The sequence below is a fragment of the Balaenoptera ricei genome, chromosome 18 (genome assembly GCF_028023285.1).
Source record: "Balaenoptera ricei isolate mBalRic1 chromosome 18, mBalRic1.hap2, whole genome shotgun sequence".
NCBI classification, from domain to species: domain Eukaryota; kingdom Metazoa; phylum Chordata; class Mammalia; order Artiodactyla; family Balaenopteridae; genus Balaenoptera; species Balaenoptera ricei.
In genome coordinates this window covers 75432104-75710309 of record NC_082656.1, presented here as the reverse complement: position 1 = coordinate 75710309, position 278206 = coordinate 75432104, and the positions used below count along the sequence as shown (strand labels likewise).

The following is a 278206-nucleotide window of genomic DNA, read 5'->3' as shown; positions in this document are numbered from 1 at the left end:
ACAGAAAGATCAGAGGCCAGAAACCTGTAGGACGCATGGATTGCCGCAGGAATGAGGGAACATTTTGTGGAGGTGGAGATGTTCTGTATCATGATGGTGGTGGTTACACAACCTTAAAACATTTGTCAAAATGCACGGAACTGTACACGTAAAACTGGTGAATTTTATTCTATGTAAATTACACCATTAATAAAACTGATTAGAAATGTTATTGGCCAAGATGAAGCAGGTAAATTTATTCCATTCCCAATCCTCTCTGAGAATATTGAGTTACATTTGAAGCCTGTAAGTGAACGAGTAATAGGCTCTAAGAGCTATTCGATAAGGCTAGTCAAGCCTTCTGCAGTCTATTTCCTAGAAATTGAAACAGTGAATAGCGCAAGTTTCAGAGACATTTTGAAAACCAGGTATTTCCAATTCTTTGCTTTCAACAAAACTGAGAGGGTCTGGTCAAGTTGTCAATCTTGCATAGTTTCCTTGATAGATCGCTGTGATTTCTTTGGCAGGTAACTTGGAAGGAGTTCAAATTCGAGGGACAATAATACATACCAAAGTCCTTTCACTGTTGTCTCTCTCTTTATGTGAAACAAGGTTGATCAGCACTTAAATCCATTTTTTTAAATTTTTTTTTTTAAAAAGGAGCAAAGTGGATGCTGAACCCTATCTCAGTCTAACAATAACAACAAAAGTTTACCTGGTGCCATTATGTTCCAGGTTTCCTTTAACTTCCATACTACGTGAACTGATTTCGTCTTCACAGCAATCCTATGGCACAAGTAATATTTTCTCCCTTTTACAGAAGAGGAAATTTAGGCACAGAGAGTTCAGTAGCTTTCTCAATATCACACAGCTGTCAAGTGGCAAAACTTGAACTCAAGAAACCCAGCTCCACATTCTGTGCTGTTGACCACATTGCTAACCTACATCATATTCATCCACAGATACATGGAATCTCACAGTTTTCACAAATTCATTAGATTAGGATAATACTCTTCAGTGGAAATGAAATTAAAATATAAATTCAAGTAGAAAGAAAAACAATGTGAAATTCCCAAATATGAACGCAGAACTTGTCCATATTTTTTTCCTTTTTAAACAGCTTTATTGAGATATAATTTATTTACCATACAATTCAACCATTTAAAATATAGTTTTATGATTTTTAGTATATTTACAGACAAGTGAAGTTATCTCCATATTTTGAAACAATTTCGCCACTTCGAAAATAAACATTATGCATTTTATCTGTCACCCACCTATTCCTTCATCCCTCCCAGCCATAAGCAAACGCTTAATCTACTTTTTTGTCTCCGTAGATTTCCTTATTCTAGATTTTCATATGAATTAAATCAGGTAATATTTAGATTTTTTTGTGATGGTTTCCTTTCACTTAGCATAATGTTTTCAAGGTTATCCAACCTTCCACATACACCAATACTTTGTTCCTTTTTAATGGCCAGATAATATTCTATTGCATGGATACCCCAAATTTTATTTATCCAGTCATTTGGTTGAATGTCAATTGAAGGCAGAACTTGTCCATATTTTTTTAAATTGACAATGGGTATCATGCCTATGATGTATGCAAATTCCAATGGATACATTTAAAAGTGATGTAACAATTTAGTTTAAAAAGTTCAGTATTTACAAAATTGTGTTTGCAACTATAGTCAGAAATTGAATTTGTAATTATTTAATCTTATGATGACAAATGGCAAATAGCACCTAAAAATGTATAAGGTATTCATAGGTTTTAAAAGTTATTTGGGGGGTATGAAATCTAGTTGTTGTTTTTTTAATTCTAGTGTTCTAGCCTTCTATTAACTTGCTAAGTATTGCATTTAAAAGCCTGGTCAGTGTTATAGAGATGGTAGGGGAAGCTGAAGAAAGATCGTTTTTTCTGCGAATAAAATAATACAGACACAAACACACACACACAGGCACACACACATATAGTGCAAAAAGTAATTAAAAAGATAGTATCATTATTCAAAATTAAAATAGTGGCTTGGGATGTTTAAACACAAAGATTACTTGCATGTTGGACCAGCAGGGTTTTCAGCTAACTTATTGATGTTCATTCATTATATTGAATTATATTGATGTTCACTTCATTATAAAAGTTCTTAAGTCACCATGGTTACATCATTCTCAAACCAGGAGAATTTAACAGAATAGCTTTTCAAAAATAACAAATATGATTCAGTCCTTCTGCTACTGTGGATTTAATGACTTTTTTGCAAGTAGTCTCTTGGAACTAAGGAACGTTATAATGGCTACTAAATGTCTATCCTTTAAAGGAATCAGTAAGGACAATACAGATATTCATTAGGGACAAAATGAAACAGCAAGGGGCTTCCCTGGTGGCACAGTGGTTGAGAGTCTGCCTGCTGGTGCAGGGGACACGGGTTCGAGCTCTGGTCTGGGAAGATCCCACATGCCGCGGAGCAACTAAGCCCGTGAGCCACAACTACTGAGCCTGCGCGTCTGGAGCCTGTGCTCCGCAACAAGAGAGGCCGTGACAGTGAGAGGCCCGCGCACCGCGATGAAGAGTGGCCCCCGCTCGCTGCAACTGGAGAAAGTCCTCGCACAGAAACGAAGACCAAACACAGCCATAAATAAATAAATAACTAAATAAAATTTTTTAAAAAAATGAAACAGCAAGGTGGACAAGGTTATGAAATAACGTTAAGTGAAAAAATAAATTAGTATTTAATTATCTTTACACTGAAGTACATGCAAATGATACGGGTCAAAAGGAAAATGGAAACATGAAAACTGTTTAAGGAAATGGAAGTGAGAGATGATTTTTCAGTATATTTCTTTATTAGCATATAATATGTGAGAACCAAATAAACTCAAGAGAGAAAGAAAGAAACATTAAGAATCGCCTCGAGGGATAACCTGGGTTCGCACATGTCAATATACGGATCTGGGTGAATGTGGCTGGAGGGGGAGAAATACACGCCTCTACTGGTTTTAACATCTCCTGCCGCCTGTGCCTTTTCTTTTCCCAGCAGGTCCCCATAAGTCTCTGTTCCTAACCAGTGGAGCACAGGCTCTCCAGGTGTGGCCAACACTGTCGTCTGGTTAACCCAACACCCATTTCCGATTCCCTTCTCCCGTCCACCCCCTCAACTAAAAACTCATGCTCCCACTTTTATTTGCAGCTAGGTGGCCATATGCCACAGTTCTAGACAATTACATGTAAGCAGAAATGTCCAGGGAGATTGTAGTAAAGCCTTTGGTAATTTTTTATTGATGTTGCTGTGAGGTAGCAGATGCATCTGGCATTGCTCCTTCTTCCACATCCTTCTGCCTTCAAGACAAATGGGTGCCTGATGCCGCTCTAGGGACTAGGAGGGAACAAACAGGGAGCCGCACAGACACCAGCCCTAGGACCGCTGAGCCACTGAACCAATGCCAGCATCCACCTGCCTCCGAACTTACTGATATCTGAGAAGAATAAAACCTACTTTTTAAAGCTGCTGTTACCCTGACATGTTATTACTTGCAACTAGAAGCATTCCTAACGTATAGACCTGGTAGTTACTGTAAGTGGAGCTGTCTTGGGTATGACTTCCACACAAACATCTGAGGATATAGTGATGGTAGACAAGAAGAGGCTGAAAGTCGTAGGGGGACAGTCAAGACAAAGTTTCTCCAAATACAGTTTTGCTCGGGGCACAGCAAGGTGACAAGTTCTGTAAAGGCAATGAATTTTTTTTTTTTTTTTGGCCTCACCGCGAGGCTTGCAGGATCTTAGTTCCCCAACCAGGTATCGAGCCCAGGACCCTGGCAGTGACAGCACTGAGTCCTAACCCCTGGACCACCAGAGAATTCCCAGTAAAGGCAATGACTATAACATTTAGTTTGCCTATCTCTTATCACAAAAGAAGCTCAGTACATATCTGTGAAATTGAATACATTGGCCCTGAATCAGATTATGGAAAATGTTGCACATTTTCAAGCCAAAAGAATCTCCCCATAGGCTTAAAATTACAAGTAATAAACACGGAAGTTACAGATATAAGGACTAGGAATTTTTTGTATTATTTCCAAGTAGCTACTGCCAAGCTATGTGTTGGAATATTTCACTTTGTACTACATAGCACAATTATAATTTTTATTAATTCTTCCCAGACCATGCAAATTTCTTTAAAGTATATTTACACTGTTCATTGGCTCTAATGTAAACAAAAGTCCTACCCTACAGTGATCGGATGGGATTAGAAAGACAACACAAAAATTCAAATTATATAATTCTAATGTGTAGTATAGCATTTAAAGCTTTCAGATACATACTTATTACATTGGGTTTCCAACTGCACATAGAGTCATGACTCAGACGGTTCTTTTTTTGAGTAAATATGCATTAGGTGCAATTTTAAGCACTCATTATTAACTCAGCCAACCAGAACAAACCCATTAACAGTGAGCTTATCTGGTTTATCAAGTGAATCTAGACTAGGTTCTTAGGAATATGCTTAAATGTTATATTTATTCATTAGACCTCGCTAGAATCACAAAGTAACATATTCATTATGCCAGGGATTTTTAATGGACTGTTGCAAATGATGCTCTCCAAAATGCTGAAGTGATATAATACGATTAACTTTTTAAGCCTGGTGTTAATTCTCATGATGTAAAGGGCCATGAATGAATCACCAACATTATAAAGAATTTTGTTACCTTTGGTCTCTAAGCTCCCTATATGATGTCTTCCCAAACTTCCAACCCCCAGTCTTCATTCACCTTCGAAACTTTGATCTCTTTCTTCTTTACCTGGAGATTCTACAGTTGAACCTGAGAAATTTCCTGAAAGCTGATGCTTCCCCCAGACCACCAGCCAAGGTCCACTGCTTGAGGCTTCTCCTAAATCCAGGCTCCATTGATTTAGAGCCTGAGGAGGTGAGAATAGAATCACTTCTCCAGCATGAACTGGTATCTCTAAAAAAAAAAAACCATTTTATCTTACATAGCACATACCACATCGACCAAAATGCTGAAAATGATTTAATTTTCAGATTTGATGATCTCCTTATTATTCTCTACCCATAGATTTTATATCTGCAGTTATCACTTGGCACTTCCCAAAGGCTTACTTGGTTAGTGTTCTTTCTCCTTCCCCAAGCCTCATAAATAGGTAGGGTTTGATGAAGATTCATTGAATAACGGCTATTTTAAAGTACTATAGATCTTTAAAACACTCAAAGTGTCTTTATTCCTTTTTCATGCCACCTGGCCAAAAGTTTTCTTATTCTTGTGTTTCAAAAAGTCATTAGTCCTACAACATATTATTTCATAACTCACGAAATACACATTGGTTCCACACGTAAGTATCAGCAGCTCACTTGTAGTTACACCTTCCTGTTCCTACCTAGTGTTTCCAGGCTCACAGACATTTACCTAAGGCTCACACGTCACACTTCGCTGAATTACAAAATCCTTGGAAAGACCTTCAATGATGAGGGCAATTACCAAAGGGCACACTGCGATTATGCCTGTGTGTGTGCATTCTTGCATTCACACACGTTTCGTGTGTCTAATTAGTGCCAACAGGATCCTGATATTTACAGGGAAGATGTTTTCCATGAGAAACAACCCTATGCTTGCAAAGGTAGGATGCATCTCTGCAAAGGAGAGACCTTTGACTATAACGTTAGCGTGTGTCGTCCGTCTTCTGAACCTTGCTTGCCTTTGTTTATTGCACTCATTTCTGACAATTCAGAAAAGGCCATGTCTAGCAGTTAACATCTACTCAGCAGCTTCATTTCCTGAGCAAACGTGCCTTAAGGACCCTGCCCCACCTCTTCTACAACTCCCTTCTTCAAGGACTTGAGCATTTTATAGACTTGTAAAAAACTGTGTGATATCAGATGATGACGATATACATCTGTCATATACCTAAAGTTCTGTTCCTTCCACACTCCACCTTATCTCTTTTTTTATAACTCTATTTTATTGTTATTGGGATTACTGAATCATAAACCTAAGAAGAAAAAATGTTCCATTTAAAAATATCTTTTATACAATTTGGGGATTACACACATACTTTGAAGCTTCATCACATATTGCACAGCAGTTCTTTAAAATGTCTGTGTTGTATCACACAGCATGAGAGTATTTCAACCTCTCTTGCATTCCCCCCCCCCCCAATATATAACTTCCATGTGGTCAGGGACATTTATACTCAATGCTACATAACCTTGGCACCTAATATAGTGCCTAGCTTATAATAGGGGCTCAATGATATTTGTTAAACAGAAGTATGAAAATCTATTGTTGAAAATATTGACACGTGAAACATTTTTCTTCTCCCATTTTCTTCCAATTATAAATCTCCTTATAAATCTTCCCATCTTTCAATAATCCCTTATACCATCTGTGACCATCTCCATTATTTACTTCTTGGCTCTATGCTCTTCAACTACAGTATAAGTACAGTCATCCCTCGATATCCATGGGATATCTGGATATCCAAAACCCCCAGAGATACCAAACTCAGGATGCTCAAGTCTCATATAAAATGTGGTAGTATTTGCATATAATCTATGCACATCTTCCCCTGTACTTTAAGTCATCTCTAGATTATTTATAATACCTAGTACAATGTAAATGCCATGTTAATAGTTGTAAATACAATGTAAATGCTATGTTAATAGTTGCTGATGTACAGCCAATTCAAGTTTCGCTTTTTGGAAATTTCTGGAATTTTTTTTTCCGAATATTTTTGATCTAAGGTTGCTTGAGTCCTTGGATGTGGAACCTGCAGATATGGAGATCCAACTATAATGCGTCACATTAAAATAGATTCAATGGTTTAACTTTACACTGTTAATGACATATATCCAGCCTTGATCTCTCATTTCAGCTCTAGTCCTGTAACTCTAATTGCATGTAGGGCATTGCTACTTTAAAGTAACATCTATCCTCTTTGTACCAACGTTGTATCCACTCACCTAATTTCATTTTTCCTATCAATAGCATTCTCCAAGTCAGCCCAGCTTGAAAATCTGGAGGCATCTTCTCCTCTTCCCTTTCCTTTATCTCCTATAGCCAACCAGTTAAAATGACGGGTCCAGTATGAGTTCAAAAAGCCTCCTAAATCCAGCCCCTCCTCCTTGCTTTCATCTCCATACTCCAATACTGGCCCTCATTTTCTCATATCTGGACAACTTCATTAGCCTCTTGGTTTCCCTTCCTCCAGTTTCTCTTCCCACCGAATACCCGTCCACCCAGCCTTTGACAGCATCTCCAACAAATATTAGGAGTCGACTACGATTTGTTCAATGAATGAATGGAAGAATGGATTCATGAATAAATGCTCTATTATATAAAGTGCCTTAGATCTTTAGTTCATTGTAGTCTACAATCTGACTCTAACTTTTGTCTACTATTTCCAAACTACCCCACCATCCCAGGTAGCTTTCCCTAAGCAGGCCAGAATCAAGTTTCTCTGGCTTTAAAAAGCACCCATCCCTCTTTACACATGCAAACTTTGCCCCAAACCTCCATGAATAGATGTCTAGAATGACTTGTGCCCCTCACTAGCCGTCCATATTCTCTGAATTCCTATAACATCCCCTATACAATAGTGATAAATTTTGGCATTCTATCTGCAAGGACACTTCACTATTTCTTTCCCATATGTCTTTTTTCTTCAGCTAGATTTACATAATCTTGGAAGACGGATGCTACGTCTTAAGGTCTTTGCTCAACTGACTATGATGATTTAAAGGACTATGCATTTCTTTAACTCTCAACAGGCTTCATTTTACCTTTGTAAGTATACAAAGGTATACTTCCTGCAAAGAATAAAAAGGAAACAAACTTTAAAGCAAAAAAAAAAAAAAAAATCTATACATAACAGGCTCCTGAAAGGAGAGAAAACCACATGTTCTACACCAATTAATTAACATGGAGCGTATAACTCAAGAGACCTTTATAAGTAGAACTTCCTAAACACTTCCATCTACAGCCATGAAACTGAGAAAAAGAAAAGAAAATCAGAATTAGAAGCAGAATATTTTATTGTTTTTATTATTGCTTTCTGAAATGCCCAAATTAACTTACTATTTATTAGCAGTAGGATGAAATGGGAAATATATATATATAAACTTATTCCTGTTGTTGTGGAATAACTATCTAGAGAAATTTATTTAATGTGATGGTTTTCTATTGCTTAAGAATAACAAACTGTACAACCTGTTTTTTAAAAGCATCCAGTAATAGTAAAGTCAAAAGACAGAGAATAAACAGAGACAGAAATCAGATATCAAAGAAAGTACAATATAATTTTATTAAGGATGTTGTTCTTACAACTCAAAAGTTGAAAATGCTCTTATCGGATAAGTTTCAAAGATAAGAAGAATAACTGAAGATAAGAGTTTATTTTTGACCCTCCAAGGACTAGCAGGCATTTAGTAAAGTATTAAAAATAATAAAGGAAATAACTCACATTTTTTGGCCTCAGGAAATACCCTGCTGTTTATAGAAATAATTCCCCAATCTTTATCCCTTGTTTTTTCAGATAATTATTTCAGTATTCATTTAGCTTTGTTGCTTAATAATAAGAGTTTCAGGGGAAAGATTCTAGACAAAAGGACTAATATGTAAACAGAGCAACCCCAGGCCATTCTGTGAGGTGAATTGTGCATCTTCTCCTCCCCTTGCATTCTGCTTCCTCTTCCTACCAGGTGCTCACCGTGGGTCATTAGAAGTTTCTAGTCTTATCTGGCATTCCTTCCCCAGAAAACTTATTCTCCAATAAGGCCGACCCTCTTCAATATTTTACCATCACTCCTCATATACACTTGACTCCACACCTTAATGTGAACCATTTCTGTAGCCTCTGACACCTTCTCCTCGCCTCTCCAGATATCCAAGTTTCGTCATCCTTGGAGGTTCCACTCGAGTCTCACCTCCTCTGTGGAGTCCTCCCTGATCACATCAGGGTCTTCAGAAATGCAGCAGAGCTGCAACATTCATACAAATGCTGTATCTTCTCTCCTCAAGTAGGTTTGCCTGTCCTGGTGGAATGATACTGTCGACGAAAATAATCAGTCAACAATCTATAATAGGAATAGACAGACAGGAGTTTTATTTCAGCCAAGCTGAGGACTATAGCCTGGAAGCCAGCCTCTCATATAACTCTGAGGAACTGCTCCAGGGAAGCACGGTTTCAGCACAGTTTTACATCTTGTCAGAACAAATAACACCAAACAAGTCAGAGATACATTCCTTCAAGGTTTCAGCAAAAGAGATCAGCACCTACACAGTGAGTCAGGATGGCCTTGGCCCCGGGGAAGGGAGTCATCATGGAAGGAGTCCCGGCCTTGGCATCCCAGGAAGGAAGGCATTTGATCTTCATTTTTAACGTGGACATTTTTTTACCTCTGGTCAATGCGCCCTTTCTTTTAATAATTCCAGCAGATGTACAATGTGCGTTTGATAGGCCACAAACAGGCTGTTTTAGTTAGCATAAAGTTCAAGTTAACTCATGTATAAGCCAGAAAGACTTCCCCATACTTCAATATGTGAACATTTCTTTTATCAATATCATGTTTTATGCTTCAAAAGACAAGTGATTGGGGCCCAAAACGTGAGCCTACCTTGTTTAAAATGCCTACCTCTTAAGTCTTCACATCTTGTTTACTGCCTTCTATTTTGGTGAGTTTTTGTGGAAACATGTCTTATCTTCCCTGACAATAGGAGAAGCATCTTAAGAGCAGAGCTATGTCTGATATTGTACGATTCAACCACCAATATGAGCAGTATCATATACGGACTAAGAAATAACTGGGAACTCGGGAAATATCTGTTGAATAAATGTAACATAGTGGTTTAGAGTTCGAGCATCTGGAATCTAAGTATGGTTCTGTCACTTGCTACCAGTGCAGTGTGACCCGGGGGTTGTTATTTATCCTCTACCAGCCTCAGCGGCTGCATCTGTGAAACATGACAGCATCAGTGATTTTCGGTACTGCTTTGGGTATTCGCAGGGTTGTAGTGCTTTTAGCAGTCTCCTTCCATCCATAACTGGGAGAACGGCCATGTCTGCGGTGAGAGACAATGCTTTATTTAAGAAATTTTAACTATCCCATTAAACTCTCTGCAGAAAATTTACTGACTCTAATCACAGTATTTTTCTGAAGTTTTCCTTCCAAACTGATAAAAGTATGGGAAAGCAATAAAAAAAAAAAAGGAAACATTTATAATATATATGTTCACTCTTAATAACCCAAACAAATGATACTGCAAAAGTCTTTGCTGTCAAATATCACTTTGTAATCCTCTAGGGGTATCCAACCTCAGTTAGGAGCGATAGGCTGAATTCTAGAGACGGTTTTGTGGTGGTTCATTGCAGTCTTGGTGGAAGTCTTTAACCCATGACACTCACTTCAGTGAAAAGTTCAAAACCACCTTCAGTCATTTCACACATAACAACACGTACTTGCTTTGTGCTATTGCGGCTTGGCTGCAGCATGAAGCTACACCAAACATGGATCTGAGCCTCCAAGTGGCAGGCTTCTGGAAAGTTAACATTTGCTTACCTGCGTGACTCTCTGATTCCCATATGCCAAAACAATTAAAGAAGCAGGAGTGGGTTAAAAAGTGTCCTTTTTTTTTTTTTCTTTCTAAGTCATTGCACACAATTCCTCTGCATAATTTGTTTTCCATTTTGCAGACTTCAACATCTTGTTTACCACCGTTCAGATGGACTGTTTCTATTTGGAAAAGGTTCTGAGTTTCTGTGAATTGATTAAGAGTGAGATTTTGCAATATAAAAGGTAGTCATTATTCAGTAAAAGAGGCATTGCCAATCCATCGTGAGTGTGTGCGATGAGGCACGTGCCCAGGAAGTGAGCTGACTCTGGACCTCTCATTCAGCGGAGCATTACTTATCTCTTGTGCAAACCTTGTCTTCCACGCATTGTGCTCGGCATTGGGAGTAGATCAATTTCCTTGCTTTAGGATCCCATATATTGTCTTTTGTATTTGCAATTTGTAATTAAGATGATCTGATTAGCAAATCAAAGAGAGAAACGTTACCATTCCAGAAGATCCATCTGAACACAAGAAAGAGTTTAAAATCAACCTCTCAACAATGTGATACGGTCAAATTAACTTCCTGGCCGTGGTCTTTAAAGGTCTTCCATAAGAGCGCCTCTCCAACTTCATTATGTAACCCCCCCCCCCCCCGCACTCTTTCAAGCCATGAAATATATTATCTGAGCTAAAGTAAGTTAGTCATAGGCTCTATGCTATAAATGCATACTCGATTTAGCCCTTTTAAACTTTTATTCCAGTATTTTTTGCCATCCTCTCCCTCCTTGGAAAATACTTTTTTCTACTCTGTGTCTACCAAATCGAGACCGCTTTTCTCAAATTCAATCAAATAGAATCATTTCTTCCAAAAAATCCTTTTACGCCAAGTTTCAGTCACGATGTTCACTCGAATAAAGGACATTCCACTCAATCTCATACAGTATCTAGATTATTCTAAAATATAAGTGTAAATATGCATTTACTATGCACCTTGCACAGAGCAGCTGTATAATTAATATCTAATGAATGCATAAAATTTCCTTCAATTTCTCATCTCTCTGCATGAAGAGTCTTTCCAATATACCATCTATCTCTATTAGTGTGCATTTTGGCACATCAACAGTTTTGTTACAAAGAGAAACCAATTACAAAGTTATAAAGACCATTAGAGATACTTAAAAAAAATGTGTGGGGTTTGTGTAAAGAGAAAAGTAAAGGTTTAGTCATGTAGTAGTATGAGCCATTTCAAAGGGGCCTTTGATTTTTAGAAGTGAGTCCTGGGAAACGTAGACTAAGACGAATAGAAGAGATGATTAACAGGTTAGCCCCAGTTTTCTAAGAAAACACACAAACACACAACTGGTCAAATCATAAATGGTGTCTTTTATCCAGAAATTTCAGTAATGAATAGACAGATCCAGAAAATTTGCACAGAGAAAAATAGATTTCCACGTTAGTCACCCAATGGATGTAGATTAGCAAAACAGTTACAGTTCTAAGCTGGACTCCCAAAGGTCTCCTTGGCCAGAAATGGTGGAGGCCCATAGAAACTTCTCAAATTAGGCCAGAATCCTGGGACTGACCTGACACCGAACCATAGGGAAGCTGGAACAGAAGCCAACATTGACCTCAGCATGAGAGTGCTGAATACAAAACACCATCAAAATTTTAAGAGAATTACCCTTAACTACACAACAGTCAGAGGAGTGAGCAAGGATAAGAACGCATCTTTTTAACATACCTCTTCTGAGCTCAGAACATTGGCTCTTGCCTAATATCTGACAATAGAAAATATTATTTCACCCGTTTTGTGTCAGAATCAACCCCACGATAAGACCTTAAGTCAAAGCATGATAAGTGGTTGAGGCTATTTCTCACGTAGACACGGCAATGCTGAGGAACGTGAATGTTAAAAGGGAAAATAGCAGTTTGTAGGACCTAAACTGAGAAAACAGAATATTATTTATATAATATATATTATATAAATATATAATATATATATGTGTGTGTATATATATATAGCTTAACTTATTAAACTTGATGTTCCTTTCCATTGAATGCCTTATTAAAGGAATGGGAAAGAATCATTGCTTGGTTATTGGCCCCAAAATATAGTTTTCTGTCTAAGTGTATCTCAATACGCGGTCACTTGAGACAGTGACTCAGAATTGGGTGCTGAGGGGATTTCAGCAGAGATGCCTTCTTTATGACCTTGCAATACAAACGTACAAGTTAATCAAATGCCATGAAATTTTTCCTTGCTAATCTATGCAGCCAACACTGTATTGGCGAGTAGCTGTTTAAATTTACAGCTTCCAAGCAGAGGAAGTTTGCTGACAGGTAGGACACAGACCGTCTTAGGAGGAAAACACCCGTGAAAGCAATTTTTTTCAAGTTCTTAACATCCTATGCCCCACCTCTGCAACCAGTCCCAGGAAATGCAGCTTTTGAGTCGTGATGCACAATCTATTGGCTTCAAACCCTGCGAGAAGTTGGATGGGAACCGTCTTCGGACTTAACTATATCCTCTGTCTACCGTGTGACTCTCAACACATGCCTTTTTGTGTGCCTGTCCTCAGCTATCCCCTCTCAAGCATCCTGCTTCTGAGTCGGTGAGCTAGGTTCAGGAACCCCACGTCCACCTTGCCCCAACCAAGTGGCTTCACTGTTGATCTTAACCAGTACTAATCAACTCAGCCCTTACATGTAAAGTAGACCAGACAGAAAGCAGCGTGTCCTCGGTCATCTAATTACATTACCTTCAGCACATTCTGTTCTTTTTTTATATTTTTTGATCTTTCACTCTTACTAAACTTAATAATTTAACACCATATCTGATTTTTTAAATTCTACATATACACACAAAAAAAGGGAGACTTGAGGGACGAGGTCAGACACATAAAAGTGTGATCTCCCCAGTCAGAGCCAAATTCCTAAAGGGTGAGCCCATTAAATGGCCAAAGAAAATAAGACACATTGCTAACTTCATTTTCAAAAAGTTCCCACGTGTAGGTTTATAGGGCTTAGAGGGATGAGTTGCCCTCAATTGTGTCTTGTTTAATTTGGCCATTTAAAGGGCTGACTCTTTTCTAACTTGGCTCTGGTTGGAAATATCACACCTCTACGTGTCGGAACTTGATCCTTAACTTGGCTTTTTCAGGGCCCATTAAATGTTTCTGATTTGGTATCACTCTAAAAGAATGTGTAAGTGGTTTCTTTGCACTAACGTCTGGACAGATTGGGGTCAAGTGTGATTTGTAGGTTTCCACTATTAAATTATTTCACACTCCCTCACCCCTGCCTAACAGCTGTAAGCTCCGAGTTCATCTTCTGTGTGGGAGGCCAAAATATTCTGAGATCAGACACTAAAGAAGTTGAATGTACACATTGCAGTTGCAACAAAACAAAAATGATAGATGGCTTTGTAGAATAAATGTGTTATCTTTACCAAGGGCTTCTCATTAACACTTTTTACTTGGAAAAAAATAAAGAGGAATTGCTTAATCCAGCAGATAGAAGGCAGAAATTATGTCCTTGTTTCTGTCCGTTTCTTCACTTATTAAATGGAGAGACTACTATTTCTCACAGGATTATCTAGTGTATGATTTAGTGGGAAGAAACTCAAATGGGATAAACTCTGAATTCCTTCATGGAAATGCACTGTATTTGTTTCTTTCCCCAAGAAAGAATTAACTTCAGCCTACAGAGACACATAAAACACTAGAAAACCTAAACTAAAATAATTTAGAAAGAAGATTCATGAAATGGAGTGAGGAATGAGTAGATGGGTCATGAATGTCAGAGGCAGAAAACAGCGTTGGAATCCGGACTTATTAGCTTTCTAAGCCATTTCACCTCGCGGAGCCTCAATTTTCTTATGTGTAAAATAGAAACCATACTAATTTCTACCTCGCTGGGTTTTTGAGAGACTCACATGAGACTGTAGACGTAAAAGTACCCTACAGAGTATAAATCCCAATAAGGTATTTCACTAACATTATAAAAGAAGTAGAGAATAACCGTTAAAATATGGTGAGAATATAACTGTAAGTGTTCATAGAAAGGGGATAGAATTGAATTGAAGAAGATTAGAAATGGGTTCTTTGGAGCAGGTGTAATTTGAGGCGGGCCTTGAGGATCAGTCTAATTTGAGAAAGTACAAGGGAGGAAGAAAGTCTTCTGGGTGACAGGAGTAGGAAGGAGGTTGGGGGAGAAGTGAGGCTGGAGGGCAGCAGATGCAAAAGCAGGTGACAGTCACAGCATGGGGAAAGGGTGCTCGTGGTGAGAACACTGGAGCTGAGGATGGGCACCCAGGAGGACAGAAATGAGTAAGAGTACTGTTGTGGACAGAATATTTGTGTCCTCCCCAAATTTGTTGAATCCCTGACTCCCAGTGTAATAGTATTTGGAGATGGAGTCTTTAGGAGATAATTAGGGTTAGAAGAGGTCAAGAGGGCAGGGCCCTGGTCTGATAGGATTAGAGCTTTGTAAGGACAGTCACTAATATTATAAAAGAATTAGGATACATACATACAATGGAATATTACTCAGCCATAAAAAAGGAATGAAATTGGGTCATTTGTAGAGACATGGATGGACCTAGAGAATGTCATACAGAGTGAAGTAAGTCAGAAAGAGAAAAACAAATAACGTATATTGACGTCTATATGTGGAATCTAGAAAAATGGTACAAGTGAACCAGTTTGCAAGGCAGAAATAGAGACGCAGATGTAGAGAACAAACGTATGGACACCAAAGGGGAAAAGCGAGGTGGGGGAGGATGAATTGGGAGATTGGGATTGACATATATACACTAATATGTATAAAATATATAACTAATAAGAACCTGCTGTATAAAAAAATAATAAAATAAAATTCAAAAGAAAAAGAATTAGGGAATAATTAAGAGGTCTTGAGTACACTCAGAGAGATAGGGTCTCCTACAAGCCAAGAGAAGAAACCTCAGAATAAAAACCTACCCTTCTGGCACCCTTGATCTTGGACTTCCCAGCCTCCAGAACCATTAGCAATAAATTTCACTTGATTAAGCAGCACCATCTATGGTATTTTGTCATAGCAGCCCAAGCTGGCTAAGACAGGCTCCAAATACGGAAAGCCTCAAAAAAGCAGCTAGAGAGATGAGACTGAATACAGTGGGCTGTAGGTACCTGAGAGGCATGACAAAATGAAAGGGGTGTCTTTGGAAGATGGTCTTGGTAATGGTGAGCAGGGTGAAACAGAAAGGAATGAGGCTGAAAGCAGAGAGATGAGAGTGTGATGAAAATCATTGGAAACAGCAGTGAGGGTGGAGAGACTGAATCTAACGGGCATTTGTAGGACTTAAACAACAGTATCCAGAGACTGGGAATAAAGGAGTGGGAAGAGTTAGCCTAAATCCTAACTTTGGCTCTCATCTTTGTACTTTTGTAAAAAAATGGTTGAGGGGCTTGGAATGAGCAGGCTGAACTGCTCAAAATAAGAAACTCAATTATTATTACAATCCATCTTCTTCACTATTAATATAGAGCCCTAAGCCTTTGCTCATGGGTTGGCCAATCAAAGATCAGCTGCTAGAAGGACTATGCTCACTTTGGCTTAGTTCCAAGTTTCCAAGAAAGTTGCTGCTACATCCCCCTGCGTCCACATCGAGAAAAGCAGGACCAGCCAAGCACTCCCTCCTTTATCTGATAAGTTTATCTGCAAATGAGTGAGCTAGCATTTGTGAATAATATGGAGCCCTGCAAAAACATTGCCACTCAAACACAAAAATTAGTATGCGGAGACACACAGCCATGATAACAAGTATTCATGGTCCACGGAACAGCTAACCTTTAAAAATTCAATGTTTTCCAATAGGAACTTCCAGAATCATAACTTGGAATTTCATTATTGGGCTGTCCATTAGTTATTCAAAGAATAAACTTATAATTTAGATATCTAAATCCTAAAAGTTTCGTGCTCAATAAAATTATCTTAATAGATATTATCTCAAATTTATAAAGTTGCTTCTTTCCTTCTGAGAGTCTATCTTTTTGTTATAGTCATTCAAAATGTTCCAGAGATGTAAGCGGAAGAAAATATGACATCAGACCAAAGAAATTATTTTAGACATTTCTTCATTACTAAAAACTTGTGAATTGTTCATAGATAGATAGATAGATAGGAAGAGATTATAGATATAGATATATAGAATCGAATTCAGAACATTAGAACTAGCAATAATTTTACAGGTCATCTAATGTAATGCTTTTATTTAACAGGTGAAACAACTGAGACCCAAGCTCGTACAGACATACCTCATTTTATTGCACTTTGCTTTATTGCAGTTCACAGACACTGTGTTTTCTACAAATTGAAAGTCTGTGGCAAACCCCCCTGTGTCGAGCAAGTCTGTGGGCGCCATTTTTTCAATAGCATTTTCTCACTTAGTGTCTCTGTGTCACATTTTGGTAATTCTTACAATATTTCAAACTTTTCCATTTGTATTATATTTATTATGGAGATCTGTGACCAGTGATCTTTGATGTTACTATTGCAAAAAGATTACAATTCGCTGAAGGCTCAAATGATGGTTAACATTTTTTAACAATAAAGTAACTTTTAATTAAGAGATACATACATTTTTTAGGGGGTAAGGGGAGGAGGGATAAACTGGGAGATTGGGACTGACCTGTACACGTGACTATATATAAAATAGATAACTAATAAGTACCTATTGTGTAGCACAGGGAACTCTACTCAGTACTCGGTTATGACCTATATGGCAAAAGAAGCTAAAAAAGAGTGGATATATGTATATGTATAACTGATTCATTTTGCTGTACAGCAGAAACTAATACATTATAAATCAAGTGTACTACAATAAAAATTAATTTTTAAAAGATACGTACATTTGAAATAAGGCCATTGCACACTTAATAGACTACAGTATAGTGTAAACATAACTTTTATGTGCATTGGGGAACCAAAACTTTTGTGTGACTCGCTTTATTGCAATATTCCTTTACTGCGATAGTCGCTTTATTGTTGTGGTCTGGAATCAAACGGGCAATATCTTCAAAGTCTGCCTGTATACAGTCCACGGTTTCCACATCCACAGATTCAACCAACCAAAGATCGAAAAAAATTTTTTTTTAATTCCAGAAATTTCCAAGAAGTAAAACTTGAGTTTGCCCTATACTGGCAACCATTTACATACCATTTACACTGTATTAGGTATTATTAAGTAATCTAGGGATAATTTAAAGTACTCAGGAGGATTGCATAGGTTACATGCAAATACCACACCATTTTATGTAAGGGACTTAAGCATCCTTAGATTTTGGTATCCTCTGGGGGTCCTGGAACCAATACCCATGGATACTGAGGGACCACTGTGTTCACATTTCACAAAGAAAAAAACACTGAGGCAAGAGAGTTAAAATAATTGAGCAAGATCATCTCTTGGGTGAGTGGCCACACTCGGACTAAAGCACATGTCTGGGATTCAGAACCTGTCCTTTCCAAAGCCCAAACTCATGATCTTTTCATTTTATCATCCTGCCGGCCTATCTTCTTCCCAGCCTGTAATCCAGGAGGCAACATTCAGAACCCAAAGCCATCCTAAGAGAACCAGAGGAAGTCACCCTGGGCCTAAAAACACCCAAGAGAGCCAGTCAATTTGGAGAAGATCCAAACTCATCCTTAACCAGGTCTTCTGAGATCTGATTTCTCATGCAGTTACTGAGTTGAGCTCAAAACCAGATCTGAACTGGAGTTCACAACAAATACATAACCCCTGTTTCCTTTGACCTCTCCTTCCCCTGGCTTCCCTTAGGAGGCTTGCCTTTTTGCCCTCTGAACTCTACCTACCCCCCTCCCATGTACCTTTTGCTTTAGAAGCACTCAGGTCCCCACTCTGAGCTCCATGAGTGCAGCCCCTCCCTCGTTTGAAATCAGAAGCTTGCTTTCCCACCTCTTCTCTCTCAGGTTCCTGATGTGGCAACCTAATTGTTACAAAACAGAATTTTCCAAACTGTTTCTCTAAACATACAGATAAACAGCTTTTCAAGTTCAAATCAGTTTTTCAAACTTGGTTGACTATATTCCCTTCTTGGGAATTCACTCTACACATATTAAAGCTTTGGGGAAATTCATAGCTAAAAATAGAAGAAAGAGAAGAAAAAGAGATGGAGGAGGAGGAAGAGGAGGAAAAGGGGGGAGAAGAATTTGTTTCTATTTAACCCAGTGTTTGCCACGCTCATCTGACCATAGACCTCTTTGTTTGCATAATTTCTCAAAAATAATATTCTGTGAAATGTGTTTTAGGAAAATTTGCATTAAAATCTTTATGCCTGTAATTGGATTAGCATGTGACTTGTACCTGCTAATGTATTTGTGATTTAACTTAAACTTCCTAGAAATATACCTTAACCCAAAGGAACAATTCCCGGAGGGAGAATCTTATACAATTGACAGGCCCTTGAGGGAGCAGAGAGTGACAGTCTTTCCAGCCCCAGGAAATGTCATCAGGAAATGCAGCCAGCCTAGCCCGGGTCCCCAGAGGCACCTCCATGCCTACTCCCACCATGAACACCTACCAGGGGTTCAGGAGTCATGGCGGTAGAGCTTTTTTGTTTTAATCACATTTTTCTACATAAAAGCATACAGATCTAAAAATCCCTGAGGAGAAAATTGAAACGACACGGTTTATCACAGTTTCCTTTCTGCAGCGTTTATTGAAAAAGGCATCATCACATGGAATCCTTTTGAATTGAGTTTTGATTTTGTAATTTTATTTATTCATGGTTCGCTGATGTCAAGGTGTTGTGAGAGCTTCAAATTCTATTTCAGATCCACCTAATTGTGCTTGAAAAGATCTAGGAAAACAGTTCCCACCGTGTGAATTATCTGCGTTGTCTGTGCTCTAGGTAACGGCTCCCACAGCTTCCTGCAGGACTCAGACCAAAGGGCGGTCTTCCCTCTCACCATCCTCTGAACAACTTGCTCCAACTGAGCCAAGTAAAGCCTGATTGACCCACCTCAGGAAGACCCATCTCCCCTCACTGATGCTCCACTACCTCTCTGGAAATGATGTTGCTTCAAACGTTTTCTTTAGAGTCAGTGATGGATTAACCAAAGCCCACACTAGCCTGTACTTCTGTTTCTCCTGCCCCTACGTTTATTGTCCACTGTCTCAGCCTGTTGGTTACTCCATCTACTACTCATGTTCTACTGCAGCTGCAGCAGCGGGTGAGCTGGAGGATAAATGGAGAAAATTCCTTATAAGGTAGCCTCATCTGCAGCCGTGGGACTGGAGACTGACAATGGCTTGTTGAAGCTTCAGACCAGCTCATGATTTTGTCTGTTTGCATCCTTCTCAGTCACCTAACATTCATTCATTCTTCAAAAGAAAAATGGGAGCTTCCCCGGTGGTGCAGTGGTTAAGAATCTGCCTGCCAATGCAGGGGACACAGGTTCGAGCCCTGATCCTGGAAGATCCCACATGCCTCGGAGCAACTAAGCCCTCACCACAACTACTGAGCCTGCGCTCTAGAGCCCACGAGCCACAACTACTGAGCCCTCGTGCCACAACTACTGAAGCCTGTGCGCCTAGAGCCCATGCTCCGCAACAAGAGAAGCCACCGCAATGAGAAGCCCATGCACAACAACGAAGAGTAGCCCCTGCTCGCCGCAACTAGAGAAAGCCCGCACACAGCAACGAAGACCCAATGCAGCCAAAAATAAATAAATAAAATAAATAAATTTATTTTTTTTAAAAAAAAGAAAAAGCTTTAAAAAAAAAAAGAGAGAGAAATGGAGGGCCTACTTTTCTCATGACGAGGGCATATGAAGAATCACAACCCGGGATTATTTCTCACCGAATTTGCAATGTAGCTGGGTGCACCACTTTATAACAAACAAAATGTTAAGGACACAGTTGCAAACAACAAGGCAAGCAATGTCTCAGGATGATCTTTTATTCAATACATTCACTTTATTTTTCCAGAAAAGCATTATTTAGCTCCTACTTTGTGCCAGGCAATATGCGCAGGGTTAGGTATGAATTAAACGAGAGTTTCTGCTGTCAAAGTGCTCACTGAAGGTCCAGGGAGAGAGGGAGAAAAATGAACCAGCACCTACACGACAGCATAGACTTCTACAAATGCTTTGAAGGAAGTATTTCAAGAGCACTGTAGGAAAACAGAAAGTCCAGCCAAGGAGAGTCTAGAAAATAAGAAAGAGACCCTGAGGTGAGCTTTGAAGACAAGAAAATGTTTATCATGGGGATGAAAGAGAGCAAAGCATTTACGCCAGAGAGAGCAGGGAAATAAAGGCTCAGAAGTGAGAGAGAAACTGCTGAGCCCAGGGCCCTGGGTTGCTGGTCAGGGAGCGAGCATTTGTGGCCCACTGGCATGCCAGGGAACAATGACAAGACAGGAGGCAGCAGCCCAACCATGGAGGGTCTGATGCATCCTACAAAGAAACCTGGACTCTCTCACCTTAGGGCAGTGGAGAGTCATAGCAGCATTTCAGACAAAGAAATCATATCATTTAATTTGAATATGACGAAGATGATTGCCGCAGCACTAGAGGGGTAATTGGAGTAGAGTTGGTGTGGAAACAGAGGGAGCCTGTGCTCCCAGGACAGAGCGGCGAGGAATGTAGGGCGATCTCCCAAATTCCGGCTTCGAAGAATGAGGAGCTGAGGGTTCCATTCACTAAAATAGAACATGTCTGTAGAGGATTGAGTTTGGGCTGAGTAATTTCAGGTTGCCTATGGGGTATTCAAGTAGAGGCGTCCAGTAGGACGTTAAGGCTGGAGATTGAGGCTGGAGACCAATTTGAGTATTTTCTGGATGTAGGTGGCAGTGGACGCCATGTGGAAACAGGAGTTTGTCAAATGGTGTCAGATCATCCAAAGGAGATCACGAAAAAGGAGAGGAGCAGAAAGAGGCAAGAGGAACTCTAGGCAATGCTGACACCCACTAGGCAAGAAGGAAAAAGGAAATACAAAGCAGATGGGTAGTCCAGAAAGAGCTAGGGAACGAAGATGACAATGGTGTTACTGAGGTGGTTCACCCACACTGCTAGACTGAGTGAGAGGAGGGATTCCTCACATGGTGTAGGCAGCTGGGACCTCTAATTTTTGCAGGTTTCCCTGGGGACCAAGGGCACAATATCGGAGACCTAGCTCCTCTCATTTGTGTTCTGAATATCGGCATCTATCCTTTGCTCTGCTCTTTTGCTGGTTTGGTAATCAACCAATGTGAAAGCAATCTGATTCATCACCCTTATGCATCTGCAAACTGGGAACATTTCTGTGGTTTTTCCAACCCCATTTCGTTATCACTTTCATTTTACAGATAAGGAAAAGGAGGCTCAGAGCGGTTGAGACTTCATTACTTGCACAGGTAATAAGAATTAGCACCAGTACTAAACTCTCACGTGGCTTTAGATCCTACCATTTTTCATTGGATCCACTGGTTCTGATAACATTCCCCATTTGTACTCCTTTTGTCCTTTCCAATTCTTTCTTCCAAATGAATCCACATTGAAACTGGAGACTGTTCACGCAAGTTCACCTTGCCACCCTCTCGTAAATGGGAATCTCATTGCACATTCTAAAAACACAGCTTATAAAAAACACAAATCAGTGAAGATATTTCGTTTCTGTGCTGTATCTGTCTCTGCTATTTGGGGAAAACAAAAATAAAAATAAAAATGAATGGATGAATGAAAACTTCAACAAATTTCAGTTAGGACATAATGGCCTTAAGAATAATACCATTGATCACATTTTAAGTGGAAAGTACCCTGAAGGGGGTGGGCGATCAATCTAGGAGAATGTATACAAATGCTCTGCAAATAATACGCTAACAGAATTTTCATGACTATGTATCATATCCAGGAATAAGCCCCAGGAAACCCTAAAAGACAATTGGTCTAAAGGTTAATATTTTGAGAGTCAAGACCACTAAAATCCTGAGTAAAATACACTGTGAGAATGGGATGTTGTGTAAGATTAGGTCAGATTAAGGGGGGCTATCCTTGTTTAGTCAAGGAGCATAACTTTGTTTTAAAAGGTGGCAGAATGTGTCCCTGGTGATTTAAATTATTATGCTGCTATGAGGAAAGAAATTGGGTCAAAACTCATTATCAAGTGGCATTTCCACAAGTAGCGAGGGAATACTCTATTTCCTATCAGACATTACATCCAGAGTCTGGGTAGATTTCCTTTCTGAATCTGAGCCTAAAAACCTACTTCATTTCCTCACCTTTTCCCAGTATTTATAAGGATCCAAGTTTCAACAGTGACCATGAGTAGCAGACAAACTACTCCAATTCCCTGCTCTGTAAAACTTATTTTTAAAAGTGACTTGTAAATTCAGCAGCTTGCATCAGTTTCTTCCTGTCAACGAATAATGGCCAACCATCCCCATCCCTTGGGACAAACAGAGAGAAACCTTCATAGCCAAAAACTATTTTCTTTTTCTTACTTAGAATAAATCATTTTTGGCACAAATTTGCTTCCATTCCTTCCTCCCTGGAGGATCATTATGGAAAATTTAGTAGCCTGAACTTGCATTATCAGCTTTGGTTTTTGCTTTAGGGCCATAATTGTAAGTTACTGAGAGCATTAATTGTGGTGTTCTTTTGTTCCCCTGGCATCTTTCTTCAGACAACTCTGGGCAATACTGTTCAGTGTTTTATCTCTTGAATTCTCACAGAAGCCCTAGGAAATAAAAATACCACTACGATTAATCTACTTTTTAAAATATGTGCTTCATTCTACCCACTGAAGTAAGATGCCTACCTATTTATAACTTCATAATCAAACAAGAGTCATGGTCTATTCCTGACATTTAGGCTTTATGAGGGCAGATATTTTATGATGTTTACTGGTTGGATGGATAGATGGATAAGTAAATATATACCATATTCTTGGTATATTTTATTCTTTTCCCCATTTGTTTTATTTCTGACAAAAATGAATGGAAAAATGAATGAATGGATGGGCAGATGAAGAGGTGAATGAATGGATGTAGGCTATATATATGGAAGGATGGATGAATGGATGGTGGATGATTGGAAAATGCATGGTGGAGAGGTGAGTGGGTGGATAAATGGATGGATGGCACTGCTGATCATGACCCAAGATGTCATTTTATGCCACAAATGAGTCCACAAATAGGAAGAATCTCAAATGACACCTAGTAGGAGCTCCAGCTGAGAAAATAGAAAATCCATAGAGACAAAAGGAAGAACTACACTGGATTGGAAATGAGTAGTGTTAGCTGGAAGAAATCTTCAGGTAAACAAAGCTTATTTGTTTCACCAAGTTTGGGATTAAATCAAAATTCAGGATTAAGTGCTGCTTTAGTTCTACAAATGTGCCCCAGGGTTTGCTGCAGGCTGATGAAGAGGAAACAGAGAGCAAGGCCAACCCATCCCTTCAATCCTCCAATTGAACCAGAATAGATCCACCGGTATCACTTTTATGTACTGTGGCTCCATATAAGAGTTTACCAAAAAGGGAGCTTCCACCACTTAAAATAATTTTAAAACCAATCTCTAAACTAAGAGGAATAATGTCTTGCTTACTTCACAGAATCGGTACAAGAATCAAATGATCTACTGTAAGTGAAAAAATGTTTTGAAAATCACCAAGGGCTTTATACGTATAAAGCATCACCAAAATCGTAAGAAATTTTTAGAAGATCTGAGATTTAAGAAAGAGCTAATTCATTTTAATTATGCCTTCCTTTTTCTTCCTTTCTCACCCATCCACCCAGCCCTAGGTCTTTGCAGGTTCGATCTTCTTATAAAATCATAATCTTCATATATCTTATCCTTTCCTCTATGCTTTTTACGTCTGACAAAGACTGAGGCTACGAATATTAGAACAGGTTAAGAATTTGGTTGCAAGTATGAGGGCTGGAGAAGACAAAATAGTGTTGGAAAATATTTTGATTTCTGAAGCTAAACTTCTGGGTGGGTGGGTGGATGGTGGGGGGCGTGAGGAGAGTCTCTGAAAGCATCCTTCATGTCTGAATTATATGGGTCATCTTGGAATTCTAAGGATCCTCAAAAATAAATCATTGGATCTTTTCAATATAAGCTTCACCTTAAATCAGAGTTGAACCAGTCTTCCAGCAACATCAGCCTGTCCAACAGCAGTTGGAGCCCTCTTGGAAACCAAGAATCAATCATTTTCCAACATGTATGTTCTATCGGAGATTTTGGGATATGATTTTGATATTTTGATACCATTTTAGTTATCTACCGCTGCAGAACAAATCACTCTGATGGTCTGTCTCCCTTGGAGTCCTTCATGAGATTGTAACCAGATGTTGGCAGGGGCTGGAGTCATCTGGAGGCTCAACTGGGACGTTGGGAGACTGAGCCCTTCTCCCTCCCCTTAGGGGCTCAGGGCCTCTCTGCATGGTTTCTTCAGTAAGGTAGCCAGACTTCTTGCACTCCCAAAAAGGGACTGTTCCAAGAGACAGGAGACAGAAGCTGCTGGTCTCTTAAAAGCTAGACCTGGAACCGACACAGTGTCCCTCCCTTTGCATTCCATGGTCAACATGAGCCACAGACCAGCCCACACCTACTGTGGGAGAAGACAACACAAAGAAGTGGTTACCCCGAAGCGTAGTTCATGGGGCTGTCTTTGGAGACTTGATGCCATACAGCATTACTATTATCAGTAGAAAAGTGCTTCTGCTGATCAAAGCCATTAAAAGGGAGAACTTGTAACATCACCTACATTATCATTCCTCATAATAAGAAGAATCTGAATCATTTGGCAGGAGGACATTATTCCACTGACATACTTTAGAAGCACACTGTGCACACAGTGGCTATGGTCACGAGGAATTTGATTGAGGATCTATCTCTGCTTATGAACTAAGATTATGAGTGTCCTCTGTAACCTCAAACTCCTTTCTTGATCTTGAAATATTATTAGCTGTTAAGAAAGAAGAAATGAAAGTGTAAACACAATGTGTGTTTTCCAATACACTGTGGTCTGAACATTTGAGTCCTCCACCCCTCAAATTCATATGTTGCAATGCTAATACAAGAAATCTGCACCTCCAAAGACGGTCTCAGCTGACCATGCTGGCACCCTGATCTCGGACTACCAGCCTCTAGAATGGTGAAAAATCAGTTCACCTGTTTTTCATGGTGAAAAATCAGTTGCTCCTGTTTATAAGCCACCCAGGGGGCCGTATTTTGTGATAGCAGTCTGAACGCACTAAGACACAATGCTATTCCTGAACACATAAATTACCTTCTTTAATTTGATTCCAGGTATCTCACTTACTTAGGTCACTTGCTTTCCTCAATAATCTTCTGAAGTAGACAGGGTTCATGTGTCCTTTTGACTCCTAGACAACCCTATAGATGTGCCCCATCCTGGTTTATCTTACTATTTTCATTTATGTTTGCCCGGTCCAATATGGGGAAGGGGGAGAGTGCTCTAAATGGTATTCACCTTGATCCATAAGCAAAGAAAGAGAAGAGAGAGAAAGAAAAAGAGTAAAACTGGAGAGGCTTATCTGATCAGCATAACTGATAAATCCTAACTTTGGAGCTTCATGTAACAAGAGCTGCAACACCCTCTAACATTAATAACTGAAATAGAGAGTCACAGACTCAGGCTCTGGCCCTTCATCCACAACCCTGACCTTCTAATTATCCTGCTTTCTTGGTTGCAATAATGTAGTCACACGTTAAAACCTGTGACAAGTCACTGAGTTCATAACATATCTCAGAAGAACTGAGAACAGCAGTTACTACAAAGGCTCCATCCTTACCAACAACAACAAAGCGAAGTAGTAAGTCCCCTACATACAAGCTTTCAAATTGCGAACTTTCAAAGATGCGAACGTGAGTTTGCATGTCCAATCACATAAGTTAGTTCATGTGTCTGGCGTACTTTGTCACGTGTGTGCACCCTCTACAAGTGGTTGTGCTTTTGTGTACTTTACTGTGCAGTACTGTGTAGAGTACAGTATCTTTATTTCTTGCCTTTTCACTCAATACCAGCCCCTGGATGCCAGCTGTTGTCCTGTGCTACTGTACTTTTCAAGGTACTGTACTGTAAGATTAAAAATGTTTTCTTTATTTTTTGTGGGTTTTTTAATGTATTATTTGTGTGAAGAGCATTATAAACCTATCACAGTACAGTACTGTATAGCCGATTATTAGTTGGGTACCTAGGCTAATTTTGTTGGACTTAACGAATGCGCTCTTGAAATGGAGCTCGTTCGTATGTAGGGGACTTACTGTAATAATCTGGGCAAAATAACCCATTATTATTTATATGATACTATAGTCACTACAACTTTCTCCCACTGTAACTTAACCTATAAGTCTTATTGTCAATGAAGCCGCTTAATTGATAACTTAGTGAGTATATATGATTTGTTATAACAGTGTTTTATAGGGACATTTACTATCCTCCATCCTTATACAACATTCTTTACGGCATTTCATCAAAATAATGCTTCTAGTAAGCCCCAAAAGTACAATCAAATCACTTTTTAAGATTATAATTTTCAAAGTGGATAATATATTCTGTAACTTAAAGAGAAAAACAACAAGGTATATTTCCCTCTATACTGCTATTTGGGGATGACATCTGAAAAAAGCCACTTTAAAATGACTGCTGCAGAATCACATGGTCCTTTGTTCATTCTTTCACCGATCACTTGAGTATACACTCTGTGCCAGACACCGTGACAGAGGGCTCCTGCTTTCAAGTATATTATAATCTATTTGGGAGACAGACAAACAAGTAATAAATATGTGATGCTTGGGACCATGGCGAGATTTGCACGTGTAGAGGAGACATAAAAGACATAAAATCACACCCTCAGTCTGCTTTAGGGCATGAGAAAGATGAAGAGAAAGAAGTAATCCTTGTAGAAACACTTGAAGGAAAAGGACTTAGTCATTCTCATCAACAGGACAAGAGAGTGTTTGAGAGAACAGTGTGTGCAAATGTGTAAAAGTGCAAAACACAAGAAATTCTCCTGTATTCAGAGACTACAAGAACCCAAGTACTGGGGAAGAGAAAAGTGCAAGAAGCAGAAGATGAAACAGTCGCGTGAGATGGGGTCAGATGGAAAAGGCCCTTGTTTTCCTTGCAGATAAATTTGGACTTGATTCCATAGGCCAAGAACTGAGAGAAGAGGTACATCCTTAGCTTATTTGCTTGTGAGGAGCTGCTTCGAGGCTTAGCTCAGGCCCCGGCTCAAGAAAACTGCATCTCCATCATCAGAGCCTGCATCTCCCTCATCAGAGCCTGCATCTCCATCATCAGAGCCTGCATCTCCCTCATCAGAGCCTGCATCTCCATATCAGAGCCTGCATCTCCCTCATCAGAGCCTGCATCTCCATATCAGAGCCTGCATCTCCCTCATCAGAGCCTGCATCTCCCTCATCAGAGCCTGCATCTCCATCATCAGAGCCTGCATCTCCCTCATCAGAGCCTGCATCTCCATCATCAGAGCCTGCATCTCCCTCATCAGAGCCTGCATCTCCATCATCAGAGCCTGCATCTCCCTCATCAGAGCCTGCATCTCCATCATCAGAGCCTGCATCTCCCTCATCAGAGCCTGCATCTCCCTCATCAGAGCCTGCATCTCCCTCATCAGAGCCTGCATCTCCCTCATCAGAGCCTGCATCTCCCTCATCAGAGCCTGCATCTCCCTCATCAGAGCCTGCATCTCCCTCATCAGAGCCTGCATCTCCCTCATCAGAGCCTGCATCTCCCTCATCAGAGCCTGCATCTCCCTCATCAGAGCCTGCATCTCCCTCATCAGAGCCTGCATCTCCATCATCAGAGCCTGCATCTCCCTCATCAGAGCCTGCATCTCCATCATCAGAGCCTGCATCTCCCTCATCAGAGCCTGCATCTCCAACATCAGAGCCTGCATCTCCCTCATCAGAGCCTGCATCTCCCTCATCAGAGCCTGCATCTCCCTCATCAGAGCCTGCATCTCCATCATCAGAGCCTGCATCTCCCTCATCAGAGCCTGCATCTCCAACATCAGAGCCTGCATCTCCCTCATCAGAGCCTGCATCTCCCTCATCAGAGCCTGCATCTCCCTCATCAGAGCCTGCATCTCCATCATCAGAGCCTGCATCTCCATCATCAGAGCCTGCATCTCCCTCATCAGAGCCTGCATCTCCCTCATCAGAGCCTGCATCTCCCTCATCAGAGCCTGCATCTCCCTCATCAGAGCCTGCATCTCCATCATCAGAGCCTACATCTCCCTCATCAGAGCCTGCATCTCCATCATCAGAGCCTGCATCTCCCTCATCAGAGCCTGCATCTCCCTCATCAGAGCCTGCATCTCCATCATCAGAGCCTGCATCTCCCTCATCAGAGCCTGCATCTCCCTCATCAGAGCCTGCATCTCCCTCATCAGAGCCTGCATCTCCCTCATCAGAGCCTGCATCTCCCTCATCAGAGCCTGCATCTCCATCATCAGAGCCTACATCTCCCTCATCAGAGCCTGCATCTCCATCATCAGAGCCTGCATCTCCCTCATCAGAGCCTGCATCTCCCTCATCAGAGCCTGCATCTCCATCATCAGAGCCTGCATCTCCCTCATCAGAGCCTGCATCTCCCTCATCAGAGCCTGCATCTCCATCATCAGAGCCTGCATCTCCCTCATCAGAGCCTGCATCTCCATCATCAGAGCCTGCATCTCCCTCATCAGAGCCTGCATCTCCCTCATCAGAGCCTGCATCTCCATCATCAGAGCCTGCATCTCCCTCATCAGAGCCTGCATCTCCATCATCAGAGCCTGCATCTCCATCATCAGAGCCTGCATCTCCCTCATCAGAGCCTGCATCTCCCTCATCAGAGCCTGCATCTCCCTCATCAGAGCCTGCATCTCCCTCATCAGAGCCTGCATCTCCATCATCAGAGCCTGCATCTCCCTCATCAGAGCCTGCATCTCCATCATCAGAGCCTGCATCTCCCTCATCAGAGCCTGCATCTCCCTCATCAGAGCCTGCATCTCCATCATCAGAGCCTGCATCTCCCTCATCAGAGCCTGCATCTCCATCATCAGAGCCTGCATCTCCCTCATCAGAGCCTGCATCTCCATCATCAGAGCCTGCATCTCCCTCATCAGAGCCTGCGTCTCCATCATCAGAGCCTGCATCTCCCTCATCAGAGCCTGCGTCTCCCTCATCAGAGCCTGCATCTCCCTCATCAGAGCCTGCGTCTCCCTCATCAGAGCCTGCATCTCCATCATCAGAGCCTGCATCTCCCTCATCAGAGCCTGCATCTCCCTCATCAGAGCCTGCATCTCCCTCATCAGAGCCTGCATCTCCCTCATCAGAGCCTGCATCTCCCTCATCAGAGCCTGCATCTCCCTCATCAGAGCCTGCATCTCCCTCATCAGAGCCTGCATCTCCCTCATCAGAGCCTGCATCTCCATATCAGAGCCTACAGAGCATTTCTCCATGGGGAAAGGCCAGCTAGGCATTGCTTCCATAGCCACGGTATCAGCATGGTCATCTTAACTACAACACCTGAATGAAGACCCAAACAACCTCAGGAAAAATCTATCCCAATACTATTCCAATATTTTTAGCTGGACACTTGTAGACTACGAAAAAGAACTAAGGAAATCCTTGTTTGAACAGATAGTATGTGCTAAACAACCTAAATTTCTCAAACCGGGATACACAGTTAGATATGAGTATGGTGCATCTTCCTGGTGTGTCAATTTTGCTCAACATTGTGTGGCAAAAATAAACATGTAGATATTTTTCTAAATCAACATGATATTTTAAGATTAAGAAATGTGACTTCAAAACGTTGTAACCTGCAGTTCAAACTCTTCTCCCGAATGCCCATCCCCCCTCCCACTCCCAGGGGACAAAACCATTCTTGGATGCAGTTATGGGCATCAACGTAAACGTCTGAGAATCCAGTGCTCCATAAATTATGTATGGAAATTATGTTGCCTTAGGAAGAAACACATTCTAGGGAGCTGATACATGTTTTATACTTGGCCATAATTCAGTGTTAGTCCATATACGTTAACACCCAATTTTTAAAGACAGGAATAGTGGCACACTGGAGTTCTCCTCAGTTGTTTAGCCTCTTTCAACAGCCCTGCCTATTTCACAAGGTTATTTTAAGGATTAAATGAGGAAGTGAAAGCACTTTGTAAACTGTAAAGTACTACCCTGATGTAATGTTTCATTAACAAATTAATTTACAAATGGCTAGGACAAGGTGCCTTTTGAATGATGGTTTCATTCCTACAGGAATTAGGGAAAAAATGCTCTAGTGTAGTCCACTACACTAGTAGTCCCTGATGTCAGGGCACAGATGTGCAGAATTCCAGTTGTCGACATCAGACAGTAGCAATCAGGCAGCATGTGGAAACCCATCTGGTTCTCATATTGCCTGAGCGAAGTGGTGAAGTGGAGGATTTTTCCTTCACTGAATTTGAACAAATCCTCCTGAGGTTACACCAAAAGATTAAAGACAGTGCTGCTAACTGTCCCCAACTTGGTCCCCATTCTTTGATGGGCTCTGTCCGCAAACCCTTGACTATCACATAAGACAAAGGTTGAGGTGGTAGATGTCAGAAGAGAAATTTCAGAGTTCATGAGTGATTCCGTGAAATTGTCGCCAGTTCATTCAACTCAGAAGGTATGCATGAGATGTTGGAGGTGAACCAAACATAAACCAGACCTATGCAGTTTTCAATGCTCTCAGCTGTGTATTTGTGGGAAATATATTTCTTGGAGGCTTGCCACTTCTTTGTTGAGTACCATGGCTGGGGTTTCTGCTTAATAGTGGTGGTGGAGGTGCTGGTAACAAAAATCCTACAGCCAAACACAGAAGCCTGGCTAAAGAAAATGAACTTTGTCTCAAGAAGATGCACAATTAGCTCCATGTGTTAACAGAAGAACGTTATTAAATTATTTAGTCGATCATCTACGTCAGATGTAAAATATTTTACTTTAACCCCTTCTAAGGCCATGGTATGTTCTTATTAATAGACCATTCTGTGGAAATAAAAACATGGAAAGCTGATGGTAAATGACAGAAGAGATACATTGACATTTTAGAGGATCAATCTTGGTTCTCGGGTGTCCAGCGTTAACCAAACAGAATCCATAGATGTAAAAATAAATTCTTCAGCTGACCCTGAAATGTACTTGATTACTAGTATATGTGCCAAGACCTAGTATACAAAAATGGGGTTTTCCTTATTTATCTTATCTACTAAAAGATGGACCCCAGCCAATAGCTGAGGGAGCTAATATGGTCCTTATAAACATGAAATACAGTTGGGGACATCTAAAGACATTTAAAATGCTTCTTGTTTAAGTAAACCCAGTGTACTGCTTGAAGACTGATGTTGTGGAACCCAGTATTAAAATGTCATTTCCTCCAACTTACCTAAACTTCAGACTGATGCCAAAGACCTGAGGGTTCCTCCCAACCAGAATCCTCTTGCCTTAGAATGATATATACCTGCGAGCAGTTCTGCAACTTGGTTCCACACAGTAGTTTATCTTGACATGTTATTGGACATAGCTCCTAAATTGGGGATCTTTCTTAATTCACATTTCTGATTTGTACTCTCTTTCACGTGCATATTTTTGTCTAATCTTGATCAAGATGAACACTTGTAGTTATACTATGGCTGCCCTAAACCCTGCTCTTGTGCTGACTGCACACAACTAGGATGACATCAGTATTAAACTGAGCTTTGCACAAAGCTAACAAGTGGAGGAGATTAAACTTCTCAAGAAATGGATGTTGGTGTTTGTTTGGTCTGAACAAAATAGCAGCCTAAAAGAACAGACACGGACACTTCCCTGGTGATTCAGTGGTTAAGACTCCGTGCTTCCAATGCAGGGGGCGCGAGTTCTACCCCTCGTTGGGAACTAGGATCCCACATGCCCCAATGCACGGCCCAAAAAAAAAAAAAGAAGAACAGACACTTCCATTGCTCACCAGGACTAGGTGTGTCTCAAAGACTCTCTTGATCAGGTCTTATCATTATGCTTATTAAGAATAGGAATAGCTAAGGACATTCTATGTTACAAAGCACTGCACACATATATTCAATGTTTTAAAAAAAACATCGTAGATCAATGGAACAGAATAGAAAGCCCAGAGATAAACCCACGCACATATGGTCACCTTATCTTTGATAAAGGAGGCAAGCATATACAGTGGAGAAGACAGCCTCTTCAATAAGTGGTGCTGGGAAAATTGGACAGATACATGTAAAAGTATGAAATTAGAACACTCCCTGACACCATACACAAAAATAAACTCAAAATGGATTAAAGACCTAGGTGTAAGGCCAGACACTATCAAACTCTTAGAGGAAAACATAGGCAGAACACTCTACGACATAAATCACAGCAAGATCCTTTTTGACCCAGCTCCTAGAGAAATGGAAATAAAAACACAAATAAACAAATGGGACCTAATGAAACTTAAAAGCTTTTGCACAGCAAAGGAAACCATAAACAAGACCAAAAGACAACCCTCAGAATGGGAGAAAATATTTGCAAATGAAGCAACTGACAAAGGATTAATCTCCAAGATTTACAAGCAGCTCATGCAGCTCAATAACAAAAAAACAAACAACCCAATCCAAAAATGGGCAGAAGACCTAAATAGACATTTCTCCAAAGAAGATCTACAGATTGCCAACACACACATGAAAGAATGCTCAACATCATTAATCATTAGAGAAATGGAAATCAAAACTACAATGAGATATCATCTCACACCGGTCAGAATGGCCATCATCAAAATATCTACAAACAATAAATGCTGGAGAGGGTGTGGAGAAAAGGGAACCCTCTTGCACTGTTGGTGGGAACGTAAATTGACACAGCCACTATGGAGAACAGTATGAAGGTTCCTTACAAAACTAAAAATAGAACTACCATATGACCCAGCAATCCCACTACTGGGCATATACCCTGAGAAAACCATAATTCAAAAAGAGTCATGTACCAAAATGTTCATTGCAGCTCTATTTACAATAGCCAGGACATGGAAGCAACCAAAGTGTCCATCATCAGATGAATGGATAAAGAAGATGTGGCACATATATACAATGGAATATTACTCAGCCATAAAAAGAAATGAAATGGAGGTATTTGTAGTGAGGTGGATGGAGTTAAGAGTCTGTCATACAGAGTGAAGTAAGTCAGAAAGAGAAAAACAAATACAGTATGCTAACACATATATATGGAATCTAAGGGAAAATAAAGGTCATGAGGGGCCTGGTGGCAAGACAGGAATAGGGACGCAGACCTACTAGAGAATGGACTTGAGGATATGGGGAGCAGGAGGGGTAGGAAGTGACGGGGTGAGAGGGTGGCATAGACATATATACGCTGCCAAAGGTAAGATAGATAGCTAGTGGGAAGCAACCACATAGCACAGGGAGATCAGCTTGGTGCTTTGTGTCCACCTGGAGGGGTGGGATGGGGAGGGTGGGAGGGAGGGAGATGCAAGGGGGAGGAGATATGGGAACATATGTATATGTATGGCTGATTCACTTTGTTGTAGAGCGGAAACTAACACACCATTGTGAAGCAATTATACTCCAATAAATATGAAAAAAAAAACATCGTGAAATTGATGTTATTAATAACTTCATTTCACAGAGAAGAAAACTGGGGCTCATAGTGGTGATGTGACTTGCCCAAGAACATACAATCAACAAGTGACTAAGATTAAAAGTCAGATTTTTTTTATTCCTAATCTTGAGAGTTTTTTTCCGCTACATGCATCTTTCTCCTTTTACATAACCATGTGTCATTCTTCTGCAGGTTACAGGGTAATAGAATACGGGATGGGCTTTTAAGCTCTGCAAGTTCAATGAAGACCTTCAATTGCATGGAGTATTTTTTGTTGTAAAGCAGTGGCTCACCTTGGTCTTTCTCATCAGTCAGCTCACTTGCAGTTGGGCTAGTTTCCACTGACAAGATCATCCTACCCCTTTCTGTTCACTCTCAAGGGGCCCTGGGCAGGAGAGCAGCAGGAAGAGGGGAGGTAAGTATTGTGGTTTCTGGTCCACAGATTTTGATCCCATCACTTTAGCTGCTTCCCACACTTTCCATCCCATGGGCATTTATTATTATACATTCCTTCTTAGGAAAGAACACTGGTTAATTCAATCTGCTCACATGATCATAAATATGAAACAGGAAGTCCACACTGAACAAGCTGTCTGCTTATCAAGTCATCATCTTTTCGACTAAGGAACATTGGCCAACATGACTCACATAGTAAGAATCCCTTTAGCCTATCATTTCAAAAGGAAAGGTAAAGAAACCAGGTGCTTCCTGTGATTCTATGGGTTTATCTATAAGAACAGATGTAAGTAAGGAGGTTTAAGGAGAGTGAGAATCTTCTCCCAAATCCTTTACCTAGCTCTGCCGCTTTCAGCTCTGCATTTGGGGACTTCCTAGAACACCTTTCTGTTAGCATTAGCGGAAGGATAAAGAATGAACCTTCCTGGATAGGATGCCTTCAGACCCAAGATCTTCTGAGACCCATCCACCGTGGGCAGGAAAGGCTAAGTAAACGTCCTTCATATAATCTGGGGTGCTCTCATGGCCCATAAATACTGCCAATGACGTTCATCCTCTTCATAGCCAGGATCTGTGAGTCTATCTCCTCCTTATAAGGAGACTTTCAGACAATTAAAGAATAAACACAAACAAATCAACAAATGACTTCTTCAGCAATATTGAAACTGCATCTTGACATCGATCTTAAAGTGGACTGCCTCCAAGTGGCCACCTACAAATTGTATGTTCACGATGCACTCATTATAGAGAAAAATACTCATGACCTTATGAACATTTCACACACCTCAAAACAGATGTATTATAAAATGTGTACCACGGTACTAGAGGGCTATTGACCACTGGCTCCTTTGGAAAGTGTTGGGTCTATTATTCCACAATCATTTGTTTTGTCTCTGATTCAGCATTATTTCTTTGGTCTATGTGAGCACTTGAATCTATTCAGGTACTCCACCTGAAGATTTGAGCAGGTTGTTGAACAAAGTATCCGTTTGATACTTAACAACCCTCTTATCTCAGATTCAATAATTCAGTTTTAAACAACTGCACTATTTCAACACGCACTTTATATATGCTCATAAACCATAATGAGAAAAAAGCCTTGCCTTGAAAATTACCAGCTGCTCTAAGCCTGGAACACAGTAGTTGCTCAATAAATAATTGTTGAGTAAAAGTAAAATGGACTTATCAGACAGACTTAGATCCTAGACATGATGGAGAAGAGGCACAAACAAGCCTATCACCTATCCCCAGTGGTATTTGGAGCCTCTCTTTCACCCAGTAAAAAAGAGCAGCCGGGACACAGACTCAGATGAGACTGGTGTTTCTGTGAGAAAACTCGGCAGACAAGCAATGCTTTCCTTTCCCACAAAATTGCACATTTTCACTCTCTCTCCCCAGTATGGCAGGACTTTCTGGAAGTATTTACAAAATCTTTTCTCAAATCAGAGGCCTACTTTAGTTATTTGCTTTTCTAGCAGAAATTTTACCCAAGGGAACATCTATGTTTCTTTTTTCTGTTGAAAGACTGGGAATGTACATACCCTTTATTAAAAAGAAAATTAAAAAATCTCATCTGGGTGAAGGTGGAGAAGGCAGGCTGGGTGCTCTCACCATCTCACCAAGAAGCCTCCTTGTTATTCTTTGCCTTTTTCTTTTTTGGGTTTAAAATTCTGTGATATTATGAGAAACAACAAAAGGCTTTTATATAAATCATCTAAGTGCTAAGGTGACAGACACACTGAGGAGAAAAGAATTAATGTTTTTGGCTCTCAAGCTTCAACAGAAGGAAGGCTTTGTTAACTTTCAGCAAGGATCCTTCTGCAAGTCCTTGCCCTACTCCTAGGCGTTCTTCTCCAGAAAAATAAATTAAATAGCACTATTCAGACTCTAGCTTCGTCCCCAAACCAGGGCAAAAATGATGTCTTATCAGTGCCTTCAAGTACTATTTATTTGAGTCTGCTTTAGGTTCTGTCAAACATTTCCTCTGAAACTTAGGGAAGACCTGGGGCTCTACCCGAGGATGGGGTCCCAGGAGCTAACCTTGCCTTCTTCACAGAGGGGAAAGGAAAAGGCAAATCTGAATAAGGTGGCCTCAGAAAGTAAGAAATTGTTCAAATATGCCAAATCCATAAGGAAGAGATAAGGCAACATGTATATGTTTTATTAGTGCTTCCTCATTGCCTAGAAAAGTGCCTGGTACATAATAGGCAATCCAATAACTGATCAATGAATGAATGAGACCCAAAATGTAGCGATTCAGGAAATATGAGCAATTGCATGTGTTCAGGATACAAAATAGAATGAAATCCCCTCTGTGTAGCATGCCCTCTGTGACGACTGAAGAAAGAGCAGTTGTTGGTTACGGAGTGTTTGTTCAAATATCACCGCCACCAGCCCACTCCACCATCACATAGCAAAACACGATCTGGGTTTCTGTAAGCGACTTAGGGGAAAGCCCTGCAGGATTCCTAATCCCTTCAGGGAAGTATTCTTCCTGTTGGACTGTCCATGCTGCATTTCTGGGAGTCTAGTACTGCCTGGACTTTTCTCTCTTTCATCAAGCCAATCACCTGAGTCAAAGAGAATGGCAGCATCTTGGTACATCAGGGAAAGCAGGAAGGAGTCAACAACAAGAGGGGCAATGGAAATCTACAGGCCACAGAGACGATCTCTTTTCATCTTGAAGGGTCCCAGAGAACATTCTAAAACTTCTGGCATAGGCAGGTGAAGTTGATGTATTGAGAGAATCAGACATGATTCCATGACCTCTGTACATTGGGTCTTCCCTTTATGGACTTCTGGATCCTTCTAAGACACCTGTATTTCACTGAGACACCGGCTGCCCTGCAGGATGATGGTAGTACTAGGAAGTAGAAAGAAGGAATGGGGTGTCACGCCCAAACAATATTCTACGTAGATGGGGTGCAGCTAAAATGTTACCTACGAGTCGGTAGGGGGTTCAAAGGTATAAGCATTATAGGGATTGGTAAGCAGTATAGGGATTTAATGGGATGTGTCAAGTGCTTTTTTTTGGCCATTGGTTTGTGGGTGGTGGGTGGTGAAATAAGTACAAATGTGGGAGGCTTCGAAGAGTGCCCTCCAACATCAAGAGATAAATGGGGTCTGCTGTCGGAAACCTGGTGGTGCAGTCCAGGGACGAGGAAGAATTCGTAGGAGAATGGATCTGCTCTGATTGTGCACAGGGCGGGTGAAGTGTGCCCTCCTGGTAGGTACCTCTTCCTTTAGAAAAAGTACCATATGGGGGTATGACTTTCAGTCCACAAACTCGAAGGTGCAGGAAACGGCACACATCTTTACTTTCTATAAATCAATTTAATCGCAGTTGTGAACCTACCTTCTTTCATATTTGCAGGAAGCCTCAGTCATTCCTGGGGTCCCCCCCTCAACCAATCCAGGGCTACGCACAGTTCAGTGCTTTACACAGGAAACGCACTGAGATGTTCCCTTCATTTCTGCCTGATCCTCCAGCAGACTTCTGCAGCCCTGTGCCCACCCGGGGCAGAGGCATATCTGAGGAAGCTGTTTGTGAATTCTCTCTGCCAGGATGCACCAGGCAGCTGTCCCTTTTAGGAAACTTACCCCATCCTCTGGGGGCTACCCTGGGGAACCATGAAAGTTCCCGATGCTTTTCTCACCCTTTCACCCACCCGCTTCTGAAACTTCTTTTAGTTGGGGGGGAAAATTCTTCTCTGGTCATGTTTATTCCAAGCCACTGTGTTGCTTTCTGTAAGGCATTCCACATACCTCCCCAACCTGGGACTTCCGCTTTTGGAAAAAAAAAAAAGGAAGTTTTGCAGACAGCTTCTGCTTTCCACTCTGCCACAAAATTTTCCTGGGGCAAGAAACACAAAGGTAGGCAAACTCTATGCTAGGATATGGGGGGAGGGGAAGGGAAAAACCAACCAAGAGTGAAAATAAATAAACGAATATTCAGCTATATAGAAAAGGGATAGACCAGAGCAAAAGTCCAGATTAACAATATTCCAGAGGTGCTTTGAAAGTCAGATTTCCTCATGAAAGGCCCTAACTTGGACACAGGTGTCACAGGTGGCATATAATGCAACATCCTTGATTTGCCCTAATATGAGGCCAACAAAACTCCACATGGCCACGAATATCCGTGGCCTTGAATGGGCCACAGTTACTGGCCAGGTTATAATCACCCACCTCACCCAGCAGGCCTTGCCTGCACCCTGCCCCTCTCTCCCCAGGGGCTACGTGGGACCCTACAGCTGATCATGCCCACCACCTGGATGGGTTTTATTATCTGTAGTTGAACTGAATAGCCATTAGTCTTCCAGATGAGCATCTGCTGAGTAAGGCTGTTTTCACTTCCTAGGGCAGCCACGACAAATCCCCACTGACTGAGTGGCTTTAAATGACAGAAATGTATTCTTCACAGTTCTTGAGGCTGAAAGTCTGAAATCAAGCTGTCAGCAGGACCACGCTCCCTCTGAAGGCTCTAAAACAGAATCCTTCCCTGACTCTTCCAGCCTCTGGTAGTTCCCGGAAATCTTTGGTGTCCGTGGCGGGCACATGCATCGATGTCTGTGTGTCCACATTTTCCTCTTCTTGTAAGGACACCAGTCATGTCCGATTTAGCGCTCAGCCTGCTCCGGCATGACCTGGTCCTAACTGGATGACATCTGCAAAGACCCTATTTCCAAAGACGGTGACATTCACAGGTGCCGGGTAGACATGAGTTTTGAAGGAGCGCCACTCAACACAGGACAGAGGTCATCTCTGCAGAGGTGGCCACCTGTTTCTTTGGGCTGCTTGGAAGGACACACACGTTGGAAACTCAGAGCAGTAGGAAAGGTGCCTCTCTTCGTAATGAACCGTGTGTTCCCTCTTGCTGCAGCCATGACAGGCGGTGCACTGTCACTGAATGTCAACTGTTCTTGTCCTGTCTCTATAGCTCAAAAGCAGCTTTGACATTAGGCAATTCTTTACTGTTTACTGGACCACCTTGTAGGAGAAATGAATACACGGTTTAGGATTCCCAGATCGGGGTCTATTCAGTCACTTAGCTTCCCTCCCAGGCTTGTCAACGAGAGTGTGTTGACAGCCACAGCTCTGTCCTCCAGCGGCTGGGGGAAGGGACAGGCTTGGATTCAGAAGCTCAAACTCTCTTTTATAGGATGGATAAGTTCCAGGAATCTAATGCACTACATGACGATTATAGTTAATAATACTGTATTGTATACTGATATTTGCTAAGAGAGTAAATCTTGTGTTCTCACCACACACACACACACACACACACACACACACAAAATTGTAACCATGTGAAATGAGGCAGATTTTAATTAATGTGTTTGTGTTAATCCTATCACAGTGTGAACATATATCAAACCATCACATTGTGTATGTTAAAAAAATCACATTGTACAACCTAGACACATACAATTCTTTTTTGTTGTTGTTGGAGTATAATTGCTTTACAATGTGTTTCTGCGGTACAACGAAGTGAATCAGCTATACGTATACATCTCTCCCATCCCTCTTGGGCCTCCCTCCACCCCCCAATCCCACCCATCTAGGTCATCACAGAGCACCAAGCTGAGCTCCCTGTGCTATACAGCAGGTTCCCACTAGCTACCTATATTACACGTGGTGGTGTATATATGTCAATCCTAATCTCCCAGTTCATCCCACCCTCCCCTTCCCCGCACCCCGTGTCCACATGTCCATTCTCTACGCCTGCGTCTCTATCCTTGTCCCACAAATAGGTTCATCTGTACCATTATTTTAGATTCCACACATACGCATTAATATACGATACTTGTTTTTCTCTTTCTGACTTACTTCACTTTGTATGAAATCATACCTCAAGAAGGCGGGAAAAGAAAATAAATAAAATTCTGAAAACTCAAAAAGGAGCTCACATCCACTCATTTCATAGAATGGCCCTGAATAATTCCCAGGGCTGAGACCGCCTAGCTGACCATGCTTCTTCAGCTCCAGCCACACCCTGGTTGCCCACATCCCAGGTCCTCCCTGAAGGCCAGTTCAAGAAAGTAACCCTAAGGGCTGCTCATCACGTGCAAATCTGGCGCATCAAATGAACTGACATAAACTCATCTTCGAGAGCACAGATGTGGCGAGAATAGGGTCTCTGGGTCTGTGGTGGAGCAGCTGATGCCTATCCTGATTGATGGCAGCTTCTCCGGCTGAAGGTGGGCGCCACCCCACAGGGGTCAGTCATTTGGAGTGAACAAGTGAGAGGGGGCCACGATCCGCACCGCACTGGAAGCCCCTGCTCTTTTGCAGTTGACACTAGAGCAAGGGGCAGGTGGGCCGACTCCGGACAAGAAGTCCGGATGTCTCCTTTGCCCGTGAACAACTTTCACCCAGCCCCCGATTTTGTTCGAATGGGATTCAGAACTACAGGACAGCCTAGGAGCAGAGGCCACCTGATGGCACCATCTTTGAGGCCCCAGGACATGCATAAGGCCTTGAGAAAACCCTGCTTCCATCATGTTGGAAGCTGAGACTCCAACAAGAGGTGAGGTTTGAACTAGGAGTCAGAAAAACGGCCCCCAAACTCCAAAGGAAAACCAAAGGCCAGATCCCAGTAGGGTGGCCTCTGGGAGCAAGAAGTCATTCGAAAGCTAGGAAGAGCATAAGGACCAAATTCACCACGTCAGGTACTTAAGGAAATTTGCACCATCGGGGTCAACAAACTGAGCTGGGGAAGATGCTCTTTCTCACTGTAGCGTTGGCCTAAGGGGGGAGCTGAGGGAGCTGGTGGGAGACCAGAACCGGACATCTATGGAGAAGCCGAGGGCAAGACAAGGTACCTATCGGAACTCCTCTTTGTTTTGTATCCAGCCATTTCTCCAACTTAGAGGTTATTAGGATCAACTAATCGGTAGTAGGGGAAATGATGTACTGCTTTTGACATCTATTTATATTTATCAAAATACGTAGGTCAGCTTACTCTGCCTACAAGCCTTATTAAGATGTGGTAAGAAGTAGGGACCCTGATTTCTGTAAAACTGCCATTTCTTCGCATCTCACAAGAACATTTAAGTGAGGAAAAAGAACAATGATGTGATTGCTTTTCATTGCAAAATACATTTTTCCTTCTTTACTTCTGGATTATTGCCACTCGGTTCCTTCTGGCCCCGCTCCCCATTCCCACCCAGTGAATCATAATTCTGTTCAGACTCAAGTCTTCTGTCTAACTTCAGATTTCTCTCCTCTCTGGGAGTTAGTCTTCTGGGGCCCCAAATGTAATACAAACTGGCTCAACAATCTCACAGTCATGCACAAAAAATTGATAGAAATCTATTCGCTAGATGGGAAATCATGTTACAATTTAATCCTTTCCCATCTCTCTGCCAGGTGCTTCATGTAGTAAAGCTGTACTCAAGAATCTCAATACAAAAGAGATGTGATTTTTGGTAAGCTAGGCAAATCAAAAGATATGATATCTCCCTCTATCCAACCAAGAATATTGATAAGGCAGCAGTTTTCTGCTAATGTTGCCCAAAAGTATGACTTTGTTTCAATTCTCTTTAAGTGTCCAAAAGGAAATGCTGATGTAAATGAATACTCTGTGTTTCTGTTACAAATTCACCATGTAACCTTGTAGGAAACATAAAGCCCGTAATCAAGTAAAACTTATCAACATATCAACAAATATTCATTGTGCATTTTTTGTGCCCTAAACATAATATACTAGGCCTGTTTACGGAACCAAACTAGTAAAACTTATATACCACCATGTCCAAACCCCCAAGGAGTAAATTTTTTTAATTTGCATGAAAAGATAACTAGCATAAAAGCAATGGAAGAAATCACAAAGGAAAAGATAGACTGACTTGACTGCATGAAAATGCAAACCTTCTATTTCTCAAAACACAAGTTTATCAGATGATAAGCAACAAAGTGAAAAATATGTATTATTACGATACACCAAGGATAATCTCCTTGATATATGATGAGGTTATGTTATGATAAGACACAAGGACCCAGTAGATAAATGGTACACGAACAGGACATTCACAAATGAGGACATATAATAGTTTATAAATATTTGAAAAAATGAACCTCAGTAATTAATCAAAGAAATGAACATTAAAACAGCAACAACAGCAACAAAAATTTAATTTAGGCATTTAGCCAAGACATTTTTAATGAGAACTGAGGAAATACAATCTTTTTTGTATGAATCTTACAAGTGAAGTAAAGAAATAAATGGTTCCTTTATCACCCAAGTACAGCAACAAAATGGGAGGAAAAATCCACATCAATAAGTTATAGAAGAGAGAATTTCTGAGGAACAATAATTTTTTAATAGAATTGGAGAACTGAAAGTATTTGGTTGAAGGCAGATTGTAGCCTGGAATCTGTTCAATCTCCTGAGAAATTAGGGAATAACCTTGGCTGTGGGGAGCTGGGAGGAACACAGGGGTCATGGAAAGGGCTTTGTGCTATGTTAAACATTCAACTACGTTCTTACAGTTGGCATAATTGTAACTTTCAACTGGCTCTCTTTTATGTTAGCCATCATTATAGGCTAAGATTATCAAACCAAAATTATAGTAAAGCAATTCTACAGACGGCCAGTACAAGAAGGTCTGAGCACCCAGCTCTCTGCTGATATGACCTAACCTAGCAGATTTTAGAATATCAGAAGGAACAGCTGGACTGCATAGTCTTCAAAAATACCTTCTAATTGAGTTTCTAGAAAATATTGTATGATGCCTATATCAAGGCAGTCAGAGTTATTGGGTCCCAGGGCAGACCACCCAAAAGTAGCATATTGATTATTTTGAATTAAAGTTACTCAAGAAACAGCCAATGCAAGAAGGACACTTGGACCCTCCTCTCTGTCTTCCTGAAAGCAGGAAATAAATCTCCTATATGACAGGTGCACTCCCTGCATCTGGAGGTAGAAGGACACCCATCACCAGAGAGGGAATTCGGGGCAGAGAATCCTGTATAGACAAACCTTGTTTCTTCTTTAATTGGCTACCCCAGGCCGAAACTCTGTTTAGATTCTTCACTAATTAAGCACCCAAAGCCTAAGTTTCTTGGTCCTGTCAATTTTTCACAAATTTATTGTTTCTTTGTCTAAAAACTATAAAATGTGCCTGCTTTGGCCACTTCTTAGGCCCCATTTCTACGAAACCTGGGTGCCCACAAATTAAAATTTGTTTCTTTTTCTCATGTTAATCTGTTCTGTGTCAATTTCATTAGTAGTCCAGCCACAGGAACTCAGGAAGGGTAGGGGGTGGGATAGTTCCCCCTTCAAACAGTGTTTTTCATTAGGCACTACCTTGTATGCCTTACCCATCATACTGGGGGTAAAGCTGACGGCTCTTTTGAAAACTGTGGGGTTTAACGAGGATTCGTGCTTAACGAGAAACCACCACTCCTCTCTGAGCAAGAGGAGACAAGGCAAAAGCTACAAGCAGAACCAAGAGTCTCCTTCAAGTTCTACCTTGAATCATAAAAATAAATGAGCATCCCAGAACCCAACGCTCTACCCTCTCTTATGCTCACATTTCAGCCTAGAAAACTTGGAAAGTGGGTGTAAATATAATTCACAGCGCTCAAAGAAAAATGTCAACAACTTGCCCGTACAACACCTTCTTAGGGCAATGAGCACCTTCCTTCCTGCACAAGTTATAAAGTGAACTCTCCAGTGTATGAAATGCTTGTTGGATCCTTTTTTGTGGACCAACTAAATGTTGGAGAACAAGTCCTCAAAAATAGTAACTTCGGTTTTAGAATATTGATCTGGGACCCTTCTTTCAGGTGATAATTAGCTTTTAGGGTCATCAGGCATCTTTTCAAGGCACTCTTGGTGCAAGATGATAAAAACCTGACACCTTGCAAGGCTTTCTGTCTTCTAAAGGGGAAGGAAAGTTAGCTAACCCACTCAAAAGTAGTATATGCTCTTTAAGAAACTACTTTGAAAGACAACAGAAAACATTCTTTTTTAACACACATTTAAAAATTGTACATTTCCATCTGGCAGGATTCCTTAGCCTGTTTGAATATAACTGTGGGTTTATATTCACGCTGTTTATGTAGTTTGGTCCAAAACTTACAAAATCAAAGGCTGAGAAAAAGTCGATAAAAGACATATGTATCTATCGTTAATTCCAGAGTATTATTTCCCAAGGAAGTGAAGAGGATAGTGGTAGATTAAGACAGAATCAACATACCTCACGTCTCCGTGTTCCTCAGGAAAAGCACTGACCTATGAAAACCAGACTTGTAGTTCTTTAAACAAGCAGCTAGCATACTATTAAAGAGAAATCGTCAATAAACAAATGAGTCTGTAATTTGACAGGATAGAAAGTGTCCTAACTTTTAAAATAGATGAACTGCATTTCAGACAAACAGTTTATTGAGAATGGAATTCCACCATTGAGTGATTCCTCAAAAGCTCTGCGGACAAAACATTATTAAACTTGATTTTTTTTCATCAGGTGAAAAACAACTTTGCACAATCAAAACAGAGATTCTTATCTCTTCATCTGTGCCTCCAAATATGCTCCTCCTCCATCTTTCATATCTCAGGAAAAGGCGCCATCAGCCCAAGTGCTCAAGCCAAAAACCTACTATCTTAGTCTCACACCACCCATCCAACTCTCAGCAAATCCTGCTGGTTCTCCCTTCAAGATCGTTTCTACCATCCTTCTCCAAGATACCAACTCCTCTTACCTTGACCGTGAAATTGCTTCCTAACTAGATTTCCTGCTCCCACTTTTGTCCACCTTCAGATAAAATGATACAGAGGGCCAGGAGCAACTTTTAAAAACTCAGATAAGATTATGTCACTCTTTAGCCCACCAAATCCTCTGTAGCTTTTGGATTACTCTCAGAATAAAATCCAAACCCTTGACCTTGACCTACAACAACACACAGGATCCATCCACCACCTACCTCTGAGTGGACTAATGGCTTGCCTACTCAGACTACTCAGTGCTCTTCTTCTCCCAGTTATTCACTCAGCTCATACCCTCACTTCATCTAAATCTCCACTCAAATGTTCCTTTAAAAAGGTCTTTCCTGGCAACCCTCTCAGAAATATCCACCTGCAACCTCTACTCTATCATTCTCTATGCTTTACCCTGCTTTGGGTAGCCCTCATCACTATTATATATTAATACATATTTGTTACTGTTATCTGTATTTCCTGCTAGGATGTTAATTGCATAAGTGCAGGATCTCGGCTGTATTCATACCTGTGTCCCCAGCCTTCTAAGGTGTACCCAAAATGCAGTGTCCATTCAATGAATATTTGTTGAATATTCATGCCCTTTAATGAAGACAATTACAAAAAGTGGTAGAGATGATTGCAAGCCTTACTGTTATCAACTAAAATCCATTCCACATATAAGAATGTACTTTGATCTAGAAAGCAATGTGAAAATAAGTATCAAGAGACTAAAATGTTTATTATACCAATTTCATTACATTATGGTCATATGTTACATTTTGTGTATAATGTAATTAATATGTACAATGTCAATTGCATTATACTTTTCAATATCCATAGCATCTCTTTACAACATATTATGCTGTCTCATTTGAGCCAGAAAAATAACTCTTTATTTTCACCTTGATATAATAAAATCTTTATCCTCCTTAGATTTGGTATTTCAAATGCTGGGAATTTGTCTCAAGAAAATTATTCAAAACTTGGGCAAAAATTTTTTAAAGTGAACTTAAAAAGAAAATCTAACAATATCCCAGAGGTTTTTAATCTCAATCCTACACCAGGTAAGGTGTCCCAACAGGATATCAGCTGTTTTAACTGATCAGAGAAGTCCCCAGACTGTTAGATCAACCCCTCATCATTTGGCTGAACCCAAACCAGAATGTTTTTCTTTCTTTTTAACATCTTTATTGGAGTATAATTGCTTTACAATGGTGTGTTAGTTTCTGCTTTATAACAGAGTGAATCAGCTATACATATACATATATCCCCATATCTCCTCCCTCTTGCATCTCCCTCCCACCTTCCCTATCCCACCCCTCTAGGTGGTCACAAAGCACTGAGCTGATTTCCCTGTGCTATGCGGCTGCTTCCCACTAGCTATCTATTTTACATTTGGTAGTGTATATATGTCCATGCCACTCTCTCACTTCATCCCAGCTTACCCTTCCCCCTCCCCGTGTCCTCAAGTCCATTCTCTATGTCTGCATCTTTATTCTTGTCCTGCCCCTAGGTTCTTCAGAACCTTTTTTGTTTTTTTTAGATTCCATATATATGTGTTAGCATACAGTATTTGTTTTTCTCTTTCTGACTTACTTCACTCTGTATGACAGACTCTAGGTCCATCCACCTCACTACAAATAACTCAATTTCGTTTCCTTTTATGGCTGAGTAATATTCCATTGTATATATGTGCCACATCTTCTTTATCCATTCATCTGTCGATGGACACTTAGGTTGCTTCCATGTCCTGGCTATTGTAAATAGAGCTGCAATGAACATTGTGGTACATGACTCTTTTTGAATTATGGTTTTCTCAGGGTATATGCCCAGTAGTGGGATTGCTGGGTCATATGGTAGTTCTATTTTTAGTTTTGTAAGGAACCTCCATACTATTCTCCATAGTGACTGTATCAATTTAAATTCCCACCAACAGTGGAAGAGGGTTCCCTTTTCTCCACACCCTCTCCAGCATTTATTGTTTGTAGATTTTTGGATGATGGCCATTCTGACTGCCGTTCTGATGGCCATTGTAGTTTTCATTTGCATTTCTCTAATGATTAATGATGTTGAGCATTCTTTCATGTGTTTGTTGGCAATCTGTATATCTTCTTTGGAGAAATGTCTATTTAAGTCTTCTGCCCAGTTTTGGATCGGGTTGTTTGTTTTTCTGATATTGAGCTGCATGAGCTGCTTGTAAATTTTGGAGATTAATCCTTTGTCAGTTGCTTCCTTTGCAAATATTTTCTCCCATTCTGAGGGTTGTCTTTTCTCTTGTTTATGGTTTCCTTTGCTGTGCAAAAGCTTTTGAGTTTCATTAGGTCCCATTTGCTTATTTTTGTTTTCATTTCCATTTCTCTAGGAGGTGGGTCAAAAAGGATCTTGCTGTGGTTTATGTCATAGAGTGTTCTGCCTATGTTTTCCTCTAAGAGTTTTATAGTGTCTGGACTTACACGTAGGTCTTTAATCCATTTTGAGTTTATTTTTGTGTATAGTGTTAGGGAGTGTTCTAATTTCATTCTTTTACATGTAGCTGTCCAGCTTTCCCAGCACCATTTATTGAAGAGGCTGTCTTTTCTCCATTGTATATTCTTGCCTCCTTTATCAAAGATAAGGTGACCATATGTGCATGGGTTTATCTCTGGGCTTTCTTTCCTGTTCCATTGATCTATATTTCTGTTTTCGTGCCAGTTCCATACTGTCTTGATTACTGTAGCTTTGTAGTATAGTCTGAAGTCCAGGAGCCTGGGCAAACACCTCTGTCTTTCTCCTTTCATAATGTACATATACATGTGTTTGACAGGTAATTGATAAGATGTTATAGAGTGTGAATACATGAGGAAAGAGGCTTCTAAATGGCTTTCTTTGTTATTAAAAAGACAAATAAAAATACAAAAGATGTTACTACCTATTCAAGATGGAAAGTGTCACAAATCTCAGAAAAGTTACTAATTGGTAGTGACCCAATTCTAGCATACATTTTATGTTAATAAAAATATATCTGTAGTAAAGATACACAGATAGATCAATGGAACAGAAGTGAGAATCCAGAAATAGACCTTTAAATTTATGGTCAATTGATATCTGACAAAGTTTCTAACCCTATTCAATGGGGAAAGAATAGTCTTTTCAACAAATAGTGCTGAGACAATTATATATCCACATAACACATAATAAATTTAGACCCTTAGCTCATAACGTACACAAAAATTAACTCAAAATAAATCATAGACCTAAATAAAAGTGGTAAAATGTTACAACTTTTAAAAGAAAACATAGAAGAAAATCTTCATGACCTTGGGTTAGGCAAGGAGTTCTCAGTTATGACACCAACCAAATGATAAATTGGACTTTATCAAAGTTAAAATCATTTGTGCTTCAAACAACACCATTAAGAAAATGAAATGACAAGCCACAGACTAAGGAAAAATACCTGCATATCATATATATGACAAAGGACTTATATTCAGAATATATAAAGGACTCATACAACTAAAAAATAAAAATACAGATATAGATAGTCAAATAAGGAATACTGAAATGAATTTACAAATTGTGCTAAACTGGCAATATCTGCAGGGACAATAATCAATTGCATTTTGCCAAACACAATTTGCATTTCTCTGGAAAAGAACTTTTATCTGCATTATCAGTTTTCTAAAAGTTAACTTTCAGCTCCACAGGGTTGGAAAGAATCTTAGTCAAGGGCAAATACAGGCAGAGATAATTCAGATGAATGATCAGATCAAGACACCCACTACATTTCAAAGTCTTTCACAATTTTTTATTACACAATCACATGAGATTTTCATGATAAGAAATGGTATTGAAATACTGACTATGTTAAAATTTACTAGTTGTTTACAATGAGATATCATCTCACACCAGTCAGAATGGTCATCATTAAAATCTACAAACAATAAATGCCGGAGAAGGTGTGGAGAAAAGGGAACCCTCTTCCACTGTTGGTGGGAATGTAAATTGATACAGCCACTATGGAGAACAGTATGAAGGTTCCTTACAAAACTAAAAATAGAACTACCATACGATCCAGCAATCCCACTACTGGGCATATACCCTGAGAAAACCATAATTCAAAAAGAGTCATGTATCACAATGTTCATTGCAGCTCTATTTACAATAGCCAGGACATGGAAGCAACCTAAGTGTCCATCGACAGATGAATGGATAAAGAAGATGTGGCACATATATACAATGGAATATTACTCAGCCATAAAAAGAAACGAAATTGAGTTATTTGTAGTGAGGTGGATGGACCTAGAGTCTGTCATACAGAGTGAAGTAAGTCAGAAAGAGAAAAACAAATACTGTATGCTAACACATATATATGGAATCTAAAAAAAAAAAAAAAAAAGGTCATGAAGAACCTAGGGGCAAGACGGGAATAAAGACCCAGACCTACTAGAGAATGGACTTGAGGACATGGGGAGGGGGAAGGGTAAGCTGGGACGAAGTGAGAGAGTGGCATGGACATATATACACTACCAAATGTAAAATAGATAGCTAGTGGGAAGCAACCGCATAGCACAGGGAAATCAGCTCAGTGCTTTGTGACCACCTACAGGGGTGGGATAGGGAGAGTGGGAGGGAGGGAGACGCAAGAGGGAAGAGATATGGGGATATATGTATATGTATAGCTGATTCACTTTGTTATAAAGCAGAAACTAACACACCATTGTAAAGCAATTATACTCCAATGAAGATGTTAAAAAAAAAATTTACTAGTTGTTGAACATTTTCCCAAAGTTTTCCCAATATTATATATATATATCCTTCCAATCTCTGAAAGTTGATGTGGTTCTAAATTTGCCCCCCAAATACATATCCAATTGTGAATTGGGATTGACAACATGGTTTCCTCAAAAGCACTTCTAAGTGTTATGACTTTTGACACCAGAAATCTAATGAAGGGCTTTTGTGTGCCTAGGAAAGCTGCCCAAAGATCCAGTCAACATCACACAGAATCATCACCCACCAGGCCTATTTAGGTCTAAAATCCCTGACCTTCCCTTGCCCAAAATTTGCCCCTCAATTAAAGGTGAACTTCCACACTGGAAAATTAGAGGCTGTTTCTCCTCGAAGTAAGTAAGCCTTAATCTCCAGTTGCCATACTTCCTAAATCCCTAAATCACTTTTTGAGCTATCATCAGCACAGGAGCCACTTCCAAACTATAAAATAGACTTGTGTTCTGCATCTTCCATGTTAGTTAGCAAGGGCCTCAAAATGATTTCTGCTGGTTTATTTCCCATTCCAAAAACAGGTGACAAACCCTCAATAAAATACCAGCAAACTCAATTCAATAGCGCATTAAAAGGATCATACACCATGATCAAGTGGGATTAATTCCTGGGGTGTGAGGATGGCTCAACATATGCAAATCGATAAATGTGATACACCACATTAACAGAATGAAGAATAAATGTCATATGATCATTTCAATTGATGCAGAAAAAGCATTCGACAAAATTCAACATCGTTTCATGATAAAAACTTTCAACAAGTTAGGTACAGAAGAAATGTACCGCAACATAATAAAGGCTATATATGACAACCCACAGCCAAAATCATACTCAGTGATGAAAAACTGAAAGCTTTTCCTCTCAGATCAGGGACAAGACGAGGATGCTCACTCGCTCCACTTCTATTCAACATAGAGCTGGAAGTCCTAACCCGGGCAATTAGGCAAGAAAAGCAAACAAAAGGCATTCAAATCAGAAAGGAAGAAGTAAAACTGCCTCTCTTCACAGATGACATGATTATATATGATATGACATATTTTATATATATATATATTCATATCATCTATATGTGTGTATATATATATATATATATATATATATATATATATATATATATATATATAAAACCTATAGATACCACCAAAAAATGGTTAGATCTAATTAATGAATTCAGTAAAATTTTAGGAAACAAAATCTACATATAAAAATCCAGAGAAAAGTATAATTTGAAAAGATACATGCACCCCAATGGTCATTGCAGCACAATTCACAATAGCCAAAACATAGAAACAACCTAAATGTCCATCAACAGATGAATGGATAAAGAAGATGTGGTACATATATACAATGGAGTACTACTCAACCATAAAAAAGAATGAAATAATGCCATTTGCAGCAACATGGATGCAACCAGAGATTATCATACTAAGTGAAGTAAGTCAGAAAAAGACAAATACCATATGATATCACTTACATGTGGAATCTAAGATATGGCACAAATGAACCTATCTACAAAGCAGAAACAGACTCACAGACATAGAGAACAGACTTGTGGTTCCAAGAGGGAGGGGGGTGGGGGAGGGAAGGACTGGGAGTTTGGGATGAGCAGGTGTAAACTATTACATATAGAATGGATAAACAACAAAGTCCTACTGTATAGCACAGGGAACTGTATTCAATGCCCTGTGATAAACCATAGTAGAAAAGAATGTTTAAAAAAGAATGTCTATATATGTAAACAGAGTCACTTTGCTGTACAGCAGAGACGGGCACAACATTGTAATTCAACTATACTTCAAAAAAATAAAATTAAAAAAAAGATATCATCTCTACCTATTAAATGGTTATTATCAAAAAGACAAAAGGTAACAAGTGTTGGCAAGGATGTGGAGAGAAGTGTTATACGCTACTGGTGGCACAGTCATTAAAGAAAACAGTATGGAGATGCCTCAAAAAATTAAAAACAAAGAACTACCATATGATCCAGCAATCCCACTTCTGGGTGTATATTCTAATGCAATGAAACCAGTAGATCAAAAAAGGTATCTGCACTTTCATGTTCACTGCAGCATTATTCACGATAGCCAAGCTATGGAAGCAACCTAAGTGTCTGTCGACAGAAAAATGTGGCATATATATATATATATATATATATATATATATATATATATATGTATATATACACACACATATACCTATATATATATGAAATATTCAGTTTAATTAAAAAAAGGAAATCCTCCTGTTGGTGACAGCATGGATGAACCTGGAGGACATGATGCTAAGTGAAATAAGCCAGACACAGAAAGGCAATCACTGTATGATCTCACCTACGTGCAAAATCCAAAAAAGTCAAGCTCGTAGTATCAGAGTGGAATGGTGGTTGCCAGAGGCCGAGGGGAGAGGGAAATGGAGTGACATTGGGCAAAGAGTACAAAGTTTTGGTTATGTAAAATGAATAAGTTCTGGAGATCTATGTCCAGTAAGGCGACTATAGTTAATAACACTGTACTGTACACTGGAAAGTTGCTAAGAGAGTACTTACGTGTTCTCAGTACACACACACAACAAAAAACGTAGCTATATGAGGTGGTAGATGAGTTAATTAGCTTCACTACGGTAATCATTTCACATGTACACATATATCAAAACAGCACATGTACACCTTCAATATTTATAATGTTTATTTGTCAATTATACCTCAATAGAGCTGGGGGAAAAAACAAAAAATAAAATGAATATGTTTCCTTCATTCCAGCTGCCACAGTCCCTCATTTCACTCTTCAATCTTGAACATTCTTACCATACATAGTGGCTTCAGAGTACAAACTGTGATTGTCTCTGTTTGGCTGGTGCTAAGGAAGAACTAGGACCCAGATCCACCAGAACCTCCCCCAGGGCCTTCACCACATAACTGCTGGCCGGCAGGCTGAGGGTCAGCGTAACCCAGCTCAGCGTGAGCCTAGCTCTTGAAGATTTGAAGCAATGGAGAAGTTATACGAACCCTTGCCAACTCCTCTATAATTTCTTCATGACAATGAAATGCTCGAATTGTTGGGATTATCATTTATTATGTATCAGATATATTTTGTTTCATTAACAATTAAAAACTTGTTGATTGGCATCAATTAACAAGTATAGATGTTTGAGTGGAGATATCCCATCGTCCTCACTACTGTCACTCCATCCACATTAAATGGGGTCATATTGGTAGAAGCACCAGCCATCATGCAGCCCTGTCATATAGTGCTGTTATTTATGCTTACAGGATAGACCAGTCTCAGTAAGACACAGGAGGACAAGCTAGTTTGCTGCTAATAGGGCATGTCTCTTTCCTCACGTAGCTGAGTCATCAGTTCAAAACCTTTTGTGATAGAAAAAGTGATGCTGAGAGAGTTTTCTGGACTGTGTACCAGGGGAACCAAGCCAGCTCAAGACTGCATGACTAAGTGACCTGGGACATCCCAGTAATCAAGCCAGCTCTAGCAAGAATATGAGCTCTGGATCGAAATAATCTATAGAGTCTCTAGAAAATAGAGCAAAAGTTGGGACTGTCCTAGAACCTTTCATGTCCTAAAGAAGGTAAGAGGCTCTTTTTTAATGTCTCTCTTTTTATCTGGAGACAAAACAGAACGCTCTGATATGGACAATTTGACGCAAGCATTTCAATGTTTCTGTATTTATACAGTTGCATAAAAATGGACATGATAAAATGTTAAAAGCACTATTTTTTAATCACTAATGTGAATAACAGAAATTGAACTCCACTGTATCCCCGAGCCTGTTCCGCATGCCCACCCCAAGAGACAGATACAGTAATAGGATAAGTCTCAGGGACACAGCAGTGATATCTCTTTTGCACACTACATAGAATAATTTTTTTTTAAGTTGAGTGTTTCTTGAGCTTTTTTTAAGGAGGCGGGAAATATCTGCAAACAGCCACACCACAGTGTTACATAACCAACCATAGGATGCAATCCACAGCCATTCTATCAGAGACCGAATCTCAGAATTTCAGGATGAGATAGCACATCAATATTCACCCTGTAACCTTCTTCCAACTTCCTTCCTGGGCAATGGACAGGACATTTGAATTTGGTGAAAGATCCTGAATCAGCACTAAGGACTCTGACATCACCAGAGATGGATGCTTTGTGATTGGATGAAACGGTTTCACCTGTCATATGCTAAAAAGGTTTATCTGATAAAGAACAGGAGTCTGATATTGAAAGATGATTGAGGAAATCAGCAGCATGTTAAATATTAAGCATTTCTTGGAACGTGGTCACTGTGTTACAGGTTACCACAGCATAGGAAATGAACCTTCAAAGGACCTCAAGGTCTTTGGCTCTGAGTCTCTGCTGAAGTGTCAGAATGTCAAAGTATCTAAATGGGTTCCAGAACTGATGCAAGAAGGAAACATGACTGCTTGAGGGTGCTTTACTTCTCAGATCCCCAGATATCTTCTATTCTGCCTCCAGGGCTGTTACCCTCAAACACCTACAGCTCTTGGGGAAATAAGGTTAAATCCATCATCTTGGCGACCTTCCAATTAAGATGCTCTCTTGACTTTGTATATGGTTCTTATTGGAACAATGGTATATTGTTCCTATTTGAAAATTTTGCTCTCCTTCCTTCAAAATATTATCAGATCTCTCTGGTTCTTCATGATGCTACAACAAATGCTAAGTCAATCTTTTTATTCTTTAAATATTTATAGAGTACTTCCTATGTGCCAGGCACTGTTTTAGATATGAGAGAGCGGAATTAGTGACTAGTTGGCCTTGTCATTTCTTATCAAACCATAGGAACTGTGACTTTACCCATATTCTATTTTTCACACCCATGTTGTATCCCCTCCATAACACTGGGGACCCGTCTTTTGTCTGCCGCTGACACTCTGTACCTTGTATACCTCTAGCCTGCAAGGATTTCCACACCTGCAGCACCAGATTGCCTCTCCTCAAACAATAACTGTCAGACTTAATTAGCTTCCATTTCGAGAATTTCCATTTTCAACCACCAACCAGTACAGCCATCCCCAGTCCTCTCTGTGCTACAACCAACCTTCTGCCCACCTTCACAAACGTGTTCGCTCCAACTTTCCACCACTGTGATCTCCACATAATCCATGACAGAAAAATATGTCTTAGTTTAAGACATGATTGAAGCTCATAAGTTATATTGTTTATAATTGACCCTAAAAACACTAATGATATGCTCATCCACTTGTGGCTCCATATATAGAAAAATGCTTGCCTGCCCCCTCTGTATCGTTCAAGCACACTCTTCTTCTCCTTCTCCTCCTCCCCCTCCTCCTTCTTTTCCTCCTCTTCCTCCTCCCCTTCCCCTTTCCCTTCCCCTCCCCTCCCCCTCCCCCTCCTCCTCCTTCTTCCTTCTCCTTCTCCTCCTTCTTCTTTTCCTCTTCTCCTCCTCCTCCTCTTCCTCTTCTTCCTCCTTTTACTTCTCCCCTTCTCCCCTTACTGTCCCTCTTCCTCCTGGGAAGCTGGTTCCAAACTTCCCCTCCTATCTCATCACAGGAATCAGGTACATTAAAAAAAAAAAAAGTGGTAAATATTTGTTGAGAGAATAGTAACCAGATTCTAAAGATTTTTTCCTTGCTTGAAATCTATTTTTGTTTATTGTGATTTTGGTAAGGAGATACATACAACTGAAGAAGCAAAACACAATATAAGAAGTATTTAATTCCTTCATAACTCTTAGAAAAAGAGAAAACTTCTCAGAGAAAAATAATTAGCATAATCGAGTTTACCAAGTAGATCAGGTAAGTGGCATCAAAACCACCATTTCGATGTTAGTACTTGTCCAAAACTGATACAGGATGAAATTAGAGGCATGGAAACCAACTAAGAGATGACCATGGTCCTAACCAAATAGCATAGTCCTCGCCAATTTTTCTCCCAATTGAAGACAGAAGCTTTTCTCTTTCACATTGTTTGCAAGCTGACATCACCCCCTAGGCCACTTCCACCCTCCTCACTGTGGCGTGCCATTGGCTTTGTACAAGATTAACTAAGAATAGTTAACAGCAACATATGAAAAGTGAATAACCACTTTTGATTGTTTGTATCTAAAATCCAGGCTTCCCGTTTCCTTTGAGTAATGGAAAATGTGAAAACTGATTATGAATTGAGCATGAAATGGTCAGAGCATTTGGCTTTTAAAGATGAAAGCACAAAAATCATTATGCTTTGCTGGAGCTCCGCAGACATAATGACAAAAATGGAAGGAGTCTTCCTGCCAGCCCTTGCCTTTGCCACTGGTAAGAGGAAGTGTTGTCAGAGCCCATCTCTCTGCTTCCTTTGACCTATTTCTAACGTGTCTATTATCAACCAACATTCAGCAGTCAGGGAAGCTCAGATTCAGGCAGTAATAGCCTAAGTAGGCAAACCATACCTATCTCTTATGCAACCAGATTTGATCCTTGATCTGAAGCAACTACAATAAACCTATTGAGACATTTTGTACAAGGATAATTGTTTTTATAGTAAATCAGTATCCATTTACAGATTATTATACACTGTAAAACAACTAATATGCTATTTATGTGCAAACTATTATGCATTCTTGACATGTAAGACACCAATTCAGCTGGCTCCCTTTCCTAAGCAACGGTGACAACAAAAACACAGGGAGTTCCTGAGTTTCAGTTGTTCTCAGCCTGCTGTCAAATGTTAAAACAACATTTTTTCAGTTCAAAGTTAACATAACATTTTCTAAAAGTCATATTCTTAGTTTCTAAATTGCATCCTTAGGTTTTTGACTTCTACTATTCCCACTCTCTGCTTCCAAAATGGGGGTAAAATTTTAAGAGACTGGAAACCCTTTGAGTAGCATTATTCACACTGCCAAGCATTAGAGCCCTTCTGCATTATTTTCTACATGAGATAAATGAAATAAAGATTTAGGCAATAATTCCGAGAATTTAATCAATGTTAGTCATCAATATGGGTGATTCAAGACAGTACAATTTTAGTCCTTGGTAGTAAAAGTTTTCAACCTGGATTTTCCAGATAAATAACTCTATATTTCTCTTTGTCACTATGAACAAAGCTTTAGGAGGAAACTTTTCTTCTTTTTCATTAGACATACCTGCCATTCAAGTTGCTACTCTTAGAGAAGCATATTCTAAGCAAACCAAACTAATGGACTGTCTTGCACTATTGTTATTAATTTTCCTTACAGGTGGTGAAAATAGACTGTTCCCACATCTAGCCTCTTGATTGGTTTAATCAACTTCACCTCAAGCCCTACTGAGTTTTAACTGGCCAAAGTAAGTCATAAACAGCACAGCCATAGATTCAAGCAATGCTCATCATCATACAACTTCCCTGAAATGGAAATGCAAAGAACTAGGACAACAGAAAAACAATCACACAACTCTTATTTAGAGGGGAGTCAAGACAGAGAAAAAAGTCGCAGAGGAAATACGTAAGAACTCAGTGAGGTAATTCAACATTCCTGTGGGCGTCTGGAAGACACTATAGGAAAGCAACTGTGTATACCTAATGTATGGAATAAAAGAAATCGGCCAGAAGGGGTTCTGAGAGGCTATGTTTTTTTTTTTTAAATCAGACTTTTCTGAAAAAGATAAACCTAGAATACTTTCAGTACAAGAGAAAAGTCAGTGTCACATCAGCCTGATGATTGCTACCCATATAGATCAGTCACTATCAAAAAGTCACTGTATGTCCTGGCTGTTGTCCTGGATAATTACAGTGTCAATTTTTGCTCTAAAAAATGTACCAGTTTAGAAAACAAATTATTCGGTGTCCCTAATTCTTAGTGGGAAAGAATAATGACATAATAAATACATGTGTAATCTTAAAACCGTCTCATCTACCTCCTTCATTCTGATATTCCTCAGTCTTGGTGAGAGTAACCAGTAAGAAACCAGCCTTCAACCCGACCTTTCTAATCCAGCTGAAACACACGCACGCACGCACACACACACACTCAGTAGTTTGGTGCTGCCTTTAAGTGTTTGACCAAACCTTCCCCAAACAAGAATCAGCTCTTGTTTGCCAATCAATGTATCACCTTATCCAATACCAAGATCAAGACTCACTTGCTTACTTGGTCTTACTGACCCTTACTTCATTCCACCTCACTGGACACAGAACCTAAAGGTAAAATACATTATTTAATGCTTATTACATTGATTTGCTCAGAAATAGCTATACCTTGGATTGAATGTAGATAAACAGTGGCAAAATACATCACCCAAACCTTGGTGTGCTTGAGAAAATTCGGGCTGCCGGCCAGTAGCTGCATTGCACTTTGGCTACAGAGGTCTGAAGAATACCTCCATCTGGGAAACTCACATCATCACCACCCCTCTTCTTGAAGGGCACTGTGCTAGATACTGTCAAGTTACAAAGAAAATTCCTTGGCCTCTTTTTTTCTCATCCATTTTTAATTTCTTTTCTTATGCTGTAAACTCCTGTAAATCTTCTTAAATCCTTCTGCCACCATGTGGGAAACACACGAAAAATCAAAGATGGTTCTTGCCTACGTAGATCTTAAAATGTAGAAGAATAGGGAAAACAGAAACCATAGAGCTGTAGCACAGAATGTGATGTAGTGTCATGAAATAGAGACAAAGTTCTGTTAAGTTTCCAAAGAAGGAAGAAATCATTTCCATGGGGAGGGGGAGAATGCATAATAAGACAAAAGAATCGGCACTGGAGAGTGGAAAGTGTTGAAACTGGTTATATAATGAGGTTACATAATGGCAGAGATATTATGGTGGAGGGATTGGTCATCCAGTTTCTCCCGCATCAGCACAAATAAAGGAACAGGGGTTGAAAGTGGAGAGTATGACTGGGATAAAGCAGTAATTCAAAACAGCGGAATGAAGGACTCTTTAGGGGTAAGACTTGTCCTGTCTAAAAAGGGTAGATTTTTGATATGCCTGTTATATCTGGGGAGCTCAGATTGAGAAAGGAAAATATATGTGTTCATAGTATTTGTGTGTGTGTGAGTGTGTTTACAATGTTAACTGAAAATGTACACAATTACTAGATGCTCATTTACAGAATGCAGGGATTGAAGAGACTACTACTGCATACATTCACACAATGGCTGCTTTCTGCTCAGAGAGAGAGAAAATCGGGCAGGAGCTCCACAGGGACCTACTCTCCATCAAAGATTCAAATTCCATGTGAGAGTCGGGAGATGGAATAGCCCCAGATCCACGCTCCTGTAGAATTCTACGTTCGAGTTTGGCAGCTCTGATCTGGGATCACACCTCCTAGCTCAGATCGGGCTACATTTGCAGATCAAATGCTGGCAGGAAGGGGAGAAGAGGAGAAGCAATTACTATGGTGAAGTCGGCTCACTGTAGTGTCTTCTGGACTTGGTGACAGGTTCCCCCACTCGAAGTCTCAATTACTTTGATTGATGCACAGAACTGTTCATCTCTCTCCTCCCCAGGGAGAGAGACAAGAATCAAGTGCAATATTGTAGAGGAAAAAGTGGTTTTATACACGTCATCTTAATTTTCAGTGATGGAGAATGAAGAAAAAGAGCAAGAATTCTAAGTAGCAGAGAAAGGTTCAAGGTTAATTTGATTGACAATGTATGAAATGCCACTTACCTCAGGCCATTTCAAATTGCCCCTCATTCTCTCCACAGTAAATGAAAAGATTCTTTCCAAAGACAGGACATCAACGGATAATGGCTGCTATTACATATTCATACACCACTTGACATTCGGTAGCTTACTTGGCAGGAATTCTTAAGGCTCTGTTCACAGACGCTGGTGTCGGAAAGGTGAGGTCGGGATTGAGCGAGCTCTCACAAGCACTTTTTAGTGGACAGAGGAACGCAGACGGGACAGTTCATGGAGACACGGACCACACCTGCGCTGGGCAGGTGATTGATGCCTGCACTGCCTGCCCCTTCAGTACATGCTGGGAGATGCACTTTCCAAAGACCATACTTTATATGTTATCTAAGGACCATTTGCATAAACCACAGTTTTAACAGAGAGCACTTCTCAATGCTGGGAGAAAGATGAAAAAAAACCTCATTTGAAGATGGGAATAAAGACATAGACCTATTAGAGAATGGACTTGAGGATATGGGGAGGGGGAAGGGGTAAGCTGGAACAAAGTGAGAGAGTGGCATGGACATATATACACTACCAAACGTAAAATAGATAGCTAGTGGGAAGCAGCCGCATAGCACAGGGAGATCAGCTTGGTGCTTTGTGACCACCTAGAGGGGTGGGATAGGGAGGGTGGGAGGGAGGGAGATGCAAGAGGGAAGAGATATGGGAACATATATATATGTATAACTGATTCACTTTGTTATAAAGCAGAAACTAACACACCATTGTAAAGCAATTATACTCCAATGTTAAAAAAATAAATAAATAAGGTGAGACAATTCTCTTTCTACGTAAGGATGATTGCCACATCCTAGGGAAACTAAGAAATTGTTTTTTAAGGATTAAAAAAAAAAAAAAAAAAAACAGGGAAAGTCATAAGTTTTAACATGCAGTTGAGTTCCTGAGAGGTGATGCAACCAAAACACATTTCTCTGGAGCACTGTCACAAAGACATTCGTGTTAGACCAATCTGACACTCAGGGTTTTGCTGTCTAGTATGCTTCAGGCACAATGCTGGCAAGTTTTACCCCCATTTAAGCCAGTTTACTCCACGCAACAAAGATATGGCCACAGACGGAGTTCGTAAATGCAGCCCAAGAAGAGCTGAAAAGAAAATATAGATGGTTGGGTGCACACCATTCCATCTTAGAAAGAAATGTAAAGCACAGAGATGACTTATGCAAGATCATTAACTTCACATTTTTAAACCATGATACCTCTCTCCCTCCCTCTTTCTCTCTCTTTCTTCTTCCTCTCCTCAGTTACTTAGTGACATGGTCAATTGTTGAATTGCTCTTCATGATTAGCTCTCTTCTTTCAAGGTCAATGATTGCCCTTAGCTTGATGACGGTACTCAAGGTAACGCACAATTCAGATAAACCTTGAAATGTTGACCTATCCTAAGTTCAGTGTAATTAAAAGGTGTGCCTATGCCTGAGCCAACTGTTTGAAACACATTTGCTAGAAACCTAATGTCTCTGAACTTACCCTGAACATCTGTTGGTGAATTTCCTCCACAGGCCCCTAGTTCAGAGCAATTTTCAGAAAGCTCTAAAAATCTGCATGAAATTAATGACAGCAAATACACTTGAGCTGATTCTTTAAAATTAACTCTAAATAACAATTTCTGGTTTAAAATTAGGAGGAAACAGACTTTCTATTTATATACTCCCAGAGGATATAAGGTGGATTCAAATACTTTAGGAGTAAACTACTGCCCCGTTGGCAGAGTCTGTGTTTTGACATGCAGTGGCATTTCTTGAAGAACTGTTCCTGAGAGTTATTCTGACTACAACCGTTTTCAAGGCGATTGATTTTTTTTGTATTACTAATGGCATTGGTGCTCCCAAAGAAATAATAGAGAAAATAGGAGAGAGAGAAAGCGACATTCCCACTGAAACTATTCTAGAATAATCTTGCCTCCCTATCTCTAAACGTCATCCCGGATGCCAGCATGCATGTTGGCTGTTTATGTCTGGCAGGGCACTCAAGGGCATTGCTTAAAGAACAAGAGGCAAAATTCTTATTCCATGAGAACAGTTAATTCGTCCGAGTTCAACAGTAAATCAGCTTGAGATGGTTGAACTTGAGCAAGGAAACATGCTAAGAAACAGGAAGTGTATCGGAGTAAACTAAATTCATTTTGCAAAAAACAACTAACTAGAGGTTTCTGATTTAAAATATAGAAATGTCTAAATTCACCAGGTCACCTAGAGTGGGAAGACCGAATATGAGTGGACAAATGCTCTGAGGTAAAAGCTTGCCCGGGTAGTGACCATGGTGGTCTGTTCTACATCCTTCAGAGCCGGGGCAAGGGAAGAAGCTGAATTGCCGTTACCAAAACACGCTGTAATCTCCAGTGCTCAGGCCCAGCTGCAGCTATAATGTTATCTTTCTGGCTATTCTCTAAACTTGATAATACTGTTATTCGTCTGTAAAATGAGGACCAGAATACCTACCTGCTAGGGTTGAGGGAACTACATGAATATCAAGCTTAGCACCATCCCCGCCATGCAGTAAACTCTCTACAAATTAATGCTGTTATAATCACTGTCACGTGTATCATCTTTCACTCTTTAGTATTTAGCCATGAATTGATTTTATTGGAAAAGATGTATATTTGACAGTAATCCTTTTTTTCCATTCATCCAAAGGGTATGTGCTGAGTTCCTTCTAGAACATTCTAGGCAGCAGGCAAGGCAGAGGGACTGAAATCCCAGGTGATCAGAGTCAGGCAGGTGTAAGACTAACTGTGGCTGATGGGCTGCTGAAACTGTAGACCGGCCTAGGCAGTGCCAATTCACAACTTCAGAGGCCTTGACCGCCCAACTTCTAGACGATAATGGGTTATTTGGGCTAAAAGTAAGTAAATAACACTTTCATTTCAGCAAACCTAAGTAAAGTCTCTCTCATCAGTATCCAGGCATACTCCAAATAAAGGTAAGCCAAACAGGAATGTAAGAGGTCCATTTGGGAGAACCCATAAGCATTTGAAAGTCAGGAAAATAAAAACATAAATTCACTTAATGGAAAGAGAGCCTCAGGTAACACTAAGCCGTTAGGACTGTTGCCAAAGATCTCAAAAGATGAAAACAGCATCTTCCAGCCCTGTCCTGGGTTTAATCACATCGAGCCACACCCACACACCCCTTTGCACACTCGTTCTTCTCCAGGCTGTCCCGCGATGCACATTTGGCTCCAACACACAAAGCAGCCTTGCCAAGACCTTCAAGTACATGTGGATGTTCTGAATGATAAGCAAGTGCTTACATTAGCTTTAGCTCACACACTAAGTCTTAAGGGAAAAAAGAGAATGCATGCGTAGCTTTGGTGGTCTTTAATACTGACAGTGTTTTTCCTACCTTTAAAACATTCTTTTTGCCATGATTCCCTAAAACACCCCAATTTTATTCACCTAAAAATTTGCTATGTGCAATGCCATTGTATCCTTATAATTACTCATAACATTTTAGGATAATTTTTGCTGCTTTTAGAATGACACTAGCCTTCCCATTCAGAACCTCTCACTTTTACATTTTGAACATTGGTACAGATTTTAAATCTATTGATCACCTGTGGCTAAACACAGCATTGCATTAAAAATCTTGCACTTTCCTTTTACATCAATTTACAACAATTCTTTGTTTTAATTATCATTTGAACGTACCCCATACATTTTTATATTTCATCCTTCATCTACATTATTGCTAATTTTCCATTTAGACTGTGCTTTTTAAGTACTCAAAAGAAAATCCATCCTTATACCAAAGTAGGAGCTATTTATGAAATGGAAATGTTACCAATAATGTGGATGAAGAATGAAATTTAATAGTAAATTGTAGGACTTTGTTAGTGCCAGGCAGAAAGCAAAGCACTTTACATGTACCATCTCATTTAATCTTCAGGACAATCTTATAAGGCGCTGGTGTCATCACACCCACATTACAGATGAGAAACTGAGGCTGGGAGATATTAAGCCATTTGACAAAAAGTCACACAGCTAAGAGACAAAATTCAGAAGCCCCATTTGTCTAACTCCAGGAATGAGACTCAAGCATTACACCATGTGCAGAAAATTTTATGTGCTTTTTTATGCATGTGCTTTTGTGCAAAATATTTTTCAGTGTTGAGGCAGCCAAAGGAAATCCACACACAATGGAATAAAGGCTTTGGCCCTTTTAAGCCTCTTTAAACTTTCATTTTTTTCCTTCTAATATACCCCTTGCTATTGCATTCAGTCCCGGTTAGAATGCCATAAAAGAGGTAATAACACAAATGATACTAGAATAACACACACAGTCATAGCATAAATCCATGGGCAAAACAGAACAACAGGAAAGCAAAGTCTAAAGGCCCTTGCCTCGTGATGGCTGCTGCCTGCCCAGCTCCCTGGCTTGGTCGCGATCGGCCGCACACCGCACAACAAAAGTTTCCATCTCTGAGATGTTATTACGGGCCTCGGAGAACAATCCACGTAAGGTCATATTTGCATAAGTCAAGTGTTCCACGGTCTCTACAGCGTCTTTACCTAAGGCAGGATTCAATCACTGGTGTGGACCATAATCAACCCACCAGATGCCCTAAATGCCAGCCAGCTTTCACTTAGATATGGAAGGAGTAAGGCAGGGAACTGAATTTCCAGAAGCCCTGGCTTCCTGCCTCAGAGCTGCTTTAGGAATGAGAGAGAGAGACCCAGTTAGAGGGGCTGCAGGTCTTCAGCCCTTCCCTTAACCAAGGTGACTTCTCTTCTATCTGGTTGGCACGCTGGAGTTTCACGAATGATTTGATTGGAAAGACTATCTGATGCTAAATACGAAGTTGGAACACCACGAATCCAGGGCAATTCCTACCTTATACTTCCATGTGGATGGGACTGGCCCAAGATAAGGCTGGAAAGTATCAAAACCTAGACTGGAACCCCAGTATTCAAATTCCTGGTCCTGTACTCAAACTCACCACAGCTTGAACCTTATCCATTACTTCTGCTTCTTTCTACTCCCACTCTGGGACATCCAATGTTATTTTTTCCAATTTTGGTAAATACATAAATGTGAGAGACCCACAGGTCATTCCTCCATCCAACCTTTAAAAAGTGGGCAGATCTGGGAGCCATATAAGACTCATGGTCTTTGGAGCAGGGGTACCTTTGGTGAACTGTGCCTGCTTCCAAATCCCATACTATATGTCTGAACACATACACATTAATCTGTCTAGCCTAATTCCTTCAGCAATTATACTGTTTAGTGCTCTGAGCTTTACCAAGTACCTGCACATATTTTGTCTCCATGTAGAAGCTGGTCCTTTTGCAGAGAAGTGGAAAACTATCTACTGGGAATGTTGAAATTTAAGGTTAGATGAGGCTTTACCAATGATCCAGTCCAACTCTTTCAGATCTATCAATACAACTGAGAAAACTGAGACCCGTAAATGCTAGTAGCTAAGCCAAGACTGAAGACCAGATCAACTGATTCCTAGCACCCCTCTCACCATGCATTCCAGTCCTGTGCAGTCAAACCCAGTGACTTCAATAAGCCATAATGTTCTTTATGATTTTGATAGCCCCACTCATACCTGAACATGTCACCTGGCATATGCATACCTGGTAGCTCAAAGCAGTTGTTTGCGTAACTGCTGTATGAATAGATCTAGGTACCTCTATACATTCTCATAAATCCTCCTGCTTTCCTTCATAGCACCTATCACAGTTTTGAGATATCTATTTACTCATTTATTTAATGCATTTATTTGTTTCTTTCCTTAATGCCTTTCTCTCCCTTGATGATATAAGCTCCATGAGGGCAGTTGCTAGTTCTATCTTGTTTAACGTTGGTATTTCCAGACCCTAGCACAATGGGTAGAAGCTGAATGAATGAATGAATGAATGAATTTCACAATGCCTTGAAAATATTTCTGCTACACTTACAGTATTTAATTTGTGCATTCACGGTTTAATAAACTAGGAGTTTCTTGAGGGTAGTGTTAGTGCCTTGTTGTCTTGACAACACCTAACTGATGCCTTATTAATACAAAGGCTGTCAATAAATATTTGTCAGGTAAATAAATTTATTCATTCACTAATATAATCTAGTGATCCTGGACATATAATAGGTACTCAAACACACTTACTAATTGCTTAACTGATTGATTGGTTGCTTGATTGATAAAGCTCCATAAAAATCAGATGTTTTCAGGGGGGCATTTTTAGGGAGCCACCTCCTCATCACAAAACCTAGTGTTTTTTTTTATATATTTTTTTTAAATTTTATTTATTTATTTATGGCTGTGTTGGGTCTTCGTTTCTGTGCGAGGGCTTCCTCTAGTTGCGGCAAGCGGGGGCCACTCTTCATCGCGGTGCGTGGGCCTCTCACTATCGCGGCCTCTCCTGTTGTGGAGCACGAGCTCCAGACGCGCAGGCTCACTAATTGTGTCTCATGGGCCTAGTTGCTCCGCGGCATGTGGGATCTTCCCAGACCAGGGCTCGAACCCGTGTCCCCTGCATTGGCAGGCAGATTCTCAACCACTGCACCACCAGGGAAGCCCAAAAACCTAGCGTTTTTATGAGGACCCAAAGATGTTTATTTGAAAAATTATTCCTCTGAATTTTATTCTTCTATCTTCCCTTTCCTTTTCTACTAGTTACAACAGAATTACATTCATTTTGTAGAATAACTTTGTACTGCTGGTGAGGACAATGTACAAAGGTGCACCGTTCCAGAGCAGGTTAGAGCAGCCTTCCTCTATACTCATCACTTCAAGTTCACTGATTCATAACTTCCAAAACCAAAAAGGAGCCAAAGTTCAGGGTAACTACTTACAACTGTGAGCATCACAGCGTATAATAAAATAGTAACAGAGCTACTGTTTACTGGATTTGAGAAGGTCACTGTGAGTAAGGCTCAAGGCTAAGTGTATCATGGGGAATCCCTTGGATTTGTCTATACCTTTTAAGAACATCTTTGGAAAGCAGGTGACAGCTGTAGAAAATAGGACACACTCAAATACTCACACTCACATACCACACACGCACGTAGATCTTTTCCACTAACATTTTAGCTTTACTTTTGAAATCTTATGATGTCTATTCTACAAAGTGGAACATAACAGAGATAGTTTCTCAACCACTATTGAGGAAGGAAAAAGCAACAGGAGTTAGCCTTTGATCTTTCTACCATATTCCAGGTGGAATGAAAAGAACATGCTGTATTTGGCAACCAGTGTGTATGTGGACATACAAGCACATAGAGGTTCCATCTTTTGTGAGCCCCGCGCTCAGGGGAATCGAGGAATCGATGGATAATTGAGACCTGCCACTGATTTCAAACATTTCATTTCATGTAATCATTTTACCCTCTTCCTTCACCATACACCTTGCTAAAATGATATTTAAGCTCCTTTCTCTCCCTGTTTCGGCCCATCTATTGGTGAAGGAGTTTAAAAAGCATGAACTCACTATGGCCAGGCAAAATGACATGATACTGCAAAGATAAAATAAAGGTCCGAATGATACACAAACTCTCCCTCAAAGCCCGCATCGTCAAAGGCAATCCATATTATGGATATATCCCCTCCTGGGTGGTTCCTACATGAAGTGTACAATATCCAACATGTTCCAGACTCCATAAATTTGGGGCCCCAGCAGGAACCTAAGCTGATAGTCTCGGGTATCTGGGCTCATCTAGTGAATGGGTAGAGTGAGCCCATCAGGATCTTATTTGGAAGAGACCATAAGAAACTGCCTCTCAGAGACCTCATCAAAGGGAAGAGAAGGTGGGCAGAACGTGCATGCCCAGAGGAAAGCCTCAGGTGGAGGTTCTCAGCTTGAAGAAAGGGAAAGAGTGTCATGGGGCGAGGGGAGGGGGCGAGGGGAAGCCGCAGCTGTTTCACTGAAACCACACTGCTTAGGAAAACACTCCTCTTCCTCCTATCAGAAATAATGATGGGGCTTCCCTGGTGGCGCAGTGGTTGAGAATCTGCCTGCCAATGCAGGGCACACGGGCTCGAGCCCTGGTCTGGGAAGATCCCGCATGCCGTGGAGCAACTGGGCCTGTGAGCCACAGCTACTGAGCCTGCGCGTCTGGAGCCTGTGCTCCGCAACAAGAGAGGCCGCGACACTGAGAGGCCCGCGCACCGCGATGAAGAGTGGCCCCCGCACGCCGCAAGTTGAAAAAGCCCTCGCACAGAAACGAAGACCCAATGCAGCCAAAAATAAAATAATTAATTAATTAATTAATTAAAAGAAACAAAATTTTTTTAAATAATAATGATGATGGTGATGGTGATGATGATGATGATCAAGGTGGGGGAAGAGTGAGACAGAAGATCAGCAGTCGTTCCCTATTTCACAGTAAAACGTAGCACAGCTTCCATCACCCCAGGGCTACGATCTGCAAACATAGCAAAACCCAGAGAACGCCGTGTTAAAGCCCAGGGGTCGTGTTAGCATCCGGCAGTAATAGACACGCTTATAAGCACATCTGGGGACTTTCCAAAGTATTCAAAATCCTGTATGAGCATCTTGGGACGAGTGAAATTTGGGTCGTTCCTGTTAAAGTGCTCCCATTTATACCCACAACGCAGGGAGGCCTGAGAAATCTCAGGAGATTAGGTAGATAGATAAATAGATAGATAGATAGATAGACAGACAGATAGACAGATAGATATAATCCCTTCATAATACATTTTTTTAAATTAAATGACCATCAGATATATGTGACTTGGGAACCCACACGATCAAGTTCAGATTGCATTTTCACAAAACTTACTAGCTGTCTACTATGTACAGGACACTGTGCTAAGTGCTATATGGGATTTAAAAGATTTTTAAAATATGGTACTTTTTTATACTGAACATGATCTATTACTGAATACATATTTGCATATGGCCACACATAAGAAATGCCTGCTCCCACCACAGCTTTTACTTAGATTTCTGGCAAACTCTAGACATTCAGGTCACCAGCATCAGCCAAATAAGTCAGCTTAAGGTCTCTAAGTTGCAAAGGAAATGCACTTCACTCTCAAGGAAAAGAAAGAGAGCCACCCTCAAGGCAGAAGCTGTGGGTTTGGTGTAACGTATAAATTTAACGTCACTGATTTTAAGTTTCGTTACCTGTATTTCCCTGGTAACCAACAGCTTAAGAAGTGACAGTTGACAGCAAGGGGGACAAGACAGAGAAACTAAACACTATGACAATCCCATGTCCTTGACTGAGGTGATAGGCTGAGGCACCTCCACAGCCCCAAGGGCACAAACACGTCAAGATGAGTCAGTGCGAAGTCCCTGTTCAACTAACTTCTCTGAGTCATCACAAGGAGGATAAGCTGTGTTCTGTCTCTTCTGGTAACCGAGGCAACATACAGATACACCACACTTGAGATTCCCAGCATTTACTTCAAAAGGTGTTCAACTAACCACTTAAAGGCTAAAGCCCAGGAATATCCCTCATAAATTACAGCAACATATGGAAATGAAGACCCAGAACAACTGGACTGAGTTAAACCACAAGTTGGAGGTAAAACCAAAACGAGAATCCAGGTTCTGTTATCTGACCGGGATGTGAGAGGAAATAACAGAGCCTGAGAACTCTGGAACCTGAACTAGATTTTCATCTCTAGCCTTATGGGTTTTGTTGTTGTTGTTGTTTGGTTTTTTTTTTTAATGCATTTTAAATTTATTTATTTTGGCTGTGTTGGGTCTTCGTTTCTGTGCGAGGGCTTTCTCTAGTTGCGGCGAGCGGGGGCCACTCGTCATCGCGGTAAGCGGGCCTCTCACTGTCGTGGCCTCTGTTGTTGCGGAGCACAGGCTCCAGACGCGCAGGCTCAGTAGTTGTGGCTCACGGGCCTAGTTGCTCCGCGGCATGTGGGATCCTCCCAGACCAGGGCTCGAACCCGTGTCCCCTGCATTGGCAGGCAGACTCTCAACCACTGCGCCACCAGGGAAGCCCTCTAGCCTTATGTTTTGCAGGTGAAATAAGTGAGACCTGGAGAGAGAGATGACTTGCTCCAGGTCACAATTCAGGGATGAGTAGAATTGGGACAAGAACACAGGGGTCTCACGGATGCTAGTATTATATTCTTTCCATCAACATCCACTCTTTTCTTAAACAGTTTAAAAGAACTTACATCCCACAGGCTAAACCGCATCGTTCGGTCTCTGTTTCACAGTAGTTATACTATTTGAAGCTGATACTGCTCCTACTTGCCTTCATCCAAATCAAACTAGAATAAGGAAATTGGCCGGATGAACTCACTGTAAGTAACACAGCTTTCAACCCCTGCGGCAGATATTTTAAGCAACTGTTGCCATATATGTTTCAACTTGAGAGATTTAATGAGGAGAAATGACACCCTGACCTACGGGTGGGAACAAGTGTAAGAAAGAAAATGCGGAATGAGCATATAGACATCCTCCTTTTCAAGTTTTCAAACATTTAAGAACCTACTGTGTGTGAAAACTCTGCCTACACTTCAAGTCTGCTACATTCTTAAACATAAGTGGCTCGGAGTCTCAAAAAGGGTGACCTCAAGTCTCTTAACAGTGCCTGTGAAATTTAATAATTGGGAGGCTCACACCAAACCTCATTTATAGCTCCTTTAAATGAAATAGATCACAGTTAATAAAGAGCCTGCAAATTAAAGTAACCCAGCAGTCTTAACTAGCAATTAAAATGACTTTTTTTTTTCCTATCCAAGGTGAAACCATATGCCGGAGCAGATTTTTGTCAGGTCCAAGATAAATGAGCAGTTTGGCTCAGCGGGGGATAATTCCAGTTCATACTGAAAGATCCGCTTCAGTATCAAAATCTCGTTCTCTCAATGCCAGGGTCCTGCCACAGATCACCTGCACGCACCTGGGTTCAAGAGCCTTCCCTGTAAGGACACAGCGTAAGGTGTGCGACCACCTCATTCCTCCCACACCCTCAGGAGGTGGGGAGTCTAGTACTGGCAGAACCCAAATGCCAGCAGAAGCCTAGACTGACTTTCACCTTCCTTACACATATTGATGGGATCACCCGGCACTGTTACAGAAGTATGTAGGGAATGGGGAACAGGCTGGGAGAGAAATGTGCATGGCAACATCTAATCCAGATCAAAGCCCATCTCACTTGGCCAGCGGACCCCTAAGAACAGGTGAGAAGGAATTCTGGGCTCTGGGAAATGCCAGTCACCTTCTGGAAAAAAGAAACTAGTGGCCCATGAAGCAGGACATAACTCACACATAATGTTTGTTATGTATACTACAACAGCAATCAATAACCTGCAAGCTCAGCTGTTTGGAGCACTTCTTCCCAAGGACCTGACTCACCCCCATGTCTTCACTTGCCAAGGTGGGAAAGGGAGTGGAGATGGTGGAGGGGGCACGCCAGATGCAGAGTCAGAAAGTAATTACTGATACCAGAAGACAGAAGGAAAAGATAGGTAGAAAGAAAAGAACAAGGATAGGTAAACAGATGGTGGACAGATGGATGGTTGGATGGATAGATACACGGATATATAGAGCTGTATACATATATTTATATCTCAGGGACAATAGGGGTGCAATGATGGACCAATGAATGATCAGTAGAAAAGGAGAAGCAAAGACATATTTGTTAGAAGCCTACTTGTTTCTGGCACCGAACTTCGAGCTTCCCATGCATCATCTCATGTAATCCACCAGTGACAGCACTACTATTTTGCCTATTTTACACATACCGAAACTATCGACACAATCAATAATATTATCAGGGTTAGAGTTAAAACCTAGTTCTGGGTAGCCACAAAACCCTTAGGTTTTCCATTATCCACGCTGCTTCTCATCCAAAGTCATGCTAAAATTTGGAAGACGCTACATTAGAAAGTGGACTGCAAGCCACATAGATCTGCTCTGTGAGCGCATAATTATAAACTACACCCTCAAACCTACTCAACCATTTAGCCTCCTACCAAACACCAGGATAAAAAGAGCACAGCAGACTCTTCCCGAACGCTCCAGGCCTTGACAACAAGCAGGTGAGAAGCACACTTCTGTCCAATACTGTCTTTCACCACCTCCGTCTTTGACACTCCATGGTCCCCACACCCCACCTCCCAGACCCTTCTTTGCTCCAGCAGTTCCCACCTTTTAAGGTACAAACAAATTGCCTAGGATTTTGTTCAAATGCAGATTCTGATTCAGAAGATCTGGAATCTGAGATTCAGCCATTCTAACAAGTGATGTTAGAATCCAGGTGAAGTTGATGCTTCCCGTCTGAAGACCACACTTTATGTAAACTAACCTCTGTTCTATACCTCGTTGTGACTCGTTGTTCGAGAAAATCAACATGTGAAACAGAAAATGAGATTTAGCATCATTCTCTGGGCACTAAGAGCATTTAGTACACATAACAATAGGAAATGTGATGTGGACCCGGGATTTGAGCTCTACGTATATTTAAAGGGAGTCATGGAATCCCCCAATGCCTCCCCAAATTACCCAGATGCAGTTTTATGTGAGTAAAACCAAAGGCTGCACAGTAAAGAATAATGCCATCTTGATGCTATTTAAATATATATTTACTTCTTATTCATGATCTTTCCCCCATTTAATTTTCTCTGAGAAATTATTCAGGTCACTTTTTAAATGGGTTTCAATGTTTCCAGGGCTGCAGCTCATTATAAAAATGTTCACAGCAGATAGAATCTTGCTTCAGCACAGCACTGTTTTCAAGCTGGCAGACACAGAAATAGGTATGTGGATATTGTACCATAAACATTAATTTAGTATTATGTGGAAGGTTGATTGATTAATAAATACATAAGCCAGGAAGCCTAGTTTAACTCTTAATTCACTTTTTTTTTATTTCACAGAGAGGGAAAAATTAATCTAGAAGTGTTGATTGATTGAGAGTTTTAGTCTCATCTAGATAGCAATGGAAAATGACTATGAACCTGAAACTTTGCAAACTGCATCATTTGCAAAATAAACCCAATCAACAAATTTCATCACACAGTGATGGATGGTCAGAAAGAAAGGGCTGTAGCGATCACGGAGAAGAAGAATGTGTAATCAACCAAGGAAGCAGCTCTCCAGGCAGAGTGGAGAAAGGAGGAAGAATTAGCAAATATTTCCAGCTCAGGGGTGGACACAAATGAAAAATATATATATATATACTTGAAACTTTTAAAATTAATGAGCATCAGAGCACTCTGGCAGACTAGCAAATTAGAATTAGTACATTGCGTTCTTAAGAATGTACAGAATATAAACATATTGTGCAGTTGTGATCCCACTACAAAGACGGCATGATGTACAGAACTGACTTACTCTAGTGCCATGATCAGAGGGTCATGTTTAGAACCAAATGTTCTATATCTAGACTTACATAGTGCTGAATTGTTTTTTCTGAAAACAAGGGAAACATCTTCATTGTTCTCTTTTTTGAAGAGTAGCAATGAAGCTGAGCAGGGCAATTGCTTATAAATTAGACCTGCATCTCCTTCCTGTGATTTTATTTTTCCTTTCCAGATCATATTTACACAATGACAATCAAGGTCAAGTTCCAAGCCCTAAGCCTCAGAAAGCTGACATCAGAATCATCAGTACTGTTTGCATTTAGTGTGTCCATGGGAGGAAATGGAAGGAAGGAAAGAAGTTAACATTTGAGGACCTACTATAATAAGAACTGTGAAATATTCTACCAGAGATTCAGATCAAAGTTCTCACATCAACACTGTTTTATTAACCCCATTTTTCAAAGGAGAAAATGAAAGATTAGGGATGTCAGCGAGACTGGCCAGTGCTGCAACAGCTGTTACGTGGCAGAACCCCATTTATGTTGGGCTCTGTGCATGTTCTAGAGAATGATCTTTCCACACCCTGCCTCAGAATGACTGCAGAGCTTGTTAAAGCAGATCGTGGGCCCCCACTCAGAGCTTCTGATTCAGTCAATGTGTTAGTTTCCTACTGCTGCTATAACAAATCACCACAAACTGGGTAGCTTCAAAACACAATTTCATTATCTCACAGTTCTGTGGGTCAGAAGTTCAGATACAGCACAGCTCAAGTGGGTCCTCTGCTTAGAGTCTCCTGGGGCTGAAATCAAAGGTGCTGACAGGGTTGTCTTCCTTCCTGGAGCCTCTGGGGAAGAATTGGTTTCTGCTCTTATTCAGGTTGTTGGCCTAATTCAGTTCCTTGTGGTTGTAGGACTGAGGTCCCCCTTTCCTTGCTGCCTCTCAGTCAAGGTCCAAGCTTGGCTTGTAGGGGCGGCCTGCACTCCTTCCCATGCTTTCCGTGTGGCCCCTTCCAGCAAGTCCAGTCTCTCTCATGCTTTGACTCTCTCTAAGTTTCCCTTCTGCTGCATCTCTCTGACTCCAGCCAGAGAAAGTTCTCTACTTTTAAGGATGCATTGTGATTAGACTGGGCCCCCTGGATAATCCAGAATCATCTCCCTATCTTAAAAGTCCATAAACCTTAATTACATCTGCAAACTTCCTTTTGTATGTAATACATTCACAGGATCCTTGGCTAAGAGGGTAGACATCTTGCGGGGGGGGGCCATTCTACCCACTGTAGCCAGTCTGGGCTGGGCCCCCAGAATTCCCATTTCTAACAGGTTTCTAGGTGATGCTGCTGGTCAAGAGACCACACTTCGAGAACTCCTGCTCTGGCTTTTACTCCAAGTGTGGCCCAGGGTATCAGTATCACCTAGGATTTGTTAGAAATGCACAATCTCAGGCCTCATCCCAGACTTAGTGAACAAGAAGCTACTGCTTAACAACATCCCCAGGTAATTTCTGTGCTCATAAAAGTTTGAGAAGCATTGCTCCAAGGCAATTAATAAAACAGGAAAAGGAATGGAGTGAAGTATATGTTTTATTTATTCTCAAAGCCTTTTGGAAAGATACAGCTCCTCCTTGGTCCAGGTATTGCCCTTTTGTTTTCTTGGCAGGAATGGAGGGAGGTATCTTACCTATAAAATTTGTACTTGTAAAGAATTCCTGCACTCGCTCACTCTCTCTGTCTCTCTGTCTGGCTTTATTTGCCCACCCCTACTCCCCATTTTAATTCAAAGGGGGGAAAATCTCCCCATGACTCAACCACAGAAATGTTTGGCAACCTGAACAATTGCAGGTTGGATTTGATTATTCACTGGGCAGCGTTGACAGGGACATCCCTGCTTTGGTCAAATCCAGGATTTGATGGGACTAGATTTCAAAGGCTTCTCAGCTGAGTTCTAGGAGGAAATACGGTACTTGCCATCACCCATGACCAGAGACAGGGTGAGTGCCGACGGGTGCAGCATATTCTGCTTTTACTTTGACATTAATAGGATTTCCCCAGTCCTGGAAAGAGATTCAGCAAAATCTAAGGGCCCCAGAGGAGAAGGAAATGTCATTAACCCTTTTCTTGAGGATGTTATTGGTTTTCTGTGACTTACCATTAGACGAAAGTGACTGCAGTTAGAATATATTGAAGAAGACTGCAAAGTAGTACAGACAGGCTGCAACTAAACACACAGCTCACTTCTACCTCTGGCTCAGAAACGCCTGAATGTAATTACTGTAACCTAATCATTAGACAGCCAGAGGAAAGTGAAATATGTTTCAAGATGTAGACATTAACTGAACATTATCTCAAACTCTCTTGCTTTCTCTTAATTTAAGTTGAGATAAAGAGAACAAAACAAAAATGGAAGGATGTTTGGTAGTGAAAATAAGAACATATGAGTACAGTGAAGTTCTATTAAGTGTACTCTATTGGTAAAAGACAAACCAACAGACTAATCCCCCCCCCCAACACACACACACACTCTCACTCACTCACTATGCTGTTTCTTTTCTAGTGCACTGAGTTCCAGGCAATGAAGACCCATATTGTCTGCTTAAATCAACTGATTATTCCAGAATCAACACGAAGAATCATATAAACCAACTCTCGTTCCCAGCGCATTCTCATGATTCTTGCACTTATTCTCCTTTGATTGGATAAGGAAACCATGGGAGCATTTCCAGTACTAAACCCAATCCCCTAAAACATTACCAAATTATCTGTGGGTACTCAATAATAAAAGTGTGTATTGACAAAGGATGTCAGCCACCCAGAGATGTTTAATGAGGCACCTGAATATGTACGAAAATGATGCCAGCAAAGAGTCGATAAGGCGATGGCCATTCAAGCAAGATATGGGACAAAAGCCAAATACATGATAACCACTCCAGAACTCTTGAAAGGAAAAACAATTCCCACCTCTCTGATCAATGCCATTCCCCCACCTCCATTTCTGGAAGCTATTTACCTCAAGAAGCATTTACAAAGAGAAAAAAGTTTCTTGAAATCTGCAGAGTGTTTACTTTGGAAAACCACCTGGCAAAATAGATCAGCTTTCAATCCATCACCGATGAGCCAGTGTTATCGTAGATCTGTGTTTACTGAGGGTGGGGGTGGAGATAAGAGAGAGTCCAGATCAAAGGTGGGATCATTCTGGGGTCACTGGGGGAACACAAGATGACCCTTCACTGGATTCTTGACCTGATGGCCAGTAGTCTGGTCGAATCTCCCCCAACTCTTCATCTCTTTATATATATAAATTTACTTAAAATATGTATATACAATTAAGTAATGATACATTGAAAGTATATATAATTACTTGGGTGCTCCCCCAACATACATTTCTGTCTCTCTTCTTTCTCACATGCTATTCTATTCCTCCTTTCCATTTTTGTGACCAGAAACCTCCTAAACATCTTTTAAAATCCTATCCAGATGCTGCATGGCCTAAAGTCTTGCACATCTGCTGTTGGGGATTGTGGCTCTGTCCCTGACGTGTGGTTGATTGCCACCACCGTCTCAACACTCTTGTTGCTTGGCCACCAGCACTCCAGTTGCTCTGGCCCTTCTCTATCTTCACAGCCATTGATTGCTAAGCTATCTGCTGCAGCTGCTAGCTGCAAAGCTGCTGCAGCACTAGCACTTTCCTATTAAAGGAAAACTTCCCCCCAGTGATTAAAGCCATTTGAGACCTTCTGTCCCTCCTCCCACGGTAGTTGGGGCAATAAACTTGAAAACCAATCCAGAGAATATTTAAAGGATATTAAAAAATATTTAAAGCCTATATCTCATAAACTTTGCCAAATGTCTACTCTATACCTGGTACCCAGCTGAATATGGTAAATATGTTAGTAAGGACACAGCCTCTCCAGACAAGCAAGGCTTAGAGCAATTCAAGAAGTGCTGTGATCACAGAACATACAGTTTGTTACAGGAATTCAAGGAACAGCACACGACTGGTGACATGGGTTTTAGTGCCGGGAGACAACACTGCCTGGGTCTTTCTCATTTCTGCACATCTTCTGCATAGAGGTGCTGACAGCCTTTTCTTCTTTCAGGAATGTTTGTACAGCTAACAGCCTTGGAAGGTAGAAATGGTCTCTTCTGCTAGAACATGGGGAAGAAATGTTTTGCCCATGAAAGATGTTCACTGTTGCTAATTATTGGAGAAATGCAAACCAAAACTACAATGAGATATCACCTCACACTAGTAAAAATGGCCATCATCAAAAAATCTACAAATAATAAATGCTGGAGAGGGTGTGAAGAGAAGGGAACCCTCCTACACTGTTCATGGGAATGTAAATTGGTGCAGCCACTATGGAGAACAGTATGGAGGTTCCTTAAAAAATTAAAAATAGAGCTACCATATGACCCTGCAATCCCACTCCTGGGCATGCATCTGGAGGAAAACATGGTCCAAAAGGATACATGCACCCCAATGTTCATTGCAGCACTATTTACAATAGCCAAGACATGGAAGCCACCTAAATGTCCATCCACAGAGGAATGGATAAAGATGTGGTACATATATATATATATATATATGATGGAATATTACTCAGCCATTAAAAAGAATGAAATAATGCCATTTGCAGCAACATGGATGGACCTAGAGACTGTCATACTGAGTGAAGTAAGTTAGCCAGAGAAAGAGAAATATCATATGATATCGCTTATATGCGGAATCTAAAAAGAAATGGTACAAATGAACTTACATACAAAATGGAAACAGACCCACAGACATAGAAAACAAAATTATGGTTACCAGTGGGGGAAAGATGGGGGAAAGGGATAGTTAGGGAGTTTGAGATTGACATGTACACACTAATATATTAGACAAACGGATAACCAACGAGGACCTACTGTATAGCACAGGGAATTCTGCTCAATGTTATGTGGCAGCCTGGGTGGGAGGGGAGTTCGGGGAAGAATGGATACGTGTGTATGTGTGGCTGGGTCGCTTTGCTGTTCACCTGAAACTATCACAGCATTGTTAATTGGCCATACTCCAATATAAAATAAAAAGTTTAAAAAATGCTCATTGTGCAGTATAATAAAAATCTTGTCTCCCTCCTGGGCAAAAATCAGGCAAGTTTCCTTACAGCCCATTTATTATGAAAGATTGGGGTTTCCTAAGCTCAGGGTTCCTCAGCTGTGAAGCAAACCCGGTCCATGTGCAGCATCCAGGATGCTCTGTGCCACCCCTGTGACTTTGGGGACAAAAGGAGCTGACACAGGCATGAAGCACGTGCTGCTTACTCTGCAGGGAGTAGTAAAGTCCTTTGTCTCTTACCCAGGAGTGTCGTGTCTTCTCCCAGCATCCACGACACTGCACTGGGCTGAAATGTTACCCTGAAAGGGTAAAATCTAGGAACCTTCACAGTTCTTGACATTTAGAAGGGGTCGGAGAACTATTTTGTGGGCCCTGACACCCACTTGAGCTAAGACAGGCAGGCTTCGTGTAATTTAACCACAAGGACGTTCTAGAAGACAAAGTGAAGGGCACATGGACAAGCAAGAAAGCATGACCATACAGCGCATTTAGGAAAACTCAAGTAGAGCAGGTTGGCCAGATTATCATCAGGGGTTTTACACACAGTCATGAAACTAAATCAATGCGTTCACTTTGGGCTTAGGGTTCATTTCAAGTTAAAATTTTTAATAATATTAAGCATAGTCTTTGAATTAGCTAACACAGTACTTCCCAAACTGATGTTAAAGAAAAACTGTTCTGTGTAGTGTTAATTGGTGTTCCAAGAAAAATAGACTTTCCTTGCACAATTAAGTGAGTTCGTTAACTGCAAGCAAAGTTCAATAGGTTTTTTTTTTTCCACTGAAGCATCCCCAATACTTTAACACGGCAATACATATTTTGAATTACCAAAGGGAAGACTTAGCACGCAGCCTAGCCCAAGCTAATCTGATCAGATGTCCTTTCTTTAGGGAACCCCAATTAAACATTTCCCAGAATGATTTTTCTGTTCCTGCTGATACGAGTAATGTTTGTCTAATCCATTTTAAAATCACTATAGCCTTATAAGCAAACACAAAAAAATTATAATTGAATAAAATTAATCTTTGGTCAAATTTGCTTTTAAAATGTGTCCATGGGGTTAGGATTCTGTGGTCCTAAACCCTCATGACCTAAAAAAATTAAAATTTCATAAAGGCTGATGTGCATCTGTTCTCTGCTCTAATGACCTACAAATTAACAAATCATTCTATTAATCGCTCTAGTTAACTAACCCGTTCCAAGATCAATTCACATAGTACTAAATATATATAGTATATGTCAATATATCACAACCAAACACAGCAAGTTGTGATCTACCCTGTACAATTCAGACGCTATATACTTTGCCAAAGAATGCACTTAGAGTTTCTAGGTCGTTGAAAATAGAGCATAGTATACTTACATTATTTTAATGTGAAAAATATACAATATATATAAAATACTGTGTGTATTATATGTGTGCATATGTATCATATACATACGTTTTGAAAACACCTATGCAAGTTCTTTCAACTCTAAAACTAAGAGGATTAGAAAACCAAGTAGATAGCCCTCTATTGTGACAAAGTTGATAGCCCTCTGATTTTTAGACATTTTACAGCTGAAATAATGGATTAATCATTGTTCCAAGCACACACTACAATATAAAGGTAAATATCATTTCCTTAAAGTTGTAGGGAAAATTGATATTTCCCACATTGAAAAGCTCTCTTGACCAAAAATATTTGGAAGATTCTGTCATCATCAGCTTCAATCTATTGAGGAGCAAAGATTCAATTTGCTGGCTTTCTTCTGTCTGTAAAGTCACCCCTGAATCCCTCACCCCTAGCATAGAACTATCATATGGAAGACCTCCAATCAATATTTATTGAATCCATAAATAAATTTTTCACCTTGAAATTGATACAATAACTATATCTTACAATTTTAAGTACATTTGTTGATTTCTATGAACTGCTCTATCACCAATCCAGTTAATTCAAATGTATATAAAAGTTCACTAGAAAAACAGAGAAATGTAAAAGAAATGTTTAAATGGTTCGTCAGAAGCAATGATGAAATTACTGAAATCCTGAGGATTATATAAAAAATGAGACTTAAACAAAACAATGTAGTAAACATAGACAATATTCTGCTTATACAGATGTTTCATTTAAATTGAAAAGCAAACACGTTTGTCATTATAGTTTTTCTTTAGTAATCTATTTGACAGAGTTTTACAATATTTATTTATTTGGGCTCTTTGGGCTTCTTATAGCAAGTAGTGATTATTTCATAAATCCTCTGGATTTTAGCAAAGTAATATTTTGTCATTTTAAATGTCATGCAGAGGTCAGAAATTTATGGTGAAATCAGTAAAAGATTTGAAACCACACAGGTGACTTACCTGTCCTTATGTCTGAGTAACTTCCACGTCTCCTGGGTTCATGGGCTTTGTTCCTTCATTTCTTTGTTAGTCTTGGTGTAGCCAGGATAATCCTCAGCTGCAAAGTCTCTTCATCAATTTCACGTATGAGGATGCACTGCCACACACATCCCTTAATTATTAGTGCTTATTAGACTCACATCAAGACCTTTCCTACAGAAAGATAAAAACAAAGGATTCCCAACGTCAATGAATTTATTATCTATATGAGAAGACAGTCATATACAAAACTAACCGTTCTATAGAATGAAATTCGTTATCTCATCCATTCGAGTCTTCATTGATTCATTCAGAAATGTTTATTTAACATATATTACAGCACAGGTTCTGTGGAAGACACCGCACGTACAAAGACTAATAAAATACCATAGTCCACTGGCAGGCTTCTCCCTCCCCTTACGTTACCTCTACTCTGCCCTAGTCCAGGCCCTATAGCTCCTCAACAACTGAAAAAGACTACTGTCTACAGGTTTCCCAAAATCTCCAGCCGAAAGACAGCTGTTCAATCTTCCTAATGCACAAATTTGTTTAAGTAACCCCCCTCTTCAAAAGCTTTTAGTTCCACCCCATAATCCATGGAGTAAACTATAAATTCCTTAACTGACAAGAATTTAGGGACCTCACTATCTTGGCCCCAATCTATCTTTGCAGTCTTAAAAAACGAACATATCAAGGAGTGATTTACATGACACCAGCCCTTTTGCATATAGCATTTCATATACATTACCCGAGCCTTTTCACATATACTAACTCCATGACAACAATGGAGATTCACAGAGCACTGTTGTGTGTTCCCCAAAAACATTTCATTTTTCCCCTTTGGCACACCAAAGGCTTGATTTCTAAGCTCCAGATATCTAGGTGGAGCTATGTGACTAGTTCTGGCCAATGGAATGTGAACAGATTTGGGTTTTGTATAGGCCTGGTCCCTAAGAGATCTCCCACACTCCCTTCCTCTCTCTTCCCTTCTGTGGCAAACTTGGGGGTCATACGTTAAGGATGACGGCATCCCAGGATGGAGTGCCTGAAAGTCATCCCCTACCCCACACTGCCTCACCACCACCACCCAAAACCAAACGGACTGGGATGTCAGGAGACACTTGATTTTCATTGCTTTAAATCACTGAGATTTCCAGGTTTGTCTTTGTGGTGTAAGCTATTTATTCTGACAATGCAGACCGAAATTAATTTGATATCCTTTTAGAAATGAGAAAACTAAGATTCTGAGTGGTAAGTGACATCCAGATTCACAAGGCTCATAAGCAGAACTGTAAACGCGGGTCTTTACTTTCTGCGATGGTTAATTTTATGGGTCAACTCGACTGCACTAAGGGATACCCAGATAGCTGGTGAAACATTATTTCTGGGTGTTTCTGGAAAAGATGAACATTTGAATCAGTAAACTGAGGAAAGATTATCCACATCAGTACGGGTGGGCATCACCCAATTCGTTGAGGACCCGAATAGAACAAAAGGGCGGAGAGAGGGTGAATTTGCTCTGTTTGAGCCAAGACATCTATCCTCTGCTGCCCTTGGACATGGGTGCTGCTGGTTCTCAGGCTTCCCGGGCAGACTAGGAGTGGGACTCACACCACCAGCTTTCCTCATTCTCCAGTTTGCAGACGGCACGTCGTGGGACTCCTCAGCCCCCATAAGCGTGTGAGCCAATACCTATAATAACACACCTTCAGCTCATTTAAACTTCCCGTCTCATTGCTCTACTCGTCCTCCGCTGATGCAGTGATGCCCCTCAGGCATCACTGAGCACCAGCTAAACTGAAATGCTTTCTGTTCAGTAAACACTCATCACACTACCCCAACCTCCAGCTTTCGTCCACGGTGTTGCCCGGGGAAAAGGCTCTTCCTTCATATACGTGCTTCTAAACCTACTCATCAAGGTCTGACTCCAACTCCTTCCTGAAGCCCCTGAACAGAGGAATGCCTCACCTCTGTGTCCATGGAGCACCTGTCTGCCCCTTTCTTACAGCTCCAGCAATGTCATCCACCTGCATATATTCTCTCGCCCATTGGTCCAAAGGCTTTTCAAGGACAGAGACCATGTCTTATTCTTCACAGTAGAACCCACTCTGTTGAGCCCTGTACCTTATGTATGAAGCATTCAAAAATGTATGAACTGAGTTAAATTCATATTTTTAAACTTTTATAAATGTTGATATATTTTCTACTTCTATTAATTCTTTTAAACTACCCCACCCCCAAGACATAACATACAAGGTATTATGACTCTTTTTTTTGAGAGTGCTACCTTAGTAGTTGCATTATAAAGACAAAAGAATCGAAAAAGATACTATAGGCAGCATTAGATTTATATTGCCTTGCACGTAAGTCACTCAATAATCATGTTGAATGAATAAATGTGGTGGTTTAACTGTTTAACCTGTCATTAGTACCTACATAGATTTACAGTGAAGGTCAGCGAAAGTCACTTCTGATAATAACACAGAAGGCTGATGTTTTGCAAAGGATCTTCCGGACATGGTGTCAACTTTGATTTCCTCTTTAAATACAGGACATTAGTTCTAGTCTTTAAAGTGTACTTTGAAATCCTCTGATCTTCTCTAATGAGCCACTTGATTATATAAGCTTTGCTTCATGTTTCAGAAACGAACCCGCAGTGTCTGTTCACCAGAGACAGACTTAGGATATTTGAGTAGTGGAGAAGACTATTAACAAGCAGTTATTCTTGTTTTACTTTTGTTACCACAAACCAATTCACTTCAGCGGTTTTTACCTACTAAAAAAATTACACAAATTAGAGCGTGTCTTTAAAAATGAATCGCTTCTAAATAAACCTTAGATGCAGTTAGAATTATGATACTTATTATGAAGAGCTGTGTCTCCTTCCATTTGGCGCTAGTGACAAAGGTTAAAAATGCCCTCCTATAAAATACCGCATAATTAAACAAAGCAATTTTGTAATTACCCACTACAGAGCTGGATAAATTCCAAGTTTCATAATTATTCCAACCTACGGATGATCCACTTGTACAAAAAAATAAGTCCAAAGGATAAAAGAACAGCATTTCTCTTCAGTACAGTTTCGTTTCCTTCCCATTTCTCTCAATTTGTTCAGCTACTCTTCTAAAAAAATTAAAATAACTAAGAGCAAACAGTTTTCTGCTCCTTGTGTCTCGCTCCTCCAGTAACAATGCATAGTTATGGGTATAGAATGTCAGTGTTTCTGCGTGAGAATTGCTGAAACCCAACACCAGAAATGAGACGTAGAAGTGGTGCATGGTCTATTGAAAACTCAACCCCCGCCATCAACAGGTGCAAGAATGATGCCTAAGGAGATGTTGAGGGAACTCATTATAGTAATCTGATAGAGACAAAACTCTGTTAAAGGCAAACCCCTGTTTCCCAGTCGGATCAAATTACACACCAGACAGGCAAATTCCCACCACGCCGCCTTCCTTGTGTTGAGCTTCTGAAAATTTCAATCTAAGCTATATACTATCCCCTCAACTTCTTGAAGTGCCAAGGGGACAGGCTCTCTCACCAAGCTCCAAATATATGTCCAGCTAACTCAGAGTCCAGCTCCACTTCCCCTGTTAATGGAGGACATTGCCTGTAGGTAATTCTATAGAGGGAATCCATTATGTACAATCCAACACACCCTGAGGTGACCAAAAAAAAAATCGTTTTTAGAAACCCTCAGAATTTCCAGGTCACTGAATGAATTTTAAAATCACAGTGGTGACCAAGTACTTTCATCAAATATCCATGATATACCTTAGGCATTTTTCTGAGTACCAATGTTAATACCTTGGCCAAATTTCACCTTTGAGAAGGTACCCTTGTTAATTATTCAGTCGTTTTTCTCTGAAAGTAGTATTCTTGCTTTAGGCTCAGACCACTTCCGTGCAGCACAATGAATAAATGTTCCCAGATGCCAAGAGGCTGGGTGGAGTTTCTATAAATGAAAAATCTAAAAAGTGATGACATCTGTTGAAGTTGGATTCAGATCTCACTATTAGAGCGTGATAATCACCTTCCCAGGAGGTCACGTTTACCTTCTAGAAAAGTGCAAAACAGAACACGTTAAGCAATGATTCACAAAGTCCAAGTTCAACGTCCTCTAGAGACTCACCTCAGTCTGAGCATTCAGACCAAGGGAGAACAAGGGTCATTACATGAATATAGTGGTCCAGGCAAAGTGGCCTGGATTTGCCTTTCAGCCTCCTCTCTTTCTGAGTTTTGGTATAAAAATATAGGACTAAATGATCTGATCGCTACACAAATCGAACACCCAGTTTCAACTGAAAACCACTTGGAGCAATTTTATATTTATATGCTGTCTTTATGAGAGCATGCATACACTTATTATGCCAGACACCTTTCTAGGTGTTTTATAAAAAGTTATCATTTTTAATCCCTATGACAAGTTTTTTTTTTTTTTTTTTTTTGCATGAGAAGGTCGAGGTTCTAAGAATTTAAGTGACTTTGTCAAGGTCACCCAATAAGGAAGCAATATAACTGAGCATCTGTCTCCACAGCCCATGGTCCTTCTACTAAGTCATGTTACCTCCATGGATTTTAAGTTCAAAATGCTGAGTTTATGTTTCTTAACCTCTATCCTTATTTTCTTATTTGTAAAATGGTAACATTCCCAAGGTCACACACGGCTGGTAACTGGCAATGAATGATGGGATTTGAGCACTGGTTTTCTCTCTTTCCAACACACCACATTCAAAAGAAACCAAACATTTGGCCTTCCTCTGCCAATACTTTTCTTCCTCCAGTCTCCTCCTTCTCAAAACTTGGGGATCATCTTGAAGGCATGTTTTCTCTCAGTGACATACATCTTGCACTTCAAAAAGACCTGGTAATTCTACCTTCAAAATATTACTCAAAACCATCACTTCTCTCCACCCCCAACCCTACCCCTAGTACTGGTTGCCATCATCTGCGGCTGAGGCTAAGCGACCTCCTCCACCACCCAAACCCTCCAACAGAGTCAGAGGGACCTTTTGGAAAAAGAAATCAGGCCATATTACCTCAGTACTTAAAACACTTTGGCGACTTCCTATTTTAAGATCACTTTGATCTTGACTCCCAGACTCTCTCCTAGGCTTCTCATTCATTCATTCTGTTCTTCAGATGTATCAAGTCCTTTCCCACTTTGGGGACGGCATACATGCTGTTCCCTCCGCCCTGTGCACTCTCTTTCATCATCCCACTTCGTAGAGACTGCCTTGCTGGAGACGATTTCCTTGCCCCTCCACTCCCGTTTAAACTGGGCTCCCCTCTTACCTCTTTCATAGCTCCCCGCATTCTTTCAGCTGCAATAACAAAGAGATCCAAAGAAACAACAGCTGAAACAAGGTGGGAGTTCATTTTCTCTGCCACATTAGTTCAAAGCTATAAGGAGATTCTGTCATCTTCAAAATGCACCTTCCGTCTTGAGGTCCGAGGCTGCCATTTCAGTTCTCATCATCTTCCAGCAGGAAGTAGGAAAGGGCCAAAGGAAAGATTTCTTTTCAGGACACTCTCCAGAAATGGTAAAAGTCAGTTCTGTTCATATCCCGTTGGCCAGAACTTAGTTATTTGGACAAGCTATAAGAGATAATAGGTGTTTGCTGGTGTTTCCCCCCAAAACTCAGGCATTCTATTATTATATGTTCTCTTCACAGGATTTATTTCAGTTTATAATTATTTATTTACTTGGTTCATGATTTGTTCAACCTCAGTTTCCCCCATTAACCAATGTTACTTCTGGCCTCCTAACCAGATAGGCAAGTCATCCTTCTTTCATTCCTCAGCCACGATGATATCAATCCCTTCTTTCATTCCACAACTATTTGAACATCCACTCTGTTTACTCTGCTGGCCACCAAGAATACAAAAATATATAATATAATCTTGTTTCCCTAAGAAATCTCAAAGTCTATTTGGGAGACAGGCTAGAAAATAAACAATTCGAATGCAGCGGAATAGGTGCTATAAAATAGATATGCTTAGAAAACTACAGGAACACATTTATTGAACACCTGTTGTTACCTCATTGCATCTGATATCATTATCATCAGATCATCTGAACTTTAAAGACAAGGAAGCTGAGGCTTAGAGAGTTCAAGTAATTTGCCCGAAGTCAGACATCTTGGAAGTGAGAAAGTAGAATTGCAATTCAAGACTATCTGATAACGAACTCACTCTCTTTCCCATCAATGAGCGCTAATGCAATTCTACTTGATATTCTAACGCAAGTTCTTCTCTTAAGATGGTTCCCAGCTCTGCCTCTGCTTGTCCACAAGCACCCAGCTCCAGCCAGGCCCCTACAGTGTCCTCAGTCCTTTAATGTAACGGTCTCCCATGCTCTTTGCCTCAGTGGAGGAATCCTGCCACTGTGGAAGGTAAACAGCACAGAGAAAGAACACCTGTGTTTGCTGCTGTTCCAGTTACGCGTTGCTGCAAACTACCCCATAACACTGTGGGTTAGAACAACTAGGTATTATTTTCTCTCATGGTTCTGAGGGTGGACTGGGCTCAGCTGGGTGGTTCTTGCTCAGGGTCGCTCATGCACTTGCAGTCAGGTGCTGGCTGGGCCTGGAATCATCAGAAGGCGCCCTCGCTCACATTTCCGGTGCCGGGACTAAGGTGGCTGGAACAAGTGGGAACTGGGCAGACTTGTCCTTGTGGTTTGCTCTGGCCACCTCACAGCATGGCGGACTCAGAGTAGCGCTGGGCTTGCCACGTGGCAGCTGGCTTCTGCCAAAACATGCTTTCTAAGAGGCCAGGGAGAAAGCTTTAGGCTTCTTTTGATCTAGCCTTGTAAATTCCAGAACGTCACTGCTGCTCAATTCAGATAAATCTAATAAAGTCGAAACCACTAGTCCAGATTCCAGGGGAGGCAAATTAAACTCTACTTCTCAATAAAAGAAGTAGCCAAAAATCGGTGACTTTCTTAACTAACCTCATGTGGAATGAGACAGATCTCCGTTCAAATCTCAGCTTTGCCGCTTACTAGCTGTGTGGCCTTAAACCAGTTACTTAACCTCTCTGAAACAGTGTTCTTATCTGTAAAATATTGAAAAGAGTATCTGTCTCATTGGGTTGCTGTGAGAATCTAATGAAATCCAGTGTGTAAAGAACCAGGTACCAGGCAGGTAGGTGCTCCGTAAATGTTAGTATTCTTTCCCCACCATGATCCACCCTCACTCCCCAGGGGGTGGCAGAATAATTTCCATAAGCGTTTGTTAAATGAATGAGAAAGTGAAACTATGCAATTCATAGAGCTTCCAAAGTAACCTTCCAACACACTATTCGTCATGTCACTCTTGTACTTGAGAATGTAGAGGACCTTTCAGTTGCTGCATGGAGTAACCCAAAGTCCCCTGCTGTGCATTCAGGGCTCTGGGACCTCGCAACCTCTGCTGTCCTGTGACAGGCCTCCCAGCCCTCTTGCTAGCACAGAGCACAGCACAACATGGTCCTTACAAGTACCCCTCACTGGAGCAGGAGCCAACTGAGAGCCCCCAGTGGGCAAAGTTAAAGCAATCCCAGCAACAAAATGAATAAAGTATCAATACTACTGGGCTATAACCCAAATTATAAAATAAATATTCATGCAACCATACAGACATAAAATAAATCATTGACTAAATTAATAATGGGGGAGAAGAGACAAATATCTTGTGCAGAAGAATTCCAAATAATTTATGTAAATATTCCTCCCTCAAAAAATAGAGCATAACTCCCCAGTCCTTAACTATGGGCTGCACGTGGTGACTGCCTTCCGAAGAGTACAATACGGAAAGGGAGAAACCTGGCAATCAGCACCATAGCCAGGTAATCAAGGTCAACCTCAACAGTTGTAAGTCATGTTGATGGTATGTACCCTTGATATGATGTGATGGGAATAGCGCTTCACCTCTCTGATCTTCCCCAAATCCATAAACCCCATCTAACCATGAGAAAAACATCATACAAATCCTGAGGAATGAGCACTTGATGAGTACTCCACAAAACTCTCAAGGTTGTCAATTACAAGGAACGCCTGAGAAACTGTCACAACCAAGAGGAGCCTAAGGAGACATGACAACTAAATATGATGTGGTATCCTGGGTGAAGTCCTGGCACAGAAAAAGGACATTAGATTTTTTTAAAAACTGAGGAAATCTGAATAAACTATGGACTTTAGTAATACTAATGCATTAACACTGGTTCATTAATTGTACCAAAGGTATCATAGTAATCTAAGATGTTAATAATAGGAGAAACCAGGTGAAGAGTCAGATCTTCCTCGACTTACAATGGGGTTACATCCCACTAAACCCCTCCTAAGTTGAAAATATTATAAGTCAAAAATGTATTTAACGCATCTAACCTACCAAACATCATAGGTGAGCCTAGCCTACCTTAAATGTGCTCAGAACACTTACATTATCCTACAGTTGGGCAAAATCATCTAACACAAAGCCTACTTTATAATAAAGTGTACAATATCTCATGTAATTTAGTGAACACTGTACTGAAAGGGAAAATCGGAATGGCTGGCTGGGTGCAGAACGGTTGTAAGCGTATTGGTTGTTGACCCTCGTGATCACGTGCCTGACTGGGATCCAGGGCTCACTACCGCTGCCCAGCATCATGAGAGAGGCTCGGATCGCATGTCGCTAGCCTGGGAAAAGATCAAACTTCAAAATTCAAAGTATGGTTTCTACTGAATGTGTATTGTTTTTGCACCATCGTAAAGTTGAAAAATCCTCAGTGGAACCGTCGTAGGTAGGGGATCATCTGTATCTGGAAAATCGCTGTATTTTCCTCCCAATTTTCTGTAAATCTAAACTTACTCTAAAACCTAAGTTTCCATTGGAAAAAACAAAAACAAAAACTAGCCCTTGCTGGACAATGTCCTCCTACCCATTGCACAGAAAAGACTGATGCCTTCTGTGGCTCTAACATAGTGGTCACAGCAGGGGAGGCTCAGATCCCGGAAGTTGACCTGTCTTTGTATCTGGGTTGAGGTGGAATATGGTCTCCACAAACGGGCATCACATCTTCATGCTAATCCAGCCCACTTCCTTCCTTTTGTTCATGCCACGAGCATCTCCCAGTTCCCTAAGTTCAAGACTTCAGAGTCAGCCTCTCCTTTTTTTGTCCCATTTTCTAAGCCCCGTTGCTTCTAACTCATCATTTTATCTCAAATCCAGTACGTCGACTCAAGACCATGGTCTAGTTCAGGTCCTCAGCATCGATCATCCACACACCTTTATAATTCTCCCTGCCCCCAACTTGTCTCCAGTTTCAATCTGTCCTCCAAGGTCACCGGAGTTAGCTTCTCCAAAGAGGTATCTGATGGTGCCAACCCTGCTTAAACGTTTCCCACTCCTTTCAGATAGAATGCACACCTACAAGCACTCACAGAAGATTCTGTGCTCTCTGACCCCAACCCACATTTCCACTTCCTTTCCCCACCCCTCCCTCTGATACACCTTACACTGAAGTCACACCAGGTTGCCACTGCACTTCACAAATACATTTTGGATTCTCAGGACTTCGAGCCTTTGCAGCTCCTTAGAGCTCCGACAGGAATGCTCATGGCAGAGGATACCTCTTCTCACAGCTTTCTCTCACTCCCCCAGACAGGGACTCTCCCTTACAGCGCCACCCACGTGATTATACCGATTTCCACAAGAAGAATCTCGCACGTGTGAGGACCACCTGCCACCCACCTATGTCCTCCACACCTACAACAATGCCTTTCCATGACGGGAACCCAATTCACGTGCGTGCACGCTTCCACTCAGCAGCTCCCCGCAGCCCCTCTGGGCCACACTCCCTGGGTGCCCTTGTCCTCACCACCCTCCTCCTCCCACCCCCATCAGAACCTTCTTTCTGAGATGACCGCACCCCTGTTCACTCGGCTGAGGGTCAGCCAGGACTGTCTGCAGCAGAATTACAAAAGAGGTGGCGCCTTGAGCTTGGCCGCAAGGCAAAAGCACAGGAGGCAACACAACTGGTGACCGTCTCTCTCCCCTTAGTAAAATATATTTCCTCGTGTCGCTGACTGGTGTCCTTTGTATCCGGCTGACTCGAGATGAAGCAGCTGCAGCCCTCGAGGGGACAAGGGAAACCGTCTGCTTTTCCTAATAACTCTAGCATTCCGGTGCTTCCTCTCCGACTAATGAGAGTTACAGATTCCAACAGAGAGCACAGGAGTGGTCCCTGCCCAGCCCCAAGCCCAGAGGCTGGTGTCCCACTAGCCTGGCTGACGTGTCAAAGTCTCCTCCTGGCCCTCAGAGTCGATGAAACACTCCCCCAAAGCAGATAGAGATACCATCAGATCACAGGTCCAAGAAAGGAGTAATGAATTGCTTAGAAACCAAATTCCTAAGAGAGGAAATTATAAAATAAATTTCCTCAAATAAGTCATACAGAAAGTCAAACATGTTCACACAAATTGGTTTTAAAAACTAAGCTTAAAAATTGGGGCCTGGGGCTTCCCTGGTGGCGCAGTGGTTGAGAGTCTGCCTGCCAATGCAGGGCACACGGGTTCGAGCCCTGGTCTGGGAAGATCCCGCATGCCGTGGAGCAACTAGGCCCATGAGCCACAACTACTGAGCCTGCGCGTCTGGAGCCTGTGCTCCGCAACGGGAGGGGCCGCGATAGTGAAAGGCCCGCGCACCGCGATGAAGAGTGGCCCCCACTTGCCGCAACTAGAGAAAGCCCTCGCACGAACCGAAGACCCAACACAGCCAAAAATAAATAAATAAATAAATAAATAAAGTAGCTATAAAAAAATTTAAAAAAAAAAAAAAATTGGGGCCTGGACCACTGAATACCAAGGGGGTATCGAAGGCTGCAGTCTCAGACTGTTTTCCAAAGTTCTTTTTAAAGAACTCTTTATTTTATTACAGTAAAGCCCTTTCTTTGTTTTTGTACAATTTGTCTAATAATTTGAATTATAAAGCACATGAGTTTTTTCCTCTGGTTTCCTGTTTGTTTTTCACATATATTATCTCTTCTCCTAAATAGTAATTCTTCTTATTCTTCAAAACACATCAGGCTAACGATGGAGTGTGGAGGGGTGGAGTTTGGCACAAAATTACTAGAGACCAGTGCTTACAGGTGGGGCCCAACTCTGCCTTATATCAGTAAAATTCCGAGTGGCATGGACATATATACACGGCCAAATGTAAAACAGATAGCTAGTGGGAAGCAGCCGCATAGCACAGGGAGATCAGCTCGGTGTTTTATGTCCACCTAGAGGGATGGGATAGGGAGGGTGGGAGGGAGATGCAAGAGGGAGGAGATATGGGAACATATGTATACGTATAGCTGATTCACTTTGTTATACAGCAGAAACTAACACACCATTGTAAAGCAGTTATACTGCAATAAAGATGTTTAAAAAAAATAAAATTCCTCCCTTGCTGAAAAGAACTAAATTTTTTCCCCTGGGACCTAAACCTGTTCCCCATAATCCTGATAACACCTGATGTGGTTCTACACCCAAAGTAGAAATTCAGTGAATGTTAAAAGGCTAGCATTGTTTTAGGCTACAATTTTCTTAAAATTTTTTTAGCAAATTTTATAAATAAGTTTGCCAATGTCAAGAGCAACTAATATCTTAATAAGAATCAAAATCAGAAATACCGTAGTTTCTTATTTCAACAGGTTCTACATTTGATCATTAGAGAGCAGGAATGTAACATGTCTCTCTTTTTTTTTTTGTTCTCCAAACTGATATTTGCATCAGAGTTAGCAGCTGATAACAGAGAGATTATGAAAATTCTGGCTAAAATTAAAATGCCAAAACTGAATCTTCTGGATAATGAGGAACTGATTGCCTCTATTACTGAAGAGGAGATGAAAACAGCAATAGAGAAATTTGTAAGTAGCAAGCCTCCCATGATGATGAGTACCAATGGGAAGGGGATAAAGCTTTTGAGGGAGAATCAAAAGATCTGTTGTGCAGGATTTATGAGGACTGTCTACTTATGAGACCCATGAAAGCCCCAACGCAAGAGCATTTGTTCTTGTAATCTGTCAAAAATTCCAACATTGGTCCTGTTTGCTTAATTAATTGCACTGGAAAAAAACAAAAAAAGCCCTCCAGGTAGGACCTGGATGAAATAATTCAGCTTGAGATGGGCGGCGGTTTTTTGCATGGCTGACTTACTGTACGTGCAAAATTTCTAATTTGCAAGTGCCAGCAAAGAGATCAGACCTCCCTTCTATAGCAACTTTTGAATTTGCACAGAAGCCTTTATCATGTAGAAGAGAGGTATTTGCAAAAGCTTTTAAACAAATTTCATTTTCAAGAACTGTAGTAAATGAAATATAAAATGTGAGCCTCTTTGTTACTACATCAGTTACCAGGAAGGGTGCTTCCTTCTCCCTGGGAAGAAACATGTGGTACCTAGATGCCTTTTCACTTCATTTCATCTGTTGACAAAAGAAGTTTATTTCAATTCAATAGTGAAGTGATTCAAGGTAAAAGTTAAAAGTCAACCATCCTTGGTAACTGTGTACTTCATTTCACAGTAATGTGTTCATTCCACTTTTCAAATTACTTTTAAAACCTGGCTTCATCAAAGCCAGCAGAATCTGCAAGTATACACTTAACAGAAAAAAAAAAAAGACAAAGACAAAAACTAACTGCTTAGCAAGTGGTAAAGAATAAAATCCAAATCTCTTCAGCTAAAGGCAACTTTTCCGACAGATGGTCTTCAAGTAATCCTTACAAACTTTGCAGTTGATTGTTTATTTATTCCCTTTGGTTTTTCTCAGAAGATAGCCCCATACTCATTCACAAAGGAAAAGAGAAAATTCCATGTTATTTCCGTTGCTTCTGAAATCACCCTACGAGACAACACAAGCACACTTCACATCATTCAACTGAGAAGAACTTGGCTATGGTGACATCAGAAGCTCCCCACACTCCCATCTCTCAGCACCTTTTGTTTCGATTTGACCTGAAAAGCCTTTGATACAGATGAACGACTCAGAGCGCAGGCTCTCCTTAAGGCAAGATTTTCCAGACTGGGAGCTTATTTGACTCAAAATATTTATTTCCTTTCCTTTTTATACAATTATTAAGAAATTTTATTTCCCAATGAAGTAAAAGGTTAACTATAGCATATTAGAGAGTGAGGAATTGTACCCCCATGTTCACTGCAGCATTATTTACAATAGCCAAGACGTGGAACCTAAGTGTCCATTGATGGTTAAGTGGGTAAAGAAAATGTGGCATATGGCATTTAAAAAGAGACAATTGTGCCATTTGTGACAACCTGGATATACCTTAAGGGCATTATGCTAAATGAAGTTAAGTCAGACAGAGAAAGACAAATGCTGTATGATCTCACTTATATGTGGAATGTAAAAACAAACAAACAAACCAAAGCTCGTAGATACACAGAACAGATAGTCAGTTGCCAGAGACAGGGAGTAGGAGTGAAATGGGTAAAGGGAGTCAAAAGGTACAAACTCCTAGTCATAATATAAATAAACATGGCAACTACAGTTAATAATACCTTAGTGTATATTTGAAAGACGCTAAGAGAGTAGTTCTTAAACGCTGTCATCACAAGAAAAAAAATGTGTAACTGTGTGGTGATGGACGTTAACTACATTTATTGTGGTGATCATTTTGCAATATATTCATACAAGGAATCATTATGTTTTACACCTGAAACTAATAGTGTTATACATCAATTATATCTCAATAAAACTAAAGAGTCAGGAATTAGTAAACCTAGGTATACTTAAGGGTACTTACTGAAAGAATCTTTTAAAACATTAACAACTTTGTATATAATACATATTTAATTTATAAACTGATTTTTTGACATTTTCTTATCCTCGTTTGCATGTGAAATTAATATCTCTACTTTTCAAATATCAAAACCAGGCTAACTAAAGAACTATTGCAGATTTTTATGGTTATAGGAATATACTGCTATTGCACTTTGCCAAAACTATTACACATTACTGGAGACGTCATAACAAGAAACAAATTGCTGGAGAAGCTATTAACTATTTAGTATTTCTAGCTCATATGGAAATACTAATATTATGTATTCATGAAGATATGATAGGTATGTTTAGTACGAAATTAATATTCTCTCAGTGGAATGGTTGGGTTTTTTTGGTTTCGCTTTTGTTTTTAGCATTTTGGCCAAATTCTCATAAGTACCGATGTCTTTCAAAGTTAGCACAGGTAGGTCTTCCTCATGATATAATGTACTGGGGAGACTGCATTCCAGAACAATTCATTATGGTTATGAGAGCTATCTCAACAGATTGGCTGACCCATCTAAGAAGGAGTATGCCGAGCACAGAATGGTAACAAGGCGTTGCTCAAGGGGTGGCCAGCTTTCGAGAAATTCTCGAAAAGGGTTTCATTAGGGGCCACACACTTACCACTCGGAATTATCAGACTCCAAGGCCTGTTGAGCCAGTCCTCAAACCTAGATGCAGCCTGAAAGAACTCAAAGCAGGCTGAAGGGCCATGATCGAATGGGAAGCGTTGGTGTCTGCGTGTGTTTGTGTGTGTGTGCGTGTGTGTGTGTGTGTGTGTGTGTGTACAGCATCTGTGCCTACATTCGCCAGAAGGTAGAAAGAGTCAGAAGAGGTGACAAGTGAGCTACATCTTGAAAAGTGACTCAGAGGATGTCTTATGAATAAGGAGGGAAAAGGCATCCTGTAAGAGGGGAGTGAGTAGCACGCAAATGCACAGGGGTCTGAGAAAACCCGCTGAGTTAAAGGACAGCAAGATGTTCACAGTGGCTGGATTGTAACGTGAAGGGGAAAGGCGTGGTGTAATGTCAGTTTCTCCCGGGAGAGCTGACGATTCTGGAGGACCATCCTCCAGGACTGGCTTAGAGATATCAGCCAGGGCACGTGACCGTTTAGGGTCCAGAAGGATGGCCTAGGAGGGGCAGAATGGTATAATGCCGGCAGAGACTGTGGCCCAGATTCTGGAGCAGATTGCCTGACTCTGCCCCTTTCTGGCTTTGTGACCTTAGGTGTTTTACTTACTCACCTGTAAAATGGGAATAGTCAGAGTATCTGTCTTAGGGTTATTATGAGGATTAAATGAGTTAAGTATTTGTAAGGCATTCTGCAGGCATCAGGCAAAGAGTAAGCATTACTTAAGTGCCTGGTAAATAAAATAGTGCTTGCAGCAATTAAAACATCAGCTTTTTATCAAGAGTACTTGCTCTGGATTCCAGGCTTGAAGAGAGCCATTTTTTACAAAAAGATACTTCAAGGATCACTGAGGTCTCTTGAGTCTAGAATCTTAACCCAATAACTTGCTCAAGGAAGAATTCCAGTCCTGACTCATGTATTAATTGAACTGAACATTACGCAAGAAGTTATGGGTTGTATCCTAAAGGTGGTAAGCACTGAGCTCCTCAACAGAAGTTGAACATGAGTCTCTTGGCTTTAGGAGACAGGTAAGGAAAAAGACCGCAGATGGATGAGTCCCAGGCAGAGCCAAGAGAAAAGCTTTTTCTCTCAGGACTCTCTGATTATCCTTTTCCTCTCTGAAAAGAAATCATTCCTTTTTATAGGTTCTTCAGAAAGAAATACAAGGTTATTAAGAACATTTTTTAATTCACATAGCCCAGATATTTTGGGGTAGCTGTGTCATATTACTGAGTTATGTGTCCAGATTATATATTTTAAAAATTGCTGTATATATATGAGCAAATGAAAAATGAACTGTGAAATTCCTTATAATTGCAGCTGCAATCTCCTAAATGGAGCATTAAAAATTTTACAGGAACCTCTGGGTGGCACTTTGTCTTCAACTTAAGCCTGTGTGGCATGAGAGTCACACAAACCTCATTCGGACAAATAGAAATGGGGGACAGTTTGCTGAACTGTTTGAGATTTCTATGGCAATCTACTGTCCTCTACTCAAAATAATGAAAAAGACAATATGCCAATTTCATCATAATAAAAGAAATGCATATATACATGTATGTGACACAAAATTCTGACTTTTAAATTCAGTCATACTAATGAAAAATATGTCAGGACCAGCGTCTATTAAAAATTAATTATTGCAGTTAACAATTTTAGAATAAAAATCTCTTTCCAATGTTTACAACTTAGAGACTTAACATTTCCTTAAAATGCAAATTAATTTGAATGTCTCAGCCTATCTCTCCACCACCACACCATCATTCTTCCCTAAATAAAACTTTACCTATAAAAAAAATGGGTGAGAAAACCTGGATAAAAGATAACTTATATGTATCGATAACTTGGGTTGGATGGAAACCATGACGGACTTTCCTATGTGATTTCTGGAAAAAACAAATACATCCAAAGATGCTCCATTTAACTAAATAATAAAATTTCTTTTGAAAAACAATAAGAAAATGAAGTCAGGAAAATAAAAAGAAGAATGCTTTCTATAAGAGACTAATGAAAGACTTCTCATGTCACAAGTTATATTACCTTTCAATACAACTGTGCTCCCTAGTGGGGACTTCTGAAAGGTTTCGTTCAAATTTTTTAGAAGTTCGTTTCATGTAAGCATCACCACATATGCCAAATGATCCATTAAGGATACTCCATTATAGCTTAAAGAGTTTTGAGTTAAACACACAGGGTATCGAGGCCTAAGATGCTAAGAAAATACACAGCTCCATTTCCATTTGATGTAACTCTGCAGGAAGATATTATCCACAGAACATTTGCTGCATTAAGGCAAGTATTTATACAATGGCTTCAGAACAATTTTGAAGCTTCTGACCTCTCTGGACCAAAGTCCGTCTGTCTTAAGGTTTTGGAAAGTTAGTCAATTCTCATTTTCACACGTGAGATCTGTGTATACAGAGGGTGCATTGCAAACATGCCTAAGGATTTAAATTATATCCTTGTGTTTCCTAGAGAACTTTCTACCACCAAGCCAACCCACTCTTCTGACCCCCACCTCCAAGACCTTCTGTATCGGGTCTCTCTCAAGCTGGGAATGTCAGAGGTTAGAGTATGGACTGTTTGAACTTCTCTCTGAGTTATTCTGCTCTCTATGTGCCGTCCCACTGAGAGTCAAGGGTCCTGAAAACACCTTTGAGCCCAGATTACATAAGGAGTGTCTGCATGCTTGGAAAGAAAACCAATAGCTGCAAGTCACTGAGAATATCCTATACTCCAGACACTAAGCCTGCCCTGAGAATGTTCCACCACATGAGCCCCTGAAGCCTGTTCAAAGTCAGTGGTGCAAAAATATCCCCAGGGGGATCTTGAACAAGTGCAAAGCCAAAGATGCAAAAGGAAGTTTAGACAGCTTACTTCTGGAAAGTAGAGTTCTCCCACATGGTCCTTTGTGTTTTGCTTTCTTTCCACTCATTTGCTCTCGCCATAAATCACCAAAACTCAGTTACGCAGGATGGAAAGAATGCCAAGAACCCAACTAATCTGAGAGAGATCGGGAGTGATGTGAGGAGCCTATAAGGGCCAGGGAGGACGTGAGCCCTTATCTTTAGGGTTTCTCATAAAAGTGGAGGCAGGGAAGGAAGGCATTCTAAGCGGTTGAAGGCAGGATGAACAAATCTGAAAGACAGGAGTTGCCATGGAGTATTCAAGCAACAGAGAGCACGCCTGCTTCACCGGCTGGAAGGTCTGTGTCGGGGATCATTGGGGTGGTTGGGGCCAGATAGAAAAGGTTCTTGAATGTCAGCCTAAGGGAGCTGGAATTTAGCACACAGAAATGAGAAGTCATTAAAGGCTTTTGAGATCCTGAAAACCACATTTCAGGAAGGCTTATCTGATGATGATGTGCAGAAGAGATTTGGAGGGACAGGGTGCGTTGAGGAAAACTGGAAAATAGGAAGTATCCACGCGCCCTCAGCCAAACCTCTGCCTTTAGCTCCGTTTGGTGACTTGGTGTCAGAGGGAGAAACCCAAGCAGGGGATAAATAAAGAACTTCCCCCATCCATCTCACCGTCTCCCCACTCCCCGGGGCTAATCCCACCCCATCCTCTAGAACAAGCACCCCTGGGAGAATCCCAAGTCCAGCTCTGTGCTCCTCCTCTCTTTATTCACTTACTGAAGACGTACAACTAGATAAGGAGAAGCCTTTTCTTTTAAGGGAACTGGATTCTGCTTAGCTGATAAGGACCCTTTAAGGTCGGCAAGTCCCCACCTGGGACAGGGCCAACTAAGTAGGTCTGAATTGCCCTGGATAAAAGGCCTCAGTCTACAGAGGTTCCTTATCAAAGCTACTAATCTTTCTGAGTATTCTTCAGGCTGTACTCAGCCCTATTGAAGTTTTCTCCCACCTGTTTGCCAAGTTTGAGGTCCAGAATGTTGCCGAATGCCAGGTCAGACTTGCCAGTCTCATTCTAAGGAGAGCACACCTCTCTTTCCAGCGAGACCTGTGCTGACCTCAGCTTGCTTGACCTTATCTTGTCTCTCTAGCACTGCGGGTTTCCAGTGACCATAATGGACCTGACCCACCTTCTCATAGGGGTGCAGTCACCTAAGGAAGTTGCAGCCATCCAGTCATAGGTGGGAAGGTCTGACACACATTGAGAGCAATGGAAGGAAAAAGGAAGCTTCCATCTAAGTATCCTGGATTTCTCCTATCATACCATAGTGAAAGGGCTAAAGTCAAATCATTCTAGAAGATACAATGTACAGATCATCTCCACGGGGTCTTGTGAAAGTCAGAATCATGTCAATGGAATTCAATCTTAAAATGCCTTTGTGGCACTGGTATTAGGTATAAGGCCTAGAAACTCATAGTGATTATGTGCACAGGCAAAAAAAAAAAAAAAAGAGAGACAGAATGAAAAAGAGACTTCTTTGCCTTTCTTCTTTCAAAGAGATGTAAATTGGGTCATTGAAGAAAAACTCAGAATGCTGGCTCTCAAGAAATCTTCATCACTAAATTCAGGTCGATACATTTCTTTCCTGTTGTACGAATTTGGAAAGTTTTTTTATAAAATATTTACATCCTAAATGAAGATGAGAGAAGGCAAAGAACAGAAAAATGGAATTGTTAATGAAATGCAATGGAAGATAACAAAGGTACTGAGGGACTTTGTTCTATTTAGGCACCTACATAAAATACTACGGCCTAAAAGTAAGATTTCTATAAGCAAACGCAACCCAAAGCCCTGAAAATGCAGATGTGTCTGACAGTGATACCCAGGGATGTATGATGGAAGGTCTGAGTTTGTTCTTTCATTAAACAGTTAAACCTTTAATAACAGGAACTTATTAAAGTTTAAGGAGAGATAATTGAGATCAGTCTTGAGGACCAGAATGAGTTTGGCAAGTGGAATAAAAGAAGAGAACATTTCTCATATAGAGAAGAGAACGAATTAAGGCCTAGAAGCATAAAGGGGCAGGAAGCCACTTTCAACTCTTCTTAGCCTGTGTTCATTCCAGTGGAGGTAAATGACTTTTGAAAAGTATAAAGAAATGAACAAATGTAAGGAATTTTATAATTGCTGTTATCCTTTGGAAGCTGAATTTGTGCAATCTGTATTTCATTCTAGAGATACCAAAAATAGTATAGCATATAAGTGAAACAAGTCAGAGAAAGACAAATACTGTATGTTATCACTTATATGTGAAATCTAAAAAATAATACAAACTACTGTATATGCAAAACAGAAACAAACTCACAAATATACAAAACAAACTAGTAGTTACCAAAGGGGAGAGGGCCGGGGGGGGAGGGGCAAATTAGGGATATGGGATTAACAGGTACAAACTACTATGTATAAAATAGATAATCAAGGAAGAATCAACATTGTGAAAATGACTATACTACCCAAAGCAATTGACAGATTCAATGCAATCCCTATCAAACTACCAATGGAATTTTTCACAGAACTAGAACAAAAAATTTCGCAATTTGTATGGAAACACAAACTACCCCAAATAGGCAAAGCAATCTTGAGAAAGAAAAACGGAGCAGGAGGAATCAGGCTCCCTGACTTTAGACTATACTACAAAGCTACAGTAATCAAGACAGTATGGTACTGGCACAAAAACAGAAATATAGATCAATAGAACAGGATAGAAAGCCCAGAGATAAACCCACGTACATATAAAGGAGGCAAGAATATACAATGGACAAAAGACAGCCTCTTCAATAAGTGGTGCTGGGAAAGCTGGACAGCTACATGTAAAAGAATGAAATTAGGGGCTTCCCTGGTGGCGCAGTGGTTGAGGGTCTGCCTGCCAATGCAGGGGACACGGGTTCGAGCCCTGGTCTGGGAAGATCCCACATGCCGCGGAGCAACTGGGCCCGTGAGCCACAATTACTGAGCCTGCGCGTCTGGAGCCTGTGCTCCGCAACAAGAGAGGCCACGATAGTGAGAGGCCCGCGCATCGCGATGAAGAGTGGCCCCCGCTTGCCACGACTAGAGAAAGCCCTCGCACAGAAACGAAGACCCAACACAGTCAAAAATAAAAATAAATAATAAAAATAAATTTAAAAAAAAAGACACATTTAAAAAAAAAAAAAAAAGAATGAAATTAGAACACTCCTTAACACCATACACAAAAATAAACTCAAAATGGATTAAAGACCTAAATGTAAGGCCAGAATTATAAAACTCTTAGAGGAAAACATAGGCAGAACACTCCATGACATAAATCACAGCAAGATCCTTCTTGACCCACCTCTTAGAGAAATGGAAATAAAAACACAAATAAACAAATGGGACCTAATGAAACTTAAAAGCTTTTGCACAGCAAAGGAAACCATAAACAAGATGAAAAGACAACCCTCAGAATGGGAGAAAATGTTTGCAAATGAAGCAAAGGACAAAGGATTAATCTCCAAAATATACAAGCAGCTCATGCAGCTCAACATCAAAAAAACCAAAACCCAATCCAAAAATGGGCAGAAGACCTAAATAGACATTTCTCCAGAGAAGATATACAGATTGCCAACAAGCACATGAAAGGATGCTCAACATCACTAATCATTAGAGAAATGCAGTTCAAAACTACAATGAAGTATTACCTCATACCGGTCAGAATGGCCATCATCAAAAAATCTACAAACAATGAATGCTGGAGAGGGTGTGGAGAAAAGGGAACCCTCTTCCACTGTTGGTGGGAATGTAAATTGATACAGCCACTATGGAGAACAGTATGGAGGTTCCTCAAAAAACTAAAAATAGAACTACCATACGACCCAGCATTCCCACTACTGGGCATATACCCTGAGAGAACCATAATTCAAAAAGAGTCATATACCACAGTGTTCACTGCAGCTCTATTTACAATAGCCAGGACATGGAAGCAACCTAAGTGTCCATCAACAGATGAATGGACAAAGAAGATGTGGCACATGTATACAATGGAATATTACTCAGCCATAAAAAGAAACGAAATTGAGTTATTTGTAGCGAGGTGGATGGACCTAGAGACTGTCATACAGAGTGAAGTAAGTCAGAAAGAGAAGAACAAATACCGTATGCTAACACATATATATGGAATCTAAAAAAAAAAAAGAAAAAGAAACAGGTTCTGAAGAACCTAGGGGCAGGACGGGAATAAAGACGCAGATGTAGAGAATGGACTTGAGGACACGGCGAGGGGGAAGGGTAAGCTGGGACGAAGTGAGAGAGTGGCATAGACATATATACACTACCAAATGTAAAATAGATAGCTAGTGGGAAGCAGCCGCATAGCACAGGGAGATCAGCTCAGTGCTTTGTGACGACCTAGAGGGGTGGCATAGGGATCGTGGGAGGGAGATACAGGAGAGGGGATATATGGGGATATATGTATATGTATAGCTGATTCACTTTGTTATAAAGCAGAAACTAACACACCATTATAAAGCAATTATACTCCAATAAAGATGTTAAATAAATAAATAAATAAATAAATAATAAATCTTACTATCTTCTCACCTGTGAGGTCTGTTCTGATCTTTCCAGGCATGCAATGGTAGTATAGTAGTTCTGCCTTCTCCCTTCTTATAATTTTTGTTTTCTTCCCAAGCAGTGATCATTCCTCTCACATCTTCTTGCTCTGAGGAGGTTAATTTAGAAATAACTCTTGACGTCTTTTTCCTTTTCCACAAGCATTCTTTCATTCTGGGCTTAATCCTCTTAGCCACTATTCTTTGTCTGTTATGGCTATTCAATAAATATTTGTAAATTTAAAAAAAAATTTTTAAATAAATAAATTAAATTAAATAGATAATCAACAGGATATATTGTACAGCACAGGGAATTATAGCTGTTATCCTGTAATAACTTTCAATGGAGTATAATCTGCAAAAATACTAAATCACTATGCTGTGCAACTGAAACTAACATAATATTATAAATCAACTATACTTTAATTTAAAAAATAGTAGGCATATTAGGAGCATTTTCCCTTTGGTAGACCATAGAAAAACTTAGTACCTAGGTATTTGCTCCTGAACAAAAAGAATAAAACAGTGGAAACTTCTCCTTCTTCTGCTCTTTCACCAAGTCATAAATCCCTCCTTAATTGACCTCATGGTCTCTACAGAGAAAAATGGAGAACCACAAAGGAAGAGTAGAAATGCAAAAGAGAAATCTAATAATTTCTTGAAACATTTTTTCTACTACTATCCCCTCCCCTCTGTACAGTGGTTCTTAATGTTGCTAGGTTCTGGATTCTTCCAAGAACTGATGAAAGCTGTGGACCCTCTCCCCAGAAAATTGCACACGTTGGTCAAAGTTCAACCCAAAGAACAGAATCCACTTGGGAATTGTATTTTGTATTTTTCACCCACGACAGAACAGAAAGGCTCCCTGGATGGCAGAAAGTAAGTTAAAAAGCATAGAAAAAGAGTTAATAGAAAACAAGCACAAAAATATCTGCACGCATGTAGCCTATCCAAGGGCTCCCAGCTCAAAACTTTGCCATAGAAACAGAGACCTTAAAACAACAAGCCCAGAACGAGATAAGACAGGGAACAAAGCACTCTGCATTAAGCACCGAAGAAAAACAGAACATGGTTATTCTTTCATGTCAACCTGTCAGCCAGCCTGCAAAAGCTGAATTGTAAAACCAACAGGAGAATACAATCATGTGACTTGATCTTCAATTTCCTCATCTGCAAAGTGGGTACAATAATAAAATCCTACCCTATCTACCTGCTGGCATGGCTGTGAAGGTCACCATAGAGAACATATGTGGAAGAGTTCATAAGCTCTCAAGTGGCTATTGTTATTATGTCTGATCCAAGATATAGATCACCTTTAGGGAATCGATAGATACTTCTATAATCCACTTGAAAGGAAAGGCTATTACTACTGAAGTGCTCTAATCAGTTAATAGTAAATAGTGCATTCTAAAATTAGCTGCCTCAACGTAAGTCCACTAAATAGTATCTGACGGATCAAGTAGCATTTCCACTAACAAATATCTATTAAACACGGGTGAATCTGCAGCAATGTTATCATTGAACCAGTATATATTGAACACCAGATGCTCCAGAATATTACTCAAAGGAAACAAGCACAGGGAGCTGAAGTTCAGCCTCCTACTGGAAATGCACTTTAAACTCAAGAGATCCCATTGGAACTCACCACCCTCCCCTCTGCCCAAACTTCCTCCTCTTTCCTTTTCATTCTCACCATCCATAGCATCACTATCCACCTGGGCTTTCATCACTTTCCATTCCACTTCCCCCTCCTTCGACCCCCATATTCAGTTAAGTAGCAAATCCTGTCATTCAACCACCACTTCAGCCCTTTCAATCCATCGATACTGTTTTTGTCTAGACCCACTTCATCTCTTGAAGAAATGATGGTAGAATCTTTCTAAATGTGAGTTCTTCATATTGGGAGCAGGTAAGTTAGATCAAGCGTTTTAGCTGTGTTGCTCAAATACATACTCTAACGTTATGAGTTTTCATTTTGAATGATCTACCGGTGACTGACAGGAGTGTGCTACAAATCTCCCACTATGATGGCGGATTTGTCAATTTTGCCTCATAATTCTGTTAATTTTTGCTTCTGAAAAATAACCTGCAGAGTTGTTATATTCTTATGCTTCCTCCTGAATTTTTCCTTTTATCAAAATGTAATACAGTCATCCCTCGGTATCCAGTATCCTCAAGGGATGGTTCCAGGACCCCTGTGGATACCAAAATCCATGGACGCTCAAGCCCCTTATATAAAATAGTGTTGTATTTGCATATAACCTCTACACATCTTCCTGTATACTTTAAATCATATCTAGATTACTTATAATACCTAATACAAGGCAAATGCTAAGTAAATCGTTGTCAGAGTGCAGCAAATTCAAGTTTTACTTTTTGGAAATTTCTGGAATTTTTTTTCTGAATATTTTCAGTCAGAGGTTGTTTGAACCCACAGATGCAGAACCCACACATACAGAGAGACAACTGTAATCTTCTTTAGCCTTAACAATGTTTTTTACCTTAAGGCCCCTGCTGCTTGCTATTAATATATTTCAACTAGCTTTCTTTTGGTTAGTATTTAGCTGGTATATCTTTCTCTACCATTTAATTACCAATAGTTGTGACCTTGTATTTTATATCTGTCCCTTGTAACTTACACACAGCTGGCTTAATGTTTTTATTTTTGCCTTCTGATTGTAAAGAATTTTTAATCTATTCCAATAATCTCTGCATAGTAAGTGGGAAATTTAATGTAATTATATTTATTGTGCTTATTTCTGCCATCTTACTGTATGCTTTCTTTTCATCTTTTTTCTACAATGTTTCCTCCTTCCCTGCTTTCTGTTGGTTTCATCAAGTGTTATTTATCCCTTTTCTCTCTTCTATTTATTTGGAACTTACAAGTTCTATTTCTATTCTCTTAGTGTTTAGAGTTTTAGTATTTTGACAAGTTGTCCCCATTTCTTGGTACACAAAAATAGGGCAGTTCATTTGTGATGATGGGAATGGTATCTAGGCAAAGTATGAGGGCAGAAGTGAGGTCCTCCACGTCCAAGCCTGGCCATACTCATCCTGTGTGATGTTCCACTCTCCTCCCCTCTGTGTGTATAAAAGCCACGTGGCTAAAGGCAGTGGTGTCCCAGACTGGAAGAGAGCTGGATTGCTGAGTCATCACTCCAAGGACAATCACCCTGAAATTTCAGGGTTTACCTTAGCATAGTCAAATGCATAATTAAAGTCCAAAGATAATCAGTATATCTAACCTTAGATGATCTTAGAATAATTTAAGTTCAGACACCCCCTTCCCATCTTACACAACTATGCATACTGATTTTACCACCCTTCAAATTCATGGCCATCTTTGTTGTCCTATTCCTATTTACCCACATGCTTGCCGTTCTTTCTTACATCTCATGCCTTTCTTCTGGGTTCAATCTTCTTTTTCCCAAAGTAAATTTATACTGATGTTTTTAATCAGGAGTTTTGTTGGTGGTAAACTACTCAGGCTTTCTTTATCTCTAAACCTCTTTATTTTGCCCTGCCTCTTGAGGTATAGTTTAACTGAGTATAGAATTTTTAGTAACTATTGCTTTCCCTTGGCACTTTGAAAATATTATTCCATTACATTCTAGCATCTATTTTTGCTGACGATAAGTCTTATGTCAGTTTAACAGTTATTCTTTTGTAGTTGAGCTATATCTTTTTCTCTGGTTGCTTTTAAGATCTGTTTGCCTTCGGTGTTTTGAAGTTTCATCAGGATGTGTTTAGATGTGGGCTTATTTATTCAACTCAGGATACACTGAATTTCCTAATCTGAAGACATATGCCTATAATCAATTTTTTCAAAGTTTCAGTCACTAAGTCTTCCAGTATTTCCCTTTCCCCTCCTTCTCTTCTTTCACTCTGGAACTTCTACTAGAAATACGTTGGACCTTCTAATTCTATTGTCCACATCTCTAAACTTCTCTTTGTTATACTTCTATCTCAACCTTTCTGTACTGTATTCTTGACAATTTTTTTAGATTAATCTTCCAGTTCACTAATTCTCTCTTCATCTGTTCACTAACACTGTAGCTCTATCTGGACTTTATCTTACCCTCTGAGAATTTTATTTCAAAATCTTTTTTTTTTTAATTTCTAGAAATTCTATTTTGTTCTCTGTCAGATACATCTGGGCCACTCTGACAGTCTTGTTCTTATTTTGATAACTTACACATTTAATCATGCTGTAGTCACTGTCTGATACTTCTATCACCTGGCCTGCTTGGAGACGAAGCCCGTTGTTTGTCTTCCCTGCTGACTCCTTCAGGAAGAACTGTTTTCTACCAGCTTTGAGTCCCAGTTCCACAACTGAATAGGCATGTTATCTTGGGCAAATTACCTAACTAAATTCAGTTTCCTAGTCTGTAAAATGGAATTAGGGACTAAAGCACCTGTTTCAGAGTATTGCTGCAAGTGTTAAATGAGGTCATATGTACATAGCCCTTAGCATAGAGACTCAGCTCTAAAAACATAACTTCTGTTACCAGTGCTCGGCTCTGGATTCTCTCTAGTACCTACCACAATGCCTGCTACTTGTTGTTACTCTGTGAATGTTTGATGAAAAAACAAAAAAGTAGATGAAAAAACAGAAAGTTAAATCAGTTATGGCAAACCTTGCTATAAAGAATTATCCAAATACTAGTACTCCTCGGGCTATAAATGCCTAACTTATAAATACCTCAAACATTCATTCATTCATTCTCTATACAAGAACAACCACTGTTCTAGTGATGCAATAAATGACAATGAATGATACAAAGTGCCTGCTCCCATGGAGTTTGCATTCCAGTGGGGAGGATCTGATTCTAGATAGAGAATTTATTAGATAATTGATTGATAGATAGATACATAGATAGATAGGAAGCAAGAGGGGAGGAAGGAAGGCAATAGTTAATGATTAAGGCTTAGAGAATTAAACTAAAGTGATGCACTGGGAAGTAGTTGGGTTAATACTTTAGATCTGAAGGGACTTACACTATAGTAACACTGAGCTGAGATCTGAAGGATAAGAGAGGACCAGCCATTTGAAGATACGAATCAAAGCATCCAGGCAAATGCGACAATGAATGCAAAGGCTTTTAGGGAGCAGGCTTTGCTCTTTGAAAAATCACAAAGGCTAGTGTGTCTAGAAGGCAGCCACATTAGGGGACGATGGTCTAAGACAAGGTCAGGGAAGTAGACATGGGCCATATTATGCAGGGCTCTGTAAACCACGGTAAGGAATCTGGAGTTTATTTGACCAGTGCTGGGAAGCCATTGGAGAGTTTTGAGCAAGAAAATGTCATCACCTGAGTTCCATTTCCAAAATACCACACTGGCCGATCAATGCTTGAGATGGAGAACTGTTTGAGCAGATGCAAAAAAACAAAACAAAACAAAACAAAAAAACAAACAACAACAACAACAAGAACAAAAAATGAAAGCTGGGCAGTTGCATCCTTTTTTCCTGACCCCCAATCTACCCTGAAACTGCTGTCGCTGCCACCACTACCCTACCATCACCACCAGTGTCCACACACAAAGCTCTGGTCTCATAAGGCCATCTGGTGACCAGATTCGGAACTGTTTGATCCTGTAGCCTCTGAAAACACCAACATCCTCCCAGAAAAATCTCCCTAAGTCTTCTAACTTCTCAAGTCAAACTCTTTCCAGTCCTACATTTAAAAACATCTGTTATTCAATTTAGTTATTTTCTTTCTTTTTTTTTTTTTACAAATATGAGAGCAATAGGATCTTTTATTATTTTTCACTGTAAGTAAAACAAAGTCTAGACTAGACTCTAATGTCATAATCTTATATGGCTATAATTTTATTAGTGAAATTTAGTATTAATCATAGTAGGTTTCATGGGGGGGGGGTGGGAAATGAGCCTGAAGTTATTCCTCCCCTTACAAACCACTTACAAACACTTCTAGAACATAACTAAGGGGTAACCAAGATAATTTATGATGTTGCTTTACTAAAAAGTTTCGAAGTCAATCTCCTGTATGTATTTTTAGTTCAGAATGTGGTCCACATGTGTAATCATAACATCTGGAACAGCTGGTATGAGCCGAAAGAAGTTCATGATATTTTTTTTTTTTCTTTGCTTAAGATAGTAGCAGTTTGAAAGATGAAGCTTTGTTTCAAAGAGGAACGCTATTTATAACTGGCAGTTGGCAATTGTTAAAGCTAGTTCTGGCTAAAATATATATATGAAACGAGCTGCCCTTTTCAGCGGTGTTAACGGTCAAATCAGAAAACTCTCAACTTTCTCCTGGCTAATAAAAAGCAGCTCTTTTTACATTCATTTAAAAATATTACACCAGGGCCACCAATCCCCTTTTGAGAGTATTTTTCCACTTGCAATAATGTGGCTAATTGCAATGATATAAGGAGACCTACTTTGCTACGCTGATATTTTCTCGTCCATCAAATTGAAAGATTTTAAAAGCAATGCTTACTCACTCAACTTTATTCAGGAAACTTTGACACATGATAGCATAAAGAGCTCCTGCTGCTTTGCTAGGCGGAGCTGAAGCAATGAATTTTTACCCCAGACATGATTAGTTGACTCTTACTTTGGGGATGCTTTTGGGTCTTCCAACATCAAAGCGAGACCTGGAAAAGAAGTAGTAAAATTCCTCTTTGTGGGAAAATTAATTAACGTGTGATTTTCAGTATCTGTGAGTGGATGAAAATAAGACAGCTCTGTTGAAAAGCACTGCGGCTCTCGGTAATGATCTTCTTTCTCCCAGCCCAGCCTTCTTGCTATCTTATCCCAAAGTACCTCCTCTCATGGGCATACTCTACGTGAAATGAGTTAGGGGTCTTAGCCCTCTTCTTAGCAGACACTTGTCACAGAATCTTTCACCACCATCGGCAGCAATTAGCACTAATTTGTACCCTGGACAGCCGTGGAACAGGAAGGTCAGTGATGGAGTGAGCGGGCCGAACGAATTACCCTCTCGCCCCTGGAAGTGAACTTATCAGTTCTGTGCGGAGCTGCTATGTTCCTGCTACCACTGCCGAGCCTGCGAGGTGGATGAAGGAGGAATTTAGTGGTGGATGAAGGAGGAATTTAGTGGTGGATGAAGGAGGAATTTATTCTCTAAGGCTGTCCAACAAGAGTACTGGGGAAGGTCAGGTCACGGAGTGGGCCAAACAAAGCTGCTGAATTATGACCACCAAGCAGCCATCACCCCAAATTACCTCACCCCTTCCCATCTCTCCCTGTCGCTTGAAGTTTCTTCCTATAATATTATAAATCCAGTCAAAGCAAGTGCTCTGTCAGCATTTTTCTCTCCCGTCCCAGAGCCCACACTGTTTATACTCATCGCTGCACAACAAGATCACTCGGAGGCTGGGAAGAGACGTCATCATTTGTCTTAGCTTTGCTTCCCTATATATTCATCCTCCCTCATTTCAGGAAACACAAGGGGGGATGGTGTGAAAATAAGGAAAAGAAGACCTGTGCAAAACTTTCCCTTTGTAGAATAGTCATTCTACTAAGTGCCCTTGTGTTTTGTCATTCTAATATCTTCACCATAGCTACTTTAAGTCAATGGTTTGAGAAATCCTTGAGCGAATTGTCAGGGAGTAATTAATAACTCTTTCCTCAGCTACAAGTAGCCACCAGATGACTTGGCACCACTCATAAGACAGCAGAAGGCAAAGGAATGTTGGCATCCTGCCACCTTATAAAAGTCGCTCCTCCCTTCCACTTAACTCAGATGCCAGCACTTTCCTGAAGGCTGAGAAGAGAGGGACAGAAAAGGGAGCGGGCATTTGATTAACAACATAACAACAAATAAACCAGAGCACCAGCGTATAAGTCAGTGCCCTCCCGTCTTCCTAAAAAGAACAATACGTTTGAAACTCAACCAAAACTATTCAATTTCCACCTTTGTGTTACCTAGAAAACACTTCTTATCTGAGTTTTTAAGCATTCGCTTGGAGAAAAGAACCAAGAAGAAATGGCTGACCTAGAAATAATTCAGCCTTGCAGGGATGCCGGGGCCCAGACATTAACCAAAGCCAAGAGGGACCTTTCAGGACCATTTATAACCAGATCAATATGTCAACTAATCTTGCCCTCAACTCACTCAAGCTTTTGTTGAAATTGAAAGATTAGCCCAGAAAAGAAACTGCCAGAAGAAACGTGTAGGAGACAAATTTGTTCTGCTTAGTCTTCATTTGCCTTCCTCAGAGGAAGCCAGGATGAAGTTAATGAGGTATCTGGTCTGGACATCTTTTATTCTCATCCACTGATGAAACACCTGACAATAGAAAATGTTCCGCAGTGTTTGTGAAATGAAAGAATGGGTAAATACCTGGATGGTCATTTAAAGGCTAGTAAAGGAATAAACTTTATAGCAATTAACTGAGCTCATTCCATTCAGCCAAACTGATGCTCTTGGCTAAAGCCCAGAATTAAAGTGCCTGGAGCAAAATGAAAAACGTGTAACACTAGCTAGAGGGTGATGCTCTTTCATTTATTCAATCAACAAACATTTATCAACAGTTAGGATGTGTCAGCCCCCGCACTAGGCACTTGGACACAAAGATAAAAAGCATCAACTCTGTGTCAGTCAGACTTCAGTTTAGTTGACAGGGTGGAGATGAGAACAAAGAATGACAAAGCAGTGGGGAATCGCTCTCCTCGGTTACATCAGGAGGGTCCCGGGGAACGGGGCTACCAGCCCTGGGAAGGTGATAGAGGAGGGACATTTGAGCTGGGCCTTTGGAGAGTGAGCAGGAAACCAAGATGGAAAAGGAGGATGGTGTTCCAGGCCGAGGGGGCAGGCAGAAGAGAAGGAAGGGGCTCCTTGGGAAGAGAGAGTAGCTGAGTGTCCAGTTCATAAGGAAAATGAACAGGGTAGAGAAAAAAGGAGGCAGAAAAAGTGGAGAGGGAAAGAAAAGTTGTAGGGACTAAGAAAGCATGTGGGGTGGAGTGTGGGTGACCAGGGCCTGTGTGCTACCGAGAAAGAAGTTTGGACTTGAGTCTACAGGCCACAGGGTACCACAAAGGAGTAAAGTAGGTGAGTTAGCTGCTCAGATCAGCTGGAGGACAATTTACCTAATTCGGTTGGCTGAGTCAGTGTTCCTTTGTTCCTGTTCACTTCCTGGGTGTCCTTCTGGAAGTTTTGAATGAGTGAATGTTCGCAGAGAGATTCTTTTGTTTTAGAAAACAACACAGTGTGGAAAATAGGTTGGAGTAGAAGAAAAAGTCAAAAAGACCGCTTATGGCTACTTCAAGGGCAATACTTAGGAGGTAAAACGGATAAGACTTGATGACTAAATGATCCACGAATTAAGAGAGAAAATAGACTTGAAGATGACTCTGAGGTTTCTAGCACAGCACTGGAATGGTTGAAGAAATGCTTATCAGAAGAAGACTAGAACCTCTATTTTCCACTCCAAATAAGAGGCACTGGGCTCTCAACATAGATTCAAAATTTTCATCACTGTGTTGAACTATTACAGGCTTAAAGGCATAGGCCAATGGCAGGTTTCCCACCTGTGCCAGAAAACAGCAAGAAATACTCTGATCCTGACAAGCCTTACAGAGATCAAGAAAAGTATTATCTTAAAATATTGCAGTTTAGCAAAGGTATAGTTTTTGTTTTCTGTGCCTATGGTAAATGAGAAAGCAAAGGCGACGTTTGGAATTAAGCATGAAAATGCATTTCAGTGATAAAGCCCCATGTTCATTCATTGCTAAATTCCTGATTTTAAACACAATCTCAATTTTACCTCCCCTGAGAAAAGCATGCATTTGTTTCCGTATTAAAGTTGGAGCTCAAAAACCTGTGCGAGGTCCAGAAACAACGGACAATGATAGAAAAGTGAACCACGTTTCGTATGAATATGAGACAGACAGTGGCAGTGGCTTGTCTGGGCCAGGGTGGCCCCTCCCTCGGTCTTACAGACTTTTGCCTCCTCTGGCCCAGGCCTTGGGGACCCAGACCTGTGCATTATTCATTTTGCCTTTGGCACCCAGAGCACAGGCTTTCAAATATGCGGACAAATGGATGGACATAGCTATGCAAATAGTCTCTTCCCTGTTGCGAAATGTACCTGAAAATCACATTTTCCCAAGCTTCCCCTCAGGCATTTTAAATACTCAAAACCAGGTAAATGTTTCCATTTACGCTGAAGTTTGCAAGTACTCCACTATGTAGGACTCTTAACTCCGAAAGGAGAAGGTTTTTTTTTTTTTTTAATTATAAGACAATTAAGTATAGTTTTGCACAGTAAGGTATTTCATTTGGTTTTTGTTATGTATCCAAGTGACACAGGAAAATTATTACTACTTCCTAGCTGGTTCTAGCCATTGGTTTTATTTTTTGTTCTTCCTCTTTCTTTTCTCTTACAAACCCCGGGAATCAAGGGTAAAACATGTTTTAACAATATTTATGTTACAAATGTAAACACAGGGAAGTCAGAAAATATTTTAATAAGGTTTTCAAAGTCATTATAATTCATCCAAGCTGTTCTCATGCAAAATCCTATATTCTTGTCCTGTTTTCTAACTACATAGTTTACTGAGGAAAGGATAAGTGTGGGTAAACCCTGTTTGCAAAGAGAATCTTCATTTTTAACTTCTGTTGACTCACATTTGTAACCCAGGTAAAATGAATGACTGAATTGTTTTACTTGTACTCACAGGGAAGGCTTCATTTTTCTTACTCTATTTCTTGGTAACACCTATCAAGATAGCTAATTGAATTGACTATTCATAATCTACTCTACCTCCTCAAAGCCATGTTCTACTTCCCCTTTGATTTACTATCTGAAACATACCAAAGATGACCTGAAGCATGAGTGAATTTAAATCCCATATGAATTAGTGCCAGCTTTTGTATTTTGCCTTTACATTCAAGAAGAGCTTTTTTCTGACTTCTCATATAGAGACGGAAGAAAACAAAAAGATGGGTCAAACTAAGCCGCCTACAGAGCGCCCTTTAGTGAAAGACCGAGGATGCTGTCTTCCAACCTGGGTCTGCCCGGACAGGATTTGTTAGGGGAAAAGAAACTCCTCTTCCTAAGCCCTGCACAAAACATTTTAAGGATCTAACTCCCAATGCAACAGATTTCTTGACATCTAATCACAGCTGCCTGGTTGTATAGCTGATACTCTATTAAAATTCCAAATCAGCTTATTAGTGTATGCAGTTCTTCCGTGAATAAAAACAGGAATTCTAACAGAACCCTCCTTAAGTCAGTAACAAAGCTGGAAACCGTCAAGATGATAAGTCACTAAAACCTGGAGAATTCATCTTTAAATTGCTATCAAAGGAAAGAAAAACCCAAAGTGTGGCAGTCATTCAATGTAGCAACAGCCTCTCCTAATAAAAACCAACATGCCATGGGTGTAGATATTGACCAAGACAAAGGGGCAAAGTTATGTCTATTAAAGATTTTTCATCTAAGTGGCCATTTGACAAACCTTAGCATTGTGAGAACGTTAGGTAAATTTAAGGTTTCACTTTGTATGGCCTGTTTCCACAAAAGATTTGAAATAGTTCAAAACAAGATAGTATGGTAAGATGATCTATCGAGAGAAATAATTTCTCTAGAAGGAATTGAAGTTAGAAAATAAAAGCTTTTCCCCAATGACACTGGGAGGCCCTACATGCTGCTTTAAAGCTGCATTGTCAATGGAAATGTGGCTATGAGTGGTGCCTACAAAGAACTAGATGCAGAGCGCAGACCCCTGGGAACACTGGCAACGGCTTCCATGACCCCCTAGGAGAGGTAGTCACTTCCACAATCCAGCAGGAGAAGCAAAGCCCCACAGATGGTGAAAAAGCACTGTATACTTAAATAGTAACAGTATCAGCTGCCCTGGACCAAAAACTCTTCCCACTTTTTCCAGACCAAGCAAGCCTCTGGAGTTCTTGAACAATACAAAGAGTAGAGCCATCCTAAGATGAATACAATGTTCTTCCGCTAACCCTAAAGATTGAGAATACCAGTGTGTTCTTAATCTTTTTTTTAAAGTGAGAAGTATCATTTTTTTAACACCAATATTGTGGTTCATGTCCGTTCTCATAGTGAAATATAAACAGACCTAGGAAATTCAACTCAAATAATAAGTGGACTAAATATGCCAACTCTAGTGGCCAAGATGGCTGTCTTTGGCTCGATGCTATTTTGAAATGATCAAGTGGCATTGAATGGTAAGTAGGATTTCTTTTAAAAGGGAAAGTTCCAAAGCAGGTTTATTACTATGACTTAACTTGAGCTTTCTGAAGAAAACACAAATGGTTTTAAGAAAATATTGAACGTGGCTTTCAAATTCCCTAAATGAATCTACACATATAGGAAAAAATGTCTAACGTCAGATACGAAGATCACATTCCTTCTTGACCCTTCAGCTAGGAGCCAAGTTCAGGTAGGTACTTACAATTTCCCATCTCCTTCAGGTGGATGACCGCTCCCTACCTATTACTCAACCCTAGCACGGGCTTGAGTAATTTCATCAGTTAGCAAAAGGGAAACATTGGACTCTGACCTTGCAAAGCAAATAATTCTTTGAGTTTATGGCGGATAGGAATTTCTGCAGGAAATCCCATACTCTCCCTGGGTGGGCCCAGACACGTACAGCAATGCATTTCACTACTACATTTCCTACAGACCTGAAGTCTAAAGTCAGATTCCTAGAAGCAAGATTCCTTGATTCCTTCCATATCTATGAAGTACAGCCACTGCCTGCATTCCATTGTTAGAGTATTATGTTCAGAAAAAGTGCTTTCCATCTAGGTCAGACCACCTCTGTAGCACTGCCTCAAGTCTTGAAGACCACAATTTAAGAGGAGATATTGAGTAATTGGAGTATGTCCAAGGAATATAATCAAGATTCTCAAAGTAATGGCAAATGGCAGATGATTGAAAAAGAACTGGAAATGTCTGGCTTGAAAAGGACAGACTGTCTCATACTTCTCTCATTGCAGTTTTATAGAAAAGACTTGTTTTGTGTAGAGAGGCTTATTTTTTGTTATATCTAAGAGGCAAGCAAATTTCAGTTCCATATAAGTACTTTCTCATAATTAGAATATACTGCATTTTCAGAAGATGATTTCACACTAAATAAGAGGTTGGACTCCTAACCTCGAAATTCCAGGTTCCTAATAGTCTATATAGTTGGTTAGTTCTTCTTAAAAAAAATATTTTTTTTTTGGCATGAGAATTTCTGAATCATTTCTGGAGTCAATAGGTTCTTCTAAAGCAACTCAGTCAGACAAAAACACTTGATTTGATGCCAGTAGGTACAATTCCCATTACCTTACAGATGGGGTAGTAGGTAAAACCAAGAAAGCATGGACTTCAACGTTTGACTTAAGTTCAAATCCTACTCCACCATTTGTAGCCTGTTGTGACCTAGGTTACCTAGCTTAACCTCACTAAGCTTTAATTTCCTCATCTGTAAAATGGGATAATACTATTTACGTACAAGACCATTGTAAGAATTAAATGAGATAATGAATATAGGGAGCTTAGCAAAGTCCCTGGCTCAAAGAAACCCTTCAATAGAGGGCAGCTGTGATATCAGACAACTCACAGCCCTTCACTGCCCCTGCACCCCAAGCACTGCACTGTTTGAAGATTTTCCACATGCATCCTAGATATCCACGTACAGAGGAAGGTGGGTGGGGAAAGGGAAGGACAAAAAGTTTTGTATGCCTCATCCATACACAAAGAAATACCTCTGAACGCACACACATTTCTTCTTAAAAACTTTTTACTTTGGTATAACTGTGGATTCACATGCAGTAATAAGAAATAATACAGAGACATCTGATGTAGTCTTTATACATTATACGCCTTTTAATGTCATGTTATTTTCTCATGATGTTAGGCATTGTTGTCCGGTATTTTCCCTCCATCTAACGTATTGACACAAAAAGTGGAAATAATAAATGTTGCTGAAAGCACTGAGAACCTGGGTGAGCGCCCTCCCTTGGGGCCTGTGGGTCACTGCTTTTCCCTTCTCTCGACACATTTGGCCCCCGGCTGAGTCTTCCTTTCTAGGTAACACCTGCCCACTGCTTTGTGGACACACAGTCCCTGTTCTAGGAGACTGAACTTCCTGGGTTCTTGGAAAATGGTGTTTTTGTGGCTTGTTGAGCAAAGGGTGTGGTTTGTGTTGAACATGGTAATATTCCAATTTCTATTGATTAATCAATTAATATTCCAGTGCTGAGGTGAGGTGGTATGTTTTCTTTCTTCCCACAACAATTAATTAATCTGTATTGGCTGAGCCCCAGGGAAAATGTATCCTAGGATATATCTGAGGTTGGTTTCAATACAGTTGGGGGCTTTCAGGTGGAAAATTCTCCATTTAGCAATTACATGCAATGAGAAAACTCGGAATTCATAAGTGATTCAGTAACTCACAAGCCATGAGAGTGCAATAAAAGCCACAGAGGGACAACCTGAGCCGGATTCGTCACTTACACCAAACCAATACTTCTCCCAAAATGGCTAATCAACAGGATCTTGTAGGGAGATTTTTAAAAATACAGATTCCTGTACCAAAATGCACCCCTACCAACCCCTGAGGGTTCCAACCCAGTGGGTAAAGACAGGGCCAGGGAAACAGTATTTTCTCTAAAGTTTCACAGGGGTTCTGACTGCCAGCCAGGGCTGAGAACCACCGCTCTGAGCCAGCAGATCAACACGATGCCTGTGCACTCGTATTAGGAAAGAGAAAAGGAATGCTTCCCTCCAACCCCACTTTCAGAATATTCCAGTTGCTTTTATTTTTAAATATTTTTTACAGTGATGATGAGGAATTCCAGTTTTTCAAATTACTTCACGGAGATCATCTAGTTGGAGGTATGACTAGGCCAGTTTCATGGAAGAATGTGGCTCTAATTCACCACAAATTTGAAAAGAGAAAAAAATGCTACACCCCATTGCCAGAATATTTCACTTGTGGCAATAAAAAAAAAAAAAAAATCTCACCAATGCCAACATCTTCTAGCTTATTGGGCAGGTGGTGAAGGTAGGTGACAAATGGGGTGCTTGCCCAGATACCTACCTACTGCGGTGAAACCAACAACTGCCTCACCCCAGGCCTGACAAACTCCTTTGCACCACAACAAACCCTACCCCAAATGCTGTCACTCTTGCGTATATCAGAACTTTCCCTCTAAAAAGACAATACAAGAGTTGGGAGTCAAATCTCTGGTGCTAGGAGCATCTACACATATTTTAATTAAGAGCCCATTTGAATATGGAGCTATTACACACTGTAGCAATAAAATTAAACATTGTCACTGTCTGTTCTTTAATAGCTTACAAGCATTTTATATTCAGAGTCCCCAAGCTAGAGTTTCAAGAAATATCCCTTTAGTCTTTGAGTGTGAAACAATCTCCATATAATTTTCCATACTCCCCTTCCACCTCACAGACTATTTATAACCACACTTAATGAGCTAGACTCAAAATGAACATAAATGGTGCATCAACATAAAAGAACATTAAGGGCAAGCAAAAAGGTTAGTCTGTATCATACCATGCTGATAAAGTTGTCTTTCCAACAACTTAGAAAGGATAGAGCCCACAGGAATGTATGTAGGGGGTTCATGGAAGGTCCCACGGGGAAAAGTGTTCATTCGAGGAAGAGGGTGCATTTTAAGATGTGAATGATCGGACACAGAATAGGCGAAAGGGCGCATCTCCCTGATATGCCAAAATGCCCTCGTTTCAAATGATCAACACTCAAGGTTGAAGTGTCATGTATGACAACAGCAGTTCTCAAAGTGTGGTCCCCAGGCCAGAGAACCTGTTAGAGATGCACATTCTCAGGCCCCACTCCAGATCTGCTGAATCAGAAACTCTGGGGTTGGGACCCATCTAGTTGTGTTTACCAAGCTCTCCAGGTGATTCTGAGCCACTGTACTACAAGAAATGAAAATATGGCCAGATATTTACACTCTTCCCTCTCCTCCCCCCCCCCCCACACGTACACAAACACACACACATGCAGCCATGAACATGTGTATAGTGTTCAAATAACGGGAAACCAGCCCTTGTTTTCCCTTTTCTTGGAGACTATTTCATTTCGTGTGCACTGCGCTGAGGCAGGGGTGGAATTTAAACAATCCCTAATGAAGGCAGCCGTCACCAGGTATTTATCACATTTTACTGTGCTGTATTTACCCCTTACCGCTTTGGGTACATTTGCATATAATCTTTCATAATTCAATTCACTTGTTTAAATCATTTCTTTTATTTTCACTTATTTATTCAGATAGGGAAGTTCATTTTACAGATCACTGGGGCCTCCCAGTGGCAATGTTTGGTAATTTCAGACTCGGAATTAATTCCCCGAGCTTTGAGGGAATGGTATCCAAATCCTTAGCCTTTCACCTAGTTGGTAGAAGCAAAAGATAGAATCAATGCACACTTTTTATCTGAAGTGGATTTCACGGGCATTCGAGCTGACATGTCCTCAGATGCTGGCTTCCACTTCTTGCACCTATCAGACTCCACGTTCAGGCACTTGCTGAGTAGAGAGGTCGGTCAGCGGCCTTCGGTATCTGCTGGTCAGTGCACACACCAACCAGGAATATATGTAATAAATAAAGAGAGAAGCTTATCCTGCGATTCCTTTTCCTCAGTAGTGTTGAGGTTTTCTCTCTCGTTTCCTCCCTACCATCCCGCCTTGGAAGTTGTCACTGCCCCTGGTAGCCAAGTCCTGCCGGAAGTTTCCATACATCCTTCTCTGTTTTCTGGAACATTCTGTGCTCTGGCTCGCGTCGCCCTCCAGCGGCGATGGCCAGGGTCCTCCGAGCGGGGCCCTCAGGGACAGCCCCTGACAGCTGCCCTGTGCTGACGTCACGGCAGCAGGCCCCCAGCCCGGCCCCGCCCGCATCGCCTTACGTCCCGTCAGTCACCGGTCCAGGCCTCCCGCCACGGTGTGAGGCTTACTCAGCAGTATCAGTATCGCCCTCCCGGAACCGCGGGGCCTGTCAACGCATAAACCTCAGGCTGATGGACACCCTTGGCCGTTTCCACTTAGCCAAGTACTTTGGTGCCCTTCCAGTCTCCCCAGCACAGCCCCGGTGCCCTCTGCTTGGGCTGCAGAAGGCCACGCTGCCTGAGTCAGTTCTGCCCTCGCCTGGGAAGATTGCTGAAAACGTGGTTTCCTGGACTGGGGTGCTCCCGTCACCCCACGGCTTAGCTCCGTGCTGATGCAGTGAGCCTTCCCACCTAGCAACAGCCCTGTAAACACCCGCGTCACTGACAGATCGGGTGATATTCTAAAGGTCAGCCCCGCCCCCTTGGCCTTTCCCGCTGAGAAGTCACCTGAGGGCATCCACTGCTTTCACTTCATTCGGCCTGAGCTGTTTCAAGATCACTACCTATCTTTAAATAAATTAATCTAATATTTGTCCGATTTCTTTTTTTTTTTTGCAAAGAAAATTTTATTTAAATCTTTGTTTATACACTCATTCTCTTAGTGATTTACTGTTCACAATGCAGATACATAGCAATAGTATCCCACTTAGGCTAATTTGTACAAATAAAGACAGTATTCACTAAATTCCGAGCAATTCGTGAATTGCTCCGAATTAGCTAGAATAAAATTCAAATTCAGGATTTTCTTGCAAGGCTCAGAGTGGAAAATGGACACAGGGCAGTACTTGAAAAGAGCACAAGCTTTGGTGCCTTAGAGACCGAGGTTCCAATCCCAACCGGACACACATCAGAGAAGCTGCTCACCCCCACTGAGCCTCAGTTTCTTCATGTGTAAAATGGGCTAATACCTCCAGGGTATTAGAGGTATTCAGTGAGCTCTATGTAAAATATCTAAAACAGAGACCAAAGCTGTGAGTATTCCGTAAATGGAGTTGTTTCAGCAAGGATTATTAGAAGCTACAATTTTTCCAGCGAGTGGTTCAAGGGGGTTACTCTCGGCTGCCCAGAAAGCGCCCCTGTCTCCATCTCCTTTCCCAGCTACAGGTTATTTCTCCAGGAAGTCCTCACTGACGCCCTGGTTGTGGATTAGGTCCCCTCCTATCAGCACACCTGACGCTGCACTGAAAACACGTCTCTTCCCCCCTCCATGCATTGACTTCGCTGCATCTGCCCATTTGCACTGAACTTGAAGCCGCCAGGAGGATTGCCCCATCCACCTTGTTCACTGTGTGTCTACAGCCCCTGCTTGGCATATTGTGGGGTTTCAGTAAATACTGAATGAATGAATGAATGAATGACAGCCATTGGATGGCTACCTAGAGAAGAAAAATAAAATATCAGGAAAGTAAAAGGTATTTACATTAGTTATTTTGCATTCTTATAATTGCCTTTAAGTCTCCTTGAATTACCTTCAAAAAAATATGAAATCTGTTCCCAGCAGCTCTAGCACTTTGCTCCCCCTAACCCAAGAATGCTGCACATTCTTATTATATATTATATTTATTAGAATAATGGTATAATTATTCCAACTAATTATAATCATTAGAATTATTCCTCAATTCCTCTTTTGAATACATGATTATAAAATGTGTTTATCATGTTTGACACCCTTCTCATTCTTAAACTGACGACATATTAATCACAGAGATCCTAAGGAAGAAGGAAATCTTTGGTAGAAAAGTGTTAATAATTTACTAGTTGCAAACTGTACTTTTACCTCTGAACACCAGGTGGGTAAAAAACATTACTCATGTTTTTTAATCTAAGAATTTCTTACATTTTTATGGCCTGTTCTTGGGGCTTATTTATGATGGTTTGGGACAAAGAGACAACCTTTACCATTATGATTTATACTCTTCCAACAAAGGAAACACAGAAAGAGATAAGAAACCCAAATTAAACCATGGCACCAGATAAGAAAACCCAAATTAAATCATCACACACACACACACACACACATAAAATCCAGTGAAGGTAAGGGGTGACTGATAATTTAAAATCAAAACAAAGAAGAGTATAGACATACAGACTGTGGACAATGAAAAATGGAAATTTTCAAAAGCCTAAGCTACAAAATCTAGCACTTACCAAATAAAAAACTTTCAGATGCCTTGTGTCCTGTATTTGTGGCATTATGAAATAATGCCTAGCCATTAAATTATTTTTATATGCCTTATTTTAGTTTTACTCAGTTTGTGCTTTTGTTTAGAAAACCTAACAATACATTTTGGTATGCTAAAGTGTTAGTGATTAGCAGCAGATAGCCAACATTTTCCTATTTTTTTTCTATTAATGCCATTTATCGAAAAATTGACCTGGACATCTGTTTTCATTTTTAGTGATGCTTTTAAATTCCTTGATGGTTGAGTGCCAATTCTAAAACTTGATTGGATTTCAAGGAAAGACAATTGCCTCAGAAACAAAGAAACTGAGAGAAGTGAGAGGAAAAACTCCTGCCTTCAAGCTTTCCCAGTATAAGCACTGTTGATGATAGAGGCCAAAGGTTAGTTCAATAGCACAGGCAGTCAATGGTGTGTGCCCAGCAATCTAACTACAACATAGCTATATGCAATCCGAGTAAATACTCATGTCCAGGCCAGAAACTCTTAGTAAAAGGAGTTAGTATGACCACAGAACCAACTGATGCTACCTAAGGCGACCTAAGACACAACTGTCCCATTAATACAACCACACAATTGTACAGAACACTGTCTTTGATTACGTGTGAAACTTGGAAGCAGAGCACATACTGAAATTGGGCTTGCAGGTAAATATTCTAGACTTAATTTCACATTACAAACTCAAAAATGCCAAAACCTGGATGTGGAAATCATTTGTGAACTATTTCCAGACTCCATAAAGCAGACGTGAAGAATTAGGTCCACACACAAACACACTACCAAATATCTATGATTTTTCAATTTTGCTTTGCCCGTATCCCCTACGTTTTGTGAAAGGATTTACCTGCTGCATTCCCAATTTTATTTAGTACTGCCTTATAATTTGGTGGAAAAAATGCACATATTTGACAATTTTTTTGCTTCCTTCACGTGTAGATTTCCATGAAAATTAAGTTAAAATGGAATCGGGAAAAGAGGCACAGTATAATTAACTTTCTTCTAAACTTATCACTAAGCTTACTTATCTGATCTACTTAATTTGACTTTAATTCTTTTATTTCTAGAGCCCAAGGTCCCAAGATTGTTTTCAAAATTAGTACATGTAAATATTTTCTTGTACCAAAATCCTACCCAGTGGATATGTTTTACTACCAAAGGATATTCAGAAATTACTTATCTGCTCTCATGCCAACAGCAATGCTTAAAGCAAGTTGGACGTGATCTCTGTGTACAAAGACCAGGCATTCACAGAGAACACCAAGCTCCTGGAATCTGAGGATTTAAAGGAAAAAAAAAGGAACATTCCATTCTGTTATGTTTCCTCATCTTCTTTCTTTATTCTATGGCTCCAAATCTCTTAGGAAGTTACCCAATGCCACAATTCTTTATCCAAAAAGAGAACCAAATATTAATATGGAATGAAAACCAATGTTTTAACATTCTGGTAGACAAAAATTGGTACAAATGAAATAGGGTAGATCAGTAAATTCTAAGACAGAAGATTTGAGTACAGTATTCAGTTTCCTAAAGTCAGTTGATATGGCCTGGGGCACAAAAACTCTCGTGTTTACATGCATATAACGGAAATTTTAAGCTGCAGAGTACTGCCAGCAAGTTGGTATGTCTGCTGTGAAGCAATAATGATTCTGTGATAACCTCTATTAAAACCCTGACAGGCAGTATTGTTACTCTATTAGAAACCCAGAAAGTTACTGCAAGAAATAGACTAAGGTTTTCAGTAGCGTAGTTGAACCTGTCAGAATGAAAGACAGAAAGAGAGAAAGAAAGAGAGAGAGAGAGGGAGGGAGGGAGGGAAGGAGGGAGGAAGGTAGGGGAGCAAAGGCAAAATTCACAGTAAATTCTCTTGGATTAAAGTTAACAAATCAATTCCTAGCCATTAAAAAAAAAAAAAAAAAAACACTGTAAGATAGAAAAAAGCTACTCAAATTACATCTTTTGGAATTCAATTATTGTAAAATTGAATCCAGAAAAGTGTGGAGAAACGACAGCAAAAAGATAAAAGTAGACAAACACACAGAATGGAGTGAAGCAGGAGCGACACAGGGTATGTGGGTGGGTGCTACAATTTGCAAGGGAATGCTATAATCAGGATAAAGCAATGGATATTGAGCATTGTGTTTACAGATTGACACTTAGAGAAAGAGGAACTGTTAAGAACCACACGGCTGGCTTGGTTCTAACAGTCTTTGAAAGAAGGACACTTTATCTAGTCTACCTAAAAATAGCTTAGTAGTGATATACAACCTTTTTTTAGCAGAGGAGCCATTTTTTTCATTTGTTACCCCAAGATTCATGCTGTTTCACCTAAAACCCTCCTAGAAGCCTCTGAGGCAGCTTCTAGGAACCTTGAGACTCTGCTGGCCAGCTCAAAAACCACAGCGGCCGTAAATTCTTTCAGAGTCAACAGATCCTAATATAATTTGGGGGAAGGAGGGCAGAACCTCGAAAACATGGCTCAGCTCTAGCTGCGTGTGACCTCAGCTCGGCCGCCTGCGGGCTCAGTCCTCGTTCGGCCCGTGTTCACTCTTGCTCCCTGCGTGAGCTGTGCAAAGCACCTCTCAGCTGATGACTCTGATGCCCTTTGCTCTGTGATGTCCAGCAGCTCGGACCAAACACTCCCGAGTCGGCCTCACACTCACACTCAACATGGAGAGAAGGTGGGTGGGCTTTAGCTTCCACACTCCTCTAGAAACGCCCCCTCCTCGCCACCTCGGGGCACAGTCCCCGCTGGGGTGGGGGCGGGGGCTGCCATCCTCACCACAGCCTCCCCGCGGGCCCCTCCGCCCTGCGTAGTGTCCTAGGAACATCAGCCAGAGCGGTCCTTGCACGGAGGGGTAACTGTTTCACTCCTCCACTCCAAACCGTCCCGCCATCCTCCACTTCGCCGGGGGAAAAGCCGAGGTCCTCGCAATGGCCTTGAGGTTGCGGCTGCCCTCATGTGCTGCGCAGACCCTCAGGGTGACTCATCGCCTCCACGCTGGCAGTGCTGCTGGCAGGCGGCCCTGGGCTGTCAACGCCGGCGGGCATCGCCTCACCCCACCCCCGCACCCCCCCCCCCCCCCGGCGTAAGTCACCTCGCCCAAGGTCACCGCCTTCGAGGGCCGCCCACGTCCGGTGACTGAGCGACACGGGTTATCAAGGCTCAGAAGTCTCAGCGCCCCCCATCCCCGCTCCCAGGTCCAGAGCCCCACGGGGCTGGGTCGGCTGAGGCTGTGCACGGCAGCTCCGCCTCTGCTTCTGCCCCGCCTCCTCCTGTTCCTTCCACAGGTCTTGATCCCAACGACACTCCCTAAAAATGACCTGCACACCAAATGCCACCTCCTGGCCTGCTTCCGGAGAACCCAGCCTGCCATGAAGGCCCGACGGGATCCGGCCGCCCCCTCCAGACGCTGATGCCGAAGCTTCCTAGTCTCCCCCGCTCGCCCTGCTCCGAGCTCACCGGCCTCCGATGTTTCCTCCTGAGGACCGGTGGGCTCCTGCTTTAAGGTCCTGGCAGAGATGTTCCTTCTGCCTGGGACACACCTCCCCAGATACCTGCACTGCTGCTTCCCTCACCTCCTTCCAGCTTCGCTTAAATGTCACTTTCTAAATGAGCCTCCCCGAAACCAGAGAAAAAGATTCTAATCTTTTCCGGATGCATTTGCTTACCTTTCCAGGTATTGATTTCACTTGAAAGAAATGACTTCACTCACTTACAAAAGAGTTTGAAAATCACTGTTTTAAATACATAAAGGCAGAGCAATGGTTAAAAAAAAAACAAAAAACCACGGGCTCTGGACTCAGACCTGGGCCTGACTGCGTAGCTCTGCCGCTCGGAAGCTGTGTCCCCACCCCTGGTGGCCTCGGCTCCTTTACCTGTGCAGTGGGGGTGCTGATATTACACAGACTCCTAGAATGGTCGTGAGCATTAGCTGACTTTATGTACACAACAGGCTGTGAAAACTATAAAGGGGCGTATAAATACTGGTAATTATTGAGAGATGACCCCAGGAACCGGGCATACCAAAACACCCACTGAGAGTACATTTGCATCCTGGCTTAAGGTCAGAGTCCTAGGAAATCAACTTTTCAGCTCTGTTCAACCCTGAGTAGACTGAGAACTTCCAGCAAAGCAGAAACAGCTGGGCAAGTACCACTCTGAGGGCACAGAGCCCACCGAGCAAACATCACCGAGAACCCGGAAGAGTTACCAACCGCTAGTCTTGTTACATGGTACAAAATCCTAATATTTTGCTCTTCTTGCACTGACTTTAATTACTTCAGACTTTATTCTAATCTCTAAGGTCCTTGTGAAAAAAAAAAAAAAAGCACATAGGATTTCAAATATCTAGGTCTCTATATGTTTATCAGAAGAGCTTTAAACTTTAAAACCAGCCATATGTCTGGTTATTTGAGATTAGAGACTGAAATCTTTTCATGTGTATTTTTATACACATGAAAAGTTTTTATATTTATGTCTCTTTCTGTGATGCAGAATAACTGTACTTGGCTTAAAAATAAAACAATGACTCCTCCAAAATCTCAACTGCTTTTATGTTTTCTTCCATTCATTTTTCATTTACCGGAGTGAAATGTCCTTGCCTGTAACCTCGAATCCACCAGCTTGACTGATTTCAGAGGGTGTGCTGGAGACCCACCCTGCCAAGCAGAGAAGACAGACCACCAAGAAGCTGGCACTAATGAAGCCACAATAATCTAACATTGACCATTACATTCTATGTCCACCTATTCAGATTTATTTGTAGAGCCCACTATAGTCCATTTCTTTATTTCTAAAGAGAGAATCACATAAGCTTGTGTTTAAAACATTTTAGACACACCATTATTAAAAACCATCATTGGGCTTCCCTGGTGGCACAGTGGTTGAGAATCTGCCTGCCAATGCAGGGGACACGGGTTCGAGCCCTCGTCTGGGAAGATCCCACATGCCGCGGAGCAACTGGGCCCATGAGCCACGATTACTGAGCCTGTGCTCCGCAACAAGAGAGGCCGCGATAGTGAGAGGCCCGCGCACCGCGATGAAGAGTGGTCCCCACTTGCCACAACTAGAGAAAGCCCTCGCACAGAAACAAAGACCCAACACAGCCAAAAATAAATAAGTAAAATTAAAAAAAAATCATTCTACAGTTATACATTAACAATAATTGCACCATTTATTAAGATGATAATAATTATAAATGGTACTATAGAAAGATAAGGAAAGCAGACATTGTCCTAACCAATTACCACACAGAATGGCTTTGCCATCTTATACACCTGTGTGCTATATCTGGGAAAATCCCTGTCTGGGGGAAGGCGCATGTGCACGTGTGTGTGTGTGTGTGTGTGTGTGTGTGTGTGTGTGTGTGTCCCCTTGGGAAAGTCAGCTGTATCAGATCATCCAGGTTCTTTGTTAAAGCAATAATAATCACTAGAAATTGCCTTCCCTTTCCAAGTCCTCCTCTGAGGATATCATGCACTCCTCCAATTTTTCTTCATAGCTTTATACAACTTAATATTCAGGCTAGGGAAACTGGAAATCTCCTCCAGGTTAAACAACTCCTTAAATCTATCTACAAATTTATTTTCCTTCTCCAACCTGAATTTCATGACCCAGAGGATGACGGTGGTTTCTTTGCACAGATGGTCAAAGGTAATGAGGAGTTCTTCCAGAAATGGATGAGCATAGACAACATCGGCCGCCAGGATGTAGTCAAAGTTGCTGGAAGCCTTGGGAAAGTTCTTGTCTAAAGCTACACCCCAGGAGAGCTCTTTAACCTGAGGCAAATGCTTACATTTCATTTTGGTGTTTTGGGAAATATTATATTGCAGGTTTCCAAGTAACTCAGGTAAATCTGTGGCAGTCACGTGTGCACCTGGGAAACAAAGGACAGTAGGAAAAGTAACCTTCATGGGATAAGGTAAAGCAATTAGGTTTCAAGCCACCATGCACTTTGAAATTCTGCACAAATGCTAACCTCATGTCAAGGACTGGTCAGTACACACACACAGGAGGGAAATCCCTTCAAAATGGATGCTAAGGCACCTTTATGCCTCCCCTTAAAAACAATTAGATTCCCCAGGCACTTCTGCACTCTGTTGCACTTTTCTGTTCTCCTGGTTTTTTGTCTGTCTTGTTTTGTTATTGTTGCTGTTATTTTCTATTTATCTACTTAAAAAATCAAGAGAAAGGGAAATTCAAAGTATTTGGTACCCTCACTGGAACAATCAGATGTCACAATTGAAAGATGAAAGGGTTCTTCACTAAAAGAAGTCTGAGCCCCAGTCATGTGAGACCAAACGGGTGTATATAACACTGGGCGTCCTATCGTTGACCAGGAAGTGCTCAAGTGTAAGAAATGGAGGGAAGAGAGAAGACTTTTCAATGTCATTACACGGAAAGTATCAGGACACCCATGTTCATGGCCACGTTTTCAGCTTGACCCCATTATAAGTCTGTCTCTTCCCATTAAGAGATGTTAAAACCTAGCTACAACCCACATACAGTGCTCATACAACCAAAGATCATAGACACAGGACAGAATGCTCAGATGAAGAAGATATAAGCAATCCCCGAGGTAAAAGTGAATACTGGTGGTCATTGTCAGGAAGAAATCAGAAAGCAAAAACCAATAAAATTTGGCCCTTAAAGTGAACTTTGAGCAGTAGCAGAGCCTGAAAACAATGTGTAAATAAGCCTAGGACTGGCTGATTCTACATCATCAGACATGAAAGCAGAACTGGAAGGGAAGTCTAGTTCAGCCCAGACCGGTTTAGAGCCCATTCTTCACCCAAGATGGCAAGTTTCTCTGGCCACTGACTGTATTTTCTGGAAAATATTAAAATGGGAGGAAAATAAGCATTTCACTGGTAGAAATTCATATCACATTCATATCACAGAGATATGAATCTCTACATTCTAGTGGGGTGGGTGGGTCTATCATTTTCCACAAATCTTTTTAAAATCCCAAGAGGAGGAATGACCCCCTCTGTCCCCCGATCCTGCCCATAGGAAGAGAAACTATCTGACTATTAAGATCTTTGTGTCTAGAGAGGTAAATATCATCACTGACTACACAAAGTTTCCACCTTTTGATATTTGTTTCAAGTTACAGGAGCAGACCAAAAGGATCAAACCATAATTCAAAAAGACACATGCACCCCAATGTTCATTGCAGCACTATTTACAATAGCCAGGTCCTGGAAGCAACCTAGGTGTCCACTGACAGATGAATGGATAAAGAAGATGTGGTACATATGTACAATGTAATATTACTCAGCCATAAAAAGGAATGAAATCGGGTCATTTGTAGAGATGTGAATGGACCTAGAGTCTGTCATACAGAGTGAAGTAAGCGAGAAAGGGAAAAACAAATATCGTATATTAACGCATGTATGTGGAATCTAGAAAAACGGTACAGGTGAACCTAGTTCCAGGGCAGGAATAGAGACATAGATGTAGAGAACAGACATGTGGACACAGTGGGGAAGGGGAGGGTGGGATGAATTGGGGGATTAGCTTTGACATAAATACACTACCATGTGTAAAATAAATAGTTAGTGGGAACCTGCACTATAGCACAGGGAGCTCAGCTCAGTGCTCTGTGATGACCTAGATGGGTCGGATGGGGGGCAGGGAGGTCCAAGAGGGAGAAGATATATGTATACGTATAGCTGATTCACTTTGATGTACAGCAGAAACTAACACATTGTAAAGCAATTATACCCCAATAAAAAAATATTTTTTAATTCTTTTTAATGAATGAACGACTTCCCAAAACACAGATTCTGCTCTTAAATGAGGAAGTCTTCAGGTATAAATCCAATGTGCCTCTGCCACAGTCCATACTAAATGGAATGGTGACTTTAGAAAGCAGTATCAGGACAGAGCAATCTAAAAAATATATTTGGAGAGGACTTCAAGGGTCTTATATTTCCCCAGTGTTTAGAAAGTTGTAAATTGCTAAATCGTGAATTCCTCTCAAGATTTTAGAGTGGCAAGTGTGCACTTCTGAAGATCAAGGAAATCAAGACAGATTTGGGTAGCACACATCAGAGAAGGCAGCTAAATTAAGGCGGTGAAATAGATAACAACAACAAAAAAGACTGAACTGAAGCAGGCTCAGGCATACATAGAGACAATCACACATTTAGTTGGAAAGGAAGATGCTGGTGAAAGAACAAGGGGTTGCAAAAGAAAAATGGAAATAACTGAGAAAATTAATTGATGGACAAATGCCTAAACTTAGAAGCAGACGTGATTTCTCATACTCTTTCTCTATTCTAACAGATGCTTTTTCATAAAAGCATAGGACTTCAAAACCCAAAAGGAATATACAAGTATATGGGAATGTTGAAATGGGGCTAACATTTAAATAAAGATCGTCTGAGTCCGCACAGTCAGCTCTGCCTATGCCTAGTATTTCACACGCCCTCCAGCAGTCGGGATGCTGGGGTGCACATCCCAGTTAGCCAGGATAAAAATCCAGCTTCCCAGAAAACCAAACGGGTGACTTTAACATCAGTTTCCTGATAAAGCCCATTCAACAAATTAAGGGGTTAAAAACAGGCCCAGGTCATAGTAAACTGGATAGTAAAAGCAACTAATGATACAGGATCATGGGATTCTCTGACCCCACTCAATCAAAAACAGCTGCTTACCAAGTAAACTCGCCACGATGGAGACTAACCCTGTTCCAGCTCCAATTTCAATCACATTTTTGTCAACCATGTTATACTGCTTTACATTTGTTTCCAGAAAATAGCATAGAACAAGGGCCTATGAAAATTCAAAAAAAGAAAAAAAGTAGTGCTTGGCAAGTAATCACAGAAAGTAAAATTAAACTCTATTCGATAAATACCCCACGAACGCTATGATACGTATGTGAGCCCATGTGAGTGCATGTGTACATACATACACATCACTACAGAAAATTATCCACAGAAGTACATCCTTCAATACGTTCAACACTTAGGATAGGAAAAGTCCTTGGGGATTGTTGGGGAGAAAAGAGAACTAAGAATATAGAGTTCAGTTACTTAGGCTTGATTATCCTTAAAGGAAGCAACTTCCAATAATAAGTCATTTTAAAGAAGTGTGTGGGGCTTCCCTCGCGGCGCAGTGGTTAAGAATCCGCCTGCCAATGCAGGGGACACGGGTTTGAGCCCTGGTCCGGGAAGATCCCACATGCCGCAGAACAACTAAGCCCATGCGCCACAACTACTGAGCCTGCACTCTAGAGCCCGCGAGCCACAACTACTGAGCCCGCATGCCGCAACTACTGAAGCCCGCGTGCCTAGAGCCCATGCTCCACAACAAGAGAAGCCACCGCAATGAGAAGCCCATGCACGGCAACGAAGAGTAGCCCCTGCTCGTCGCAACTAGAGAAAGCCTGCGCGCAGCAACAAAGACCCAACGCAGCCAAAAGTAAATAAATTTATAAAAGAAAAAAAAAGAAGTGGGTGTTTGGGATTGAGGCAGACAGTGAGGGGCGGGGGTCTGCACCCTTCATAGGACAATTGATAAATAAGTGGTGGCCTTTAGAATATTCTGCCTGTTGAGACTGAAACGGATTTCATTATAATTGTTTAACTCAAATGGAACCAGTTAAATGGGAAATTAAAATGTTTACTATTCTAAACTTCTGTGACTTATGGTCACAAAAAACTGAAGGTGTAAACAACACCCTTTATTAACGCTACAAATCAGAAATAGAATTCATTGGTAAAAGCATCTTCCCAATTTCGTGATTTCTAAATTTTAGTGTTGTTTGAGGTCACAAAAGAGAACCATGGAGCCTCCTTTCTCCTTCCAAACAGTATATAATAACGAACAACACTGGATGAGAACTCATTGAAATGCAGCAAACTTTGTATGAATTCATACCGATGGCCAAACAATAGCACCGTAACAATCCATGGCTTCAGTAATCCGAATCTCATGACCAACGAAATGAAATCCCTCCCAGGAGATGGCTGTTACAAAAGCTGGAACAAAACACCTCTGCATGATCTCTGCAACCACTTTCCTGTCATCATCGGCTTCTCTGTTCTCTGAAAGGAGGGAAAAAAAAAAAAAAAGGCAGTGGTTGTGGTACTAAACCATAGCGAAGGAGAGCCGGATGGAGGTGCAGCATCTCTACTTATGCTAAGTTGCTTCTGAATAGGTACTGATTTTAGGTGCAGCATAATAATAGTAAGGTAAGCTATTTGAAAATAACTCCTAACAGAAGCTAATATTTCATACATCAGGATAGCAACATCCTGCTGATTTTCACTGAGGCTGAAATCACCATTAGACATTTCTGCAATGCTATGTGAAATAAACAATAACTGACATACTTTTTTAAAAAGCAATGTATTTTAAAGGCTACCAATCTATTCATAGAGCAAAAGAAAGATTGGTGATGGAATCTAAGATCTCAACTATTCGTACTGGCTACACAGTGCGATTCCAGTTATTTCAATAATGGAAGAGTAGCAGATCCTTTATGACCTGCCTTTATCCGGACAAAAGACATTTGATACCACCCAACAATATACCCTTGTATTATTTTATTATTACATATTTAATATTATTATTTGGTGACAACTCATGGCATCTTAACATCCACAATATCACGTATGTTTCATAAGCAACATCAACCACCAATTACTGAGCACATACTTCACAGGCCAGACCACGGTAGATACGTATGTAATATTTCTCGTAATTTTTGCAACAACTTTGTGAGGTAGGCATTATTATTTGCACTTTTACAGATAATGAAACTAAGACTCAGAGGGCTTTGTCAGCTTGACCAAGCTCATGCAAATTGTAAATGAAGGAGCCAAAATTTGAGCTCCTTTTTGGTAGCTCCAAAGCCCCTCTCTGCACTGTTAAAAAGCTATGATATAATTTTTAAAAATCCAATTGTCTCTAAGAATTCAGAAACTAGTTATGGAGCAAGATACACATCTCTCTCTCTAAGCCTCCATTTCCCTGTTTGTAAAATGTGAAAGATAAAAGAACCTACATCAAATAGTGCTGGAAGATTTAAATGAGATGATGTATATAAAGTGCTTAGCACTTTGTTACATAGAGCTCAATAAATTATTATAATTATTGTCATTGTAACTGTTATTATATTTTGGTCATGAAACTAAATGATAAAACAAGATCACCAAATAAACAAAAATATTGGATTGTGTGGTATTTAATTGAAAATTCTATAGTTACTTGTAGAAGCAGTGAGTAGAATGGTGGTTGCCAGGGGCAGGGGGTGGGGGAAATGCAGAGATGTAGGTCAAAGGGTAAAAAGTTTGTAAGATGAATAAGTGCTGGAGATCTAATGTACAGCACCATGACTACAGTTAATAATAATGTGTTGTATACTTGAAATTTGCTAAGAGAGTAGATCTTAAATGTTTTCTCACACACACACACAAAATTAAAGAAAATGGTAACAATGTGATGTGGAGTCTATGTATGTATACATGGAGGATAAATTAGAGATTAGAGGTATTTACCGCAGAATGGTGACATCACTGTGAACTGAGAAAGTAAGACTGTTACTCCAAAGAAGGGACTGGGAGCTTAAAGATGAAGAGGCGTCTTTGAACAGCCCTAGTTGGGGAATAATCCAGGAAACAGATGAGGTTACACATTAGAACACTCTGGCACATTTTCCCATGTCTTCCTCCTTTTCTAGTCCCTTACTAGCTTCTCCTTGCAAGAGAGGAGAAGCCATTCATCTGATTAGCAGCCTAAAATGTGGATTGGACCATGGTTTTTCCTAGTGTGAGGGGTAGCTGTGCCTTAAAATGTCAGCCCTCATGTGCTGATACCCCCTTCCCACCCCCCTTCATGAGGTAGGCTGAGCTGGGCAAAGTCCTGCCTCAGAGAGAACTTAACCAATAAGAGTATCTAGGGCTGCAGTCCTGTATTTTCAAGTAGAATAGAATCATTGCTTACATCTAGATGATATAATGTTAAATGTCGGCCATTCTAAACACGTCTTTCAAAATTCTTGTACACACCTCAAGGCTGAAATTACATTCAGCAGTCCCAAATTCATACTTGCTGTTTTGAAATATTTTTTAGTACAAGATATAAAAGATGATATGAATAAATGGAGAGAGGCTCTATGCACAAATGGGGTGACTTAATACTATAAAAATGTCATATATATTCAATACAATATCAATCACAATTCCAGTTAGCTTTTTTAAGAAACTTGATATACTCACTCCAAAACTTAAATGGAAGAATAAACATCCATAAAGAGTTAACTTTGCAAAAGAAGAATAAGAGGTAGGAGAATATTTGCTTTATTAGATATTTAGGTATACCACAAAGCCATAGTTACAAAAACAGTATGGTATTGGTGCAAGAGATAAATGGACCAGTGGGCAAAACAGGGATCTCAGAGACAAACCCATGTACATAGAGAGGGTGGGTTAGCTGCCACATTATATGGAGAAAAATAAAACTGGATCTCTACGTAAAATCTTTTATGAAGGCAGATTCCAGAGGGATTAAAGACCAAATGTAAAAGGAAAACAAAAATTTAATAGTATAAGATGATATCTTTGTGAAAGTAGGGAGGAGAGAAACTTCTTAAAATCTGCAATACCCAAAAGTGATGAATATTCTTATATCAAAAGTGAAGATTTCTATTCTGTGGATGAAGATTAAAAGTGTGGATGAGATTAAAAGATGACAGATGAGAGAAGGTATTCTACAATGTCTAAGACTGAAAAGAGATAATATCTCGAATATACAAGAAATCTGTATAATCTCCAAATTGACAAGGAGAAAGATAGTAACCACATTGAAAAATAAGCAAAGGAGATAAACTGGCAGATTACAGAAGACGAAACCAAAAAAGGCACAAAGCAACATGGAAATGTTCCAACTCAGATACAGACAAATTAAAACAAGGTATCTCTTATATTCATTAAACTAACAAAAATTAGAAGCTGGACAGTGCTGAGTGACAGGGGGCTTGTGGGGATGGCAGAACCTCAGGTGCCACTGGTGAGAATATAGAATGCTGCAGTCATTCTGGAGAGCAATCTAAGGTATTTTGTTAAATTAAATATACAAATGTCCTACAACCCAGCAATCCTGCCCCCACCCCCAAATTTTTACACAAGTCCTTAAGTGGATATGCGTGAAAATATTTATCAGAGATACACATCAAACACACTAGAATGGTTGCCAGGAGGGAGGTGGAAAAGGAAAGGAAGTAGGAAATGGGTAAAAGAAGAATAGATGAATGGATGAATGAATGAGACAAAATACAGACAGATACACATACAACAGTGGGGCCTTTCTGAGATGATGAACACGCACCACGTAAGTAAGTGAAGGCCTCAAGAGACTTTCCAATTTCTCCACGGCACTGAGGCAAGAACGGGAGTGAGGGGTCTTGAGTCTCTGAGTCCTAAGGGAAGATGTAGTTGTCAAACTGTCCTATGAACTCCAATAACATCATTTCCTAGCATTCGAGGAATACAGTGGAAAGATGGAGGTAAATTAAGTTTGCCCTTGTTGGAAAATTCCTTCAGTGGCCACAATCCAGCAGGGACATTCAGCCAAGATGATTTCCTGTCTTAAATTCTGTGATCCCTTCACAGAGCCCTGTCTAGGATCCAGACAGAACCAAGCATTCTCCAAAGGACTCTAATCTCACTGCGTGCCAAAGAGGGGCCCCCTCTACCACCCACTCTATCACCACCACAAACACTGACCTTTGGCAGAGATGCAGAGAAAACAAAGAGATGAAAAACGGATAGTCTTCAGCAAGAGCCACCTCTTCTAATATATTTCACTATATTTCTCCTTAAACCATGGCATGTATTCACATTCACAGGAAGAGCTCTAAGAACCAAATAATATCGGTAATATGTTGTATTTGAACTTTAACTTTCATTTCACTAGATTCACTTGCCTTGCTAAGATAGGGGGTGGAGGGGCAGCTTTTGCTCTGGAAGTTCTTTAGGGAAAAGCAGAGAACATTAATTGCTTCCTTGACCTTTAGCTGAATGTGCCCTCTTGGGCCTCCTTGCAAACCCCTTGTAAACGCAGCACTTCTTTGACAAGTCACCTAAGGTATCGGGGATTAATAGGTGTTAGAGTACACTAAATCCCAGGAGCATCTCCTAAAGTTCCAATCATTGAATATCTACAATGAATCCAGTGAATATCTACAGCTACCACACTGACATCTCCGACTTTGCACTTTCTTTTAGAGGTTAGTTGACCAGATCAGTGCTGCTGTCCCAATAACTACAGTGTAATAACAAATGATTCCTGTTTTTTCACTGTCTTTCTAAATAAACAGAGCTAGTCATTTTTTTTTTAAAGAATGACATCTTTACTTCTATATGGAAATGAGATTAAAAATATATGTGAATATATTACATAATCAAAAATGACTTACAGCCCTCCAAAATAATCTTCCAAGAGATTTCATGAAACAACAGTAACCACTATTAATTGCACATACACTCTAAAAGAACACAATTCTATCCATCGTACATGGTCATTTGAAATTAGTCATACACCTAGGATGACCACATATCCTTTAGAAAACATTATCAGGCTGAAGAAAATTTAACTGACAGTGTTTTAGTATTCTCTTTTGCATTTAAAGACTATGTAACTACCACTCATTCCGCAAGAAGAGACACTCATAAAAAATAGCATAATTTATAGCAGGAAACCAAAATATACTGAACTTGGCTACTTGAAATAATTTGTCTAGATGTAATACATTGGAGTTTAAAAGCAAATGTACACACACAAACAATTATGTCCATCTTAAAACTTTGCTGTTTTTCAGCATTAACTTCTATTTAAAGATTGTGAGGTAACAATTTTTTTTTTTGGCAGCGCCTCGCGGCTTGCAGGATCTTAATTCCCCGACCAGGGATTGAACCCAGGCCCACCTCAGTGAAAGCGCTGACTCCTAACCACCGGACCACCAGGGAACTCCCTCAGGTAACAATTTTAACCGTAGTTATTTATTTAAATCAAAAGACAAGCAATATCACCACCCATTTCAAGGTTGATGACAAGAACCGTTGGACAGGAATCTAACGGAAAGAGCTGCACTATTACAAAGGTGTCCCTAATGTCACCTTGTCGCAATAACAGGGGGAAATCTATGCTCCAAACATAATACACAAAGGGTGGGTCCCTCAAAGTGCATGCTTAGTTATTTGTTGATTATGGGATTGAATCTTGAGACGGTTAATGAATGAGTGGATATTCTTCGGTTTTTAGGTAAGATCTGAACAGCAACTTTCACCAAAAATTAACAGCATTATCACACAACAGAATTCTGATTTACACTTCTGAAGAATAATTTTTCCATACATATTCTCTGCTTGTTATCTAGTACTGAGGCCTCAGGACAAATAACTAAAACGAGGAAATGTTACACAAAATGTTGGATTTGGTTTCCCAGCAAGAAAATCAGAAAACTTCTGATATCTATACCATTAGATAAGAGCTATCTACTAGAATCTTAGAGTATTATTTTATTAATGAATTTAATATGGAACACAAATATTAAAACAGATTGTAAATAAAACATAATCAAGAAAGTATTACAATTATGTTGCTCTCTTAGGCTTATCTATTTTAATGCTTTTTTTATACATAAAAAGGCTTAACACCATTTTCCGGCTATTAAATCTTTGCTGATAGTGAATAAAATCTACCAGGTGCTCTTGTTCTCCAGAGAATTAAAGGGGTTTCAAGTATGAAGTAAAAATTAGCAAGATTCTGCCACCTCACGATGATGTTTTTCTTAAGAGGAAAATTCGACAGTGAATTGATTTCCATGGCTGGATTGTAAGAAGCCTTCAAAAATAGAGGCTCTGTCTGTATTCTTCTCTTTTATACTTTTAAGGTCAATAACAGCAATAATAAATGGAAGGGTCAGATCACAGAAATACATGAAAAGAAAAAAAATTCTTTAATAGCTATGACAAGTGAATTCAAGCTTCCATTTGAGGGCTGTCACGGAAACCTGTCTGTGAAATTTAAAGTAAAAACCCCTCAACGAAATGAAAGACACTGTCATTCAATCGAATCTTCTATTCAAAGATGAATGTCATGTGCTTCTTAGAAATACCTAGAGAATTTTTTTTAAAGATGTTAAAGATATTTTCAGATTAGTAAATGGTCACAGGTAAACCTGAAAGCTACAATTCTGAATGCTTCAGCAATGTCAAGGTCTCGGGCCCTTATGTTGAAACTAATTCTTGAGACATTTTCACAAATGTTTTTTGTCTGGATGTCCACATACTTTCAAGAATAAAAAGAAGCTGTAACTTTCATCACGTGGCTCAAATGATAGCTACAATTACCAAAGAAAGAAAATTCATTTTTTTACTGACACTGCTCAGGATGCAAGTGGGAAAAAAAACAGAACCAAATCTAGTTGTACTCAGAGCCTGCTGCTGGGATCGTACCGGGGAGAGACAATTAAACAGATGCCAGTGAAGTGTGATAAGTGGAATAAAAGAAATATTTCTGAGGTGCTATGGGAAGCACCACTGCTTGGTCAAATCAGGAGAAGCATCCTCAGGGAGGAGACATTTGAGTTGAGGTGGAGAGACGGGGAAGGCTGCCAGGCGGAGAAGGAAGGAAGCAAGGCCAAGGGAGATGCAACACTGCCAGGGTGCGGCGGCCAGCTTGAGAGCCTGGAAGGACCGGGGAGCTGGTGTACAAGCTGGCGCAGAAAATCAGCCTGAAGAAAGCAGGCGGGGATCAGACCTGTGGGCAACGTTGACCTTTCTTCTACAGGGTGAACAGGAGCCAATAAAAATCATTAGGACAAGAACTGACACAATCAAAATTGGTATTTTAGCATTGACTTCTGGCAGCAGCAGCTGAGGCTACGTTAGAAGCTAATGGGAAGACGTAATGATCTAGACAAAAGATGCAAGAGTCGGAAGTGAGGCAGCAGCCCTGGGTCTGGGAGCCAAGCGTGAATTTGTGAGCTCTTGAGGCAGTGGTAGACGCCTCTGTCGAGGGCAATAAGTGACGTTCAAACTTGACATTCAACCCTGAGTTTTGAAGATATCTGAGGCAGATAATCATGTTTGAGTTATTTTTATTCAATACGTGGAACATTTATTAGTTTTATCTAGCAGATACTTATTCAGGTTACGTTTTAAACATGTAAAACGTGTCGATGGATGATTTTCACATTAGTAATTATGCGGCTATAGTACTCCAACTAGTATATTAATATATTAACTCAGACTCTAGTTTGGTATGTTTCTTAAGCAGCAATAGAATTACTCAAACTTTCTTCTTCCTATATTGAGGCAATGTTGCTTATAAAAGCCATATTTTCCATTAATCCAACTCTGTAGAGATTTATGAAGATCCTTGTGAAAGATTTTGTGCTATCCCTAAGTAATGCATTGTACCTGGTCCTAAAAAGAGTCAACTGACTAGTGGCTGGAAATACAAGATCATCCCTAATGAGCAGATTTTAAGTCCAGCCATTAGGCCTCAGTTATAGCTAATTCATTCGTTCCCTCATTTACTGAGTACATGGGAACTATGAATACAAAGATAGAGCAACATGTAAGTGGTCGAATAGAGACTTAACTAGTTAACTCAAAAACAGAAAGAGAAAGCTCCATGCCTCAGAGAGCTCAGGAAAGAATGACCTGAGCCTTCATGACTATGGGTTTACAAGTCAGATGAGGAAGGCAAGATATGCCATACGTAGGCATCTACGTGTGCAGAAGCCCACTGGCGAAAGACTCTTGACCAATTTTCCAATTTGGGAAACTCTGAGACCTCGAATATAGGATAAGTGGGGGTCATAAGCATGAGATAAAACACTGTGTGTCATGCTAAGAAGTCTCGATTTTATCCTATAGGAAACACTGAGGCACTGAAGAATTTTAGGGAGGAGGAGAATGTGACAAGATGTGAATTTTTAAAAAGATCCTGTATCTGTGGAGAAAGAACTAGAGAGGATAAAGAAAGGGAGCCAGCCCAGGGTTGGGGAGGCCAGTTAGAAGGCAGTTACAACAGTCAAGAGAAGAAATAATCAAGATGATGCTGCAAACAGGGGGTGAGGGGTAGAGAAACATATTAGGAGGTAAAAATCAACGGGATGTGATGGTGATGGGTGTGGGGAAAGGGGAAAGACTGGCATGATTCCAGGTTTCGGGGTAGCCGGAGAAATGATGTCGCCGTAAACTGAGATAGAAAATACCGGCGGAGAGGCAAATCTGCAACAGGAGAATTATTTTTGAATGCATCTGGATCTGCCACCTGGCACGCTGGCTACAGAGGTGTGCCGCTTGGATTAAGAGCACGTGCTGCAGCAGGTTGCCCTGGCCCCTCGGAGGCCAGGCTTGCCCCGGGGCTGCCTCTAAGCCGGCCCTCCCCCGCTGCGGAGGACGCTCGTCCAGGGGGCAGCTTCTGTGGGGAGACTCCCCGCGGGCCTGCCCGAGACTTTCTCAGAGCTGTGATGCGGCCTCTGCCCACCCGGACCTGCAGTGATGCGAAGGCTCTCCCGGCCTCCTTCTGCCCCTTCCTCCTTTACCCTCCACAAACATTTCCTCCAATAAGTCTCGCGCATGTTAAATCCCATTCTGGCACCTGCTTCCTGAAGGAACCGAACTAACACAAGGCAGAATGGAGGACGTCAAGTAAGCAGTTGGAAGGACAGATCTGGGAGTCACTGTGCATGGGAATCACTGCGCCTCGGGTTAGTACGGACCTGTTCCAAGGCTGCAGACCCTGAGGAGCGCCCTTTATAACACACTGCTACTTGTGCTAACAGCTGGAGAGCCGCCGTTGGCAAGAGCAGGCAACCTAAGAGATTCGGAATAGTTAACGTGGATGAGGTTTTAGACGGTTTAGATTATAATGCAACATTAGAAACCATACACAGAGGAATTTTTAGCATCCACTACAGTCCTAACTTTAATCTGTGCATAACTAAGTGACATCCTATAATTCTTTGGCTCTTCAGGCCAGTGTTGAAATACAAGAACTGGGCTGTGGGTTTGCTCCATCCTTTCCAAGCACAAGATGACTAAGTATAAACAGTTAGGACAGGAAAAGTCACTACCCTACAGTACTTGAGAACTGAGCGTTCTACTGGTTAGTGGGAGCTTTTCCAACAAAATGCAATCTGACTCTCTCCCAGTGGCACACACTTAATCCCCTTAGCACTGTGCCTATGAATGTATTTTTAAAGCTTCAGCTGACTATGTAGGTGATTATGGGCTGTGTTTGTTCATGTTGTAAACTATTTTCTCGTTAGTTCTGTCTCCACCTTACTTTGAACTTCTTCCATAGCCTTTGTAATTTGCCAAATTATCATATGCAAAATTGAAACCAAGCACTGTTACTAATGGTAATGATAATGATGACATTTTATTCATAAACTGCAGAGAAACTGCATCTTCATTCAAATCATCTAAATGGCTGGATTCTCTAAGTGATTATGACTTTAAATGTTTAGATTTGCAAAAAATTACTACAGCAAAACCGTACAAGTTGAAGCCACATAGGCTGCCAACACTGGGCATACACCCAGCTCTCTTGGCCTAAAGATATGCTCACCTAGGTAGAGGCCACCTGGTATGCCTAAAAAAGGCGAAAAAAACAGGACTCTAGTGCTTAGAAAATATCCACAGTGTAAAGGAGAAAGAGAAAGAAGCCAGGATAATTAAATTTGTACTACAACTGTTCTACAAAAACATGGTAATATTTCTTCTAGTCTATGTCAAGAGCATATGTCTGCATTTTTTATCTCAAGACAATGGGGATAGTTATATTACGTAATCTATGCAAAGTCATACTTGATATTTAGGATGATGTAAAAAACAGTGGGTCAATTCCAAATAATTCCACTGGTAGTAGAATTCAACCTTAAATTCTCCTTACCACAAGAGGTCAAAATACATTATTATTTGCCTCTAATTAATACGTCAGCGGGACCATAGCACAGTCTAGAAATATTTTATAGTCCAAAATCATTTTTCATGGAAGCATTTGTAAAAACTTTTAGTTTTACATAAAACTATTTTATCTCTCTTGCAATCTTCCTATCTGAAAAGAAATAACCACGAAATCACAATCATATATTTAGTGTATAGCACTTGGGGAAAAATTTATTCCACTTTTCCAGATTTAAAAAAAAAAAAACTCTAAATACCTAGCAAGTCTATATACTTGATTTATTATCTGTCAAAGTTATCTCTAACATATCATCAGGCCCACAGGTATAGGAGGGGACATTAAACATTATAAGAGATAGTTACAGGTTAGCAAACATAAGCCAAGATATAATATGCAATTGATAAAAGTCCTAGCTCTCTTTATGACATCAGCTAACACTGCAAAGGTAAACATTTACATTCTGTTGTTTGTCTTCTTAGAATTGGCCAAATTACATAAAGAAACATAAAATAATTTACCTTTTTGAGCTCTGAGATCCATTAAGCGATGAACTAAGGGATGGCTATATATTGATGCTTTCTTGATCATTTCTTGAAAACTAGGCAAATCATACATTAAAATATCAAATGGTAATAATTCAAAATGTGTGTTAAGTGCTTTCATATTTACCTAATAAAGTTTAACATCAAATACAGCAGAGAAAATTATATTAAAATATCTTATTAATAAATCATGATTTTAAAAAGAGAGCACTGAAACGCAATCTATCTAGTACAACCAAAATTCAGGGTCAGAACTTTTAGAAGCTCCTGGAAAAAGAAAACATCTTCTTCACCAGAGACCACCTCAGCTATCATGAAGCAAGGCATCATCTTTATACTGACTAGTCAGAGAGCAATCCTAAAACTTAAGAGGTGATTAAAACTTTGGGAGAGAATGGGTTTCATTCAGTGTAGTGAAAACCATAGCATTAATCTAAAACAAAGCTTCCTACATAGTAATAGATGCAAAGTTGCTCTCATCCGTGGTCATCAGCATGTACCCAGGGGCAAATAGCCCAACCACCAAATGGTTTTTTTAAGTAGCTTCTTCTTTAAAAAAAAAATCCATACCTTCTCAGCAAACACATTTAAAATTAAAGAAATTCAAGTATTTTATGCCTCTCAAGCAGAGCATATCATGTGAATAAGCTTAAACAACCTGTAATTCCAACTTAGGAAAACAACAATTTGATGTTCTAGGTATCAGTTTTTGAATCATTTAATAATCACTGTACTACCATGAATTTATATTCACTCCTTTCTTCCAAGGCTCCCAAAACACATTTCATAATCAACACGTTTTTCTTTACAATATGCTCAGTAAATTAGGAGACAAATTATTTTCCCTACAGTTTACAAACAAGGAAAATCAAAGGTGACATGGCTAAACAGTAGCCAAAGTGGTCACCCATTTTGTTCCCAATTTAGTTTCTCTTCCATTAAAGAAAGCGGTCTTTATGACACATGCCTACCTGAAGGTCAACATTTATTAAATGTTAAGTCTGGACATACCTATATATACGAGTTAGCTGAGTTTCTAGAAGGTTGAAAAGTATCATCCACAGCTCTTGCTTTGCTGAGGAGACCTCCGATGGTGCCTGAAAGGCGAGCACCGAAGCACGCACTTTACTACTGCACACACCGGCAGCGAGTCCTCACAGAGGACTAATCCTGACAGCTGCAGCTTCACAGCCTCTGATCATACAGCAGTGAGGCTGGAACGTCCAGAAATAAGGGGGTTGAAGAAAGTAAGTAGGCACATTCCATGTGAGTGTCTCGTGAACAGAGCAAGAGCCAACAGGTAAGTAAAAACTATTCCTGCAAGTGAGTGAAGGCTATCGGGGCAAAGCGATTATTTTTAACTTTGATGCCAGGAGTTATTTAAGAGTCCACAGCTATGACGTCCTGTGAAACGGAGGCCATGTGTTTTTCAGGTCACCTATCGGGTGCAAACACCATTTTTAGAATCAGACAACCACACCAGAATGTTTGAGAGTGTGTGTGCAGCAGTGATCTGGACGCAGGGATTATACTTCCACAGTTCCTTCCTACTCAGAGTGAATAGGAAGGCTGAGGGTGTATGTCACCTGTGCACCTGCTCCTGTGCATTTAGGGCTGCATCTCAGAGTACGAATTAATTCCCCTGATCACTGAAAATAGCCTGAATAAGAAGTTATTACAGGTAATGAAATCGAGCAATATTGTAAAGTTAAACTCAGGAGTGTGGGTACAGCTTCTAAGAAATACTTCACATACCATGATGGACGGAGGTCACGTTAATGTACCGGACAGGACTAGTGGTCTGGGAGCCTGATTTTAGTCATTCCTGTCAATAATTAGCCTGTGATTTTTAGGCATTGACTCAGTGTGTTTCTTGGCTTCCTCATCTATAAAGCAGAGACATAAAAGGTACATAATATCTATTTGTGAGATGAATATGGTAGGTAAAAAACATCCTGGAAACTGCAAAATCCTAAATGATGAAAACAATTATTCATAGGCAGCTAATTCTGGGCAGAGGACACACTCCCTTTTTTGGGTCTTTTTAAAACAAGAATTAAGAATTATTTGGCACATAAAAACCACCTGTCTTCTCCCACAAGTTATTTAAAAGATCAAGAAACCTCAGTGCTGGATTTCCTAAGGGGCAGAATATCTAAATCAATCATCTAAACCGACATGATGACAATGATTATTTCAGTTTCATTGAACGGTTAAAAAGAAGTACACAGAGACTTCTGCCTCCCAGTATAACTAGAAAAGCAGATTTTACATACACACACACACACACACACACACACACACACACACCCGTTACAAGGCATCAGACAGCTTCCAAGGCAGCCAAGAATTCCATGCTTTTGCTGATTATTGGTGTAAAGGGGCTGAGAAGCCCAAGAGAGGAACACAAGAAAGGACACCAGCAGAGTTTTAGCTCGGGAGACAAGGGAACTAGGGAGACAAGGGAATACTGTTTGGAGCTGGCGAGGCTGCCAGGAATTGGGAGCCCAAGATCCCAGAAAGAAGGGACAGAGAAGTAAGCCTGACACTCAGCACTGACTTTTCATTCAAGGTATTTGCACAGTAAGATGTTTAGGGCAAGAGGCTAATTTTCCAAGCATAATGTGGCTAAAAACAGAGCAAAGCTCAAAAGATGAGAGAAACACCCCAGCAGACAGTGAGTACCCCTGGAAAACTACTTTTTAGGAATGGGAGGAAACTAGGAGATGGAGTCTTACAAAGACTAGCCTTGCATCCACTCGGTCCTGATTAAAGTAGAATAACATTCCCCTCTGCTGCCTGCCAGAATACCTTCTGGAATCCTCTCCAGAGGAAGATGCACAAGATCCACAATCTTTTATACGTAGTGTCCAGCATTCATTCAAAGTTTACTAGTCATACCAAGAAACAGACAATAGAAACAAACACACAGGTAACCCAGATATTGGAGCTTTTTGACACATACTTTAAAGTAATTGTGATTAAGATATTATAAAAAATAGATGACAAGAATTACACCAGAGAACTGGAATCTATAAGTCAAATAGAACTGAAAATAGAATAAATGAAATAAAGAGCTCCATAGATGAGTTTAACAGCAAATATAAAGAAAGCAAAAGATTAATAAGCTGAAAGATAATTTTATAGAAAAAGTATATGATGGTCACCATCCTAAATAAGTTATAGGTGTCCCACTTACTTTGAATAATGATAAATTTGCTTTGCTGCTGTTTGTCTTTAACAGGCAACCTATTTTCTAGGTAATATAAGCACCCTGAATTTTGAATTAGAAGATTTGAGTTCAGGTCACAATGGTTTCCTACGAGTTGGGTGAATTTGGTAAAGTCAGTTAACATCTGTAAACTTGTTTCTTCCCTTGTAAAAGGATATACCTTGGTTGCAGGGTTAAGAGAAAAAAAGGTATAATATCAAACTGTTCTGTAAATACTGTATTTATGGCATAAGCTACTAATGATTTTTTTCCAGACTTCTCTCTTTATTAGCATACAGACGAGTAAACAGGCTTTTTTGCAAACATAGCTAGGTCTTCTATTAATGGATCCGAATATCTATTTTTCCTCTCTTTCTGGATACATAGCCCATGTAGAGATTACTTTTCTGAGTACTCCTAGTATATGGTCAGTTCAGTTCAACAGGATGGGAGCAGAAGTGATTTTTCTAGTCACCATTAACGTAAGACATCTGGCTCACCCAAGGACTCTGGTTCTTTCCTCTTCCAGCAGGTTGAAATGCAGATGTAGCCGTGACCCAGTATAGACAGCTGAAGCAGTACAGCAGCCTAGGGGATGGCTGAACCTGGGACCCTGAATGACATCAAGGTGCACAACTGCCTTACCAGCTCAGACTGGCCAGACTGTTGACTAAGAGGTAACGTTCCAGCGTTTAGGCCACTGCATGTGAACATCTCTTTGCTACAGCAGCTTAGCCTTCACTCCAGCTACTGCAGTGCAGGACAAATGTCAATTACCTATGAAAGGCAACAAAATTAAATTTTAGAAGAACTACTGCTTTTCTACCTACAAACACATATGCAGAAAACTCCCAATTATAAGTAGCTTTGAGAAATGAGAATAACATGAAAAAGTTAATGTCTCTCTCCCCAACCCTTCCCCAAAAGTGTTCTGCTTTAAATACCTCCAGAGAAAAGAAGCATTAAGAAAAGACTTGAGGGGGCTTCCCTGGTGGCGCAGTGGTTGAGAATCTGCCTGCCAATGCAGGGGACACGGGTTCGAGCCCTGGTCTGGGAAGATCCCACATGCCGCGGAGCAACTAAGCCCGTGCGCCACAACTACTGAGCCTGCGCGTCTGGAGCCTGTGCTCCGCAACAAGAGAGGCCGCGATAGTGAGAGGCCCGCGCACCGCGATTAAGAGTGGCCCCCGCTTGCCACAACTAGAGAAAGCCCTCGCACAGAAACGAAGACCCAACACAGCCACAAATAAATAAATAAATAAATAAATAAATAAAATTAAAAAAAAAAAAAGACAAGACTTGAGTTTATGTGGAAGTCAGTGTTGATTTTAGTAGAAAGCTGTTAGAGAAGACTGAAGCAGAAGACGTATTTCAAATTATGAAGGAATAAATAACGAGCAAAGAAAAGCAGCAGCTGTAGTCCAAGTATTTGAGAAGTTGGACTGAAATGTAAATATAAATGAATATAAATATATTTATATAAATAAGATGAATATAAATATAAATATATTTTCTTCTCGTCTAGGTAGGAAAGTCAGAGGAAACGCACATTGAGAGTGAGTACCGATCAACAGAAATCCTTTTTCCCTTTTTAATGTTGTCAGAAAGCATCAGACGTTGTATAATAATAGAAACATGAACAGACAAAGCCTGTAAATACAAGGAAATATTCAATGAAGTGGAAAACACTAGAAAAAGGTAATATATTTAAAAATAAATGTCGAGTTTAACGTCCATATTTTTAAAAACCACACAACAAAGACTGTGCAAATACTCTGAATTTTATTATTTCCTCACAACAAATTCATGACGAAATGTTAAGCTGTACCCAGTTAGAGAGGATACATGTGTATTTAGGCGTCTTTAGATTTTCCTCTTCCTTCCTCTCGTACTTCTCCGTTTCCCCTCTTTCTTCCCGAACACAGACCTGGCGGTGACCAGGACGGGCTCTGCCTTCTCCCCGCCATCATCGCTGGAGCTGCTCGTGGCGGCACCTCCGTCTCTCCCGGGAGCAGGCCGCGCTGTGCTCTGTGCACCTGCAGAGCTGACTGTTGACTCTACGGCTGCTTTTCCCCTTTGCACGTTCGCTACGGGGAAATATTCCTCATCCCCACCTGAAGAGGCATCGGATGACTGCGAGAGGTAGGCCTCCCCCAAAAACCCACCACATTCGTGCCCCCGTTTAGAATCCGAAAGCCTCTTTCTTTTCGGGCTGGATGACTCTTTCCATCTATTTGTTGTGCCTCTCTTCTGGGTTTTTCCTTTTGCCTCATCGAGGAACTCAGAGTCTTTCTCCATGGCAACAGAAACTGCTTCTATTTCACTGGCTGCTTCTTCTCTTTCTTTTCTCAGCATACATGTCACAGCTCTGTTAAGTCTCTGGCTCTTAATACCCTTAGCCTCCTGTTTCTCCTGTTGAGCTAATCTAAAGAAAGAATCAATTCGGAGCTGCGTCTAAAAAAATGAAATAATATATAATAATAATAATAATAAATCAGACAAGTAAGTAAACTTTCTAAAGCAAATCAAAGAATTCCACCCTGATTACTGGCATTGGATGACTCTTTCAGAAAATACTAATTCATTCTCTCTCAAAGCCCATCTCTCCCAAATGAATGACTGGCAGCAAATTTTACTTTCAAGATCATACTTAAAGCAGTACATGCACCACCTCCGTCAACTAAGCCCTCCACCCACATATCAAGTAGGAAGTCCCTTCCTCAGCATTGAAAGAGAGTTAAATATTTTTCAGGGGCCAAATATATCATCTTCTTTTAGAGCAACACAACTTCATGGGGTCTGTTTCTAAATTCTACTCTTCCCTTCTTTTAAAAACATTGTCATCATATGATACCTTCAGGAAGAAACTTCACAGTATTATATATTAGGAGTCGTAGGAAATATTCTTGACTTTTGTTCAGCAAATCCACTTTCAGGAAGACATTCTTTAAAAATAGTTACATTTGAGAAAAGTTACATGCCTGATGTTCATCACAGCATTACATACGAAAACCTGAAAATTCAAGGTCTACTAAGTGAAGTGAACCAAGTTAAATCTCTTCGACAAAATGTAATCTGGCCATCTGAAACAATGAAGGCCATGCAATACACAGAAAAAAAACTTACCTTAACCAGTGAATGGGGGCTTTATTTATAACAAATTGCACTTATGTCTGATAATAAATATATGTGGGAACGAGGGGAAAAATAAGAGAAAATGGACGTAAATGTTAACATCTGTATTAGAGGAAGCAAACAATGAGTAATTTTAATTCATTTTTTTCACTTTCTAATTTTGGGGAAATAAACTTATATTAACGTCTACAATGAAAAGGGAGAATAGTATTACAACAAAATTTATCTGAAATTAAGGAGTAATCAGTTACTAAGCCAACTAGCTTTCCTTGTCGGTGGGCGTACAATGTTTCAGGTACAGAAAGTCATCAAACAACACGAAAGTTTCTGGAAAGGAGGTCTACCTCAGTTTTTTGTTTGTTGGTTGGTTGGTTTTCCCAAAATTAACCCAATCTAATGGAACAGGATTTAACTTAAACCTGTATCTTGCAGGAGATGGTCTGAATTCTGCTGAATGGTCTACCTGTATGTATGTTTTGTGGGCTGTCTCTGGGGTGGGAGGGGGTTTCTGTGTGGGTAGGAACACACTCATGGATGAAGCGAGATGCTGTTACCTACCTAAGGGAACCGAGGGTCATACAGAGCCTTCTTTTCACCTCAAAAATCTCTCCTGCCAGTATACTATGACTGAATTAGTACCTTTTGATGATTCATTTACAGAGTTAAAGAATATCAGTACTTGAAGACACTTAATAATCAGAACTGCTTTGGACTGGGCACTTCTTAAACTTTTTAAAAATGAAAATAGCTCTAAAAGGGTAAAATATTTAACCATAAACACCTCAGTATGCAATCCATTATTAGATTGTTTTTCTCAAAGTCAGAGTGAATACAAAAGGATATCAAAGTTCAGCCCTAAGAGTGAAAAGTGGAAAATGAAGACAAAGTCCAGCTTTCCCGTTTTCTGTTTTCCTCTGTTCTCTTACTAAAGTATAATAATTCTTAAATGTATGTTACGTGCCCTAAAATAAAAGTAACTGGTCTTTAACAGCTGGCCCTCACAGCCTTCCTAACTTTACTCTCTATCCTGAACTTAGGAAAAGAGCTGCCATGATTACCTGCTGGACATTCAGTTGCTTTAATACAGGAAACAGAGATTCATCTGTCTTCATCCTGTTCCAGCCAAAATACCGCTGACAAAATATGCAGGCAGTTAAGACTCATACATGTTTTTAAAGACATTTAAACAAGTGATAAATAAAAAGGTCCAAAGAAGCCACCCTTGATTCCATTCCCCATGTCTCCAAAGATTTTCTTATTTATAAAGATTAAAATGATAAAAGAAAAGAATAACAAAACAAATTATTCCAACATAATCATCTGGCACGATGGTCTTATAAATATCCTCTAAGATAAAAAGATATTCAACTCTCATTTTAGGACATCAAAGACTCATGACTATGAAAAAAGGTTAATCTAGAATAAAAACAAATTTCTAATATCACATATATTTCTTTTTTCTTTGAGAAAAGATGTAGTTAGATTAATACTATGGCAAACTTTTAAACATCTATCCAAATGATTATTTAAATATGCAGAAAGGAACAGTAATAGAAAGAATACAACTAAAAATCTTTTCTATTCTTTCAGAATGAATACTTAAGTATGTAGTGTATCTATGAATGCTTATCACTACTTACTTCAAATAAAGATTCTCTTTAAAACTAAAAAGATGATTCACAGTAACTAAAACATGGAAGCATCTCAAGTGTCCATCAACAGATGAATGGATAAGCAAAATATGACGTTACATACAATGGAACAGTATTCAGCCTTAAAAAGGAAGGAAATTCTGACACATGCTACAACTTGGATGAAACTTGAAGACATTATGCTAAGTGAAATAAGCCAGTCACAAAAAGACCTATACTGTATGGTTCCACTTACATGAGGAACATACTTACAGCAGTCAACATCACAGGGACAGAAAGTAGAATGGTGGTGGCTGGGGGAGGGGAATGGGGGAGTTAGTGTTTAACAGGGATAGAGTTTCAGTTTCACAAGGTGAAAAGAATATGGGGATGAATGGTGGTGACGGTGACACAACAATGTGAATGTATTTAATAACCACTGATGGTAAATTTTATGTTATGTGTATTTTACCACAAAAAAAAAAAAATTAAGGAGAGAGAGAAAGGAACAGAAAGGAGCATCTTAGCTGATGGAATATTTAAAAATAAAACCGATCCAAGTTCATGTCCCGTAAGTTTTAAACCAAAACACATATTAGACTTGCTATTCCTGAGGTCTGAGGAAGGGAAAGGATATTCTCTAATCTTGTCGAGATCGGGTTTGCCCCACAGAAACGAGCCCTTGGACTCATCCACCACAGGCTTGAGGTAAGCGTCCGCCACGGCCAGGTTAGGGAAGCCAGGCGTGAGCTGCAACTTGCGTAACTTTTTTTTCACTTTGGTGTCATAAGGATTGGGTCTTATCTTCTTATTCTTTTGAGCTTCATGCCACCACTCGCTACAAGGCAAAGGAAACGAACCTTCGTGAAGCAGTAAGACCTTATGGCACATGCACCGCAGACAAAGAGCTAAACGTAAAGTTCAGAGACGTAAAGTCAAGTCCCACCCAACTCCAGAACAAAGCCTGTGACTTACAGAATGACACTGGTATATGTCTCGTGTTATTCACACAGTATACAACGAGGCCATCACTGACCGCCCCCTTCCCCTGGGCTTGGCGCTGTGTTAGCTGCTCTACAGGCGCCGTCATCACACGAGCACAGCCCTCACCTCACAGACAAGGAAGCTGGACTCAAACAGAAGCCGCCTGCTCAAGACTTCACAGCTGGGACTGGTACAGTCTCCCTCCAGAGCCCACACTCATAGAAAAGTCACAGTTCCTCCCTTTCCCAGTGGTAAAATGAAGTAATATCAATGTATCCGTATTATTTACCTCCAGTCAACTATAATCAGGAATCAAGAACATTTAATAAAATGTAAAAATGCCAAGAAGATGTTAAATTTTTAAAATGCAGAATATAACTCTACATCAAGTGTGATCCCAATACTGGAAAAAAAAATGTATATATGCGGAGAAAGAAAGAAAAAGTAAACAGAGATATTTAAAATAATAAAAAACACTAACAACTGTTATTTTACCGTGTGCTAGGCAATGTTCTAAGCGAGGATACAGCTGTTACTTTCCTTTATGTTTTATTCCTTTTTCAATTTTTCCATTGTGAGTATAAATCACTACGGTGGGTTAAAGCCCATTCTTTGACCCTCCTCCCAACAAGAAGTGGGGTCCATGTCCCTTACCCTTGAGTCGGGCAGGCTCCGTGGCTGAGGAAGGGACATTGTGCCAGGCCTTTAAAGACTGCAGTTTCCACTTCCTGTCTCTTAGAATATTTGCCTTGAAAGCAGCCAACATGCTGTGAGGAAGCTCCAGCTCGTGAGGGGGTCCAGATGGAGAGGGTCCAGGCCCCCCGGGCCACGTGCCGGCCGACAGCACCGCCTGCCAGCCACGAGCGAGCCACCTCACGGGGCCCCTCTAGCCCAGCTGAGACGCCCCCGACACACCTGGCACCAGGAGAGACACCCCCACCCTGCGCAGCCTGATTGAACTGCGGATTCACGAGCAAAATCTCTGACTGTTGCTGTTTGAAGTCACTGAGGTTTAAGGTAGCTTGTAATGTGGCAACGGACAACCAGAAAAATTTACACAATTAGGATAAGTAAATGGCATAAAAGTTAAAAACATAAATATAACCCTCTCCAATCTACGCACTAACGGAACCTAAAAAACCCTACCTCCGGGGCTTCACATACTCATTGGTCTCCGGACCTGACTCACAGGCTTGGTCTCCACCAGTGCTGCAGCTCAGCAAGGCAGGAGTGCCATCTAGTGTCCTAACTTCAGTCTTCGTGCAGGATCAAAATGCAAAAAGGAAAAAAAAAAAGATCTATCTTCATCAGTTTTAAAATAGTGCTCAAGAGGGCGCTGGGAGAATAGCTATAATTCTCCCCTACTCTCTTGTGAATTTTCATCTCTGAAAGAGTGATCGTGATGGCCAGCCTGGAAGAGCAGCACAACACACTGCAAGCTCACCAAACCAGAAGGATCACCCCTCCTTCAAGCAAGAGGGCCAGGCGCTTGAAGGTGAAAGGCGGCATCTGCCAATCAATCAGCCGAGCTCGGGGGACACAAGAGGGAGCCGCAGCGACTGAGGTAAAATTGAAGGGTTTGTGCCCTGACCAAGCCAGCGGAGTGGAACTGCTGTTCTCTGTTTCTGGGCTATTTGGGAATTTGGGCTCAGGATTTTCAGATCTCATTTCCCCCCAGGAAAATCCAAAATTTTCTGTGAAATCTCCCCCAATTTAAATGTTGGTAGCCCACTCAAAATTAAAGAACATACTGTGTAGGCCAACGCGAACACAGCTGGGCTGAACTCAGCCTGCAGACTCAGAGCAGCTCTGCTGTAAAGGGGGACTGGCGGGCCAGGGTCTGGTTAGGAAAAGGGAAAGCAGAGAAGAAAGCAAGGCGACACACCCTCCCAGTCTAACTGCTCTTCCACTGTCTCCGTGCCCTTTAACTGCACCCGTCCTAACCCTGCAGAGCCAGGCAGGCGGGGGCAGCTCCTATCTGCCATCAGCGAGCTAAAAGACCAAGGCAGAAATTGCTAGAGCTGACTAAAAACGTAACCATTCAAACAGCAACAAACGAGCAAGAACCGTGGAGAGAAGAAAAACGGCGTAAACAGGCATTCACTAGATCAGCATGGCAAACTGTCAACAAACATGAAAAAAAATTTACTCTCGCCAATAACCAGGACACCAAATCGAAAAGTTAGATACCATTTTCACTTATCCTAAAATAATAATCGGATGAGAACTCAAAGACATGTATATAAAGTCACTCAAGGCAGTATCTGTTTAGACTTTTAAAAAAACCAGAAATAACAATAGGCATTTGATTAAATTAGTTATTCATGATACATCAAAAGACTCCTATGGAGTCATTAAAAACAGCAATGTAAATCTATGCGTCATTGATAATATGCCCTGTTCTATCACCAAATGAGTTGCAGGTAACATAAAAAGTATACAGCATCGTCCCATGCTTGTAAAAAAAATAATAATAATAACAGACTTATACGAGTATACTTGTGCGTGTGTGTGATTATATATAAAATGCATGTGTATATTGTGCATAGAAAAGACTAACACTGTATAAACCAAAATGTTATCTGTAATCTTTTTAATTCATATTTTGTCATTTTTCTAATGTGTGTTTATTATTTGTATAAAAGTTACTTGTACTTTTGCAAGTTATTTACATACCACGACTTACAAGCAACCTAACAACGTACCTCCAGTATATACATTTCATCAACAATAAGAAAATTATGAAAAGAGAGATGACGAAAGCAAAAAATAAAATACATCGCTATGTGTGCTAAGGCTGGAGGACAGCAATCATTTAAACAACTTTGTATTTAATTCTAATCACTGAATCTTCAGACCAGAACATCCCGAAATTTTTCAAACCAGGAGCTACGACTGGAGAGAACACTAAAGAATCATTAAATCAGCTACTGCCAAATAGTATCCCATCTCAAACTGATGATTAAAAGATGCCATCACAACCTGTGACTAGACGAAAAACCACTGAATTGTACTTTAGAAGAGTAAAATTTATGCTGTGCGAATTATATATTTTTTTTTGAAAAATGCCACCAAGGAGCAACCTTAAGAAAGAACTACTTTCACAGACAACCTCGTAACTAGCGCCATCTCAGAATCTCCAAAACCGAAGAGTGTACCCCAAGTACAGCACAACTCTGGGTTCCAGACAGAAGGAGACGCCACCACTGAATACATCAAGTCTACACGCAGAGAGAAAACGTTCCTGGCATACAGCCCCATGCCCCTGTCTGGCCGACCTCCCTCAGAACACTCGGCACTCAGAAGTCCGAGCACGTAGATGCTTCTCCGTCGCCCCCAGGGTGCGGCAGCTCCTTGAGGACACAGCCTGGGGCTCCGTCACCTCCCCTATTCCAGCCTAGCACACTGTCTAGCACATAGGAGCTGCTCAGGAAATATCTGAATGAATGAAACGGTAACCTCTACACTCCCAGGAACTCCCACTGGACTGGCCATGTATCCTTAAACTCGGATAAGCCTGGCACCTCTAAAAATAATTGCCTATGATTTCATCAAACTCTAGAAAAGGGAAAACAAACTTTAGTAACCCCAACCATTACCTCCTCCTGTTTTCTCAGGGAACAATGATTTGTGACAGTTCACGACGTAAATAATAGTTCTGTTTAATTTGGGTATTTATATATAAACACCTGAATTAAAGAAATTAAGAAAGGACTTACGAGAATCTTAGGAGAGGTTCCAGGCCATGTCCAGGGAATTCATTGAGAATTTCCATGGCTGTAACACAACCTACAGTTGGTATTCCTTCTGTATAATCACTTCCAAGCAAATAGGCCAAATTTATTAATTTGTTCCGGTCCAATCCTATAAGAGTAAAAGTTATTATATATTTTTCCACTTTTTATTTTATAAACATTTATTACATAACATTTATAAACACTTCATTATATAGACAATATACATGTATATATCCTTATCCAATATCCAAAGGTATCTCTCTTTTGCTATTTGAAATAGATTCCTTTTTTTTAAATGGCATTGGGCTTGGATTTTTAAAGTTTCACGCATCCTTGCAGTTTTAAATGCCACATAACCTCTGACCCCCAAATTTGGCCCTCTCACCGGGACCTCTCCTCTGAACCACAGTCACACACACTCAACTGGCACCTTAACGTCTCCGTCGGGATGTCTAACGGGCATCTCAGAGACAACACGTCCAGACCCGGGTCTTCACGCCCGCAACACCCGCACCTGCTCCTTCCCCCGTCCCACCAAGGGAAGGTTGTCTCTCGGGAGGCCCTGGGAGTCACCTGTGGCTTCCCCTCACCAAGGCCAGCCCACTCCATGCGCTGCTGCGGGGGTGGAGGGGGTCATCCTTGACTTCTCCTCCTCTCACATCCCAACCCAATCTACCCGCAGAGCCTCTCCACCACACTCTGGACCTACTGGATTTTGGTCTCCTCCTTCCTCTCTGACCTCACCTCCTGCCATCCTCCTCCTCGTTCACTCACACTGGCCCCTGAAATTCGTTTCCCGGGCCTGCCGTAACAAAGTGCTCAGACTGAGGGGCTGAAACAAAGGATTCATTTCCTCACAGTTTTGGGGACTAGGAGCCTGACCTCACGGTGTCGGCACGGTTGGTCCCTTCTGAGCCTCTCTCCTTGGCTGGCAGACGGCCGGCTCTCCACGTGTCTGCACGTGGTCTTCCCTCTGCGTCCTAATCTCTCCTTCTTACGAGGACACCAGTCGGACTGGATTAGGGTCCACCCTAACGACTTCATTTGACCTTAGTCACCTCTTTAAAGAACCTATCTTCAAACACAGTCATACTCTGCGGTACCAGAGGTTAGGACTACAACACATGAATTTGGGGGAGACGCAATTCAGCCCGTAACTATCTCCATGCTTCCCTAGAACACACCAAGCAGGCTTCTGTCTCAGGGCCTTTGCACGTGCCAGTCCCTTTGTCTGACATGCTCATCCCCACGGTATCCATAGCACGTGCTTCCTCTCTACTTTAGGCTCCAGTCCAAAAGGTGCCCATTAGTAAAGCCTTTTCTGACCACAGAGGACATGCACTTCCTGCGACTGCAGGTCACTCTCGCCTCTCTTTTACTGCTTTGTTTTTCTATATGGCTCATACCACTGTCAAATTATGATTTATGTATTTTTTTACCATCTGTTTCTCCTGCTAGACTGTTTTATTCTCTGCTGTTTCCCCACTTCCCATTGCCAAGAACAACAACTGGCATATAGGAATCGCTCAGTGTGTATTTGCTGAATCAACGGGAGGATGAAGGATCACTGCCAGAAACAACAAGGACCATGAGGCTCATGATTCCAGGGGTGACCTCCACCTGTCTCCCCACTCTACCACCTTTGGTTTACTCTGGAGAGCTCAGGTAACCAGTTAGAGCGTAACCAGGCCTGATGATTAAAACTGCAGAAAATGTCTGGGGTTTTAATTTCTTAGTTCCAAATTAAAAATCGTATTCTGCTACAGAAGCAAAAGATCGTTTATATGAAAACTTGTATAGATCTACCATTTCCATTAATGCACCGAATTAGCTCCTTGGAAAGAAAGAATTCATACTACAAATTCTGAAGGTAAATTTCAGAAAGCAATCGTCCTCTGAAGTCTTACCTAATTGGTTGTGAAAGTCCACATACTGGTAATATTCTACAAACTTGTTTTTATTAAAAAAGTTTTTATAGACATGCCGTGCTCCGAACAGCCAAATGTCACTGTCGTCAGTGATCGTTCCGGAAGTTTGATCAGTCAGATCCAGGATGGCGCACTGAGCTTCTGCTTCCATGGGAGCCTCGATGTAGGGGATGCCGAAGAGGCGAAGAAGTTCCTGAAGAGGTACAGACACGCGATGACCGCTGCTGGAATGCGGGACCTGGCCTCCACCGGGAAGCGGGGGCAGTGCTTAAACAGGTAACTTAACGCACGAGTCCTCGGGGAGTCTGATTAAGGAAAGATGTCGGTAGGTATTGTTCGAGGACACCCAAGCTGTACACCTACCTGGCTTTCCTGGAACATCTGTCCTGTCACAGTAGCGGCGACCCGTTCTTGCTGCTGTTTTTGAGCTTTCAGTGAATTCTGCTGTGTTAAAAGGTTGCTCTCCAGCGTCTCCAGCTCCTCCTATAAGATAATTTGGTTTGTAGATAATTATATTAATAACCCAATTAAGTTCATTGGTTATAAAAAGCCTGTATTTAGTCTGACTGAAGTTACCAATAAGCTTTTTCTCCTTATGCAGGTTTCCGCTTGGATTTCTGAGCAAGTCTGTAATACCTCTGGAGTTCCCTCACTAACCCACACGGGAAGTGGACACTATCCCAGCCAGCAACCTCCACAAGAAAGGAGCCATGTCAGCAGGAGTAAGAAGATGGGTGCAAAGAGCTATTATGCCTTCATCCAGCAGCTCCTTAAAAACTCAGAAGCTACTTAACCTGGCTTCCTCAGCAATGAGTAAAAACACGATGTCACGTTATTACCAGGTCAACATCTTGCCATTCGTTGAGCAAGTCGTCTGCGTCTTTTTCAGTTTCTTCAGGTGGCTCAATGTCCACGGCCTCCCTCTCAGAGTTGTCTCTCGGGAGGCCCTGGGAGTCACCTGTGGCTTCTTGCTTCTCAGTTCCTACTGGTTCCTCTTCACCTTGTCCAGAGGGAGGTCTGGAAGCTTCGTGTAACTCAGCTTGAAGTTCATCACTGCTATTTATACTCTGCACTTCGATGAAACTTCCTGTACCAAAATAATAAGATCATTTTGTCTATAACTAAAACATTTAAATTACCCTGAAATCATCAAGAGCTTTCCAAACTATCCTGAAAAATGTTTTACCCTAAAAAGAAGAGATTTAAATGTCACAGAAAACATGTAACAGTAGTATATCGTTATTAAATAAATTTATTGATAAGTGCCTGTAACTTCAAAATAAGCCTTTTCAATTAGACACACTGGCACTGTCTCTGAAATTAGGGACCACGCTCTCAAACATTTGCACGTTTGCTTTATACAAAAACGTCCTCTGAGTTAACTAATATTGTTTTGAAATTCAAAAAGAACTACCAGGGTGTGTACACAATCATGGAGTTTTTTAAAAATGTTTTTATGCCATTTCACTATGAACACAGCAAAGAATAACACTGTGACACAGAAGAAAGAATCCTGAATAAGGACACAGAAGAAATAGCTCTTCCTCTTCCACTTCTTTCCTTCCTCCCTTGATGTCCTTTCTTCTCTTTAAAAAGCATTTATTGATTCCCTTCCTTCACTTCAGGGGGAGGAGTCTGGATCTGAGGACACACTCAGGACGGAGGGGCTGGGACCAAGGGGACAGCCAGGACCAAGGAGGAGGCCAGTGATATTGGGAGCTGGTTACACACAGAGACTGAGCAAATAAGTAAATACACTGAAGATGGCAGAAGGTCCCTCACTGTTAGACAGGGAAATTATAAAGACGGCAGAGTGCAGAATGAGATCTGGGATGCTGGAGAAGAACTGCAGATACGCGCGTGAGCTCACGGGTGTACACACAGCCCCAGGAACAGGTGCCAGGGTTGGGATTCAAACCCCATCCAACGGCCCCAGAGCCAGAGCTTCCTGGTCTACACTGCACTGCTCTCTCCCGTCTCCACCCTCTGGTCACCTCTGCAGGGGAGCTGAACCAAGAAGGCCAAGTGTCCCCCTGGCTCAACCTCACCCGGGAACCGCGTGGCAACTCAAGTTTCTGGCCGTTCTACACATGTCCACAAACGACCACAAAGACACTACCATGAGGACTGACTCTGGGGTTAGATATAAATTTCAGTGAGTAGGCAATTTTGCAGATTTGAAATCTGTGAAAAATAAGGATTGACGGTACATAAGCATACATAGATATAGACATATAATATACATGTGTACATACAGAGAGCGAGAGAGACAGAGAGAGAGAGATGATAAAGCCAATGTGGTAAAATGCCAGCCACTGAGGTCCTAGGTGAGGGAAATAGAATGTTTTGAGATACTTTTTCAACTTTTTAAAAGTTGTTAATTATTTCAAAATAAAAAGTGAAAAAATTAAAGGGAAACTCACCTTTACCTTCTCCAACTAGGGCACTCCCTCCCTTTAAAAACAACAACGAAAAGAGTAGCCAAACAGCAAAGGTCAAGATTCCATTACTAGCTGTGTGTCCTTGGCAAAGTCACTTGACCTTTCTGGGCCTCTAGTTCACCACCTGAACGATGTGGATCTGGACTACACTAAAGCACCTCTCGGTTCCTGCAGATGCGAATCCTACTTTTCTTTATCTCTAAAAGAGCACAAGCACTTACCGTCAGATTCACTTTCTTCAGAGTCTGTTTCCGTTGGTTCCATGGATGCTGGAACTGAAATTAAACCCTGGCCTGCAGATTCAACGGTCTCATGTTCTTGGATGGTTTTCAAGAAATTCTCATGCTCTTTGGCATTAACAGATGCCACGATTCCTAAGTCACTTATTGTCTCTAAAGGGACACTTAGCGTATCACTCGATTCTTGCAAACTGACGGTGCCTTCAGGAGCAGGGTTTTTTTCAGATTCTGTTTCGTCATCACTTGAAAGAACAGAGGTGTCATATTTACTCTCAGGTGGAAGAAGAAGACCTTGCTGTAGCTCAAGCACTTTGGTATGCGTTCCACTCCTTGACACGGAACTTGGACTTGGAGGTGTCGGTATCCGCTCTGGTCCGCTCTGGAGCCCAGGTGCATCCCTGGGTAGCACCACAGTGTTTTTCAAAGGAACTGGGTCTTTTCCATCCTTAACTGCAGCCTCATCGCTTGTCTGAAAGGCTTCCTTCACCGGGGGAATAGACGACATCTGCTCTTTTGGCACGCTAGAGTTGCTGCCTTGACAAAAGGCAGTCCTCGGTAAGCGAGCCGATTCTGTCCGCTCTTTTTCGGCATCAGCGCCGGTCACAGGCTCCTCTGCGAGGCTCACACTGGCTGCGTGAGACGCTGCTGCCAACGGCGCTCCTTCCCCGTCTCTCATTTTAGGTCCTTCCTCAGTCTCCTCATCAGAACTGCTCTGGAGCGGTTTCGGTTTTCTCGCGCCTGCCCCTCCTGTCCGCACGTCGCTCCTGGCACGCACTGTCACGTCTTCATCATCGTCATCGAGAGCTCTCTGAATGGCCAAGAGAGTCAGCGGCGACACAGGACCCGCACGGGTGGTGGCGGGCGCTCGCCTCTCATGGCGCAGCCTGCAGGTCTCACTCTCCGGCTCATCTTCTGAGCTGCCGCCCAGCAGGGCCGCCTGCACGGCCAGTAAGGTTCTCGGGGAAGGAGGGGAGGCGTCAGGCTCTTCCTTTGGCTCCAGCTTTTCACACGGAGATGACTTCAAGTCAGAAGACCTGCTGTGCATTTCACTGCATGAAGGAAGAGACTCTGAATCCACTTCTGCAACTTTCTTCGCTTGAATACCTTGAGAAAAATTAAAATATTCTCACTATGTAGTTTTACAGTGTGACAACATGCTTCTAGTTAGATGAATAAGAGCATACGGGTTCTCATAAATGAATTTATAAATTCTCATTTAATCAGCAACTAAGTTAATTCGTTAGTTAATTTTAAAGTGGGTTGGTATGATACTACTTAATACATTAATAGCTATATACATTTATTATTGCATTAATAATAATTATAGTCAATAAATTAAGTAGGACTTCATTCATATTATCTGGGGGTGGTAGCTTACAGAATTCAGAGACACGACATATTTTTGGTTTTTAACCGTCAAATAAGTGATGGTACCTGATACCTTTAATCAAGATGTAATGTGAAGTATCTTCAGAGACCACCCTCCTTGACTCTACCTCCTTCAAAAAGCCTCCTTCATCTTCATATTGCCTTTGGATTTGTCCTGAATGTTGTTGATTCATTTCCTTTTGGACATTTTCTATGTGTTGGTTTAGATAGTTTTTTTTAAGCAAGCCTTTGAGCTGGTACTGTGAAAAGTCATTGGACTCCTAAGGCAAAATAAATAAATAAAATGATTTCTTATATTAAATACAGATAGTATTCCCATATTTCCATCCTTTTCCCACAAAGGGGATAAAGAACAATTGATTTTTGCCATTGGTGGTACTTTCATACTAGAAAAGTAAAATTTGAATAGTAGGAAAAAGCTATAATTGCTTTGTTAAAGGATAATCTTTCAAACAAAAAGAATTGGGCAAAAGAAAGGAAATCATGGGTACTGTTTATGATTCCATCATTTACTCAAAAAACATGTATTGAGCATGTGATGCGTGCCAGGCACTGTGACATGCTGATTCTGGCTAAACGGACAATCTTTTAGAACGCAAGTGAAGTGCCCAGCACAGTTCCTGGTCCACAAAAGACACACAATAAATCATTGCAATCACAGTTATTAGTAATACTTAACATTTATAAATCATTTCCTGAGTAAGACATTCTTCTAAGTGTTTTTAAATATATTATCCCATTTTATTCTCAACCACCGATGAGACAGACGTCACTATCTCCATTCCACAAATGAAGAAACTGAGACTTAAACAGCTTGAGTAACCTCTCCAGAGCCGCATGGCTAGTAAGTGGTAGATCTGGGGTCAAAAGCAGGTTACCAGGGCTTCCCTGGTGGTGCAGTGGTTAAGAATCTGCCTGCCAGTGCAGGGGACACAGGTTTGAGCCCTGGTCTGGGAAGATCCCACATGCCGCAGAGCAACTAAGCCTGTGCGCCACAACTACTGAGCCTGCGCTCTAGAGCCCGCGAGCCACAACTACTGAGCCCACGTGCCACAACTACTGAAGCCCGCGTGCCTAGAGCCCGTGTTCCACAACAAGAGAAGCCACCGCAATGAGAAGCGTGCACACCGCAACGAAGAGTAGCCCCTGCTCGCTGCAACTAGAGAAAGCCCGCACGCAGCAACGAAGACCCAGCGCAGCCAAAAACAAATAAATAAAATAAATAAATTTATTAAAAAAAAAAAAAAAAAGCAGGTTGCCAAGCCTTATACTAAATTGCTCCTATTACTATTACGATTATTACTCTTATTCCTTACCAATACTACTATTATCAATTTTGCACTTGCCCAATGTTCAGACAATGCAAAGGTCCAGCCTGTATGACTTAGAACTTCCTTTAGCTACCAGAGGGACGGATCCAACGAGCTGTGTGCCATCCTACCCTGGCCTACCCATCCCAGAGGCTCTGTGGTGGCAGAAAGAGAAAAAATGGAGCAAACCATCAGGACTGCCTCTCTTTCTCCCATCCTTCCCACTGTTGTTTACATAATCCAAATTCTATTTCCTCAAAGACCAGCCAGAGATCCATTTACACTCAAGAAACAAAATGCTGGATGGATAGACTGAACCTGGATGTTTCCCCTGAAACAAAAATAAATTTACTTCTGTCCTTTGGATATCATTTCTGTACACCTTAGCATTTTCCTATGTTCACGTTCTTCGTGGAAAAGCAGAAAGGAGTGATGGGAAAAGAAACAGCTCCTGCCTTTTTCATATTTTTCGTATCAAAACATGTTAATATTCTACAATGTATATTATGGGTTAAAATAACTTTTATGAACTAACCTAAGAATTGAACCACTAAGCATACACTAGGCACTTACTATGTGAAAGATACTGAGCTGAGTGCTAAAAATACAGAGGGAGCAGGGTAGGCACATTTGGGTGCTAAAATCTAAAGAGACACTACAAGGTGCTGTGAGAACACAGAGCAGGAGACAACACCTGGTCTTGGTGGAAAATCAAGAAAAGCTTCTCTGATTAAGTATTTATAAGTTCAAACTTATAAATGCATGTTTCATAGGCTCTCGGAGATACACAAATGCCGTTTACTGTAAACGTATATTGTATAAGTAATGCTTATCAATTTTCTTTTTCTAATGAAAAATTTTGCTGATATTCTTAATTCTAAGCATTAATGCGCTGTTGTATAGTTTACCTCCGGCATTGCTTCAAATAATGTTCTTCTCCGCTTGGTAAATTCTTTCATATCAGTCAAGATTTCATGCTTTATTTCAGGGGGCAGGCTGCTAAAGTCTTCAGACTCAATATCTACTGCATGAGGATTCTGAAAGAACGCCTCCTGTAAAGAGTAAAACGTAACACCATGAAATTTACACTTTATACACTTAATTCTATTCACCATGACAGATTTTTTTCAGTGCTTATATCATAAACAGAGTTCTGCATAATCTACAATAGGCTAAACACAGTTGTACATTATCTGCCATAGGCATCAAAGTGAATAGGCAGATTAGGGAATGTATCCATTCACTCATTCATTCATTCAAAAGAAAAAAAATACTTGCCAGGCACTGTTCTAGGTGCTAAGGAACTACGGAGATCATGCCAGCTAAGGTCCCTAACTCTTAGGAGCAGAAGAAGACACATGATAAAAAAATAAATGAACAAGATAACAATGAGAAAACAATGCAGGTTAATCTGATAAGAGAGTTAATTAGAAGAACAGAAAGAGAAAAAACATTATTTGATAGAGAAGACCCCCCTAGAAATAATGACCTGCCAGCACGGACACAAAAGACACCCAAAAACCTGCTCTGGGACAGAGCATCTCAGGCTGAGGGAACAGCAAGTGCGAAGACCCTGAGGCAGAGATGAACCTTATGAATTTGAACACTATTTATAGTCCCCTTAGTTAGATAAGCTCTGTCTTGCTTTTAACCTAAAATCAAAAGTAGTCATTAGTAAAGATAAAGTAATACAATTTGCTCTCTTGTATGTATGCATGTTGTGTGTGTGTAAACCAGCAAGCACTTAGGACAGGCCAGTCATTTCACTCAGAGCTTCCCATGTTTTCCCTCAGGAATGCTCCCATCGTCCCTACGAGGAAAGCATCAATATTATTGTTCAAAAAAAAAAAAGGAAATAAAGCCTTGGAGAAGTTGATTTGTCTAAGATCTCACAGCTAGTGAGCTATGAGACCTGGACTTAACTGCAAGTCTTTCTGCCCACAGGGTCCACGGTCTTCACCAAGACTGTGCTCACTTGCTGCATTAATAATGCAGGACCTTCACAAGCTGAAGAATCTTGCAGTTTCAGCTCAAAAGTCTTCTACCAGACATACCAGAATAACGTGAACGTACAAGAAACGGTGAGCTTGGGAATCAAAGAATGCTACCCGCTCTTCTGAGAAACGTGGAAAAAATTTCAAAAACTTGTACATGCAGCACCACCTCAACCTGTAAGCAAGTTGTGCGTTAAGATACGTGTGGCGGTGGCTCTGCAACCTGTGCACGGTTCTCTGACGCTCCTGCTGCCTAGCTCCCCTCCCAGTAAGTGGGGGCTGGCCCTAGCCAGCTGCCAGGGAACAGCACGCCGTGGAAGCAAGGCTGCGCACCTCCCACAGCTGGCCAGAAAGGGCAGCGCGGGCCCTGCTGGCACTGCCTCTTGGGCTCCTGCCCCGGGAACACAGCGCCACGCTGTGCCGGAGCTCAGGCCACACGGAGAGGCCACGGGCGGGGGTTCTGGCTGACAGGTAGCATCAGTCGCCGGGCACACAGGGCAGGAGGTCTTTGAGGGGCTCCAGCCCCAGCTACCGTCTGACTGCACCTACATGGGAGACACTGAGAGGGAACTGCCTCGCTGAGCTCATCAACCCCCAGAACAGAGAAGATGATGATGATAAAAGACTGTTTTCACAGCACTAAGTTACGCAGCAATAGGTACCACAGCCTGTGCATGAACATACATCTTCATAAATATATACATACACACATACCCTTGATACACATACCCAAACACACACACACACACACACACACACACACACACAGGTATTCAACTATACAGGGGCGGGAGGGGTACTAATATACAGCAAAATGTTACTAGAAGTTATTCATGGGTGACAGGCTTTCCATATTTTTATACAAGCATTTCTTATTATTTCTATTTATTTATTGGTTGGTTGTAAAAGCAAGATGGCTTACTTTGGATGTCGAGATATGCATAATTCCATACATATAAGTCTGTGTGTATTTTATATGTACATACATTCACATGCACACCCCATAAAGAAGGTGTCTGTCTTTATTTTTTACCAAGAACATTCATAAATCCATACTACCTCATTAAAATTATTCATTTGCATGTTATTCATTTCAAATAATAGAATCCTGAATTCAAAATTTATTTAAATACCTGTAATGCCTGTTTTTGATTCATTCTCTCTTGCCATTCTTTTTCATCCTCCTCTTCTGAACTGAAAGTCAAACACACGTTTATAATATCTATGATTTAATGACAACTTACAAAAATATTTCTTGAGTGCAAGGTGCTGCTAGTTACGGGAGCTACAACAGTGAGTAAGACGGCAAGAAGTGTGCCGTCCTCGGTCTCACAGTCTGGTGGGGACACCTGTAAGCGAGCGATCATAACATGACCTCATATCTCCCATCACCAGGGCAGAGCAGGTTGCCGGAGCTGCAATTAGGGGTCACCTCACCCCAGGAGCTTTGTGAAATCTCCTGCAGTTACACTGCCTGATTAAGGGGTTGAAGTTTCATCCTAGAGAAGGAAGAATCTAGGAAGTGCTTTAAGTGAGGAACTGACAACGTCAGATTTGGGTTTAGCAGGTTCTACACTACCAGCCAGACACTGGACTTGGCAGGGAGGGGTTCCCGCAGAAGGGTACGATCAGAGATGGAGACACAGACAGAAGTGTGGAAGCCAGGACAGTAACCTGGAGACACGATGATGGCCGCAGCGGTAACTCACAAGCTGTGTGGCCTCACAGGAGCCCCGGGAAAGGAGCGGGGGAAGGACAAGCTGGCCCTCCACCTGCACGTCAACCAAAGAAGCCGCTGAGGACTGACAGCCAGCCGGAGGGAAGAGCGCACAGGGGTGCCCGAGGAAGAGTGGCCAGAGAGGGTCCCAGACATCAGGCTGAGAAATGCAAAGCAGCCGCTGGATTTAGCAGGGAGGACGTCGTGTGCGGACTTTAGTGATGGCGTGAGAGAGAAAACACCGGGCTGAGAAGCAGGTAGAGACAGCTGGTGTCAGTGAAGTGTAAGAAAAACCAGAATCCACGTCTCCACGAATTCTAAATGAACAGTGCTAGCACAGGCTCCAGAGAATGAAAAAAAAAAACCACCACAAACCACCAAAACACAAAGGTAGTAAATAAAAAGTTTGGTCTTAAAAAATATTCTAAAAGGTGTCGAGAATGCGTATTTCAGATGCATTAATTCCCACATGCCTTATTATGTAGATAAAACAGAAAGGTTTAAATCTGTCTGAATACAGCAATAACATTTTTAAGTAGTTAAAACATTTACCTATTTTTCTCTGCCTCTTGTAAAGGTGGCAAAACATAGATGTCATCTTCTCTTTGAACTTGAGTAAGACTGGGAAGTGCTTCCTCCCTGAAAAGTACACAGAGACTTCAGCAGAGATCACAGGAAACAGTATTCTGAGAGTCAATAATATTCCCCAGTGATCACACAAACACTGACAAGGAGCAGAAAAGGGGAAACCCAGGGGTGATGGGTTCGGCCCCTGCCGGCCCGGCTGCCGGGCCGCTGGACGAGAGAGCAACCTCCAGAAAGAGGGGACCTGGTCTCGGCGTGAAGAAAAGCGTTCTGAGAGTAAAACGTGCAAAAGCAACGCGGCAGCCTTCCTTTCTCATGATCAGAGCTGATTCTCACAGAACAGAGAGTTTTCACAACTTCAGTCAACTAGGTCAAATGGACACCCCATTGATTGCTCTCATTAGGGAAAGGCAGCCACAAGAATCTGATGCAAAAATTTTAAATGTTTAAATTAATCTCTAAAATTAATGTAATTCCCCTCTTGCCTTTTGCTTTTTAAGGCAGTTTTGATAACCTGTCTTTTCAAAAATGTTTTCAAAAGCTTCTCGGTAGTTTTTTTGGAGTCAGTGGTTGCCAAGTCCTTTCTCTGCCTTCTTCTAGCCTGTGAAAAGAAAGGATACAGGATTTTATTTCAAGGTATTAGTATATCAAAAACATTCCTGTGGGTTTTTTCCCTAGAGAATTTGGTTTGTCTGAGTTTTCAGACTACAGTTGTTTTGGTATCTTCTCCTAATTACCGTATGAGTGAATACCTTCAGGTTTTTGCTGTGGAAAGGACACCCAGAGTTTCCAACTAACGAGTACTTAATGGGCTGGTTATCATACAATATATTTGGGAAACTATTAATTTACTTTCAATTTCTTTTAAATGTCCTTTAATGTCCTTAAGAAGCCTAAAACTTAATGATATACAAGTAAGTAAATGCTTCCCTAAAGGGATTATTACATTAATTAACTAATTTCTTCTTTAAAATGCCACTGTTAAGCCAAAACCAATTCCCGATATTAGTTTTTATAAAAATACATTACTGGTATGTAACTCTGTCCTTCCACATCCAAGATTATGTCATAAGAAATCCTAAAATGTATAGAAATATCTTGTAAGAAATGTCCAAAACAGGGAAAAATGGAATAGTCTCGGTGCTTACAGTTTAATACAAGGCAGAAATATCAAAACATTCTTTTCATTTCTTCTTTTTTAACTGAGATAAATTGCCCTATAACGTTGTGTAAGTTTAACTGTAGAACACCTAAGAAGACACTCTAAAGGGAAAACTCTTTATTGTAACTTCAGTAGTTTTATTAAAAGTTAAATATTATTGCACCTCTGATATACTTTCAGAAACAAACCTCTTTTAAAAGAAAAAGTGTTTGCTCAAGATAAATGTTTAAAAGTTGAATTAAACTGGATATATGTCGAAGTTAAGTCTTGACTTCCAAAATTCTAAGGAGGAAATTTAAATTGTATGTGAACTTTTCCTTCTCTCTAAGAACGCACGAAGAACACAACAGGTGACTCTTACCAGCGTCTGTTTCTTCAGTAGTGGAGCGTCCCCATCAAACACAAAAACAGGGCGAATTCGAAAAAATAAGAGTTTGCAGAGCCGATGGAACAAAGTAAGAAGATGAGCATTTTCCATTGAGTTCCCGTGGCGATCCCGAACTCCTTTAAGTGCTTGGTTTAACCAGATGCTAATATCTAGAAGGATTGTTAATGGAAAACACTTTGCAATTTCTTCCCTCACCCTCACAATTTCAAATTCCTCATGTCTGATGTCACCCAAACATTAAAACTGAGCACTCATCACAACTCACTTGAAACTGAAAAAATGGTTAGCCCTGATGGAATCTACCTAAAATCAGTTAACTTTATTTGGGCCCTGTTAATCACTATTTACATTCCGAATTTTAAAATCTTACATAGACATATGTCTCCTTTAAAAAGTCTCATCGCAGGGGCTTCCCTGGTGGCGCAGTGGTTGGGAGTCTGCCTGCCAATGCAGGGGACGCGGGTTCGAGCCCTGGTCTGGGAGGATCCCACATGCCGCGGAGCAACTGGGCCCATGAGCCACAGTTGCTGAGCCTGCGCGTCTGGAGCCTGTGCTCGTCACCGAGAGACCGTGATAGTGAGAGGCCCGCGCACCGCGATGAGGAGTGGCCCCCGCTTGCCACAACTAGAGAAAGCCCTTGCACAGAAACGAAGACCCAACACAGCCATACATACATACATACATACATACATAAAAAGAATGTAAGCAGACAAGAATATCATTAAAAAAATTAAAAAAAAAAAAAATTAAAAAAAAAAAAAAAAAAAGTCTCATCGCAAAGAAGTGCTTCTTTAAAAAAAAAAAACTAATGATCTGTATGGAATTTTAGTAAATTAACACAACTTTTTTGGAGAACAATTTGGCAATTCATAGCAAAAAAAACTTCAAAACTTGCATTCTATTTTATGTAAGAATTCCAATTCCAGACATTTATCCTCAAGAAATCATCATAGACTTACAATAAGAGTTACTTATAAGACAGCTTGTTTATAATAATGAAAATACTAAGAATAAAAGTTTTCCAACAGGTCTTTTTTTAAATTAGATTATGATATAGTGATTTGCTGGAATCCAAGGGTCCCTTAAAAATGGAAGTCGCAGAAGCACATGAGGCAGAGAGTCACAAAATATTATTAAAGGAAGTAAAACAGGTTACAAAAGTATGGAAAATATAATTCCATTTTATAACATATGCAATATGCTAAATATAAAAAAAGACTCGAAGTTCAGACATCAAAATATTAAGAGTAGTTGTCTTCTGATGTGATTACCTAATTTTTCCTTCTTGGAGTCTTCTTATATTTTTAAAATTTACTAAAGAATGCTCTTTAACAGATTATTTTCTATTTGTTCATAAGAGAGGGACACAGCCCTCTGCCCGCTCCCCTGACCCACCAATAAAGTGCTGACTTCGGCAGTGATGGCCCTCGGGCCCCCCCCCCTTTCCTCCTGTCTGCACCGGCTACCCAGGTGACGTCCGCCCCCCATACCACAGCCCATAGCGCACCGAGCTCCACACATGCAGGTCTGCCCCAGAGCGCTCTCCTGACCCCAGGTCGGACGGCCTCGTTGACATCTCTACTTGATGCCTCAGCCGTTTCAGACTTACCACGATCAAAACTGAACTCCGTATCTTCTCACCAGGCTGCTCACGCCCCCATTTCAGTGGATGTCACTCCCATCCACCCAAGCCAGAACCCTGAGCGCCATCCCATGTACGCCTCCACCCAGCCATTGCCAGGTCCTATCAGTTCTACCTTTTAATCTATCTTGAAACTGCTATGTTAGATTTCACCGACAGACCTGTAGTGAAAACCCTTGGAAAGCTCCCACTGCCTTTAGAATAATATCCAAAAGTCCTTCCCACGGCCTACGAACCCTGAATGATCCGTCCTCTGTTCACCTCTCCTGGCTCAGCTCGAGCCACTGGGCTTCTCTCAAACCCTGGAAGTCGCTAAGCTCCTTCCTGCCTCCAGAGTCTCCTCCTTGCTCCTTCCCCAGCCTGAAAGAGCCCCTCCCTCTCTGAGCCTAGAGATCCCCTACTCTTAGGTCTCACTCTAGGGGTCACGCCCTCAGCCGAGACTAAGACCTCCTATTCAAAAACACCTTGCTTATTTCATAGCAGAAATGTTTCTACGCACTGGGGATACAGTACTGGACAAAACAAAGCGTTTGCCCTAATGGAGTTCACAAGCAGTTGGGGGGATCCAGACTGTGAGCTCCATGACATGTGTAAACCACACTGCTGGGCACTGCTCTCCCTCTCAGAGCACACAAGAGGCAACGAAGACCTGCTTTCAAATGAGATGAATGCTTGAATATTTAAATGAATGTACATTACCTAGTTACTCCCATAAAAAATTCGGCCCATCAACAATTAACTTAATAAACATTACATAAAAAATAACTAGTGGAGAGCAAGCTATTACTAGATTCATTCCTATAATATTTGAGGGCTACTAGGTGCCAGGCATATCTGAGATCCTAGGGATAGAACAGAGAACAATACAGCTATGAACAAAACAGATAGGGCCCCTACCCCTGAGAAACTTGCATTCTAATGGGGAAGACAATGAAAATCAAGTATAGACGTCTAATACATTAGGTTGCTGGTAAGTGCCAAAAAAGAAATAGAGCAGAGTAAAAGGACAAAAGTGTGATTGGTGGTCAATAGCTCTTTAGTTAGGGAAGTCCTATCGGAAGAAGTAACGGAGCCCTGAACGAACAAACAAGAGGAACGAGGGAGAAAACAGTGGGGCAGGAGGTACAGCAAATGCAAACGCCCTGGGACAGAAGCAGGCTTCCGTTTAAGGACAACATGGCAGGTGCACGGCCAGAGGAGCAGTAAGAGGAAGTGATGGGTGTATATAGTCACTGGAAGGTTTCTAGAATGTGACTGAAGGAGCAGCCCAGTGGACATGTGAGGAATAAACTATAAGGAAGCCAGCTTTAAACTAGTTACAACAGCCCGACTGAAAGCAGAACGCAGTGGTGAGGAGGATGAGAAGTGGTCAGAAAAGGATCGATCCTGGAAGTAGGATCTGGCATTGGCTTAGCTCTGTATTGGGTCAATGGTGTTGTTACTGGGTAAATATTTCTAATTGGCTTGTTTCTGGTTGCTACACCGTTGTATCGGATGGAGTAAGTTTCTACTTAGCCCATTCCTTCAAATGTTATAATCAATGAGAAAAATATAATTTCAGATCAGTAGCTCTCAACTCTGCTGTCCTCTGAAACCAGATATGAAGCTTTTGAAACACAGATTGCTAAACATAGGTACACCTAAAATTCTAAATCATAGAGATGAGATTGGACTTTTTTTTTTTTTTTAATTAATCACAGGTAGTGCCAATTCTCAGCCAGGGTTGAGCGTTCCAGCTTAAAATTCTTTTTTTTTACACTCTTTGACATAAACCACAGCAAGATCTTTTTTGACCCACCTCCTAGAGTAATGGAAATAAAAACAAATATAAACAAATGGGACTTAAAAGATTTGCACAGCAAAGGAAACCATAAACACGACAAAAAGAAAACCCTCAGAATAGGAGAAAATATTTGCAAATGGAACAACAAAGGATTAATCTCCAAAATATACAAACAGCTCATGGAGCTCAATATCAAAGAAACAAACAATCCAGTTAAAAAATGGGCAGAAGACTTAAATAGACATTTTCATCAAGGAAGACCTACAGATGGCCAGGAGGCACATGAAAAGATGCTCAACAACACTAATTATTAGAGAAATGAAAATCAAAACTACAATGAGGTATCACCTCACACCGGTCAGAACAGCCATCATCAAAAAATCTACAAACAATAAATGCTGGAGAGGGTGTGGTGAAAAGGGAACCCTCCTGCACTGTTGGTGGGAATGTAAATTGATACAGCCACTATGGAAAACAGTATGGAGGTTCCTTCAAAAACTAAAAATAGAACTACCGTATGACCCAGCAATCCCACTACTGGGCATATACCCTGAGAAAATCATAATTCAAAAAGAGTCATGTACCACAATGTTCATTGCAGCTCTATTTACAATAGCCAGGACATGCAACCAACCTAAATGACCATCGACAGATGAAAGGATAAAGAAGATGTGGCACATATATACAATGGAATATTACTCAGCCATAAAAAGAAATGAAATAGAGTTATTTGTACTGAGGTGGATGGACTCAGACTCCGTCATAGAGTGAAGCAAGTCAGAAAGATAAAAACAAATACCGTATGCTAACATGGAATCTTAAAAAAAAAAATGGTACTGATGAATCTAGTTGCAGGGCAGGAATAAAGAGGTAGACATAGAAAATGGACTTGAAGACATGGGGTGGGAGGGCGAATTTGGGGTAAAATGAGAATAGCATCGACATATATACACTACCGAATGCAAAAACAGTTGGCTGGTGGGAAGCAGCAGCATAGCACAGGGAGATCGGCTCCGTGCTTTGAGATGACATAGAGGGGTGGGGTACGGAGGATGGGAGGGAGGCTCAAGAGGGAGGGGATGTGGGGACGTGTATGCAAATGGCTGATTCGCTTTGCTGTGCAACAGAAACTAACACAGTATTGTGAAGCAATTATACGTCAATAAAGATATACTATAAAAAAAAAATTTTTTTTTTAATTTTATTTATTTTTGGACGCACAGTGCAGCGTATGGGATCTTAGTTCCCCGACCAGGGATTGAACCCTCGCCCTCTGCAGTGAAAGCACAGAGTCCTAACCACTAGTCCACCAGGGAATTCCCGCAGCTTGAAATTCTTAAAAAAGAAATATGCAGAATTAGGCAAGCTGAAAATATTTCCATAATTTAATTTGTCTAATTTCAATAAGTTTATAAAAGGCAACATTAAATTTATCCCAGGACTGGAAAAGTTAAATTTGCAGCCAAGCCAAAAACCATTTTACAGATGAGACCCAAAAGACCAGTAACATTTTGAAACAAAAAATAAATTACTTTAGTTCTATTGTTAGGTGATGTAAAATTTAATTAACCCCTATTAGTATGCAAAGCCTAAAGAGACTGTAAGATTTTGTTAATAGAGTTAAATGTATTTTACAAATGTTAAGGTCCATAAGAGACAAAAGTTTAATTATTAATTATTTATTATTTGACACAAACACTTAGATTGCATAAGTAAACAAGACACTCATCTAGAAATGGTAAAAAGACCAAATTATTTTAGGGATCCAAGAATAAATTATGAACCTCGTATGTCATGAGTAATTTCTTCATTAACAAATAAAACCAAAAAACCTGAATATATTTCAGATACTTGACTTGGAATTCCCATGAAAATGAAACAAAGCAAAATCAATTACAGAACAGCAAACAACTAGTCTCCTTTTACATATATGTATATATGCATATATATATACGTATATATGAAGTTACCATTGTAACTACAGTACCTTTGACAGTCTTCTTTTAATAATTCATTCTTTCAGAAAAGCCTAATAACCCCATGAAAATGACTTCATGTCCCAAAAAAGTTTCTGAGTCATCTGAAAATAGATGATCTAAATTAAATTCTTTACCTTTATTTTGGACAACTTTCTAAAAAATCAGAATGCTGAACTTCACATCACATCTCAATTGTTTTACAAATTATTAATTCTTCATACGGGCTGCAACGTAAACTGATCTAAATCTTTGCTGAAGTTTTAAGGGTTCCTGACACTGAAAAATGCTTTCATTCACATGTACAATATATATTGATAGTTCTGTGAAGAAAATCTTCAGAAAGCAGTAATTTGAGAAACCACTAGAGGGCAGCAATAGCACTTGTGCTTTAAAAAAACTTTCCCACAAGCTACCTGGCATAAAACTTTTAAGCCACAATTCATTACGGATGTATTTCAAGATGACTCACATTGCAAAAAACACAATCATCATCATCATCATCATCATCATCACGTTACTTTATTTAAAAAATTATCAATGCTCCATTATGTATAAGTTGTCTCCATACTAAAGTCAACGGCTCCTTTCACTGAATCCCCATATCCTCTGACAGTGCATTTACCACGGGACAGTAATTATTACATGACTGTCTCCTCCACTCCGAGTGGAGATCCTAGGCTCATAGGTTCCCACTTAGGGAACTGGTGTAAGGTACCACCAGCTTCTGGAACACAACAGACACTCAAAAAAAGAAAGAAAAGAAAAAGAAAATGAAGACTGCTTAATGAATAAAAAGATCAAAATGTCAGAAACAGCCTTCACATGTTTTGATAATGAAGAAAAACATTAAACTCCAAAGGCACAAACAAAACCAGCCAAACATGCACACAATCAACAGTCCTTAAAATGTCCATCATAGAGGCTGGGAAGAAAATAATTCACTGCAGACCTTTTGAAATCTTTTCAGTGTTGTACTATACGAATTTCCTATTCCAAAACACATAACAAAAGATAATAAAAGTTACTTTAAAAAAAAAAAAAAAGAAAAGGTCAAACACTTGCCCACACTTTTCTTCCTCTAACATACATAAATAAAGCAAGACTCAGGACAGCAGGCAAAACTACTGGTCGGAAGTCCACTTCGTTTTCTCCATGCTGACCTCCCTGTCGGGATAACAGATTTAAAATTTACCATACTAGCAGCGCCAGACACTATTCTATACTTCTTTCATTTAAATAACCCCTTCATTCCTCACAACAACCCTGTGTGCAGAGACTATTATCACCTCCACTTCCCGGATGAGAGAACTGACGCATACACAGGCGCAAAGCACCGCCCCTAAGTGATAAAACAAGACTCCAATCCAAAGCTGTGTGACTGCAAAGCCAGGGGAAAGTAGACACTTAGAAAGCAAAGGGGGGAAGGGGGTATTAAAATGGGAGACTGGGATTGACATATACACACTACTATATATAAAATAGATAACTAACAAGGACCTACTGTATAGCACAGGGAACGCTACTCAATACACTGTAATGACCTATATGGGAAAAGAATCTAAAACAGAGTAGATACACGTATATATGTAACTGATTCACTTTATGGCAGAAGCCAACACAACACTGTAAATCAACTCTACTCCAATAAAAATTAATTTAAAAAAGAAAAGAAAAGAAAGGAAACATCCCCAAGAAGACCCTATAGCTATCCCCCTGGGTGAGACCTTCAGCCTAACAACGCCCCTCTGCGCCCCCTGGAGAACTGAGAGCAAAATCCTGGCGCCCATCATGCATCCCTGGCACCGACGCCCGGAAAAGGATACCCACGGCAAGCACCTTCCCCTCCAGCGTCTCCGGGTTGACCTGCCGCCCGGAGCACTCCAGCAGCTTCCAGAGCCCCTGGACTCCCATGAGCGAGGTGTGCCCTCGGAGCGCGTCTCGCGGGCGGGATCGCGGGAGACCTTTCACTCCAAGTCTTCCACAAGGGCCTGCACCACCGCCCCGGACCCCGAGAAGAGCTCCCCCAGCTCCCAGCCGGAGAAGACTGAAAACAACCAGGAGCGCACAGCTTTCCAGGGGAAACCGGCCCCGGTGAAAAACGCACTTCTCAGAACCTGACACGGCCTCGCCGAAGAAAGACGGGACCAGAGAAAGTCGGAGGCATAGAGGAACAGGTCCTCGTCTCGCCCAGGGCTTTGGCCCAGATTTCTGCACTCCTAACAGACGACCAGGGTGAGGGGACAGCTCAAGCGAGATAAACAGCCAAAAGACGTCTCTCAGGCAACCCGGGTCTCCTCTGGCGGTGGGGGGCGCGTAAACCCAAACGAAATGGGGCCTCCCGGCTTCCGTTTAATACGTCGCGCAGGGCGGAAGTCCCGCCTTCCCGCGTGATGTATATCCGCTGCGCTGTTACACTCCGGAAGTGAGGGAGTGGTTCGGCATTCGTGTTTATGTCGTGTCGGCGACCTGCTTCCTCCACGCTGGCATCTTGTTGCGGTTAAATGTTGAACCCATACGCAAAGCGTCTGCCTTCAGAGGTTACAGTTTTCTAGGTGCTTTACCGGTATCAGTTTCTTCCCACTGAGCCGCCACTTGTGAAAACTCTTAATACTAAATATTGTTTTACACGTGAAAGATGGACCCTTTGATTGGTGTTTGTAATTAATAAGTATTTATTTGTCCGGTAACTTGTGGTAACTAGGTGGTAACACGATTTAAAATCTTAACCCTTGAAACATAGTCTTCTCCGGCATGTAAAATTTAGGAATCCACGGCATGTAGGTCAGAAATAACAAACTAATTGCCAGATTAGCACCTGGGTAGACGGTGGCTCGGACCCTCGGGCTGAGATTCAGATCCCGACCGAACTACGTTATGATGTTTATCGTTCAAGTCGCATTTGTTCAGAGTTCGTCTCTTCATCTGTAAACTGAGGGGGCATAAAGCCAGTCTTGCAGACGGTTTTAAGCAAGGATCAGAGGTACTGTTTGCAAAGTACTTACCACTAGGAGTTAATAAATGATAGCGTTATAGTACGTATTGGTTCAAATTTGGACTGTTGACACTAGATTCAAAATCAGTGAAAAGACTGACTAGAAATCAGTTTTTAGCAAAGCTATGTTCTTGCCCAAACAGATGGGTTCCCAGTAGCCAAGTTCACTTGGCCTAGTCACAACTAATTTTCTGTCAGGGATAATCCTGACAAAGTACTTATTTTCATTTCCTCAGTGTGTAAAGTAATCCCCAGAACTGTTGTTCCAAAATGTTTTTTTCCGGAATTAATATAATCGCCTGTTCAATTTTTGTCTCCCCCACCCCAGTAGTTTACAGTAGACTGTAAACTTATTTTGTTGACGTATATACCCCATTCCTGATATTTAGCAGGAATCCTATAAATGTTGCCTAAATGACCACTTTCCCAGCCTCAAGTCTAAATCTCTGCAGGGCATCTTGCACCCTGTTGAAAGAGAATTTCCTCAAGCCAGGCAGATGTTAGTTCAGATCCCATCTGAGCCATGTAATAACCCTGAGTTATGGGCTGAATTGTGTCCCCTTCCAAAATTCATATGTTGAAGCCCTAATCCCCAGTACCTCAGAATGTAACTGTTTGGAGATAGGGCCGTTTCAAAGTTAAGTTAAAAGGAGGCCATTAGGGTGAGTTAATCAGTCTGACTGATGTCCTTATAAGAGGGAATTTGGACACCCAGACACTAAGGATAATTGCACAGAGGAAAAACCATGTGAGGACACAGGGAGAAGGGGGCCAGCTGCAAGCCAAGGAGAAAGGTTCAAGAGAAACCAAACCTGTCAACACCTTGATCTTGGACTTCTATCCTCTGGAGCTATGAGAAAATAAATGTGTTGTTTAAGCCACCAGTCTGGTATTTCGTTATGGCAGCCCTAGCAAACTGAGACATCCTAGGATCCTAGGCAAGTTTCTTCACCATTGAGAATCTGAATAAAATGGAGATGCCACTTCTTTTGTGGTTGCTCTGAGATCAGTGACTTAACATGAAACACCTAGTGGGTAATGGTGCTCAAATTAGTTTGTTGAGTGAATGAGGGGGAGAACTCTGCGGGTAAAATTGAAATACAGAGTGTGACTGGATTGTAGAGCACCTTGCCCGAGCCCCTCCAGCGTCTGGGAGGAGGCAAGCTGGGGAGTATTATAGATGCTGCACCAGCTTGGCCTGATGATGCGGCTTAGTAGCGGGAAAAGTAACAGTTTCAGGATTTGATCATTTTTTACTACCTGAGAGCTGGGTAAAAACAAATAGCCAGTGTGAACATCTGAGTACTACAGGTGCTTGTAAAACCAGAGCAACATTTCTTGAATACAAAATATTTTTTTAAGGAACAGCAACTAAGGAGTGTACATTTGATTTGTAAGAAGTTGGTTCCTTTAGATGCTGTTTAAAGGGCTCTCCATCAAGATTCTGACAGGAAAATACACATTGTTTAGGCCAATAATAATAGCAAGCACTTAAAGAGCAATTCCTATCTACAAAGCACTGTTCTAAACACTTTACATGTATTAACTTATGTATTCTTCAAAACAATTCGTAAAATAGATACTATTATCCCCCTTTTACCAATGAGGAAATACGCACAGGAAAAATCATTTTAACTCGCCCAAGGTGATACAGCTAGTTAGTGGAGAACCAGTAATATGAACTTTCATTGCTTCTATGGAGACTTCTAAGAAAAATTGACCAAGAAATTAAATATGACAGGAATGTTACTAATCTTGAAAGAGAAAGGTGCAGTCACTTGCTTACACATTCTGGAAAAGCAGTCCCTGTAAGTCTCGGTGTGCTCTTAATAACTGCCAAACTTGTAAGCCAAGGTATTAAGTGATTGGATATATTAAGACATTTATAAAAGTTGATTATGGCCAATAAGCAATACGTATAAACTCATCCTCTTTTTCCTAGATGTCACTATATTCTCTATTTTATGTTGCATTCGTCTCCTTTCTTTACCAATCTCTTCTCTGAAATATTTGGCTGAACTATATGCAATTGCTGATATTCAACCATATTTGACCTACAAAAATTACAGTTTAATTTGGTTCAAGTTAAAGAATTAAGTTTTCTATTTCCTCTTATAAAGTCTTAACAAAAATCTAAAATTATAGACATATGCATATTGTCTCACTGATCATAAAAGTCAGATAGATGTTTCTTATACTACTTACACAGAATTGACAAATTGTCATGTACTTCAAACAAGATTATAAGGGTACTCCCTTCTTAAAACAAAGGTTCAAAACATTCTCATGATTAAAAGTAGAAAACAAAACTTTATTGATGAAAACTTCTTAAAAGTCCCAGTATGAAGTAACAAAATCAACAACCTACACATCTTTCAGTCCTTTGCATTTCAAGCAAAATATTCTCTTCAGAAAAATGCCCATTTCATAATATATATCCCCTTCTGTAGGCTAGGCATGTCTGGGTGGATAAATGGATATAAAATTCAAAAGAGAAGAAAATGAAAATATTTTAAAAATAAAAATCTGAACTTTCTCCTTGAGGTGTATTGCGATATGGTTACCAGCATATTCAGCACCTTGTAATAATCAAGTTACTGATTTGAGTCCCAGAACAGCCCCTGAAATGAAAGAACAAGAGATCCTAGTTGTTTGTGAGTCACAGGTTGGCAGCAGAAGAAAAACTGACAGCAACTGGAGAGGAGCTCAAATACATGAAATCCACACTTTCTGAACTATTTCACACTCACTTCAAGCAGCTAATTGTCTACATGTTTTTAAAAAGGAAAGAGCTCTCTGGAATACGGATAGTTGCCCTCTGAGTGATGGGGCATTCCTAACGCATCCTTAATGCCGTTGTCAACATATGACTCCATATTGGGGGACCAGTCAAATATCAGATCTCATCTCACAGGTTACCTTGGGTATAGAAACTTCAGATGCCACTTGTTCTTTTATTCTATCCCTAAAGCAAGGTTTATGGTAGACTTACGAGTCTTTCAAGACCTAAAGTTCTTGTCAGTATTTGACAGTAACATACCAAGAAAGTCAAGAGTATCTGAATCGATGCACTAAGTCACCCATCTGCACCAATAGAAAAGATCAGTATCTTCAGTCTTTTCTCTTTTGCCTCTTTATTGAGAATCCTGAGAAAGTTGATCAGGAAAAAAATGAGGCAGGCAAGATACCGCTACAAGTAAAAGAATTTCTAAACTCACTAAGTCATCTTAAATGAGCTTTAACCACTAGAGAAAAACTAGAAATCAACAGCCCCAATTTTTTTGGGCAGATAGTTAGTAACTTACATTTTGAGCTTGGGAACAAAACTGCAACAAATATCTGGGGGGGGTCAAGTCATAAGAAATCACTTCATGCGTAAGTATTTCAAATCATGATGCTATTGAGTGAAATTGTGTTTGATTTGTTTATGTGTAATTTTATTGGACTTTGTGAAACTGTCCAGAATGTTTATATACTCTTAACTTTTAAGAGGACAAAAAAAAATCTGTGCTTATCTGTTTATATATCTGAAATCACCCATCATAATCATATACAAGCTTATTTACTGGAGAAACTACAAGGTTATGTGTTGTACCACAAGATATGCTCCTATTTAATACAGACTTAAAATCTTGTACTGCCTTAATGCAGTCCTGTATAGACCAGCTGCGAGAATAACACAAGTCGTCAGTACGCAGCATGGTCAGTCATTCCCATCGTAATCACTGTAACCCTGGTAACCACTGTTCCGTCTCTCATGGATACTTGACATCTTTTTCCATGTCGAGTCCTGATGGAAACTAGCACTAAAAGACCGGCCCAGACGCCCGTGCTGCTTCTTGGAGATATTGTCCTCACTCTCAGATTTGGCAATTCCCTGGGCATGTGTTGAAGGTTGTGATTCTTGCCTAATGGTTCCAAATGGAAAGTTCCAAAGGCCAAATCTTTGCCAGTTAAGTCTCTGGAATGCTATGATGCAATGCAAATTTCCTCCAACCTGAGAGAAAAAAAAATGTTGGGTTCAGAAAATGATAGGAAATTAATTATACTAATATGTGGGTTCCCATGAATTCCCTTATTTTTCCCCCTTCACCTGCATCAGAACAGTGCTGATCCTTTGAGACATCATCAGATCACATTATCCTGCATCTTTCCTGACCAGCTGCCTTTACAAAAATATAACAATGCCCATAGGAGGCAAAACTCCTTCCCCCCATATGCCTGTCTACCACTCTCACACGCTGTACCCGCCCAAGTTGACTAATCCAAACACCAAGATCATTCCTCTTCCTCTCCCTCCTACGCATTCTTCATATGATAGTAGGATAATATGGATGGGATGTCTACTCAATCCACAGAACATACCATTCCCTGAGAACCGCCCCCAGCAGCCTTGTTGGTACACATGGTTCTGCCCCATGGCCACAGTTAATCGCCCTGGGAGTGAACACCTGACCCAAGCTGGGCCAAGACTACAGGACTGGACTGGAGGCATGCCAGCCTTAGTCTCGACCGTTCATCTGAAAGGGAGACCTAAGTTGAAAGACGATCTTCGCGAAGTAAATAGGCAAATAGACGGCTAAGAACAACACAACTCCCAAGAGAATAAGACAGACTAGCTCCCTGGCCCCTGCTGACATTCTCTTGCGTGGTACCCGTCCCTCCTGAATACAGGCTAGACTTCTTGCCCTTTCCTTTTAAAGATACCCCTGTGTCCTTAAAGTAATTTTCACGTTTCTGTCTAAAATGGTCTGAACTGGGTTTCTGTTACTTACAACTTAGAGTGCTGGGTAAAATAACTGCATTTTGGCCAGTTGAGAAATACTTTCAAATACGATGGTGTTCTTACCTTCTTTGTTTTTCGATACTGCAGCCCCCTCTCTAAGTGCCGGATATCTAGATATTCTGGATTTTGAGTGTTTAGATCAGTAACAATATCTGCCCACCTATTGTTAAGGAAGGATAAAGCACAGTTTTCTTTAAGTTCAAAATACTATTGTAATGGAACTTTTCACATGAGCAATTTGCTACAAAAGCACCATGGCAATAATTCTCTTATCACAGGATTGTTGCATCCAATAAGCTTTCATAAATCCTTGTTTTTTTGACAATTCTGTTTATCCAACTATTGCCAAGGTTAAAAATGGTTACCGTGCATATGAAATAACTATATATCAGCCTGTTAGATGACATCCTGCAGGGTAACATAGAAACATTCCATATTTCCTTTTTAATTGGAGTCAAGTACATTTTCAAAAGATTTATTAGTTAATATGTCTTTACTCACAAACAACATGATTGATTGTATAGGAAATCCAAAACAATTTGTAACTGCTTTGGATTGCAAAACTATTACTAAAACTAATAAGTGAATTTGGTAAAGATGCAAGATTTAAGGCCTATATAGAAAAATCCATTGTATTTTTGTACACTAACAGAAAATAATTGGGAAATGAAATGTTTTAAAAATCAATTTGCAAGAACAATATTCAATATCTTGTAATAACCTATAATGGAAAATAATCTGAAAAAAAGAAAAAAAATATATATATATAACTGAATCCCTTTGCAGTACACCCGAAACTAACACAACATTGTTAATCAACTATACTTCAATTAAATCAATTTACAATAGCATCAAAAAATATACACACTTAGGGAAAATTTCAACAAAATACATATAAAACTCTATGCTAAAAATACAAAACATTGCTGAGAGAAACTAAAGCTCTAATTAAGTGGAGACATAGTGTATGTTCACAATGGGAAGACTCCATATTGTTCAGATGTAATTCTCCCCAAACTAAACTGGATTCTACGGATTCTACTCTAATCAAAATTCCAACAGGCTTTTTAGCAGAAATCGAAAAAAGGGGGAGAGGGAAGGAGTTAACATACTTTTTGCAGTGAATAGCAGGATGTTTTCTACTTGATTCTCCAATTAAGATCCAATATTCTACTTCTTGTGGTGAGAGGGGGCCCCTGCTAAATATAAAATACATTCATAGTAACCTTCATAAAGTCATTCACCCTTGAAAATACTGCTTCAATTATACACTGATAAAAGATACACTGAAGTTTATGCATAGACAGCAATCATCAACACTAGAATAGATATTGGAGTTTAGGCTTGAACAAATATCTGAAGGCCATTAAAGAGAAAGCATAAATTAAATTTAGGTTTAGATCCCCTCTTACAAAATATAGGGCTAAAAATGTTGAAATATACCACCTGTCAGCATTTAGGAGGAAAAAAAAAAAAAATCCTAGCATTCTACCCACCAGTACCCTTAAGCTACACTTCTTCTTTCACTTTGCATTCAAAAAGTTTCAAAAGGCATCCTAAAAATAAAACCCGAAAGCAGCAATACACCTGTGGAACTTTTAAACATACTGACGCCCTAATCCCACCCCTGGAAACTCTAATTCAAGTAGGTGTAGGGGGGAGCACAGGGAAGTATTTACGCAGCTGTAAAAGCATCTCAGGTGGTTCTTAGGTTCAGGCAGAGGTGAAGAGCTCTCCTCTAAAGGGGGCCAAGTAGGAGCACCTACTTCTTCACGTTTTACATTTGACAGGTGTCTGGAGTAAGGTGAAGTTGCAGGATCAAACTATAGAAAAACACCACAATAAACCCCACAGCCAGAGAGATGAATAGAACACTTCAGCATCTGGAGACACACCATGGTTTTCCTCTTGCTCCTCGTTCACAAAAATACAACGTCCAGCTTCCCCACCCAAAGGCCGCATGGCCTCCAGCCTCAAAGAACCCATCCTACCCCAGATGACCAAGCCACGTTCTCCCAGCCTGACCTTCAGCCCTCGCTGAGAAAGCAGTGCTGCCTGTTCCTCCTTCTCCTTCACCAATGCCACCCACCCAGATAGAACAAACCAGAACTCAGCTGGGTGAGGACAACTGTACCTATCAGTCAACACTTCTACTCAGAGTACTCATGGCTTCCGTTTTCAACATCCTCAAATAGGACACTTCTTCCTCTGCTTTCAGCTACCCTGGCATTACCTCAACCCATCACTAAGAAAACTTGCTAAGGAGGAAAAAAAGTACTAACATTCAGTCACCCTCTCTTATTTACAGGCTGTCTCTTCTAAAACAATACAAGTTTACCTGGAAGTAGACGTACATAGTTAATAAGATAGAAGCTTTGGATCAACAAAGGAACAAATATAACCATTAGGGGAACGTGGTTCCTGATGTTAGAAATAAAAATTGGCTGCAGGCTTCCTAGTAGCCAGGACAAAAGGGGAACCCTGATAAATTTCATGTTATTCACCATAAGAAAGGAAACGCTTTTTAATGTACTCAGTTGCGACAGTCTTCTTGACACTAGATTCCACAATACATTTTCCCTGTGGGATCCTGGATGAGATCACTGAGACATAATATGTAAAGTCCTTTGCGGCCGTTTTATAATAAACATAAAAGTGATTTGTCAAATGGCTTTCTCTTATCATGACTCTAACAATAGTATCTAAGTGGAAATGTAAAAGCACAATTAACCAAACACAATTCTGCAGAAGATTAAGCTACTGTGTTTAAAAGACTAGTCTTAGTTGATGTAAGGAAAGCAAATCACCAAGTCTTCCAGTGTCTAATCAACCAAATATTTCTTAAATGCTTTCTACAACGTATTTTCCTGGTGGAGTATCCACATAAAATACAGAAATGCTTACCTGAATGCTTTATTAGCTTTAACAGGGGTTGCTTCAAAGCCAATTGGACAAAAATAATGATTTTGGCAATGGTAGATATAAGCTAACGATTCATCTTTCAATCCGTGAGTTAACTTTGACAAGGCCCCGGAAGCTACAAAAAACAAAAACAAACCAACTGAGGGACCATAAAGCACTATCTATGCTTTATACAAACAACTAGTTAAGGACTCAAAGACAGAAAAGACATTACTTGGAACACATGGACATTGCTGGGGAAAAACAATGAAAAGCTATCGAAAGGTTAAAAAATAATTAATGGATTTCAGTTTTACCCTTTAGACTGAAATTCAGGCAAACTGAATAGCAAACTAAAAAACTGAAAGTCCTTGCTTACCCAAACCTTCAAATAGCATAAATGCTTGTCTGCAAAATTTAATTACCATATAAAACCTAATACCTAGTGTATATAGCAATGGTCTCAACTTCTCTGGTTGTACACATCTGTCACTTGAAATTTCTGAGTAAGCATGCCCATTATAAGCATGTTTGTTTATAAGCTTTGTACATATACTACTGTACTAATATGTCTTTATAAAAGATACACAAAAAGTAGAAATTTTTAATTAGATTAAAATATAAACATTCTAATACATTCTTCCCATACCACAATGATCACCTTGCAGCTGCCATAATGCAGACATCCCAATTTGAAGACCACTGAGGTATATGGATAAATATAAATTCCAAACAAGTTCCAAAAATGAAAACTTTTCCCCACTAACACACACTTCAATCCCTTCTACAAAAGTCACACAAACCAGAGGAAAGACTTTCAGAAGCCAAGTGATAAGAACATCTTAAGAGACGGGCTGGTAGTACCACAGCAACCTCTTAATAACCGCTTCTCCTTGTATATTTCCCATGGCTGCATATATTACTTATGAAGTAATTTCAAAAGTATTACCATAAGAAACGAGTTTTCACCAGCACTAAATACTTAAAGCCATTAACTGAGGTTTCATTAACTTGCATCTCCTGGAAGACACTAAATTATTCATGAACAAATAGCCTATTAAAACTGGAAATCCTAAAAATGGTTGAAGTCGACAAAAGCTTGCAAGTTATGGTTTTTCTGATTGACTTTCTGGCCACTGAAATAGCTGAAGACCAAAAATGGCAGGTCAACGGCTGTAGAAGAGTCAAGGAGGCGGGACCCCGCCCCGACTTCTGCAGACACACACAATTTGTGAGTTCCATGGAGACAGTAATATTTCTGTCTTAAACCCTTTCTCCAAGGTTTCAGCTCGGCCTTCCCCACAGATTTTTACTTCATGGCGTACCGCCAGAGCATACCTGCACACAAGGCAATCTTTTCTACTAAAATCTCTATTTCATAAGGATAAATAAGTCTTTCTGCTGTTTTGGGTTGAGTTCCCCAGACGAGTTAAAAACTGACATCCAAGGGCAGCTCTAAATGAAGAATGATAAGACCTAAAATTCAGAAGATGGTCAATATTTCATTTCCATAGTTGAACTTGATTGTAGAGATGTTTCAGGATAGTAAGCGAATGTAAATAGACAGATTTAGACTCCTCATAAATTCAGTAAATACTAAAGATATTTATACACATAAGTGGTTTAGGAAGAACTCTTGAAATCTTTTTAAAACTGTGAAAATGCCAAGTAAAAAGTTACCCGAAATAACTAAAACTTTTTAATGAAAGAACTTTATTGTAACTTCCTAATGGGAATTTTTAAGTATTTCACACTTTCCTCCTTAAGTCAAATGTAACACAAAACAGCTGATTACAGTGATTATGCATAGTAGTCACATAAATATACTAGAATATATTCAGGGGCAAATGAGATAGGTATGAACGTTTGCTCTCATTAATATTCACAGTATTTCATCTGCTACAAATACTCTTTGACAAAGTCCTAGTTTTCTAGAGGACAGAGGTGGTTTTTCTTCTTTGGAGTAATTATCACGCTCCTCAAGAATGTTTCTTCTTCTTACTTCAAGGTACATGACAACATTCTGATGGATTTAGATTAGGAATCAGCGAACTTTTTCCTAAAGGGCCAGTTAGTAAATGTTGGAGGTTTGTGGATCACGGTCACTATGCATACTACTCAACTCTGCCACTGTAGCTGAAAGCAGCCACAGACAAAAGCAGCCAAAGGCCATGTGTAAGCAGATGGATATGTCTTTGTGTCAATAAAACTTTATTCACAAAATGGGCTGCTGGCTCATGGGCTGTTGTTTGCAGACCTCTAATTTAGATCAATAATTTTCAAACATATTTTGACATGGAATCCCTTCTGCAAGGGAAGTTTACATGCCAGCCCAGTCCATAACAGGGATCAAAGCAGAGTTGCTGTGGCCAAAAAGGAGGTATAGGGAATCTAGGTGCCCACCCCTTGCCCCCCACCAGCCCGAGGCACTGCCATAGAATTCCCAGGACTCAACTGAGCACAGATGGAAATTTGCGCACTGAATTTCCTATCAATGGAAGGAAATTCCTATCTGAATTTCCTATCAATGGAAGACCACACTCTTTATAAAGAAGCTGAATAGCATCTCTTTAGAAAGACTACAGCAGTAGTTCTCAAACCAGAGCACAAAGGGCTTGTTAAGTAACAGATTGCTGGTACCTATCCCCTCGGTAACTGACGCAGTAGGTCTGGGGTGGGGACCAAGAATTTGCGTGTCTAACAAGTTACCAGGTGATGCTGATATTCATCCAGGGGCCACATTTTGAGAATCACTGGTCTAAGATTAAGAGGAAAATTTCATTTAACTCAACTCAGGAAGTAAATTATGAGCATCTACTAACTACAACAGGAACCACAGGGAAACAAAAGATAAGGAATGCACAGTACCTCAAGCTGCCCTCGTAAAACAAGTAACTTTGACATAGGGTGGAAAAGGACAGTGCCACAAAAAAAGGGTGTAATTCAAAGGAGAAAGAGCACATCAGGTTTGAGGAACCAAGAAGGGGGTGGCATCCAAGACAGAACATAATCAAGTGGCAGCATTTCAGCAATCCAGACAGAGGCAAGAGCATGAGGAGAAAACAGAACCACTGCAGGGGAGGGATGTAATCAGGGAACAGCGTGTAGTCCAGACCAGAATGTAGGGCACGATAGTTAGTGTAGAGAGGCCTACAGTAGGGCACCCCCAGAATTTCAGGATAAGGTCAGAAAAAGATCACCCTCTGAAATAAAAGACAGTAAAGACAATATTTAATACATTAAGGTAGTCATCCAAGAAAGTGATTCTATTTAGGAGAAGACATATAAATGTGTTACAGATGGAAACTAAATTCAGAACGACGTTGAGTCTAGACCAGAGTATATCGAAAAATCTGAAACTTAAGCGACAAAGCAACCACTACCAAACGCAGAGCCATGATGTGCATGGTGTAGAGAAAGCAGAACAAACTAGAATTAGCCAGCCTGCTGTACTCTGAAGAACAGTATATGTCCTGAGCGGCCGAGAGAATCCTGGTGCTTTTGATAGTGTATTTCTCACTCTCAGTTAATATATTAACATTCTAACATTTTTTGAGCTTGTTTAGTATCAGTCCGTTTTGTAAAGCCTTATCATCTATAGAAGAACTCCAGAGAGCTCTAAAGGAACTTATTAGGATGTATTTTTATACCCTCAAAGACAAGGACCAGATTGTGTAACCCAGCAACATAGTATCATCCTGCAAGGCTCCTACTCCCTTGACATCTTTTAAATCCAACTGGTACGTGGAGGACAGCAGGGAAAGACCAATCTGTTCTTGCCTGGAATGATGCTAAGGCGTTTACGCTTTAAGCAAGCACTGGAGAGCTCCCAAAGTAAAAAGGGATATGTTAGCACCGCACGTCGAAAAAATTTATCCAGCCTTGTGTCTAATATGAACTGGAGAAAACCAGAGGACGAGGAAAACAGAATCTGAATGCACAGTCCATCCAAGATGCATTAAGACACTGTAGTTAACTGGTAGCAGTGGCCAGGGTGAGGGTATACATGAGTTATGTCAGGATAGGGCAGAGGTGGATATTCTTGGTTAAGCAAATATAAGAAGTTACAATATCTACCAGAAGAATAAAAATGAAATACATGAATATTAGTGTAATTTTCAAGCTAGGTATTAAAAACAAATGAATCTAGACATCCTTGGTAGCTAAGCGAACCAACAGTTTGAAGTTACTCAAATAATAATAATAATAATAATAATAATAATACAATAATAATAATACAATAATAGGAAGTGAATAATAAATGAACCAATAGTTTGAAGCTAACATTGGCAGCTTCTGGCACAAACTTTTATTATGAGTAATTACATCTCTAAAAAAAATACTTCAACTCATATTCACAGTCAAATCTGTTAATTTTTTCAAAATCCCTGGATTTTGTCTTTATTCCATGAGTGAGCTCAGTTTACATTTCCTGAAGGCCCACTGGAAATAAGCATGTCAATCAGCAAATAGGGAGTTACGAAAGAAGCGTAGTCCCCAGGACAACTTAAAGCCTGTTGTGGAAAACAGGCCTGATATTCCTTAAGAATAATCTAAACAACAACAACAACAACAAAAGATACAAAGTATTTTTTTAAATGCACACTAACAACTGGCAATGGTTTTCACTACTGAATATCCCAGAGACAAATGAGAAAAGCCTATCTCTGCAACTCTTTCTTCTACAATGAGAGGGAACAGAAAAGACTTCTGCTTGACACAGGTAATACTCTCCCAATTCTGAACACAATCAGAAGTCCCAGGGTCACACGTGCAAGGTCAGGGGGCATCAAAGGGCTATTGAGGGCACTCCCTATGGTGAAGGAGATGGGCAGACACGTTAAAAAGATGCAATGTAATATAAGGCTGCACACGCCAAATGCTAAACAACAGACGCAAATAATCAGAACTACAGGACTTAAGAGAAATCCGAGCATCAGAGATAAGGCAGGGCTTGCAAGGGACCACTGATTCTTGAAGCGGAAGACAAGAATATTCCAAGGGGGAAGCAGATCAAATATCCTTCAGGAAACACACGTAGACAAAGAGACAGTGAGGAGTCAAGGATTGTAATAGGGACAATGAAAACAGGAATCACACTGGGAAAATGTAGTATTGAAATTTATTTAAAGAAATTACGGCAGCCATTTCTCTCCCCCTCCCAAAAAAAGAGGGGGGAGAGAGAGAGAGCTTGTTTATCCTATTACTCGAAGGAAAAAGACTGACGTATGTTGGAAAGTATATTCTTTCTTAGTTTCTAATTGCCTGATCAATTACTGAGAGAGATTGTGTTGACAGCCTCACTGGAAACAAACAAAAAAAATTACACACCATATAAAGCCGCCCTTCCCACGAAGACAGGCCCCCCTGCAAATGCACAGAGTTCAGTTAGGAAGAATAAAAGCTAACATTTATTGAGTCCTTACTCTGTGTCAAGCAAGGTGTCAAGTGTATTACAAATATGTCTCCTTTTACCTTCACAGGGACCCCATGGGGTGGCTCAGTAAGTGAGTGTTTAAGTGCCTTGTTCAAGGTCACAAAACCAGTACGTGCAGAAACCAACATATGAACTCCAAGTTTGCCTGACTCACAACCAACTTGATAGACCTGCTAAAGGTCAACAGAAATATACCCTATTCTTTGTTCACTCCTTGATTTTGATAAACCATATACCCTCTGTGCTGACAGACTCCCTGCTTGACCAAACTTCAGTTAGGCATCTCTGAGCCCTCTCCTCAGCTAGGCTTGGATCTTGGGCTTCTGTGTCCATCCTTGCTGAATCCAGTTTTAGCAAATATCCTGCTGAAATCAGTTTAGAGAGAATCCCCCCACCCTGGATACCTGATCAAGGACGTCACCCTTCACCCTTGGTCTGCCTGTTATAAGAATCCTGTTAGACCAATTTAGCAAGATTCCCCACAGCCCCACCTTGATGTCTCCTCTTAATAACTTTCCATCCACGGAACCGCTCACTTTGGGAGTTGGCTATAAATTCCCAGCTGTCTTTGTTGTATTCAGGGTTGAGCCAGATCTCTCTCCCATATCCCAGTTCTGCGTTACAACAGTCTTCAGTAAAGTCTTCCTTACCCTTTTAACAAGTGTCAGAATAAAATTTTCTTTAACACTGTATTGTAGGTTTCTGATTGTAAAGTCGAAAGATGACTGTGAAATTTTAAAAATGGAAATTGTCAAATATTGCAAATTATTTAACTAGCGCACAACTAAAACAATCCTTAGGATCGACTCCAAAACTCTCTGTTATAATCAAGACCCTTCTAAAATAGAACTTTGTCCCTTTCATAGTCCATTGTCCTGTTGTTATATGTTATTATGCAGGTCTGACATCAAATATTCTAAAATCCTTGCTTTCCCTTTTAGGAAGAGCAACTGCAAATTCCACGCTGCTTCCTGAAAGGGTTTTAGTAGCAGGCAAGTAAGAGCATGCGTGCACACACACACACACACACACACACACATACACACACACACACACAAACACCATGGACCCAAACGATACAATGTGCTAAAGTAGTGTTTATGACATGCCTTGAAGCTTTAAAAGTTCTTCATGCAAAGATGAAAAGAGTTAAAATATTAAACTGTATATTGAAAAGTGCCCTACATATTACTATTATCTATTATGATTTCCCCTTGGATGAAGAGTGATAGACTGTATTTAGGATTTACATCATGTGCCTTGAATCAAAACAAAACCAATCTTCAAGATGGATCCTAAAGTGTGTGTGTGTGTGTGTGTGTAAATCTTCTATATATTTACTTACCAGTTTCTCCAGCTGTTTTATTCTTCCCATGAGGCTTATATAGAACATACGAGCATCCTTTTACGTGGAAGTGGTCGTTAATTTGTCTAAACCATCTGAAAATAACAAGAAGACTCGCTCATAGCAACAGTCCCATAACAAAGAAGGCACTATTCCAATTCCAGAGAAATTCAGGCAGAGCCCAAGTCCGGCATATCTACCAGAGGTTGGGCCCAAACAGCTGGATGCATGGTTTACTATCAATGCACATCTACAGCATTATTATTTTGCAGAACTAGAAATAAGGTATTGCTTCTAAGCGAGGGCTTCATACCTCATAAGTGTCGTATTTCCGGTGAAAGGGCCGAACCTAATATCCTCAAACGGGGGTTGAAAACCCAAAATATGTAAAGCTTCTTCTTGGGTGATAGCTGGAAGACTATGAAAGAAATATTGCCTTTCATTTCACAATTCCAATCATAGGCAAATATAACCTGTCTCAATGTCACTGTGTCTGTCTGATTTGCAAACAATTTTAGTAGTATTTTTCATTTTTATCTTATCAAAAATAATGCATGCACATATTTTTAGCTAAAAGGTTTAAAACAAAATACGGCAGTTTTTCCCCAATTTATGAAAAATCTGTTCTTAAAAATCTTCCATTATAGAAAAAGCAACACCAAATAACTTTTGAATTTGGAGTTGAGGGGTACCACTAAATTAACATACTTACCTTCCAGCTCCCATTGTGCTATATAAGAAATTCCAACAAGAAATTAATGAGGAGATACCACAAGAAGTCTTATACTGTGGTCGGCTTATGCAGTACCTGAGAAAATAAAAGAATGTTTTCACTTGAATGAATACAAAATATGCATACAGAAGTAGAACACTCATGGCAACTGAGTGTGTTACATAATGAAAACTTTGATCATTTAAACCACCAATGTAAAATCGTTATTCATTTAAAGTATTTTCATATTTATTCAACACATTATAAATGCATAATGACAATAAATCATGCATTTTAAGAATGATGGCTAAGTATGACTAACTGTTAGTTAAAGTGGATGTTACCCAAGCCAATGGAAAAAAATTAAAGGTATATAAATTTAGACACCAACTATTAAAATTTCGATGTAAACTCCTAGTTGAGCTACACATATGATTATTTGCAACTTCAGTTGTAGTTCTTTATACAGTCTGGATATTAACCCCTTATCAGATATGTGATCTGCAAATGTTTTCTCCCACTTTGTAGGTTGCCTTTTCACTTTGTTGATTATTTCCTTTGACGCACAGAAGTGTTTAAGTTTGATGTAGTCCCATTGGTTTATTTTTTCTTTTGTTACCTGTGCTTTTGGCATCATACCCCAGAAATCACTGCCAAATCCAATGTCATGAAGTTTTTCCCCTATGTTTTCTTCTAGGAGTTTTATAGTTTTAGGTCCTACATTTATGTCTTTAATCGATTTTGAGTTATTTTTTGTGTATGATGTGAAGAAAAGGTCTAGCTTCATTCTTTCACATGTGGGTATCCACTTCTCCCAGCACCATTTTCTGAAGAGACTGTCCCTTCCCCATCCTGTGGTCTGAGCACCCTTGCAGAAGATTATTTGCCTGTTTACGTGAATGTCTATTTCTGAGCTCTATTCTGTTCCACTAGTCTATATGCCTGTCTTTATGCCAGTACCACACTGTCTTAGTTACTGTAGCTTTGTAATATGTTTTGAAATCAGGAAGTGTGTGGCCTGTGTTGCCCTCCTGCAATCACCACCCTCCCTGTAATTCACTAGAGGCAGTGTCCTCAGCTGGTATCTAGGGGATAAGCTGGAATCTTGGTGGCAATCAGCACAATGTTTCCTTCTGCAACCTTCTCTGCATTTCTGTAGTGCTAATCTGGATCTCCACAAAGAACTCAGATTCTTCCCCACTGACTCAATGGCTCATACCCTTAGATCTAACCAAAGAGTCACCAAACAGCTTGGGGTCGTCCATGAACTTTAAAGAAACCTGCATTGTTTGAGGCCAGCAGAAAAAAAAGAAAGAACATGGACTTTGGAGTCCAACTCTCTTCAGTTTCAATACCACATCTGCGTATTTGCCATGTGACGTTGAGTAAGTTTCTTAGCTTCTCTGAGCCTCGCTCCAGACAGGCTGATCTACTCTTCATTACCAACCTGCCAGACCCTTTCCCACCATCCGTTCAAAGACCTTTAGACCCTCCATCCCCTCAGATTTCCTCTCTTAAGATCCAGCTCCTCAGTGAAGCCTTTCAGTGATCATTTCCGCCTCTCATGTTGGTTGTTTGTTCCCACCCATCATCTGACAAATTTCCTGAGATATTTTACATTTTCCACTCTTCTCAACTAGATTGGAGAACAAACACCCGTTTTGTACATCTCTATATTCTCAGCCCACAGTAAGTGGTCCTATATTTATTAAATAAGTGAAAAAAAATCTAATATTTCTAAAGCCTCACACAAAAGAATTTTTAAAACCTCAAATTATAGATCAGTAATATTTGAAAGCTATCACAAATTTAACATCTTTTTCTTTAGAATAGGAACTGTATGTTAAGGTCACCAAATAGCCCCAATTGATAAGTGAAAGATCTTCTTATTAAAAGAATGGCAGTTAGTAAAGGCAGAAGAAATGAAAGAATTTTGAAATTTCACCATTTTATAATAGGATTCAGGCAGGGGTCTTCAATGGGTCTGGCTGAAACCGCTAGGTGAAAAGTTGATGGTTACCTAGATGTTAACCCAATGCCACCGTCACCCCACTGGTTACTTGACAGTTCCAGAAGAAAAAAGGGAACTTGACGATGTGGGCTAAGGCTCTTGCCACCTCCTTAATCCAGTAATCACTCTTAGGATCTCTAATATCGGATGACCAGACACCATGTACCTTCTGATGGGATATAAGGATGAAGGCCACAGGGTCACCTAGGCAGTATTCTTGCCCAAAATGTTCAACCAGAATCTAATGAAGTCTTTATATCTAACTTCCGGTTTATAAGGACTGAGGTTATATGAGTAATTTAGACCACCAGCAGGAAAGGAATCACACAAATTGGGGAAGAATCAGATAGGGAATGTTCTAGTTCAAAAGAGATTTATGGGCTACAACAAGCAAACACAATATGTGGTTCATGGTGGGTCCCACTCTGAACAACCAAGTGTGAAGACATTTTCGGAAAAATCTGGGAAATCTGAATTTAGCCTGGAAATGAGATGCTAAGGAAATATTGTTAACTTCATTAGGTATGACAGTGGTACTGTGGTTAGGTAAGAAAAAGGTCAATTTTTAGAGATTACCATCGTCTGAGGTCTAATACTTTCCGCTGCTTAATATCTTCAAGAGGAGAATACTGAGGCCACTCCCTTTGATGTCTTCTTCCTTTCTTGTCTGAAGTTTTTTTCTTGGAAATTTGCTTCTTTCCATTGCCTAGAATACAAGAGTATAAAATGAAGTCAAATGAAGTAAGATGCCAAGGCAATACAATTAATTATGTAACAAAATATAAAAGTAACTAGGTCTAAAAATGCTATTTGCAAACATATTGAAGAAATACATGTATCTTCAAGAATACGCCCCTGCCTTAAAGAGAGAGAGAGAATAAAAACACATTTAAACAACCATGAATGTTATTTCCTATCAGGTTCTTATATTCCGATTCCTGAGCTAGCTACTTAGCTAGTAAAAGAATCAATCACAAAATGTTTAGCCACATCTAGAAAATAAAATTACCAACAGTAAAATATTTAACTAGACCACTTTCCAGAAAATGAATCCTTTCTATAAAACAATAAAGCCACATTAATGTAACTCTGTTGAGAAAGTAAAAGCAGTAGATCCAGTAATCTGATGATGTGATATTTAAAAATAGTTCCAGGCCTACAGAGACCACAAAATGGATTAAGAATGATGCACATAAGTACATTATTAAAATGCAACTTTAGCACCAGGAGCCAGAATGGAAAACAAAGTCTCCTTTCTGTGTGCAAGTATGTACACATGTGTGGGCACGTGCACACACACACACACACCACACACATTCACCAAAAAACACACAAGACAAATAACAGTGGTTACCTACAGGGGGAGGGGAAATTGGGAGCCACACAAAAGGGCAGGCAAAAGTGAAAGTGAGACTTTACACTTAATATTTATACTTTTTTATTTCCACCTAATGGATCACCCAGTCAAAAAATTATATAAATTAAAATATTATTAAATAACATCCAAGCCTCATTTCACTAAAACACCATTAACATTTCAGATAGCTACGTGCACTTTAAAATCTCTCACACATATCATATTTTACACAAAATAAATCTGTTACAAAAATTAAATAAAAGCTAATATTTCATTTTTATGAGTTAGTCATAAATTATAAAACATAGATTATATAGATATATGCCTAGAAAACAAACATGGAAAAGGATCCACTTTATTCATTCTACAATGAAACAATTTGGTGCCCAAAACCAGCTGGAACCAACAAGGACCTACTGTATAGCACGTGGAACTATATTTAACATTTTGTAATAACCTATTAAGGGAAAAGAATCTGAAAAAAAAAAAAATATATATATATATATATATACACATATGTATAACTGAATCACTGTGCTGTACGCCTGAAACTAACATGACATAGTAAATCAACTATACTCCAACTTTAAAAAATACATTAAAAAAACCCCAGCTGGACCTCAGAAACTGTTGTCACACAGGGAATTTCTCTAATTTTTGTAAAATGGCATAATATTGAACTCTAGAAAAATCAAGAAGCAAGGATTTTTTTCCCCCTTCCCTTTAGTTATTCTTCCTAAGTCTTCACAGAAACACAAAGTTTCTCCCAGAGCTGAACAACCACTGGCAAACGTGAGCAAAATCTCATTCTGGCAAATTTCTTTCACTAATAAAATAAATCCTAGTGAGTGAGAAGATGGATGCCACTGGAATCTTCAAACATAACCTTTGCATTTTGAGAGCTTTGAACAAATCTAAGAGTGCTGTAAAACACAAGTATTGTAATAAGTACTCAGTAGTTTAGAAACGGTTAATAAGGTGGCTTGAATAACATACTATTTCATGGTTTTGCAGTGACATGAATCATATTTCTCAATTAGATATCTAGTTTTGGGGCTTCCCTGGTGGCACAGTGGTTAAGAATCCGCCTGTCAATGCAGGTGACACGGGTTCGAGCCCTGGTCCGGTAAGATCCCACATGCCGCGGAGCAACTAAGCCCGTGCGCCACAACTACTGAGCCTGCGCTCTAGAGCCCGCGAGTCACAACTACTGAAGCCCACGTGCCTAGAGTCCGTGCTCCGCAACAAGAGAAGCCACTGCAGTGGGAAGCCCGCGCACCGCAACGAAGAGTAGCCCCCGCTCACCGCAAGTAGAGAAAGCCCGTGCACAGCAACAAAGACCCAACGCAGCCAAAAATAATAAATAAATTAAATAAATAAATTTTAAAAAATAAATAAACGGACAACTCCATAATCATAATTAGAGATTTTTAATACCCCTCTGAAAACCCCTCAAGAAACAGGAAGAGAGAATACTTCCAAACATGTCTTAGGAGACCTGCACAGACATTATGAAAAAAAAAATTTATAGACCAATCACCCACAAATAGAGACACAAAGTGAAATACCCCGACACCGCGAGAATTACAAATTTACACCACATTCTGTGAAACAAGTTGATTTTGCAAATGAATGAGTAGACAGAGGTTTTACAAAACTATCAGAGAAGCCTAGAAGTAAAGTGCAAACCTGACTTCTGCCTCTTTCTAGCTGTGCAGTTGTGCCCAAGCAATGTATCCCCTCTATGCCTCCATTTCTTCACCCATAAAATGAAGACAACAGTACCTACCTCACAAAATTCCTGTCTTACTGTGAGTTCCAAAGAAAAAAGTGAAGAGCGTTAGTATGTGCTCCAGAACCACCACATTGTAATTGTGAAGATTGTACACTGCACCCTCTTAAACTGTGCAGTGCACAACCTACTCAGTGGTACCTGGAGACCCTGTTGAGTGTTCAAAAATTGTTAACAACAGAAAAGCCAAAATGTTATGTAGTAAAAAAGAAAACTAGATATTTATTTAATTTTATTTATTTATTTATTTTGGCTGCGTTGGGTCTTCATTGCTGCACACAGGCTTTCTCTAGTTGCGGCGAGCGGGGGCTACTCTAGGTTGCGGTGCGCGGGCTTCTCATTGCAGTGGCTTCTCTTGTTGTGGAGCACGAGCTCTAGGCACGCGGGCTTCAGTAGTTGTGGCACGCAGGCTCAGTAGTCGTGGCTCGCGGGCTCTAGAGCGCAGGCTCAGTAGTTGTGGTGCACGGGCTTAGTTGCTCCGCGGCATGTGGGATCTTCCCGAACTAGGGCTCGAACCCGTGTCCCTTGCATTGGCAGGCAGATTCTTTTTTTTTTTTTTTTTGGCAGGCAGATTCTTAACCACTGTGCCACCAGGGAAGCCCCAAAACTAGATATCTAATTGAGAAATATGATTCATGTCACTGCAAAACCATGAAATAGTATGTTATTCTAGCCACCGCATTAACCATTTCTAAACTACTGAGTACTTGTCTAGAATACTTGTGTTTTACGGCACTCTTAGATTTGTTCAAAGCTCTCAAAATGCAAAGGTTATGTTTGAAGTTTCCAGTGGCAACACATTAGTGAACTAAATGTCCTATGCCCAAGGTTATTTTGTTAACTATGTCGACAAACAACATGATAGCAATGTGCCTTGTTTGGTATCAAAAAAAGAAAATCTGTTTGAAGGCAAGTTTAAACAAGATATATTGATTGTTTTCTCCTTATTTTCACATGAGAACATCATGGCTCCTTCCTTACCTGATTTGTGTTTCAAATTCGTGGTCACTCCATCAAATTCAGATTTGTCAATTTCCCACGCAAGAGGTAGCTTGCCCAGGCTGTTGGATAAGTTTTCCAAGCTATTTTCTTCATTGTAGATGATTTCCGATGTACTGGTCGGGATGCCAATGTAACCTGAGGAATTATTTCCAGCAGATAAAGAGGTACTATTGGGGAGGCAAGAAGAGCGGGTTGGATTTGGAGTTTTGTAGATTGAGGTCGCCTGGTTGAGAAAGGCATAGTCTGAACAGATGGCATAAATTTTCTCCCGAGTGTGGGTCACTGGACAGCTCCATGGATAATGACCATCTCCTTTGGGACCCAAGGGTTCTCCCGAGGCACGAGTGCAGAAAGATTGTACGGCACCTTGTAGATTCTCTTCGGGAGACCTTCTCTCAGATTTGCACTCACCATTTCCAGAATCATTTGTCCTTTCTGCTTCTGCAACGTTAGGCATTGAATGCAACTATAAAAGTTCTGTTATGAGGAAGAGGTTGCAACTCTTTCTATTTCTTGAAAAACAGCTGTGACAATTGTTTACAGCATTCTACAAAAACGTGAGCGCTGCAAAAATGGGCTCCTAAGAAAAGAGGGAGGAGAAAGAAAGATCAACAATCCACTAGACATTACAAAAACACTAAAAAATATTTTAAGTGTTTCATATGCCTTCATTCAATAAATATTTTACAACTACTATATGCTTAAGTCATGATCACTTACCATCTGTCTTGTTAAAAATTATTTTTAAACGATGCTTTAGGATAATAAAAAAGACAAGTAACTCAATTTAAAGATGGGCAAAATATCTGAATAGTCATTTCTCCAAAGACGGTGTAGAAATAGTCAAGAAGCACATAAAAAGATGTTTGGCATCAATAGCCATCATGGAAATGCAGTCCAAAACCACAATAAGATACCACCTCACATTGACCAGGGTGACTCGAATCAAACAGATTAACAATAAGGATCGAACAGGATGTGGAGAAATTGGAACCCTCTTACACTGCTGGTGGGAATGCAAAATTGTCCAGTGACTTTGGAAAACGGGTCCTTGAACATTATACGTAGAGTTACCATATGATCCAGCAATTTCACTCCTAGGAATATATCTAAGAGAAATGAAGACATATGCCCACAAAATGTTCATAGCAGCACTACTCGGAATAGCTAAAAAATGGAAACAACCCAATGTCCATCAATAGATGACTGGATAAATAAGATGTGGTCTATCCATACAATGGGACGTTATTGAGCAATAAGAAGAAATGAAGTACTGATCCATGTTACAACATGGATGAACCTTGAAAGCATTATGCTGAGTGAAAGAAGCCAGTTACAAAGGACCAGAAAGTGTTTAACTCCACTTCCATGAAATGTTCAGAATAGGCAAATCTATAGGGACAAAAATTAGATTAGTGATTACCTAGGGCTGGGAGGTAAAAGGGGATTGGGAGTGATGGGGTTTCTTTTTGGAGTAATGAAAATATTCTCTAACTGACTGTGATGATGAATGCACAACCTTGTGAATATACTGAAAGCCATTGAACTGAACACTTTTAATAGGTGAATTGCATGGTGTATGAATTATATCTCAATAAAGCTGTGCATGCATCACCACAATCAAGTTATAGCTAGTAGTAATTAACTTCTGATCAGTCTCAGGAAAAACTGAGTTTCAAGTGTACACTGATGCTTTTGGGGAAGTAAACAAAGAAAACTTTAATAGCAACCAAGGGCATTTGAGGAAGCTGAAGATTTACACAAAAGGAAGACCTTGGTGAATCAAACCATTATAGGTGGTGTGGGAGACCCCCTGAAGCAGGTGCCAGGCAGAGTGAGCCCACTTCCCAGGGCTCCCACGATGGAGCGGCACTTAATAGATAAAACCCACCCTGGGTGACCAGTTTGACTTTGACCAGTTAATCTCTCTGCCCATTCACTTACTTAAAAATTTAGAAGTGAGAATCATTTTCCCAGGTTACAGGAAAATGATTATATAAAACCCATCCTATAAACACTGAATAACAAAAACCTATGACTAAGGCAATAAGAAATAACAGAAGATGATTCCCACAAGAGACCTGGAGTCTGTGAGGAGAAACCAGTAAAGGTACTGCATGTCCTTCGTGGAATTTATGGACCAGAGCTCCATACAAGGAGGCCTCCACACGTCCTAGGAAAGATTTTATTTTCTTTCTTTTGAAGGAATGCTTCCTCTCTAGTCAAACCTTCAGGCAGTGATTTTTTTTTAGGACTCTGTGCAGAGTTTATAGTTATTTGCAGGAGTAGGGCTGGCTTGGTGGGAGTTTCACCACCAAACATGGAACCTTTAGTGGTTTCACTTTGGAAACTTTCCTTTGCTTTTTGGTCAAGGAGTAGGTAGCGTAGATCTCTAGACAGGAAGCTTTGATGCTTTCTCCTTCTTCCTCATTTCCGGATGTGATGGTGATGGTGGAGGAAGATTCGAAGAGAAGCTCCGTTTGTACAGGTCAAACTCTGGGCTTCTCTGATTCTTAGCAGATGTCCTAGCAAAGCATTTTCTTTTTTTTTTTTTTAATTTTATTGAAGTATAGTTGATTTACAATGTTGTGTTAATTTCTGCTGTACAGCAGAGTGACTCAGATAGATATATACATTTATATCTTTTTTCATATTCTTTTCCATTATTGTTTATCACAGGATATTGAATATAGTTCCCTGTTAGCAAAGCATTTTCTACTTGTTTTCTGTTATCCTCATGCCTTTCACCAAAAGCCAGAGTGCTGGATAGAGGGAGGTCTTATTTCTGGCATTGGGGTTGCATGGGTGGGTTGCAGCAGGGTGGGGCATGAAACAGAGCATGTGGTCATGGTGAGGTGCAGTGAACAAAGCCTGAGGGGGCTAGTCTGGTGCGGGGGAGACAGAAATGTTCCAGGCCCTGCCCTGTTATCTCTTCATCTCAGGCTTAGCTTCTACTTTGACAGAGCTTCCTTCCTCACATTAAATAGAATTTTGCCTGTGGTACCAACTCTCTGTGCAGCAGCCTGGGGGTGTTTGAAGGATGCTAACTTGGAACATATATAGGAGAATATTCTTATCAGAAACCTAGGGAAAGGGAAGTCACTGCATTTGTGTATAAAAGGTAGGGCGGAGCTTCCTGGAAGCTAAAGACAAGAAAAAACATAGCACTTGATTAATAAAAGGTTTAACAGTCTGGTTTTGCTTGTTTGTGTTTGGAGTTTGTTTGCTTTTAAATAATGGTCACTAACAAGACTGATCTCTTTGGTTGCACTTTCACCAAAAAAAAAAGCAAAGCTCATAAACAAAAGTGCATATTGATTGTCATATTGATTGTCAATAAAAGCTAATAGTAAACTTGGAGTGGTATGAAAACTTTCTCATTTGAACCACTGCTTATGGAAACTTCTCTTTGAAAAACTGTCATATTTATACATTTTTCACCTGAGCGAAACAAATTACAGAAAAAGATTGCAAAATACCAAAAGATATCACACAGAAAAGGAAAATTATCCAAACCCCATGACCTAAACACTGCTGATGTTGATTTCCTTTCCTTATTATCTGTCTGACCCATGTCTTTTCTCCCCACGACAGCGACAGTTCCATGAGGCCAAGGGCGCTGGTGTTATTGTATCCTCACGCGTGAAGTAAGCACAAGTTATTACTGATTACAGAATCGTTATGGAGGTCAATTGCTGTAGTAGGTTGCAATTACAGCCTCAGGAAATGCCAAGGTACAGAGGGGCAGCTTGTCCCTCTTAGTTTGTCCCATTTAGGCCTGCAGCTCTCATGGTTTTGTCACATCTTGTATCTCCTTTTGTCCCTATTTTTATAAACCATTTCCACTCCTAGTTCCCCGCCCACTCCCGTGCATTGACATTTCTAACCTGACCTGTGCCTAGATATTGGAAAGTAAAGTTTGTACACATACATGATCATATAACTCCCCTGCCTAAAACCCTCTGCTCTTAGAACAAGCAGCCAACTCCTTACCGGGCTGTGATCTCTCTCTTTACCTCCACCTCACTCTCCTCTCCCCACGGACCACCTTTCCCTTCTCTGAATGCTGTCTACTCCTTCTTCCCCACCTTTATTTAGTTAATTCCCATTATCCTTCAGATATCAGCTCAAATGTCACTTTCTGGGGGGATGATTTCTTTGCTCCTCCAACCAAGCCAGGTCACCCTGTACAGACTCAGTACCTCGTTCACAGGTCTTACCAGGGTGCAATTCTACATTGTGTGTTAGTGTGTTTACATGATGAATGTCTGTCTCCTGCAAGTCTGGTTTTCCTGCCTACTGTATCCCCAGGGCAATTTGTAGAAGTCTCATCAACAGATATTTTTAAGTCCCTGCACCATGCTGGGTATTACTGTAAGCCAGGGATTAGGAACCTAGATTCAGGAGGCCACCAGGAGTGGCCTTAGCAATCAAGAGCTGGAGTTCTAGCCGAGGGCACTCTTTTTCTCCTTCCTGGTTCTCATCTGTGAGAACTGAGGTTCCCTAATCCAGTAAACGACGTCATGCTGTATGAAGATTTACTAATAAAAGTGATTGCAGGACCTAAGCTCAATGACTTAATGATTTATTCATAAAATCATATCACAAGCAACAGAAGTACTGTTTAACTCTGTGCAAAAGAAATTTTATAAAATGGCCAGCTTTAAATGCACCGCTGCAGTAACGATCTTTAAGTCCCTGGAAGGAACTGCTCTGTAAAATAAACATTTGTAAATCCAATGTTCATGGCCTGGGTTACACTCTCTTTTCTGGTTAGATTCTTAAATCCTTATTTTTAAGCATCAAGTTTGCTTAGAGAACTAAACATCTTAAAAAGTCTCTTCAGTAAAGCCTTCCACGTATGACAACTATTATGATCTGTATTCTGCACGGAAGGCCGCTGAGACGCAGGAGCAGGTAAGGACTTACTAAGGATGGAATATTCTTCCGAGGGCCAGACGCACTAAACCTCAGCAGGTCTGATCTCGGTCCTTCCCCTCCAGACCCCTCCCCACGCCCTCCACGCCCCTTCCGCGGTCAGACCTGAGCCCCTTCCCAGGCAGAGGGGCCGGCCTCCGAAGGATACCGGGGGTCCTCCCGCACTCCGGCCAGCGTCGAGCCCAGGCTCCCGGGCAGGCGAGCGGAGGGCCCTCCGCCCTTCTCTGCGAAGCTCGCGGCGCCTGGAGGCCCCCAGGATGAAGGCGACAATCGCGCAGGCCCGTCCCCGCCGCGCGGAGCCGCTGTGTGCGGAGGCGGCGCGGGCGGAGAGGAAGGAGCGCGCCGGCGCCCCCTGCCCGCGCCGCTCGGCGGTCCCGGCGCCTTCGCGGGCCGCGCGTCCCCGGGTCCCCGCAGCGAGGCCTCCGGGCCCCTCCTCCCGCCCTCCGCCCGGCGGGAAGCCGGAGTTCTCGGCGTCGCGGAGCGGGCAGAGGCCGGCGGGGTGTCCGCCTCCTACCCGCCCGGGGGCCCGGGGACGCGCGGGTGCTCAGGGCGCCTGGGGGGGGGGGGGAATGGGACGCGGGCAGATCACTGTTCCCGGGAGAAGAGGGAGCCCCCGATTCGAGCTTTTGAATGCACGAGTTGATAGCATTACTAATGACAATTGCCGAAAAGGAAACAGTAAAGAAAACCCCCGCCCAGGCCCGCTTTGGCTGGCGGTTCTACCGGCCCATCAGAGTTTGGGGGGGCAGCAGAAAAGGTCGAGAGAAGGGGGGAAGGGGAGGAGGAGGCTCCCGGTACGATTTCGGAGCTGACCGTGACCCCTCCTGCGACCGCGCTGGCCCCGGGCGGGCGTGCAGGGGCAAGGGGACGGCCACCGCGCGTTCCGGTCCCGGGCCCTGCCGAGCGTGGCGTGGAGACTGCCGCCGGGCGGGAGCCACCGGTATCCCCGCGGTCCCTCCAAATCGGGCTTTGTTCCCGAGAGGACTCGTCCTTTCTCTCCCGGACCCTTCCCTCCACCCTGCGGCCCAGCTCTTCACCCCACTTCTTCCCCGGAGGACGGGTCCCCACGCACTGGCGTCCACTCGGATGGCCACCGGGCACCGGAGAGGCCAGGACCCCCCGGCGTGCAGGCTGCGTTGGCGACGCAGAGAGCAGGTGGGCGGCGGCAGGCCTGGCCCGCGGCGCTCCAGTGCCCGGCGGAGGGCGCAGCGCACAGTCGCCGGCGGCCACCTCGGCCCCTGCCCACAGCCCGATGTACCTCTGGCCTGTCCGGTGGGGTCGGGTCTCTGCGGCCGCGGCGGAGCCCGGCACCGGTCCCGGATCACAGCTTCCAGTGCTTGGCCCGCGACGCGCCTCCGGTTACCCTGGGGCTGGCGTCTCTCGTCCCATCGGAGCGCGCGGGGACAGCGCCCTGACGGCTGTGCCGGGCGACCGATCGTCAGATATCATTGACAACACCTTCCTTTCATCGTGTTTTATACCTGCCCTCTGCACGTGCGGGGGACAGAGTGACAATTTTTTTAAAAAATCTTAGCTGTGCCTCCAGGCCCGCGTGCCCCTCTATTGGACAGCTACTATTTATTTGTCCCCTGCAAGCGGTGACGGCAAAGTAAATAAACAAGTGAGAGATGGTAAAACCTGGCGGGATTTCCGCTAGTCCTGTCGCGAACTACACGTCCCAGGAAGCCCTGGCGCCGGGACGCGTGTCCACTGCGCCATCCACTTGGAGGAGACCTTACTCAGTCCGGGCGGACGCGCGGGCCAATCCCCTCGCCGTGCACCTTGGGCTGGAACCTGAGACGAGTTCGCCCTCAATGATGCTCCAGTTACAGAGGCAACGCAAGTTTGTTGTTATCCCGAGGAAGAGGAGCGGCGAGGTCCTTGCGCATTTCAGCAGAACTACTGGCACCTTTCAGCTGGACAAGCCAGCGCCCCGGTTGTGACCTTTCCGGGGAGACCCACGCGCCTGCCCAGCACAGCAAAGGACCCCACTTGGAGCCGCGTCTGCTGCTGCGATCGGCCGACGTGCCCCTGCCGGAGCCGCGGCTGGTTCCGTCCACCTCTTCCACTTCATTTATCTGTGGATCATTTTGAGTCCATCTTGTAAATGTTTAGCACTTTGCTGCTTTACTGCTTCTTTCTGGGGACAGTTCCAGCACTGGCCGAGACCGGCGGAGAGAGGCGACTGAGCCCGGAGAAGAGCGAAATATGGGGACCCGGGCTCAAAGCAGCTGTGGTCCTTCCCGCGCGCTATTTCTACATCCAGGCGGTGGACACATCAGGAAATAAGTAAGTCGAGCAATGGCTCCCTGACTATTTTGGAATGCAGTTAAAACTTACTAGTTTTCCCCTTAAGTTTTATCCGCCCAAGAACTCGTTTCTCCACAGCAGTTTAAAAATCCAGGACATCTGGGTGCTATTCACATCTGGTTGTAACTTTTTACCCCACCCAATCAATTTTTCTCTGTAGCTTTACAAATAATTTCGAATTAGCTCTTCTCCTGCCTATTTTGATAGGGATTTCCCCATGACTGGGGAACAAACTCCTGTACTTTGCTGAAAGTACTCTTTCTAATTATTTTTGCATAAACTGTTATAAGGAATTTAAACCCAGTTGTTAGAAACTGGTTGGTTTCACCTTTCTCTGTTTTCAGGTGGACCTCTGCAGGTAAGCGGGTTTTGAAACTCAAAAAAGAAAAATAAAGCACTATTTGAAACTTCAGAGTGGAGGGGGAACGTATCAAAATATATGAATCTCCTATGTTTGTTACAACTTTATTTCGTTCCACTGAATTCAACGGTTAAAAGTATACTTAAAACGTATTTGTAGAATTCACTTACTTCTGAAATGATTGTCTTTTGTTTAATTGGTGGATGCTGACTGTATTTTGTAGGCAGAAAATCTTGGGACTAAGAAGTTTCCCAAAGCAAAGAAAAGGAGAGTTATAAATTTTGTCACTTGTCTATAAATAGTACGATTGGGGAAACTAAATACCACCTTAATCGTGACAGCCAGAGCACTCACTCCAAAAAAAACTTTTGTACAACGTCACTTGGGTGATATACTACCTACTAGCTTTTGCCCATGGCTGAGCATGATTTATAATACTGATTCTTTAAAAAAAATCTTTGAGAGAGGTTTTTCAGAAAATCATTATCTTTAGAGGCACCATTTGATCACAAATTTCCAGATGGGCATGAAATAAATAGTAGGTTGATAAGACTATTTTTATATATGAAATGCATAAGTATGTTCTATGTTTACGTAAATTAGTAGTCAACATATCTCCTTGCAATTTTCTAATAAAACTGTTTTATGTTATCTTGGCCATTGTAATCCTCTTCTTTTTTTCCTCTCTGATCCATCCTATTCATTCTGGTACTAAAAGCATACGGAAAAAGAAACAAGCGTATGTTAGGGGGAGAACATGGAGGGGAATAGGAAGGTTCACAGACTACAGAACATAATCTTTGCAGGGTTGTTTCTTAAAATAATCTTTATATCTCATTGTACTTCCCATCACAGATTCACATCTTCCCCGGGTGAAAAAGTGTTCCAGATTAAAATCTCAGCCCCAGATGAGCAATTCACTAGAGTGGGTGTCCAGATTCTAGACCGAAAGGATGGGTCCTTCATAGTAAGATACAGAATGTATGCGAGCTACGCAAATCTGAAGATAGAAGCCAAATTCCAAGGTCAACATGTGGCCAGGTCTCCATATATTTTAAAAGGTAATTTGGAACATAATTTTAACACAGCAGTATTTGAACACAATAATACATTTCATTTGCTCAACAAAAAGTTAGCATGGTATTTTTTTCACTAAAAGAAAAAAATAGACATTTCCTACTTGAAAGCTAAATTGAGAATCCTGGTATAAGAGAGAAATGCACGATTCAAATGGAAATTACAATTTGCTAAAGAGGAAAGAACATATTAAGAGAGAATTTGCTCCCTAAAGGCACAACATTAGCAAGAACTATGAAGCTATATATACGGTCATCGATGGCGCTTTCTTAATTAGAGATATATGACTTAAGTAACTGATGAGCGTTATTGAAATTTGGTCGATCACTTCAGGAAGAAAGAGGACTTGATGGGAGAGAGGGGGAATTGACTGTGGTTTTTTTTGTTTTGTTTCAGTGCTATTTTCCAGAGAAATTCTTTTTTCTTATATAGGATAAGAGTACAACGTTCTTACCTAGAGCCATATCATTCCCTCTCAGCAGAGACAGTACCCTAAAATATTAGAGAAACAGGGTGTATACAGACACATGAATCTTCCTTATCCCCTTGCTCCACGAAAGGCAAACATTTTTCTAGAAAGTGCCTCCGTTTCTTCCCCACACTCCACCAGGACCACACAGTACCATATAACCTGCTCAACCTTCAAAAGATGTCCCATTGTCCACTACTGCCTGGGTCAGGTGACAGTCTGAGAATCATAGAAATAAATGACAGTAAAATCTCAATTCAGATTCTATATTATGTTAGTATTATTTCTATAAACACGTAATTAATTCATTATAATATTAATGAAATGGGTGTTTTGAGGATTACTTTGCTTCTTTATATTTTCTTTAAAAAAATATATTATACTAAACATAGTAGGGGTGTTTTATTTATTTGTATTGGTTTTTTTTGTTGGCTTTTTTGTTTTTGCCTCACCTCAAGGCTTGCAGTATCTTAGTTCCCCCACCAGGGATCGAACCCAGGCCCCGGTAGTGGAAGTGTGGAGTCCTAACCACTGAACCGCCAGGGAATGCCCATTTGTATTGTTACTTATGATGATTTATCCATTGAGAAGAGTACCTTAGACACTTTAAGAACTAGTTTGTATAATAGACCATTGAAATATAAATTTCTTATCATTTTGTCTTTCATTAAAACAGGTATACTCCTCTGATATCCTTTTACCAATGTTTGGTTATTCTTAAGTACACAAAACATAAAGAGTAATGCTTTGCTGTACAGCAGAAACTAACAACATTGTAAAGCAATGATACTCCAATAAAAATTAATTTAAAAAAAAAAAGAGTAATGGACTATGGGAACTTCCAATGGTCCATTGGAAGTGGTGGTCCAATGGTTAAGACTCTGCAGGAGGCATGGGTTCGATCCCTGGTCAGGGAACTAAGATCCTACAGGCCACACCGCCAAAAAAGAAAAAAAAAAAAAAAAGAGTAATGGACTATGGTAGCCACTTAGAGCAAAAAGTAGCACCGTTGGCTTTCTTTTGAACTCGTGCCAAGTGGGCCTGACTGTGAAAATATCGTAACACCTATCTGTGAAGAGTGGTCAGAACAGACTTAACTTGAGATACACCAGAGTAATAAAAATGTTTTTCTTTTTAAAATATGTTTTCCATCAAATTGCCTTCCCTATCTAACTGGGCAAAACTTGTGAAGTCACATTACAAATATTTGTTACATGTTTCAAATGCTGAGTGAAATTATTACTGTATACTTTGTTCCTTGTGTGTAATTAGGGCCAGTTTACCATGAGAATTGTGACTGTCCTTTGGAAGACAGTGCAGCCTGGCTACGCGAGATGAACTGCCCAGAAACCATTACTCAAATTCAGAGAGATCTGGCACATTTCCCTACCATTGATCCAGAAAAGATTGCAACAGAAATCCCGAAAAGATTTGGACAAAGACAGAGCTTGTGTCATTATACCTTGAAGGATAACAAGGTACAATTCATGACTGAGGTTTGCTTGCCTTAGTGATTTTTGATTTTGACCATTTGGCTACAACTAGCTACATAGTTTTATTAAAAATCATTCTGCAGATCATTGTGATAAGATTGATCTCAGTGAAGTCAGCGGGTACTTTTAGACTAACAGAATAAACATTCAATTCTCTTCTAGGTTTATATCAAGACTCACGGTGAACATGTAGGTTTTAGAATTTTCATGGATGCCATACTACTTTCTTTGACTAGAAAAGTAAGTATTTCTTTTCTCAGATGTATAATAGACAATTTGAGCCCAATTTTACACTATAATTTTTCAAAGTAAAAATAATAACAATACCAGGGTTGTTCTATTCTGGACCCTTAAGTACTATATACTATTCTGAAGTTTTATGTCAGGTAGTGTACCTGTATTAGTCTCCTAGGGATGCTGTAACAAAGTACTGTAAACTGGGTGGCTTAAAAACAACAGCAATTTGTTCTCTCACAATTCTGGAGGCTAGAAGTCCGAAATCAAGGTGTCAGCAAGGCAGTGCTTCCTCTAAAACCTATAGGGGGGATCCTTTCTTGGCTCTTCCTAGTTTCTGGGGGTGCCTGGCAATCCTTGGTGTTCCTGGTTTGCAGCTGCATCACTCCGCTCTGTTGTCACATGGTGTTAATCCTTGTGTGTTTTGACATCTTCATCTCTTCTCACAAGGACACCAGTCATATTGGATTAAGGGTCCACCCTACTCCAGTAGGATCTCATCTTAACTAAATACATCTGCAGCAGCCCTATTTCCAAATAAGGTCATTCTGAGATACTGGGGTTTAGGACTTCAGCATATCTTTTGGGGGGATACACTCAACCCCAAACAGTATATTATAGATGAAAATACCTGGGACTTCCCTGGTGGTCCAGTGGGTAAGACTCCGCGCTCCCAGTGCAGGCGACCTGGGTTCGATCCCTGGTTGGGGAACTAGATCCTGCATGCATGCCACAGCTAAAAGATTCCTCATACCACAATGACGATCCCACGTGCCGCAATGAAGATCCCGCGTGCCGCAACTAAGACCCAGTGCAGCCAAAATAATAAATAAATAAGTAAATATTTTTAAGAAAAGAAGATACTTTACAGTAAAATCATTTTGGTACTAAACCTACTTTGAGCCTAAAGGAGGCTTGCCATATGCTGAATCCTGTCCCTGGGTGTAGTGTGCTTTAGCAGGGTTTTAGTGGAGTTTTGACAATGATAGTGAAATGGCTGATATGAAAAACTGTACCATCATTTTAACCATCTTGGCTTTCTTTTCGTAGGTGAAGATGCCCGATGTGGAGTTTTTTGTTAATTTGGGAGACTGGCCTTTGGAAAAAAAGAAATCCGATTCAAACATCCATCCGATCTTTTCCTGGTGTGGCTCCACAGATTCCAAGGATATCGTGATGCCTACTTACGACCTGACTGACTCTGTCCTCGAAACCATGGGCCGGTGAGAGACGGGTCCCAGACGACCCAGAGCCTTGGTTTTCTTTCCTTGGTGAGTTCTTTCCCAACAACCCTTGCAGTGTGATGGTTTGGGAGAAAAATCTGTTGCACTCTCTGTCTTCCAGAGTCAGTCTGGATATGATGTCTGTGCAAGCCAACACAGGTCCTCCCTGGGAAAGCAAAAACTCCACAGCTGTCTGGAGAGGGCGAGACAGCCGAAAAGAGAGACTTGAGTTGGTTAAACTCAGCAGAAAACACCCGGAACTCATAGATGCTGCTTTCACCAACTTTTTCTTCTTTAAACATGATGAGAGCCTGTATGGTCCCATTGTGAAACACATTTCATTTTTTGATTTCTTCAAGGTATGACATCATCCGTGGCCAATCCTTTGTGTTTTTCCAAATACCTGCATTTGGGGGCGGGAATTTGAGGCCTGTAAATTACAGGGGGTGGGAGAGGTGAGCACATTTTAGAAACAGTAAGGAATGGAGCCCATTCTAACTAACCAGTTCCTAGGGGGGCAACCTGGGTTGTACTCAGTACCTAGACCTGATGTTAAATAGGCACCACAGGAGCTTGGGACCTGGGTAGAACTATAATTTTTCCCCCAACTGACCCTCAAGAAGAGCACATTTCAGCTCCAAATCCTTTTTTATTAATAAATACATGTAAGTAATTTTACAAATATTTCTCCCCAGAGCCATAGCATCACAATAGACTAAAGAAGAAATATAAACCAGGTGTCTCTTATCGGGCCTTCCGGTAGGGAAATGACTTGGAATCCATCCAAACGCTCTGCCCAGGAACTCTGGGGACGCTACACACTTTCTGTGTCTAGAATGTGCATTGTTCCTGTTTCCCCAGGATGGATCCTTTCGCTGACAACTCCCCTTTTTCAAGCAGTGGATACTTCCCTGATCTCTAGACCACTGAGGGGTTTTGAAGCCCCATGTGGTGAAGGGAAAAGTGGGCCAAAAAGTAGTCAGCTGTCTCCCGCAGGTAGGAAGGCCAGTGATTAGCTGTCTGTGCTGTAAATGGCCTGATTTTCTTTTGATGGGTTACCTGGTACGAGGAAGACCTAAAGAAGGCCATAAGTTGAATTGTCTGTGTTTCTTCCACATGCATATCACAGAAATTTTGGAAAGAAATGGGGGATTTGATACCAAATCAAATCTGATACCAGCCATCCCTCCTCAGAGGGTGTTTTGTCAGACCTTTGCTTTCTTTCTACCTGTTGAATTTGCTACAGCTAAAGACTGTTGACTACCACAGTGCTATAAACATTTTGATTCATAGATGTTCTTGCCCCAGAGCTTGTTAATTTCATTAAAACTTGCTTGTGGCCACCTGATGTTAAAAGGTAACGCAGCATAGAATGTGCCATCGTGAGGTGCTCATGTACCATCAAGAAAGTATTAAAGGGATTACAGAGTCACGATAAATCTTTCCTTAGGTTGTAGCCTTAGGACAACAGTTTTATAATTTTATTGGCTGCCCCACCGTTAGCCTTGTGGACCCTTTTTGAAACTTGGGAGAACATCAAAATGTGCCCTTAGCTCTAGGTCAGCATGTTATATATAATAGCGCTTACTAAGTGGTGGAGGCCAAGGGCAAAATCTGGCCAGTTTGTATCTGAGGTTTGATGTGTGGAAAGAGAAGGAGAATAAAAAAGAGTGGGAAAAAGGAAATTTAATGGTGGTTCTTCTACTTTACTGCTGTTTGCAGCATAAGTATCAGATAAACGTCGATGGCACCGTTGCAGCCTATCGCCTACCATATCTGCTAGTAGGTGACAGTGTGGTGCTGAAGCAGGACTCCATCTACTATGAACACTTTTATAATGAACTGCAGCCCTGGAAACACTACATTCCAGTTAAAAGCAACCTGAGCGATCTCCTAGAAAAACTTAAATGGGCAAAAGATCACGATGAAGAGGTAAGGTCAGTCTCTTTGTACCCCAATTATCATGGATTCACTTTCAATGTCTTGTGCCTGGAAAGCATTCGGGATGCTTAAATGTAGACCCTTACCTGTAAATGGGAAGCCACCTCCCCGCGGATAGCACAGATCCCTTCAGGGTAAACACAGGCATAGTGGCTTGGATTAGCTGTGTCCACTCTGCACATGACACAAAAAGCTAAACCTTGGCCTTGATTATGCTCTCTCTTTTAGTCAGTTTGATTTGAGCCCCAAGCACTGCCTCACCTCCTCTAGCAATATGAAAATGAAGATGGCCAGCCTGGCAGGAGGAAAAACTAACTGTGCTATGGATTAAAATGAGGGATTGCATGAAAGAAGCATCAAACTAATTGTCTGCTGAAAATTGTTAAGGCAGTGTATTAAGCTTCATCTTACATTTACTTTGCAAAGTCATTGTTAGTTCAATTATTGTATGCCTTTTCTCTCCAAGAGAGGCCAATTCTAGAAGGCCCAATATGACTTCTCAAACTTTCGAGTCTTAAAATTGTCCCTTTGATTTGAACAAACATACTCTGTTAAATGTTCCCTTTACCGCACAAGACCCCAAATATATTTTTTCCACTGTTGTCCCACTAAAACGTACTCTGAAGATCAGTTAGCATATGTCTGTATGGGGAAAAATATGTTTCATTAAAGGATATTATTCTTGTTCCCACAGGCAAAGAAGATAGCAAAAACAGGACAAGAATTTGCAAGAAATAATCTCATGGGTGATGACATATTCTGTTATTATTTTAAACTTTTCCAGGTCAGTATTTTCTAAGAAAATAGACATACTTGTAATTGGTCAAGTTAGTAGCAAGTAATATTTCACTTAACAATTTCTAATAGTATATTCATTAAGGAGATATATGTATACCTCTGTAGGCAAAAATCAGGGATAAATATTAAATAATAATGAAAATAGTAGAAAGCCAAAGATTAGCTAATGGAGAATGCTACAACCTTAAAAGAAAAGTATTAATGTTAGAACCATGTGGTATGTGGTTAGAAAATTGGCTTCTGATCCTACAGAGTTACTGTGCGTGGATTCACATTTCCTCTCTGTACAATATTGCTGCTGCCTTACCGTTTCTTTTTCTATACAGTGCAAGGTATGTTTGGACCTGTTGTGCTGACCCCATATGGGCCATGACTTTTCTTGGAAATTGTTTTTATGGACCTACCCATTTAGGCATTGTAATCAGAGAGTATCTGACAATTTGAAAGGTTCTTTTTTTAAAAAAAAATGCAGTAGTAAACAAGTAATTGGCTAATAATAGTACTAGATCTAAGTTAAAATTTTTTTAATTCATAATTGCAGAATTGCAGATATTGAGCCCCGTGTCTCAGGCTCTGCTGCAGAACAAAGTTGGTCATTCCTGGTCCCTTCCCCCTTTATAACCTTTCCTAGGGGATGGTGAAGTATGTAAACTAAAGAAGGAGCTGGGGGGACGTACTATTTGAATTCCTAAAGAGCCACAGGGTAGAGTTCATTCATTCAACTCACATTTTTCGAGCCTAAGCACCTCGGCCAGAGCTTAGCCCAGAGCAAGCACATGATGAATGAAGATGCGACTGAGGCTGTACCAGCCATGGTGGGTCAGGCAGAAATAGTCTGTCCTCAGATTCTCAGTCTAGGGAAGATGGGGAGCACAGTTATTTTCGCTACATGGCAGAAGGTCAGAAAAAAATACCATACGAGTCATATCACTGAAGCGTAGACCAAGGAGTGGTCCCTTAGAAATAGGCAGCCCAAAGGTCAGCCGCCTCTCAGAAGCTCTGTTGTTGGGCTTTTAGGGGGAATATGGAGGACCTTGCATATCACCACTTGACACGTGAGTTAAGTGGACTGTGCCCTAGCAGACTCCGGCGTATCTAATTTGGAAAGTGGACGTTAAGTGATATATAAGGCCTGTTTTTGTATTGTTTCCTATACAGGAATATGCCAGTTTACAAGTGAGTGAGCCCCAAATCCGGGAGGGCATGAAGAGGGTAGAACCACAGACCGAGGATGACCTCTTTCCTTGCACGTGCCATACGAAGAAGGTAACCAGAACTCACCTTCTAGCCAGTGTCAGAGTAAGAACTAACAGTGATCCAACTCTTCATTCATTCCTTTCCTCGTTCAGTCAGGCAACAGCTACCTGAATTCCTCCTGGAGCCTCCAAGCAAGTCATTCTAGCAGAGGCAGATAAAATAGATCCCAACAAGGCAAAAGGCAAGCGCTAAGATGCAGTGAAGTGAGCTCTCAGCAAAGTGGAGGGAAGCCTTTTTCACTGTGAGAATTCACATCACGTGGCATTTGAATAGATGTTTACAGTTTGAAAAGTGTTTTCACACCTGTCATCTAAGAGCTTCATCTCCCTGTGTGATTTTTTCTGCAGAGTTCGTCATCCCAGTTTAGAGATGGAAAAACGTATAACCATCATTATTCATGTTAACAGAGTATTCATTTAAAAGCAATCTCGGTTGATACCACTACATACTGATTTTGTTTATAAAAGGCAGATGCACATATGGACTTGGCAGGTTGAAGAGGACCTTAGAGATCACCCAGTAAATGCCTTCATTTTATAGTTAACAAAACAGAGCCCAAAGAAGAGTTTAGCTCAGAATCATCTATATCTGGATTATAGCAAAGCAAGAACCAGAAGCCAGTGTATCACCTTCAAATCGTGTGCATAATTGTGCGTAAAGACAGTGTGATGGGTTGGGGGGGGGGCGGTGATTATAGGTATTTTTCATTTGAAGGAATATATATTGTATAAAGTTATTATATGTATTATATATATATATAAAATATGCTGGCTTGACATTATTTTCAGCAACAGCACCATGTCTCTGAATGGACAAACTCAGAACTGTGGCATTGGAACCACAGTTGAGAGCGCAGATTTGGCAATTATTATGTCTGCCTCGCAAGGGGGTTTAAAAGGAATAAGGTGACTACCATCCCCGACGGTGTGATGGAGCCAGCTTATACAAGTTCACAGATGGTTAAATATTTAGGAATTTTTCACAGGGGTTAAATTTTGGTAGCTTGGAATCCACATGGTGGAAGTATTTACACCATGACAACAGTACATGCTACAGATCAGTTTTGGTTGTCTGTTTTGTTTTGGGGGGGAACTGATTTGCCACTAACTGGCTCTCAGAAGTGATACATCATCAGCATTAATTCCTCTCAGTGCTGCAAGGCCATAAAACCAGTGAAAGCCAGTGACAAAACAGAAATTGCCAGAATCGAAACGTGCTCCCACATGGAGTTAGTGATTTGATATCAGAACGCTTCTGTTGGCTCCAAGTGAAAGTGGGCAGCTCCCTTTCTCCACTCCTCTTTTTAAATTTTTATCTCTAAGTGACTTTGAGGGATACCAAATGATTCCTCTGATTCATAGAAGTTAGGGACTAGAATGATAGCTTTGTTTATTTTTTGCCCATTGTCTACTCTAGCCGTTCACTGATACCATTCATAACGCAAGCCTTTTACCATAATACAGACCCTTACATGTTCAGGTTCCCCACCAATGTGACCTTACCCTTGGGTGATTCCAAATAATAGTCCTAAAAGCCTCTAGCAATAACTTGGCTTTTTTTTTTTTCCCCTTCTTTCATCTTTACGGGAAAATAATTAATAGACTAATGTAAGCCTTCTTGACTCGTAGAAGACTTCCTGATGGCTCTAAATATTTGTTTCTTAATTGCAGACCAAAGATGAACTCTGATACGCAAAATACCTTTCCTTCAAATAATGGTGCTCTGAAGACTCTTCTTAACTGAAAAGAAGAAGAATGTCTTTTAAATATTAATTCCATGGACAATATAAAATCTGCTCTGTGATTGTCTGGATTATGAAGATATGTTTCTTCTTATTATGCAGTATTCCCGTGACTGACCTTTAAAGCACATTTTTAGAATTTTATAATAAAAGCACTTTTATTTTAAAAGGCTGTGTTGTGCTAATTGTTAGCTGTGTTTGGACCATGGAGCCTTAAAAAGAGAGGGTGTCTGGGTCCTGGACTCAGAGTGAAGCGTCACAGAAGCCCCACCTACCCACACACGGGGTTTACATGAGAAAACAATAAACCTCTGTCTTCTTTTTTTTTTTCTTAAATATTTTTTTGATGTGGACCATTTTTAAAGTCTTTATTGAATTTGTTACAATATTGCTTCTGTTTTTTTATGTTTTGGTTTTCTGGCCACGAGGCATGTGGGATCCTAGCTCCCCGACCAGGGATCAAACCCACATCCCCTGCATTGGAAGGCAACGTCGTAACCACCGGACCACCGGGGAAGTCCCTAAACCTCTGTCTTGTTTACACTATTATTTTGGATAATCAGTCCCTCACAGCCAAACCTAATTCTAACTAATACATCTTCCAAGGCTTTTAATCTGGCCTCTGCCTGTATCTTTAATCAAATCTCTCACAGCTTCCTAATACGTACCCTGTAGTCCAGCAAAATCAATCCCCGTTCCTTCTGTGCCTTGTTCCTTACCTTCCTTGTACATGCTTCCCCTTGGTCTGGAATGCCGTGACCCTCTTCGTCCTCTGGCTTAGATATTCTTAAGTGCTCATTGCAGGAATCACTCCCCTGAATCTCTCCGTCTGTGTACTTGTATCGTCTTTTCCCTCCTATGGGGTCATGATCTAAATTGTAGTCTCTCTCCCTGACCAGATGTTAAGCAACTTGATTACAGAGACCGTGCTCTTCTTCTGTTTCATAGTGTGCCTGAAACTAGAAAAATGCAATAAGTATTAAATGGATGAATGAATGACTGAATGAAAATTACCCTGAAATGTGATTAAGAGAATTAAAAAGGAACTTGAAATCCTAACACTGAACAGTAGCATATGGCCCACAAATTCCTTTCCTAATTGTTTCTCTTCTACCCATCTTCCAGTTAAATAATGTGTTATAAATTTTTTAAATTGTGAAATGTTTCATATACACAAAAGTATATAAAACATAAACCTCCAGCTTAAAAATAACTATAAGAACACACTCATGTAACTACTGACAAAGAATCCTGAACCTTCTTGGCCCATCTGCATTTCCTTGTAAAGTCTAGCCTGCTGGCGATTCTTGGTGTTCCCTGGCTTATGGACACATCCCTCCAATCTTTGCCTCTGTCATCACATGGTCTTTCCCGCTGTCTCCGTATCTTCTCTTCTGTCCCTTATAAAGACACTCGTCATTGGATTTAGGGCCCACTCTTAAGTAAGTCCAAGATGATTTCATCTTGGGAGTTTTAATTACATATGCAAAGACCCTGTTTCTAAGCAAGGTCACATTTCAAAGTAGTCAGGTTAGGACTTGGACAAATCTTTGGGGGCCCACTATTTACCCACTACATCTTCTAAAAACATTCCTTTTGAAACTAAGAACAACATAAGGATTCCCACCATCACACACTCCATTCCACCTAATGCTGGACGTCTGAGCTAGCACAGTAAATCTAGAAAAGGAGAAAGTTGAGGATTGAAAAACAATAAAATTATCATTAAAAGCAGATGATAGGGGACTTCCCTGGTGGTGCAGTGGTTAAGACTCTATGCTCCCAACGCCGGGGGCCTGGGTTCCGGTTCAATCCCTGGTCAGGGAACTAGATTCCACATGCATGCTGCAACTAAGGAGCCCGCCTGCCACAACTAAGGCCCAGCGCAAACAAATAAATAAATATTAAAAAGAAGAAAAACAGGTGATAGGCTATGGTACACAGAAAATCCAAATGCATCTACAGATAAGTTGTTGGAATTAACAAGAAAAGTTGGCATTTGCTGGGCTTCCCTGGTGGCGCAGTGGTTGAGAATCTGCCTGCCAATGCAGGGGACACAGGTTCGATCCCTGGTCCAGGAAGATCCCACATGCCACGGAGCAACTAAGCCCGTGCGCCACAATTACACAGCCTGTGCTCTAGAGCCAGCAAGCCACAACTACTGAGCCCGTGAGCCACAACTACTGAGCCCGCATGACACAACTACTGAAGCCCACATGCCTAGAGCCCGTGCTCTGCAGCAAGAGAAGCCACCACAATGAGAAGCCCACTCACCGCAACGAAGACCCAACGCAGCCTAAACTAGATACATTTTTTTTAAAGTTGGCATTTGCTAAATACAAAACTAGTATATAGGGCTTCCCTGGTGGCGCAGTGGTTGGGAGTCTGCCTGCCAGTGCGGGGGACGCGGGTTCGAGCCCTGGTCTGGGAGGATCCCACATGCCGCGGAGCAAATGGGCCCGTGAGCCACGACTGCTGAGCCTGCACGTCTGGAGCCTGTGCTCCTCAACAAGAGAGGCCGCGACAGTGAGAGGCCCGCGCACCGCGATGAGGAGTGGCCCCCGCTCGCCGCAACTAGAGAGAGCCCTTGCACGGAAACAAAGACCCAACGGAGCCAAAAATAAATAAATAAATTTTAAAAAACCCAAAAAACCACCAGCTTAAAAATAATGATAATAATAAAATAAATAAATTAAAAAAAAAAAAAAACTAGTATATAAAATTCACTTGTATTTTAATATACCAACTAGTAACAGAAATAAAAATGTTTAAGGTAAAATTTACAGTAGCTCTGAAAACTATGACGTAATTATTCGAGGAATTAAATCTAGTAAAAAGGGCCAAGATCTTTATAGAGGAAATTATGAAATCTTTTTAAAAAGTAGTTAAATCGAAAGATATTATATGTCCATGGATTGGCAGACTCAATATTAAAGATGTCAACCTTCCCCAACATAATATAGAGTCAATGTATTCCCAACCTAAATATACTCTGCCCCTTTTTCCGTGGAACTTTATAAAATTTCCTAAAAAATGTATGGACCTGCAAAGTCCAAGAAAAATTAAACACTTTTGAGGAAGTATGAATTGCAAGAACTTTCCCACCGTATAGCAAGACACTTTATAAAGCTATAGAATTTGAGACCATGTGATACTGCTGCAGGGATAGAAAAAAATAGAGCAATACCTGAGAGCGATGCATAAACAGACTGGAAACTTGATCTGTGATCCAGAACTACAGAGAGTTGGAAAAAGGTTCACATTTCAGTGAATGGAGCTGGGACTGTGTAGTGTATTAATGATTCTGATTCCAATTTCAATGTGTGGTGGTTCTCCCCACACCACCAGGCTACTTTCCAACACCAGTTGGGTGTCCAACAATTCAACTCAATTCTGACACACTACCCAGAGATAGCATCAGATTCCTCAGGTTAACGGCTCAGTCCTTCACTTCAGATGCCAATCACAAGTCCAGGCTGCCACCTGTGCTTCCAGCCGACTGGCTATAAATCAGAGGTGCTCACAACCCCCTCCATGGGTTCAATTAATTTGCTAGAGCAGCTCACAGGACTAAGGAAACCAGGTTAGTCACTAGACTACCAGTTTATTACAAAGGATATTAGAAATATAAAAATCAACATCCAGATGAAGAGATACACAGAGCAAGGGCCCAAGCAAAGGAACTTCTGTCCTCGTGGCGTTTGGGGCCAGGCTTAATGACTTGTGGAAGCATCTAGGTCACCAACCTGAAAATTCTTCGAACTCCACCCTTTTGGGTTTTTGTGGAGCCTTCATTACATAGGCATGATTGATTAAATCATTGGCCAGCCCCCTCCCTTCCCCAGAGCAGGATAGGAGGATGCTAAAAGTGCCAACGCTCTAATCACATGGTTGTTTCTCTTGGCAACCAGCTCCCATCTTTTGGTACTTTCCAAAAGTCAACTCATTAACATAACAAAAAACCTCTTCATTGCTCTGTTGCTTCAGAAATTCCAAAGGTTTTAGGAGCTCTGTGCCAGAAATAGGACAAAGGAAGACAAAATATGTATTACTTATTATAAATCATAATGTCACAGATATCCATATATGGAAGAAAAACAATTGGATCCCCAGCATAGCATACACTCTATCCAAAGATAATTCCAGGAAGGTTAGTGACAAAAGGCAAAACATAATATAGGTGGGCTTCCCTGGTGGCGCAGTGGTTAAGAATCCGCCTGCCAATGCAGGGGACACGGGTTCGAGCCCTAGTCCGGGAAGATCCCACATGCCTTGGAGCAGCTAAGCCCGTGAGCCACAACGACTGAGCCTGCGCTCTAAAGCCTGCAAGCCACAACTACTGAAGCCCACGTGCCACAACTACTGAAGCCTGCGGGCCTAGAGCCCGTGCTCCACAACAAGAGAAGCCACCGCAATGAGAAGCCCACGCACCTCAAGGAGGAGTGGCCCCCGCTCGCCGCAACTAGAGAAAGCCCGCGCGCAGCAACAAAGACCCAACGCAGCCAAAAATTAATAAATTAATTAATTTTTTTAAAAAACATAATATTTGTAATTAGCAAAGAGGCTGTCTCTGCATTATAGTAGTATAATAGTAGTATGCTGGCAGCTGCAGTGGCTGAAGAATTATTAATTCCTTCACTTTGTGGCTCTGATAAATTAAGCCTTATAACTTATTATCAAAAAATGCCAACTCCAGAAGTTTCTGGAACATGTGTTTCTCATTGTACAAAACTGTTTTTCTTCACCCTGAGAAGCTTGCCATTTTAATCCGTCACAGTGGCACTTCCATAAATGGCCCGTATGTTCCTTGGACCTCAAATGACACATTAGCATAGCAGGAATTCCTCTGTCAACACTGCCCCTTGTAAAAATAAGTGAAAAGTAGGTTCTGACAGGGTGGTATTCATACTATATCTCTGCTTGTCTTATAAATCTTTTGTTTAAATGAACAGAGTTGAGATTACAGTAAGGAACTCAGGAGGACTGACTTTGGTTGCTGAACTTGGAGACTGTGACCTATTGATGGATGATTAACTTGACAAGTCTCCTCTGTCAGTGTGTTTCAAAGTTTGGTTTAGAGAACCAGATTTTCAGTTTGAACATTTGAATTAGGGTATAAGAAATTGAATTGAAAGCTTCATATGCTCATATAAACGTACATAAATTTTTCCCTCCCCAAAAACATTTTTCTGTAACAATTTTTCACTCAGCAATAAATTATGGCTCTCTTTCCATAATCTTACATTTTTCTTAGGAAGAATATTTTGGATATGAAGAGAGGATGTGGCTGTAAAAGTGTGGTGTAAGGGTTGCTTGTGATTATAGATCAGTCCTATATCTTCATTAGAGAGCTGGTTACATAAATATACACGTATGATAAAGCTACATAAAGCTACACACACACACACACACACACACGTGCACCTGAATGCATATAGAGTTGATGAAATCTGAATAAGCTCTGTGAATTGTATAATGTCAAGCTCCTGGTTTTGATACTTTTTTAACTTCCCATGAATATATAATTATTTCAAAATGAAATTTTATTTTTAATAAAATTTCAAAAGTAATACATGCTCATAAATAACAAAAAATCAACTTCTTCCAATCCCTACCTTCTTCTCAGTAGAACACCTGTTAAAAAGTAGATTTTCAGACAGTTTTTGGATCCATAAACTTGGAGGTTAGGTCCATCAAGGACCCAGATCACAATAATTTATCTTCTCCATCCTTTCTACTAGGTAGGAAGGATTGTTTCTAATTTTCAGCTCTTCTAAAAAGAAGGCTGCCTGCTGGTAGTACGATGGGATAAATTTCTCAAAGTGAATTACTGAAGCAATGGGTAACTTAAATGTTTATAGATAAAGCAAAGCAGAGAGAGACTATACAAACTACTCTCCCATTACTAGGGTTTTAAAATCCCATTTTTCTATATAGTCAGCAACACTAGGTATTATTCATCTTTTTCATTTTTGTCAATTTGAATACAAAAATTGTTTTTAAAAATATTACCCTGATTATTTATGAAATTGACTACCTTTTTTTTCCTTGTCTTTGACTTTTCGGCCTTGTCAAATTTTCAATTTAAAAAATTTTTTCTTACTGATTTTTTTCAACTCTTTATATATTATGGACATCAACGCTTTCTATTATGTTTGCTGCAAATGTCTCCCAGTCTTTTTTGTCCTTTGACTTTGCTCACAATGCCTATATAAATATAGATGTTCTTAATTTTTATGTGGTCAGATCTGTCCATTGTAACTTTATAATTTCTTGGCTTTGCATCTTACATAGAAAGACCTTCTCACCTTGAGATATAAAGAACATTTTCCAAATTATTTTAAAATATGATCCTGTAAATTTTTAGGATCTTTTGATATCAGTAAAGATCCCTTCTTATTGTTCTTCTTAAGATTGTTCTCAAATTTTTTTTGTCTATTCTTCCAGTTGAACTTTAAAATCACTGTAAAAATTCCAAGTGAAATTTCATTAATTTGAATAGTTGATGAAACTAAAATGTCTATTGTGTTTTCCTATCAGGAAAGTGGTGCATATTTCCATTTATTCAGGTCTTTTTTGGGGAGGGGGGTGGTTCTTAAGTAAAATTTTATGTTTTTTCATATAAGATCTTGAATGTTTTACGTTATGTTTTTTCTTGGGTAGTTTCTACAATTGTTTCTATTTTGCTTAGGCTTTTTTAAAAAATTATATTTTTCTAGCTAGTTCTAGCTAGTTGTTTAAGAAAACTGTAGTTTTTCTGTCCTGTACCCAACTACATACTGCACTATTTTATCAGATCTAATAAACGTCACTTGATTTTCTCAAAGAATCATATCTGAAAATAATGACAGGGTATCTTCTTTACCATATTTATAATTTTATTTATTTTCCAGCCTTATCGCATTGAGTGGGACTTCTAGCACAATGTTGAATAATTGTGGTGATAACAAACATTCTTATCTTGTTTCAGACTTCAGCGGTGCATTCGTCAGGGTCCTCCAGAGAAACAACCATTAGGTTGTGTGTATACAGAGAGATTTAAGGACTGGCTCATGCCTGATTATGAAGGCTGGCAAGTCCACAATCTGTGGTTCAAGTCTGAAGGCCGTCAGGCTGGAATTCTAGGCAAGACCTATGTTGCAGTTCAAAGCGGAAGGCTGTCTGCTGGCAGAATTCCCTCTCACACTGGGGATGTCAGTCTTTTGTTCTCTTCAGTTCTTTGACACATTATGGAGGGCAACTGACTTCATTCATTATGGAGTCCACTGATTTCAATGTTAATCTCATCCCACAGCATACAGAAAATCCAGAGTAATATCTGGCCACATATCTGGGCCCCTTGGTCCAACCAAGTTCACACATAAAAGTAACCATCACAAATGGATTTTATTCAACAAGTATTTATTAATCACCTAATATGTGCCAGACATTGTATTAGTTTCTGGGCATACAACAGGGAACAGTCACTATCTCTTCTGAAAGAAGAATGAAATAAACCAGTAAAAATAAATAAATTAGCAGCACAATTAAGGACTGATAAATAAAACCAGTTATTACAGAGAGAAAGTGGGCTGGGTGGTGGTGACTACTTTAGACTGGGTGACCAAAGATGCTACTGTTTTCACTGTTAAGCAAAATGTTTGTTATGATTTATGATAAACAACCACTATTAAAATACGAAATTTCCAATTACTAACTTATTAAAAAGGAAGAGCATTAAAATCTTATTAAATGCTTTTTAGGCATCTATTTAAATGTTTGAGTTTTATTTTAATTTGTTTTTGTTATATTAATTCATAATGAATTACATTAATAGTGTTCTAATTTTGAAACATTGTAAAAACTCCATTATAAAAACTCTAATACATCTAATTATGTATTATTCTTTAAATCCATGGATGGATTAATTGTGCTAATATTTGGCTAAATCTGGCCCACCACTTTTGTACAGCCTGCAAGCTAAGAATGATTTTAACATTTTTAAATGGTTGAAAAAAATCAAAAGAATAATAATAATGATGATGGTGACATGTGAAACTCATCTGAAATTGAAGTTTTGGTGTCTACAAATAATGTTTTGTATTACTCTCCTACTGCTGCTGTGACAAGGTACCACGAATTTAGTGGTTTAAAACAACACAAATTTATTCTCTTATAGTTCTGGATTTTAGAGTCTGAAATCAGTGTTTCTGGGATAATGTCAAGGTGTTCATGGGGCTGAGTCCCTCCTGAGGCTTAGGGCAGGATGCCTTTTCTGGCTTCCAGGGGCGCATTTCTTACATTTCTTGTCTTGTGGCCCCTTCCTGCATCTTCCCAGCCAGCAGCTTAGGGTCTTCAAATCTCTCACTGCTTCTGTCGTCACGCTGCCTTCTCTCTCCCTGAGTGTTATAACGGTGTTATTCATAATAGTCAAACAGTGGAAAGAATCCAAATACCCATCGACTGGCAAATGGATAAACAAAATGTGGTTTACCCATAAAACTGAATACAATTCAGCAATAAAAAGAAATGAGTTATAAGAGGGAATAAAGTACTATTACATGCTACAGTATGGATGAATCTTGAAAACATGATTCTGAGTGAAAGAAGCTAGCCATAAAAGACCAAATATTGCAGGAAATGCCCAGAAAAGGCAAATCTACAGACAGAAAGTAGGTTAGTGGTAGTCTGGGTTTAAGGGTAGAAGGCAATGAGCACAGTTTTCTTTTGGGGGTGATGTAATGTTCTTAGATTACGGTGATAGCTGCCAATGGTTATAAATTTACCGAAAGGCACTCTTAAAGTGAGTGGCTTTTATGGCACGCAGATAAAGCCGTTTTTTAAAATCTGAGCTAGAAAATTAGGAGACACGTAGAGAAACGTTCATTAAGCCTCTGTAATGCGCGAAAACGCTTGAGATAAATGACCATCAGTGGTTTTCTGCATTGTTATCTCCTTACTCGGGCTGCGACAGAAAAGAGGGCGGGTCCTAACAGCCCTGGGCTTGGGGAAGATTCATTCATCTGAGACGTATTGATTTGCCAGGAATTCTTCCATACGCGGGAGATTCAAGACGAAATAACAACGACAATAAAGACCCCTGCCTTCGGTCCGGGAAGGAGACAAATTAACAGTCTGTTCGGTGACCGGGGTGGAAGGATGATACATGGAAGGTCTTTGGTGGAAGGACCAAGGTGCGCGTGAGGCGCTTAGAAAAGGCCTCACTGAGAAAATGGCAAGTTGAGCGAAGACCCCAAGGAGTTGCAACGGTAGCCACTGGATCTCTCCGAGAGGAGGGAGGACCAGGACAGAAGCCCTGTCGTGAGGCCTCGCCTGGTGGGTTTGGGTGTGCGGGGAGTGAAGAGGCCCTGGCGTCTAGAGCCGAAGGAGCCGGGGAAACTAGACGAGTAGGAAACGGGTAAGAGGGGAAGCGACCGATCGTATGAAACCTTGGTCTCTGCAAGGCCTTTAGCTCTGATTACGGGCGAGACGGGAAGCCTTTGCAAAAAGCGTTGAGTTGAAGGTGCACCTTTCAATGGGGTCCAGCTGGCCACTGCGTCGATAAGTAGCGGAAAGGTGGCGGGCGGGCGTGGGAACGAGAGGCCCTACGGCCGACCCTTTCAATAATCCGGACAAAGACGGTGGTGGGGCTCGGGCGGGTCTGGTGTTAGCGTGAGAAGTGGTTGGATTCTGTACATATTTGCCAGTCGAACAAGCGGGGTCGCTGGATTGACTGCGGGGTGTGTGAAAAAGAGAACAATCAGAGCTGACCCCGCGTTTTTTGGCCCGTGCAACTGCTGGAATGGAGTGGCTGGGACGGGGAAGGGTCCTGAGCGGACGCAGTCGGAGCTGAAGCAGCGACAGGTGGCGGCACGTCAGCGCCCCCCGCGTCCCCGCCGGCAGCGGCGGGAAAACTCCCGCTCCCAGCGTGCCCCGCGCGCCGGCTCGCGCGCCCGTGGGTGGGGCGGGGCCTGCGCGCGCGTGCGCCGTAGCGGGACGCACTGGCGGGTGCGGCGAGGCGGTCCCTTCGAGTGTGGAAGTTCGCTCCCTGAAGAGAGTGAGGGCGGTTAGGTGCTCCCGGCCACTTTCCCGTCCCCGGTAAGCGCGGCGGCGGCGGCGGTTGGGGCCGCCAGATAGGGGACGGCTTCCGAGGGCCCCGAGGGCTTCCCGCGGCCCCGCCTGAGGCGTCTCGGGCTCGCGGCCGTCGCCCCTCAGGGGCTGTTGGGCGGCTCTGTGAGGCGTTCGGCGTTGGTTCGGTCTCGCGGGCCGCGGCCGCTGGCGGCCGGCCGGCCGGTCGGGAGACGGCGTGAGGGGACGGTGCGGGCGGGGAGAGCCGAGCGGCTCCGGCCTGGGTCCCGCGAGCCGGGCACCGGCGGCCTCCGAGCGGGGACGGTCGCCGGGGCCCCGGCGCCGGCGGGCGGAATCGGACGGTCGTCGGGCGCCTTTGCGTCCCGAGCTCCGGGAGTGTCGGCTCTCGGACCGCTCGTTGTTGACGCGGCCAGGTTATCGACCTCCCCCCCGCCCCCCGGAGGACTTGAACTCTCAAGGCTGGCGTCCAGCCCCGCGATTTCCAGCGTCCCGCTTCGACGCGGGGGATGAGGCGCAGGCGTTTTTCCCGTGGACGGTTACGGGAGGGGTGGCATCTGACCCCCCGGAATCAGGTGTGATCGCCGTCGCCTCGTGGGCGTGAAAACGGTCGCGACGTGGGCACGCGACTCCATGCGATGAAGCTCCGCAGCCTCCCCGAGGTTGGCTGGTGGCGTCGGCCGCCTTTGCAGCTGAGACGCTGCCCCGTCTGACCCCCGGAGCCCGGCCTGATGACAGCCTGGACCGTCTAGGCCGGGTTGGGGTTACACCGTGCAGCCGTTTCGCTGTTTCCCGAGTAGCCCCGCTCGCGCGCACCGTTGCGGGAGGACGGACTGCGCGCACCGTTAAGTCTGGAAGGGAGGGGCGTTTTCCAGAAAAAGGGCCGCGGCAGCGCAGAAAGCCCAAACGCCCACGGCCGGCAGACGAATAGCAGAGCACATTAGGTTAAGAGGGTGGCTTGAATACGTGTGCACCTAATTTTCCTCCCTCCGTAATCTCACTAAAAGTACAGCAAAGGGATTTTCAAAAAGACGCACACCCACAAGGATGAAGAAAATGGGACAGGAAACGACAGCAATAAGATGCTGGGCTCCGGAAAGCACAAGCCTGAGCACATCGGCTTAATTCTAAACCAGCAGCAGGGAGTGCTGGGGGAACAGTTCTACGGCAGAAACAGGGGCTTCGAAATGTGCAGCAGGTGGCAGCGAAAGGAACGGCGCTGGGCGTGGATGCGGAGGGCTGTACCTCGGTGAAGCGCGCCGGGGAAGAAGGTAGACCGCTGGCTCTCTCCCCGTGTCACGTCGCTGGACACTGCTTCTCTCCCGTTAGAAGTCTGGAGGCTGGTCTCTTGAGAACTTAAAGCAGGATCTTCGAACCAGGGGCCCCAGGCACAGTAACGAGGCTCCCTTTGTGAAAACAGGGACAATGAAGATTGATGTCCATCATCCCCCAGTTTAAACCCCAGAACTTTCTGCAGCCAGTCTGATACCCTTCAGGCTCAAATATGAGAATTCTACACGCGCACGCACACACACACGCGCACGCACACACACACACATAAAGGGAAAGATATACACAGTAAGTAAGTCACAGTGGTTGCTTCTGGGAAGGGAAAGGAACTTTGTGGCTGGGGGAAAAATGGGAGGACACTTAACTACTGTTAACTGTTTTAACATTGTGTACCATGTGCGTATATTACCTGTTCAAAAATGAAATGTATTTCTTAAAAAATAAAGGCAAGTGAATACACCCTTGGACACAGGAATTTTTCTTACAGATATGTCTACACACGTGTGAAAATAATGTTAAGTACAGTGCCACTCATTGCAATATGGTTTTAGCAAAAGATTGGAAACAATCTCATTTTCATTAATAGATGGTAAAAATAAACTATGTACAACCTTTCCTTGGAGTACTCTATAGCCATAAAAAAATAATGAAAGAAGCTCATTGTATAAGGAAAAGAGTAATCACCAAGATACGTATTGGGGGGGATTCAGAAAAGTAGGTCACCAGTTTATAAAAAGAAGAAGGAGATGTGTGTGTCTGTAGGTATATATATAAAATATCTGAAAGCAGAATACTGGTTGCCTTTGAAGAGGGGATCTGGATGGTAAGGCAAAAGTGGATTGAGGGAGAGACTTTCCACTGTATATTTTTGTACCTTTTTAACGTTGGACCATGTTATTGTTATCTATTCAGTGAATGAATTAGTAAATGTTAATGGGAAAAAAGATGAATAATGGAGATCCTGATGCTGATGATATCCTGAACAATAAAAGATCTCTTACTATAGGAAGGAATGCTGCATAACAACGCTGAAATCTCTGGCTCCCAGCATTTCATGCTCTTGGTTCTTCAGGTAGACCCTTCATGGTTCTTCAGTGGTTTAGATGTTGGTTGGACTAGGCTGGACTCCAGACTTTAGTTTTGGGTTCTGGTCTGCTCCATGTGTCTTCATTCTGGAACCCAGGCTAAAAAAAGCAAAAATACATGAAGCATGTTTTTCTCAGGGCTGAAGGCAAGAGTTCAAGAGCACTTCTGGAAATTTGCCATGCCTCAGCTCAGAAGTGGCACATTGAAACATATTCTGTTGATTAAAGCAAGTCACATAGCCAAGCCCATAGGCAATAGGGTGGAGATTTACACTCTGCCTACTGGGAGGCTCTGCAGAGTCTCAGGACAAAGGGTGTGGATGTGTACTTCCGTTGCAGGGGCCGAGGAAGAGCTGGGAATGATAAAGACGAAGGAAATGGGTTAATAGAAAGATGCTGTGAAATTCAGTTGAAGATGGTTGAGAATAAAGATGCTTAGGGAAAATATATATATATATATATATATATATATTTTTTTTTTTTTTACAGCATTACCAAGATACAGCATCCTACTTTGATATGAATTTTCTCAAGGCATCCATGTTAAGATATCACATTGGCTTTATCTTAAATAACATCTGCCAGCCCCACACCTGGTCCTATAACCAATTCTGAGTGACCGTAGGAATGAAAATAAATAATGTGCTTGTAAAGACATCAGTTCTTAGAGAAGTAGTTCTGAATGTTTACTTTAGCTACTGAGTGTGTTCATTCATAGTTCTTGTGTCTGCCAACCCACCTTTCACAACAGAATCTTCTTTTCAGGGAGATGTCCTTTGCTTCTCAGATGTAATGCACTTTAAGTTTGTTATTCAACAGTGAAAATGAGTCATACAGAGGTAATACATATTTTCATACATTCTGCATCTTCAAGGTTCCTTTTTTTTTTTTTTTTGTAGTCATATGGCTCCAGAGTAATTTTCTTATTTTCATCTTGTACTGTGAGAGACAGCATAGCATTAGTGGTTAAGAGTGAGGACTTTGGAGCAGACTGCCTGAGTTTGGATCCTAGCTAATTGGATATATAACCTTGGGCACATTATGTAACCTACTGTGCCTCAGTTTTCTCAGCTATAAAATGGAGATAGTAACAGTACTTGCCTCAGAATTCTTAGGAATGTTAAATGATTTAATACATATAAAGCAGTTATAATAGTACCTGACACAATAAGTATTTCTTAAATATTAGTTATTATTAATATCATTGATTTTTATTTGGAGGCTGTGACTTGAATCGTGGGTCTTGCAGAACAAACATATATAGTTATTCATTTGTCTGAATAGGCAAGGAAGTAATTTTTGATCCATTTATTCTCTTGAATTCCAGGTTAAATTAAAAATACCTTTTGGAAATAAATTACTAGATGCTGTTTGTTTGGTACCTAACAAGAGCTTAACATATGGAATAATTCTTACACATGGAGCATCAGGAGATATGAATCTTCCTCATTTGATGTCACTGGCATCCCATCTTGCATCTCATGGTTTTTTTAGCCTGAGATTTACCTGTAAAGGCCTTAATATTGTACATAGAATTAAGGCATATAAATCAGTTTTGGTAAGAAAATTTCTTTATATTTACTTATGACAGAATTCTGTTTTTAAAATTCATAATAAATTTAAGACAAATTTTATTAGCAGTCATTTGGTTTAACTTAAAAATCCTTTAATGAGAATTCTTAGAAACTCAGCAGTGTATGAAGGCTGTGTAATGGTCAGATTTCTCTTTTTTTGCCATCAGTTAGTTTCCATGGGGATGAGCGCTTACATCATAAATGTTTCTCCATGATGCTGCCAAAGAATCTACTTATGATGTAATTTCCATATTGAAATTTAGGATATATAGTTCTAGGTATTCTGCCTTGTATACTATGAATGTACAAATAATATATGATTTCTGTATTAGAAACTGTAAAACCCCTGGATAAAACAAATCTGAAATTTCTTTTAATCCAGATTACTTCAAGCTTACTGAGTTTTTCAGAGCTTTAAATTAGATGTTAGTATTATCACATTTTGTATTAGTTGGAAGCTTTTACTGGCTTTTTTTCCCCTCCACGATTTGTTCTTTAAAACTATTTTAGTACTTGAATTTGTTTTAGACAGTGTTTTTTTTTCACTTATTTGCCTGTATTACCCAGTTTATGATTTGACAGTGAAGGCATGACCAGAGAGCAAAGAATTGGTTACCTCTTCCAAGAAGAATCCCTTGAAATTTCTTGATTGTTTTTGCAAAAATTTTCATACATTTCAGTAATGATGAGAAAATATATGTTGGTTTTCCAGTGGAATATTTCATGGGAGAAGAATTGATATTTTTTGGTCGATTTTTCTAGAATTACCTAAAGACCTCAGGAGAATACAAACTTGCAGGTGTTTTCCTTGGAGGTAAGTTTTCAATACTTGTGAATACTTGTTCTAAAATCTACTCATATTAATATAGGAATAGGTAATCGAGAATTAAAATTAATGACAGGAAGAGACTTAAGGATTTTTTGTTTTGGTTTGTCACTTCCTGGTGTAACACCAAGATACTTTAATATTTAAATCTAATTTAAACCTCATATATATGTGTTATAACCTGAAGAGGTCTCCTTTTATTTATATCCCTGAATCACCCCCTCTCAAATGATTCCTTCACAAGGATTGTCTTCACCACTTCCAGTATTCTTTTGGAAAATAATTCCTTTTTTTTTTTTTTTTTTTTTTTAAGATTTGACTTAGGATTTAGCTCTTTACAAGTCTGTGGGTATTGCAGCTTTTTAATTGGCACCTGTTGTAGTTAATATTTGTTGATAAGCAATATGGTGGATGAACAGTGAATGAAATCTGATTTGCCACATTATCATCACCACTATTTTATGTGAATGTTTATATTTCAAACTGAACTTAATTTTAATTGGTTTTAGGTCGTTCAATGGGCTCAAGAGCAGCTGCTTCTGTAATGTGTCATATTGAGCCAGGTGATGCTGATAATTTTGTTCGAGGTCTCATTTGTATTTCCTATCCACTGCACCATCCAAAGCAGCAGCATAAACTTAGAGATGAAGATCTCTTTCGTATAAAAGATCCTGTACTGTTTGTGTCAGGCTCAGCAGATGAAATGTGTGAAAAGGTGAATTATAACTTGATATTTGTGTGAATGAGAGAGAAAGAATGAAAGAAACATCTTGGGAACAAGATATTACCTGCAACATTCAGTCTCTTTAAAAAGATGCTGATTTTAGCGACTTCCCCGGTGGTCCAGTGGTTAAGACTCTGCGCTTCCAGTGCAGGGGGTGCGGGTTTGATCCCTGGTTGGGGAGCTAAGATCCCACGTGCTGTGGCCAAAAATTAATTAATTAATTAATTAATTAACTATTTTTAAAAAGATGCTGATTTTACTAATGCTAGTTTTTTTCCTTAGTTAACCCTGTTGCTTTGGAGAACCTAAAAATATAAGCATACTGACAGTATTCATCCCCCTGTAAAGAGTGTTGGTAAATGGATTAACTCTCATGTAGAAAATGAAGGATTAATATCTGAATCTTGTGAATTTCGGATTACTAGACTGTACGTTTGGTTTATCATTTCAACATTTAAGCAGATCTCTTCAATTTGTTATAAAATTGACCCTTGAAAAAAAAGTAACTTGTACATATTACTAAATTTTAGTGTATTTCCCAGAGCATATAAATAATTTCCTTGGGGAAAACATTTTTTAAGAGAATTTTTTTGGCTCTAGTTTACTTAATGACCTTTTAGCATCAGTAATGAATGCCTAATCTGTTCTGTTGTGTTGCTGTATCTGAAAAACATGGACTGCCACTTCTTGCACGTTCCATTGCCTCAAAAGTTAGCTGTAGACTAGGTTTTAATATTTAGTGAATGGATGCCAGTATAGGTGCGGTGGGAGAGAGGAAATCTTTACTGAACACCAGTAGAACATTAGTCTAGTATCCTCTTCTTTTTTCCCTTTAGAACTTGTTGGAGAAAGTGGCACAGAAAATGCAAGCTCCTAATAAAATCCACTGGATTGAGAAAGCAAGTCATTCCATGGCAGTGAAAGGACGGTCAACAAATGATGTTTTCAAAGAAATAAATACACAGATTTTGTTTTGGATCCAGGAAATCACTGAAATGGACAAGAAATAATTGTCTGTAGTTACAAGCTATGTTATTTTGAATACAAATACAGTTAATTTGTTAAAGAACAACATACCTCTCAGCATTCTGAGATATATTTCAGACTAATTTAATGTTCTTTAATGTTCCCCCATTTTTAAAACACATTTTGTGAAATTAATGCCCTTTACAAAGTGTCTTTTGAAAGCACTGTTATAGTTGTATAAAGGTGATGTACAAATATTGAAGGTGGTCTAAATATAATTTATTTTCTTTAATATAGTTAAGTTTTTAAAAATTAAACATTGAATTTTGTTACAAGAGAACTTTTGTCTTATTGCCGCGCAGCTGAGAAAGTACTCTTAATTTTGCAGAGCAGTGTCATCTTTATGAAAGGAAAACAACACTTTAGTAAATTTAGTCAGTTTTATAGAGTATACATCTATTACGCTAATCTTTTAATAAATCTCAAGGGATGGATGACAATACATTTTCAAATATGGGGACTCTGAGCATTGTTTTTAGAATAAAGTAACAACTTGCATTCATTAAATGTTTACTGAAGGCCTGTTATAGGCAAAGCCTCATGAGGTTTGCAATGATGAGTAAACACTTGGAGTTTGGTATAGTGGGGGAACTTGATGTCTAAAGCTGTCTGATTAAGGGGAGAATGAAATAAGGAGTAAATAGTGGGACTAACATCTGTGCTGTATCTAGGCAGAGTTAGGGCACTTAATTTTGCCTTGAGAAGTGCAGGTATCCCTTGGACTAGACTTGAATGGTATTGAGTTATATATTAAAAACATAGGTTCTATATTTCCTGTAAAGAACACAAAAATGTGATGAGGCTGATGAGATATCTATATCTATATCTATATCTATATATCTATATATATATAAAGTTTGTAGTGAGCAGTGGTTTTCTATAGTAGGAAATTAACTCCCTTCCCTGGTTTCTCTACTGCCCTAATGTTAGGCCCTTCAGACAGCCAGGGTGGCCTGGGAAGCTTGCAGATTTTTGAGGTCCCTCACTCCTCCTGCCCTGGTGAAGTTAATGGATTTTAATTACTTGTTAATTTTTCTAAATAGTGCATAAAGAACAAAAACCTAGATAACGGTATCTAAATTGTGTGTATTACAGAACGAAATCACGTACAACTACAAAATCGAAATTTCCATGTCACTCAGTGTACAATAGTTACTCACTTTTTGACTGAATTTCTTGAACAAGGCCCTAACTTAAATAGTATATAATTCTTAACTTTTAAAACAAGAGTGATCAAAATATTATAAAAAATATTTAACCAGAGCTGACAGATATAATAATGGTCTATTTTAAATGTAAATCAATTGGAAAATATTAATACTGTAAACCAGAAGTGAAACTAAAAAGGAAAATACAAAGGAAAACTTACTATAAAGCAGACTATAATATAAAAGTACAATGAAGAAATAGATTTAAAAGGTTACTAACCAGCTATGTAATTATAATATTCAAGTTTTCAAATTAAACTATAGGCATAATATGGATGACCATTCAAAGATACTACTACAAATATAGGGATGTCGTAGAAGGTCATTAAAAGTTGATTTTACCCTGAGTTATCTATGAGAAACTACTATTCTTGATTGATGAAGTAGCTTGGCATTTGAGAACTGTGTACCTAGCCATGGGTGGGGAACATAACAACTGCGAGAGAAAGATATGAGTGATACGTGTAAGGCCAAAATAAACATTTGTGAAAAGGTCCCATCTGCTCTTCTGCACAGAATTGACACATCTTGCAGGGAAAGGGTGCAGCTCCTTCGAGTTTGAGATTATGGTCAAAGAGCTATCCTGGCACCGGCTCTGGTAGGCCCTGATTAATGGCACAACCATTCACCTAAATCAGTAGTTCTCAACTAGGAGTGATTTTGTTCTCTAGGGGACATTTGACAATGTCTGGAGACATTTTTGGTTGTCACGACTGGGGTGGGGCTGCTACTGGCCTCTCATAGGTAGGAGAAAGGCATTCTGCTAATATCCTGCAGTGTACAGGACAACCAGCCATTACGAAGACGCACCCGGTCCAAAATGCCAGTAATGCCTAGGTTGAGGTAGCTAGTCCTTGACAAACCAGCTTTGGGATTATCTTTAAATCCTTTCTCCTTCACCATTAGCTTTTCTACACCACTTCTGAATCCATTTGCTTCCTTTTAGTTGCCAAATACTGTGTTTTCGGTATCAAAGTCTGATTCTATCCCCATACTGTAAAATGAATTACAGTAGCCTAATTCATTTTACTATTTTATTGTCTCCTTGGTTCAATAAACCATTTGACACCTCTAACTCAAAAACTGTTGGTGGATCTCCAAGGGTGACTATTAAGATTAAAGACCTTAGTTCAAGGCTCTCCACGATAGGCCCTATCAACATTTTAACCTTATTTTCTCTCCCCCATACTCTTAACCTGTACACAGTACTCCAGCTAACCTGGATACACAAAGTTTATGAACAAGTCTTTCTGTCTTCTCTTCCTGAAACTTTTTTCTTCGTCTGTTACCAAATCATACTCATCCTTCAAGGCCCTTAAATTCTCTTTCCCACTTCACAGCTTTTCTTGAATTACCCCAGCCATCTCTCCTTCAAAGCCACGTAATTATCTTCTCTGTTGCTATTCACACCCTGCCTTTTCAGAGATTATTGACATATTTGCTCTATACAACTAATTACATACTGCTTCGGGTCAGGGAATGGTTTTACTCATCTTTGTATCCATAAAGCACTTGGTGTTACTTGCTCAGTGCCTTAGTCATTGATTAGTCAATAAATCCTTGTATTGAACTAAGATATTAATATCCTTGGTTTTATATTGCTATTTTATACACATTACTGGGACTTTCTCTTTACATGTAAAGAACAAAAACCTAGTTCACAATGTCCAAATAGTTCAAAGAGTGTGGCATTGGTAGATATGTTTTTTTAAACTTAAATAGAATTATTTTCTGGGTGTTTTCTTTCAGTATCTATATTACTGTTAGTAATGGGATTTCTCTGCTGTTATTTTTTATTGTCTTCGTGACTTTTAAAAATAAACATAGCATTTACTTTTTTTTGCTGCTCACTTGAGATTGACATAAGAAGAGGTTTCTAGTGCAAAGGACAGAAGTGTCTATGCTGAAAAATAGGTAATTGTACTTTTATTAGTAGTCAAGTACTTAAATAACAAACATGACAAAGCCCTGGAGGGGATGGAGATACTCTTCTTTACCTATCTGCAGACTTAAGCATCAGCGGGAGTGGTACACAGAAGTTCCTTTTCAGTTCTTATAAGAGCTTTTCGTGGTATACTAATTAGGGATTCAGTGTCATCAAGCCCTAAAAGATCTAAGGAACTAGAGAGTTCCTTAATGTTAAAACGCTCAACCCCCTTTAAGATAGTTAACATTAAATGAATTAGAGAATGTCTGCCATCAGGCAAGAGAAATTGAGTATTTTGCCAGCTGCATTAAATATTATAGAAAACCCCAGCAGAATAAAATCACCCTGATCGTGTATATGGATGGGGAGTCAGAGAGGAGGGTGAAACTTACCCTAGAAAAATCCAGAGGAACTGTTGAAGTTTCTTCTAGAACTAAGGAATGCCTACCATGCATTCCGGAGAGCTATACTTTGCAAAGACAAACCCCATGATCACAGTTTAACTAAATTAAGATCATAAATACCTGTCGGCTATGGTCCAGTAGACTGGGAGAGTGTAAACTCCTAGGATGCGTCATTGATCTCATTATCTCTAATACTCAAGGGAAGTAAGAGCTCAATAAATCTTTCTTGCACTCAGTTAAAGTTATGTGACAGAAGAGGCCTGAACAGTTAACTCTGGTGTAAAGAATTATACTTCTTTCCTCAACCGACCTTGAATAAGTGAAGACAAAGGAAGAATTAATTCATTACGTCTTCAAAGGGAAAGTGCTCTAAATCCAAGGTAGTATTAATATTTTCATTAATAGTACAGACTTTTTTGTATACTTGTGACTAAACTACTCTCTAGACTTTGAGGGAAGGCGAGCAGTACTTAGATCTGGCTCTGCCCCACCCTAATTCTGACATCAGCAAGCATCACAAATAGCTGCTCCTTGGAATCACCAGAAACAGGGTGAAGAGGAAATTCACCAGGAGACCATTCCAAAATCTAACCTGGGTTTTCAGCATCACAGTAGATTGTCGAAGAGGAACACGGCTGACAGACCCCTCTAACAAAAAGAAACATAAAATGAGGTGTTCTATTTTACTAAAAAGTCAAGTTGATATGAGCTCAGTTAAATACCCACTGTGACACGTACCTCACTTTTCTTAGACCCAGAGCAATCACTGCTGCACTTGACAAGGCACTGGGCAGCACTGGACATTTTTTTTCTGGCAGAGCATTGCATGTGGTTATGAGATGGGCATACCACCTTTTTGTGTTTTGGGGCATCCAGAATCGAGGACTTTGGAATGAAGACATCAGTCTATTTCACATATTACATAAAAATGCCAAAGCAATTTTATTTCTTTAAAAAAGTGGGTGGATTGGAAAATAATGCATTTTTGACATTATGGGACCTTCTAGAGTCCTGGACTTCTCAAAATAACTGGATGGCAATCTTATTTATAATTTTTCTGGGAATTATCTTTGAGATCATACTCATAAAGATTTGTACAGCCTTTCAGAAGAAGCCTGCACTTCCTTCAGAAAAGGATAATACAGATGCCCACAAGGTAAGAACAAATGCTTGATTTCCTTTTCCCCGATTTTTCAAAGTAACACATAAGAATAACTTATAAAATTGTGGAAGTTTGATATTTGGATTACTCTAATATTTTATTGTCTCCCTTGAAACAGAAAGAAGACAGTTGCCTTAAAAGCATGAAATTTGGTAAGTATCCTACAATTTAATATTTTAATATAAAACTTGTTCAGCCTGAGCTTCTCCTTTTGGTGTTCTGACATTTTTTATTCCCATTTATCTCTAGATAACTGGTCAATTCATTCATCTTCAGAAGAAAGGTAAGTGATGTATTCTGAAATTAGATGAAACAGGTTGGTTTTGTTCTACTCAAAATTACATCTGAATTACAGAAAAGGGTTTTCCCATTTGTATAGAGGTTGACAGCTGTTCAACATCTTAATTCAGTCGAACTCTGATTTTTTAAATGGTTGCTCTGTTCCAAGCTGTGTTAAATGGCTTTTTATGTATTGTTGAAATTATCATTTTAGGTAGGTAGACTCATTACCGTTTTTACAAATGAGGAAAATAAAGCTTAGAGAGGTTAAGTGGCTTGCTTCCCTACCCCATCCTCTCTCTCCAGTACACATGAAGAAGAAATAATCACCAGTTCTGAAAATTCAGTTGAAAAATATTCATTTAGCACCTACTGTGAACCGAGCAGATCCTGAGCTAAGTGCTGCAAGAGTGACATGAAATGAGTTTATATCATCAGCATCCTAAGGATGCCTGAGTGCTAGAGATTAAATACAGACACCACTACTCTTGTTGCTATCAATATCTTAATTGTTTTCATCAAAGTCCGTTCAGCAATCATTAGATATCCCTATACAATGGACATTGGCTTTTATACTGGGATACAATTAATAAGATAGTATCTGTTCTCTGGAAGCTTATACTCTTGTGGAGGAGACTTAGATATAAGGATGATTGCTTGCAGTACGGTAACACAGTGATAGGAGTACTATGAGAACATTTAGGAGATACCTAAGCCAGCATAGGGGTGTTGGGCTGGCTTCATGAAGAAGGTTATACTGGAGCTGAATTTTAAAGGTAAGTGAAAATTAGTCAGAAAAAGACAGTGGGTTAGGAGGATAAGAAAGGCAATTATAAACCATGAGCAGAGGCAAGGAAATAAGGAACAGGGTATGTGCAATAAATTATGATGATTTCAGAGTTGCTAGAATGCTAAGGACGGGTCAGGGAGTAGTGGGAGATGAAGGTGAAAAAATATGCCGGAGTCAGATCATGGGGGACTTTCTATACCCTGTTAAGAAGCTTGGAGTTTATTCTGATAGTGAGAAACCACTGAAGGTGGTTAAGCGTAGGAGTGACACAGTTTTGTGTTTCAGCTAGATCACTAGTAGCTAGCTGTGTGGAGTATGCATCTGAAAATTACTTTAATTTCTTTCAGTTGTCAGGTGTAAAGGGGCTTTATTCATTTAATCTGGTTGCTCTATTTTTATATGAGTACTAGCAACTCTAGTTATAAAGTGGGTGTCCTGAGAAGCAGTAACAGTATCTGGAAGTACGGGGAGGTGGAATCCCGGTCAGAGTTGGTTGGGAACAGGAATGCCAGAGCAAACCAGGACACCTCAGAAGTGCATCCACCATAAACGATCATCCAGAAGTCAACTGGACAGACCAGGAGTTGGTGTTTGAGGTGTACAGGGCTTAGGTGTGCACTGTGGTTGAAGATTCTCATGTAACTAAAAGCCAGAGGATTGACAGACAAGAGAGGAAGCCACAAGATGAAGTGGGGAGGAAAGGATTTTTAGCACCAGGATCAAGATAATCTGAGAGTTTCCCCATCCCTCTGTGCCATTATTCCATTCCTGCTTAAGCGGAATTAAATACTTTTAATAGGCTTTAGGGAAAAGTAATTGAGAAGAAAAAATTGGGGGGGATGGTGTTGAGGGAAAAGGGTTAGGAAAGAGATATGGCTTCCATGGTGGCAGTACATCGTAGTGAAAAAACACATTTTGAATTAAAAAGGTCTAGGTGTATGTCATAGTTCTGCCTCTAAATGATGGCATGGCCTTGGGCAAATGACTTAAGCTCACTCCTTTTCCTTACTTTCAAAATAGCAGTTAGAAGAATTACCTCTTAGGAATATCAAGAAGATTAGTTAAAGTGATATGTGTAACAAAGCAAAAATATTTTACCGTGGCACCAGAATTCCTTTTTGGGGTAGAATTATATTTGGGAGAGCATCTTAAATTATTTTGAGATAAAAGGGCTTAAATATTGGTAGAACCTCAAGCATAAAAATGGTTAAAGTTGCACTGCATCAGAGACTGAGTGGGTTTTGTCTTGCTTATGAGATGAGAGAGAAGAGAAAGGGGAGGGGTGGGCAGAGAGGAGGGAGGAGCAGGGGAGGCGGTGTGAGGCTCGGGACTGAATGGCACGAAGGACGTCAGAGGGTGAGCCTACCACCCAGTATCCGGAGTCAGGGAGAGCCGTGCTGGCCAGGCACAGTCTCAGTGAGCAATGCGAACTGCTGATCTTATATCCATTGAGTTTTGGGAGATGGTTTGTTTCAGGGTTGACCTCAGCCGTAGACGTGTGTTCCTGGGAAAGTCTGCCATCAATTGCCTGAGTTTCAAAGATTAAAGCTGTCACTGGTTGGTTTCAGAAGTGTATTTCCTGAAGCGAGTTACCATTGATAGACAAAATTGTTTAAAAGCAGATTTGGTGTTTGTTACTATGACTCTAGGATTATGCTACGACTCTATGCCATTGATTGATTTAATTGATTTACAACCACTTCTAGTACTTACTTGTTGCCATGGCTATAGAGCTGTCAGTCTTTTCCTAGGAGTATGGGGAGTTCTTTTTAAATTTTCAAAGGCCAGTTGAGATTCCCTGGTGGGGAGAGGCCAAAGGACATTTAAAAAATAGACAGACATGCCTGACGGTTAAGTGGGAGTTGTTTGCTTTGCTGTAGTTAACTCCCTTCTATATCTGCCTCTAGCTTTTCGTTAAACTTAGCCACATGTATGGGTGGCTTGTGTATGTGTATTTTTCCCCCTTCATTGAACCTGAAGAACGGGTTGGGTTGTATGTCTGGATCAGCTTGCTGTGGACAAGCGTTAGCCATCAGAAAGCTAGAGGTGAAAATGGCCACTCAGCAAATATTACTGAGGGCCTACAATGTGCTGCAGGCCCTTGAGATACAGCAGTGAACAAAACAGACATTGCTTCCCACCTTACGTTTTAGACAGAGGGGAGTCTGATAGTAAATGACAACATGATAAATAAATTATATGGGAGGTGGTGATAATTATATGTGATATGGTAAAACAAAAGATAGTGTAGGGTAAGAGGAATCAGGGTGCCAGAAGTAGGAGAAGAGAGGTAGGTGCAACATATGTGGTGGGATTTAACTAAAGCCTTGAAGGGATGGGGAGTTAACCAAACAGAAATGGTAGAAGAGTATTAGAGAGGTTGGAGAATAGATGACCAGATCATGGTTGGACCCTGCAGGCCATCTTAAAGATAGTGGCTTTTACTCTGAGTGACAACAGGGGATCATTGTAGAGTTTTATATGGGAGAATGATATGTTCTGTCTTATATTTTTAAAGGATTATTCTGCCTGCAGTGTTGAGAGTAGACTATACTGGGTCAAGGGTCTAAGCAGACGGCAGGCTTTTGCAAGTAATCCAAGTGAGAGATAAAAGTAACTTAAACCAGGGTGGTAGCAGTGGAGATGGCAAGAAGTGGTTAGGATATACTTCAAAAAGTAGAATCAGTGGGGTGTGTGGATGTGAGAGAAAGGAGGCAAAGATGACTCCAAGATTTTTACCTGAGCAAGTAGGAAAGGTGCAGTTGTCATCAACTGAGATGATGACAGCTGTGGGTGGAGCAGGTTCTGATGGGGAGATGAGGAATTTTGTTTTGCAACCGTTGAGTCTTAGATTGATTGGGCATCCAGTAGAGATAGTAAGTAGTCTGGGAGAGATGTCTGATAGAGACAGTGAGTTTGGGGGTTCTTGGCACATAGGCAGTATTAAAAGCCACAGAGAGGGTGAGATTACAAAGGGACTGTGAGAAGATAAGAGGAGCAGGGGCTGAGCCCTGGGGCGCTTCAAAGAGGGCAGGAAGAAGAGGAGGAACCAGCAAAGAAGACTGACGAAGAGCTACCAGTGAGTTAGAAGGATACCCAGGAGAATATGTGGTCTGGAAGCTCTCCAGAGCAGGAAAGACAAATAGTTATATAAGGTATACAAGTTAGGTATCAGGCCAATATCCCTTATGAATATAGATGTAGAACCCTCAACAAAATACTAGCAAACCAAGTTCAGCAGCATATTAAAAGGATTATATACTCTGACCAAGTGGGATTATCCTCAAGAATGCAAGGTTGGTTCAACATACATCTAGCATTATTTTATTATGTTTAAAATCATAATATTAAATTGTTGAAATATTGGTCTTGCATTTCAGCTTTTTTCTATATTTTCCCTGAAATGTGCAAAAAACTAATTCTGTTTATGTCTCATATTTTCACTGTTCACTTTCCTAAGTGAATAATACTCCTGTCCTGAGGAAATTTTATCCTAATTATGTCTGGACACTGCTATAACTTGTTAGGGTCACCTGGATTCCCTAGAATGCTTATGCATCCTGCCTGTATCAATTAGAATATTTTAATTCTCAAGTAACAGAAAACCACGATTCAAACTGGCATACCAAGAAGAGAATTTATGATAATCATATAATAGGAAATCCTGAGGTAGGATTTGCTTCAAAATTGGTTGATACAGTGGCTCAACAACTTCATTAAGGTCCTGTAACTCTCCCTCTGCCTTTCCTCATGTTGGTTTTACCTTAAGGTGAACAGAAAGATGGCCACAAGAGTTTCAAAATCAGACCAGCAATGTCCAGAGGAAGTAAGAGGCCATTTTTTTCTCTGTCTTTCCTGGGAACAAGGCAACTTTTCCCAGAAGTTGTTAAAAATCTTTGTCTTATGCTGGGATTAGTTCATGCCCATTCCTAATCTAATTACCATGTTAGATTTAGCCTAATCATTTGGGGTAGAATGAATGTTGAAGAGTCCACATCCATGATCATTACTGCAACTCCCAATTTTGCTCTAGTAGTAAGGACATGATACTAAAGATAATGGGTAGGTGTATTAGGGTTCTCCAGAGAAATAGAACCATTGGAAGATAGATTAATAGATAGATAGATAAATATAAAAGGAGATTTATAGGAATTGGGTCACATGGTTATGGAGGCTGAGAAGTCCCATGGTGTGCCATCTAAAAGCTGGAGAACAAAGAAAGCAAGTGATATAATTCAGTCCAAGGCAGAAGCCCTGTGGGGAGCGGGTGTGCAGCACTGGTGTAAGTCTCAGAGTCCAGAGGCCCAAGAACCAGGGGCTCTGATGTCTGAGGGCAGGAGAAGATGGACGTCCCAAGAAGAGAGAGGGAGAGTTTGCTCTTCCTCCGTCTTTTTGTTCTATTCAGGCCCTTAATGGATTGGATGATGCCCACCCAGTTGGTGAGGGCATATCTTCTTTACTCAGTCTACTGATTCAAATGCTAATCTCCTCCGGAAACATCCTCACAGACACTCAGAAAGAGTGTTTTACTGGCTTTCTGGGCATCGCTCAGCCCAGTCAAGTTGGCACATAAAATTAACCATCACAGTTGGTAACAAAGATGTGTATACAGCCTGTATATTAGATGTTAATAAATTCTCTTAACAGTTGAGAGAAGTTGAAAAAGTATTTAACGTATTTTAAATAGTCACCTAATAATTTTGTGTTCTCTATGAAAAACGGCAATCAGTAGTTTAGCCGAAACTACTTCAAATTCTAATTAGCAGAATCCAAATCAATGAGATTTTCCTGTATAAAAAAGCATTTAGAAAAAATGATTTTTGTGATGGGGTATATTTTGATGATTTTATATATTATCTTCATTGTTTACGATGAAGCATTATTTAAAAGTAGGGTCATTCTTCCAGTAAAGTACAAGATAATCTATGTTCCCTGAACAAACAGCTACCAGAATTTCTGACTTAGCCTATATGAGTTTCAGTTGATGACTTTAGGCTGCCTTACCATTAAACAAAACTTAAGGTGCATCAGAATCACCTGGAGAGCTTGTTAAAACTCAGATTTCTGGGCCCCATCCCCAGGTGTCTGATTCAGTAGGTCTAGGGTGGGGCCTGAGATTTTGCATTTCTGCTCATTTCCCAAGTGACGCTGATGCTGCTGGTCTGAGCATTGTTAGACCAAGCCTAATCATTTGAGGTAGAAAGGATATTGGAGAATCCACATCCATGATTGTTATTTCAGCCCAAAAGTATGTTGAGAAGCAGTACCCTAAAATGTAGGCTTTTCTCTTGATCAAAAACAAACAGCTGTTAAAATAATCTGGACTTACTTATAGAAAGCTATAGTTTATGGTATTGGACATTCTTCTGTGGTACCTCTTAAAGTTCCATAAGGATATTTTTACTCTTGTCAAAACTTTCCTACACAGAACAGAAACAAACTGATATTCCTTTTAAAAGGATATAATCTTAACCTGCAACTTTGACTGTCAAAATAGACAGTCAAAAGTAGACTTTTGGACAGGTTTTTGAGGAAGAATCCCTCATTCTCCTAGATATGAAAATAATTTACTTCACTTTGTCAGTGGATTGATTTATTAAATGAATGACACTAGGTAATGAATTAGTGTGTAATGTGGACAATGACTTTCCAATTTATCTCTATACTGAGCTATGTTTTTATAGACTCTATTGGGCTTCCTTAAATCTAGAAGAGAGTTCCTGTAGAAAATAGGTCCTCAGTGACAGTTGATTTACACACTGCTTTCTTATATTTCAGAGTTGATGACTTTTCAGAAAGAACAATTACTTCATCACTTACATCTGAAGGAAATGAAGGTAACTTTGGAGACAGAGTTTCACTGCCAGATGAACCAACACGGGCAAGTACCAGTGAAAGTAAATATCGCCTAAGTCACTTTAGTGAAAGTCATGAGCCATCTTCAGATGGTACTAGCTCGTCTTTGTCACTGTTTCATTCAGAAGTACAGGGAAATTTTCCAAGGTGCAGAGGGTGTCCTGAAAACGAACATGAAACAATACAGTTTTCTTCTAAGAAATTATTTTCCATAATGAAAGACAACGAAAATAAAAATTTGATGTTTTCTTCTGACTTTAACTTTTCAAGAATTTCTAGAATCATTATAGAAAGTGAAGATATAGATGTGGCACCATGCCCTCCTGCCCATTTATTACTTTCTAGAGACCAAGTCAGACTTCTGGAAGAAAATGTGAGAAATCAAATTCCTTTAAAATCCAAAGCTACTTTAGAGAGTAAAACTCCCTATCTGTACTCAAGGTCTCAAGAGCCCTTGATTCAGAATCAACATTCTGTTAGAAGGGACATTTCTGCCGAAGCACAAGATTCTTTTCCGGGACAAAGTGCTCTTCCGAATCAAGATTTTTCTGAAGCCCAATTTACTAGTCAAGCCCAACAACTTGTTAACAACCAGGTATCAATCAATAGCCAGCCTGATATCAAGGCCAGATACGTTGCTCTGCCTCAAGATTTGATGAGGAAACCACTTTCCAGCAGCACACAAGACTCCTTCCAGACCCAAGATAGGGACAGGAGCCAACATTTGGTCCAAGTCCCATATTCTGTTGAGACTCAAGATTCAATCAAGGACCTAGAGTCTGATACAAAACACTCAGAAGAGGCCCAATATTCTGTTTGGTTTGAAGATTCAAACAAGATTCAATATTCAATCCCAGGGCAAAATAATATTTTTAATAATGCCAGACATCTAGTTTTAGCTCTAAGCCCAAATTCAGTTGCTAAAGTGATGCCACAACTAAAGAGTGTAAAGACAAAGGGCCAGAAACAAATTGCTAGCTCAGAATTAAACCAGTATCCTGCATATGGCTCAGTGCCTCTTTCATCTACCATGACCAGGCAGAAAAACAGAAGAAAAACATTACACAGTAAAAGTAAATTTAGTCTCAAAGTTCTACCTCAAAAGTCAAAGAAAACACCAACTTCATGGGTATTTCAAATCACAGTATGTCACACTTCAGAATATGGCAAGTTAAGACACAGTTATAAAACTAAGAAGAAAGAGTTACATCAAAGAAAAGGTATATCAGGTTTAGCATTGTGTCTTATTTATGCTTTCAAGCTTGTTCCTCCTTATATTAGGAAGTATTCCAGGAAAAGACTAGCGAAATTTATGCCAGGTTTAACAGGATGTAGGCATTTTCTGCTGAAGCAAAATAAGTCACTGTATGCAGAGAAAGTCAACTATGCAGGGCCTGTTGAGAAAAGAGGAACCTCAGGGAGTACTAAAAACGAAAAGCATCATGGCAGAGACAATAAAGAACTAAAACACATTTCACCAAAAATTCCACCTCAGCTAGAAGAGTCTTTCATGGTCAATATTTATCAACAAAAAGCACCTTGTTCTTCATTAATAGAAACAAACTGGAAGAATAAAGAGTCTCTTAAAGACCCAATTTTACAAGCAAAGGAAATGGACATTACAGAGTTTTGTGCCCCAAATAGTGAAAAAACATCTGACCTGCATATTGCAAAGCATGAGACACCTTTAGAAGAAGCTATATCAGCACCTTTGCAGAAATTTGATTCCTCTCCCAAAATGGAGTCAGACAGAAGAATGAAAACATGCGAGGACCTAAAAAGTACAGAGAATTCACATCTTCTACTTACAAGTGGAGAGAAGTTACCAACTAGTACGTCAGAAATGCAAAGGTGCTTTCCAAAGGGAAATACCCATGAAAAAGAAGATTTTCTTGAAATTGTTCTGGAGTCTTCAGATGTCAATTTGCTCATTTCACTAGGAACCAAAAAGCATAAAAGCAGTGAACAGTCAGCAGGTGTAGAAATTCAAGAGAGTCCAGAAGGTGTAATTGAGAAGGAAAAGAAACCATTAATAGTTAATGTTACAGAAGATGGTGACCTGAGTGAAAGTGAGGAACTCGAATGCAACACTAGAAGCAGCATAAAAAATAGGCAAGATGAAAGAATATCTGATGCATTTCACGATGCCACTCACACTGCCCTTTCTGAACCACCTCATATGGAAATGCAGAGTGGATTAAAAACCAAGACAGATACATCAAGAATAGGGCTTAGTCATTCAGCGGTAAAGCAAGATGAATTACCAGATGACAAAAAAACATGGAGTGCAGAATACATTGAGAAGAGATGTATATTTAAAAAACCACAAGAACATGACAGAGAGGAAGAACAACAGGCTCTGCAAGAAGCAGATCCACAGCTAACACTAGGTTTCAGGTTCAGTCTACAACTAAAGCAGAAGCCCAAGTACGTCAAATTTGAAATAGGACAGAGCTGTTCAGAAAGTAGAACAACTCAAAATGAAGAGCTAGAGGTACAACCACACACTCTTTCTACAGAAACGATTGTGGGCACTGGTCCATGCCCCACAATGGATCCATTTCAAGTTGAGAAGGTGAAGCAAAGCACAGACAGACCTACAGGCAGGGAAACTGCAGATCCAGTGCATCCTCTTACAGTGTCACAGAGCTTGCCAGTTTTAACTGAAACAACAGAACATGGTGTCCCATTGTGTGGAAGCCCCGGAAAGCCCCTGGATGATCAAATTACAGAAGAAAAGGAAGACTTAAAAAGAGTTTTACCTGAAGTTGCCCTGGGGTCTCTCCACAGGCGTATGCTTCCTTTATCAAGTGAGAAAAGGCAGAGAATCAGAAAAAAATTACCAGAAACCAAAAATGTATGCTGTCTCAACCGTGTAATTACGAAAGTAAAGACGCCACCAATACATCGTAGAAGAAGATTGAGAGATGATTTCAAAATCATGATTAAACAAATACTGCAAGATGAAACTGTGGCAGATATGCTTCTGAATGTTATTGACCCTCATGTGTCTATTTTGCCTTATATTATAACACACAGCAGATTAAATGCAGAGAATCACAGTCATACCAAGCTAAAACAAGAGATATCAGAAGTTGAAAGAGAAGAAAAGTGTTCAGATACCATTACTAAAGGAAGTGACTCTGGAGACACACCAGAAGCAGCTAAATTGCAAGATGAAGTGAGTGGGGAAAAAGAAGCTTCACCAGAAGCAGTCCTTGAGGATCGCTGGAACCTCAGATTGGATGCATATCCAGAGAAAGAGCTTAAAACAAAGAAAGAAATGCAACAACCAAGCACATTTGCAGAAATCATGATGGAGTCTGTTTACTCGGCCATAACAGATCCATTTCATGCTGAGAATATGAAGAAAAGCCTGACCACACAAACAGATTTAAGATGCACTGCACATTCTGAGATGCCTCCTCCAGCATCAGAAAAATCACTGATTGGAGACCCTTTAACAACAAGAGAAAGTGATGTTCCAGATTATGGAAGTGATACAAGGGAAATGGTTTATTCTTTTGCAGAAACAAAGGCAGAATTACCCAAAGATTTACCAGCAATTTTCCCAGAGACTTTTAATTGCCACATGCCTGTTTTATCTCATTCTAAAGTGAAGAAAAATAGAGTAAGATTCTCACACCTAGAAAGCAGAGTGAAGTCCAAGTCTGTACACATGAAAGCATTGAAGCCGTCAATTTCACAAATATGTAATATCACAGGTCATAGAAAGAAACTGGAATCTGACTTTAAGGCCAAGTTTGAAAAGATCAACAAAGCTAATGGGCTGGCTTATGAATTTCTAAACACCCTTTACTCTCCTGTGTACAGCAGGTTACAAGGAGAGACAAACAGCTTCTGCCATGCTCAGGTAAAGCTCCAGGGACTAGCACATGAGGGGAGACCACAGTATGTTGATTTCTTTGATAAGAGTAGTGCATTCTATGACAGAGAAGGAAAAGTACAAGATGGAGAGGAAGAGGAGCAAAAAACGTTGCTGGTAACTGCTCCGCAGCATACCCAGTGCCTCTGGATCAATGGGTATCAAGGGAAAGAGACCCACCTTGCCGAACCAGACCCAGCACTGGACCGTTTAACACAGGAACAAGATATACAGCACCGAACATGCTTTACACAAATTGCTTTGCAGACTGGCCTCCAGATGGGTCCTCGAGAAGCTAAGGAACTCCAGAAGATCAACAAACCAGAAGATGACATAACAGCCCCTACGGGTCTGGAGATTCCAGCTCCCGAAGCAGGGAACTCATCACTTGATAAACTTTTGAACACTACAACAGAGTGTGGCTTACCATCTGGTGGAAACCTTAAAAGGGAACTAGATTCTTATTTTGTGGGGAAAAATTCAGAGTTACCAGAAAATTTGCAAGTGACCTTCCCACGGTTTTCTGATTCTGTTGACCCCTTTGTTTCTAAATCTAAAAGAAAGAAAAACATATTAAAATTAGCAAGGAAGCAAAAAACAGTGAGTCGTAGGTATAGAACTATGAGAGAACAAAAGCCATCAATTTTGCATATGCTTAATGGCAGGCAGAGCAAGGCGCTGCAATGCAATTTAAAAACAAAGATGAAGAATCCACAGCAAAATAAAAATATAGCAGATGCATTTTTGGATATCATTCACTTCAAGGTGCCTACTTTGCCCAACATCAAAATGAGTATTGGATTAAATGTGGAGACAGATATGCAAACGGTAACAAGACTTAGTCATATGCAGCTAGTGCAAGGGAAATCGCCAAATGGAAGAAAAATATGTTGCCCAGATTCTATCAATATGAGTAGTTTATCTAACAGTGTGAAAGATGGGGAGGAGAAGGCAGGGGAACAAGATTTACCAGCTCCAGAGACTAGCCAAGGCCTCATATTCAATATATATCAGAAGAAGAATCATGACCTTGTCAAATCACATGAGGAACTGAAACAACCAGGAAGTATAAATATTCAGGTACAACCACAAACACATTTTGCACAGATTATTTTAAGCTCTGCTTCATGCCCTACATTGGATCAGTTTCAACTTAGAAAGCTAGAGAGCTATGCTAGGTTTTCACCTCCAATGTCAGGAGAAGCAAAGATTGATGAACACATATTTTCTGCAAGAGAATGTGGTGTTCCATCTGATGCAAACCATCAAAAGGAACAAGCTGATGGTATTGAAAAGAAAGAGACAGTGACTTTAGATTTCTGCCTGGCTTCTTTATCTATATCCAAAAGCAAGAGAAACTTCAAACAGTATTCAGACTTGAAAATCTTAATGAAGCCCAAATGTGGAATTTTAAAAGCAAAGAAACCATCAATTTCAAACATGTTCAATATCAAGGGTGGTGCTAGCCCAAATCATAGAAAAGAACTGGGATATAACTTAACAACCAAAATTAAAGAGGTGGATGAAGGTGAAAAAATGGCAGACGACAGGTACTCCCTCACGTCTATTATACCTGCTGTTAATAGGTATAGCAAGAGAGAAAGGGAAAAAAACATGTTGTTAGGAGAAAAAAGACTCAGTTCTAAACAAGTAAAGCGAGAGATATCACCACGTGAAGGTAATATTACTCCAGGTGACACCAAAGAAACCAATCTTCAAGATGAAGAGGAAGAAGAAGGTGAACAGGAGATGTTGTTAAAGATAATTCCACAGCACAGCCAGCATTTCGTCTTCTGTTCAGGCCAGAGGAAGGAGCTTGACCTTCACAAATGGGGAAACAAAGGACGTGGGAAAATTCTGTTTGTTACAGAACAAGACGTCCCACGACAAACGCAGCTTCCAGATCCAACCCAGGCAGAGGAGCCAAAGAGAAGCCAGCAGACACTAAATGGCACGGTGTGGTCAGCGAGTTCAACCCTTCCCTTTCTAAAGTCAAAGGAATCACTAATTGGTCGAGTTTTAATTGATACAATGAAATGCGATGTCCCAAGTAATGGGAGATGTACGGGGGACCTGTACGATCATGGTAAAGAGGAAAAGACAGAGTTTAAAGAAGATCTACAAGCAACTGTCCTGGGGTCTTTGTATGCCTCCACACCTGATCTATTTGAATCTAAGAGGCAGAGAAAGACACTTACATGTAGAGCCTTAAAAAGTAAAATGAGTCCCAGATGTGTTATTATGAAGACAAGGAAGGCACCAATTTCACAGATATTTAATATCCCTGGGAATGGTTGTCTAAAAGCCCTACCTCCAAAAACCCTGAAATCACAGATTGTTGACTTTTTAATTCAGATAAAATACTCTGGGGTACTGGAAGATCTTACTGCAGAGAGAAAGGAAGGAGTAGCCCAAGAATTACCAGCAGCAATTCCGGAGGTTTTGGATTTATCCACACTTGCTTTACCTGTGTCGAAAAGAAAGAGAAACAACTCAAAACTTACAGACAGGAGAAATAAAATGAGTCCCAAATGTGTAACTTTGAAGGCAAAGAAGACACCGATTTCAAAGACGTTTAGCGTCACAAAACGTGGTGCACCAAGCCGTGGTAGGCAATTGGAATGCAACTTCAAAACCATGAGGAAACAAGGTCAGTCTGTGGCAGCTGTCATCCTGAATGCCTTTTCCTCTCCCATGGCGGTTTCACTGGACATGAAAGTGCATAACAGAAGTAAAGTAGAGATGGACATGCCGTGGAAGATGAGGTTCAGTCATGAGCTGCAACACCAAGGGCAGTGCCCAGATGGAGAAAGAGCCTCGTGTCCCTATTCCACGGGCGAGAAGGGCAGGGCCTCAAATGTCAGGAAGGAAGTCAAAGACCTCGGTGGAGAAGCAGCGCCATGGAATTCCCAACACCTCACTATCCATGCTCCTAACATGAAGGAACCTCGCTTTGTGAAATCAGATCTAAAATGGAAGTATTCAGCAAGGAAAAAAATCCCAGAATCGCTTACCATAGCTCAGGAGCTGCAGCAACACACACTTTTCACACAAAGTGTATTGCATTCTGTGTCTTGCTCTATTTTGAATTCACTTCCATTTGAGAAGCTACCAAAAAGAACAAAACCACAGAGTCCAAAGATTTTATCTCCAAAGACAGGGAAATCACTTAGTGAACCTTTAATTGTCAAAGCACCGACTGATACCCTATCTGAAAGAGGCCCTGCAAAGGAACTTGCTAGTTCTCTTCCAGAGGAAAAAATAGGGTTACCAAAGGATTTACGAGTGAGAACCCTGAAGTCTTTTGGTATCTACATGCCAGCGTCACCTAAAATTAAAAGGTTGAGAAATGCAGCACTAACCCCTAAGTCTAGAACTGGGAAAGCCCAGATGGCATCGATTTTAAAGACAACTAATATCACTAGGTCTGGTGCCCCCAGCCATGGAAAGGAACAGGTCTACACCTTGGATGACATGGCCAAAGAAATATCTCAAAGTATGTCAAATATATTTATGAATACCTTTTTTTCACCTACACCTGTTTTACCTGCCATCAAAACACACAAAATACTGAAAGCAAAGAAAGACCCATTAAGCAAAAAAGTCAATATTATACAGTTAAAACAAGAGGAAGGGAAAAGAGTGTGTAAATATACCTCTAATAAATGGGGCATCTCAAGCAGCACATCAGAATCAAGATCGCAAAATGAAAAAGAAAAAAAGGGCAAGGAAGTTTTATTCGAAGCAGGTCTACAATTCCTGAATAGGACCGGAAGTAGAAAAGATCAAAATATGCTTGTTACAGAGCGAGAAGCGTGGCAACAAGCACTAGCTTTGGAAAATATGTTGGAGTTTATTTGTTCTCCTCTGATAATTCCATTTCAAACTGAAGAGCTGAAAAAGAATATCCTACCACAAACAGACATACTGCATAGAATAAGTGAAAAGAGTTCACGTCTAAAAAGAGGGAAAGCAATGTTTGATGGTCTTTTAATTGATGAGACAGTGTATAGGACTACGTCTGATCAGAGCCCCACAAGGAAGCTGGATGTTCCCAGTGCAGCTTCCCTACAACTTGAAGGAGAAGAGGAAGACATAAAAACTCAAAAAATAACAAAATACACAGTTGATCAAAATATCCCACCTCCCAAGTCAGGGATCTCAGTGCTTGGAGATCCATATAATGAAAGCTCTAGAAGGAAAGTGGGTGGTCGTATTGCCAAGAAACATAAAGAGTTGCCAAGAGATTTACTAACAATATCCATGATGTCTGTTTTACCTGAATCTAAAAGGCAGAAAAAGGCATTAAAATTTCCAGGAAGGAAAGATCTTATGGGTCCCAAATGTATAACAACGAAGGCAAAGAAGCCTCTTTTTTCACAGGTGCTTAATATCACTAAGGATGGTCATCTGTACTGTAGAAAGGAAGAGGAAGGCCATTTAAAGTCTATGATAAAGGACATGCAACAAAATAGAGGTATAGGTGATGCGTTTTTATCTCCCACACCTGTTTCAACTGATAACAAAATAGATATTGAAATTGATAGCACACCAAAAACAGGGACGGATCGACCAAGAGTGAAAATATACAGCCATACCTATCCAGAGCTAGAGAAATCACCAAGTGATGGGGAAGCATGGGAGGCCAATTTGGCTGATACACAAAGCAGATCCAGCAACACAGGTAAAATGAATGTGCCACATAAAAAGGAAGAGGAAAACATCCCAGAAATGTTAGCAGAATCAATTCTGCACTATAGTCAACACTTCCATTTCAGTTCCCATCATATGAAAAATCTTGGCCCTTGCAAACCAAAATCTAAACTGAATAGTTCAGAAGGCAGAAGGACTTGGAATTTGTCTTGTGCCACGCAAAATATGAGGCAAGAAGAACACATTAGAGAAACTATTTTAGAGCCTGTTTCTAGAAACGTGATGAATTTTATTCGAGTACAAACATTGAAGAAAAGTCTTCATACTCAAGAGGGAATACAATATATGGTAGGTCTAAAGACCCCATTTCCAAAAGCTAGAAAATCAGAGACTGGTTCCATACAATGTGATGGTCTCTGGGATGGAAATCCGAGGAGGAAATGGGATCGTCCTATTTCTAAGAAAAAGACATGGAATCAAAGTGACTTAGTAAGAACTGTCTTAAAGCCTTTAGATTTCTCCAGCCTTGATTCGTCTGAACCCAAAAGCCAGAGTTACACATTAGAGGTTGCAGACAAGAAAAATACAACGAGTCCCAAGCAGGTAATTCTGGAGGCAGAGAAACCATCAATTTTACAGGTGCTTAATAGCACAAGGTGTCTTACAGGAAGCCATAGAAAAAAACCCCACAAAGTTAAGTACAAGATAAGAGAGAGGCAATGGAATGAAAGTGTGAGAGAGACATTACTCCTCACCACTGAGGGAACCAAGATTCCAACGCCCAAGTTAGTGATTGACCAACTCTCATTCGATACAGCAGCGAGGGACACTCTGTATAATGACAGAACACGTCACAAAAATCTGGGTGGTCTTATTACAGAGAAAAAGGCAGAGTTGGAGGAAAACTTAGCCACAACTCTCTTGGGGCCTTTAGATTTATTCACTCCTGTTTTATCTGACTCTGAAAGCCAAATAAACACAGTACAAGAGAAAATCATACTGAATCCCAGATGTTTAGCTCTGAAGAAAAAGGAGCCACTCATTTCACAGATACTTGAAATCAATAGGCAGTTTGCCACAAAGCAGAGGACAAAACTTAGATCCAATTTAAAAACCAAAATGAAAGAGATCTGGCAAGGTAAAAATGTGGCTGTTATATTTACAAATGCCATTTACTTCGCATTGGATACCTCTGACGTTAAAAGGCAAAGCAGATTCAAAACAGAGATAGACAGAGTATCAAGGTTTAGTCCTGTACAACCAACACACATGGAGTCGCCAGTTGAAAGCCGAGTAATTTTACAATCAGTTAATGCCACAGGTCATGCTGCTTTAAGCATTAATAAGGAACAGGAACAGGAACAGCGGATGGACATAGAGAGAGAGAAAACTGTGTTAAATGCAGACCTAAAATCTACAGATGCTTCTACGTCTATTCCACCGCACATAAAAATGGAGCAGTCACCTAGTACCTGGGGTAACTATGAAGAATCTTCTGAAAAGAGAAATGCCCTGAACAAAGCAAAAGTTACAGAGGAAGAAGAGTATGAACAACAGGTTTTGTTTGGAACACCTCCACAAAATACCCAGCCATTTGAGTTTCTACAAACGAGACAGCAAGAACCATGTGTCTCAGGAACCATCCAGAATTCTGCTTATGCTTACAATCCTAAATATCCTAAAATCATAAAACATAAAGCTAATGCAAAAGCAGCAGGTGTGAAAAACACTACGCACACTGAACAGGTAAAATTGAAGGCAAAGAAACCACTTGTTTCCCTGATGTGTAACACAACAGGTTATGGAACCCAAAGCAACGAAAAGGAAACGAGGTGTAACATCAAGAAACAGAAGCCGGGGTTCCAGCAAGGTAAAGCTGAGGTAGAGTTAGTCCTGAAAACTATTTGTGACTCTGGGTCTATTCCACCTCAAATTCAAGCGTTGATGGAAGCAGAAAGGGAGAAAGGCAAGGCACAAAGGCTGACACACATTCCTCCAGAGCCAAAGCTGGAGAAAGCGCTAAACAGAAGACAAATAGCATTTTCACAGTCCATTGCTAAGAGTGCTAAATCAAGAAATATTAAAACACTGAAACAATATATTAGAGAGCAAGAAGAAAAGTACCAAATTGCTTCACCAGACGTTCTCCCACAATGTAAATACCGATTCGTGATGAGCCAGCCACTGAAGAAGGAGCCTGACGATGTCAAATTCACAGTAGATTTGAAAAGACAAGTATATCCTGATCGACATTCACAAAAGAGGGAAACCAACTGCACTACGTTTGACATCTCAAGAATTAGATTACACACAAAACACAAATTCCTTATCACACCAGGAGTAAAGGAGGGAGATGGAGACATGGCCCAACATCCATTTCCAACTCTACAGTGGAGAGAAGTATCCAAGAAAACGGACATTTCCTTAAGTTCAAAAGGACAGAATATGTTTCTTCCAGAGTTGGATGCTTCTCAACAGAAGACGTGCAAGGAGCAGAAACTGCTGAAACAAGGAAGTATTTCAAGGACACACCTGGAGCATACTTTGTATCCCATTATGGAAACTCCTCATTTGGAAAATACAGGAAAGGTCTCTGAGGAAGGTACGTACATTGACAGAAAAAATATTTCACATCTATTGGGAAGAGAAGGATTAAGAGAAACTGATATCTTACAAGGTTCAAAAGGACAGACATTTCTTTGTACAAATGTAGAGGCCCAGCAATATATGTCTGCAGTGCAGAAAGGAGAAGTGAAACCAGATCACGCTCCTGAACGAACTCTGGATTCGTTATCTTGCCCCAGTGAGGAGCCTCTTCATGTAAAAGGGGCAAGAAATACAACAGGGAAAGAAAATGTTAACATGCCTATCGTTTCAAATGTAAATCCATGGAGAAAAGAGAAACCAAAATTAACGGATATTCTGTCAAAATCAAATGGACAGAAAATAAAGTTTTCTAAAAAACAGTGGGCAAAGCAACAAAATAGTTCTAACCAGAAGGAAGAAAATCTTCTGGAATCAGTTTCCTCTTGCATATTGCATCAACTCCATATTGGAAAGCGAAAGAAAGAAGTCTCAGCCAGAGGAATCAGTCCAACAGTTTTGAGCCCAGTGGTAGAGAAAGCATCAAACAAAGCAGATATTCCAGTGGATCAACCTCCATGCTCAGAAGGAATTAATTTGCATATTGGAGGAAGAAAAGAACATCAACAAGAAAATACATGCAAGGCTCTTCTAACATCTGTTTCTCATTCTTTGATGAATATACTTCAGATTAAATTGCTAAGGGTAATGAAAGCATTAAAGGAAGTCGATAGTCCAACGTACCACACTTCAAATACAGAAGGAATTGGCTTGCCTGTTGCAGGACGAGAAGAGCAACCAGAATGTATACAACATATTTGTCCAAATCTTGCTTCTGACTCTTCGAGAGATATATTTCAAAGTAAGATGCTGTGTGAAAAGAAGGCATCGGAAGAAGTAGTTAGCACAGTGGATTACACTCCAAGTGCAGAAGGAATTGGTTCACTTATTACAGGAAAGGGAGACCAGCAAGAGAAATGTACTTATGAGGCTCTTCGAAAGTCTGCATCTCACTCCCAAGTAGGTCTATGTCAAACTGATACCCCAGTGCAAGAAGTAAAACTAGATGGCACAAATAGGATGAACTGTGAATATTCACCTCCACAGGCTAAGAAAGCATTCAAAGGAATGGGTGTTATTGTTGGATATATTCAAAAAAGTGAAGAAAGACAAAACTTACCCAGTATAGAACAAAGCCAGCAGCACTTGCTGACTCCCTCTGAGAATCTTCTGGAGCATACATCTTACCCTCAAAATGATCTCTGGCTGCTGCCACATTTAACACCTCTGGCAAAGGAAGCATTATCGGAAGTAGGTAGTGTGTCAAGCAGGACAAAAGGATTAGACTTGATTTCTAAAGATCAACTAAATACCGGATGTGAGTATGGCCTGGAATGGACTGTACCCTCGATTCCTCCAAGGCAAACAACAAAACAAAATACAAGGCCACCTTTAGAATCATTCACTAAAACTGTAAAATATCAGAATGTCTCATTGCCGAAAGGAGAGAAATCACTGGATGGGGCGCAGGTAACTGATTCAATATCAGATGTTAGCTCCCCCAAGCTAAGAGTTAGAAAGAATGTGCAATTACGTAAAGCGTATCAAAAAAAGGTGCAAAAAGAGGTATGTCTACCTGGATTATTTTCACATTCTCTTTCTATCCATATGCCTCTTTTGCCTGAAAATAAAAGACAGAAGGATGACTTAAAGCAAGGAGTTAAGAAAGGCATAATACACCCCCAAAGAACTTTGGAGAAATTGGTATTTTCAAATATATTTAATACCAGTGACGGTGGTAGCCCAGGCGATAGACCAGAACTGCAGTGGAGCATAAAAGAGAAAATGGTAAATATAAAACATAGAAAGGTCAAACCTGATTTGGTTTTGACAAATATATATGAGTGCATCCCTTCTTTACCTTACCTCAAATTGAATAAGAAGACAATTGATGAGATTATCTCAAATAATGTAAAAAGAATAAAACAACCTATATCACAGAAAAAGGAGAAGGAAAGAAGAAAAGTCAATATGAAAGGAATAATGGATCCCAACGTTATCCTGAAAGCAAAGAAATCATCACTGTCACATATACTCAATGAAAAGGAATTGCCAGGGCTGTTGAACATTATAAAACAAGAGAGCAATGTGCAGATAGGTAAAGGTAAATCAGGTGTGAAACTGACAAACCTGTTTACTTCCTTACCATCTCTATCACATCCTAATTTGATTTCAAGAACAAAAGGAGGAAGAGATAAGTCAGGAACACCATGGAACTGCCTTCCACCACTAAACCTCCAGGCATCATCAAATATCAGGAAAACATCATTTGCAGAGTCAATTAATAGAGACAGTTTAAGCAACATAATAGAATCAAAACAACGTTTGCCCCAGAAAAAGAAGGAAGATGGAGACAATATAGTATATATGAAAGATATAAGGGGCTGCAAATGTGCCCCTTTTAAAAGAAAGAAGAAACTTTTTACACATACACTGCATGGAAACAAACCACAGTGGAACAATAAAGAACAAGAGAAAATGATGCAGGAAGATAAGAGTGATCTAGTTGTAGTTCAGAATAAGCCCTATGTTTCCATTCTGTCTTCACCTCACCTGGAATGGGGTCCTGCAGTGAAAGAAGAGGCATACATGCGAGGAGTATCAGGGTTCTGCCTTCCACCATTGACCCTCCAGGAATTGTCAGATGCAGTGATAATATGTGAGGAGCCAACTGATGATATTTTAAGCAGCATAGAAAGATCAAAATATATGTCACAGGAAAATGAAGATAAAGTGGAAATGGCTTTGGAAGAGAAAAGGAATCCCAAAAGAATAGCTTGGGAGGCGAACCAGTCTCCAATTGCACGGGAATTACAGTTGAACATCAAAAAAAAAGAGGAAAAGATGCAGGAAGATAAAGATGAACGAGTTGGGATTCAGAGAAAATCTTGTGTTTCCATCTCTTCTCCGCCTTACTGTGAAGTGGACACAAGAAGGAAAGGAGAAGCAATCATGCTAAGAAAAACAAGATCCTCTTTTCTACAACCAAAACTCCAGGGTTCATCAGATACAGGAAACATAGCACATAAAAAGTCTGTTTATGGTGATAACTCAAACAATGTAAAAAAAGCCAAAGAACATATAATGCAGGAAGAAGAGGGGAGAGTAAAAATGGCAAAAGTCCTACCTTTGGAGAAAAAGAAATCACCAAGTTCACAGGAAATCCAGTTGGACATCAAAGAACAAAAGAAAAAGATACAAAGAATTCAGGGTGAACCAAGTGTGATTTTGACACGTACTTCCATACCTGCTACTTCTTTTAAATTGGATACAAGAATAAAAGAGGCAGACTACAGAGCTGAAGTAAGAAGGTACTCTCTTCCAGAACCATCACACCAGAAATCATCAGATGTAGTGAAAAAAGAAAATAAAGAGTTCATCAAGGGTGATAGCACAAGTGATGTACAAGCAGCAAACGTATATATGCCCCAGAAAGGAAAGGATAGAGGAAAAATAGTAAATATGAAATATATAATGTACTCCAAAGAGACAACTTCCAAGGCAAAGGTATTACCACTTCCACATGTACCCAATACCCCTGGCAGGTGTAGCCCCCAAATTAGAGAAGTACAGACAAACAGAAGAAAAGACTTGGGACATGTACAGGAAAGAAGAAGTGAACTAGATGAGGTTCTGACAGGACCTTGTCTACCTCAGTTTACATTAAGCAAAGTTATAGAAGGCAAGAAAGAGAAGCAAGGAGTAATAAAACCCGGTATTCCATCCTCATGGCACAGGGAATCATCAAATGCAGAGAAATTAAAATACACACTGTCACCTGTGAATGATATCTCAAGTGATTTGAAAAGAACAAAATACATGACACAGAAAGAAGAGGATAAAGCAAATATTTTTGTGAGAGACCTAATGCATCCCAAGTGCTTAGCTTTGAAGGCAAAGAAATCACCCCTTTTCCATATACTCAAAGCAAAGAAACTGCAAGTGAACATCAAAGAGCAAGTGAAAAGGGGGCAAGAAGGCAGAAGGGACACAGTCGTGCTTCTGAGCAAAATTTGTCCTTTTGTCACTTCTTCAGTTCATCTTAAATTTGACACAACAACAGAAGAAGAAGGTGGTCCAGGAATCATAAGGAATTATGTGCCACCCCCTGAGCTCCAAGATTCATTGCCTTCAGTGCAGATAGCACCTCCAAGGTCAACTGATAGCCACAGAAAGAAAGGAAAACAACATCCACCACCAAAAGAAAAGGACAGAGTACAAACAGCAGCCGTGAGCGGCTCAGTGCGCGCCAGTGGCACAGATTTCAAGGCAAAGACATCGGCCCCATCTCATGTGTTCAGTGTTGCTGAGCACGGTGCTCTAAGTAGGAGAAAGGAACCATGGCCGAGCATTGAGGAGAGAGTAGAACAGGGGCAGGGAAGAACAGAAGACCTTGATGTGGCTCCAACAAAAACTCCTCCTTCCTCGCCTTCTGTATCTCACCATAGATTGGATGCAGGAACCAAAGGAGACGAAGACTTGCCTGCAGTTGCAGGATTCTCTCCTCCACCATTTCAGCTCCCTGAGTCATCAGGTGCAGGGAAAATCAGATATGCAGAGTCCAGTCAAGGTATTAGCTCATGTAATGTAATAATAAAAACTAATGGACATATGCCATATAGAGAGACAAAGGTCAGAGTAAAAACAAAAGACAAGAAAGATAGAATATACCCCAAAATAATAACTTTGGAAGCCCATACATCCCCACTTACACATCTACTCAGTAGAAACAGACTACCTTTGAATGTCAAAGAGCAAGGGAAGGAAGTGCAGGACAGCAAAGGTGAGCCAGAAATTGTTCTGAGGGAAACTCGTGCCTCCTTACTTTCTCCATCTTACCTGAAATGGGACACTAGCAGGAATGAAAAGGAAGACACAGAAAGAATAGCACAATCCTGTTTTTCACCACTGAAGGTTTATGATCCATTCAATCCAAGCAAAAAAGCAGATGCTAAGTCATTTGATGGTTATTCGTTAAAAGACAAAGATAGACTCAAAACAGGTATTGAAGACAAAGTGCTCCCAAGTGAAAAAGCAGATACTAGGTCATGTGATGGTTATATGTTAAAAGAGGAAGTTAGACTCAAAACAGATACTCAAGACAAAGTGCTCCTGATATCTATGCATCAGAACACAAAGGAATTACCACTTTCACATATACGTGATACCAAAGAATTGAAGTGGAAAATTAAAGAGCAAAAGAGAAGGGTACAGAGAGAGGACAGTGAACTAGTCACAAAACTGAAAAACATTTATACTTCTTTACTGGCTCTACCGTATCTTAAATCTGATACAACAGAAGGAGAGCGGTACATGATAAGAATTACAAAATTGCCTCTCCCACAAGCACAGTCCAAGGAATCATCAGAATATGCTGAAACCAATGAGGGACAACTTTCAAAAGATGTAAAAAAATTAAAAGAACACATGCTACAGAAAGAAGAGAAGGAGAGAGAGAAATATGTGGATATGAATAGTAGAGTGGACCACAATAATATGGATTTGGAAGCAAAAGAATCACCTATTTTACTTACATACAATCTAAGTGACCTTCAGTGGAAAACTAAAGGGCAAGAAGGGAAGGTTCAGGAAGATAAATGGGAGCCGGGTGATGTAACACTGACTGAGACTTGCACTTCTAAATCTTCTCCTCTTCACCTTGACAAAAACACCAGCGTCAGAGAAGAGGGCATGCCAGTGTTATCAAGACCCTCTTTTCCCCCAGTAAACTTCCAGAAATCATCAGGTTCTGAGGAAGTGGTACATGCAGAGCCAGTGGCTAGTGATACTGTCATCAGTCCCCCAAAAGAAAAACATTTGCCCCAGAACAAGGAAGAGGATGGAGTAGAAAGAGGAAACCTCGTGTCCCCCAAACATCATGAAAAGGAGATGCAGAAAAGTAAAGATGGACCAGGTATGGTTCTGACCAAATCTTCTACTTCATCACCATCTCTCCCTGCCCTCAAATTGGATAAAGAAGTACAAGTCAATGATGTAATGCTAGCACTTAAAAGGTCTGTTTTGCCGAGAATATCGTATGCAGGGGAAATGGTACATACAGATTCAACTAGTGGTGATACCCTGAAAGATGTTCAAAACCTGACCAAATCTTCTACTTCATCACCATCTCTCCCTGCCATCAAATTGGATAAAGAAGTACAAGTCAATAATGAAATGCTAGCACTTAAAAGGTCTGTTTTGCTGAGAATATCGTATGCAGGGGAAATAGTACATACAGATTCAATCAGTGCTGATACCATGAAAGTTGGTCAAAACCTGACGAAATGTTCTACTTCATCACCATCTCTCCCTGCCCTCAAAATAGATAAAGAAATACAAGTCGACAATGAAATGCTAGCACTTAAAAGGTCTGTTTTGCCCAGAATATCAAATGCAGGGCCAATAGTACATACATATTCAATTAGTGGTGATACCATGAAAGATGCTCAAAACGAGGAACAACCTATGCCTGAGAAAGAAGAGAGGGAAAGAGAAAAAACGGTAGATAGGAGAGGTGCGATGCACACCAAAGATATAACTTTGAAGTCCAAGAAGTCACCTTCTTCATATATGCTCCACAGAACAGAATTACATCTGAACATTGGAGGGATAGAGCAAAAGAAACAGGAAAGTCAAGGTAAACCACCCAGTACGGTGGTAAGAAACATTTATGTTTCCAAACCTCCAACTAAGCTGAAATTGGATAAAGGTACACAAGTAGATGAAGGAAGGCTTGGAATTAAAAAACCCTCTCTACTTCCACGAATGCTTTCAGCATTATCAGATGCAAAGAAGAGACCAGAAGATATGAAGGGAATTGGTAGTGATGTAATAAAAAGACAACAACATATGTCAGAGAAAGAAAAAAAGTATGATGTGAAAAAAGTAGATATGAGGCTCAGGACACATCACAAAGAGGCAACGATTTCACCAATACCACATGTCCTTAGTACAAAGGAATTTGTGTTGAATGTTATTAAAGAGCCAGGGGGAAAAGTGTACAAAGGTAAAGATGAACCATGTATGGTTCTGACAAGAACTTTTCTTTCCATCCCATCAGCACCTCTTTATCTAGAGTCAGGGAGCAAAATAGACAAAGACACACCAGGAATCATGGGATCCTCTCGTCCACAGCAGAATCTCCAGGAATCATCAGATACCCAGAAAACAGCAATTAGAGAGTCAGCTGCTGGTGAGAGTGAAATTGTTAAAAATGCAGAACACTCAGTGCCAGAAGAGGCCGTGCAACAGTGGACCTCAAACTTCATGATCAGTGTACAGCGAAGGAAAGAACCTCCACAAGTCAAATCTGAAGGATATTTGAGTCGGTTACTTTTAAATTCACAGCATGAGGACTTTTATTTCACAGGATTTGGTACCATTACAAGTGGGAAAAGGCTGGAATGTTTCTTTTCAGGGCCAGAAGCTCAGGGAGAAAAATACAAACCAGAAACTTTTACTATGGTTCTTTCCTTCCCCATGATGGATCTAACTAAAATCGAAAATCTGAAGAAAGAAACGGAAATAATGAATAACTTAAACCATAAAATAAGTCCTCAGGTTTTAGTTTCACTTCCAAGGAAACTATCCAAGGGCATATATGCCACACTTGGCTCCCCTGTCAGTTCAGAAGGATTTTCTGCTTCAGAGCAAGGTGCCTACCAACAAGAAACTTTATCAAAATCATCTCCAGGATCTGCAGAGTCATGTAAATTTGATAGGCCAGAGGAAGACAGACGAAATAATGAAAAAATAAGTGAAATGTCCTCTCCCAAAGTGTTAGCACCACAGACAAAGGAATCACTTGAGAAAATGAATATCACAGAGTCAAATGACCCCCAAAATATAGAAAAAGAAGTTGTCATGAAAAAGCAAGTGTTGGTGCAGTCTGGGAGTGGACAGAAGACCAGGGTGGATTCTAGCCTTTCTCTGAAGATTCCACTTCAAAATGTAAAGCAGAAGACACCACTGGAAATAGATATGCACAAGCAAACTACAGTGTACCCCGGAATACAAATACTACCAGGAATACACATGGATATTACAGAGTTTGATGCCCAAAGAGGGAACAGGGAGCAGACATTGCTTGTTCCAGAACAAGAGGAACACAGTCTAGAATCACCTCAGAAGTCTGTTTCCTCCTGCTGGACTTTTGCACTTCAATCTGGAGATCTGGAGGAAAAAAACAAAACTGACACAAGCTCTACTAGAAATCTGGTGCAAAAAAGGTTACAAATAAAAGAAGAGATATTACAAATAGACACAAATATAGCTGTCCATCTGGAAGAGGACAAAATAGAAATGCACAAACACACCGTTGTTAATCTGGAGAAGGAGACAATAAAAATGGACACAAGCAATACAGTAAACCTGAACACTGCATCTCTAAAGGCAGAGGAACCTCAAATTAAGAGTCAGGTAATCACTCATATGGCAAACAGCTGCCTAATCAAGCAAAAACATAAAAAGGAACGAGAAGTGTCTGGTGCAAAACAAAACATTCAGCCACAAAAAATGTTTCAAAAACATGTTCTGGATTCATTTTACGCCTATATTCCTCTTTCTCCCAAATTTGGAGGCCAGAAAGGCAGATTAACAATAGCAGACTTGAAAAGAGAATTGAGCCCCAAATATTTAAATATGAAAACCCCAAAGCATCCAGTTCTACAGATTCTAGGCAATACAGGACATGGTACTCCAAGCAATCGAAAGAAATTAGAGTATAACTTTAACAAACCAAAGAAAATAGCTTTGTGGAGAGAAGATGCCTCAGGAATATTTGTCAGAAGTCTTTCTATTTCCATGATGAGTCCATCTCAGACTAAAGAAACAGTAAAATCTGAGATAAACCTAGAAAGAGCAAAGAGAACCTGTCTTTCAAAATTCCAGAAGAAATCACCAAACGCTAGTGAAACTATGAAGAGGGACAGCTCAAGCACTGTAAAAGAAGGGGACCAGAATTTTACAAAGACAGTTCCACAGGATTCCCAGCCCTTCATGGTGGATGAACGACAAATGCACAAACTTCCTAGTGTCAAATCAGAAGCAAACCTTAGCAGTGAAATATATAAAAATTTAGCTCCACAAACAAAAGAAAGTGTTGTTCCACGCGATGATATCTCAAGGATCGTAAAAGAACCTGACTTGCTTATGATCAAGCAAGAGAAGGCACCAAAACCCATTCAGACACCTACAGAGTGTCCATTCATGTCTAAAGATCCAAAGGAAAATGTGGAAACTCACATGAGAAGTACCCTAAATATGAATAGTTTTCCTCCATGGGTAGAAGAACCACAAGATGAGACTCAACTATTTGATACCATGGAGTGTGCCTCGCCACCCAAGCATAGGGATCAGAGTGAACCTGTGCAGGACACAGCCATACAAAAGGTCCAGCAACAAAAAACTTCTCCAGGAACTGTGCCTGTACCACCCCAAGTTAAAAGTAATGAAATAAAAATAGTGGCAGATAGTCCAAGTGCAGAAAGTTTACTTCCTCTTTATGAAGCGATTAAAAATGTCATTGAATCCCAGGTAAAAAATATGATTCGAGACAAATTTTTTCCTAATATACTGGAAAAAGTAAAAGACAATAAGACTGATGATTGGAAGTCACCACCTTTGGCAGGGGGTCCAGATGCAACATCCATGACAATACGTCACAAATTGCAGCCAAAACCTATTTTAGAAAATTTTACTTGCAAAGAAAAAACCAAGCCCACTAATCATTTAGAGTCAAAAGCACCTGAAATAAAACTGAATTTGATACCAGAGGTGGTAAAACAATCCTTCCAAAAGTTCAACTTTTATCAAAAACTGGCTATTTCAAAACATAACAGTTGGAAGCTCTATCCAAGACATAAAAAAATGTTCTTTTTGTCTCTGGAAGGGATTGATACTATAGAATTTAACCTAAAGCACAAATACCAAAAAGACTCACCTCCTGTCAGCTGTATGAAGTCACTGATTGTTAATGATGTTTCAAGGGGCAGTGAAAAGATCATTACAAAGTTAAAGAGTATAAATGAGCTAGAAAGTGGAACATCTCCTTTGACTTCTGCTAGAGAGATGACATTGCCTCATATTCTCCAAAACTATTCAGTAGGAGAAAAAAACAAACTTCTCATACACTTTTCTATGAAAACACTGGAGATTCAAATGAAAGCCTTTCCCAGAATTGTAAGAGAATCTTACACGATGGCCAGGGCTCAGGATGGAAGGAAACCTTTATCTAAATGTATTCATTCTGGTGTCAAAGTACCAAAACGAAAAAACAGAGTTTTGTTACTTTTTGAGGAAAAATCTCTTCATCAAATAGATCTTGATTTACAATACAAATACCTTCATTTTCTCCTGGGCTCTCCAGTCAAAAGTATGTTCCCTAAGCCAAATGCACTTCCCAAACATATTCTTAAATTACAGACAGTTGCAATACGTAAAAAAATAGACAATAGTGGAGAAAGTGGTGGTCTTTCCATTGATACAAGCCTGTTAGAAGAACATATCTCTTTCAAAAAGCAAAGTTTCCATGAAAACTCATCATTAGTCAGAAATTTCTTGGAGCCCACCCAGGTGTGTGCCTCTGACCCTGATCAACACAACACAGTGCAGAAAGATACCATGGCTCTTTCAAAGTTAAAATCTCATGTGACTCCAGAAAAAGATAAACGATGTCATGTATGGTTTCAAGAAACAAATACATGTGAATCTGTTGACTTAAAGACTCAGGAAAAGACTCAGGATTTAGTTGATTCCCATTCAATTCAGAATTTTGAAGGTTTTACTGATAGTCAGACAAATATTGAGAGTTCAGATAACTTGGAGGAATGCTCAGCTCTTGATGTACACGAGAGTGAAGAATGTATGTTTTCAGATGCCAACCCTTATTTAAGTTGGAAATCACAGAATATTCTGTTTGAATTACAGAAAGGCATGCCTGTGGAAAATCTCTACAAGAAGAAAAAAATCAAAACTGATTTGAAACCACTTTACAGTGAAGATTCAGGTTCCCATCATATTAGAGGCTATCAGAAACATTCCTCAATTGTGACACCACCTTCTTATGAATCCCACAAAAGCAGGAAACATAGGTCATCCTCCAAAATGACACCACCTTCTTATGAATCTCACAAAAGCAGGAAACATAGTTCATCTTCCAAAATGCGACCTCCTGACCCATGGTGTCACAGTTCCTTAAATACTGTAGAGGTTTTGTCTGTATCATCTTCCGTTCCGTTCAGTGAAGAGAAGCTTTCGCAGACTACAAGGAGCGGAAAATGTTATTCTTTAGTCCCCTTAATGGAATCAGACATTAAATTACATCTTGCAAAAAGCCAAGGCAAACCTCACAGGCATTCAGAAAGCAAAGAACGGAAGAAGGCCAAATTGGATATATCTAGAAAGAACAACACTCCTTGGGAATGTGATGACAGTTATACACAGAGTAAAGAGAAACACACAAGAAAGGAGAAAGTACGGGATTATGAGTCAGAAAGATCAGATTATTTCCCAAGCAAACATAAGTCAGCATCAAAACCTCCTCAAGAGGATATCAGCTTCCATTCTGAAGGAAAACAAAACCAGCCATTTTTTTATGCCTGTATACCATCAGACTCGCTGGAGATTATACCCCAAACCGTTCGCTGGACTATTCCCCCCAACACTTTAAGGAAGAAGAACTTCAGAATTCCCCTGGTGGCCAAGATTTCAAGTTCTTGCAACATATGGAGTTCATCCAAAAAGCTGCTGGGGTCGCTGTTAGGGTCCTTCAGCCTCGCTCGTCAAAAATGATGTTACCATATCAAGATTCATCTCGAGGGGAAAGCTGGTCACTCTTGTGATATTCTTTGAAAAATACAATCATATAAAGTCAAATGGTTTCCTCATGAAGTGTTTTCTAAACTGATACCTTTTATTTCTACAGTAGATTTGCACAGTTCTGGGAGGGATGGATGGGAAAGCAGATGATTTCCGGTTTGGTCCAGCCATGCGTGAAATCTCCCCTCAGTTTATGCTACCTCCTTATAATCCCCAGAGGAGAAGCCCACAGATGCCCAAGCCCCCTTCCCACCCTTCCCACGCCCCCCCCCCCCATGACTGAAGGGTGAGTCGGAGGAATTGTAGCCCATACATGAGATTGGGAGCACCCTGAAAGGTAGGAGGACATAGATACTGAAGGGAGACAGTTTCAAGTAGCAGCGAGGGTTCAACAATGTCAGATGTCACAAGATACAGGGATAAGTACTGGTTTTGAGAACCCAGTTTCCTCTGACGGCTTTGTCCTTGTCCCCAACCACAAGTGGAACCCACAGCAGCTCTGTGACCCGTACCTGCTCACCACCTGCCATGGCTAGGGCATCAAGGCACTTGGGGACCTCGGCACAGAGCACCTGCCACTGCATCCTCTGGGAGGGGCAGGGAGCCGCCCCACAGCACTGCCAGGTGAAGGGAGACACCTCTCAGTGCACCTGAACTACCTGCCCTCCTCTTACCACCTGCCCTGGGCTGCCAGGGCCCTGGTGGGGGATGGAGCAGGTCCACCTGTAGACAGAGGTGATTGCGAGATGCAGTGTGATCTGGAGCACTACCAGCAGTGCACCCTCACCTTTGCCCTCAGGGCTGGTGACCCCGCCCCCTGCCCCCAGGCTCTTGCAGGAGGCCCAGGAAAGCTGAGTTGACCCAGGGGCTGCCAGGAGAAGAACCCAGATGTGTGAGATTGGGGGTGGGGTGGTGGTGGAATTTTTAGCGCCAAGTGAATTTTTTTGAATGTATTTTGTACTGGCTTATTTCTTGTATGTAAATAAAATATTGGTCTCATTTGGAAAACAAAAACATTTTTTTTGCCTCATAAAAATTCCATAATGTTAATCATTTGATTATATTTTTCATATCACCATTATATTCATGCTAGGATAACAATGCTTCCTCTATTATAAATGCTACTTGATCTCTTTAAAACACATATTTCCTATGTGTGGAATATTTGGGCATGCTTAATAAAATACAAAACTATAAAAATTTCCAATTTGTTTTTTACCAAGGAAAGTATCTAATTGTATACAACTTACACACAACTTCTAATTTTAATAATAGAAACAATGAAATTGTTTCACTTCTTGACATTTATCAAGACTTTAACTCCCCAAGACAGGCACTACAGCCACGCACTAGATTCTGTCATCCGTATGATGGTCTTGGCATCTGAGTCATGTCTGTTGGGTTTGACAATCAAATTGAGTATTTTACTACTTTTTATTATAGAGAATTTTGAGCATACACACACAAAAAAGACAATAGTATAATGTACCTCTATGTGCCCCTCACTCAGCTCTTAAACCTAACCTATAGTCATACCTGCCTCATCCACTTCTCCATTAGTATTTTGAAACAAATTACAGGTATATAAATTTATCTAAAAATATTTTACATATCTCTACAAGATAACTATTTTTAACAACCATCTCATATCTAAGAAGTAACAATAATTACGTAATATCAAATATTCAGTCAGATGATTTCCAACTATCTCATGAATGTCATTTTCTAATAGTTCCCATTCCATTGCTTTTTTTTTTTTTTACAATTTTTTCAAATTGAAGAAACCAGGTTGTTTGTTCTGTAGAGTTTCCCACAACCTGCAGTTTGCTGATAGTGTCCCCATTTCAGATTGAAATTATTTAACTTTGAATTCCTGCTTGTTCCTTAAAAGGTCTTTAAATAGATTACACAGTGTGCACCATTTAGAGTAAAATGCAGTGTTTCAGAAGACTGCCTGTCACTTCTGGCAATGCAAATTAGAGCTGTCACAGCTATAGGGCTATTATATATTTATCTGCTGTATAGAGCTGTCCTATAGTTACATGTTCTCTAGGGCTGTTATATAGTTATATGTTATAGAGAGCTGTTATATACTTAGAGCTGTTATAGCTGAAATAGCAAAATTTTTTACCATCAATGGTAGGGAGGGATTAAGTGACTAGTTCTCGTATTGTGAAGAACTTGCACTGAGACATCAAATGTCTATTTGTCATTCTATTTGAAAAATATTACAAAATTTTGAATACCAAATTAGATATGAAAGGGAATATTTATTTAGAGTGAGAAATCAATACACATTTCAAATTGTATAAAGCTGATCAAACTAAAACCATCATGAGTCCAAAAAAAAATAACTGCTTTTTATACTTGTTATTAACTGCTTAGTACACTTTTTTCCTACTTTTTTTTTTTTTTGGCTGCATGCTCTTTGATCACCCTTCATAAAACAACAATTTTGTAATACAATTTTTCCTATAGAGATCAAAAGTAAACCAGTCTTCTGGGGGTTGATCAACACTTGTTGTTTATTATTAACAATTTAGAAAGTTCAGGCACCTTTGCTGACTCAGTGACCATTTAGCACACCATTTCATCTGGAACCACCAGACTTCATCCGAACAGGATGTAGAAAGTACTGTAAGATGCAAGCTGACAAGCTGAGATGCATAAAAAATGTGTTACTTTGCCCACAGATGCCCTTGCTGTTTGTGGTACTAGTATAGGTTTGTACTCCAGAAACAAATATCATAAACTCTATGTCATGGAATCCTCATTAAAAAAGAAAGTATAGTGACTGCATCTGCTCTTTTGATTATCTTCCTTTTGGAAAAGAACGTCCTTTTTGACTAGGCGTTGTAGAGAATGATTTATAGCTTATAATTTTACACACCTGATGCATGGAAGACTTTTCCAGTTTGCTATCCAAATCTTCCAAGTCTTGTTTCTCCTCTGTTACACATATTCCTCCTGCTCTGGGCACTGTAGGAAGCTATATAGCCTTGCACCCTCAAGTCCCAACCTGGGATGTGTCCTTCCCAGTGGGCAGGATTCCTAGAACTTATCTCTATACCAGGATGGCCAGCATAGTTATAGACAGAAGTGAATGTCAATCACATAAACATGAAGCCCACTAAAACCAAACTAAATGCATCCTGACTCAACTTCCCCTGAGCCTAAACCCCCAAACACGAAGTCAGATGTGACAAAGTGTAAATCAAAGTGGAAAGCAAGAATACTTTTAACGAATTGGAGTTAAAATGTCTCACTCTCACAAATCTTTGAGGCCCTGAAGCTCAAGCTTCTTTAGCCTTTATGGTACATCTGCTTATGCAAATCAGATTATATTAATTAATTAATTTCCATATTCTAGCAACAAACATTTATTCAGTGTCTGCCATGTGCCAGGCCTTGTCCTGGGTGCCGGACCTAACAAAGCACAATCTCAACTTGGGAAGCTCACAGTTAACAGGTCGAGAAGAGACAGTCTTGCATACGTACACAAACAAAGCCTGGGGCATCTAATTTCCCCAACACATATGCATATCTTCCTGGTATCTTTGCTGGAGAAAACAAAAGCAGTTCTGAGGCCAAAATTATTTGTCCTAAGCCATCTGTCAAGAATTACCCATTTGGAATGGGTATTGGCAAAATGATGAACACCCAAGCCAAATCTTCTGGTGACCCACATGGCCTGCCTTCTTTTAGACGCACAAGACTCTGGAGGAACCAAGGCATGTGTTTCCTCCTGGCTTTAAAGACCCAAGTTACAACAGATGGTGATGGTGTAGCCATGAGCCGTTAAAACTGGAGAGAGAGATTTAGGCTTGTGTTTTGAGGTAATGAGGGAACTTGGGAGGACAGAGACAGCGTTTGTCATAAGCAAGATGTACACTTAGGTCTGAGAATTTCCTAGTTCTACTGCGTACAACTACACCCCTGCAAGGCCGGACGCATTACTTGGAAGAAATAGAGAAAGCAGCAGGAATTCATCCTTGAGTCAGAGGTTACCAAACTTTCTCAGGGCTTTCAGTGCCTCTGGTTTTTTTCATTACACTCCTAGGGCAAAATAAATAAGCCAACAATTCTGCATATTAAGTAGCATAGGTCCAAACAACTTAATTATGATTTATATCTTAACCACTTAGGAGTTGCTTGAAAAAAAAGCAATATAAATCAAAAGAAAAAAATATTTTTATTTCATTCTTAAATAACCACACTTACTAGTTGGATGTGTATACCTCTTGGGCCCTGCACAACGTTTCAAACTTTGGGAATCAGACTGGACACTTCACGTTGATTTTTGTGCAGTACTTGCTTTTCTTTTCGCAACAGCTAAAAACCTCAGCTTCACATAGAATTTACATAATGCAAAGGAACGTAGCACCATTGAATGATTGTGAAGTCCCTTGAGCTAGTAGTTCATGCTGTGTCCAACAGATGTCGCTGTGTTTCCCTCACAATTTAAACCAATTCCACGTGGCCACAGGGCATAGGTTTGGGACCGCCCAGAAACACTAACAAAGGGAGCAGGCGAAATAAAAGCCCCGAGAAAAGGCTGATCTCTGTACCCAAAGGACCAGGGAATGGGAAGCTGAGCAGTACAGAACCCTTTTCACAATACCTGGTCTTTTCCAAATACCACGAATAAATCACACCCTTTCCTCTCTCCACTGGGAACAGTGCCGGTGTAGACTGTTCCCTGTCTATGAGCTGACACATGGCCCCATCCTACCAGCCCAGAGGTAAAGTGTCCACAGAGCCTGAGGGTGGTGCCCAGACTTCCACCAAATAAGGTAACTAGCTGGCCAGTTAGAAGATTTATAGTGGAACTAGAAAAAAGTCCAGAATATCTTCAAATATTACTCATCACACCAAGAACCAGGAGCATCTCATCTCACCTCAGTGAGAAAAGACAAGAATCTGTGTAAGATTTTAAATCAGTCATCATAAAAAATGCTCCAATGAGCAATTATGAACACTCGTGAAACAAATGAAAAAAAAATAATAAAGACACAGAAAAGAAATACAGGGTAAAAGGAAGAGTCAGTTGAAATTCTTCAAGCTGGAAAATGAAATAAAAGGCTCATTGAATGCGCTCAGTAGCAGAAAATGGAAATGACAAAAGAATCAGTGAGAAACTCCCAAACAGGATAAACCCAAAGAAATTCATGCCAAGATACATCACCATAAAAATTTTGAAAATAAAAACAAAGGGACTTCCCTGGTGGTCCAGTGGTTAAGAATCTGCCTTCCAATTACAGGGGACGTGGGTTTGATCCCTGGTTGGGGAATTAAGATCCCACACACCACAGGGCAACTAAGCCCGCACACTCTGGAGCTGCTGTGCCACAACTAGAGAGAAGCCCGCATACCCCAGCGAAGAGCCCATGTGCCGCAATGAAAGATCAACTACTGAGCCCATATGCCACAACTATAGAGCCCGCAAGCTGCAGCTACAGAGCCCACACACCACAACTAGAGAGAAGCCCGCGTGCCACAATGAAAGATCCTTGGGGGTGTGCTCAGAGCAGGGGGTCTGAAGAAATGGCTCGTCTGTTTACAACACACCCAACAGGAATCAGGGTTCATTGTGACAAGGGGCACAAAACTTGTGGCCTTCCTATGAACATATACCCAACACGTATAAAATAAATAAATTAAAAAAAAAAAAAAAAAAAAGATCCTGCGTGCCGCAGCTAAGACCTGACGCAGCCAAAAATAAATAAAATTTTTAAAAAAATCATTACATAGGCAAAAAGTTGTTCAAAAAAAAAGAAAAACAAAGAAATATATTGAAAGCACTCTCTGCTATTCAATACCTTCCAGTGAAGCCCCGTTTTACTCAAAAAAATCAAAGTCCATACAACAGCCTCCAAGGTGCTATGTGATCTGGCTCTTTACTAACCTTCCAAGCTCATCTTATATTTCTCTTTCGTTGACTACATTCTAGCCACACAGGCCTCCTTTCTGTCCCTTGAATATACTAGGTATGCCTCCACTTGGGGTCTTTGCTCTAGTTATTCCCCTTCTCAGAATTCTCTTTTCCCAAATATTTGTTTAATTAATTGAATGACAAGAGTGGTAAAATGCGAATAGCTACCAGACACACATTCTAAAAGGCTTCCATTATTTCACTAAAATATTCTATACTGGCTTCCCCAGGTGCTACTCTGATAACATCCAGGTGTTATCTTGAATAATATGCACTTCTAGTGTCCAGATTATTGTCCCTTGTACTATCATTCAATAATAGCAACTAGTAGGAATTTTTAGAAATAGTCATTGCCAAGTACTGTGCCAGGGAGAGCAAGATGGACCTAGAGTGAATTCAGTCAAGTTACAGGATACAAAATCAATATACAAAAATCTGTTGTGTTTCTATACACTAATAATGAACTATCAGAAAGAGAAATTTAGAAAACAATTCCATTTACAATTGCATCAAAAAGAATAAAATACCTAGGAATGAATTTAACCAAGGACATGAAAGATCTGTTCACTGAAAACTATAGGACATTAATGGAAGAAATTGAACAAGACACAAATAGATGTAAAGATATCCATGCTCATGGATTGGAAGAATTAATATGGTTAAAATGTTCATACTACCCAAATCAATCTACAGAGTCAATGCAATCCCTGTCAAAATTCCAATGGCATTTTTCACAGAACTAGAAAAACAATCCTAACATTTGTATGAAACCACAAAAGACCCCAAATAGCCAAAGCACTCTTCAGAAAGAAGAACAAAGCTGGAGGCATCAAGCTCCCTGATTTCAAACTATACTTCAAAGCCATAGTAATCAAAACATATGGTATTGGCATAAAAACAGACACATAGATCAATGGAGCAGAATAAAGATCCCAGAAATAAATCCATGCATATGTGGTCAATTAATCTACAACAAAGGAGGCAAGAATATACAAAGGGGAGAAGGCAGTTTCTTCAATAAATGCTGTTGAGAAAACTGGACAGCCACATGCAAAAGAATGAAACTGGACCACTATCTTATACCATACACAAAAACTAACTCAAAATTTATTAAAAACTTGAATGTAAGACCTGAAACCATAAAACTCCTAGAAGAAAACATAGATGGTAATCTCCTTGACATCAATCTTGATGATTTTTTGGATTTGACACCAAAAGCAAAACAAGAGGAAAACAGGAAGAAGAAGAAGAAGGAGGAGGCAGAGGCGGAGGAGGCGGAGGACTGCATCAAAAAAGTTTCTGCACAGAAAAGGAAACCATCAACAGGAAAGGCAAACCTACTTAATGGGAGAAAATATTTGCAAATCACATATCTGGTAAGGGATTAATATCCAAAATGTATAAAAAACTCATACAACTCAATAGCCAAAAATCTAACGGAATCACTTTGCTGTACACCTGAAACTAGTACAATATTGTAAGTCAACTATACTTCAATTTTTAAAAAGACAAGAAATAACAAGTTTTGGCAAGGATTCAGAGAAAAGGGAACCCTTGTGCATTATTGGTGGGAATGTAAATTGGTGCAGCCACTATGAAAGACAGTATGGACGTCCCTCAAAAACTTAAAAATAGAGCCACCATATGGTCCAACAATTCCACTTTCTGGATACTTATCCAAAGAAAATGAAAACACTAATTCAAAAAGATACATGCACCACTATGTTCGTTGCAGTATTATTGACAATAGCCAAGACAGAAACAACCTCAATGTCCACTGATGGATAAATGGGTAAAAAGGATGTGATTGATATATATATATATTTTTTCAGCCATTAAAAGAAAGAATGAAATCTTGCCATTTGTGACAACATGGATGGACCTTGAGGGCATTATAATAAGTGAAAGAAGTCAGACAGAAAAAGATATGATCATATGATCTCATATGTGGAATCTAAAAACAAGCAAAAAAACAAAAAACAAAAAACCCAAACTCATGGATGTAGAGGACAGATTGGTGGTTGTCTGAGGTATGGGGTGGGGTGTAGAAGAAATGCGTGAAATGGATCAAAAAAAAAATCCAGAGGGAGAGGGAGATGGGGGGAAGCAATTCTATTACTTGCAGCAACAGCAATAGCTTGATACAACTTAACATTCCATTTCTTCTAAAATTCATAGTTCCCTGCAGGGAGAACATACTACCAAATTCCTATATTTTTACTTATTTCATTTTACAACATATAAATTTCATATTTAAGATGTTTGCTAGTTTAAAAATAAAACAACTGTCAAAGACCTATTCCTGATTCCTCTGGACAACATATAAACAATTCCATGGCTTTCCCAGCAACTCAGATAGACATTCCCCCTAAATATCCAGAAAAGCATAGTACTGCATCTTAGCCAACTCATTAGTAGATTTAGAACATGCATATCATCATAGGATTACAAGAATTATTACAAAATAAGCCATATCACCTCTCCTTGCTGACAAAAATAGACTGGAACTCTGGAAAGGAAAGCTTGCCCTTCATCCAAGAATCTCAACTGATTGTGAGCTGCTGCACAGTAAATTTATCAGGACTCAGCATTACTCTGTGTTCATTCTAAGTTAACATGTCATCAGTTCTTCAAAACTCAGCTGTTGCTGCCGTATCATTTTCCAAAAGGAGTAAATACATTGCAATATACATTCTATACAGAGAATAATACCGTCCTGATGCACAATGCAGAGCCATGTGACCAGACCGTGAGTGACCATTTCTTTAGGGAAGTTCTGTTGCCCCCGATGCCGGGGAGAGCTCATCAGCCAACACTAATCAAGCACCAGGCACGCTTCATATACATCATAACACTTACTTTCACACGGACCCTGGCGTTATTACTCCCATTTTACAGATGTGGAAACTGAGGTTCAAAGTTTCGAAACTTGGGCTTCCCTGGTGGCGCAGTGGTTGAGAATCTGCCTGCTAATGCAGGGGACACGGGTTCGAGCCCTGGTCTGGGAAGATCCCACATGCCACAGAGCAACTGGGCCCGTGAGCCACAATTACTGAGCCTGCGCGTCTGGAGCCTGTTCTCCACAATAAGAGAGGCCGCGATAGTGTAAGGCCCGCGCACCGCGATGAAGAGTGGCCCCCGCTTGCCGCAACTAGAGAAAGCCCTCGCACAGAAACGAAGACCCAACACAGACAAAAATAAATAAATAAAAAATTAAATTAAAAAATTAAAAAAAAAAAAAGTTTCGAAACTTGGCCAAAGTCACCAATTAAGGGGCAACATCTGAGTTCTACCCCCAGTCTAATTGCAAAGCCTCATTAGAGAGCAGGATACACAATTCACATTACCTTTAAGATCGGGTATGAGATTTCAAAGGCAGCTACTTTAGGCTATGTTTTCAGACACAGAAGGGAGGCACTCTTTGGTCCCCCTTTCGGAAGCTTCGGTCTCCTCTCTGCCCCTCCTTGAACTTCTCCGCACTCCTGTTTTTCCAAAGCTGCTGCTCTTCCCCAACCGGCCAGCTGAAGCAAACAGGAAAGTGGAGAGGCACAGAATTTCCTGCCAGGAGACCATGGGGTCAGGTCCAGCTCTGTTACTATCTGCCCAACCTCCCTGGGTTTTCTATTGTAAAATAAGAGTGCTGTACTAGGTTAATGGTTTCCCCTATGTGAGCCTAAATAAAAGATACCTGACTTTTTAGCTGGCATAATCTCAGCTGTCTCCTAGCCTAAAATACCATGACTGGCAGTGAATTCTCATGAAGCCTTTCTTGACAGCTCACACCAGCCCATCCTCATCTCTTTCTTCTCTGAATTCATGGCTCATCATTTGTGTATACAAGGCTGCCCTGACATTTACAGGGCCCAGGGCAAGAATGCAAAGGGAGACCCACATACCATTGGTCTAAATATGCAAAAGTTATCAATAAACTAACAAGCCATTATATAAAACGTGTTCTATCCTTCAAGGTGACAAATAAATCTTCATAACGCACTGGGAGCCCGGGCTCAAATTTAGAATCCTCAGACCTCTTGGAGATCTGCACGGGAAAGTGACAGTGCAGGAGGGGTCATCTTGGCTCAGGACTCTGGCCCACAGCCCTCCCTGCCTCCTTCCCAACTTGGCCCGTTCCCACAAGGAAGGACATCATGTTTGCGGGTGTGAACACAGCAGCACACGCATGCAAGGTACACATGTTCCATCAACCTTCCCCAACACACACACATACACACACACACACACACACACACACACACACAGAGCTGTCCCTTGCCCACCGCTGGGTCCTACCGTGTGTGTTCATTCTCTGGAGAAGAGACTTGGAAAAGAACACATTCAGACCCTGAGGGTTGGCTCAGGACCACTGGGATGGGGTGGAATCCTAGGAACCCACAGCACGGTCCGGAAGAAGGTGGGTGGACGCCTCGCCGGTCACACACTTAGCACACTGCTTCCCGGGAAGGTGGGCTCTGTACGAAAGAAAGCCGAGCCCACCAAGACATGGGTGCAGAGCAGGGGGCCCTCTTGCTGGAGACTGAAGGCAAGAGGGTCATTCCTTTCATGCTTTCTTACTTTTAGCTCCCCTTATTTTCCTCTTGTCAGATAAGATCTTTAGACAGTTTTGCTTCCTGTGGGTACCAGGTTTAGGTAAGAGAACTGGATATTTTACTCCCAGCCTATGGACAGGGTTTCCTTTGCAGAACACCTTTTCTCTTGCAAGATTCCTTACTTAACATTCATACAGAATTCTAGAAACCCAATCTACCATCAACCGTTTGGATTTAACTATATATCACTAGAGTCATAGCTCAAAACTATTTCCTCTCCACTTCATCTTGAAGTTGATTTTCTAATTTACTTGTTGTTTATTGTAACCAGATTTCTCTAGTATATTCATCACATGAAATATCGATGTTTCAGTCTTTGAAACCACGTATGTCCACGTACGTGTTTCTGTTGCTACCTGGAGGTATGGTTCTTCAGCTGGATGTGGGAATCTTGGATTACAGCCTTTTCTAGCAGCAGTTCGTAAATACCATCTAACTGTCTCCCAGCCTCAAGTAATGACAAAGGAGACATTCAACACTGCTTCAAATCTTTTTCTTCAGTAAGTTTCTTATATTTTAGTTCAGAAGCTGTTCTGCTTTGTAGGGGGTGAGCCCAGCAGAGAGTGAGGGGGAAGCTAGCAAGGTCCTCTGCACCTGAATCCTGGCAGATCCCCAGGCAAAATATGGAAGGCTGGAAGCCCAGCAGCTATTTTGCTCAAAAGAAGTAGTTGGGCGAGGAAGGGGGCACAGAAGCATTTGGGTCACCATCTTCCCAGAGAACTCCCTACATTCACAGCACGTTTTAAATGCACCTGTGAAATCTTGAAGGATTCTGACAAATTACCCTCCACAATGCCATTCCCTACTCATATACCATAATATATGATAATGTTCTTTCTTCTACAACCTCGTAATGATTAGATACTGTCAATCTTTTAAAATTTTTCCATCTAATGAATATTAAATGGTATTTCATTGTTATTGTTTAAATAGCTTTATCGAGATAGAGAGTTGAACACAGTAAACTACATATTCTTCAATTGTACAATTTTCTAAGTTCAACACATCTGACACCCATGAAACCACTACCACAAACAAAATAATAAACATATACATCACTCCCCAAAATTTCCTTGTGCTTTTTAAAAAAATCTCTCCATCCTGCCTTTCTTCACCCGCTCCA

General features: G+C 40.6%; 6 protein-coding genes, 3 long non-coding RNA genes and 1 other non-coding gene across 25 annotated transcripts; 4 read left to right on the top strand and 6 right to left on the bottom strand.

Moving 5' to 3' along the window:
- Nucleotides 1-9086: 9086 nt before the first annotated feature.
- LOC132352359 (uncharacterized) lies at nt 9087-108987 on the bottom strand. 2 transcript variants are annotated; one of them, XR_009498687.1, is made up of 3 exons: nt 108946-108987; nt 80442-80633; nt 9087-11024 (listed from the first exon to the last, which is right to left on the bottom strand). It is a non-coding gene; the product is annotated as an uncharacterized LOC132352359 (long non-coding RNA). The 2 variants fall into 2 exon arrangements; XR_009498688.1 differs by lacking the exon at nt 108946-108987 and adding an exon at nt 98748-99214.
- A 17580-nt stretch (nt 108988-126567) lies between these two features.
- Nucleotides 126568-143231, bottom strand: LOC132352358 (protein-lysine methyltransferase METTL21E). The gene is made up of 5 exons (XM_059902809.1): nt 142909-143231; nt 141874-141953; nt 131306-131472; nt 130081-130198; nt 126568-127295 (listed from the first exon to the last, which is right to left on the bottom strand). The coding sequence occupies exons 1-5, from the start codon at nt 142953-142955 to the stop codon at nt 126892-126894; spliced, it is 816 nt and encodes a 271-aa protein (XP_059758792.1). The 5' UTR covers nt 142956-143231; the 3' UTR covers nt 126568-126891.
- A 3637-nt stretch (nt 143232-146868) lies between these two features.
- ERCC5 (ERCC excision repair 5, endonuclease) lies at nt 146869-175506 on the bottom strand. Of its 6 annotated transcripts, none has more exons than XM_059902863.1 (15): nt 174976-175506; nt 167722-167897; nt 166684-166799; nt 166166-166252; nt 165030-165090; nt 162811-162954; nt 160645-160852; nt 159186-160307; nt 157363-157610; nt 156887-157006; nt 156503-156716; nt 154578-154722; nt 150512-150712; nt 149302-149386; nt 146869-147562 (listed from the first exon to the last, which is right to left on the bottom strand). In XM_059902863.1, the coding sequence occupies exons 1-15, from the start codon at nt 175061-175063 to the stop codon at nt 146972-146974; spliced, it is 3606 nt and encodes a 1201-aa protein (XP_059758846.1). In that variant the 5' UTR covers nt 175064-175506; the 3' UTR covers nt 146869-146971. The 6 variants fall into 6 exon arrangements, 4 of the variants coding, with proteins under 4 accessions (XP_059758846.1, XP_059758848.1, XP_059758850.1 ...); XM_059902865.1 differs by lacking the exon at nt 174976-175506 and adding an exon at nt 169358-169504; XM_059902867.1 differs by having other exon boundaries at nt 147403-147533.
- A 2928-nt stretch (nt 175507-178434) lies between these two features.
- On the bottom strand, nt 178435-204075 carry BIVM (basic, immunoglobulin-like variable motif containing). Of its 6 annotated transcripts, none has more exons than XM_059902872.1 (10): nt 203684-204075; nt 197467-198067; nt 193913-194042; nt 191326-191421; nt 190927-191031; nt 190614-190708; nt 183835-183967; nt 182043-182129; nt 180994-181090; nt 178435-180141 (listed from the first exon to the last, which is right to left on the bottom strand). In XM_059902872.1, exons 2-10 carry the CDS (start codon nt 197942-197944, stop codon nt 179848-179850), a joined length of 1515 nt encoding a protein of 504 aa, XP_059758855.1. In that variant the 5' UTR covers nt 197945-198067; nt 203684-204075; the 3' UTR covers nt 178435-179847. The 6 variants fall into 6 exon arrangements, with proteins under 6 accessions (XP_059758855.1, XP_059758860.1, XP_059758858.1 ...); XM_059902877.1 differs by having other exon boundaries at nt 182043-182126; XM_059902875.1 differs by lacking the exon at nt 203684-204075 and adding an exon at nt 203239-203460.
- Nucleotides 204076-204223: 148 nt separating this feature from the next.
- On the top strand, nt 204224-215498 carry POGLUT2 (protein O-glucosyltransferase 2). 3 transcript variants are annotated; one of them, XM_059902870.1, is made up of 10 exons: nt 204225-204714; nt 205952-206157; nt 207915-208120; nt 208298-208375; nt 209420-209592; nt 209714-209951; nt 211315-211524; nt 212228-212317; nt 213490-213597; nt 215259-215498. In XM_059902870.1, the coding sequence occupies exons 1-10, from the start codon at nt 204533-204535 to the stop codon at nt 215274-215276; spliced, it is 1509 nt and encodes a 502-aa protein (XP_059758853.1). In that variant the 5' UTR covers nt 204225-204532; the 3' UTR covers nt 215277-215498. The 3 variants fall into 3 exon arrangements, with proteins under 3 accessions (XP_059758851.1, XP_059758853.1, XP_059758854.1); XM_059902868.1 differs by lacking the exon at nt 215259-215498 and having other exon boundaries at nt 204224-204714; nt 213490-215234; XM_059902871.1 differs by lacking the exon at nt 205952-206157 and having other exon boundaries at nt 204641-204714.
- On the bottom strand, nt 207417-214344 carry LOC132352407 (uncharacterized). The gene is made up of 3 exons (XR_009498707.1): nt 213613-214344; nt 213059-213185; nt 207417-210022 (listed from the first exon to the last, which is right to left on the bottom strand). It is a non-coding gene; the product is annotated as an uncharacterized LOC132352407 (long non-coding RNA).
- Nucleotides 215499-225311: 9813 nt separating the features above from the next.
- On the top strand, nt 225312-232119 carry TEX30 (testis expressed 30). 3 transcript variants are annotated; one of them, XM_059902878.1, is made up of 6 exons: nt 225312-225406; nt 228535-228608; nt 229097-229327; nt 230106-230157; nt 230679-230884; nt 231730-232119. In XM_059902878.1, exons 2-6 carry the CDS (start codon nt 228594-228596, stop codon nt 231901-231903), a joined length of 678 nt encoding a protein of 225 aa, XP_059758861.1. In that variant the 5' UTR covers nt 225312-225406; nt 228535-228593; the 3' UTR covers nt 231904-232119. The 3 variants fall into 3 exon arrangements, with proteins under 3 accessions (XP_059758861.1, XP_059758862.1, XP_059758863.1); XM_059902879.1 differs by lacking the exon at nt 228535-228608; XM_059902880.1 differs by lacking the exon at nt 230679-230884 and having other exon boundaries at nt 231730-231866.
- Nucleotides 231513-236106, bottom strand: LOC132352408 (uncharacterized). Its single transcript, XR_009498708.1, has 3 exons — nt 236051-236106; nt 235579-235768; nt 231513-231883 (listed from the first exon to the last, which is right to left on the bottom strand). It is a non-coding gene; the product is annotated as an uncharacterized LOC132352408 (long non-coding RNA).
- Nucleotides 236107-236386: 280 nt separating this feature from the next.
- On the top strand, nt 236387-266835 carry CCDC168 (coiled-coil domain containing 168). Its single transcript, XM_059902908.1, has 11 exons — nt 236387-236614; nt 236739-236772; nt 236870-236903; nt 243468-247803; nt 248383-249569; nt 252024-255444; nt 255550-255564; nt 255637-260741; nt 261096-263958; nt 264055-265817; nt 265875-266835. Exons 1-11 carry the CDS (start codon nt 236387-236389, stop codon nt 266515-266517), a joined length of 19629 nt encoding a protein of 6542 aa, XP_059758891.1. The 3' UTR covers nt 266518-266835.
- A 5222-nt stretch (nt 266836-272057) lies between these two features.
- LOC132352804 (small nucleolar RNA SNORA11) lies at nt 272058-272187 on the top strand. Its single transcript, XR_009498885.1, has one exon. It is a non-coding gene; the product is annotated as a small nucleolar RNA SNORA11 (small nucleolar RNA).
- The last annotated feature ends 6019 nt before the right edge of the window (nt 272188-278206 follow it).

What these genes read in the sequence shown, in the direction of transcription:
- LOC132352358 (XM_059902809.1), bottom strand. Translation starts at nt 142,955, where the DNA reads ATGATACTTTTCAACCTTCTAGAAACTCAGCTAACTCGTATATATAG. An exon ending in GGATCTCAGAGCTCAAAAAG is followed by an intron (nt 131,473 to 141,873) that starts GTAAATTATTTT and finishes CCCTCCTTTCAG; the next exon opens with AGAACAGAGAAGCCGATGAT. An exon ending in CATCGTGGCGAGTTTACTTG is followed by an intron (nt 127,296 to 130,080) that starts GTAAGCAGCTGT and finishes TTTGTTTCCCAG; the next exon opens with GTGCACACGTGACTGCCACA.
- ERCC5 (XM_059902863.1), bottom strand. Translation starts at nt 175,063, where the DNA reads ATGGGAGTCCAGGGGCTCTGGAAGCTGCTGGAGTGCTCCGGGCGGCAG. An exon ending in AGATGTTCCAGGAAAGCCAG is followed by an intron (nt 156,717 to 156,886) that starts GTAGGTGTACAG and finishes GTACCTCTTCAG; the next exon opens with GAACTTCTTCGCCTCTTCGG. An exon ending in GGACTTTCACAACCAATTAG is followed by an intron (nt 154,723 to 156,502) that starts GTAAGACTTCAG and finishes TTACTCTTATAG; the next exon opens with GATTGGACCGGAACAAATTA.
- BIVM (XM_059902872.1), bottom strand. Translation starts at nt 197,944, where the DNA reads ATGCCTAACGTTGCAGAAGCAGAAAGGACAAATGATTCTGGAAATGGT. An exon ending in GAATTTGAAACACAAATCAG is followed by an intron (nt 194,043 to 197,466) that starts GTAAGGAAGGAG and finishes CTTGTATTCTAG; the next exon opens with GCAATGGAAAGAAGCAAATT. An exon ending in GTATTAGACCTCAGACGATG is followed by an intron (nt 191,422 to 193,912) that starts GTAATCTCTAAA and finishes TTATTTTCTCAG; the next exon opens with GTACTGCATAAGCCGACCAC.
- POGLUT2 (XM_059902868.1), top strand. Translation starts at nt 204,533, where the DNA reads ATGTTTAGCACTTTGCTGCTTTACTGCTTCTTTCTGGGGACAGTTCCA. An exon ending in GTCTCCATATATTTTAAAAG is followed by an intron (nt 206,158 to 207,914) that starts GTAATTTGGAAC and finishes GTGTGTAATTAG; the next exon opens with GGCCAGTTTACCATGAGAAT. An exon ending in ATTATTTTAAACTTTTCCAG is followed by an intron (nt 212,318 to 213,489) that starts GTCAGTATTTTC and finishes TTTCCTATACAG; the next exon opens with GAATATGCCAGTTTACAAGT.
- TEX30 (XM_059902878.1), top strand. An exon ending in AGGCATATAAATCAGTTTTG is followed by an intron (nt 229,328 to 230,105) that starts GTAAGAAAATTT and finishes CGATTTTTCTAG; the next exon opens with AATTACCTAAAGACCTCAGG. An exon ending in CAGATGAAATGTGTGAAAAG is followed by an intron (nt 230,885 to 231,729) that starts GTGAATTATAAC and finishes TTTTCCCTTTAG; the next exon opens with AACTTGTTGGAGAAAGTGGC.
- CCDC168 (XM_059902908.1), top strand. Translation starts at nt 236,387, where the DNA reads ATGCCAAAGCAATTTTATTTCTTTAAAAAAGTGGGTGGATTGGAAAAT. An exon ending in ATAATACAGATGCCCACAAG is followed by an intron (nt 236,615 to 236,738) that starts GTAAGAACAAAT and finishes CCCTTGAAACAG; the next exon opens with AAAGAAGACAGTTGCCTTAA. An exon ending in CACAAAAGCAGGAAACATAG is followed by an intron (nt 265,818 to 265,874) that starts GTCATCCTCCAA and finishes CAGGAAACATAG; the next exon opens with TTCATCTTCCAAAATGCGAC.